This window comes from Lissotriton vulgaris, chromosome 4_1 (assembly GCF_964263255.1).
Source record: "Lissotriton vulgaris chromosome 4_1, aLisVul1.2, whole genome shotgun sequence".
Taxonomy (NCBI): domain Eukaryota; kingdom Metazoa; phylum Chordata; class Amphibia; order Caudata; family Salamandridae; genus Lissotriton; species Lissotriton vulgaris.
Genome location: NC_141691.1, coordinates 2,077,040,235 through 2,077,328,592, shown reverse-complemented (window position 1 = coordinate 2,077,328,592; position 288,358 = coordinate 2,077,040,235). Strand labels below are relative to the sequence as shown.

General features: G+C 46.4%; 2 protein-coding genes, 2 non-coding genes and 1 pseudogene across 4 annotated transcripts; 1 reads left to right on the top strand and 4 right to left on the bottom strand.

Moving 5' to 3' along the window:
* Positions 1–62,397: 62,397 nt before the first annotated feature.
* Positions 62,398–153,373, bottom strand: LOC147725061 (embryonic protein UVS.2-like). Its single transcript, XM_086918157.1, has 13 exons — positions 153,305–153,373; positions 138,694–138,718; positions 135,185–135,250; positions 134,219–134,359; positions 133,999–134,116; positions 120,327–120,502; positions 118,310–118,391; positions 115,595–115,722; positions 86,009–86,124; positions 84,604–84,829; positions 83,531–83,649; positions 74,158–74,380; positions 62,398–62,438 (listed from the first exon to the last, which is right to left on the bottom strand). Exons 1-13 carry the CDS (start codon positions 153,371–153,373, stop codon positions 62,398–62,400), a joined length of 1,530 nt encoding a protein of 509 aa, XP_086774283.1.
* LOC147725063 (U6 spliceosomal RNA) lies at positions 69,500–69,606 on the bottom strand. The gene has a single exon (XR_015295405.1). It is a non-coding gene; the product is annotated as a U6 spliceosomal RNA (small nuclear RNA).
* LOC147725062 (5S ribosomal RNA) lies at positions 70,188–70,306 on the bottom strand. The gene has a single exon (XR_015295429.1). It is a non-coding gene; the product is annotated as a 5S ribosomal RNA (ribosomal RNA).
* A 46,149-nt stretch (positions 153,374–199,522) lies between the features above and the next one.
* LOC147725060 (uncharacterized) lies at positions 199,523–201,352 on the top strand (annotated as a pseudogene).
* A 22,580-nt stretch (positions 201,353–223,932) lies between these two features.
* On the bottom strand, positions 223,933–286,021 carry LOC147725059 (embryonic protein UVS.2-like). The gene is made up of 12 exons (XM_086918155.1): positions 285,938–286,021; positions 273,630–273,654; positions 269,345–269,410; positions 268,341–268,481; positions 268,121–268,238; positions 262,623–262,798; positions 259,613–259,694; positions 257,082–257,209; positions 233,629–233,744; positions 232,226–232,451; positions 231,085–231,203; positions 223,933–224,355 (listed from the first exon to the last, which is right to left on the bottom strand). The coding sequence occupies exons 1-12, from the start codon at positions 286,004–286,006 to the stop codon at positions 223,933–223,935; spliced, it is 1,689 nt and encodes a 562-aa protein (XP_086774281.1). The 5' UTR covers positions 286,007–286,021.
* Positions 286,022–288,358: the final 2,337 nt, after the last annotated feature.

Below are 288,358 nucleotides of genomic sequence, written 5' to 3'. Positions count from 1 at the left end.
TTATATTATGCAACAAATAACCATTGGCAAAGCCAATAGTCCTTACTTCTTGTTGTATCATATATCTGGATGCAATGACAGATACAGCAAAATACAAGTCGGGCCACACACTGCTAAACACAGATTTTTAGCGCAAGTGTTTTAAAGCCATGCCCCTAATTACACTGGTCACGCCCCTTTGAAAGACCCCCAGTTTTTTCATCCCACTTAAAGCCCTAGTCAGCAGTGATCTGTTTATGTAAAACACTCCAGACTTTAAGCAAGTAGACCAGGTGTCAGAGGTGCGGCACGTAGGCCGGCGTCAGAAGCATGGCACGTAGGCCGGCGTCAGAGGCGCGGCACGTAGGCCGGCGTCAGATGCGCGGCACGTAGGCCTGCATCAGAGGCGAGAAAGAAGTGAACAGAGAGAGGTGGGAGAATGGAGGGCCTTGGACCAGAGCGAGAGGTTCATGCCCTGAGGGCTGAACAGATGGAGCGCAAGGACTGACAGCCTTTGTCACTAGAACGAGTTCCCTGCGACATGTTGTGACAAAGTGTGAGAAAGCTGGTGGATGAGGTAATGAAGGGGCCCAAAGGTCACAAGTGGAAATCATGGCAAGACAGACTCCTGCCTGAGTTCTTTCGAGGGCTGTACATGGAGTGCCATAAATGTGGTAATAGTAGTGTCTGTTATTTACAGTACTTAGAATCGGCAGAACTGTAGCAGAAAGCGTTCAATAAAAACATTTTATTACTCTGTGATGCAGGAACAAACATGAACTCTCATTTGGCCTGGCTGTTCCTTTATCTTATGGAACTTTGAAGCGCCTAAAGGTGATTGGATTTTCAGGGAGTGCTACACAAGAAAACACACCTGACGTGGCCACTTTATAATCGCAGCCTGGGAGGTGAGTGCAATGGAATGAAGGGGATTCCTTCACCTGCACCCCTGGGGCAGCGCACTGTGAAAGAAAGGCGGGGGGGGAGGAGGGGGGGGGGGGTGGAGATGCATCTCCAAGCAGTGAATGGGCGCCTTTCTTTGGCGGCGGGAGAGCTTGCAAAAGCACCCCTCGCTCCCCGCAGCCCTCCTCGCCTTTGTGCGGGCCTCTCCTCGGAGCCTCGGCCGTGCCCTGTGGCTGCCGGAGCCTCGACCAGGCAGGAGCTCTCCCTGGTGAATCGGGGTTAACGCTGCTTAAGCAGGAGTAGTGTTCGCCCTGGATTTTGAAAGCGCATGCGTGCAATCACACGCATGCGCACTAAACGGGCAGAAGAGTGGGGAGCTTAGAAATACATGCAGCCAAGACATGTGGTTTCCACGCATGCGCATAATGATGCGCATGCGTGGAAAGGCGGGGGGTGTAAAGACAGATGGGGTGGGTCTATTGATAGCACACCGCTGCTCGCTGGGACGATGTTACCTAATGTTACTTAGCTTAGCTGCCAAACTCACAGGGTGCCACCGTGTGATACAGGATATCAGCTCCCATCACACGGTCTCCCGGTGAAGAGCCGATATCACACAGTGGCAGGAGGAACGAGCTGAAAATGTATTTATTTATTTCATTTATGCATTTTTATATAGCGCGGACTTTACCCGAAGGCGTCAGAGCGCTTCACATTAGGAACAGAAATGAAACATAATGAGAAACATTGCAAAAGAACAGAATACAAAAGCATACGTTACAACCGGGTATATCTTTTACTTTTCACCTGTTCTTCCTTTTCTATAAACAGTCCGCCTTTCCAAGTATGTTTCACTCTGCTGTATAAAGTACTTGCTACTTTAAACATTTATAAACTCTCTTAGTTTCTTTCTCCTTTCAGAATGAAATAAAGCTGTTGTTTTTCAGTAAAAAAATAAAATTAAAAAAAAGCATATGTTACGTTACATAAGGTAATAGTGACAATTGTGAGCAAACAAAATACATGAGGTAGTAAAAATTGTGAGCAACCAAAAATACATGAGGTAGTCAAAAGTGCACAAGAGGAAAAGTGACAAGTGTGCAGTTATAAGAGAAAACAAAGTATAATTTGAGGTATAATACTGCAATAAGTGCTAGACACTCAGGCACATGAACAAGCGTTACGTAGGCAAGGTGACACTTGTGCAAGTATCAAAGGTAAAAACATGTGAGAGGTAGCAACCGTGTGTTACAAGGGCAAAGTGGTGTGTGCATGTTTCATAAGGGCGCCGAACACAAGTACATGGAAAATACTGCAAAAAGGCAGACACTCCAACCACAGGAATACACTGGGGAGGCACTTCCATCGTCATGGAAAGTTCACCCAGCACGTTTCCCGAGGCTTTGAACGGCTGACGTCCATCCCTAGGACATCAGCACCAGCCTCAGCAAGCTTTTGTTTTTTCAGGTCGAGCCTAGGCAGCGTGCAAGCCTGCTCTGAGCGCGCAAGCCTGCTCTGGGGGCAGGCTGTATCCACTTCTAAGGGCTTTGGCCACACCCTCACTAGGATTGGCTAAACTGTGTGTTGTTGAGAGAAGTTTATTTCTGTGTGGTTTGTTTCACTTAATGTCCCTCCTTCTTTTGGCTAGTTCTGGCCCCTGGAGTATTGGCCTATTACTACTCTGCTGTCGCTGTAGTCTTTACCCCTTTGTGTTTGGCACTCTTTTTTTCTATGTTGGTTTTGGTTAAGTTTGAACGTGATGCGTTTTTGTTAAGCTTTCGTATTTCGACTGGCTACTTTAATTTGAAATAGGGGAGCTGCTTGCGCACTTCAGCTTCCCGCTTCCATTGTCCTGCCGGCATGCCTGTGGTATCGGGTTCCCAAGGCCTACATGCTCCGTAGATAACCCACTTACACTGAAAGAACTGTTGGCACGGAAACTGAAAAGTACAAAGAACAAGTTTATTAAGACCCCATGGGGTGGTGGTACATTCCTACAGCACCCTTCCGCAATGCAAGAAGTATCACACCGAACATCGGTGTGACTCGTTCTTTTATACAGTTTACAGGTAATAAAAAGATAGGCGGTACAAAGTTACAAAGCTTTATGTACATATATGGTCATTTTTGGAACACAGCCAACTCATGGGAGGGGTTACAACCCCACTGGTCAGTTTGGCGGCACATTCCTAAGAGGTGACTGGTCAGTTGATACTGCGCATGTGTGGGCTTGACCGTTACTAAAAATAGCCTGTTGCTGGGCAAACTCAAGTGGTCGGTGGCACGGACAACGGACTAAAGGGCATGCTGGCCACGAGGCCGCTCATGATCTAAGATGGCCGCCGTATCGTACAAGATGGCGTTTTCTAATATGGTCAAGATAAGATGAATAACGTGTAGCAAAGCTAAGCGCTAACGCGGCCATTGTCAAATTACGACAGACGACCCTTTTAGCGTTTAGCTGAAGCTACCTCATAGTGGACATAGTCGGGGTGTTCGTCTTCAATATCAATTAACATTATTTGAGCCACTTCTTGATGAAGCATCATTTTGTTTTGAGCAAGAGCTCGCCTTGATGGAATGCAAGCCGATAAACATATGGAACATAAGGCTGGGCCACATTGTATACATAAACATATGGAGAACAGTATCCCCACAATGATACATAAAATCGTCAGCAGTTTCCAACCCCAAGTGGTAAGCATAGACCAGAACCACCCTGAAAGAGTCCACGTTCCATTTCCTGGATGTATCTCAGCCGCTATTTTATGCAATTTCGAAATGGCATCATAAACAGATGGCGAATTATCAGGTACAAATACACAGCAGCTGCTTCCGATGATTCTACATGCCCCCCCACGGTCAGCTAGAACCACATCTAGAACCATTCTGTTCTGAAGCGTAACAATCCTAGAAATCTGAAGTTCTTCGGTAATGTTTCCTAATGCAATAGCAGTATCATTGGCTACAGCCTCAACAACACGGGTCAATCGTCGTATTTTCCTGCTATTCAATGCAGCCCCCACAAAAGAAAACAGTCCCAAATTAAAGTCCACGTACTGCTGCAAGGCAGGATCAGTCTGATCGATGTCATCTAAGATCACAGCACGCTTAACACGATTCAGTACAAAATCATGGTAAAGGATATAATCATTATGGTACATTGGTGGGGCAATGAAGACAGGGGGCAATACAAAGGATACATAGCAAGTGCCTAACCATCCCAACGGAAGCTGATGGTAACCTTTTGTTTCACAAATGAAATACGTATTACGAGATGCCACAAACAATATGCCATTCGGGCTGTCAAATGTAAGTGTAGTGTTGCATTCACTTTTCCCAACCGGGATTGTACCTTTATTACGTATGCACAAATCAGCCTTAGTTGCAATAACATTAATAACATGTGAGCTGGATACATTAATGTTCCTTTGGTTGCTGTAAATACGAGGTGCAGAAGCATTATCGGGGTGGTACTCCTCCCATTCAAATCGAGTACCCTCAGCTCGTGGATACCCATCCCGGTCATGGTAGCAAATTTTATTCAAACGGAAAAGCACCCCCCATTTTGTTGGCCATCGCAAAGTGAATAGAAGAGTGTACCAGGCATTGCAGGATCCATTATGCGAAAACGGGAGTGGAATGAGTGGAGTGCCCCCTTTCTTCTGATGACCAGGCAACATCCCACACACCCAACAATTGGAAGTATTTGTCATATTATGAGTATGATGCAGTATCTGAATAAAGCTATTGTTCAAGTAAGTCTGTCGGTGCCGTTCTTCATGGTAGGGCAAGGTGAAGTGAAAATGTTCAGATGGAGCCGGGGTAGTTGGCAGCAAATGTTCACGTACAGGCACCACAAGTTCCACTACCCAGGCTATCACTGCTATCACCACAATTGTCAGTACGAACAAGATAGCACCAAGAATTCTCTTGTCTCGTGATGCAGAGGACGCCATAGTTCAAAAAGTTCACAATGTCTCAAATGTATACCTAAAAAAGAAAAATACGGTGCTGAGCTCAGAGGTAGCCGTTGTTTTCTTCTCCGGGGTCAAGACGGGTGGCGCTACTCTTGGCAGAACTGATCCCCCCCCCCCCCCCTTGAGATTCCCGGTCTCCGTTTCACAAACCCCAGAGCGGTAACCAACCAGTCTCGAAAACCCCAAAAAATCTTCTCCTTATCGTGGCCGCAGATCGTACCGCTGTCGTCCAGAAACAGTGTGGTCCGGGAAGGCTCCCTCGACTTCAGCCGACGTCACAGCTGGGCTCTTTTCTTTATCCAGAATCTCCTTGTAGTCAGTCAGCATGGTAGGATTCACCAGATCCGGAGAGACACGCCGGCAGTGAGTTGAGTGTATCCACCGCTTTCTGTTGGTCACCCGTACAGCTGTTCGGGTAGCCAGGAGGACCTGCTCGGGGCCACGCCACCTCGGTTCCAAGCTGTTCGCCCTCTCAAACGACTTGATCATAACGAAGTCCCCAGGACGGAGATTGTGAGCCTCTCCAGTAGAATTGTCAGGGAGCGCTTCTCGAACCTGTTGATGAATAGAAAGCAAATCATTTGTTAATCGTGCCAAATAATCGTTCATCATTATGCAAGGCACATCATGTATCAATCGCGGCTTAGGCACTCCCCATATATTCATAGGCCTTCCAAACACCACTTCATACGGTGTGAGGCCTGTTCGAGAGTGGGGGACTGATCTAAGAGAGAGCAATGCTAGCGGCAAGGCATCCGGCCACTTCAATGACGTGGACGCCACAATCTTAGCTAGTTTCAGCTTCAACGTAGCATTATACCGCTCGACAAGACCTGCAGACTGAGGGTGGAACACAGCATGGAACTTCTGCTGGATCCCCAACCCCTTCAGCACATACTCCACAATTTTCCCAACAAAATGAGGCCCATTATTGCTCCACAAAAATTTGCAAACTCCGAAGCGAGGAAAGTACTCCTTGAGCAACACCTTAGCTGTTGTTAAAGCTGTATTATCTTTCGTGGGGAAGGCCTCAACCCATTTGCTAAAAGCGCATACCACCACTAGGATATACTTAAGGTTATTGCAGCGCTCAAGCTGGATGTAATCCATTTGGAGTACCTCAAATGGTGCAGAAGGTGGAACGAACCCTCCTTTCGGAGTATGGGTCCCTTTTGCAGGATTGTGTTGTAAACATATCAGACAGGTCTGCACTACTCTCTTGGCTGTATTGGCAATCTCGGGATGCTCCCAAACTCGTGATAATAATCGAGTGATCGCAAGAGCTCCCACATGTGCTAGTCCGTGAGTCATCTGAACCATCGCTTGCAAGTAAGCTGCAGGCAATTTCCATTTCTCCATGTCTTTGCTTCTCCAACAACCCTCATCGTCTAACACCCCATCTGCTGCCCATGCCGCAAGTTCTGCTTCAGTCGCTGACTTTTGGATATCTAGTATCTCCGCTCTAGCATCGTACCATCGCTCCGCTTGTGATTTTGTTACATACATGGGGGAATCAGTTCGGGACATAGCTGTTTGTCTCGCTATACTGTCCGCAAAAGCATTTCCTTGGCCCACTTTATCAGTGATCTTTTTGTGGGCACTGCATTTAATGATCGCTACTTTCTTTGGGCAAAGCAACGCGTTTAGGAGATCACGCACCAGTTCTCCGTGCATAATGTGTACTCCATGAGAAGTCAAAAACCCACGTTCTCTCCAGAGTAGCCCGAAGTCATGTGCTACTCCGAAGGCGTACCGGCTGTCTGTGTATATGTTCACACATAGGCCAGCACTCAATTCGCAGGCTCTCGTCAAAGCTATCAGCTCTGCTGCCTGAGCTGATTTTTGTGGTATTCGTGCTGTTTCTACCACTGTCTTAAGTGTCGTGATCGCGTATGCTGCGGAAGTCGTACCATCTGGCAGCCTCAAACACGATCCATCAACCCACAGTTCCCCATCCACATCTGGCAGTGGCATATCCTGTAAGTCAACACGACCCTTTGTCTGTTCCTCGGTCAGGAAAACACAGTCATGATGTTTTTCTTCCTGACCCTCCTCAACCGGATAGGGCAATAAAGTGGCAGGGTTCAGGGTAGCGCATCTTTTCAGTGTGATATGTGGCGCCAGAAGTGTGAGCTCATATCCTGTCAAACGTGCACTCGTGAGATACTGGGTTTTCGTCTGATTTAGCAGGGCATCAACTGCATGGGGAACTAACACCAACAATTTGTGCGATAAAACTATTCCCTCACTCTGTCGTATAGCTACCGCTGTTGCTGCATCTGCTCGAAAACACCCAAGTAACCCTCGTGCTACGGGGTCAAGAACCGCCGAGAAGTATGCACATGGCCTCTGCTTGTCCCCGTGTGCCTGCACTAACACTGATAACGCGCACCCATCTTTCTCGTGCACGTACAACGTGAAAATCTTTGTATAAGCTGGTGTACCTAACGCGGGTGCAGAGCAAAGGGCCTGTCTCAGTTGTTCAAAGGCATGTTGACATTCATCTGTCCATTAAAGGGGCATTGGTGTGGTTTTGGACAGTAAAGCTAACAAAGGTTTGATAATATGTGAAAACCCCATGATCCACTGTCTACAGAAGGACGTTAATCCTATAAAAGCACGTACATCTCTCTGGGTGCGGGGGACTGGTGTATCTAAAATCGCCTGGATTCGATCTGATGTTAATGCACGCCCCTCCTTAGACAAAAGATGACCGAGGTAGGTCACCTTGGGTCTACAGTATTGGAGCTTCTTCTTCGAGACTTTGTGATTATGCTGAGCCAGAAAGGAAAGTAAAGCAAGCGTACTCTCCTCACATTGCGCATAAGTGTTAGCAGCTAAGAGAATGTCGTCGACATACTGGATAAGGGCAACTCCAGATTGCAATTGAAAGGAATCAAGCTGTCTCTTCAAAGCCTGACTGTAGATACTCGGACTCTCAGTGTAACCTTGAGGAACACGACAAAATCTATACGATTTATTATTTAACGTAAAACCAAATAAATATCTGCTATCGGGATGGATGGGAATGGAAAAGAACGCATTTTTCAGGTCGATGACACTGAAGGTCGTCGCCGTTGGGGGGACCAATGTAAGCAATGTCGTGATATCAGACACCACCGGGTATTGGGGAATGACAATTTTGTTAATTTCTCTCAAATCAATAATAAATCGATAGACCTTGTCGTCAGTATCTTTCTTAAGGATTGGAAGAATAGGGCTATTGCAAACATTATAGGGGACTTCCTCCACTACCCCTGCAATGATCAGATCTTGGACAATGTGTGTCAAAGCAATTTCACCTTCCCTGGATATCTTATACTGCGGTACACGTGGCAAAAGCGCTCCCTCCTTTACAGTAATACGAATAGGTGGAATGAGCATCTGTCCCACATCCGTATCCGAGGTCGCCCACAACGTATGAGGGAGAGAGGCTAATGCTTCACATTCTTGTATAGTAAAAAATCTGTCTGAATCTGGATAATTATCATTCAAAATAACTCGCACTCCCTCCGGAGCGCAGCGTATCGTTGCTCGAAAATATTTAAGCAAATCAATGCCCAAGATGTTATCTGGTGTATAGGGCGACAGCAAAAATTGACCAAAACTAAAAAATTTGTCAAGACAAAGTGCAAGAGGCTTCGATAATGGGCTGGGAGTGGGTGTGCCGTCAAACCCAATACATGTAATCATATCGCCAGACAGGGGAGCCCTCGGAACCAAGTTTTTAGACAAAGTGCTACGAGTAGCCCCTGTGTCGACTAGAAACTGATCAGTAGAACCCAAGATGCCCGCTGATACATATGGACCACTCTGATCTACTGGCACTTCAACTGATTCCGTACCCCATCCTACGCAATCCTATGCATGTACATAATCCTGATGCTCCACATTCTCGCCCTCCGATATCTGGTACTGGTTCCGACTATCAAAAGTGTTGCGCTCATCCTGGCCACGGCCCCTCTCCTCAAACCTGCTACGATCGCCTCCGCTACCTCTCGCCCCAGAATAACTTCCCCTCGACCGTCCACCTCCACGACCACGCTGACTACGCTGCTCACGAAGTACTGGGCAATCATCAGCCCAATGCCCAAACTCCTTACAATAGGCACATTGATCCTCCGCTATATCCGTACGCCCGTACGACGCATTACCCCCTCCTCGTCTGCCTCTATCATTTCCTCTAAATTGCGTTCCCCGAACCTGCGCCAACATCACCTTTGTTTTCAATTCCTTCGCTTTCTTATCAATACTTTCCTTAGCCTCCAATTCCTGTCGCTCATAATACTGAGCCATAGTTAACAAAGAAGCAGGGGTCGCCGTGGCCCAGGAACTTTCACTCGATTTTAATCTTTTGTCAACCTCCGGTAGGAGATTAGCCACATACTTATCTACGAACAAATGCCTACCCGTATCGTCTGTTAACGATTGACCACTGTAATCATGAAATGCTTCCTCAAAGCGTGTAAAGAAATCTGACACCGTTTCATCTGTTTTTTGTTTGCACGAAGCTAACATAGTCCAATCGATCTTTTTAGAAGGAACTAGTGTTTTTAATTTGATCAAAATAGCCGCCGGGAGGTTTAGAATCAACTCACATGGCTTACATGCAGGTTCCCTATTTAAATCTGCTTCGTTTATTTCTTTGCACGTTCCCCCAAGTATTGTTTCATCATTATTTTTACGAATTAGTCTCCACATGTCAGGCGGAAGAATTAACCCAAAAAACAAATCTATATCAACCAGAGTCATGACACAAGACGAAATAGCTCCTTCAACCCCTTCATAAAATGCTGCCGGATTTTTACGAAGGTCAGGCAAAGAATTTTTCAACGCCATAACATCTGCTCTATTCCAAGGCGTATACACCCAATTATATATAAAATACCCCTTCGCATCCTTCGACATTTTATCGTCATCTGTACCCTCCCCTTTAGGCGGAACATACAAAGGTGCGGCTTCACGCATAGGCATAACATGCACGTTAGAATTCTTATCTGAACCCCGGAGAGAACACTCCTTAGCCTGTCCAGTGGTCTCCGGCCCGGCCTCCTTCTCCTTTTTCCGCTCATCCCGCAACCTGGACGCCTCATCCAGCAGCTGGATCAGTTGCTTATAAAAGGCATCGACATCTGAAAGATCAAATACACCTTTATCCAAATTCTCACGGTGAACTGACACAGCCTTAGGTTCTAACGTGTCCGAAAATTTACGAAATGTAGTAACAACTTCATCAGCCAAAGTAGCCAAAAAATACAACAATTCTCGCTCTGTCCATTTACCCCTTTCAGTAACAACTTCAGCCAGAGTAACAAAATTTGTATTCACTTTACGGGCCCAACTACGCAAGTTCGCGGCTTTCTCCGCAGAGAACCTGACACTGGACTTGCTCCCTTTTCCCGACTTATCCTGTTCGTCATCGTCTGAGTCCACAGTCGGAGCCGTAGGTGGAACGTACGGAGGCGGCGATCGATCTAGTAACGAAAAATCATCAATTTCATTATTAAGGACAGGATAAAGCGGTCGACGAATAGGGAATTGACCAGTCACTTGCAATTTACGTTCCCGTTCCTCTCTCTCTCTCTTTTCCTGAGCCTCCTTTTCCTCAAGCTGTAAAGCCTTATCTCGAGCAGCCTTGCGCTGCTCTTTGTCCGCCAAGGCAACCTCACGTTTCATTCGTTCACGCACCGCTTTCTCCCACATTCGCACACAATCAAACATATTCTGTCTAGACCTACGTTGGAACAAACACTGCTCCACAAACTGAACCTTTCGCAAATCGAACGACCCATGTAGTGGCCATTGCAATTCAGGATCAGTTTTAGTGTATTTATGCCATAATTTGCTGTACATTATAGGGGGAAGGCCAAATTTTATGTACATCTCACGATTTGGAGTTCCTTCTGGGGGAGCCGGCTGTGATTCCGCTAACCTAATTGAGGTACCATTTCCAAGACAGCACATCCCTCGGAGTGTGCTTAAAACAGGCATGTTCAGAAAATATTACGAAAGTGTGATACCGTATAAACTGGCACTTACAGTACTTCACACAAATGTGCCGCTCAGAGGAAAAAAACAAAATTAGAGAAACATCTCTACATGCCTGCCTATGTGAAGTGCACTACACATATGATTCAAAGGTCACAAAGAACAAGGAAGGTCCCTGAAACATTAAGCATGTAGGAGCCCAAATATAGTACTCATATACCTCAAGATGCCAGATTTTAACTTAAAATATGTACCATAAGCAAAAAACAAGAACCTGAGGTAGTGTGTTATCAAAAAGTATACAATTTATTGCAATTCAAATAGGTTAAAAACATTTTATACAATAATAGTGCCCATGGACTACCATGGTATTAAAAACCATTAAAACATCACAATTCGATTTAAAACAATAAATGCCAGGGTTCACAGTTTTGTTGGTGTTGTCGACGCAGCGTTTCGGTGAATCTGTGATAACACCTTCTTCAGGACAAACAATTCTACAAGAGAACATTTACAATTAGAGACCATCCCTTTGTGCATGAAGAAATTTTTGACATCTTCTCTTTTCATTAAAAACCTAAGTTTTAACCTTTTTCTTTTTTTGTCAGGGCACAGTTCATTTAACACACTATGAAAAAAGAGTTTCATTCTACACGATCTGGTTCTGTTTGGTACATTTACAAAAGCATTTTGAACTATATCGCTATATCCCTGGGTCCTAAAGCCTAGGTGACGTACAATCACCTATTCGGTAGCTTCTAAGAGGGAATTTTTTACGAAGCATACCTGTGTGTTATTTCAGCAGATTCCTCTATTATTCAATTTGGAGGAATATTTTCATTCGAAATATGTTACGTAGAGCTTCTGGTGTCTTACATTCCAGTTAGCAATACCTTTAGAGAAAGACATTCGTTTTCACATTACTATTAATCTTACATAAGTTTTTGATTTCAGGCAGAAAACTTAAGTTTTACGCATTGTTTACCTTCTTTTATTTGGAACTCTGTATTGTAGAGGATACCGGAGGGGGGCCACCGTATTGTATCTTGATCCAACTATTAAAGATAAGACCGATGGTGTCGTATGTGTTTTATATTTTTACACAATTCATTTTACTTCATCGTTCTATTCGAGGGTTCCCTCCCTAGTCTGTTGGTATTAATGCTACTCACCTATGTTTAGGGTTTCTTTATTATCCTTCTTTTTGGATATAAAGAACACGCCACTGGATGCCTTCAATTATGCCCGCAGCGTGGAGTAATGGCGATCGCGGTTGTTCATAAATCCAACCTATGTGGGATACATAATATTTGCCACAGTGGGTACTGGAGAAATTTTCACAAAGTATTGTGAGGTTTTTTGATTACATTTATCTTACTCAATGGGTGAAGAAACTAAGACTTACGATTGTGTCTTTTGTTTTCTTATTTTTAAAAAAAACGTGTTCTCTCCGCTATGTATTGAAACGTATAGACATTACTTAATTGGTGGATGGATGGTTTCGGAAAAGTCTGTCATTGTATAATTATTCGACTTTCCCATTTTATGTATTGTTACGGCAATTCTAGAGAGCGTGGAGCGTTAGAAAGTTAGAAAGTTAAAAAGTTAAAAATGTCCTGCTCCCGCTAGATTGTTTAGCCGCTGTTGTTATGACAGAAAGTCGGCTGTTCTGCCCGAGGTTAGGCATCTCCAAAATTAGTTAGTTTTAGCAGGATTATTTGCTAACGCTCACCTTGTAATTTGTAATCGGCCTCCCTGCTCCCCTCTCGGTCCTTTACGCATCCGATAGCCTGGTCGATCGGACAAGAATAATCATCCGCGTTCGTCAGTTTCTTAAAAAGGCAGATTTTCCCGGGAAAACGTTAATTGGATGACGTAGGGGCCCTTCACCAATGGCCGATTCACATAGGATCTGCCCTTGGAACTACAATTGTAGTTCTGTCGCATTTTACCGCGTCATAGTGGTCGATGATCACTGTTTTTGTTGTTTTTATTCCGAAATACTTTTTGTTTATTAAAAGAGATCTATTCTACTGGGTGGTTTCTCATGATTGTATATTTACCACCTATTTGCATTAATTATTTGTAAATTAATTTTTAACTGGTATCGAGCCGGGGGTGTTGTATTTACAAATTAGTTGATGCGTGCTATCAATTCGTTCCCCGAATGGGCTTACAACTCAAGAATCCATAGTTAAGCGTCCTTTTTAATCTATTTTTAGGTTCCTATCAGGGCGGGGATATTTTATCTGTAGGTACGTCGATGCAACCTATTTTTTAACTATACGGATAGATTGGCAGGTTAGTCTCATATAGTTACCCAGTTGTAATGGTGATTTACAGTTCCTTAACTCCTCGGGTTGGTGGACAGGTAGGAGTCATACCGATCAGCCTCATATAGTTACCCAGATTTAATGGTAATTTTCAATGGGTTAACTCCTCGAGTAGGTGGGAAGGTTGGAGTCATACCGGTCCCCAGATCTGATGTTAGTTAACACTGGGTATGTACGCTGATTCTTCGTTGTTGTGCATTTAAATAGCTATTTTCTCTACTATACTGTAAGAATGGATGGATTAATTCAAGGCACAATCGTGTGTTCTTTTTAGACATGGGTACCGATCAATAGAAAGATATTTATCTATTCAGAGGAAAGTCTATGGGTATTCACTGGGTAGTGAATTCACTGTAGAATTCTTTCCCAGTCTTCTCTTGAATTTAATCCATCATTTACGGAGTTAAAACGGGACATGTAAAATTGTTCACGTTTTTTCCGCTTTATGTTCATGTCACCGCCTCTCATGTTCTGGGTGATGAGTTCCAGACCACACCATTTCAATTCCTCAATGTTGTGGCCAGCTGTCTCCCAGTGCTCTGTAAGTGGGGCTCCTGGCTTTTTGCAGCGTATTGCTGATTTATGCTCGTTTAGCCTGATTCTAATTTCTCGCGATGTTTCTCCAATATATACATAATTACAGGGGCATTTAATTAGATGCCCTGATAGGAACCTAAAAATAGATTAAAAAGGACGCTTAACTATGGATTCTTGAGTTGTAAGCCCATTCGGGGAACGAATTGATAGCACGCATCAACTAATTTGTAAATACAACGCCCCCGGCTCGATACCAGTTAAAAATTAATTTACAAATAATTAATGCAAATAGGTGGTAAATATACAATCATGAGAAACCACCCAGTAGAATAGATCTCTTTTAATAAACAAAAAGTATTTCGGAATAAAAACAACAAAAACAGTGATCATCGACCACTATGACGCGGTAAAATGCGACAGAACTACAATTGTAGTTCCAAGGGCAGATCCTATGTGAATCGGCCATTGGTGAAGGGCCCCTACGTCATCCAATTAACGTTTTCCCGGGAAAATCTGCCTTTTTAAGAAACTGACGAACGCGGATGATTATTCTTGTCCGATCGTCCAGGCTATCGGATGCGTAAAGGACCGAGAGGGGAGCAGGGAGGCCGATTACAAATTACAAGGTGAGCGTTAGCAAATAATCCTGCTAAAACGAACTAATTTTGGAGATGCCTAACCTCGGGCAGAACAGCCGACTTTCTGTCATAACAACAGCGGCTAAACAATCTAGCGGGAGCAGGACATTTTAAACTTTTTAACTTTCTAACTTTCTAACGCTCCACGTTCTCTAGAATTGCCGTAACAATACATAAAATGGGAAAGTCGAATAATTATACAATGACAGACTTTTCCGAAACCATCCATCCACCAATTAAGTAATGTCTATACGTTTCAATACATAGCGGAGAGAACACGTTTTTTTTAAAAATAAGAAAACAAAAGACACAATCGTAAGTCTTAGTTTCTTCACCCATTGAGTAAGATAAATTTAATCAAAAAACCTCACAATACTTTGTGAAAATTTCTCCAGTACCCACTGTGGCAAATATTATGTATCCCACATAGGTTGGATTTATGAACAACCGCGATCGCCATTACTCCACGCTGCGGGCATAATTGAAGGCATCCAGTGGCGTGTTCTTTATATCCAAAAAGAAGGATAATAAAGAAACCCTAAACATAGGTGAGTAGCATTAATACCAACAGACTAGGGAGGGAACCCTCGAATAGAACGATGAAGTAAAATGAATTGTATAAAAATATAAAACACATACGACACCATCGGTCTTATCTTTAATAGTTGGATCAAGATACAATACGGTGGCCCCCCTCCGGTATCCTCTACAATACAGAGTTCCAAATAAAAGAAGGTAAACAATGCGTAAAACTTAAGTTTTCTGCCTGAAATCAAAAACTTATATAAGATTAATAGTAATGTGAAAACGAATGTCTTTCTCTAAAGGTATTGCTAACTGGAATGTAAGACACCAGAAGCTCTACGTAACATATTTCGAATGAAAATATTCCTCCAAATTGAATAATAGAGGAATCTGCTGAAATAACACACAGGTATGCTTCGTAAAAAATTCCCTCTTAGAAGCTACCGAATAGGTGATTGTACGTCACCTAGGCTATAGGACCCAGGGATATAGCAATATAGTTCAAAATGCTTTTGTAAATGTATCAAACAGAACCAGATCATGTAGAATGAAACTCTTTTTTCATAGTGTGTTAAATGAACTGTGCCCTGACAAAAAAAGAAAAAGGTTAAAACTTAGGTTTTTAATGAAAAGAGAAGATGTCAACAATTTCTTCATGCACAAAGGGATGGTCTCTAATTGTAAATGTTCTCTTGTAGAATTGTTTGTCCTGAAGAAGGTGTTATCACAGATTCACCGAAACGCTGCGTCGACAACACCAACAAAACTGTGAACCCTGGCATTTATTGTTTTAAATCGAATTGTGATGTTTTAATGGTTTTTAATACCATGGTAGTCCATGGGCACTATTATTGTATAAAATGTTTTTAACCTATTTGAATTGTAATAAATTGTATACTTTTTGATAACACACTATCTCAGGTTCTTGTTTTTTGCTTATGGTACATATTTTAAGTTAAAATCTGGCATCTTGAGGTATACGAGTACTATATTTGGGCTCCTACATGCTTAATGTTTCAGGGACCTTCCTTGTTCTTCCTACTTATTCTCCTTGTCCCTTATTATAGAGTTAAGGAGACCTCCCTTCCTTTTTTACTTGTGTACAGACGGTTTGTTAACCGGGGAGGTGTTTCAGTTCACCCAATCTTATCTCTAGCCACAATGGAAGGCATGAAGATCTTAAGTTACAATGAAGATCAGTTCAATAAAATCATTAATGGTGCCACAAAAAATATATCATCTGTACAAATCAATAACACAGATGAAGAAGAATGGCGCAAATTGTGGAATAGTAAGAAAAAAATTATACGCACAGAATTACATTCCGATTTCCTAATAGATTACTGCAAAAACGGGATTATCCCGAAAGGCCTACAGGTAACTAACGAACCCGGTATTTTTATTGGGAATCCGAAATTTATTGAAAAATGGACTTGTGTTGCCAACAGATGCAGCCGTGACTGGATGCTTTTAATTATAGAAACAGCGGCGGAGATTTTAATAGTAGAAAGAGAAGAGATTAAAGAAGTGGAGAAAAAAACTTAATGAAAGCTCGGCTCTAGACGATGCCACCAAAAAACTGGAAGACATCCAAAAAGATGTCGATGGATATAGGGACTATCTTTTTAATAAAAAGAGTAATAAGTTTAGAAATGATGTAGCTAAATACAATCCAGAAATCACATATCCATACCTACAAAAAGATTACTACGATAGACCACGCGAAATGCCCCAATATCACAAACCTTGGCAACAAAACCAAGGTCAAAATTTCCAGCAAAAGAAGAAAGTAAGATTCTTCGACACGTCCTATACTAGCTCAGATAGTGAGGGCGAAACCCATAACGAGAATAGACAAAGCAACAAAGAACAAGACAACCCTAAAGGCCCAAACAAACCATCACTCCCTTTTTTAGATCAACGACAGAACTTCACACAACAAAGGGGGAGGGGGAGAGGAAGGGGCAAATTTGTGCCTCAACATCAAAAGAGACCCTACACAAGGAGCCAGAAAACCTGGGACATTTAAACAAAGCACCCATAATTAATCTGTCAGACACTATACTTTCCCCAATCCAAATTCAAGTGTTAGAAAAAGGTTTAGGATTTGCAATCACCTCTCCAGTAGATAAATACAATTTAGAAAGGGACCTTCAAAACTTTTTTAGAAAAATAAGACTAATGACATTTTTTGAGGATAAAGAAAAAATAACCCGTCCCAAAAAATCAGGCCTCAAAGCAAAATCCACCTGGACCCCCCAAGTAGGCCAGATAAACAAACAAATAGAAGCCTTTGAAATAGCTGTGACCAAAAGTGTCTCTGATGTCCTAGAACAAAAAAACTGGATAAAGTTCAATCTGACCAGACAGGAAAAGGAAGCATTGACAGAATTAGAAAACAACCATATGCTCACTATCAAACCAGCCGATAAAGGCGGGAGCATTGTAGTGATGTCCACTACACACTATAATGAAAAAATGCATCTACTCTTGAGCAATACAGACCATTATCAAAAAACTAACAGAAAAGAATGGACAGATTTAGAAACAAGCATCAAACACCTGTTAGATTATGCAAAAGAAGAAGATGTCATTTGTGAGGAAGAATATAGATTCCTACTCAACGCTAACCCCACAATACCGGCACTATATGGGCTTCCCAAAGTTCACAAAGACCCCACAGATCCCCCCATGAGACCTATAGTGTCCAGTATAGGCTCCCTCACAGAACCCCTGAGTAAATATGCCGATATTTTCCTACAACCACATGTCATCAAACAAAAGGCATACATAAAAGACACCGCAGCAATCATTCAAAAAGTTGAGAACCTTCCATTTAATTCCAACACACAATACCTGGTAACTCTTGACATAGAAGCATTATACACCAATATACCTCAGGACAACACTATAGAAACAATCAGCACCCTCCTATGTCAAGGCGACCACGACCCTACTGCACATGAAACATTCATCATAGATTGCGTCACAACAGTCCTCAAAAATAATATTTTTCTTTATGGGAAAGACTTCTACAAGCAGACTAAGGGGACCAGCATGGGAGCCACCTGCGCTCCCAGCCTGGCCTGCCTATATGTGGCACAATTTGAGGAAAAACATATTTTTAACTCGGCTGCCCCATTTTTTGAAAATATTTCAAACTGGTCTAGATACATAGACGACGTTTTTTTCATTTGGACTGGGACCGTAGAAGGATTAGAGGAGTTCATTTCATGGCTGAATTTAGGAGATAGAAACCTTAGATTCACAAGCCACTATGACCAAGACAGATGTGAGTTCTTGGACATAATAATCAAACGTGGCAGGAACCTTACAAGTAGAGCTATTTACCAAAAAGACTGATAGAAATACAATGTTACATTACCAAAGCCACCATCCCCCAAGTCAGAAAAATAACATTCCCTTCGGGCAGTTCCTGAGATTAAAACGGAATTGTTCTGATAACAGAGATTTTTTAAAACATGCAGGAATCTTATCGAAAAAACTAACAGACAGGGGATACCCAAAAAAGATGGTCAATCAGGCACTTAAAAGAGCGAGATACTTTAACAGAGACAATTTATTCCAGCAAAAAGATCGCAACACAGAAGTAGATAAGAGACTTGTCTTTGTTACAAATTATAGTGGAGTCAGCAATAAAAATTAAAAATATAATTAACCGCAACTGGAATCTAGTTACAACAAACAGTAACAAACCACCAATCCCAAAACCAATCTTTGCCTTCAGAAGAAATAAAACAATAAGGAACAGTCTAGTACACACATATAGGGAAACTACTCAATTCCAAAGAACTGTGGATAATAACCCACTTCCAGTGGGTACATTCCCATGTAGCAAATGCTCTAACTGTACCAACGTTATCAAGGGCAAGCAGATTGAACACAAAAAAATAAAACACCACACAAAATCATTCATAAACTGCAGATCCAAAAATCTAATATATCTAATTAAATGCCCCTGTAATTATGTATATATTGGAGAAACATCGCGAGAAATTAGAATCAGGCTAAACGAGCATAAATCAGCAATACGCTGCAAAAAACCAGGAGCCCCACTTACAGAGCACTGGGAGACAGCTGGCCACAAAATTGAGGAATTGAAATGGTGTGGTCTGGAACTCATCACCCAGAACATGAGAGGCGGTGACATGAACATAAAGCGGAAAAAACATGAACAATTTTACATGTCCCGTTTTAACTCCGTAAATGATGGATTAAATACAAGAGAAGACTGGGAAAGAATTCTACAGTGAATTCACTACCCAGTGAATACCCATAGACTTTCCTCTGAATAGATAAATATCTTTCTATTGATCGGTACCCATGTCTAAAAAGAACACACGATTGTGCCTTGAATTAATCCATCCATTCTTACAGTATAGTAGAGAAAATAGCTATTTAAATGCACAACAACGAAGAATCAGCGTACATACCCAGTGTTAACTAACATCAGATCTGGGGACCGGTATGACTCCAACCTTCCCACCTACTCGAGGAGTTAACCCATTGAAAATTACCATTAAATCTGGGTAACTATATGAGGCTGATCGGTATGACTCCTACCTGTCCACCAACCCGAGGAGTTAAGGAACTGTAAATCACCATTACAACTGGGTAACTATATGAGACTAACCTGCCAATCTATCCGTATAGTTAAAAAATAGGTTGCATCGACGTACCTACAGATAAAATATCCCGCCCTGATAGGAACCTAAAAATAGATTAAAAAGGACGCTTAACTATGGATTCTTGAGTTGTAAGCCCATTCGGGGAACAAATTGATAGCACGCATCAACTAATTTGTAAATACAACACCCCCGGCTCGATACCAGTTAAAAATTAATTTACAAATAATTAATGCAAATAGGTGGTAAATATACAATCATGAGAAACCACCCAGTAGAATAGATCTCTTTTAATAAACAAAAAGTATTTCGGAATAAAAACAACAAAAACAGTGATCATCGACCACTATGACGCGGTAAAATGCGACAGAACTACAATTGTAGTTCCAAGGGCAGATCCTATGTGAATCGGCCATTGGTGAAGGGCCCCTACGTCATCCAATTAACGTTTTCCCGGGAAAATCTGCCTTTTTAAGAAACTGACGAACGCGGATGATTATTCTTGTCCGATCGTCCAGGCTATCGGATGCGTAAAGGACCGAGAGGGGAGCAGGGAGGCCGATTACAAATTACAAGGTGAGCGTTAGCAAATAATCCTGCTAAAACGAACTAATTTTGGAGATGCCTAACCTCGGGCAGAACAGCCGACTTTCTGTCATAACAACAGCGGCTAAACAATCTAGCGGGAGCAGGACATTTTTAACTTTTTAACTTTCTAACGCTCCACGCTCTCTAGAATTGCCGTAACAATACATAAAATGGGAAAGTCGAATAATTATACAATGACAGACTTTTCCGAAACCATCCATCCACCAATTAAGTAATGTCTATACGTTTCAATACATAGCGGAGAGAACACGTTTTTTTAAAAATAAGAAAACAAAAGACACAATCGTAAGTCTTAGTTTCTTCACCCATTGAGTAAGATAAATGTAATCAAAAAACCTCACAATACTTTGTGAAAATTTCTCCAGTACCCACTGTGGCAAATATTATGTATCCCACATAGGTTGGATTTATGAACAACCGCGATCGCCATTACTCCACGCTGCGGGCATAATTGAAGGCATCCAGTGGCGTGTTCTTTATATCCAAAAAGAAGGATAATAAAGAAACCCTAAACATAGGTGAGTAGCATTAATACCAACAGACTAGGGAGGGAACCCTCGAATAGAATGATGAAGTAAAATGAATTGTGTAAAAATATAAAACACATACGACACCATCGGTCTTATCTTTAATAGTTGGATCAAGATACAATACGGTGGCCCCCCTCCGGTATCCTCTACAATACAGAGTTCCAAATAAAAGAAGGTAAACAATGCGTAAAACTTAAGTTTTCTGCCTGAAATCAAAAACTTATATAAAATTAATAGTAATGTGAAAACGAATGTCTTTCTCTAAAGGTATTGCTAACTGGAATGTAAGACACCAGAAGCTCTACGTAACATATTTCGAATGAAAATATTCCTCCAAATTGAATAATAGAGGAATCTGCTGAAATAACACACAGGTATGCTTCGTAAAAAATTCCCTCTTAGAAGCTACCGAATAGGTGATTGTACGTCACCTAGGCTATAGGACCAGGGATATAGCGATATAGTTCAAAATGCTTTTGTAAATGTACCAAACAGAACCAGATCATGTAGAAAGAAACTCTTTTTTCATAGTGTGTTAAATGAACTGTGCCCTGACAAAAAAAGAAAAAGGTTAAAACTTAGGTTTTTAATGAAAAGAGAAGATGTCAAAAATTTCTTCATGCACAAAGGGATGGTCTCTAATTGTAAATGTTCTCTTGTAGAATTGTTTGTCCTGAAGAAGGTGTTATCACAGATTTACCGAAACGCTGCGTCGACAACACCAACAAAACTGTGAACCCTGGCATTTATTGTTTTAAATCGAATTGTGATGTTTTAATGGTTTTTAATACCATGGTAGTCCATGGGCACTATTATTGTATAAAATGTTTTTAACCTATTTGAATTGTAATAAATTGTATACTTTTTGATAACACACTATCTCAGGTTCTTGTTTTTTGCTTATGGTACATATTTTAAGTTAAAATCTGGCATCTTGAGGTATATGAGTACTATATTTGGGCTCCTACATGCTTAATGTTTCAGGGACCTTCCTTGTTCTTCCTACTTATTCTCCTTGTCCCTTATTATAGAGTTAAGGAGACCTCCCTTCCTTTTTTACTTGTCAAAGGTCACAAAGTCACAATGTTAGCTAACTCAAATCATAGACACAAATCATAGAACTTCGGCAAGCGTCCGAAGACTACCATACCGATCGCAAATCATAGACTTTCAGTAAGCGTCCGTAGACTACCTTACCGATCACAAATCTTACCCAATTTCAAATATCCAGATTCCAACTGCCAAGGTCTTTAATCGAATCAGCCAAACAGGCACTGCACAGCAACGCAGACGATCAGATCTCAGTCGGGGACCGGCGCCACCTGGAAGGTCAGATCAGAAGGAAAGGAAGAAACACCGTGGGTGCCAAGACTCAGGTCACTCGGTGGCAGCGTCCACGTCCATGGCGAGTGTCCAATCCTTCGTCACGACCTCTCCTTCGGGCATCCGAGTCGCCGATGAGTCCCTTCGTGGTCGCCAATTTGTGGAATCGGGTTCCCAAGGCCTACATGCTCCGTAGATAACCCACTTACACTGAAAGAACTGTTGGCACGGAAACTGAAAAGTACAAAGAACAAGTTTATTAAGACCCCATGGGGTGGTGGTACATTCCTACAGCACCCTTCGGCAATGCAAGAAGTATCACACCGAACATCGGTGTGACTCGTTCTTTTATACAGTTTACAGGTGATAAAAAGATAGGCGGTACAAAGTTACAAAGCTTTATGTACATATATGGTCATTTTTGGAACACAGCCAACTCATGGGAGGGGTTACAACCCCACTGGTCAGTTTGGCGGCACATTCCTAAGAGGTGACTGGTCAGTTGATACTGCGCATGTGTGGGCTTGACCGTTACTAAAAATAGCCTGTTGCTGGGCAAACTCAAGTGGTCAGTGGCACGGACAACGGACTAAAGGGCATGCTGGCCACGAGGCCGCTCATGATCTAAGATGGCCGCCGTATCGTACAAGATGGCGTTTTCTAATATGGTCAAGATAAGATGAATAACGTGTAGCAAAGCTAAGCGCTAACGCGGCCCTTGTCAAATTACGACATGCCTCATGGGTGAATCATACTGCCCATAACAGGCTTTGCCGGTAATAGGTTTTTTTTTAAATTTAAAAAGGTTTTAAATGTTGCCGGCTAGACCCAAGGGTATCAGAGCGTGATGACAAAAGATTGCAATATAACATTTGTGCAACAAGGTAAAAAGCAGGAAAATTAGAGCAATATACAAAGTTCAGTATTAACATGGGACTATATATAAGGAATAACAGTTGGACCCTAGGCTGTTTTGAATAGTCAGATTAGCGTGAATGTTAGGGGATGAAGTACAAAGTAGGGGGGGAAATGGGGAGGGCGATAGCATACGGGAGTGGGTGGTCGTTACAAGAGATCTAGAGGGGGAGGGTAGAAGTAAATGCAGGAGTGGTAAGAGGTGCGGGAGTGGGACAGGTGTAATGTAGCGGAAACCTAGTACCATAGGGGGCGGGATGTGGAACTGTGAAAAGGTGGCAATGATTAAGGCCCCCAGTATTTGTTGAGAATGTGCAGCTTGAGGTCTTTTTTGAAGCTGAGGTAGGAGGGGTTGCAACGTAGGTCTTTAGGGAGTGAGTTCCAGATAGTAGGTGCATTTGGTTTCTACGTGTTCCTCACCCACCTTACATCATAGGCGCCCAAAATGGCTGAACAGCGTAGTCTCATCCATACAGCACTGGGCAGACCACCCAACACGCCTTGGCAGTAGGTTAAACCACAGTAGCTGCAACCACATCAATCTCATCCCCTGGAGACGCCTCTGCCGCATCCCTAGTTACAGCAGCCCCATTTCGCCAACGACATGCAACCCTTTGAAACCAAGCATGTGGACGGCAAGGGGCATACTGGCAAAGCTCGGTGTCACAGCCAAGCGGCTTCCATGCTATTGTGAAATACTGTGAGCAGCATTCAGATGTTGCATGGGAGAAGGTAAATCCAGTTTTTCACGTATTTTATGTGGGGCTCAAAGCCACGCCTCTCTGGGGCTTGTTGGTCGTCTGGAGTCGTGGGCTTGCTTGGTGTAGCAGCTGAAAATCTACAGATGTGTTCATTTGCTCTAACCAATGCTTACAGTTTGCTAGTGTGCCCCCACATAGACTTTATATTTTATGCGCGTATGTTGGGGGCATGGGAAGGGTAATGTATTTTAATGTATATGGTATAGTTTAGTTGTGTAGCCGGTTAACCAATTCCTAGAGGCTCTAATTCATAATGGGTTTGTCTCCTTTTGCGCCTCGCGGGGATTGGTGATCAACTTGGAGAAAACTAAGTTCATGATCTTCAACCCCACGAGGCACACCCGCCCAAACCCCACATTGAATGGAACCCCACTAGAGCGAGTCAAGACCTTTATATACCTGGGGGTGACTTTGACTGAGCACTTTACATGGGACCATCAAGTCTCTAAATCCTCCCTGAGACTTGCACAGATTACGGGTGGCGTAGGCAGACTCCATAGTGCCTCAATCTTTAAACCTGCTACTCCTGCCCTAGAGATATACAAAACACAGGTCAGGTCTGCAGCTTTGTATGCTGCCGAACTCTGGGGACACACTAATGCATGCAATTTATTGAAAGTCGAGCAGTCCATTATGCAACATCTGTTTGGTCTTCCACAAAGTACGCCCCTCGTACCATTACGCTTGGACCTGGGGCTGGAACCCATTATTGATTTGGTGGCTGCACGACCCCTGCTCTATTGGAGAAGGCTCTGGTCTGTGCCGGAGCTTGAACCCTTTAGAGCAGAATTCAATACTATTTGGGGGCAGTTAAAGAACAAGAATATACCTTGGCTGGTACATGTTAAGGCTCTCCTTTATCAAATTGGCCTTCCCCAACTTTGGGACACACCGGAGGACAGCTGCATGAGGATGCAAAGGACTGTACTGGTGGCAGCTGTAAAATCGCATAACCTTAAATTGCTACATTGTTCTACTTCCCTGGGCAGACTGTCCACTGAGTTCCTTATAACAAAAGTCGAATACAGGACGGAGGTGTTTCTGGACCTGGTGCAGCCTCCATTAGCAAGAAAACTATACATCCAATTGAGGCACGGCTCTCTACCGATTGGGGCATTGACATCCAGATGGGCAAAAACGACGAAGGCCAACTGCCCTGCCTGTAATTACGCCAGGGAAGACACTGTACATATCCTCTTTTTTTGTCCAGCATACAGTGAAACTCGGAAATGCTGGATCATCCCATTATGCAAAAACCTGGGCTTCAGACATTGTGTACATGCTTGTAGAGTGCTAACTTATGACACTTCCCCTCTCATTGTTTTTTGCCGTCTCCCGGTTTTTACTTGGCATGTGGCGGAGAAGAACTGTTTTTATTCACAAGAAATAACGGACTACTGCTTTTTACCCTCTACCATTTCTTTGATAACTAAAGTTTAATAACTTTTTAATTCCGATGTATTTATGTTTTATCACTGTGCTTGTATATATTTTATTGCACTTTTATGGTCCTTGACCGAAATAAAGTTATCAAAAAAAAAACAAAAAACAAATGCAATCTTGTGCTTGAAATGTTTATTCACTAATGGCAGTATATCTGTACATTTCTATAACGCAACATGGAACCTCTGCAATGTAAAATAGTAAAACACACATGACTTTTATTCATTAGCATATCATCTGTGTAAAAATAACTTTGTCACCCTTCTTTCTTTACTTGGCTATTAAAAACAAGCATTTACAATGCTATAGGTCTTGCAGCATTAAAGTTTGAGTTACTGGCATTGTAAATGACAATGCTTTACATTAATGTTTTTTTAAATTTGCAATTATGCAAGATTAAATATTAGGGCCATGCTCAAAGCGTGGGGTTAAGAGGAGGGTTAGGTTTTTCACGTTATTTCTAAGAAACAATGTTGATTGATAAAACTGAAGTATTTTCATGGGTATGACCGAATACAAGCTTTCAAAGAAATGTTCAACCCCACCTTTCACGGAATCATCAGTTTCAATGTAATGTAAAGCAAATCGAACTTCAGATTGTGTTCAGCGCAAACATTTTACTAGCACTGTAGTCGTTATACATTCACCAAGAAGAAACAGATCTAACAATTCACAGTCCTTAAAACACAAAAAATAAATATATGCCACCATAAACTGGAATACCTCATAATAAAATGTTTTTGTTAACCTTGTATAATAATTGTGTCATATTCGTGTCCCTTGAATAATGTGGAACCCATACCAGCGATCTGCTGCCCTTGTCATTGGCTAGTGTTCGCAATGCATCCTGGGATCAGCCTTCACCACTGCAGGCCTTCGGGAGAGCTGTACGTATGGGCTCTCCTTGGGACAAAGGGTAGAAGCCCTTGGCCTGAGCTGGAGGTTGGCTAACTGGAGAGAGCTGCTGGGGTGGGAGGATCTCCCCTCCCACCACACCGATGGAAATGCAGCCCCCCACTTCCCACCTATTGTTGGTGGACGGCGGCCCCTGACAGCGGGATGCGGGGACCCTCTGCCCCGAGAGGAGGAAGGGGCAGGCTGACTACAGAGCTTCCAGCATGGAGTCTTTCAGACACGGGGGGCGAGGCAGCTTCCTTGCTCCCAGCCCTCTCTGTACCGTGGCCCATAACTCAATAAAATGCATTCTGGAGTGATTAGCCGCAGAAGCCTTCCCGGTCAGGCCTGCTCCCAAGGGGCGAGCAGGGGCTGTGGACAGGCAGCCAGTGCTTTGAAATAAAATGTCTTGCGGCAAATACCGAGCTCGGAGATTTTAACACAGACATTGAAGGGCACCTGCAGAACACAGTAGGAAATCTATGCGATTTAAACTGTTAGCCCGTGAGCGACCTGCTGGAAATACCAGCTGACCAGTTACAGATGGTTTCAAGTGGGTCGGGTGGTCCATGTCACCAGAATCTGTTCGAACATGAAATCGAAATCAAATGTGACTTTCTTCAAAGTATTTGAGTAGCTGTTGTCAAAACTTGAACCAGTGTAAAAAATCTGCACAATTCCCACTGGTTCAAAAGAAAAGACACGCCGGACACCAGCTGAACACTAAGAACTAAAGGCTTTTAGCCCACAGCGTCATTATATACGTAAGAGTTCCACTTTTGGAGACCCAGCATCCGGGACAAAAGAAAAACTGGTGTCAGACATGCTGCAAAAACATGGTCTTTGAAACCATAGACTTTCGTGCGAGAAAAACATCCAAAGTGGTAGCTTCCGCATGGGAATGCACTCATTAAACATAGGATGACATTGGCAGATATGACCAAATAAAAAAGCGACACTATTCTTTAAGTTAGGCAATTCAATTTAGCAGTATGTCTGAGCAAGCAGCATAATATAGAAACAATATATCAGGAGCATTTGTGTAGTTTCATGTTTATCCTTTGCGTGTTTGGAGCCTAAGGGATGGCACGAGACACTCGGGGTCGATCAAAGGTAACACGTATGTAGCGCACTAAAAGTGCAGAGGATCACTCGTCGTATTGATCTCATAAGTGTGAACGGCTGCGTCAGTCCTGGCGAGATTCCGAATTGACTTTTAGATTTACACAACTTCTAACTGCCTTGAAAGTTGAAACTAGCGGGTGAAGACAGCATAGCAGGTTTGTGTCATGGTTTGCAGGCGCGAACAGATATTAGGAAGCAATGCCTCCACGCCGTGATCCGCACAACCCCACTCCGCAGTTAGAACAGGCTGGGTTTAGATTGTAGCGCCTAGTAGCGGGGGGGAAGGGCCTGTACAGAGCGCCTCGACCACTGCTGGCACTGACGGAGCACAAACACAGCTCGTGGCCAAAGGCGGACGCAGAGCATGCGTCGCGGGGTTCTGAGAACGGAGGCCTGCTGTGACTAAACAACCGACGCGAAAGACAAACCACCGATGGGCTCGTGTGGACCCAAGACACCGATTCAGAGACAGGGCACAGGGGTAAACAGAGGGGGTCAGCGTGGTCACTTCCTGATAGCCCCTTTAATCCTTGCCATCTCCAACTATCCCTGCCCTCCAGTGGACACACTCTGGCCTTTACAGGGACGATATTTAGCCAATGCAAATCTATTGGGTGGCCATTTTTTTTGGCCTACGCTGTTCTTCTTCAGCCATAAGTTAAAATAAAATGTCCCTGCTGAAGAGTACTGGCAAAAAATATGAAATGATGTGCATGCATTCATAAGTATCAGAACACTATGGTGGACCAGCGTGACGATCTATATGCTTGCCAACACATGCATGCACATACGGCATCAACAGTTACATTTTTTTTTTAATTCAGTGTTCCAGAATGGAGAATATTCCTTGTGAAATGGTTAAAAACAAGGTAAAACCCAAACCAGATATGCGACCCCAGGGCGAGAGAGCAGATTGAGCGGAAGGAATAGACGTCCGCGTGCACTGCCGAAACCTGCCGTGGGGCAGGACTTCCGTTTTCTGCTGGAAGCCCGCGCCCACGGAGTGCCCGGCCAGAGGAGCAGTGGTGACGCTGGGCTCCCATGCCCGATGGAGAGCCCCGCGGTGGCGGCTGAAGTCCGGAGTTGCGCCGATGAGGTGAGTGGGGCTTAGTTGTAGTGGGGGGTGGCGGCAGGGGAGGGGGGTCTCTGTGCGCTGGTGTGTGTGTGTGTGCACTCGTGTATGTGTGTTTGCGCGCGCTCTTGTGTGTGTGCGGGGGGTGGGTGATGGTGTGTGTCTCTGTAAGCGTGCGCTCGTGTGTATACGTACGTGTATGTGCGCTAGTGTGTGTGTGCGTACGTGTATGTCTTTGCGTGTTTGCCTGTGTGTGTGTGCGCGTGTCTCTGTGTGGATGGGTCTGTGACCAGCCTGCCAGAATCGGAGCGCGTGGTTGTGCGCGCCACCCATTCCGATCCAATCCTGGCAGATGCGCGCGGCCAGGTCTTGTCTCCTGGAAAGCTGAGACAGTAACAATAGGTCTCTAGCGAGACCGTGCTTTTGCGCGGTTAACGCCACGAGACCTAAAAACAGCATGGTCATTTTTGAGCACTGTTTTCTTTCCTTACATCCCTGTGGAACGACTTCTGGCCCTCAGCTGCAGACAATGTGCTGCATGGCTAAATACTTAAAAGGCCCCAAAGGCGAGACAGATTGCAGTGCATATGCTTGGGGTGGGGTTCAAAAGTGCCTCACACAAATTACCTGTGTTGTGTTGTAATTACAACACTTTTTATGGCGTCGAGGATGGGATGCTGCCAGGCACCTGAGTAACGTGAAGGTGAAGTTTGGCAAAGTCTAGCCTGTGTCACCCCCTTGAAGAAGGAACAAGTTTGCTGCATCAGTTACATCGTACTATCTTTATCTTGAAAGTAAGTTATGCTGCGCTCTACAGAGGATTCAAGTTCATTGGCGAAGTTAACCCTTTCACTACAATACCTGTTGCGCAACATGATTAATGTCACACTATTGCTGGGGAAGAGCGTGTGCACCCAAAGTTCCTGCTGTCATCACGAGGCCAAGTATATCAGCTGTGCGCACCGTCAGAGCCCTTGCTGGCGAGTGGGCAAGATGTGCAGCTGAGCGTGCTGAGGAACTGTGACAGTCATGCGTCATAGCATTTTCAAGCACAGTCTACATTCCTCAGGAGTGTGCACTGATACATTCAATAGAGCGTGTGTTTCCCCAGTGAAGTGTGTCTCTGCAGTGCTGATGTCCCTTGCTGGCTGCTTGGTCGTGGTGTCATTAGAGGCTGGACTGGACTCTCACGGTCAAGTGGTCTGGTAACCCAGATATTGGCTCGTTACTCTCAAACACCAGCCAAGCGTCCATGACCTGAGAAGGCACCATTTGGGGGTCAGGAATCACTGCAGCACAGGCTAAAAGCAGTGTCCTGGTAGGTCCAGTTGTTGGTGGTCAGCTGGGCAGTTGAAGGGAAAGCCTCGTCAGCTGATTACAAATTTAACATTGAAATGTATTTTCACAGTGAAAGAATGATAATGTCACACATAAGCAGTTTGAAAACTTGTCAGTTATGTTCCTTTGATCTTTTTAAAGTCTTCGGGGCAGACAATGGGAGGTCTCTTGCTTGGGTGTCTTTTATGGTGGGATATTTGCTGTCCTTTGTGTTTTATATGTGTTTATCAAGTTTGTCCCTGGTTCTGGTCACTCATGATTGCAAGCAGTATTTTGTCTGTCTTTTGGTAGACACTTTCTCAGCCCTGGCTTTTCAAAGTGGTCTGTGAGCCTGATTTAGATCTTGGCGAAGAGGTTACTCCATCACAACGGTAACAGATATCTCGTCTGCCGAAATATAAATTACTTTATATCATATGGGATTTATATTTCGGCGGACGAGATATCCATCACCATAGTGACAGAGTAAATTCCTCCGCTAAGATCTAAATCGGACCTTTTGTTTTTTGTATTAACTCTTTATGAGTGCAGTGTCTCATTATTAACTTTTCACTGCAACCTATTCTCCGATTTAGCTATTTACTCATAGTGATGTCTGAGAACTAGCTATCGATGGAGCTCTGTAGAGAGAGAGTGGGGCCTCAGTATTAGATCTTTACGTTGGGCAGTGGCTCAGTACTAGCTATTGACAGAGCAGTGTCTATGAGCTCTATAGAGAAAGAACAGAGCAGTGTGTCGATATTTGCTGTTTATAGAGAGCAGTGTTTCAGTATTAACTCTTTACAGAAAGCAGTGTCTCAGTACTAGATACCGACAGATCAGCGTCTCACTGGTAGCTATTGACAGAAAGCATGTCTCAGTATCCGCTATTGACAGAGCAGTGTCTCACTATCGTCTCTTTACGGAGAGGAGTGTCTAAGTATCAGCTATTTACAGAAAGCAGTGTCTCAGTACTAGATACCAACAGATCAGTGTCTCACTGGTAGCTATTGACAGAAAGCATTGTCTCAGTATCAGCAATTGACAGAGCAGTGTCTTAGTATCGGCTCTTTACGGAGAGGAGTGTCTGAGTATCAGCTATTTACAGAAAGCAGTGTCTCAGTACAAGATACCGACAGATCAGTGTCTCAGTATCAGCTATTGACAGAGCAGTGTCTCACAGAGAACAGTGTCTAACGATCAGCTCTTTATAGAAAGGTGTGTCTCAGTATTAGCTCTTTACAGAGAGGAGAGTTTCTATCAGCTCTTTACAGAGAGCAGTGTATAACTATCAGCTTTTTACACAGGAGTGTCTCAGTATCACCTCTTTACAGAGAGCAGTGCTTCAGTATCACCTCTTTAATGAGAGGTGTGTCTCATCAGTTCTTTACATAGGGCAGTGTCTCGGTGTGAGCTATTGACAGCAAGCAATGTCTCAGTATCAGATCTTTACAGAGAGCAGTGTCTCAGTATAAGTCTTTACATAGAAGAGTGTTACAGTATCAGTGCTTACAGAGCAGTCTCAGTATAAGTTCTTTACATACAAGAGTGTCACAGTATCAGTGCTTACAGAGCAGTGTCCCAGTATCAGCTGTTGACAGCAAGCAGTGTCTCTGTATCACCTCTTTACAGAGAGCTGTGTCTATCAGCTCTTTACAGAGAGGAGAGTCTCTGTATCAACTCTTTACAGAGATCAGTGTCTAACTATCAACTCTTTACAGGGAGAGAAGTGTTTCAGTATCTGCTCTTTACAGAGTAACTCAGTACTAGCTATTGACAGAAGTGCCTGGGCTCTTTAGAGAAAGCACAGAGCAGTGTGTTGATATTTGCTGTTTATAGAGATCTGTGTTTCAGTATTAAGTCTTTACAGAAAGCAATGTCTCAGTACTAGATATCGACAGATCAGTGTCTCACTGTTAGGTATTGACAGAGCATTTTCTCAGTATCAGCCATCGACAGAGCAGTGTCTCAGTATCGTCTCTTTACAGAGAGGAGTATCTAAGTATCAGCTATTTACAGAGAGTAGTTGTAGGAAGGTAGATACCTGACTATGGTTACCCCCGACTTTTTGCCTGGTGTTTTGCTGGTTTTCCGACTTAGTTGACCTGGGGCCCTGCTAATCAGGACCCCAGGCCTACTGCTCTCTCTCTAAAATGGATTCCATGTACCTTAGGTACATTTCCAATTGGTACTGGGCCACCTTGTCAGACCCTGTAACTCAGGGCATCGGTGTACCCAGGGCCTACCAGGGGCTGAAGCATGTATTATGCCACCCCTGGATGGCCATCTAAATCTGACACAACTGGCTGCACGACAGCTGGGGCAAGGGTGGCGTACTCGCCCTTTGCTTTAGATATAGTATACCTATATCTAACCCTAAAATGGACACCCGAATTCCTATCAGTCTCTCCTATGGCAGGCCTTGACAATCCTGAAGGCAGAGTGCGTGGAATCGTGTGAACTGGGCTCTGGCACGAGCCGAGCCTGGTTGCAGCTTGCGGAACCAAGACCCAATGGCTGTTCCATGATAACGCATACCATATCGCTAACTTCGGTATCACGTTATCAAGACATGTCGAGTAAGGTGTCATAGGAATCGGGATACTGACCCCTCACCAATGCTGGCGACGGGGTTAGCATTCCGCCCTTCTAGAGGGACGCGACATGTACGTAACTGTGAACCCCGGTTAAAGTTAACTGAAGCCTCAGCTCCACAAAATGGATGCTGCGACCACAGACACGAGTCTGACCTCCTGCTGCTGGGAGTCCTTCCAGCGAGGAGAGCTTGGACAAAGGGTTTCCTGTCCGGGGCGCTGTTCGCACCATCCCAGACAGGGTTTTGTGTATCCTGGGTAGGCAGGGCTTTACAAGAAGGTGACTGCGGAGTGGCACCCCGGTGCTCACTACGCATCTGCCGGCTAGAACCAGTTCCAGGGGCGCCCCAGCCCCTGACCTGGGGAAAGTCCGGCATGGGAGAGGGGTGTAACCACCCCCTTCCTGGTCCCACCCCTAGGGCAGGACTAGTCATGTACCCACCCCTTTCTTTAGGATAAAGGCAGGAGCGGGGACCCTTCCAAATTAGATCATCTTTGAATCAAGAATACTTTCTACGAAAGGAACTCTCGACTCTTCTCAAGATTTCTCCCTTGTGGCTAAGGAGTAGTCACCCTGCATTCACAGGCACCATCTAAGAACTCTGCGGTTTGCTGCAAGTCCTTCCTCAGGAATCCGACTGCCCAGCTCGACGAGAACCGGCTTACCTGGCACCTCTGACCTCTACCCACATCGTCAGCTCAGCTGAGATCCGTGGGTGCGACGAGACCTCGAGGGACCGGCCATCATCAAGACCTGCACGATTTCTTAACCAGCACGACCACCGAGGGATCCTCTGGTGAGTGCTCTGGGGTCCGAGAAGCCCCGACCCTGAGCAGCTCCAGCACCGAAGTGCAGCCTCCCAGCATCTCCACGATCTGCGTGGGGCCCTTCTGCTCTTTGCTGTTCAGCCCGTTGTCTGGTTACTAGCCGCTGGCTTGTGACCTTCTTGACGACACCCGACAACCAACGCTGCTGGTCTGGTTGCTCCAGACTGGCCTTTGCTCCCTTCTGAGAGAGGAGCGCCCCGGACCCTCCTGGTCCACTCCAGACGCCATTTTAGGCCCACCACGTGGCCCTGAAATTTGCCAAGGCTTGTTTCCCCAATCCTGGGCCCAGCGACGCCGACAGCATCAACCTTCGTGGGACAGCTCGCACCTCCATCCTGGTCGCCGACAACGCCTCCTGGTCCGTGAGACTGCAGAGCCTAGCGTCGCCCACTCACCTAGTCGAGGTGACGATCATCCGGTGCCCTCCTGGTACCCTCTGACTACTGGCTAGTAGTACAAACTTGGTCCCCTCTGCTTTCAGGTGTCATCCATCTCTGATCCAGGCTTGGATCTCTACGAACTATCTACACTGGGCGCCGGCCAGCAACTCCTTCCTTCCGGCTCCTGGCTCGTCAGCGAAGACTCCCGATGTCTGTAAAGACTTGTGCAGCCGCAGCCCTTGGGGCTAGGTAATTTCGGCATTTCGGTGCCCGCATAGCCTCCTTATTTGAGGGTCCCGAGCCCCTATCGCTTCCGACCTGCCTTATCGGGTCTGCCCGAGACCACTAAAACTTTCCGTGCCCTCGGGCACTTGTATTGATTGTGCACTTGAAGTATTTTCCTAAGAGTTTCGTTGTGTGCTTAGTACCCTGTCCTCATAAAGAGTACAGGGCTGTTGTGATTCTAATAAATACACTGTTTATTTTCATAACGCTTGTGTAGTGTCTTTTCACTTGGTGTTCAAGGGGTATGTGATGGTATAACAGCTGGCTTAACACGCCCTCTAGAGTTTAGCCCGAAGACTGCTCGTATCCACGCTACTAGGATAGCTGGTCTAAGGTTGACTTACAACCAATCACCATAAGGGTCGTTTGGACTGATGCATAGTGATCACTAGAATAGTGAACACTGCATATCAGGCCAACTTCTCACAGTAGTGTCTCAGTATCAGCTCATTACAGAGAGGTGTCCATCAGTTCTTTAGCGAGAAGAGTGTCTCTGCATCAGCTCCTTACAGAGAGCAGTGTCTAATGATCAGTTCTTTACAGAGAGCAGTCTCTAAGTAGCAGCTTTTACAGAGCAGTGTCTCAGTATCAGCTCTTTACAGAGAAATGTGTCTCAGTATCAATGGTTTACAGAGAAGAGTGTCACAGTATCAGTGCTTACAGAGAGCAGTGTCTCAGTAGCAGCTATTGACAGCAAGCAGGTTCTCATTATCACCTCTTTAGAGAGAGTAGTATCTTAGCATTGGCTCTTTACAGAGAGCAGGGTCTCAGTATCAACTCTTTACACAGAGCAGTGTCTCAATATTAGCTATTGACAGCCAGCAATGTCTCTGTATCACCTCTTTAGAGAGTTCAGTGTCTCCGTATCAGTTCTTTACAGAGAGCAGTGTCTCAGTATCACCTCTGTAAAGAAAGCAGTGACTAAGTACTAGCTATTGACAAAAGTGTCTATGAGCTCTTTTGAGAAAGCACAGAGCAGTGTGTTGATATTTGCTGTTTATAGAGATCCGTGTTTCAGTATTAAATCTTTACAGAAAGCAGTGTCTCAGTACTAGATATCGACAGATCAGTGTCTCACTGTAAGCTATTGACAGAGCATTTTCTCAGTATCAGCTATTGACAGAGCAGTGTCTCAGTATCAGCCATTTACAGAGAGTAGTTTCTCAGTATCAGCTCATTACAGAGAGGTGTCCATCAGTTCTTTAGCGAGAAGAGAGTCTCTGTATCAGCTCCTTACAGAGAGCAGTGTCTAATTATCAGTTCTTTACAAAGAGCAGTCTCTAAGTATCAGCTTTTACAGAACAGTGTCTCAGTATCAGCTCTTTACAGAGAAAAGTGTCTCCGTATCAATGGTTTACAGAGAAGAGTGTCACAGTATCAGTGCTTACAGAGAGCAGTGTCTCAGTATCAGCTATTGACAGCAAACAGGTTCTCCGTATCACCTCTTTAGAGAGAGCAGTGTCTTAGCATTGGCTCTTTACAGAGAGCAGTGTCTCAGTATCAACTCTTTACAGAGAGCAGTGTCTCAATATCAGCTATTGACAGCAAACAGGTTCTCCATATCACCTCTTTAGAGAGTTCAGTGTCTCCGTATCAGCTCTTTACAGAGAGCAGTGTCTCAGTATCACCTTTGTAAAGAGAGCAGTGACTCAGTACTAGCTATTGACAGAAGTGCCTATGAGCTCTTTAGAGAAAGCACAGAGCAGTGTGTCGATATTTGCTGTTCATAGAGAGCAGTGTTTCAGTATTACCTCTTTACAGAATAGAGTGTCTCAGTACTAGATATCGACAGATCAGTGTCTCACTGTTAGCTATTGACAGAAAACATTTTCCCAATATCAGCTATTAACAGATCGGTGTCTCAGTATCGTCTCTTTATGGAGAGGAGTGTTTAAGTATCAGCTATATACAGAGAGCTGTTTCTCAGTATCAGCTCTTTGCAGAGATAAGTGTCTATTAGTTCTTTAGCGAGAGGAGTGTGTCAGTATCAGTTCTTTGCAGAGAGAGTGTGTATCATCTCTTTACACACACTCTTTACAGAGAGCAGTGTCTAACGATTAGCTCTTTACAGAGAGAAGAATCTCACTATCAGCTCTTTACAGAGAGCAGTGTCTAACTATCAGCTTTTTATAGATTTTCCTTATAATTAACCTCGAACCGTGGTCTATAGTTGGAGGGGTGGTATTTTTACACGTCAAACCTGCCTGATAGCAGAATTTTTAGTAGGGGCTATTGACCAGTACTATTATTTGCCAACATCAGAAACACTTTTTTACAATGTATGTAGCTCGATGACTTCTGGTGGATAATGTCACGTGTCTCATAGCCATATGGGGCGGAGACTAGCGTGATCCTTCATCCTACACAAATCTGTTCTTTACAGAGAGCAGTTTCTCAGTATGAGCTCTTTAAGGAGATGAGTAACTCCGTATCTGCTCTTTATAGAGAGCAGTGTTTCATCAGCTCTTTACAGAGGGCAGTGTCTCGCTATCAGCTCTTTACAGAGAGCAATGTCTCAGTATCAGCTCTTTAAAGAGGAGTGTATCAGTAGCAGCTATTTACAGAGAGCAGAGTCTAACTATCAGCTCTTTACAGAGAGCAGTGTCTGAGTATCAGTTCTTTACAGAGAGGAGTGTCTCAGTATCTGCTCTTAACAGAGAGGAGTGTCTCAGTATTAGCTATTGACAGCAGTGTCTCAGTATCACCTCTTTACAGAGAGCAGTATCTCACTACCGCCTCTTTACAGAGAGAAGTGGCTCAGTATCTGTTCTTTACAGAGAGCAGTGTCTCAGTGTCGCCTCTTTGCAAGAGCCGTGTCTCAGTATCACCTCTTTACAGAGAGCAGTATCTCAGTATCACCTCTTTATATAGATCAGTGTCTCTGTATAAGCTCTTTGCGGAGAGCAGTGTCTCTGTATCAGCTCTTTGCGGAGAGCAGTGTCTCTGTATCAGCTCTTTACAGAGAGGAGTGTCTCAGTATTAGCTATTGAGGCAGTGTCTCAGTATCACCTCTTTACAGAGAGCAGTGGCTCATTATCAGTTCTTTACAGAGAGCAGTGTCTCAGTTTCACCTCTTTACAGAGAGCAGTGTTTCAGTATCACCTCTTTACAGAGAGCAGTATCACCTCTTTATATAGATCTGTGTCTCTGTATCAGCTCTTTGCGGAGAGCAGTGTCTGTATCAGCTCTTTACAGAGGGGAGTGTCTTAAATATTAGCTCTTTAGAGAGCAGTGTCTGAGTATCAGTTCTTTACAGAGAGGAGTGTCTCAGTATCTGCTCTTTACAGAGAGTAGTGTCTCAGTATTAGCTATTGACAGCAGTGTCTCAGTATCACCTCTTTACAGAGAGCAGTGGCTCAGTATCAGTTCTTTACAGAGAGCAGTGTCTCAGTTTCACCTCTTTACAGAGAGCAGTGTCTCACTACCGCCTCTTTACAGAGAGAAGTGTCTCAGTGTCGCCTCTTTGCAAGAGCAGATTCTCTATCACCTCAATACAGAGAAGAGTGTCTCAGTATCACCTCTTTATATAGATCTGTGTCTCTGTAGCAGATCTTTGCGGAGAGCAGTGTCTCAGTATCAGCTCTTTACGGGTAGCAGTGTCTCACTGCCTCCTCTTTACAGAGAGCCGTGTCTCAGTATCAGCTCTTTACGGGTAGCAGTGTCTCACTGCCTCCTCTTTACAGAGAGCCGTGTCTCAGTATCACCTCTTTACAGAGAGAAGTGTCTCAGTGTCGCCTCTTTACAAGAGCAGATTCTCTATCATCTCTTTACAGAGAGCAGTGTCTCAGTATCACCTCTTTATATAGAAATCTGTGTCTCTGTAGCAGCTCTTTGTGGACAGCAGTGTCTCAGTATCAGCTCTTTACGGGTAGCAGTGTCTCACTACCTCCTCTTTACAGAGAGCTGTGTCTCAGTATCTGCTCTTTTTGGTGAGAAGTGTCTCAGCTATCCGTTCTTAACAGAGACCAGCGCCTCAGTATCAGTTCTTTACAGAGAGCAGTGTCTCAGTTTCACCTCTTTACAGAGAGCAGTGTCTCACTACAGCCTCTTTACAGAGAGAAGTGTCTCAGTGTCGCCTCTTTACAAGAGCAGATTCTCTATCATCTCTTTACAGAGAGCAGTGTCTCAGTATCACCTCTTTATATAGAAATCTGTGTCTCTGTAGCAGCTCTTTGTGGACAGCAGTGTCTCAGTATCAGCTCTTTACGGGTAGCAGTGTCTCACTACCTCCTCTTTACAGAGAGCTGTGTCTCAGTATCTGCTCTTTACGGTGAGAAGTGTCTCAGCTATCCGTTCTTAACAGAGACCAGCGCCTCAGTATCAGTTCTTTACAGAGAGCAGTGTCTCAGTTTCACCTCTTTACAAAGAGCAGTGTCTCACTACCGCCTCTTTACAGAGAGAAGTGGATATCAGTATCAGTTCTTTACAGAGAGCAGTGTTGCCTCTTTGCAAGAGCAGTGTCTCAGTATCATCTCTTTACAGAGAGCAGTGTCTCAGTATCACCTCTTTTTATAGAATAGTGTCTCTCTTTAGCAGCTCTTTGCTGATAGGAGTGTCTCAGTATCTGCTCTTTACAGAGGGGAGTGTCTCAGTATTAGCTATTGACAGCAGTGTCTCAGTATCACCTCTTTACAGAGAGCAGTGGCTCAGTATCAGTTCTTTACAGAGAGCAGTGTCTCGGGTTCACCTCTTTACAGAGAGCAGTGTCTCACTACTGCCTCTTTACAGAGAGAAGTGGATCAGTATCAGTTCTTTACAGAGAGCAGTGTTGCATCTTTGCAAGAGCAGAGTCTCAGTATCACCTCTTTACAGAGAGCAGTGTCTCAGTATCACCTCTTTATATAGATTAATGTCTCTCTTTAGCAGCTCTTTGCAGAGAGGAGTGTCTCAGTATCTGCTCTTTACAGAGAGGAGTGTCTCAGTATCTGCTCTTTACAGAGAGGAGTGTCTCAGTATCTGCTCTTTACAGAGAGGAGTGTCTCATTATTAGCTATTGACAGCAGTGTCTCAGTATCACCTCTTTACAGAGAGCAGTGGCTCAGTATCAGTTCTTTACAGAGAGAAGTGTCTCAGTTTCACCTCTGCAGAGAGCAGTGTCTCACTACCGCCTCTTTACAGAGAGAAGTGTCTCAGTGTCGCCTCTTTGCAAGAGCAGATTCTCTATCACCTCTTTATATAGCTCAATGTCTCCCTTTAGCAGCTCTTTGCGGAGAGGAGTGTCTCAGTATCTGCTCTTTACAGAGAGCAGCTTCTCAGTATCTGCTTTTTACAGAGAGGAGTGTCTCATTATTAGCTATTGACAGCAGTGTCTCAGTATCACCTCTTTACAGAGAGCAGTGGCTCAGTATCAGTTCTTTACAGAGAGCAGTGTCTCAGTTTCACCTCTTTGCAGAGAGCAGTGTCTCACTACCGCCTCTTTACAGAGAGGTGTCTCAGTGTCGCCTCTTTGCAAGAGCAGATTCTCTATCACCTCTTTACAGAGAGCAGTGTCTCAGTATCACCTCTTTTTATAGATCAATGTCTCCCTTTAGCAGCTCTTTGCGGAGAGGAGTGTCTCAGTATCTGCTCTTTACAGAGAGGAGTGTCTCAGTATTAGCTATTGACAGCAGTGTCTCAGTATCACCTCTTTACAGAGAGCAGTGGCTCAGTATCAGTTCTTTACAGAGAGCAGTGGCTCAGTTTCACCTCTTTACAGAGAGCAGTGTCTCACTATCGCCTCTTTACAGAGAGAAGTGGATATCAGTATCAGTTCTTTACAGAGAGCAGTGTTGCCTCTTTGCAAGAGCAGTGTCTCAGTATCATCTCTTTACAGAGAGCAGTGTCTCAGTATCACCTCTTTTTATAGAATAGTGTCTCTCTTTAGCAGCTCTTTGCGGATAGGAGTGTCTCAGCATCTGCTCTTTACAGAGAGGAGTGTCTCAGTATTAGCTATTGACAGCAGTGTCTCAGTATCACCTCTTTACAGAGAGCAGTGGCTCAGTATCAGTTCTTTACAGAGAGCAGTGTCTCGGGTTCACCTCTTTACAGAGAGCAGTGTCTCACTACTGCCTCTTTACAGAGAGAAGTGGATCAGTATCAGTTCTTTACAGAGAGCAGTGTTGCCTCTTTGCAAGAGCAGTGTCTCAGTATCACCTCTTTACAGAGAGCAGTATCTCAGTATCACCTCTTTATATAGATCAATGTCTCTCTTTAGCAGCTCTTTGCGGAGAGGAGTGTCTCAGTATCTGCTCTTTACAGAGAGGAGTGTCTCAGTATCTGCTCTTTACAGAGAGGAGTGTCTCATTATTAGCTATTGACAGCAGTGTCTCAGTATCACCTCTTTATATAGATCAACGTCTCTCTTTAGCAGCTCTTTACAGAGAGCAGTGGCTCAGTATCAGTTCTTTACTGAGAGCAGTGTCTCAGTTTCACCTCTTTGCAGAGAGCAGTGTCTCACTACCGCCTCTTTACAGAGAGAAGTGTCTCAGTGTCGCCTCTTTGCAAGAGCAGATTCTCTATCACCTCTTTACAGAGAGCAGTGTCTCAGTATCACCTCTTTACAGAGAGCACTGTCTCAGTATCACCTCTTTATATAGATCAATGTCTCTCTTTAGCAGCTCTTTGTGGAGAGGAGTGTCTTAGTATCTGCTCTTTACAGAGAGAAGTGTCTCATTATTAGCTATTGACAGCAATGTCTCAGTATCCCCTCTTTACAGAGAGCAGTGGCTCAGTATCAGTTCTTTTTAGAGAGCAGTGTCTCAGTTTCACCTCTTTGCAGAGAGCAGTGTCTCACTACCGCCTCTTTACAGAGAGGTGTCTCTGTGTCGCCTCTTTGCAGGAGCAGATTTTCTATCACCTCTTTACAGAGAGCAGTGTCTCAGTATCACCTCTTTACAGAGAGCAGGGTCTCAGTATCACCTCTTTTTATAGAATAGTGTCTCTCTTTAGCAGCTCTTTGCGGATAGGAGTGTCTCAGTATCTGCTCTTTACAGAGGAGTGTCTCAGTATTGGCTATTGACAGCAGTGTCTCAGTATCACCTCTTTACAGAGAGCAGTGGCTCAGTATCACTTCTTTACAGAGACCAGTGTCTCAGTTTCACCTCTTTACAGAGAGCAGTGTCTCACTACCGCCTCTTTACAGAGAGAAGTGGATCAGTATCAGTTCTTTACAGAGAGCAGTGTCTCAGTATCACCTCTTTATATAGATCAATGTCTCTCTTTAGCAGCTCTTTGCGGAGAGGAGTGTCTCAATATCTGCTCTTTATAGAGAGGAGTGTCTCAGTATCTGCTCTTTACAGAGAGGAGTGTCTCAGTATCTGCTCTTTACAGAGAGGAGTGTCTCAGTTTCACCTCTTTGCAGAGAGCAGTGTCTCACTACCGCCTCTTTACAGAGAGAAGTGTCTCAGTGTCGCCTCTTTGCAAGAGCAGATTCTCTATCACCTCTTTACAGAGAGCAGTGTCTCAGTATCACCTCTTTACAGAGAGCAGTGTCTCAGTATCACCTCTTTATATAGATCAATGTCTCTCTTTAGCAGCTCTTTGCGGAGAGGAGTGTCTCAGTATCTGCTCTTTACAGAGAGGAGTGTCTCAGTATCTGCTCTTTACAGAGAGGAGTGTCTCATTATTAGCTATTGACAGCAGTGTCTCAGTATCACCTCTTTAACGGGAGCAGTGGCTCAGTATCAGTTCTTTACAGAGAGCAGTGTCTCAGTTTCACCTCTTTGCAGAGAGCAGTGTCTCACTACCGCCTCTTTACAGAGAGAAGTGTCTCAGTGTCGCCTCTTTGCAAGAGCAGATTCTCTATCACCTCATTACAGAGAGCAGTGTCTCAGTATCACCTCTTTACAGAGAGCAGTGTCTCAGTATCACCTCTTTATATAGATCAATGTCTCTCTTTAGCAGCTCTTTGCGGATAGGAGTGTCTCAGTATCTGCTCTTTACAGAGAGGAGTGTCTCAGTATCTGCTCTTTACAGAGAGGAGTGTCTCAGTATTAGCTATTGACAGCAGTGTCTCAGTATCACCTCTTTACAGAGAGCCGTGTCTCAGTATCTGCTCTTTACGGTGAGAAGTGTCTCAGCTATCCGTTCTTAACAGAGAGCAGCGCCTCAGTATCAGTTCTTTACAGCGAGCAGTGTCTCAGTAGTAGAATTGTAACATGCGAGGACTGTCTCATGTACCTAGACTGCTCACAAAGAGCAGTCTAGGTACTATCTCATCTTCCGTAACTAAGCAAATGACTGCATCTAATGAAGTATCATACAATCTAAGGGTAAAAAAGGGGGAGTAAAGGTTTATGTGGCAACAAGAACCTAGAACACCCTAGTCCTTATATACATGTGTACGAGTTTAGCATACCTTGTAGATTTCTGTCTGGGGTGACAATAGAAGGCTCAACTATAGGCTAGAAAAACAAACAAAAGGAATCAAAGGTAAAATTAAACTTTTTTATACAATGTCTAATTATATATCTCTTCTAGCTAAAAAAAAAAAAAAAAGTTAAAAACAAAATACATATGGTCCAGGCCAAACTGGGTTGGCGAGGGATAATGACCCAGCTCACTCCACCGTGGGCCACGAAACGGCTGGACAGACTCAGGAATAGTATGGGATTTGATAGGTGGGATACTATTGGGATATCCACGGTGGGAGATATGTGGCAGGGAGGAGAGATAGTCTCCTTTGAGCGTCTCCAGCAACAATACGATCTAGCCGCTACCCTCACAAAGGTTCAGGTACACACAGATAAGACATGCCCTGATGATAGCACTACCGCCCCGCTCCGAGGTCCCGGAGGCATCCCCTATGGAGGATAGGTTGCTGACTGATTACATGCCGAAGAAGGCCACCTCTGTTACGTACCGTACCCTAAATTAGTGAATAACCTGCCCGAACCGACGGGACCCCTGAGAGATAAATGGTCTCAAGACATTGGTGACTTTGATGACTCAGAGTGGCAGGAAGCATTGGCATCCCCCAGGGAGGTAGGCATACCCTTATACCTCAGACTAGTGCAGCTCCGCATCCTACATCGGTCATACTACACTAGACACACATTACACAAAATGGGGAGGGCAGAACACCCCTTCTGCATGCATGGTTGCGGGGACGAGGGAACCTTTTTTCATACCATATGGGATTGTCCTAGGATAACGGAATACAGGACACAAGTAATGAGAACTATATCACAATCAGAGGGGGTATCGCTTATGCCAGAGCCAAGACGATGTTTATTAAAAATATGGGAGCCGAATGACCTCACACGTTATGGGCAAAGTTGGGTAACACTGGGAATTATGGTTGCCAAAAGGAATGTAGCACAAAAGTGGGTAGGGGCGGAGGTGCCAACTGTTGCAGCATGGGGAAGGGACATGGTGGCCGTGAGGGCGGTTTTCAGTAGTAGGGGCTGCCCTAAAAAGTGGAGTAAAATTTGGGGTGCATGGAATAAATATAGGGGTGATATCTGCGATCCACCACCAGACCGAGATGTTGACTCAGATTCGGATGCAACATGAAGAGCTGAGGGTGCGTAGACGGGGTCCGGTTGCTAATGCCGATAGATTGCAAAATTGTGACTTTATGATAATTGATGTTATTTATGGTGATGAAGTGCTGTGCTATACTGCTTATGTATGTATACAATTGTTTTCCTGTTTTACTGGAATGGAAATGAATTAAAAAAATTACAAAAAAAATACAAAAATATATAGATAATAGAATTCCAAAAGACCAAGGCAGCAGACCGGGTCAAGCACTCAAGATCCTATAGTTCACAATTTAGGGTGGTGCAAACTACTTCCTACACCTGCTACCAATAGGTGTATAAATCAGAAATATGCAAACAGAAAATGGATGGTGCACACAATTAGAGTCAAAAAAGGCAGTAATATGTTAAATATCTTCTTCTTTATTTAGTGGTATTCATTAGACATAGGCACAGCCAACGCGTTTCGTTCCATTTGCCTTTAAGGAACTTCGTCAGGGCTGTAAAAAGTGACAAACATATATATACATAAATATACATTGATATAGATACAAAAAACAGAAGTTATTAATTTCACACTAGACCATAAAAAAACTCAGGCCCAAATACACATATTTACAACACTTATTTATAGAGACAAAAAGGAGACAAAAGACGGTATTAAATCACAACAAGTCCTAATTAAAAATATACAGCAACTAAGCTAGCTGTATAAAGTTTACTATATTTGTTAAAAAAGTGTACAAACACTTATATGAAAATAGCATTCTTAATGAGTTTATTTCCAAGCATCGCCACCTCTGGTGGATCATCGTTAACAACAAGACCATCCCCATTGATTAAAAGGAAGTTCAGTAAGAAAGGAGTGCTCCTAGGATGAGGTAGTCTTCTACAAAGGATGGAAGGTCACATTGCCAAGTCTACGTGCATTGGAAACAATCAGGGAGAATTGGCGTGGACCAGAGCTCAAAAGTTAGTAGCTATCAAGTGCCATCCATTCAGATGGACAGGAGTTCATAGTTACTCAGTAAGGGTGGAGAACTTACCAAAGAGATATGATGTATAATTCAGTGCTGTCATCAAAATTGGACAAGGATATGAGGATCAAAAAGAACAGCTACCAGTTGTGGGTTAAAATAATGTGACCTGAAGTGAAAGAGCAAGCGTAGCTTAAGTTTATAAAGTAATATGAAGATAGTGCAAAAAATTATTTTATTTACTATAGGTTTTCAAGAAAAATGCGTCTATAGGGGTACCTGTAGAGACGGAGTCATCTATAAATAAGTGTTGTAAATATGTGTATTTGGGCCTGAGGTTTTTTATGGTCTAGTGTGAAATTAATAACTTCTGTTTGCAAAAATATATAGATCCTTAGTAAGTTTCCGAGTACTTATTTCTTTATCGGGCAGAAACAAGTATTTCATGTTTTTTAATTTTTCCTTTCCTTAGACTTATCACCACCATGGTTCAGAATAGCGGACTCCTGATGCTGAATGCTATGATCAGATAAGTATAGTCTCCTGCAGTCATTATCATCAAATAAGCGCTGAGCACTGTACCACAGAGTAGCTTGAAGAATGTGATGCTTTAAATGTCCTGCTTTTCCTTTCTTCGCTGCAGGGATGTTTCAGGAGCTGAGCAAAAGCAGCCACGCAGGATACAGAGGAAGCTGTGAAGCAAGGGAGAGGCCGGAGAAAACACTTCCACCTGCAATGGACGGTAAGGGAACAGACGGCAAGAAGGTTGCAGGCGCGGATTCTAGAACGCCAAGCAACTTCCGGCTGGGTGAGGCCGACTTTACTCCGGAAGTGCTCCGCCCCTGCGGCATCCGGTACACGGACATAGAGCAGTGTCAGTATCGGCTCTTTGCAGAGATCAGTGGCTCAGTATTAGCTCTTTGCACAGAGTAGTGTCTCAGCATTAACAATTGACAGACGATTGTCTACGGATCAGCTCTTTACATAGCGCCGTGACTCACTTTAGTCTGTCGACAACCAATAGTAGCTGCTCTCTGCCTTTTGATAGAAAGCGGTGTCACGTCACCTGCTCTCAGCAGCGAGCAGCTTTTCATCTGTGTATCTTGACAGAGAACAGTGTTGCAAGCCCGCCATACGCAACGCAATGCCACTAGGGCTCTTCGGCAGAGAACCCTATCTCTGGCCTCACTTGGCAAAGAGCCAAGGATTATCCCTGTCACTGGAGACAGACAAGAGTCTCAACCCCTCCATCACGCAGAGCAATGACTCTTGACGGCCACTGTGTCTCATCACCCTGCCACTCTCTAGAGGCAGAAATAGTCCATCTCTGTCTCTTGGCAGTGAACAGTGTCTTGTCTCCTCATGACAATGTGTGGCCTCTTAATCATGTTTTTTTTAAATCATTTTTTTATTTAAATCTTTTTATTAACATTTTTGCGCATTTTAAACATGCAATCCGAGCAGTGCTCGTATATCATGGAAAAGCATATGTTAGCAGTACAGAGTCTAGCACCCCACAACAGAAGAGGAGCAGATCAATTATGCAATAATGACTACTAAGGGTCCAGTGACCGCGTCTATCGAGAGAGGGCGCCAGGGCCCAAATGCTGTCCCACTACGCGGCGCATAGACCGTTCAGGCATGGTGCAAATTAAATCAACGGTAAACATAGGTTACAACATAGGAGGACAATTTAAATCAAGGAAGAGTAAGAGACTCGCTTGAGACCTGCCGCCATGTGTAATATTGCCGGGTGAGGAATGTGGGGTGGGGGGGGGAGGGGCCTGGGCCTCTTATTCATGTTTTGACCAACAGTGCACAGCTGCCAAGTTTTCACAGGTCCATGCATGATGTGCTGCTTGTGAGTAGTTGGCCTGATATGCAGTGCTCACTATTCTAGTGATCACTATGTATCAGTCCAAACAACCCTTATTGATGATTGGTTGTAAGTCAACCTTATAGACCAGCTATCCTAGTAGCATGGACAAGAGCAGTCTTTAGGCTAGACTCTAGAGGGCGTGTTAAGCCAGCTGTTATACCATCACATATACCCCTTGAACACCAGTGAAAGGACAGCACACAAGTTGTTATGAAAATAAACAGTGTATTTATTTAGATCACAACAGCCCTGTACTCTTTATGAGGACAGGGTACTAAGCACACAACAAAACTCTTACGAAAATACTTTAAGTTGCACAATTTACACAAATGCCCGAGGGGCACGAAAAACCATATACTACAAAAGTGGAATGCGAAATTACTAGCAGGTAAGTACTGGACTAATAGGCTTTGGAATCGCTAGGACTTGACTACTGAACCTTCAGATTACTAGCAGGAGGCCTAGGGGACTCGGGTGCAGAGTGTGCACTCTCACGCGGGATGCGGGACAAAGTCTATGGAGGCTAGTAAAAGCAAAGTTAAGGATATCGGACGAATCGGACTAGTTAGGCTGAAAACGAAAAAGGATCTGGACCCTTGGATAGTGAGGCTATGCTGGGGCACCGAAATGCCGAAGTTACCTAGCCCAGGGGCTGCGGCTGCATAGGTCTGAAAAGACGTCGGGAATCCTCGTTGCAGTCTATGGAGCCTGAAAGAAGAAGTTGCTGGCAGGCGACCAGTGAAGATTGTTCAGTGGATCCAAGCCTGGATCGAAGATGGAAGACACCTGTAAGCAGAGGGGACCAAGTCCTAAATCACTAGCCAGTGATCAGATGGGCACCAGGATGGCACCGGATGGAGTCCCCTCGACCAGGTGAGTGGGCGACGCTGGGCTCTGCAGTCTCACGGACCAGGAGGCGTTGTCGGCGACCAGGATGGAGGTGCGAGCTGTCCCACGATGGTTGCTGCTGTCGACGTCGCGGGACCCAGGATTGGGGCAACAAGTCTTGGCAAATTCAAGCCCACGTGGTGGACCTAAAATGGCGTCTGGAGTGGACCAGGAGGGTCCGGGGTGCTCCTCTTTTGGAAGGGAGCAAGGGCCAGTCTGGAGCAACCAGACCAGCAGTGTTATTGTCGTCGGTCGTCGTCGGGAAGGCCACAAGCCGGCGGGCTAGCAGCAAAAAGCAGAAGGTCCCACGCAGATCTCGTGGATGCTGGGGGGCTGGACTTCGGTGCTGGAGCTGCTCAGGGTCGGGGCTTCTCGGACCCCAAAGCACTCACCAGAGGATCCCTCGGCGGTCGTGCTGGATAGAAGTCGTGCAGTTCTGATGATGGCCGGTCCCTCGAGGTCTCGTCGCACCTACGGTTCTCAGCTTAGCTGTAGAGGTAGGTAGAGGTCAGAGGTGCCAGGGAAGCCGGGTCTCGTCGTGCTGGTCGGTCGGATTCCGGAGGAAGGACGTGCAGCAAACCGCAGTGTTCTTAGATGGAGCCTGCGGATGCAGGGTGACTACTCCTTAGTCACAAGGGAGAAATCTTAGGAAGAAGTCGAGAGTTCCTTTCGTAGAAAGTAGTTTCTTGATTCAAAGATGATCTAATTTGGAAGGGTCCCCGCTCCTGCCTTTATCCTAAAGAAAGGGGTGGGTACGCGACTAGGTCCTGCCCTAGGGGTGGGACCAGGAAGGGGGGTGGTTACACCCCTCTCCCATGCCGGACTTTCCCCAGCTCAGGGGCTGGTGTGCCCCTGGAACTAGTTCTAGCCGGCAGATGCGTAGTGAGCACCGGGGTGCCACTTGCAGTCACCTTCCTGTAAAGCCCTGCCTACCCAGGATACACAAAACCCTGTCTGGGATGGTGCTAGCACCACCCCTGACAGGAAACCCTTTGTCCAAGCTCCCCTCGCTGGAAGGACTCCCAGCTGCAGGGGGTCAGACTTGTGTCTGTGGTGGCAGCATCCATTTTGTGATGCTGAGGCTCGAGTTAACTTTAACCGGGGTTCACAGTTACATACATGTCGTGTCCCTCTAGAAGGGTGGAATGCTAACCCCGTCGCCAGAATTGGCGAGGGGTTAGTATTCCAATTTGTATGACACCTTACTTGACATGTTTTGATAAAGCGATACCAGAGTTGGCATTTAACCGCGAGGATTATAATGCACTTAAGAGTATATGGTACGCGTTATCATGGAACAGCTATTAGGACTTGGTCCCGCAAGCTGCAAAGGGGCTCAGCTCATGCCAGAGCACCATCTCACACGATTCCAAGCACTCTGCCTTCAGGATTGTCAAGGCCTGCCATAGGAGTGACTGATAGGAATCTGTGTGTCCATTTTAGGGTTAGACATAAGTATACTATATCTAAAGCAAAGGGTGATTACACCACCTTGCCCCAGCTGTCGTGCAGCCAGTTGTGTCAGATTTAGATGGCCAGCCAGGGGTGGCATAATACATGCTGCAGCCCCTGGTAGGCCCTGGGTACACCTATGCCCTGAGTTACAGGGTCTGATAAGGTGGCCCAGTACCAATTGGTAAATGCACCTAAGGTACACGTGTCAATTTAGTGAGAGAACAGCAAGGCTGTGGGTCTGATTAGCAGGCCCACAGCCAGAGAAGTCGTAAACCAGTGAAGCAAAAAGCAAAAATCTGGGGTGATCATAGGATTGCAGACCCCACTCTCCTACATGACCCCCCCCAAACTTTGGGACAATAAACTAACTTTGACCAGGTGAGTCTTCTTGCTCTAAGTGGAAATACCTGGAGAGCCCATCTGCATTGCCATGATCAGTGCCAGGTCTATGCTCCACTGTAAAATCCATCCCCTGTAGGGAAATGGACCACCTAAGCAGTTTGGGGTTTTCACCCTTCATCTGATTTAGCCACAGGAGCGGCTTATGGTCGGTCTGAATCTTGAAATGAGTGCCAAACAAGTATGGCCTCAGTTTCTTCAGGGCCCAAACCACAGCAAAGGCCTCCCTCTCAATAGCTGACCAATTTTTCTCTCTGAGGGTCAGCCTTCTGCTTATAAAAGCAATGGGCTGGTCATGACCATCAAAATTCAGTTGAGATAGAACAGCTCCCACACCCAACTCAGAAGCATCTGTTTGGACAATGAATGGTTTGGAGTAGTCTGGACTCTTTAGGATAGGTGCTGTGCACATGGCCTGCTTTAGGTCATCGAATGCTTTTTGACAGCCTGCTGTCCACTGAACTTTATCTGGACTGTATCTTGCTCTCCAGTGGCTGAACTTGGCCTCCACCTACAAGGTGGCCCAAGTATACAACCTGTGTCTGCCCTATCTGGCACTTTGTGGCCTTGATAGTGAGACCTGCCTTCTGCAGACCCTCTAACACTTTCCTCAGGTGGACCAGGTGATCCTCCCAGGTGGAACTAAAGACAGCTATATCATCAAGATATGCTGCACAGAAGTCATCCAGCCCAGTGAGAACTTGATTCACCAGCCTTTGGAAGGTGGCAGGTGCATTTTTCAGACCAAAGGGCATTACCACAAACTGATAATGTCCACCAGGGGTTGAAAAGGCTGTCTTGGCATCCTCAGCTAACCTGATTTGCCAATACCCAGCTGTCAGGTCAAATGTACTTAAGTAGTTGGCAGAAGCCAATCTATCTATAAGCTCATCTGCCCTTGGTATTGGGTGGGCATCAGTCTTAGTGACTGCATTGAGGCCTCTGTAGTCCACGCAAAACCTCATCTCTTTCTTACCACCCTGGGTGTGAGGCTTTGGCACTAGAACTACTGGACTAGCCCAAGGGCTATCTGAGGGTTCAATGACTCCCAACTCCAACATTTTCTGCACCTCTGTCTTGATGCACTCTCTAACATGATCAGGCTGTCTGTAGATTTTACTCTTGACTGGCAGGCTGTCACCAGTGTCAACCTCATGGGTGCACCAATTGGTTTGACTGGGTGTTAGAGAGAACATATGTCTGAAGGATTGAAGAACCTGTTTACAATCCTTCTGTTGATGTTCAGAGAGGCTGCCACAAAAGACAACACCATCTACTGATCCATCATCAGGGTTCTGAGTCAGCAGGTCTGGGAGAGGGTCACTCTCCTCCTCCTGTGCCTCATCTGTGCCCATGAGCAAACTCATGTCCTTCCTGTCAACATATGCTTTGAGCCTGTTCACATGAAGCACCCTGTGGGGGCTTCTGGGAGTTCCAAGGTCCACCAGGTAGGTGACCTCTCCCTTCTGCTCAAGGATTGTGTGGGGCCCAGACCATTTGTCTTTGAGTGCTGCTGGGGCCACTGGCTCCAACACCCACACCTTCTGTCCAGGCTGATACACAGCCAGGACAGCCTTTTGGTCATGCCAAGCTTTTTGGAGTTCTTGGCTGGCCTTAAGGTTTTCAGATGCCTTTTCCATATACTCAGGCATCCTGGAGCGGAGACCAAGTATATATTCCACTATGCTGCTTGCAGGCCTTTTGAGAGGTCTCTCCCATCCTTCCTTCACCAAACACAGGGGTCCTCTCACAGGATGCCCATACGGAAGTTCAAAAGGGCTGAAGCCAACCCCCTTCTCTGGGACCTCTCTGTAAGCAAACAAAAGGCAGGGAATCAGGACATCCCATCTACGCCTGAGCTTTTCAGGTAGTCCATGAATCATCCCTTTTAGGGTCCTGTTGAACCTTTCAACAAGCCCATTGCATTGTGGGTGATAGGGTGTGGTGAACTTGTAGTTGACACCACATTCCTTCCACATAGCAGTTAAGTAGCTTGACATGAAGTTTGCACCTCTGTCAGAGACAACCTCCTTAGGGAAGCCCACTCTGGAGAACACTCCAACTAGGGCTCTTGCCACAACAGGTGCTGTAGTGGTCCTAAGGGGAATAGCTTCAGGATACCTGGTGGCATGGTCCACCACCACCAGTATAAACTTGTGCCCTGATGCTGTCTGGGGTTCCATTGGACCAACAATGTCAATCCCCACTCTTTCAAAGGGCACCCCCACCACAGGCATTGGTATAAGGGGGGCCTTTGTTGTGCCACCTGACTTACCACTGGCTCGGCAAGTGACACAGGAGCGACAAAACTCCTTGGTATCTTCATTCATGTGAAGCTAGTGAAAGTGTGAGACAATTCTGTCCCAAGTCTTGTTCTGGCCTAAGTGACCTGCAAGGGGAATCTCATGGGCCAAGGTGAGAAGGAAACCTCTCAGAGACAAGGGGATGACCAGCCTCCTGGTTGCACCAGGCTTCGGGTCTCTTGACTCAGAGTACAGGAGTCCATCTTCCCAGTATACCTTGTGGGCACCTGTGGCGTTCCCTGCAGCCTCAGCAGCAGCCTGCTGTCTGAGGGGTTCAAGAGAAGGGCAGGCTAACTGTTCCTTCCCCAGGTCTTCTCTGGAGGGTCCCCCTGAGCCCAGAAATTCAACTTGATCAAGTTCAAATTCTTTAGGCTCAGTTTCCCTCAGTTCCTGTAGGTCAGCCTACTCTGAGACTTGATCCTCAACCTGGGGCAAGGGGGAAGGCAATGCCTTAACACTACTGCTCTTCTTCTTGGAAGGTGTCTGGTCCATTGTTCTAGGATCCAGCACCTGTTCAGTGGGGCATCTTCTGGCCTGTGACCTAGTCACAGCAAGCACATGTGCTGGCAAGCCTAACATTTCCATGTGAGTCCTCTGCTCCACTTCTGACCATTGTGATGACTCCAAATCATTGCCCAACAAACAATCCACTGGGAGGTCTGAACTAACTACAACCTTCTTTTGGCCATTTACCCCTCCCCAGGAGAAAGCAATAATCGCCATACTATGACTGGTAGTGACTTTGCTGGCATTGGTCACCAGGAAATCTGTACCTGGCATGATCTGTCCAGGGTCCACAAAGTTAGGTGTCACCATGGTGATACTTGCACAAGTGTCCCTATAGGCCTGAGCCATTTTGCCATTTATCAAAGGTGTCTGCCTGTATTTGCGCAAAGTATTGGGACTGACATCAGGGGATATATCCACATCCCCTGTACAGACAAGGACAGCCTGAGTGAGTGTGCCAACTAAGTTGTCATACCCCTCAGAACCCAAGGTTAACCCAACTAATCCCTTGGGAGGTGCACTACCACTGCTGACTGTACTAGGGGGTGCAGTTGCCTTAGGGGCTGCAGTGGCAGGAGTTTGCCCTCCTTTCTTGGTGCACTAACTAAACCAGTGAGTTTTACTTTTACAGTATTGGCACCACCTTTTAGACTGGCCTTCTTGATTCTTCTTCTTCTGGGAAGCCTGACCCCCACCCTCTTTGGATTGTTGGGGACCTGTCGAAGACTTCTGGTCATTTTGTTCACCTTTGGTATCTTTACCCTTCTGGTCTGCTTTCTTCTGACCACCCTGGTTCTGGCCCTGGTTCTGCTTAACTCTTGTTCTGACCCATCTGTCTGCCTTCTTTCCCAATTCTTGGGGAGAGGTCAGATCTGAGTCAACAAGGTGCTGATGCAACAACTGGTTCTGACAATTGTTTAAAATCTGTTCCCTCATGATCAGATTGTACAATCCTGTATAATCAGTAACCTTACTGCCCAGCAACCAGCCCTCCAAAGCCTTAGTGGCACAATCTACAAAGTCAGACCAATCCTGAGACTGAGTTTTCTGGGTATTCCTGAACAGCAACCTGTACTGCTCAGTGGTTAGGCCAAACCCATCTATCGGTGTATTTTTCAGGACTTGGTAATTGTTAGCATCCTCAGCTCTAGTAGTGAGGAGCTTATCTCCACCTTTACCTTCAAAGGAGAGCCACAAGACAGCTGCCCACTGACTCTGGGGGACGCACTGGACAGTGCAGGCCCTCTCCAAAGCAGTTATCCATTTGTGGATATCATCCCCTTGTTTAAAGGGGGGGCACTATCTTACTCAGGTGTCTAGTGTCTAAACTCCTGTCTTTTTCTCTTGGGAGAATGCTGCCACCAGTGAGATCTAACCCACGTAACTTTTGCTCTATAGCAAAGGCAAGCCTCTCTTTGGCCAGGGCAAGTTCTTCCCTTTCAATCCTCAGATTGGCTTCCCTCATCTTAGCTTCATGCTCCCTTCTCTTAGGAGAAGACATCCCTCTATGAGAAGAGGTCTGAGAGCCATTGGTTCGAATGGATCTGTTAGAGCCTCTGGATAGAGACCTATCTCGTCCATTCCCAATGTTAAGTCTGCCTGAGAGTGGCCCTGGGGGTCCCCCAAATCCATTCTCATGCCTACTTAAGTTGGTCCTAGTGAGTCTACTGACTTCTACCTGACCTTTGTCTGCCTCATCCCCTGATAACTCCTCTTCCTCCTCCTCCTCCTCAGCATCATCTGCTGCCTGGAGGTGGCGGTCAGGGTCACCAAGGGTTCCCTCTAAGGGGGGCATATTCCCATCTGGATGAGAAGGATCTGTGTTAGCAGCCCTCCTAGCATCATAAGTCTCTAAGAGACCAATCAGAAAAGGAATGGTAGGGTTAGAACCCTGTTTTAGCTTCCTGGATGTACAGATTTGTCTCATCTCCTGGAAGCTAAGAGCAGCATATCTGGAAGGGACCTGTGGAGGGTCCACAACCACAAGAGGGGTCTCTGAAGACTCTCCGTGGTTAGACATGCTTCTAGTGTGGTGTAAGTGATGCACCTACCTACACTATTGGTTTGCCTACTGATCCCTTGCTAAGAGTTGTAGTCAAGGTGTGCTAAGCCTTGTTGAACTACAACAGCTGGTTCAGTAGAACTCAGAGTATTCTAAGCTAAGTTATATGTACCTTAAATACTTATGTGATCTTTCACAAAGATATTCTTAGGATACGTGTGGTAAAACAACAGCAAGCTCAAATCCCAACCGCTGCTCACCAATGTGAGAAGTTGGCCTGATATGCAGTGCTCACTATTCTAGTGATCACTATGTATCAGTCCAAACAACCCTTATTGATGATTGGTTGTAAGTCAACCGATAGACCAGCTATCCTAGTAGCATGGACAAGAGCAGTCTTTAGGCTAGACTCTAGAGGGCGTGTTAAGCCAGCTGTTATACCATCACATATACCCCTTGAACACCAGTGAAAGGACACCACACAAGTTGTTATGAAAATAAACAGTGTATTTATTTAGATCACAACAGCCCTGTACTCTTTATGAGGACAGGGTACTAAGCACACAACAAAACTCTTACGAAAATACTTTAAGTTGCACAATTTACACAAATGCCCGAGGGGCACGAAAAACCATATACTACAAAAGTGGAATGCGAAATTACTAGCAGGTAAGTACTGGACTAATAGGCTTTGGAATCGCTAGGACTTGACTACTGAACCTTCAGATTACTAGCAGGAGGCCTAGGGGACTCGGGTGCAGAGTGTGCACTCTCACGCGGGATGCGGGACAAAGTCTATGGAGGCTAGTAAAAGCAAAGTTAAGGATATCGGACGAATCGGACTAGTTAGGCTGAAAACGAAAAAGGATCTGGACCCTTGGATAGTGAGGCTATGCTGGGGCACTGAAATGCCGAAGTCACCTAGCCCAGGGGCTGTGGCTGCATAGGTCTGAAAAGACGTCGGGAATCCTCGTTGCAGTCTATGGAGCCTGAAAGAAGAAGTTGCTGGCAGGCAACCAGTGAAGATTGTTCGGTGGATCCAAGCCTGGATCGAAGATGGAAGACACCTGTAAGCAGAGGGGACCAAGTCCTGAAACACTAGCCAGTGATCAGATGGGCACCAGGATGGCACCGGATGGAGTCACCTCGACCAGGTGAGTGGGCGACGCTGGGCTCTGCAGTCTCACGGACCAGGAGGTGTTGTCGGCGACCAGGATGGAGGTGCGAGCTGTCCCACGATAGTTGCTGCTGACGACGTCGCTGGACCCAGGATTGGGGCAACAAGTCTTGGCAAATTCAAGCCCACGTGGTGGACCTAAAATGGCGTCTGGAGTGGACCAGGAGGGTCCGGATGCTCCTCTTTTGGAAGGGAGCAAGGGCCAGTCTGGAGCAACCAGACCAGCAGTGTTGTTGTCGTCGGTCGTCGTCGGGAAGGCCACAAGCCGGCGGGCTAGTAGCCAGACAACGCGGTGAGCAGCAAAAAGCAGAAGGGCCCCACGCAGATCTCGTGGATGCTGGGGGGCTGGACTTCGGTGCTGGAGCTGCTCAGGGTCGGGGCTTCTCGAACCCCAAAGCACTCACCAGAGGATCCCTCGGCGGTCGTGCTGGATAGAAGTCGTGCAGTTCTGATGATGGCCGATCCCTCGAGGTCTCGTCGCACCTACGGTTCTCAGCTTAGCTGTAGAGGTAGGTAGAGGTCAGAGGTGCCAGGGAAGCCGGGTCTCGTCGTGCTGGTCGGTCGGATTCCGGAGGAAGGACGTGCAGCAAACCGCAGTGTTCTTAGATGGTGCCTGCGGATGTAGGGTGACTACTCCTTAGTCACAAGGGAGAAATCTTAGGAAGAAGTCGAGAGTTCCTTTCGTAGAAAGTAGTTTCTTGATTCAAAGATGATCTAATTTGGAAGGGTCCCCGCTCCTGCCTTTATCCGAAAGAAAGGGGTGGGTACGCCACTAGGTCCTGCCCTAGGGGTGGGACCAGGAAGGGGGGTGGTTACACCCCTCTCCCATGCCGGACTTTCCGCAGCTCAGGGGCTGGTGTGCCCCTGCAACTGGTTCTAGCCGGCAGATGCGTAGTGAGCACCGGGGTGCCACTTGCAGTCACCTTCCTGTAAAGCCCTGCCCAGTGCCTACCCAGGATACACAAAACCCTGTCTGGGATGGTGCTAGCACCGCCCCTGACAGGAAACCCTTTGTCCAAGCTCCCCTCGCTGGAAGGACTCCCAGCTGCAGGGGGTCAGACTTGTGTCTGTGGTGGCAGCATCCATTTTGTGATGCTGAGGCTCGAGTTAACTTTAACCGGGGTTCACATTTACATACATGTCGTGTCCCTCTAGAAGGGTGGAATGCTAACCCCATCGCCAGAATTGGCGAGGGGTTAGTATTCCAATTCGTATGACACCTTACTCGACATGTTTTGATAAAGCGACACCAGAGTTGGCATTTAACCGCGAGGATTATAATGCACTTAAGAGTATATGATACGCGTTATCATGGAACAGCTATTAGGACTTGGTTCCGCAAGCTGCAAACGGGCTCAGCTCATGCCAGAGCACCATCTCACACGATTCCAAGCACTCTGCCTTCAGGATTGTCAAGGCCTGCCATAGGAGTGACTGATAGGAATCTGTGTGTCCATTTTAGGGTTAGACATAGGTATACTATATCTAAAGCAAAGGGTGATTACACCACCTTGCCCCAGCTGTCGTGCAGCCAGTTGTGTCCAATTTAGATGGCCAGCCAGGGGTGGCATAATACATGCTGCAGCCCCTGGTAGGCCCTGGGTACACCTATGCCCTGAGTTACAGGGTCTGATAAGGTGGCCCAGTACCAATTGGTAAATGCACCTAAGGTACACATGTCAATTTAGTGAGAGAACAGCAAGGCTGTGGGTCTGATTAGCAGGCCCACAGCCAGAGAAGTCGTAAACCAGTGAAGCAAAAGCAAAAATCTGGGGTGATCATAGGATTGCAGACCCTACTCTCCTACACTGCTCCAGCCCAGTTTTTTTTCCTTTGAGTTCTGGGACTTGTAGTCTTGTTTTATAATGGAATAAACAATATTACGAGTCCCAGAATTGAAAGAAAAACCATGGACTGGAGCAGCACATCACACATGGGGCTGGGAAACTTGGCAGGGCTGACAGTGTTGTCTCAGCCCTGTCTGTTGAACAGGGACACATCTGAGCCCTGTCTCCTCCCTTTAGCACTGTTTCAGCACTAAAGTGAGCATTGGGCCAAAAGGGAATGTTACAAATTTGAACAAGGCTACCCAGCCCAGGCAAGTTTTCCGCAGCAGGACTTGAAGAAGCTAGAATTTGGGGTGTGATACAAGAGCCTGAAGTACCCTCGTACCCAACAGCACTAGGCATCCTGGGGGTAGTTTTACTCTGTAACGTATATGGCAGGCTTAGTTTTATTTGCTAAAAAAGAAAAAAAGTAGAGTACTGGCTGAAATTGACCCTCATAACATGGCTATGAGTACAGCACCGGCCCATGGAGAGGGGGTCCTGTACTAGTACTGGTGTATGAAGCACTGTAAGTACCCGAATGGAGTGTGTACCACAGGATCTGGAGTTTAGGAGTAGATTGAACGAAGGGTGGGTGTGTCATAATAAACTGAAACATAGATGTCGGCTAAGAGTAATAAATAGACTCAACGATTTGTGATGAATCCAGATTAGTGAGGAGGGACAACGCAGTGAGACGAGAGGTAGGAGAGGTATAGGTCCTCTTAGCAAAGTGATTGTATACTGCAGTGGGCGAGATTCTATGTTGAGCGTTAGCTATCCATTCGGAAGAGTTCGGTTGAGAAAAAGGTCCTTGAGCTGGCTTTTGAATTTTGGAAAGGAGGGGTTAGTCTGAGGTACCTAAAAATCCTCAAACTCCTTCTCAGGGGTCTTACCAATAAGTAGTCCATTCAAAAACAGCAAAGAAATCAACAGAGAATCTGAAATATGAAAAGACATCTTTATTACAATTAATTGTGAGGCTACATCGCCCAGTCACACCTAAAGCAACTGAATGAGGTAGTCTCCTTTAATGGTCTCCGCACAGACCTTTCATACAATTTATTATGCCCTGGGCACACATTCTTTCTTTGAAGTAAATTATTGTTGGTCACTCCCAGGACGTGCACACAAAGCACTGTATGATGACAAACCCACTTTCAAGATAAGTCCAGGCCATAAACAATGTCCACATAATGCGTACATTCTCTAGCAGACAAGGCTGGATAAACCCAAAACATTAAGAACACAGCCCATGTCATAATTAGCTTGTGGAGGCAGGAACAGGAACAGATGGAAGTAAGATAGGCACGTTTGTGTGTAGTAAATCTTTACAATGTCCTGTGCTCTGATCTATAATCTTGATCAGCTAAAGGGCAGGAACTGGCTTGGCAAGGTTAGCCTCAAGCAACAGGGTCAGCTTTCGTCAGGTCATGCAGAAGTCAGCACAAACCCATGCTAAGGTTATGTCCTTAAATACTTGTTCTCCCATGGTGAGAGCCTACTGTAAGGGCAATGGACAAAATGGCTGCTATTCACAAGATGGAACCCAAGGGTAAAAACAGAACCTTCAAATACACAGTGAATCCATTGGTGTAACATGATGAAAACACTCATGCATACCGCATTCATCATTTGCGGTTCGCTGATACCAAATTCATAATAGAATCATGATATTTTAAAACACAGGTTCAGAATTTTCAGAACCACTAGTCCTGATATGGACTGGGATGGAGTTCCAAATGTTGGCGCATTTCCAGAGAAGGAGCGTGATAAGGCTTTATGTTTGCAAGTTTTTGTCGGGATAAGAAGTAGAGTGTTAGTACTCATGAAGTTCCTTGACTGGCCGGCTTTGTTGAGTTTGGGGGCCAGGTATGCAGGTTTACCGGTATGCGGGTTTACTGGTATGCAGGGCTTTGTGTGTGAGACAGGCTGTTCTGAAGCTGGCACTGACATTCACATATACCAACACCGCTGCACGCAACCTCCACCAATGGATCATCAACTGCTCTGACACCATGGCCCCCCTCAAGAAAGAACCCAGCAAACAACAGATCAAGCAAGCAAGCTGGTTCACTTGCTCCCACTAAAAAGCAGAGATCAGCTGTGGAGTGCCCCAGGGCTACTCCCTGAGCCCCAACCTCTTCAACGTCTACATGGCCCCACTCACGGCCAAAGTCATGAACCACAGACTTAACATCATCTCCTATGCCGACTACACCCTGCTTATCCTCTCCCTCACCAACGATCCCACAGTCACCAAGAACAACTTCCATGAAGGTATGAAAGCTGTCGCAACCTGTGTGAGAGACAGCTGCCTGAAGCTCAACTCAGACAAGATAGTAGTCCTCATCTTAGGATCCACCCCCTCTGCTTGGAACCATTACTGTTGGCCTGCTTCACTGGGAACACTCCCGCTCCCCACACCCACAGACCATGCATGAAACCTCGGCATCATACTGGAATCCTCGCTCACAATTAACAGTCAGATCAACGCTGTCTCCTCACTGAATCAGGAAGATGGTCACTGGTGCCCTCATCAGCAGCAGACTTGACTACGGCAACGCACTCTACACCACCGTCACCCAGACACCCCTCTAGAAGCTCCAGAATGTCCAGAATGCCACAGCCAGACTAGCTCTAAACATCCCTCGCCGCAGCCACTCACACAACACCTGCAAGAACTCCACTGGCTCCCAGTTGACAGATAATTAACCTTCAAGCTTCTCACCCATGCATACAAGGCCCTCCACAATGCCAAACCAGTATACCTGAACCACCGCCTCTTATTCTACACACCCAACAGACCCCGCCGCTCCGCCCAACTCACTGGCCACTGTCCCATGGATCCGCAACACCAGAGCAGAGGAAGATCCTTCTGCTACCTCGCCATCAAGAGCTGGAACACCATGTCCCCTCCGCCTCAGGCAATCCCCATCACTGTCCCAATTCAGGAAGGACCACAAGACCTGGCTATTCGAATGAACCCAGCGCTCAGACAGATCTGCTTCCCCTCACCCTACCCTCCAGCCCCTCGAGACCCTCATGGGTGAGTAGCCACGCATTACAAACCCTTGATTGATTGCTTGAGCCCTGTGTGGTAAAACTGCTTTTAAATGTAGACGGTGCTCAAACTCGACTTTGGTGTTAGGCGCACTCAAAAATTGGTATTCTACACTATTATGGCACTTTAGGTACCCCCAGGGTCTCCCCAGGTGTCCCAGGGTGGGGGGTTATGTCACTATAAGGAGGGCCCTTACAAATGAGTTTTATATGCCCTGGGGATATAGAGATGTCACATTTAATTTCCCTCATTGTAGAAAAGTGCTTCATAAAATCGACTTTGATGCTAGGGGCACTGAGAAGTGAGGATCTCCACAATTTTAACATTTCAGGACCCCTAAAGTGTCCCTTAGGTGTTCCAGGGTTAGGGGGCATGTAACTATAAGGAGGGACTTTATTAAAGATGTTTTATATGCCCTGATGCTGGAGAAATTGCACACTGAAGTTTCCCCATTGTAGATGCCTAGCCCCATAGGATTACATTGCAATCGTTTATGAATGCATACATATTTATATGAGCCAAAGAAAAATTTCATTCAAGGATTTAGGAGAATGGTATTGGTAACTCCAACAATATGATATTGTTGAATTCATCCTAAAGTGTACAGAAAATAATTTATAAGACTTTCTTGTCTGTAAGCCAAAATTCAGCATTCCTGAGAGCTCATCTGATTGGTCAGAGTTAACAGGATTAGCCAGGCTGCTTTGATGAAGTGATAAGTGGCTCACCCTGAAAAGCGCCTATCTGTTAGAAAGAGCTCTGCTCCACAGGCATTACAGAGCGGGGGGGGGGGGGGGGTGTAAAGCATCAGCTTCAAAGGGAGGCTGGGAGAGGCCGAAGAGAGCAGGCCCATCTACCTCCCTCCCTACGACCCAGACAGAGAGCAGGCTTAAGGAAGAAATTTCAGATGCCAAAGGGAGGGAAGCCATGGAAATGAGCCATACCTAGCTCTTGCTGCTCTGCTGAGATTTAAGCCACGTTGAATTTTGGAGGAATAGTGCTTTCTGGCAGACCATCACGCCATACTTTGAAGGAAATGGCCATGCTCCGGGGTGTTGCCCTGACCCTCATTGGACAGGAGTGTCCTCCTGCTTGACCCCAGAGAACACTGAATAGGTATCTGAGAGGGGCAGTCTCTCTCAGATCTGCTGCTTGAAACTAAGAAGGCTTGCCAAGCTGGAAACTTGATTTGCACCATCAGGCTCTGCATTCTGAATGACTGCGTCTGCTGCATTATCTGGAACTACAGCCCTTTGGATGTACCTTATTTCGAAATAATTAGAGAGTGGACTCCCTGTAAAACTCACCTGCATCAACTCCACCAAAAGTACCCTGCCTGGAGTGTATCCAGTGGACTTTTAAGGGTGTTGTCCAGGTGCATTGTGGAAATTGTGGTCCCAACCTTTTAAGGGCCATTTTGGAGATTCCAGACCGTTGGATTGTGTATTGAACACCTTGAACCCTCAAGACGAACTTCAGGACGAATTTCCAGAGGTTTGGAAAAGTTTGGTGAACTTTTGTGTAAAGATTCCAGAGAGTGACCGGACCCTCACAGAAAGGCAATCCAGGGAACCCTCACTGAATCCGGCCTGCTGGAGAAGGCTGCATGACGTCTGGTGTGAAATCCTCCAGAAAATATTTTAAGTGTGAGGGTAAAATCTTTATCCGGACCTCCCGCTTAGTGTATCCGACCAGGGCTCCATCCTGGTCGGTCTCAAACTTTGACTTTGTCCCTGTCAGATGACCAAATGTTCGGAAGTGGCACTGTTGGTTTCAAAGCACTAGAACGACTTTAACCTTTAAAAAGTCATATCTCTGGTCCCCTACATTGGATGTTTTTTCATTTCGGTGTCATTTTAAAGATAAAATGTATCTTTTTATAATTTTGTTGGATTTTATTGTGTGTTGTGTCTTAATTATTTACTGAAATGGTGTTTTTAATTGCTTTACCTACCTGTCTCTGAAGTTAGGCCTGCCTGCTTGCAACCAAGCTACCAAGGGTTGAGCATGGAATCATTTTCTGAGACCTATTCTAAGCCCTATACTGTGTTTGTGGCTTTATTGCCAGTGGTAGATGCACATTTCCCTCAGCGAATAACCCACTTTTCAACAGGAAGAGAGAAAGAGAGAGACACACACCCACAACACACACACACACACTCCCCCAAAAATAGAAGACCGCAATCAGAAGGGCAGGGCCCAATGTTCCAATCTACCAGTGGGGGCTCCTCCGCAAAGGCGGAGAAACTTCGCCCCACTCCTCAAAAGGAAAAATACAATCATAATAACTAGTATTATTATTATTTTCTTTTTCCTATTGCAGTCGGTGGTGGGGCGGTGCTGACCAGAGTGGGGTAGGAGTGATCTACACTCCCTAAGTGGTCATGACGATTTGGCCGGCCCCGTTGGGCCAGCCAAACAGACATGCACACAGGCTTCCTGTCCCCGGCTGAGCGCCGAACCACTGTGTTCATACCAATCACAACGGTGCATTGCAGTGTTGTGATTGGCTCAGGGGAGCCACTGTGCCCAGGTGCTTCCTGCTGCCAGCCGAGACAGGAAGAAGGAAGATAGAAGAGGTCAGAGGAGAGGCGGCAGCCGGCCAGCCGTTCCAGGTAAGTATATTTTTATTTACATTACTTTTCATTCCCGCCCTACCACCCTCATCCGGTAAAAGCTACTAATACAATGTACAGCCGCTTCTGTTCCAGGATCAGCAAAAGAGTCAACACTTTATTTAATGTCTTTATTTCACTTCACATCAGCACAACATTTGACACTCAGTATAATTTCCCATCAGATACGTCACTGGCGAGCTAGGAGCCAGGTGACAGGAAGGTTGCAAATACTCGATTCACTGTTGGCGACCAGAGTTGGTGACGAGCTTCTGACTTCCTGTGACAACAAGAAGCAATGGAACAAATGCAACAAGAGAGAGAAGCAGGACGACCAACAACGGAGACTGAGAGAGAAACAAATGCAGCCCTTGAACCATTCACCCCTTCTTCACGTGGAACAGATGTACTTCCGGGGTCATGACCTTCTGTGCAGCTGTGGCATGTCAGCTTCTCCTGGGTTAGGCGCTCACTGCAAGTAAATATGGGAAACCACATATAAGTTGTTGAAGGGCGAGAAGACTCTCCCACCGACTGAATAGCAAAACTCACTCAGGTTTTCATGATCCCCAATGAATATGTACAATGCAAATTTACTGTGGTGAGTATTTGCATCTAATTTGATTATTTAAAATATGAATGGATTGTACTGTTTTTGTGAATAATCGAGCCCAGCCCCATGATAGAGCTGGTCAGCAGCACAATGGGGTCATTCAGACACAAGCAGTCATGCAGGAAGGCTGCTGTGGCTGCAGAGGTACCGTCTCCACCCATGGGAGAGGAGTTGGCCTAACAGCTAGGGTGGTCAACCTCGAATCTTGGGAACTGGGTTCGAGTCTCGGCAGTGATGCTGAACATCCTGTGATTCTGAGCAAATCACTTAATCTCCCTGTTCCTAACAAAAAAAATGTATGTGCCCTCGTGTAATGCAACTGGTGCTATGTAAAGCGCTCTGATACCCGACTCGGGTCAAGTTCGTGCTATCAAAATCTGCTCTGTCAAAATAAAAAAAAATGCCCTGGCAGAAGTCCATCCACCCTAATTAGATGTAACTATTGCAACTGAATTATTTTTTGCTTCTCATAAACAAACCCTCAAAGGAGGGATTTATTACAAAAAACAAATAAAACCAATGTCCCTGACATACCAGGTGTTTCCCCGGCCTCTGGAGACCACGGTTGTGTTTCCCTGCCCAGTTTCGCCCACGTCTCTCATGGCAGACACAGACGGGGCAGATCTGCTTTGAGTGCCCACCCTACATAGAGTGGGTTTAATGACGCATCAAAGGCTGAGACCTGTGGCAGATGGCTTACTGTAAGTGGAGGCTGCCCCAGCAGCCAATCAGCAGCTGCCCACCTCGAATAAGAGGGGGGACTGAGGGTTTCCCTGAGCAGTACCCACTAATTTACAACAGGACCCCCTTGGTAAAAGCTGGTCCCCTTTACCTTCCATATTACAATGGTGGACGAGGGGGCATCTACAGGAGACGCGCCAGGCCCTGAAATGCCAATGAGCGTCAGGGCTGCTCTCTGCCAACTGCTAGATGAGCCCCTTTGTCTTCCACTGAAAGGGAAATCACTGATGTCACTACTACCCGAGTTAGATGGTGGGAGAGGAGGATATGTATTAATATGTACGAGTGTCCTACAACACACGTCACTACTACCAGAGTTAGATGGTGGGAGAGGGGGATATGTATTAATATCTACCAGTGTCCTACAACACACGTCACTACTACAAGAGTTAGATGGTGGGAGAGGAGGATATGTATTAATATGTACGAGTGTCCTACAACACACGTCACTACTACCAGAGTTAGATGGTGGGAGAGGAGGATATGTATTAATATGTACGAGTGTCCTACAACACACGTCACTACTACCAGAGTTAGATGGTGGGAGAGGAGGATATGTATTAATATCTACGAGTGTCCTACAACACACGTCACTACTACAAGAGTTAGATGGTGGGAGAGGAGGATATGTATTAATATCTACGAGTGTCCTACAACACACGTCACTACTACCAGAGTTAGATGGTGGGAGAGGGGGATATGTATTAATATCTACGAGTGTCCTACAACACACGTCACTACTACCAGAGTTAGATGGTGGGAGAGGAGGATACGTATTAATATGTACGAGTGTCCTACAACACACGTCACTACTACCAGAGTTAGATGGTGGGAGAGGAGGATATGTATTAATATGTACGAGTGTCCTACAACACAAGTCACTACTACCAGAGTTAGATGGTGGGAGAGGAGGATATGTATTAATATCTACGAGTGTCCTACAACACACGTCACTACTACAAGAGTTAGATGGTGGGAGAGGGGGATATGTATTAATATGTACGAGTGTCCTACAACACACGTCACTACTACAAGAGTTAGATGGTGGGAGAGGAGGATATGTATTAATATCTACGAGTGTCCTACAACACACGTCACTACTACCAGAGTTAGATGGAGGGAGAGGAGGATATGTATTAATATGTACGAGTGTCCTACAACACACGTCACTACTACCAGAGTTAGATGGTGGGAGAGGAGGATATGTATTAATATGTACGAGTGTCCTACAACACACGTCACTACTACCAGAGTTAGATGGAGGGAGAGGGGGATATGTATTAATATGTACGAGTGTCCTACAACACACGTCACTACTACCAGAGTTAGATGGAGGGAGAGGAGGATATGTATTAATATGTACGAGTGTCCTACAACACACGTCACTACTACCAGAGTTAGATGGAGGGAGAGGAGGATATGTATTAATATGTACGAGTGTCCTACAACACACGTCACTACTACCAGAGTTAGATGGTGGGAGAGGGGGATATGTATTAATATGTACGAGTGTCCTACAACACACGTCACTACTACCAGAGTTAGATGGTGGGAGAGGGGGATATGTATTAATATGTACGAGTGTCCTACAACACACGTCACTACTACCAGAGTTAGATGGAGGGAGAGGAGGATATGTATTAATATGTACGAGTGTCCTACAACACACGTCACTACTACCAGAGTTAGATGGTGGGAGAGGGGGATATGTATTAATATGTACGAGTGTCCTACAACACACGTCACTACTACCAGAGTTAGATGGTGGGAGAGGGGGATATGTATTAATATCTACGAGTGTCCTACAACACACGTCACTACTACCAGAGTTAGATGGTGGGAGAGGAGGATATGTATTAATATGTACGAGTGTCCTACAACACACGTCACTACTACCAGAGTTAGATGGTGGGAGAGGAGGATATGTATTAATATCTACGAGTGTCCTACAACACACGTCACTACTACCAGAGTTAGATGGTGGGAGAGGAGGATATGTATTAATATGTACGAGTGTCCTACAACACACGTCACTACTACCAGAGTTAGATGGTGGGAGAGGAGGATACGTATTAATATGTACGAGTGTCCTACAACACACGTCACTACTACCAGAGTTAGATGGTGGGAGAGGAGGATACGTATTAATATGTACGAGTGTCCTACAACACACGTCACTACTACCAGAGTTAGATGGTGGGAGAGGGGGATATGTATTAATATCTACGAGTGTCCTACAACACACGTCACTCCTACAAGAGTTAGATGGTGGGAGAGGGGGATATGTATTAATATGTACGAGTGTCCTACAACACACGTCACTACTACAAGAGTTAGATGGTGGGAGAGGAGGATATGTATTAATATCTACGAGTGTCCTACAACACACGTCACTACTACCAGAGTTAGATGGAGGGAGAGGAGGATATGTATTAATATGTACGAGTGTCCTACAACACACGTCACTACTACCAGAGTTAGATGGTGGGAGAGGGGGATATGTATTAATATGTACGAGTGTCCTACAACACACGTCACTACTACCAGAGTTAGATGGTGGGAGAGGAGGATATGTATTAATATGTACGAGTGTCCTACAACACACGTCACTACTACCAGAGTTAGATGGAGGGAGAGGAGGATATGTATTAATATGTACGAGTGTCCTACAACACACGTCACTACTACCAGAGTTAGATGGTGGGAGAGGGGGATATGTATTAATATGTACGAGTGTCCTACAACACACGTCACTACTACAAGAGTTAGATGGAGGGAGAGGAGGATATGTATTAATATGTACGAGTGTCCTACAACACACGTCACTACTACCAGAGTTAGATGGAGGGAGAGGGGGATATGTATTAATATGTACGAGTGTCCTACAACACACGTCACTACTACCAGAGTTAGATGGTGGGAGAGGAGGATATGTATTAATATGTACGAGTGTCCTACAACACACGTCACTACTACCAGAGTTAGATGGTGGGAGAGGGGGATATGTATTAATATGTACGAGTGTCCTACAACACACGTCACTACTACCAGAGTTAGATGGAGGGAGAGGAGGATATGTATTAATATGTACGAGTGTCCTACAACACACGTCACTACTACCAGAGTTAGATGGTGGGAGAGGGGGATATGTATTAATATGTACGAGTGTCCTACAACACACGTCACTACTACCAGAGTTAGATGGAGGGAGAGGAGGATATGTATTAATATGTACGAGTGTCCTACAACACACGTCACTACTACCAGAGTTAGATGGTGGGAGAGGGGGATATGTTTTAATATGTACGAGTGTCCTACAACACACGTCACTACTACCAGAGTTAGATGGTGGGAGAGGGGGATATGTATTAATATGTACGAGTGTCCTACAACACACGTCACTACTACCAGAGTTAGATGGTGGGAGAGGAGGATATGTATTAATATCTACGAGTGTCCTACAACACACGTCACTACTACAAGAGTTAGATGGTGGGAGAGGAGGATATGTATTAATATGTACGAGTGTCCTACAACACACGTCACTACTACCAGAGTTAGATGGTGGGAGAGAGGGATATGTATTAATATGTACGAGTGTCCTACAACACACGTCACTACTACCAGAGTTAGATGGAGGGAGAGGAGGATATGTATTAATATGTACGAGTGTCCTACAACACACGTCACTACTACCAGAGTTAGATGGTGGGAGAGGGGGATATGTATTAATATGTACGAGTGTCCTACAACACACGTCACTACTACCAGAGTTAGATGGTGGGAGAGGGGGATATGTATTAATATGTACGAGTGTCCTACAACACACGTCACTACTACCAGAGTTAGATGGTGGGAGAGGGGGATATGTATTAATATGTACGAGTGTCCTACAACACACGTCACTACTACCAGAGTTAGATGGTGGGAGAGGGGGATATGTATTATTATGTACTAGTGTCCTTCGACACACGTCACTACTACCGGAGTTAGATGGTGGGAGAGAGGGATATGTATTAATATGTACTAGTGTCCTACAACACACGTCACTACTACCAGAGTTAGATGGAGGGAAACAAGGTTATTTATTGATTGGGACCAGTACGCTTCGACATGTCACTACTACTGAAGTTAGATGTGGGAGATGAGGCTATCTATTAATTGTCACTATTTCCTTTTGTGATGGGCATCCTGGGAGATGTGAAAGGGTCCAATGTGGCCACAGCTGTATCTGGAAGTGTATCTGAATCCCACACCCTGACTTCAGGAGTGAGTGGAAACTATTTCAGAGCTCTCAGCAATTCAAGAATGCCCCGGTTACTTACCGGTAATCTTCATTACTCCGAGTATAGTCTTCCTCGCCACATGATTTACATAGTGAGCTTTAGCTCCACAACAGAACCCTCCAAAGCAAAAGAAAAAACCTCCCACCCCCTCCCAACATGGCCGACCAGTCCCACCTGACCTCTATAAGAGGCGGACCCGCCCAACCAACAGCCTGATCTACCAAGCAAACAATGAAGCCGATAGCCAGACAGGGAGGGGGGGAGGGAACTCATGTGGCGAGGAAGACTATACTCGGAGTAATGAAGATTACCGGTAAGTAACCGGGGCATTACCTCCTCGTTAGTCTTCCTCGCCACATGATTTACATAGTGAGCAAATACCCAAGCCAACAAGGCTTCATTGACCACCATAAGAACAACACCACACGGTGGTGCCGAGAAACCAACACAAGGTTGAAGTAGAATAAATGAAAAGAAAACAGGGATCACAGGAAACCTGAAATCAAGACATAAAGGAAAAGTAGGCCAACCAGGAGTCGCAGCTCCCGCACTCAGAACGGCCCCAGCGAAGTCCCCCCGGGACTGATAGTGACCCATGCACAAGGTGGGGGACGACCACGTCGACGCCTGACACATCTCCACAGAGGAGACACCCACGAATGGGGCCCAGGGCACAGAGCCACACCCCGTGGACCGACCCTGGACCCCCGCCGGATCCACCGAACCCAGCGAAGCGTAGGAAAGGATGACAGCCTGTGTAAGCCAGCGAACCAAGGCGGAAAGAGAGGGCCAGTGGCCCGAACGAACCGGACCCAAAAGACACAACAGGCCATCCCCCCGGGAAAGGGAAGACGTGCGGTCAAGAGAAACCAAAACCGCACCCCGGACAACCAGCACGGACAAGAGAGGAACCTCGCCGGCAGGGAAAAGCGGTAAAGACACCACCCGAGCCCGGGACACCAGGGAAGGAACCCCGGGAAGTAAACGGGGGACAAGCCGGAGAAACAACCAGTCCGGCAAAACCCGCAAGAAGGGAGGGGAGCGGAGGCACGACCCCCCCACGCCCATCCGCCCAGCAGACACCACTGCCACCAGGAATTAAACCACCTAAAAGGTGAGGACCCGCAAAGCCACCGAGGCCAGGGGCACAAAGGGCGGACCCTGAAGAGCTCGTAGAACGAGAGAGAGAACCCAAGGGGGAGACAGGCCGAGCGTCCGAGGGCGATGGAGAAAACAAACTCCGGAGCCAAGCGAGCCACCAGGGAAACCAGCCCGTCGAACACCGGACTGCGGAAGGCCCGCAAGGCAGCCCACCGGGCCCACAGGGAAGAAGGGGCCACGCCCAAGGAAAACCCCTCAGCCAGGAAACCAAGACCCGCAAGGGGTCCACGGAGGCGGGGTCAGCACCAAGCCGACCGCACCAAAGCGAGAAGGAAGCCCAGTGCCAGGCACAGGAAGAGAAAGTGGAAGACCTGCGGGAGCCCAGCAGCAAAACCACAACCCCAGAAGAACAACCCCGAGCAAGCAGCGACATCCGCTCAAGAATCAGGACCGCAGATGGAGTCAGGCCAGTAGAAAGAGCCGGCGCAACACCGGCACCGGACCAACCCCGGAACGGGAAGATCCGGGATCGGCCAGTAGGCCCGAACCGCCAGCTCGCAAAAGGAGATGGTACCAGGGGCGGCGGACCCCGCCGGGAACCATAAACAGGAACGCTTCACGATTCTGCGCGCCAACCAAGCACAGGGGCCAAGCCACTCCTCTCTGTAACGTTCCAATTTCAGTCCACGTGCCGCCGAAGCGAGCACCCAGGAGCAACCCGGCCCCGCCCAAGCGAATCCAGCAGAGGACCCGAGACATCAGAGGGCACGGGGGAAACGCGTACAGCAGACCGAAAAGGTCAAGCGAAAGACAGGGCAACCACAAGGACCCGGGAGGAGAGAGCAGAACCCGGGCCGGAGGGCAGAGACCCCCTCCGTGAACAGAGCCACCGGAGGCAGACCGAGACGAGGCCCCAGGCACCGAAACACCACCGGGGTCAGGGCGAGACCAGGCAACGAAGGCTAGATCCGACTCAGTCGAACCGCCTCCACCTAGTCGGACCCCGGGGGAAAGACAGTCCGAAGGGACATGACCGGCGACACCCACACCATCAGGTCGACCGACCCGACCAAGACATGGGGACCCTGAAGCACCGGTGCAAAAGACGGCAGGCCAGGAGGACCGCCAGCAACCCCCGAAGCACGAGGAGCCGGGTGACAGCAGGAGATCCCAACGACCCCCAAACGCCCCCTACCCCCCGGAACGAACCAGAGGGAAGAACCGGGACCAGGCACACGACCCCCGAAGGCGTACAAGCCCGAGACGGGAGCCGAAGGGACCCCCGCATAGCCTACAGCACCTGGTATTCCCAGGCGGTCTTCCATCCAGGTACTAACCAGGCCCGACCCTGCTTAACGTCTGAGATCAGACGAGATCAGGTGATTTCAGGGTGGTATGGCTGTAGGCCCCAGAGCATGGGGCCGACGGAGGAGAGACACCGCCTGACGTGAAGCCCATGAAAAAGACGAGGCCGAGAGGAATCACACGTCCTGACAGGGAGCAACAAGACCCACACCCGGCGAAGAACGACCACCAGGCGGGCCAGGAGCACAGCTCCCACCCCCGGGCCGGAAGGCAAGTCCAACGGAAGTACCCGCAACTGAGAGAGGGAACCCCCACTCGCCGGCCGGCCCCACAGGCCGACCCCAGGTTTCCGAAAAAACCAACAGGCGAGACAAAGGAAGGAGCCGCTCCCCCCAACTCGTCGAGAAGGCTAACGCCCCGGGGACAGCAGCGTCCCAAGACGGGACGCAACGGGGGCAACAGCCCCCCCCCCAGGGAACCCCCAGTAGTGAGAGGGCCGAAAGCCAGGACCTAGGGGTAAAAAAAAAAGGGAGCGGCAGCACCAGTACAAGACCGGGCAGAGCCGAAACTCGGGCCCGGAAGCCAAACCCGAACGCACCCCGTGAAGACTGACTTCGGGCGGAAAAGCCGGAGGGCCCACCCCTGCAAAGGCGGGACGCCCACACCCACAGGCGGACGGGGAGTCCGAAGGAAGGCCGCGCCCGGGGGAGCGGGCCCCAAATGAACAGACCGGAGACAGCCCGAGTAGGACATTTGTAAAGAAAATCACTGTTTGAAAATTTCCCACCTTGGGATACTTCTACAGCACTGGCAGGATTCAAACCCTGGCCCGTGAGGGCTGTCCACCCCAAAGGTACAAGCCTTACCTTTGAGCTATAGCTCCTTGGTGGCCACGCGGCCCTCAGAGTGGGAAAGGTGACAAAGCCCACCTCCCCAATGCCCCTCACAACGGACGCAGGCAGAGGCCGGGAGTCCGGAGACATGCGCTCACCACCGCCGCCGGCAGAGGGAAATCACGCCAGAACGCGGGACGAATCACGCACATGCGTGACCTCCCTGTGTAGGGGCCATGCCGAACTGCACAGAAGCGCAACACGCCACAAACATAGCCCACAACACACCCGCAAGGGCCCAAGGCGCACGCACGAAAGCAGTAGTGGACCCCCTCCTGGCTAACTCCCTGAGGCGTCCATCCCCGGACACCCCTAAGGTGGAGGCCAGGCCACTGAAGCATGGAGGGGGCCGTTGTGGAGAAAGAGCAAGCTATTGCCCAGAGCCGCAGAACGTGACTCCAGGAGTGGAATAGGCACCGAGGCGAGAACCACCAGGACCGGGGACGCAAACGAACCCAAGACCTGTCGAGGTCCGACTACTGGGCCCGGGCCCGCCCGGGTCCGCTGCACCAACCATCGGGGCACACTCCCACTGGTCGAGAGGTAGACGAGGCGAGGAGGGGTCAAGGGCCCCCGCCGCGCAAGGCCAGAAGGGCTAGCGTCGCCAAACAGGGAGACCCCGTAGACGGAGACAGAAGGGATCCTTCTCCCCCCCAAGGAGACCAGAAGGCACAGCCACCCGGCCTCTCAAACTCACTCGAGTCCGGAGCAACCTGACAGCCCAGGGCGAGCCAGGGCGTCAGAATGGGAAAACAGACAGAAGGGATCTGACCCCACGTCGTACCGCGCACCCATAGGTCGCGCCAGTGTAGCACAGAGAAGCTGGTCATGACACCATAGCATATGGCAAACATCCACATCAAACAACACGAACACTACACTTTGTGTTGCCTGCTACAGCCAGACAATACTGGGCCGGACACAAAAAACATTAGCGAAACTGCAATTACATCGCGCCAGTGTAGCACCCAAAGAAATGAAAAATGCCCTCACTGAGGATTGAACCCCGGACCCTTCGAGAAGGAGACAGACGCGCCGTGCACGCTGCGTCCAAATCTGCCGGAGAATGCCGCGCAAGACCGATGAAAGACATCGGACGCACCTGGTGGCAACCAAACCCCGCCCCCGAGGGGCGGGGGGCGTTCGGAGCCAACACCAGCTCTGCAAACCGCCGCGGCCCGTAGGGCCAAATGTTACGAAGGGAGGCGGTGGCGCCCAGCGCCGCGACCTCGAGAAGCATGAGGAGAGCATCCGGACCCGGACAGCGGAGCCCCCGAGGACCCGCCGACAGGCAAGGTAGGACCGTGACAGACCTCTGTTGTGAGAAGGAAGGAACCTTCGAAACCGGGACGTTTAGATTACACAGTCAAACGCCCTAACACATAGCACTGAACCCCTGTGAGGGAGCGTTAGCGACTCACCGCCTCGAGGCCGGGTATCCCACGCTGTGTGCCCTTCAAGCAGGATGCGAACCTACGCGGGAAAACCCCATCTGATTTCACCCGCCTTGCCGAAGCGCCGCCGCCCCAGGCAAGGTCAGCACGTCGCGCTCTACAACAGAGCTAATACAATGAAAGCCCAGAGCCGGCAAATGCTCAGCGCACACGTCCACAACCCGTGGAACGAAGGTAGAGCGCATCTTCAGTTGCACAAAACACAGCAGGGAGGGGCGGAAACCGTCATGACTAGCCAGCCCTCCATTTGTAGACCTGCAAATGCAACTGCATTTCCCTACAGAGTCTCAAATCATCTACATACCGCAGTAAGAATACATGTCGTGACTCACAAACTGCAGGCAGACAGGGGAGCAGCTCGAGCCCAGGGGTACAAGATACACATTCACACGATGGGCGTCTGCTGCGAAGGACCCAAAAGCCCACATAGTGGCCAGGGCCCATCAGTAACGACCTGGGGATACAAGGGAATGACCAAACACCCCACATCCCCGGCCGCCCCCCCTCCCCCCCCCCCCCCCCCCCTGTACACCCCTGGCACGCTAGAGCAGCACCTAACCGGCCCCATAGGACCGGGGGAAGGAAGAGGGGGGGGGATTTTTTAGGCATAAGGCACCAGAGACCGCTAGAGCAGGTCCTCAACCCTAAAACCCAAGGGCCAGCTCACGCCGGCCCATCTTACCTGAACAGCGCCTCTGGAGAGAATCGCGCAGAACAAAAAAAACAGGCTGTTGGTTGGGCCGGTCCGCCTCTTATAGAGGTCAGGTGGGACTGGTCGGCCATGTTGGGAGGGGGTGGGAGGTTTTTTCTTTTGCTTTGGAGGGTTCTGTAGTGGAGCTAAAGCTCACTATGTAAATCATGTGGCGAGGAAGACTAACGAGGAGGTAATGTTTTTTTTTTAAATATACTATACGTTATGCTAATCCATTCCTGCTGCTACCACACCGATCTCCACCCCTTACTGAGTGGGGCTCATTGGTCAGACCTGTCAATCTTCCACATGTTGACCTTGAACGCTGAATATTTCAGGTCATTTTATACTTGCATTTATAGATTCTCTGCCTTTGCTCCCCTATTTACTGAGTCTTGCTTTCTGATCTAAGTTGCATAACCTTTCACTTATTGACATCACATGCGACAGCCCAGGCAGGACTTTCACAAAGTAAGGTCCCAGGTGTTGGAATTTTGTTTAGGTATTGGTCAACATGTGAGTGGTCCAGCCTTCCAATGCACTAGGGTCACACCCTTTATAAATCCCTGATTGATTGATTGATTGACCCTCACATCCATTCCATGTACAGTTGGTGCGAATACCTTCAACTGACCCTTCAGCCAAGATAGGACCCCTGTGGGTAATCGGTGGACAGCAGGGCCAACTTGTGCTCTTTGTACACACTTTAGTCTTCCTAGAGCATTGGGTATCTCTTCTGCGCAGGTTCAGCATCCAGAGGGTACAGACTAACCCCATGCACAGTAAACTGGAGCGCATGCCATGGTGCCACACAGGCCTTCTGCCACATCTTCTCAGATAAGACCAGACACCTCCCTGCTGTGCTTAGCCTCAGTGATGAAGAGCCAGTAGTCTCTTTACCGCAGATGAACTTACCAAAGGTGTAGGTGGCCTGGAATCCCTTCATGTTCAATGAGCCATCACTGTGGAACTGGAGCAGAAGGGAGCTCCCGGTGGAGGTCACTGGGGGGATTAGCTTGGAACTGCAGTATTTTCCAATAAGCGGGGAGGTGGTCTTGGCACCATCGAAAATAGACAAGGAATCAGCGTCGCACTTAGGATTAGGTTCAAGGGCAATAGATGTGAACGTCAATGAAACCTGCAGGGTGTAAATAAGAAGTATGTGTTAGTTCTTAGAAAGTACCTCTTATCATGCCAGCAGGAGGCAGTGTGCCATAAGGATGAAAATTACGTGACAGTCGTTTCTTACTACCTCTAACACACCAGTAGGAGACAGTGTGACATATGAAAGGAGAAGTATGCACAAGCCTTATTTAACATCACTGTCCTGCCAGCAGGAGGCAGTGGGCCAGATGTATCAAGCGTTTTCCAGTTCGCAAACGCGCTGATTCACAGAATTGGCTTGTTTGCGAATGGGAAAAAGCCTTTTGGGATGTATGCAAAATGGGGATTCACAATTGTGCACACATGCATAGTTCAGGGGTGCATCAGGGTTTCCTTTTGGCCCCCTTGCACCCTTGAAATCGCATAAACAATTTGCGAGTACCTATTGGTATGCAATTCCCATTCATTCCTAAGGGCCTCGGCCCATAGAAGAGAATGGGAAGCCATTCCTTATTTGCGAGTCACAAATAAGGAATATGTAGGAATCACAAAAGATTTGCTGAAACCTACACACATTGCATTTTGCGAGTCTATAATAGAAAATCGGTAGAATTCGCTATTATAGAATTGCCAAATCCAATTTTGATACATCTGGCGCAGTATGACATAAAGAATGAGAAGCTTACACACCATTATTATTGTCCTGCTAGCACAAGACAATCTGATGTAAGGAGCAAGAAGTATGCACTGGCCCTTATTTGCCATCACTGTCCTGCCAGTAGGGGGCAGTGTGACATAAGGAAGCAGTAGTATGTTTTAGCCCTTCTTTACCATCACTATTCTGCCAGCAGGGGGCAGTGTGACATAAGGAAACAGATGTATAAATTAGCCCTTATTTTCCATCACTGTCCTGTCAGCAGGAGGCACTTGAGCTTTTCTATATACAGTTCAGTGCCTAGACACCTTCATCACACAGAAGCGGCTTCGATCATCTGAGTGGAATCGCAGATTAGGTCAATTGTTAGGTGCCGTCAGCATGGCGCTTGTGAAATTTATTGCTGTTAATATATCTTTTTTTAACACAAATGTTATTGAATTTTTGTTATACAATAAGAATACAGCACATTAACCCACCTAATACATTAAGATATTTAGATGGTAATATACATACAGGGATCAATCAGTCTGTACTAGAAGCAATCAACATGTCATGAAATATGCTATATATAAAAAACCCTCAACCTCCAATAGATATATGCCGGTACGTGGCCAGACTGCCTCGTTCAGGGCCGTCTAAAGGAGGGAAGAGATGAACATGGAAGTGAGGTTGGGGCACGAGTTCCATACCTCTAATATGGACCAGTTTCAGAATTAGAAATCAATGGCTGTGGTGCCACCCACACAGAGGAGTCCCCCAGTTTGGTAACCAGAGTCACAGCGTGCGCCCCCACTCTCCAGGGCTCCAAAGTCTGCGCCTGGGACCCTTCCATTAGTCTGTCCCATTGAATGGTATAGGTTTTTCCTGTTGGCCCCTATATTCTTCCCTCCTCAGAGCCTCACTTTCTGCCAAGTCCCATTGCAAGACTTCCTCTTGCCAGGTAACTACCCTAGGAGCCTGTGGGGACTTCCAGCATTTCGTAAGCAGTCTATTGACCAGGAGCAGAGAGAGGCCCGTAAAGCGCTGGGCCACTTTAGAGCTTTTGGGCCGTGGAGATAACCCCAATACTGATGTAGGCCAATAAGGTCTGTTAGTGCAGCTGAAATCCCGCCCCAGTAACCAATAAGGGAAGGGCAAGTCCAAAGCATATGTATTAGATCAGCGTCCGGGGCGCGACAGCGTGGGCACGCCAAGGGGCGGTAGGGAACATTTTGTGGATTTTGTGTGGGGTTGAATATGATAGCCACTATAGTTGTCCAGCTATGCAACAGTCTTTGAAGTCTGGAGCCCCCATGATGCCCACATGAGGTATGCAAAAACAACAGTTGATGGACAGAATGCAGAGCAATGTCATACATTCACCCGAGTACAGAGATCTGGGCCTAAATCCATCGTTTTTTTGCTCACCGTGCCATTCCAGTTTGAACCCAGTCATATGCAAATCAGTCTTGACCCTGTGCCCCCTGGGAACAGTCCAGCCCGAACTGCCAAGCCAGGTCCTTCCTGGACTGGAAACAAGCATCCTAGGACTGGTTTCGGGCTTTCAGCCCTCATCAGGCAGCATAGCTTGATACCGGTGGCATGGAGAGCACAGGACTCACGTCTGAGCATACCCATCCCACTCGGGGTGACAAATGCAAAAACAACAGTTGATGGACAGAATGCAGAACAATATCACACATTGCAAAATGGGGAATCACAATTGACCCCAGTACAGAGATCTGGGCCTAAATCCATCGTTTTTTTGCTCACCATGCCATGAACCTAGCCATATGCAAATCAGTCTTGACCTTGTGCCCCATGGGAACAGTCCAGCCCGAACTGCCATGCCAGGTCCTCCATGAGTTAGGCATCTACAGTTTATGTAGATTGATTCTGCGGGGCCCCCTCCCACCTGTAAGATCAATCAGTATGGTGTTCAACAGTTTAAACACCCATGCCGTTATTATGATTGGTGAATTCACAAAGTGGTACAGCAAGTGTGGCAACATCACCATTTTCGCCAGGGACAGATGGCCCGCTATCGACTGGGGTAATTTATTTATTTTATTATTAATTTAAAGATTTGTAAAGCGCCTGGTGACCCGGAGGCGTCCCCGCGCTGTGAGAGCTTGAAGTTGGCCAAGAGGGGAGAAAAAACGTATTTAGGGAAAAGCAGAGTTTTGAGCTGCTTGCGAAAACGCAATAGCAGGGTTCCAACCGCACACTGCGGGGGAGCGAATTCCAGCGTATAGCGTATAGCTGCCTTTACGGAGAAGCGACGGCCTCCAGTACGTACCCTGTAATGTAATCCAGTAATGTGACCCAAAACGACACTTGAGATCTCAGTGTGTTAATCTTATGTATGAGGTTGCACTCCAATAGATAATGGCCCGATTCAAAAAGGTAAACTGAGACAAAAGTCTAACTTTACGACTTTTGATATTCACAAATGGCATTTACGAGTAATAAAGTTAGACTTTTGTCTCAGTTTAACTTAGGTTTTGGTCTTAAGTCTAACTGAGACCAAAACTTAAGTCAAACTGAGACAAAAGTACTACTTGTAAATGCCCTTTGTGAATACCAAAAGTCGCAAAGCTAGACTTTTGTCTCAGTTTACTTTTGGGAATCGGGCCCCTTGTGTTTTGCGGTATATCTGAATCCCCAGTTAGCGAAAGGTGCTTTGTGCTGTTTGCAGTTGTGTGTCACCGAATCTAAATGTGGTCTCTGTATAGGTATTAGCAAAGAAGTAAGCTCAAGATTTATCTGCATTAATATGCGGCCCTGACAAGTGGCGAAACAAGGACAGCAATTGGGCTATCTCTAAATTGCCCACTCAGATGTGTTTGAAATATAGAAGCATGTAATCAACATATAGAGATACGGAATACACCACTCGATCGAAAGGGACCCCACTGTGGTCCGCCACCTGCAGGATCCTCTATGCGATTGGCTGGACCGCCAATATGAAGCAGAGAAGGGACTTATGGGAACCCTGTTGAGTGCGGATAGACACTTGGTAGGGATCGGAGACATAGGGACCAGTTCTGGCTCTGACCGTAGGTGATGAATATAGTAGTTTCACCCACCGGATATGAGCAGTGGGTATCCCATAGTGAATCAAAGCCGCAAGCATGGGAGTCGCGGACTAGGGTATCAAAATCTTGTTGGTTATCAAAGGAAAGGCAGCCGGCATATGGGTGGTCTCAGGCTACATCCATTATTCCACACAGGCCCTTATGTTCAAGGAGGTGTTGCATCCGGGAAATCAACCACATTGATCCGTGTGGATCATGTGCAGGAGTAAGGGGAGCAGTCAGCGGGCCAGAGTTTTACTGAGAATTTTATATTCTGTATTCAGTACCAATGCCGGGTTCAACAGGGATGTTCCGATAGCTTTGCTATTGGGGGAGGGGAGCGTGTATTATACATCTAGTGAAGTATAATATAATTTCTCCAGCTGTGGCACCAATTTTGCAGCATAGGTGGAATAGAATTCCACCGGAATTCCATCAGATGCGTGTGTTTATTGAGGACAAATCTGATGGTGCCACGAATCTCACTCGCCAGGATGGAAGCAGCAAGTTCTTCACTTTCCATTGTGGGCACCCTAGGCAGAGCTGCTTGGTGTTGAAACTCAGATAGTTCTACAGGGCCAGGAGGCTGCAGAGCCATTTATAAAGGGGTGCACTTGTCTAGGAATGCTATTGATCCCCAGTTGTGTCACCACTGGTCCCTGCGTGAGTGCGTAGATTGATAAGATAGGCTTAGGAGATGGTTCCCCACGAATTAACTGAGCCAGGAGCGTGCCCGCCCTGTCGGCTTCTGTGTGTTCTCCGAGTGTAGGCTCTCTGGCCAATCAAGGCACCATGCACTACTACCTTAAATGCTTCACATTCCACCAACGGCGAGGAAGCCGTACCAGAGAAATATGTAGTATGCCTAAGTGTCTCTAAATCAGACATCTTCTAAGAGACGTGGCTGCAGGCACCAGCTTGGTCTGGGAGCAGGAACCCGTCTCCATGACACCAAATATTGTTATATTTTACTATTAAATAGGCAGTACAAGTGTGGTTATCTTCCAGGTAATAGTGGCATGTTTTTAATGGTGCAGCAGGTGTAGTGGCACCAGAGCCAAAAGCTCTAGAGACCCCACTAAACACAGAATATTGCTAAATTTAACTACTAAACAGGCAGTCACAAGTGCAGTAATCTAGCAGGCACTAGGATCATAATTACAATGGTGTAGCAGGTGCACTGACAACAGGGCCAAAAGCTCTAGGCAGACCACCAAACACCTAATATTGCTATATTTTACTATTAAAGAGGCAGTCAAAGTGCAGTTACCTTGCAGGCAATACAGTTATGACTGAAATGGTGCAGCAGGTGCAGTGGCACCACAGCAAAAAGCTGTCTTACCTCCTCTAAACACCAAATATTGCTATATTTAACTACTAAACAGGCAGTCACAAATACAGTTATCTTGCAGGCACTAGGATCATAATTTCAATGGTGCAGCAGGTGCAGTGGCACTGGGCCCAAAAGTTGTGGATCTTTTTTTCCTACATTAAGGCTGCCCAGTGTTTACCGATACTGCTCTTCCCCAGGCTGCATGCATTTAAAGCTTGCTTGTGTAATTTTGCTTTAGTGTGTGGAGCTTTTATCACATTTCACATTCCTTATGGTATTGTTCCGCTAATAAAAATAGCATTTTATTCTGTGTCATGTGTTTGTTGCTAACAACATTGTTTTCTTCTCTGTGTCATGTGTTTGTTGTTGGCGCATTATGTAGTGTAAACTTGAACGAACTGAATGCAGTGCTTTACATGAGCATGCTCCCTGCTGCTCTGAAGGGATGTTTTAACCTCCTTTATCCGTTTGGACAGTTTCTGAGTAACATTACAGCGCCAGACAACTCTTGGATTGTATACATGGTCATGTGCCTGTTCTAAAAGTATTCATTGAGTCTTTTGATTGCACCCTATTCCTTTGACTTGCCAGGAAAGGAGTCTGTATAGTTTCAGTAGCAGTAAATTTAAAAATTCCAGCTGCTGGGCATTGCTGGTATCTTTTAAATACAAAAAACATATTATTTCCCCCTGGTGTAAGTTCTCTTTTTTACCACTAAGCATTTAAGTTAGTAAGCAGGTAGGTGGTAAGACTTTCTTTTTAGGGACTGGCCTTTACTGTGCAGATTGTATTGTTCTAGCACAAAACATGCTATATGGTTTGCTGTATTTTCCTTGCCCCATGTGAATAAACAATGTGGTCATTGAGAGATACTCTAATAGTGAGAAGTTTGCAGTTAGTCTTTCCATGGATGTAAAATGCATTCATATTTATTTGCATACTTTTAAAGCGTGGTATTTTAGCTCAATAATTGCTAAAAATAGTTTGCTGAAGTCATTTAAACAGGCTCCTGTATTTTCATTGTTACATAATCTAAAGAACACCAACTGTACATTCTTAAAACACGCAAAGTGCATTTTCTAGTTATCATGATTTTAATGGTTTAGCAAGTACAGTGGCACCGGGACGTCTTACTTTCAGTGTGTTTCTTTCACTTATATTGCACAAATGGTCAAATGCTCATTTGAAAAATGTAAAGTTAATTTTCATTTGTTTATGTTACTAATGGGCAATAACCAAACAACACCTTTTAATCGAGTTTTCATAATCTTGTTTTCTGGTTTTGCAAAGACCATGCTTACGATTTACTTGTATGTTTTTTCATCCCACCCTTTACGTATTCTCCACATAGCTGCAACATTTTCAAGTCTACTTGTCAGGTGCATTTTTTTTATGTTTGTCCATTTACCTAATCTCCTTTATAATACCAGTAGTAAAAGCACAATATATTTCCTTTTTGAACATAAACAAGTCATAACACTTTAACAGACTTTCTGTAACTTATATTGTACAACGGCTCATCAAACTACAACTTAGAAGAAAAAAAGTGTATTATTAATCACATAGGCAAAACCTAATGCATTCACTAATGCTTGTTTAAAGCTGTTCTGGAAAGTCATGATGTCACACTGCCCTCTCTGGCGGAAATTCTAAAAGGCTCCTCATGATTCCATGGTCTACCAGGCTTGCGTGCTTTTTTCTCAGTACTAGAATGACATTGGGTAGCTCCTGCACTTACCTTGGATCCAGCTGGAGCCGTGATGTAGAAGCCGCAGTCCATGTTGGAATCGTAATTGTTGGGGAAGTTAGGGGATGAGATGGTGCCGTCAGAGCTGGTGAATGTGCCGCCACATTTTACTGTCAAACAAAAGAAAAAATCATCTTAGTACTCTGTGCATAGAGTACCGGTGATGAGTGTACAAAGTCCACATGCACAAAACACATCTCAGCCCTTCCACAACTGTGTGCCACACCAGAACCAGGAGTAGGGTCCTGCCTAATGCCCCCGGCACGCTGTTTGTGCCTCAGCTCACACTTTCGAGCAGCTGTGCGCTGTATAAATTAAATATAACATAACATAACTTACCATGTCCCCAAAAATAGTGGTACATGGCAAGAAACTGAGGACATGACATGAGGTTCCAGTCAGAAAGTACACATTTACTGTCAGGATGGTAAACAGGCAGTCACAAGTGCAGTAATCTAGCAGGCACTAGGATCATAATTACAATGGTGTAGCAGGTGCACTGACAACAGGGCCAAAAGCTCTAGGCAGACCACCAAACACCTAATATTGCTATATTTTACTATTAAAGAGGCAGTCAAAGTGCAGTTACCTTGCAGGCAATACAGTTATGACTGAAATGGTGCAGCAGGTGCAGTGGCACCACAGCAAAAAGCTGTCTTACCTCCTCTAAACACCAAATATTGCTATATTTAACTACTAAACAGGCAGTCACAAATACAGTTATCTTGCAGGCACTAGGATCATAATTTCAATGGTGCAGCAGGTGCAGTGGCACTGGGCCCAAAAGTTGTGGATCTTTTTTTCCTACATTAAGGCTGCCCAGTGTTTACCGATACTGCTCTTCCCCAGGCTGCATGCATTTAAAGCTTGCTTGTGTAATTTTGCTTTAGTGTGTGGAGCTTTTATCACATTTCACATTCCTTATGGTATTGTTCCGCTAATAAAAATAGCATTTTATTCTGTGTCATGTGTTTGTTGCTAACAACATTGTTTTCTTCTCTGTGTCATGTGTTTGTTGTTGGCGCATTATGTAGTGTAAACTTGAACGAACTGAATGCAGTGCTTTACATGAGCATGCTCCCTGCTGCTCTGAAGGGATGTTTTAACCTCCTTTATCCGTTTGGACAGTTTCTGAGTAACATTACAGCGCCAGACAACTCTTGGATTGTATACATGGTCATGTGCCTGTTCTAAAAGTATTCATTGAGTCTTTTGATTGCACCCTATTCCTTTGACTTGCCAGGAAAGGAGTCTGTATAGTTTCAGTAGCAGTAAATTTAAAAATTCCAGCTGCTGGGCATTGCTGGTATCTTTTAAATACAAAAAACATATTATTTCCCCCTGGTGTAAGTTCTCTTTTTTACCACTAAGCATTTAAGTTAGTAAGCAGGTAGGTGGTAAGACTTTCTTTTTAGGGACTGGCCTTTACTGTGCAGATTGTATTGTTCTAGCACAAAACATGCTATATGGTTTGCTGTATTTTCCTTGCCCCATGTGAATAAACAATGTGGTCATTGAGAGATACTCTAATAGTGAGAAGTTTGCAGTTAGTCTTTCCATGGATGTAAAATGCATTCATATTTATTTGCATACTTTTAAAGCGTGGTATTGTAGCTCAATAATTGCTAAAAATAGTTTGCTGAAGTCATTTAAACAGGCTCCTGTATTTTCATTGTTACATAATCTAAAGAACACCAACTGTACATTCTTAAAACACGCAAAGTGCATTTTCTAGTTATCATGATTTTAATGGTTTAGCAAGTACAGTGGCACCGGGACGTCTTACTTTCAGTGTGTTTCTTTCACTTATATTGCACAAATGGTCAAATGCTCATTTGAAAAATGTAAAGTTAATTTTCATTTGTTTATGTTACTAATGGGCAATAACCAAACAACACCTTTTAATCGAGTTTTCATAATCTTGTTTTCTGGTTTTGCAAAGACCATGCTTACGATTTACTTGTATGTTTTTTCATCCCACCCTTTACGTATTCTCCACATAGCTGCAACATTTTCAAGTCTACTTGTCAGGTGCATTTTTTTTATGTTTGTCCATTTACCTAATCTCCTTTATAATACCAGTAGTAAAAGCACAATATATTTCCTTTTTGAACATAAACAAGTCATAACACTTTAACAGACTTTCTGTAACTTATATTGTACAACGGCTCATCAAACTACAACTTAGAAGAAAAAAAGTGTATTATTAATCACATAGGCAAAACCTAATGCATTCACTAATGCTTGTTTAAAGCTGTTCTGGAAAGTCATGATGTCACACTGCCCTCTCTGGCGGAAATTCTAAAAGGCTCCTCATGATTCCATGGTCTACCAGGCTTGCGTGCTTTTTTCTCAGTACTAGAATGACATTGGGTAGCTCCTGCACTTACCTTGGATCCAGCTGGAGCCGTGATGTAGAAGCCGCAGTCCATGTTGGAATCGTAATTGTTGGGGAAGTTAGGGGATGAGATGGTGCCGTCAGAGCTGGTGAATGTGCCGCCACATTTTACTGTCAAACAAAAGAAAAAATCATCTTAGTACTCTGTGCATAGAGTACCGGTGATGAGTGTACAAAGTCCACATGCACAAAACACATCTCAGCCCTTCCACAACTGTGTGCCACACCAGAACCAGGAGTAGGGTCCTGCCTGATGCCCCCGGCACGCTGTTTGTGCCTCAGCTCACACTTTCGAGCAGCTGTGCGCTGTATAAATTAAATATAACATAACATAACTTACCATGTCCCCAAAAATAGTGGTACATGGCAAGAAACTGAGGACATGACATGAGGTTCCAGTCAGAAAGTACACATTTACTGTCAGGATGGTAAATAATAGAGCCCATGTCCCTGCCAATAGAGGACCCCCACTTTCAGAGATTCTTGTCAGTACTCTCCCATGTCACTAATCATATGTGTTCCCATATATTTTGTGCACACTGTGATCTTTGACAACCCCCGATCATCGGTGGCCAAGACAGAAACAAAACACTGCTAATCTATGTACCATCTCCAGCTCCTTTCCCCAGACTCAAGGTATTTTGTCAGTGTACTGGGCTCACGACATCTTGCAGTTCATGGTGAGACCTCTATTTACTCTGAGAAACAAGCACTTCCTGCAGTGAGCCTTACGCCAACACACCCAGATATCCTGGGAGCACAGCTCACTGGGTCCCAACAAGAGGTCTTGGCGAGCTGTAGAAGGCCTTTGCTTCCTTCCTCCCCTGTCTGTCAGTGGGCTGGCACCAAGGATTACAGCATTACTGTAGAAGGCCCTTGCTTCCTCCCTCCCTCCCCTCTCTGAGAGTGGCCTGACACCAAGGACCGTACCATTGCTGTAGGAGGCCTCTGAGTCCCCTTAGCGCTGTCTGTGAGTGACTGGACACCAAGGGCCATACCATTGTTGAAAGAGCCTTCTACATTCCTCCTCCCTGCCTGAGAGCAGCCTGACACCAAGGACCGTACCACTGCTGTAGGAGGCCTTGAAGCCACTGGCGGTGATGGAACCATCTGTCACAAACTCCAGCAGCATCTTATTTCCAGAAGACATGAATGGCTGGAGCAGCCCGGTCCCACACGCTTTGCTGAGTAACACTGGGGCTGCCTTACTGTTGCCATCGTAAATTGTGAGGTAGTCGGAGTCGCAGTTTGAGGAGGATTGGAGATCGAAGGCATCAAACTGCAGAAGAATCTGAGAAGAAAGAGCAATAAATTAGACATACGACCTCCAGGGTGTCTAGAACTTTATATCCATCATTTGTTTAAAAAGGACAGATTTTCAGTTTTTGAAAGTCATCCGCAGACTAGACTCAGTTGTTGCTTTTGCGTTGACTTGTACTGTTTCCATCCTCCTTTGCCATCATCCCTAAACTTCATACGTGTGTTCAAAGAGACATGACACCCTTATGCTGTCCCTGCAGCTCCTGTCTTCTCTCATGGTGCCTCTACTTGGAAGCAACCCTGTTCTGAAGCTTTGGTACCTCTTGTGAAGAAGTTACACACTGGGGTCTTGATTGCCTCTGCTAAGCTGGGGTTTCAGTCAAGTTAAAGGAGTAACCGAGAGAGCTAAGCTGGGGTAAGCTTCAAGGCACATGGTACAGTTGGCTCCTCATTGGACTGATAAGGATGGCCCTCCACCTCTCTGGGGCACTGCCTCTGGGTTACCAATCACCTGTGTCCTACCTTTGAGTGTGAGTGATGCCCACCAGCAGACCATATATTCTCAGGATAAATGTGATATTAAGAAGCGGAAGTCTATACGTACCTATGCATATTGACCTAAACCATCCTTTGTTAGCTGATATTCTGGCTAAGATGTTTTTGAAGCACTGTATTCAAAACTCAATATTCTTGTACCATACACATCTATCGCTGTGCACCCCGGTATTCTGTCCTGCTACACTGTCCATTAATAGGTTAATCCTTGTCTGCCCATATCCATTGGGGTACTCCACTGGCATTCCCTCTCACCATTGCTTATTGCCCCCATTGGGCATTTCTGTGAAGTCCAATTTGAAGATGGTTAAAGTTTGACTTATTTGCCCTTTGTAGACCCACTCTTTAAGCTTTATTCCATCTAGTCTGTGGTGTCAGCCCTACTGTAGATTTCAATAATATCTTCTGATTGGTTCTCCGAAGCTCTGCAGCTATGGTGCTGACTTCATTGGAGAGAACAATCCAAGGACAGATCCTTCTCCTCCTCTCTGATGGACCACTCTAACCAGAGTGACCTATCTCAGCAGCTACCTCGGCCGCCAATCAGGCAGTTCCTAACCCAGCGTGCTACTCTAAGTCCCACCCCTAGGCGGCTCAGGACTCTGGCAGGAGGAAAGCGCGACTAGCCCCATCAGCTTGTCTGTGAAGGACATACCTTATCGGAAGGCACTCGGATCAGGTAGACACAGTTGACGTTGTTCGGGTATGAGGAAGGGTTATTGGAAGACGCTAGGGTGCCGGTCGGGTTAGATAAAAGGGTGCTGCAAACACCTGAAACCAAATATGAAAAGGAACATTCTTTAAATATTATTGTCTAGAAACAGCACAATGACACTGACTGGTAGAGTTTCCACCCTCCAACGGCTCCTACTGAGAATGTCTCAGTTAGATTCACTAGTATTTAAGCTGGCATCTTTATATCTCCTCCAGGAGGACGCCCCTTGACCTAAACAATGATCTCTGTGGCTGGTGCTGGTCTTTGCAATGATATGGAAGCACAGACAAGAATATAAGTAGGTACCAAAAACCACACTGGGCACACTGACCGTCAACACAAATTGCCCTGGTTCAGATAAAATGCCAGTAAAGGTGGGATGGATTTTTAGGGAGACAAATAAAAATGAAACTCTGCAAAAGCTCATTAATTTGGACCAAGAACAGAATATTTCTGTCACTCCACTTTCTCTTTACTAGTCTAAAGTGACTTCAGTGTTCAGGTCAAAGAAACCTACATGGTGTATAGCTACAAGGCCACATAACCCCTAATGCGAAGAGGACATGGATCCCAATGGCAGGGACATTTTCAAAGCTGGGAACCCAAAGGTCAAGCTCCATAAAGGTAACAAACAGGGTCTTAGCAGAACTCTAACATTCAACCCATCTGAAACTCCACTATAAGAGGAATATGTTTCCATAAAGTAGTAGATTGTGCTTGGAACTCATCAGGTGATGAACACTGGGGTCCAGTCAGAGGATGAACTATGGAGTTCTCCCAAGAATGGGATCCCACCAGCGGATAAATGCAAGGATCCCATCCGTGAATGGATACTGGGGAGGCATATTTACAACGAAATTTTGGAGAGCGGAACTGCGCCATCTTCGGCATCTCCGTGCTCCGACATTTTCAAAATGCAGGAGTGCGCTGTATTTACACCAATACGAAGCTCCCCTGTGTTTTCCCCTGTGCTGCCGCTAAAATGAGCTGCCTAGCTCCAACACAAGCACATTTGCACCATAGTACAAAGGGGCCTGTGCTGCAGGGAATGATTGTTTATGTGAAGGAAGGTGTCCCTTCCTGCACATAAACAATCCATTATGGTGATGTGTTACTTCTATGCGTGCTGCTGAATTCAGCATACGTAGAAGTAGCAAATCGTCATTATTCAATGATTGTTTATGTCCCGGAAGGTGTCTCTTCCTACACATAAATATTCATTAATGGCATTTTGCTCTTTCTATGTGTGCTGCAGAATGCAAAAACATGGAGAAATAAAAGCATTTCTCCTGGTTTCTCCATTGTAGCGCCTGCTGTTGCATGGAGTTAGTTTTGGCGCTGCCTCAGATTTACACCTCCTTGTGAATCTGGGCAGCATCAAAAAGCAGTGGGAGTCGTGGTGGAACGCCCACAGCAACACCCATAGCACGCTCCTTTCACACTACATGATGCGTGTGAGGTCGGCTTTTTTACAAGGCGGGGTTAAGACACAAAAAGGGGCTTACGACACTTTGAAAATATGGAGAAGGGCATATCACCACCAGAACATCACTAAGAGTAATCAGGTGATGTTATCCCCATGTATATATGCCCCTGGGATCGCTACATGAAACGAATCTCAAGTTCTCATGGAAGGAAGAATGTTGATATTCCAACAAGGGGGTGAATGCAAGGAATCAATCAGTAGATGGATGCTCGGGTCCTATCAAAGGTCAGTGATGGTGTCTCATCGGTGGATGTAGCCAGGATGCGATGAGTACATGAAAGCTGGGATTCCATTTTGTGTCAGTCAAACTAAGGCATACAGAATGGGATCCTATTAGGAAATAAGTCCTGGTATTTTATGAGGAGATCAGTAAGGATCCTGTGAGTAGACCAAAGCTGATATTGTAGCCAGAAATATATAGTGGGATCCTATTTACATATAAAGCAGGGATCCAATTAGTAGCGAATTCCGGGATCCACTGGATTTATGCCGGGAGATGAATGTTGGGATCTCATAAGGGAACATGTTGGGATGCCATCATGAACTGAATACTGACATCGCACTAGGATAAATCCTAGAATTCAGTTAGGATATAAATGCTGGAATCCAGTCAGCATAAATGCTGGAATCCAGTCAAGGGATAAATGCTGGAATCCAGTCAAGGGATAAATGCTGGGATCCAGTCATGGGATAAATACTGAAATCCAATCAGCGGATAAATGCTGGAATCTAATAAGTGATAAATTCGGGTATTGAATCAGTGGATAAATGCTGGAATCTAATAAGGGGATGAATGCTGGAATCTATTAAGGGGATAAATGCTGGAATCCAACCATTGGATAAATGCTGGAATCCAATCAGTGGATAAATGCTGGAATCCAATCAGGGGATAATTGCTGGAATCCAGTTATGGGATAAATGTTGAAATCCAATCAGTGGATAAATGCTGGAATCCAATCAGGGGATAAATCCTGGGATCCAGTCAGGGGATAAATGCTGAATTCCAATCAGCGGATAAATGCTGGAATCTCAAGTTCTCATGGAAGGAAGAATGTTGATATTCCAACAAGGGGGTGAATGCAAGGAATCAATCAGTAGATGGATGCTCGGGTCCTATCAAAGGTCAGTGATGGTGTCTCATCGGTGGATGTAGCCAGGATGCGATGAGTACATGAATGCTGGGATTCTATTTTATGTCAGTCAAACTAAGGCATACGTAATGGGATCCTATTAGGAAATAAGTCCTGGTATTTTATGAGGAGATCAGTAAGGATCCTGTGAGTAGACCAAAGCTGATATTGTAGCCAGAAATATATAGTGGGATCCTATTTACATATAAAGCGGGGATCCAATTAGTAGCGAATTCTGGGATCCACTGGATTTATGCCGGGAGATGAATGTTGGGATCTCATAAGGGAACATGTTGGGATGCCATCATGAACTGAATACTGACATCGCACTAGGATAAATCCTAGAATTCAGTTAGGATATAAATGCTGGAATCCAGTCAGCATAAATGCTGGAATCCAGTCAAGGGATAAATGCTGGAATCCAGTCAAGGGATAAATGCTGGGATCCAGTCATGGGATAAATACTGAAATCCAATCAGCGGATAAATGCTGGAATCTAATAAGTGATAAATTCGGGTATTGAATCAGTGGATAAATGCTGGAATCTAATAAGGGGATGAATGCTGGAATCTATTAAGGGGATAAATGCTGGAATCCAATCAGTGGATAAATGCTGGAATCCAATCAGTGGATAAATGCTGGAATCCAATCAGGGGATAATTGCTGGAATCCAGTTATGGGATAAATGTTGAAATCCAATCAGTGGATAAATGCTGGAATCCAATCAGGGGATAAATCCTGGGATCCAGTCAGGGGATAAATGCTGAATTCCAATCAGCGGATAAATGCTGGAATCTCAAGCTCTCATGGAAGGAAGAATGTTGATATTCCAACAAGGGGGTGAATGCAAGGAATCAATCAGTAGATGGATGCTCGGGTCCTATCAAAGGTCAGTGATGGTGTCTCATCGGTGGATGTAGCCAGGATGCGATGAGTACATGAATAATGGGATTCTATTTTGTGTCAGTCAAACTAAGGCATACGTAATGGGATCCTATTAGGAAATAAGTCCTGGTATTTTATGAGGAGATCAGTAAGGATCCTGTGAGTAGACCAAAGCTGATATTGTAGCCAGAAATATATAGTGGGATCCTATTTACATATAAAGCAGGGATCCAATTAGTAGCGAATTCCGGGATCCACTGGATTTATGCCGGGAGATGAATGTTGGGATCTCATAAGGGAACATGTTGGGATGCCATCATGAACTGAATACTGACATCGCACTAGGATAAATCCTAGAATTCAGTTAGGATATAAATGCTGGAATCCAGTCAGCATAAATGCTGGAATCCAGTCAAGGGATAAATGCTGGAATCCAGTCAAGGGATAAATGCTGGGATCCAGTCATGGGATAAATACTGAAATCCAATCAGCGGATAAATGCTGGAATCTAATAAGTGATAAATTCGGGTATTGAATCAGTGGATAAATGCTGGAATCTAATAAGTGGATGAATGCTGGAATCTATTAAGGGGATAAATGCTGGAATCCAATCATTGGATAAATGCTGGAATCCAATCAGTGGATAAATGCTGGAATCCAATCAGGGGATAATTGCTGGAATCCAGTTATGGGATAAATGTTGAAATCCAATCAGTGGATAAATGCTGGAATCCAATCAGGGGATAAATCCTGGGATCCAGTCAGGGGATAAATGCTGAATTCTAATCAGCGGATAAATGCTGGAATCTCAAGTTCTCATGGAAGGAAGAATGTTGATATTCCAACAAGGGGGTGAATGCAAGGAATCAATCAGTAGATGGATGCTCGGGTCCTATCAAAGGTCAGTGATGGTGTCTCATCGGTGGATGTAGCCAGGATGCGATGAGTACATGAATGCTGGGATTCTATTTTATGTCAGTCAAACTAAGGCATACGTAATGGGATCCTATTAGGAAATAAGTCCTGGTATTTTATGAGGAGATCAGTAAGGATCCTGTGAGTAGACCAAAGCTGATATTGTAGCCAGAAATATATAGTGGGATCCTATTTACATATAAAGCGGGGATCCAATTAGTAGCGAATTCCGGGATCCACTGGATTTATGCCGGGAGATGAATGTTGGGATCTCATAAGGGAACATGTTGGGATGCCATCATGAACTGAATACTGACATCGCACTAGGATAAATCCTAGAATTCAGTTAGGATATAAATGCTGGAATCCAGTCAGCATAAATGCTGGAATCCAGTCAAGGGATAAATGCTGGAATCCAGTCAAGGGATAAATGCTGGGATCCAGTCATGGGATAAATACTGAAATCCAATCAGCGGATAAATGCTGGAATCTAATAAGTGATAAATTCGGGTATTGAATCAGTGGATAAATGCTGGAATCTAATAAGGGGATGAATGCTGGAATCTATTAAGGGGATAAATGCTGGAATCCAATCAGTGGATAAATGCTGGAATCCAATCAGTGGATAATTGCTGGAATCCAGTTATGGGATAAATGTTGAAATCCAATCAGTGGATAAATGCTGGAATCCAATCAGGGGATAATTGCTGGAATCCAGTTATGGGATAAATGTTGAAATCCAATCAGTGGATAAATGCTGGAATCCAATCAGGGGATAAATCCTGGGATCCAGTCAGGGGATAAATGCTGAATTCCAATCAGCGGATAAATGCTGGAATCTCAAGCTCTCATGGAAGGAAGAATGTTGATATTCCAACAAGGGGGTGAATGCAAGGAATCAATCAGTAGATGGATGCTCGGGTCCTATGAAAGGTCGGTGATGGTGTCTCATCGGTGGATATAGCCAGGATGCGATTAGTACATGAAAGCTGGGATTCCATTTTGTGTCAGTCAAACTAAGGCATACGTAATGGGATCCTATTAGGAAATAAGTCCTGGTATTTTATGAGGAGATCAGTAAGGATCCTGTGAGTAGACCAAAGCTGATATTGTAGCCAGAAATATATAGTGGGATCCTATTTACATATAAAGCGGGGATCCAATTAGTAGCGAATTCCAGGATCCACTGGATTTATGCCGGGAGATGAATGTTGGGATCTCATAAGGGAACATGTTGGGATGCCATCATGAACTGAATACTGACATCGCACTAGGATAAATCCTAGAATTCAGTTAGGATATAAATGCTGGAATCCAGTCAGCATAAATGCTGGAATCCAGTCAAGGGATAAATGCTGGAATCCAGTCAAGGGATAAATGCTGGGATCCAGTCATGGGATAAATACTGAAATCCAATCAGCGGATAAATGCTGGAATCTAATAAGTGATAAATTCGGGTATTGAATCAGTGGATAAATGCTGGAATCTAATAAGGGGATGAATGCTGGAATCTATTAAGGGGATAAATGCTGGAATCCAATCAGTGGATAAATGCTGGAATCCAATCAGTGGATAAATGCTGGAATCCAATCAGGGGATAATTGCTGGAATCCAGTTATGGGATAAATGTTGAAATCCAATCAGCGGATAAATGCTGGAATCCAATCAGGGGATAAATCCTGGGATCCAGTCAGGGGATAAATGCTGAATTCCAATCAGCGGATACATGCTGGAATCTCAAGCTCTCATGGAAGGAAGAATGTTGATATTCCAACAAGGGGGTGAATGCAAGGAATCAATCAGTAGATGGATGCTCGGGTCCTATCAAAGGTCAGTGATGGTGTCTCATCGGTGGATATAGCCAGGATGCGATTAGTACATGAAAGCTGGGATTCCATTTTGTGTCAGTCAAACTAAGGCATACGTAATGGGATCCGATTAGGAAATAAGTCCTGGTATTTTATGAGGAGATCAGTAAGGATCCTGTGAGTAGACCAAAGCTGATATTGTAGCCAGAAATATATAGTGGGATCCTATTTACATATAAAGCGGGGATCCAATTAGTAGTGAATTCCAGGATCCACTGGATTTATGCCGGGAGATGAATGTTGGGATCTCATAAGGGAACATTTTGGGATGCCATCATGAACTGAATACTGACATCGCACTAGGATAAATCCTAGAATTCAGTTAGGATATAAATGCTGGAATCCAGTCAGCATAAATGCTGGAATCCAGTCAAGGGATAAATGCTGGAATCCAGTCAAGGGATAAATGCTGGGATCCAGTCATGGGATAAATACTGAAATTCAATCAGCGGATAAATGCTGGAATCTAATAAGTGATAAATTCGGGTATTGAATCAGTGGATAAATGCTGGAATCTAATAAGGGGATGAATGCTGGAATCTATTAAGGGGATAAAGGCTGGAATCCAATCAGTGGATAAATGCTGGAATCCAATCAGTGGATAAATGCTGGAATCCAATCAGGGGATAATTGCTGGAATCCAGTTAAGGGATAAATGCTGGAATCCAGTTATGGGATAAATGTTGAAATCCAATAAGCGGATAAATGCTGGAATCCAATCAGGGGATAAATCCTGGGATCCAGTCAGGGGATAAATGCTGAATTCCAATCAGCGGATAAATGCTGGAATCTCAAGCTCTCATGGAAGGAAGAATGTTGATATTCCAACAAGGGGGTGAATGCAAGGAATCAATCAGTAGATGGATGCTCGGGTCCTATCAAAGGTCAGTGATGATGTCTCATCGGTGGATATAGCCAGGATGCGGTGAGTACATGAAAGCTGGGATTCCATTTTGTGTCAGTCAAACTAAGGCATACGTAATGGGATCCTATTAGGAAATAAGTCCTGATATTTTATGAGGAGATCAGTAAGGATCCTGTGAGTAGACCAAAGCTGATATTGTAGCCAAAAATATATAGTGGGATCCTATTTACATATAAAGCTGGGATCCAATTAGTAGCAAATTCCAGGATCCACTGGATTTATGCCAGGAGGTGAATGTTGGGATCTCATAAGGGAACATGTTGGGATGCCATCATGAACTGAATACTGACATCGCACTAGGATAAATCCTAGAATTCAGTTAGGATATAAATGCTGGAATCCAGTCAGCATAAATGCTGGAATCCAGTCAAGGGATAAATGCTGGAATCCAGTCAAGGGATAAATGCTGGGATCCAGTCATGGGATAAATACTGAAATCCAATCAGCGGATAAATGCTGGAATCTAATAAGTGATAAATTCGGGTATTGAATCAGTGGATAAATGCTGGAATCTAATAAGTGGATGAATGCTGGAATCTATTAAGGGGATAAATGCTGGAATCCAATCATTGGATAAATGCTGGAATCCAATCAGTGGATAAATGCTGGAATCCAATCAGGGGATAATTGCTGGAATCCAGTTATGGGATAAATGTTGAAATCCAATCAGTGGATAAATGCTGGAATCCAATCAGGGGATAAATCCTGGGATCCAGTCAGGGGATAAATGCTGAATTCCAATCAGCGGATAAATGCTGGAATCTCAAGTTCTCATGGAAGGAAGAATGTTGATATTCCAACAAGGGGGTGAATGCAAGGAATCAATCAGTAGATGGATGCTCGGGTCCTATCAAAGGTCAGTGATGGTGTCTCATCGGTGGATGTAGCCAGGATGCGATGAGTACATGAATGCTGGGATTCTATTTTATGTCAGTCAAACTAAGGCATACGTAATGGGATCCTATTAGGAAATAAGTCCTAGTATTTTATGAGGAGATCAGTAAGGATCCTGTGAGTAGACCAAAGCTGATATTGTAGCCAGAAATATATAGTGGGATCCTATTTACATATAAAGCGGGGATCCAATTAGTAGCGAATTCCGGGATCCACTGGATTTATGCCGGGAGATGAATGTTGGGATCTCATAAGGGAACATGTTGGGATGCCATCATGAACTGAATACTGACATCGCACTAGGATAAATCCTAGAATTCAGTTAGGATATAAATGCTGGAATCCAGTCAGCATAAATGCTGGAATCCAGTCAAGGGATAAATGCTGGAATCCAGTCAAGGGATAAATGCTGGGATCCAGTCATGGGATAAATACTGAAATCCAATCAGCGGATAAATGCTGGAATCTAATAAGTGATAAATTCGGGTATTGAATCAGTGGATAAATGCTGGAATCTAATAAGGGGATGAATGCTGGAATCTATTAAGGGGATAAATGCTGGAATCCAATCAGTGGATAAATGCTGGAATCCAATCAGTGGATAATTGCTGGAATCCAGTTATGGGATAAATGTTGAAATCCAATCAGTGGATAAATGCTGGAATCCAATCAGGGGATAATTGCTGGAATCCAGTTATGGGATAAATGTTGAAATCCAATCAGTGGATAAATGCTGGAATCCAATCAGGGGATAAATCCTGGGATCCAGTCAGGGGATAAATGCTGAATTCCAATCAGCGGATAAATGCTGGAATCTCAAGCTCTCATGGAAGGAAGAATGTTGATATTCCAACAAGGGGGTGAATGCAAGGAATCAATCAGTAGATGGATGCTCGGGTCCTATGAAAGGTCGGTGATGGTGTCTCATCGGTGGATATAGCCAGGATGCGATTAGTACATGAAAGCTGGGATTCCATTTTTTGTCAGTCAAACTAAGGCATACGTAATGGGATCCTATTAGGAAATAAGTCCTGGTATTTTATGAGGAGATCAGTAAGGATCCTGTGAGTAGACCAAAGCTGATATTGTAGCCAGAAATATATAGTGGGATCCTATTTACATATAAAGCGGGGATGCAATTAGTATCGAATTCCAGGATCCACTGGATTTATGCCGGGAGATGAATGTTGGGATCTCATAAGGGAACATGTTGGGATGCCATCATGAACTGAATACTGACATCGCACTAGGATAAATCCTAGAATTCAGTTAGGATATAAATGCTGGAATCCAGTCAGCATAAATGCTGGAATCCAGTCAAGGGATAAATGCTGGAATCCAGTCAAGGGATAAATGCTGGGATCCAGTCATGGGATAAATACTGAAATCCAATCAGCGGATAAATGCTGGAATCTAATAAGTGATAAATTCGGGTATTGAATCAGTGGATAAATGCTGGAATCTAATAAGGGGATGAATGCTGGAATCTATTAAGGGGATAAATGCTGGAATCCAATCAGTGGATAAATGCTGGAATCCAATCAGTGGATAAATGCTGGAATCCAATCAGGGGATAATTGCTGGAATCCAGTTATGGGATAAATGTTGAAATCCAATCAGCGGATAAATGCTGGAATCCAATCAGGGGATAAATCCTGGGATCCAGTCAGGGGATAAATGCTGAATTCCAATCAGCGGATACATGCTGGAATCTCAAGCTCTCATGGAAGGAAGAATGCTGATATTCCAACAAGGGGGTGAATGCAAGGAATCAATCAGTAGATGGATGCTCGGGTCCTATCAAAGGTCAGTGATGGTGTCTCATCGGTGGATATAGCCAGGATGCGATTAGTACATGAAAGCTGGGATTCCATTTTGTGTCAGTCAAACTAAGGCATACGTAATGGGATCCTATTAGGAAATAAGTCCTGGTATTTTATGAGGAGATCAGTAAGGATCCTGTGAGTAGACCAAAGCTGATATTGTAGCCAGAAATATATAGTGGGATCCTATTTACATATAAAGCGGGGATCCAATTAGTAGTGAATTCCAGGATCCACTGGATTTATGCCGGGAGATGAATGTTGGGATCTCATAAGGGAACATTTTGGGATGCCATCATGAACTGAATACTGACATCGCACTAGGATAAATCCTAGAATTCAGTTAGGATATAAATGCTGGAATCCAGTCAGCATAAATGCTGGAATCCAGTCAAGGGATAAATGCTGGAATCCAGTCAAGGGATAAATGCTGGGATCCAGTCATGGGATAAATACTGAAATTCAATCAGCGGATAAATGCTGGAATCTAATAAGTGATAAATTCGGGTATTGAATCAGTGGATAAATGCTGAAATCTAATAAGGGGATGAATGCTGGAATCTATTAAGGGGATAAAGGCTGGAATCCAATCAGTGGATAAATGCTGGAATCCAATCAGTGGATAAATGCTGGAATCCAATCAGGGGATAATTGCTGGAATCCAGTTAAGGGATAAATGCTGGAATCCAGTTATGGGATAAATGTTGAAATCCAATAAGCGGATAAATGCTGGAATCCAATCAGGGGATAAATCCTGGGATCCAGTCAGGGGATAAATGCTGAATTCCAATCAGCGGATAAATGCTGGAATCTCAAGCTCTCATGGAAGGAAGAATGTTGATATTCCAACAAGGGGGTGAATGCAAGGAATCAATCAGTAGATGGATGCTCGGGTCCTATCAAAGGTCAGTGATGATGTCTCATCGGTGGATATAGCCAGGATGCGGTGAGTACATGAAAGCTGGGATTCCATTTTGTGTCAGTCAAACTAAGGCATACGTAATGGGATCCTATTAGGAAATAAGTCCTGATATTTTATGAGGAGAACAGTAAGGATCCTGTGAGTAGACCAAAGCTGATATTGTAGCCAAAAATATATAGTGGGATCCTATTTACATATAAAGCTGGGATCCAATTAGTAGCAAATTCCAGGATCCACTGGATTTATGCCAGGAGGTGAATGTTGGGATCTCATAAGGGAACATGTTGGGATGCCATCATGAACTGAATACTGACATCGCACTAGGATAAATCCTAGAATTCAGTCAGGATATAAATGCTGGAATCCAGTCAGCATAAATGCTGGAATCCAGTCAAGGGATAAATGCTGGAATCCAGTCAAGGGATAAATGCTGGGATCCAGTCATGGGATAAATACTGAAATCCAATCAGCGGATAAATGCTGGAATCTAATAAGTGATAAATGCTGGAATCCAATCAGTGGATAAATGCTGGAATCCAATCAGGGGATAATTGCTGGAATCCAGTTCTGGGATAAATGCTGGAATCCAGTTATGGGATAAATGTTGAAATCCAATCAGCGGATAAATGCTGGAATCCAATCAGGGCATACATCCAGGGATCCAGTCAGGGGATAAATGCTGAATTCCAATCAGCGGATAAATGCTGGAATCTCAAGCTCTCATGGAAGGAAGAATGTTGATATTCCAACAAGGGGGTGAATGCAAGGAATCAATCAGTAGATGGATGCTCGGGTCCTATCAAAGGTCAGTGATGGTGTCTCATCGGTGGATAAAGCCAGGATGCGATGAGTACATGAAAGCTGGGATTCCATTTTGTGTCAGTCAAACTAAGGCATACGTAATGGGATCCTATTAGGAAATAAGTCCTGGTATTTTATGAGGAGATCAGTAAGGATCCTGTGAGTAGACCAAAGCTGATATTGTAGCCAGAAATATATAGTGGGATCCTATTTACATATAAAGCGGGGATCCAATTAGTAGCAAATTTCAGGATCCACTGGATTTATGCCGGGAGATGAATGCTGGGAAATCATAAGGGAACATGTTGGGATGCCATCATGAACTGAATACTGACATCGCACTAGGATAAATCCTAGAATTCAGTCAGGATATAAATGCTGGAATCCAGTCAGCATAAATGCTGGAATCCAGTCAAGGGATAAATGCTGGAATCCAGTCAAGGGATAAATGCTGGGATCCAGTCATGGGATAAATACTGAAATCCAATCAGCGGATAAATGCTGGAATCTAATAAGTGATAAATGCTGGAATCCAATCAGTGGATAAATGCTGGAATCCAATCAGGGGATAAATCCTGGGATCCAGTCAGGGAATAAATGCTGGAATCCAGTCAGCGGATAAATGCTGGAATCCAATCAGGGGATAAATGCTGGAATCCAATTATGGGATAAATGCTGGAATCCAATCAGGGGATAAATGCTGGAATACAGTTATGGGATAAATGTTGGAAACCAATCAGCGGATAAATGCAGGAATCCAATCAGGGGATAAATTCTGGTATTGAATCAGTGGATAAATGCTTGTCAAGGCGACGCTTTCCTCAGGATCTGTCGTGAAGTTATAAAGACCCACCTCTCGATACCTCCAATTCCGAATGTAATTACTACACAGAATCTTGGAGTGATCAAGCGGGGGGGAAAAGGGAATTAGGAAGGGGACAGCAGGGAAGGAGATCTGGAAAGGAAAAGTTAGTAGCAAAACATTCCGTAAATCAAAGTCGACCATAAAACCTAGAGCCAACGCTGAATTCTACTACAGAACCCTGTTGATTAATCACAGACTCTGAAGATACATTAAACTTCTAGGAAATAAATACTAAATCTTTTATAACATCCTTTTCACCATATTGTTATTCTCTTGCGAATAGCGACAAAACAATCTTATCACAATTCTGTTATTCTCTTGTGAATTGCGACTGATTCTCCTTAAGCAAAAACAAACTCACTCCTTAGTAAATAACCTCTTTACCAAAGTTTTGTGAAACAATCCAAAGCACAAATCACACTGCTATCTTTGTCTTCAATTATAACAAAGCTTCTCTTGACCTTTTCTCCCAAAAGACATTTCAAAGAAAGAGTTGCGCAAAAACAAACTGTTTTAGAAATGAATGCACGCGCTGTCACATACTTTGCACCTTTAAGTTAAACATCTCTTGCCAGCAACAAGATGTAAACGCAGTTTTCAAAGAGCAAAATATACCAATGATTTCACGCTTCTGTGCTCTTAATTATTCCTCATAACATTAACTACTCGTTTTATCAAATATAAATCAAGAAAGTTTACTTAAAAGACTTTAGCGCCGAGAACTAGGATTGATAAGTCCTACCTGTAGAGTACGACCTACTCTACTACCTTGAAGGACAAGACGTCCCCAAAATGGCTCTTCCCACCGATAACCTTGCACTAAGAGCAAGCTGGATACTGGCACGCCCCTTGGAAACGATCCTCAAGGCCTCCGATGGAATCCTTCTTCAAAAACAGCTGGAACTCTGCAGAAGGGAGAGGGAGCAAGAAGAGAACACAGCCACTCCCCAGACGATTCCAGAATAGTGAGCACAGGAGATAGGGCGCGGTCGCGTAAGCTAACGTGCTTACGGCGCCCACGTATGCGACCGGGCTACCAAACCTCACGCATTACGCGTGAGCATGCCAAACCTCACGCATTACGCGTGAGCATGCGAAACCTCACGCATTAGGCGGAAACACAGCAAACAGCAGCCAAAGGACAGGGAAACCTGCACAAACCTACAAACAGGGATGCAACTTAACAGCACAAGCAGGTTTGAAGCACATCAGCCACCAACGCCCTCCCAAAGAGGACTGATGCATTTTGCCACAAGGGCAACTCCGAATGCAGAGTGGGGCGGGCCCTAGACCACAAGCCACCCTAGCCCTGACAGTACTCCCCCCTCCCAAGAGTGGTCTAGGGCCCGGCTTTAGAGGGTGGAGGAGGTGGAAACGGCGTATCAAGCGTGGGGCATGAACATTTGCAGCCGGTTCCCAGGAATCATTTTCAGCACCGTATCCCTTCCAGGAGACAAGATACCATAACCTGGAACCCCGACGTCTAGAATCCAAAATGTCTCGCACCTCATACTCCCAATTACCATGAACTAAAATCGGAGCTGGACGGGGAGCCAGATTCTGATTAGCAGGTTTAAGAAGGGAAGTATGAAACACTGGATGAATTCTTAGAGACCTAGGCAACAACAACTTGAATGTCACAGGGTTCACCTGTCGAAGAACTGGGTAAGGACCAATGTACCTAGGTTGGAACATACTTTTGTGTTTGAAGTTCAAGTTCTTGGTAGACAACCAAACTTTATCCCCAGGGGCATACACAGGACCTGAACGATGTTTTTTGTCATACTGCTCTTTGTATTTCTTCTTGCTTTGCAACAAGCGATCCTGAATTTGACGGTGAATAGTTTGCATGAGTTGTACAGAGTCTCTAACTGCTGGTACACCACCATCATCTTTAGCCATAGTCAATGGTATGGTGTTAGGTTCATAGCCATAGAGTGCCTGGAACGGAGAGGAACCGGTTGATGAATGTGGCGAAGTGTTATACGCAAATTCAGCAATCCAAAGCAAATCCAACCAAGATTTCTTAGAGTCCGTAACATAACACCTCAAGTATTGTTTCAAAGTTTGGTTCAGTCTCTCAGTCTGCCCATCAGTTTGGGGGTGATAACTAGTGGACATATTGGAAGTGATGTGTAGATCTTTACACCATTGCTGCCAGAACTTGGAAGAGAATTGAGACCCTCGATCCGAAAGCAATACTGAAGGCAGTCCATGTAAGCGCACCACATGTCGCAGAAATATTTGTGCTAACTGTCCCGCAGTGGGTAGCTGTTTACAAGGGATGAAATGAGCATATTTGGTTAAACTGTCCACAACCACTAGAATCACAGTATGGTGTTGAATTGGTGGTAGATCAGTAATGAAGTCCAAAGAAATATGTTTCCATGGTTCAGTTGGTGTAGGTAGAACCTGTAGAAAACCTTTAGGCTTAGTGTGATCAGATTTAAATCTTGCACAGACCTCACAATCATTAGCCATTTTCAGCACATCCTTTTGCAGCGTTGGCCACCAAAACATCTTTTGTATTTTCTCCACAGTCTTCCGAGGGCCTGGGTGCCCGGCCATAGGATGTGAATGTAACCAGTTAAACACAGTTTCTTGTAATTGCAAAGAGGGCAGATAAACTTGCTTTCCATGGAAAGGTATCCCTTCTTTGATGGTTTGGTTAGCATTGGAGTTCAGCCATGATTTCCACAGAGAAGAAGGAAAATTTTCATGAATATTCTCCAAAAATTGGTCTGCCGAAAGTACATTAATTACTTTGCCTGGATCGATTATTGGTTGAGGAGTTCCTTCAAAGCGATGCAAAGAAGAATCTTTTCTGGACAGGGCATCAGCTTTCTTGTTGTCTTGGCCTGGACGGAAGGTAATTATGAAGTCATATTCGGCAAAGAACATCATCCACCTGAGTTGCCTCGGGGTCAACATTCTGGCTGAGCTCATAAACTGTAAATTTCTATGATCAGTGTACACGGTTACAGTAAATTTCGCTCCCATTATGTAATGTCTCCATTCTTTAAAGGCTTCCAGAATAGCTAATAGTTCTTTTTCAGCTATTACATAGTTTTGCTCTGCGGAATTTAGTTTTCGAGACATGTAGGCAACCGGATGCATTTGTCCAGTAGTGTGATGTCTTTGAGAGAGGATGGCTGCTATAGCTACATCAGAGGCGTCAGCTTCAATGATAAAGGGTTCCTCTACATTGGGATGCATGAGAACAGGAGCTTCAGTAAAGGCTTTTTTTAACTTCTGGAATGCAAGTTCAGCTTCTGTGGACCATTCAAAATTCACCTTCTTTCTTAACAATCGTGTGATGGGAGCTACTACAGCAGAAAAGTGATCAATGAAGCGGCGGTAAAAATTTGCAAATCCCAAAAAGCACTGTATGTCTCGAACAGATGTCGGAGTGGGCCAATCAGCAACAGCCTTGATCTTTCTGTCTGTCATTTTCATGCCAGTTGGAGTGAGGAGGACTCCTAAAAATTCAACTTCATGAACATGGAAATCACATTTAGATAATTTGCAGTACAAATTATGAGATTGCAGGGTGTTCAAAACCTTTTTGACGTGACCTTCATGTTCAATTTCAGAATCTGAATAGATCAAAATATCGTCTATATAGACAATAACAAAGAGATCTAAAAACTCTTTCAAGACATCATTCAAAAAAAACTGAAAAGCAGCTGGTGCATTGCACAGCCCGAATGGCATCACCAAGTACTCAAACAATCCATATCGGGTTTTGAAAGCAGTCTTCCATTCATCCCCTTGCCTGATACGAACCAAATGGTAGGCTCCTCTGAGGTCCAATTTAGTGTAGATTTTTGCCTTTTTAACTTGGTCCAATAGAACAGGGATGAGAGGCAATGGGTACTTATTTTTGACTGTGATTTTGTTCAACGCCCTATAATCGATGCAAGTCCTCAATTCCCCATTAGCTTTCGGAATGAAAAATAAAGGAGACGCTGCCGGAGACTTGGAGGGGCGGATGAATCCATTCTCTAGATATTGATCGAGATATTGTCTTAGATGTTGATTCTCTTTTTCAGACAAAGCATAAATGCGACAATTTGGTACACTAGATCCAGGTACAAGATCGATTTGACAGTCATAGCTTCGATGAGGAGGAAGGATGGCTGCCTTAGCTTCACTAAAAACTTCTGCGAAGTCCTTGTAAACTTTAGGTAACAATGTTTCTTTTTCCTCAGCTGTGGCCAATTGACTCAGAATTGGTTTTGAGGTTTTGAGACAAGACGAATGACAAAAATCAGACAGGAAAACTAGTTCTCTCTTTCGCCAGTCTATGGTTGGATTGTGTAAGCAAAGCCAAGGCATTCCTAAAATAAAACCATACTGAGGTGCTTGGATAACATCAAATTGAAGCTCCTCCTTATGTACCTGTTGCTTAGCATCCTCGCAGAACAGAGCAACTTTAGATGTTTGCATGGTTACTGGACCTCCAGCTAGAATTTTTCCATCCACAGCTTGCACTATTTCTGGAGTCTCTTTTTGTTCACAGATGATTCCTAAGCGTTGGGCAGTTTCTAAATCTACAAAATTTCCTGTAGCTCCAGAATCGACTAAAACTTCCATTTGGCATGTTTCATGCATTAACCTGATTTGTACAGCTAACCTGAAATGAGCTTTGTAATTAGAAATGCATGAGTTCACAGAAGGGAAGGCAATAGTACCCAAGAGATCTCCCTTCAAACATCTTGGGTCAGTTAGTTTTCCGATTTTGGATCTGTTTTTTCCAGAGCAGCTGATTTACTAGAGTTAGGAAATTTTCCCTTTGGCTTAGTTAAACAGTCCTTCACAAAGTGACCTTTTCGACCACAATAAAGGCATTGTCCATTCTTTCGACGATTGTCCTTCTCATCTTTTGACAATGGTTGTCTTAAAGTTCCTATTTCCATTGGCTCTGAACCAGTTTCTGAATTCGCAAATTGAGGCCTGGATTTAGCTTCTGATCTCCAGTTTGGTTTATCTGTTCTTTTTTTATCTGATCTCCGTTCAGAGAGTCTATGGTCTAAGCGCAGCGTTAAATTAATCAACTCAGAGCAAATTACAGGTTGAGGATCAATTTGTGCCAGAACATCCTTCAGGTCATCTTTTAAACCTTGATAAAAGAGGGCTGCTCTTTTTTCCTCTGGCCAAGAAGTTTCAGCGATTAATCTGTTGAAATGAGACAGATAAGAAACAAGATCTCTATTGCCTTGTTTCAATTGAAGTAGTTCTCGATCAGCTGACAGAGTTACAGTTCTGCGATCAAAAACTTTTTCAAATTCCTCCACAAATCGTTTCCAGTTGTAAAGCAAAGTGTCATCTTGTCTGACCAAAGGAACTGCCCAGTTTGCGGCATCTCCGGTCAGGTATGAAATTAAGAACGCAATTTTAGACTGTGGGGTTGGGAACGCAGTTGGTCTACAAGCAAAATGTAACTCGATCTGAGTCAAAAAGATTTGCACCTTGGAGGGGTCTCCAGAAAAACGTTCAGGAGCTGCCAAAGGAATTTGAGGGGGCACAGTAACAGCTATGTTTGTATTACCCCTGCTAGCACCAGTTTCTTGAACCTCTTCCGGAAGAGGAGTATTCTGTAATTGAATATTTTCTACCTTAGCTGCTAACAAAGCAGTTACATCCATGGTTTCCTTTAAATCTGCTTGTATACGCATGATTGCGGACATTAAATCATTGATGGTGGTCATTATGACTTCACGTTCAGACCAGGAGGAAAAAATAATTCGTGGGCTCACTATTCTGTCAAGGCGACGCTTTCCTCAGGATCTGTCGTGAAGTTATAAAGACCCACCTCTCGATACCTCCAATTCCGAATGTAATTACTACACAGAATCTTGGAGTGATCAAGCGGGGGGGAAAAGGGAATTAGGAAGGGGACAGCAGGGAAGGAGATCTGGAAAGGAAAAGTTAGTAGCAAAACATTCCGTAAATCAAAGTCGACCATAAAACCTAGAGCCAACGCTGAATTCTACTACAGAACCCTGTTGATTAATCACAGACTCTGAAGATACATTAAACTTCTAGGAAATAAATACTAAATCTTTTATAACATCCTTTTCACCATATTGTTACTCTCTTGCGAATAGCGACAAAACAATCTTATCACAATTCTGTTATTCTCTTGTGAATTGCGACTGATTCTCCTTAAGCAAAAACAAACTCACTCCTTAGTAAATAACCTCTTTACCAAAGTTTTGTGAAACAATCCAAAGCACAAATCACACTGCTATCTTTGTCTTCAATTATAACAAAGCTTCTCTTGACCTTTTCTCCCAAAAGACATTTCAAAGAAAGAGTTGCGCAAAAACAAACTGTTTTAGAAATGAAATGAATGCACGCGCTTTCACATACTTTGCACCTTTAAGTTAAACATCTCTTGCCAGCAACAAGATGTAAACGCAGTTTTCAAAGAGCAAAATATACCAATGATTTCACGCTTCTGTGCTCTTAATTATTCCTCATAACATTAACTACTCGTTTTATCAAATATAAATCAAGAAAGTTTACTTAAAAGACTTTAGCGCCGAGAACTAGGATTGATAAGTCCTACCTGTAGAGTACGACCTACTCTACTACCTTGAAGGACAAGACGTCCCCAAAATGGCTCTTCCCACCGATAACCTTGCACTAAGAGCAAGCTGGATACTGGCACGCCCCTTGGAAACGATCCTCAAGGCCTCCGATGGAATCCTTCTTCAAAAACAGCTGGAACTCTGCAGAAGGGAGAGGGAGCAAGAAGAGAACACAGCCACTCCCCAGACGATTCCAGAATAGTGAGCACAGGAGATAGGGCGCAGTCGCGTAAGCTAACGTGCTTACGGCGCCCACGTATGCGACCGGGCTACCAAACCTCACGCATTACGCGTGAGCATGCCAAACCTCACGCATTACGCGTGAGCATGCGAAACCTCACGCATTAGGCGGAAACACAGCAAACAGCAGCCAAAGGACAGGGAAACCTGCACAAACCTACAAACAGGGATGCAACTTAACAGCACAAGCAGGTTTGAAGCACATCAGCCACCAACGCCCTCCCAAAGAGGACTGATGCATTTTGCCACAAGGGCAACTCCGAATGCAGAGTGGGGCGGGCCCTAGACCACAAGCCACCCTAGCCCTGACAATGCTGGAATCTAATAAGGGGATGAATGCTGGAATCTAATAAGGGGATAAATGCTGGAATCCAATCAGTGGATAAATGCTGGAATCAAATCAGGGGATAAATCCTGGGATCCAGTCAGGGGATAAATGCTGGAATCCAATCAGTGGATAAATGCTGGAATCCAATCAGGGCATAAATGCTGGAATCCAGTTATGGGATAAATGCTGGAATCCAGTTATGGGATAAATGTTGAAATCCAATCAGCGGATAAATGCTGGAATCCAATCGGGGGATAAATCCTGGGATCCAGTCAGGGGATAAATGCTGGAATCCAATCAGCGGATAAATGCTGGAATCCAATCAGGGGATAAATGCTGGAATCCAGTTATGGGATAAATGCTGGAATCCAATCAGGGGATAAATGCTGGAATCCAGTTATGGGATAAATGTTGGAATCCAATCAGTGGATAAATGCTGGAATCCAATCAGGGTATAAATCCTGGGGACATTGTTCAGTATTGCATTGCTACGTCAAGCGCTATACGGAGGGAACTAGCGCCAGCAACACGCCAGAGCGACTCACCAAGTCTTTTCCTGTCATCCACCCACCTCTCGGCGCACCCGCTGCGCGGGGTGCCCCTTCGCCCGTTTGTGGAGGGAAGCAAACCAGCTGCTGCGAGTAAGGAGCACAGAGGCAGTAAGGAGGTAAGCGGTTTGGGCGTGTGGCTGCAGCGGGGCTGCGAGCGTGCAGGGACTTCATTTCCCAGAAGTCCCTGCTAGACCGACGGAGAGCTTCCGGTCCGCTCTCCCTGCTGGCCCGCCCCCCGCCCTCCTGAGGCCTCAAAACACCTGCCCACAGTAAAAGCGAGTGGGACATTGTTCAGTATTGCATTGCTACGTCAAGCGCTATACGGAGGGAACTAGCGCCAGCAACACGCCAGAGCGACTCACCAAGTCTTTTCCTGTCATCCACCCACCTCTCGGCGCACCCGCTGCGCGGGTGCCCCTTCGCCCGTTTGTGGAGGGAAGCAAACCAGCTGCTGCGAGTAAGGAGCACAGAGGCAGTAAGGAGGTAAGCGGTTTGGGCGTGTGGCTGCAGCGGGGCTGCGAGCGTGCAGGGACTTCATTTCCCAGAAGTCCCTGCTAGACCGACGGAGAGCTTCCGGTCCGCTCTCCCTGCTGGCCCGCCCCCCGCCCTCCTGAGGCCTCAAAACACCTGCCCACTCCCGCAGCGCGGGACGCAGCCCGGGCTAAGACTGGGCAAAGACAGGGCCGTTCTAGGCCGTTAGAGACCGACTGAGACCGGACCGGGCCTCTTCCCTTGGTTCTATTGTCTGGAGTCATAGTACCATACTTGAATTATTTTATACATTGATTATAACTTTTCTTCGCTATAATGTCCGCACGTGAAACTAGGAGTAAGGCTACAAAGATCCCCAAAAAAGCCACAGGCACCCTAGATGACTTTATCACTAGGACTAGCCTCTCTATTGACAATGAAATTACCAAACTTCAGCACAGAGTATCAAGCGAACTCGAATGTGCTAGGAGGCTTTCAACTGAACTTGCGCTTAGGAAAAAATCTTCCCTAGGCAGTATTGCCACATCTAAAACTCCTGAGCGGTTTGCTGGTCCAAAACCACTCATAGCCGTAGCTGAGGTACACTCGATAGTAGAAGAACTAATTCCTTCTATTACTCAGAAATCCCAGGAGCTGCCAGCTGGGGCCGAGTCAGGAGGCTCAGCTCAGTTGATACCTCCAAAGGAGAAAGTCGAAGTCCTTCCAGATGGGGTGTCCTGTGATTCATTAGCAGGGACGATACTAATTACATGTCCTATACCTACTAGTCAGTTGCTAGTTGAAACAGAGCGCTCCACAAAATCTCCAGGCAAAGTTCCATCAAAGCATAAAAGGAAGCGTAAACATCTTACCGCCTTTGCTAGAAAAAAAGCAAAAATCAACCTTAGTCATAACATTAAGGGTGGGACTTCTAATATGCCTGCTGTAACACCCGAGAGCCCTGTACATGATTTAGTAAATACTGACAACACCAACATTAGTATAGATGAGCACATTTCCCTTGATAAGTCTGACTCCTTAGGTAGTGAAGGAAAGAGAGTTTCTTGTGCTATGGTAGAACTAGATGGTGGAAGAGAGGAATTTTTAAAAATAGTATGGGAGACGCTTAAGACATTACTTAAACCATTAGAAACCAGGTTAACTGGAATTGAGAACCAACTTCTTGAAGTTGAGAAAAGTGTTATCACTCTTTCCAGTATAAGTCTTAATTGTATTGATGTGCCTAGAGTCACCCAGCAAGTTCCGGTTCTTGTCCCGACCACATCAAAAGAACTATATACTAAACCTTTAGATGTGCAGCAAAAAAAGGTAGGGACAGCTAATAACACCAATACTACTCAAACAAGTAGCACTAAAATTCAACCAAATTCAATCCCTTCAACATCCACGGCTACAGTTGTAAATACTACCAATAAACCGATGCAGAAAAATCAAACACATATCAATTCTCCCTTACCACAAATTCCCCCTTCTTCTCATTCTTCCATTCAGAATACATCAATTTTAAATAAACCTCAACTTAATATTCCCACCTATCCCTACATTAGTGCGGCAGGCATTCAATCCATGCCTGACAAAATTATTACCAATGCCTCCCATAACTCAAACTACCAGTCCACCCATACTCGCAACAATTTTAGAGGTGGGTACATAGACTTGCCCCCAGACGCTAGTACATTTGTAGCTGTTCTCACAGGGGTGCCAGAATTGGACAGTCAATACGAGGAAAACTTCCAATCGCTAAAAAATAAAGTGATTTTTTGGTTAAATAAATATAAACCTATTCCCAACCACCTGAAAAGTAAGATTCTCATGGTTAGGAGGGTACCATGGGTAGGGCCAACTCCAAAATCAATCGCGGGCGATTGTATTGTCATATCCTTTGAGGAACCCCAGAGTGCTGAGCAAATCTGCAATTGGAAATCGTATGGTATGAATCCCCCTATTGAAGCCAGACCCCTATCATTTTTTTATCCTCCACCAAGATCTATCCATCACGGCCAAAATTGGAATCCTGTTAAGCAGTATTCAGATAATGCCCCAAACTTGGTTAGGTATGGAAATTATAATAAGTGGTCTGGTGTTCCAAATTTGGGTGGACATGGTGATTACAACATGTGGTCTGGGATTTCTACCTTCAACAGATTTAGCTGTTTAGAGGCTGTGGATTGACTTATCACAATGCCTAACTGCATTTATGAATTATATGATGATTTTTGTAGATTGGGCAAAGGTTACCTTAAACCAAAAAATGTTGCACACTTTAATGATGATAAACAGTCTAATAGGATTAGGATGCAGAAAAAGGGACCACTTTATAGAGCTGGAAAGATACGCTGTTATACAGCTGAGGGTGGTCGGGATAGGAGTCCAACTACTGCAGTTGGGGAAAAGATAAAGGCTGCAGAGAAAGACATAATATCACTGCAAGTAGGCACTAGGTGCAACCAGTGCGTAGTCATTCCCCCCCCCGCCACCCAGAGTACTGACTCTTGTTTACTGATCTTATCGTGGAACATTGCAGGTGTTTATAAGAACTTAAAAGACCCTGAGTGGGCAAATTACATTGACACCTGTGATATTTGTCTACTACAAGAAACTTGGGCCTTAGAAGTTCCCCATCGGGTAGGTTACAAAACTTTTGGCACAAAGGCAGTTCAGTCTGACCGAGGAAGACCATCAGGGGGTCTATTAATCTGGCTAAAAATCACCTTAGCCATGCAGGTCGAAATTGTGGATACAGGTTCCCCGGATATTTTAGCTCTAAGGGCAACCCCATCGTGTGGCAATGAATGGTACATTGTGAATATTTATAATAGACCAAGCAGCCACTCGAAAGTATCAACAACAATCGAGGCCCTGGAACTTTTGCTTAAAAACGTAATTGTAGACACCCCGGTCATTCTAGGAGGAGACCTAAACTGCAATTTTGAACCTGTTCTGGGCATTTCTGAAGTGTTTGAGGATGAGGACTCAGCTTATAACATCCCCCAGCTTGAGACCACTAAATTTGTTAAATATTCGACATTGGCCAGCCAACTTTTAAGACTTTCTGCAGATCACGGCCTCAGAGCAGGTAATGGTCGACTTCCATCTGACCTCCAAAAACAACCAACCTTTTCCAAAGCAAATAGCAACTTAGACTTTGTACTTGTTTCTCTTAGTTTATGGCATTTTATGATAGACTTGAAAGTAGTAAGTAGGGGGGAAAGTGATCACTACCCTTTGGAACTTTACATCAACAAGAGCATGGTTAGTGATATCACTTTATCTACAAATGAACCTACCGAAGTCACCACATGTGAGGACGTCTATATAAGCAATAATAGACGTGCGGTGAGATGGCCACGTGTTTTGGCAGATGGCAAAGCCTTATCACTGGTTTATTCTCTTTTTGAACAAACTTTTGAACATGTAGTTGACTATGCCTTCCTACCGGAACACTTTGAACATTTTATTGATCTACACAAAATCTTCTTTTCGGAAATAAAAATGCTCTTATCAAAAATGCCGAAAAAGAAGCAGCAAAACCAAAGGGTGGCAAACCATGGAAAGTTATGGTACGGCCACGCGTGTAGAACTGCCAAATCAAACCTACTGTTTGCTATTAAAAACAAGTCCAAAGAAGAAGTAAAAGTTGCAAGGGTGGAGTATAAACGTGCGTTGGAGATATCTAAAAAACTTTGGGAGGAATCGATCTGGGCCGACATGTTATCTGCCGCAAAAACTAACGACAATGTTGGCTTTTGGAGACTAGTGGCCAATGGTGGTCATGCTGGGAGAGTTGTGAAAGATGTATTCTTGGATGAAATGACCTGGGTATCTCATTTTACAAACCTTTATAAACAATATGACAGTGATAGCCAATGGAGCCTAAGGTCCCCGCGGCCGGTTGAACCGCTTAACTTTACACTGGACGAGACAGTAAGGGCGATTAACGATCTTAAAATCTCTAAAGCCCCTGGCCCGGATAGAATACCGGGGGATCTCTATAAACATGAGGTTGAAGTCTGGGCCCCCTATCTGAACCGCCTGTTTAATGCCCTATCTCTAAATTGCAACTTTCCTGACAGCTGGCGGGCAGCAGAGGTCGTGCTAATATTTAAAAAGGGGGATAGAATGATACCCTCTAACTACAGGCCAATCAGTTTGATGGACACACTTCAAAAACTGTATGCTAAACATCTTCTGTTTAGAATCAACGATTGGCTTGAAGCTACGAACATAATTTCCAAATTCCAGGCTGGTTTTCGTAGCAAGACAAGCACAACAGATCAAATTTTTCGCTTCTGCTGTTTGATTTGGAAATATGTCCAGCTGAAAAGAGGTCATCTGTATGTAGCCTTTATTGACCTGAGGGCTGCTTTTGATTTAGTCCCACGCAGATTACTTTGGAAAACACTGCAAGACCTTGGGTTGCCGGGATGCCTCCTAGCACAAATAGTAGAGTTACATGCAGATAATTTTGCAAATGTCAGGTGGGGTCCTAATGGTGAGCTGACCCGCAATATTCCCATTGAACGTGGGGTTCGCCAGGGGTGTGTTCTGGCCCCTACTTTATTTTCCCTGTTTATTAATGATGTCCCTGACTATTTAAATGCTTGTGTTAATGATTCACCGCAGCTCAATGGTGTAAGGGTGCCCGCGCTGCTTTTTGCAGACGACACTATACTTATATCCCAAACAAAAAAGGGTCTTCAGGCACTCCTTAACTCATTCAGCTGCTATTGTCAGACAAAGGGCTTGGAAATAAATGCAAATAAAACGAAATGCATGTCACTAAATCCCAGTATGCCAGATAGAGGGTTTTTGACCCTAAACAGCCAAAAACTAGATACTGTGGATAACTTTTCTTATTTGGGTGTTGTACTCGATTCCAAACAAAGCTGGAAACCCCAAATTGAGAAAAGTAAAATAACCTATGCCCAAAATGTCAAACCAATCCTAAACAAAATGAATTCTAGTACAAGCAAGAGTGTTACCCCGGTTTTAGAACTTTTTAAATTTAAAATACAATCTGCTGTACTATATGGAGCAGAAATATGGGGCCCATGGGCAAAGAATAGTTTCCATGTTATGGACAACAAATTTATGCGTGCTTCTGTTAGGGTTCCTAGTAGTACACCACTCTTACCACTCCAACTTGATTTAAACTTTAGGAGAACAGATCATCTAACTATATTGAGGCCATTACTATTTTGGGTTAGGCTTTGGACTACACCCGAACTGATAGACTATAGATATGGCCTGCAAGAACTGATGAGGCTTGATTCTTTTAACTCCCTGCACTGGCTAGTGCACATTAAAAAATGGCTTATACTTTTGGACCTACATTCTATGTGGGAGACCCCAGATAAAATGCCTACGTTTTCTAAAATGGTAGTTAAGCGAGCATTCTGGAACCATATAAGTGGGAAGCTAGTGGATGGAGTTAATGTTGGTTCCGCAGTCCAGGCTTTTTTATCATTTAAAGATGAATCTTATTTTGAACAATTCCTGGACGATATAGAGCCACCTATTGCAAAAACTCTTTTCCTAAAGTTTAGATATGGGACACTTATGCTGAATTACAATACTGAAAGATGGGCACAAAAAAGATTGGGGGCTTTGTCTGATAAAATAAATAGCTGCCCTATGTGCTCAACTGTTTGTTCCGAGGATGAGGCTCACATGTTCTTTGTTTGTAGCGCTTATGCGAAACCGAGAAAGAAATGGCTGAAACCCATGTGTAACCTCCTGGGGACTAGGTCCTGTTCAATAGCTTTTAGGATCATGAAAAGTAACACATCCCAGTTTATTGTATTCAGCATAAGCAAATTCTTACATTCTGTTTTTATAATCCGGAAAAAACAAGGACATTGTCTCTGAGTTGGAAAAGTGTACATGTTTAACCAATCCCTGCATTTGTGATATTTTTTTTTAAAAAAAATCAATTTTCTTTTAAACCCTCGAAATGAAATATAACGCATTACTTTCCTTTAAAAACATAAATGAACTGTGAAAACTATTCTATGTCCGTATAACACTTGTTCTCTTTTTTATATTGCTATATTAATGATGATTTTATGTATGTATATGACTTTTATGGCCAAAAACGGCCGAAATAAAGTTACAAATAAATAAATAAATCCTGGCATCCAGTCAGGGAATAAATCCTGGGATCCAGTCAGGGAATAAATGCTGGAATCCAATCAGAGGATAAATGCTGGAATCCAGTTATGGGATAAATGCTGGAATGCAATCAGAGGATAAATGCTGGAATCCAGTTATGGGATAAATGTTGGAATCCAATCAGGGGATAAATGCTGGAATCCAGTTATGGGATAAATGCTGGAATCCAATCAGGGGATAAATCCTGGGATCCAGTCAGGGTATAATGCTGGAATCCAATCAGTGGATAAATTCTGGAATCCAATCAGGGGATAAATGCTGGAACCCAGTTATGGGATAAATGCTGGAATCCAATCAGGGGATAAATGCTGGAATCCAGTTATGGGATAAATGTTGGAATCCAATCAGCGGATAAATGCTGGAATCCAATCAGGGGATACATGCAAGAACTCACTGAGGCAATGCAATTCGGGATTCCAGGGGACAATAATTGCCATGCCAATAAGTTATACATGCTGGGATCCTATTAGGGGACAAACACTGGCATCCCATCAGGAGATAAATGCTGGCATCATGTCATATGATGAATGCTGGGAACCACTCTGGGAAAGGATGCTGGGGTCCTACTGGGGACAAGGGCTGAGATCCTATCAGAGGATAAATGCTGAAATCGCAACAGGATGAGACAAAATCTGGAATTCAGGCAGGGGATAAATACTGGGATCTCATCAGGAGAAAAATGCTGAGATTTCATCCTAACAGCAGGTAGAACAAAGAGCTGGTTTTAGTTCTCGGCTGGGCAATAAAACAGTTCTAGATGCCTGCCTTGCTGATAATGGTTAAATATCTTTATCTTGGCTGATATTGTTAGATCTATTTGCATGATCAGTGGGGAATAGTAGCTACTGCATCGGATACAGCTCTAAAATGGTTCAGATAATTTTCTAAGAAGACAGACACAAAATGTCAGACTAGAGTTCTTCAAGTCATCAGAGGGGAAGGTTGAATGTGGAGTACCCCAGGTTTCACCCTTTCCCCCTCTCTCTTGTTTTCCGAGCTGCTATTTTTTACCATTTGCTCCAGAGACCTCAAATAATGCTGATTTGCTGATGACATACAGATCTACGTGCACATGTTGGTCTCGTAGGACATGGGGATGAATAAAAGTGGGTTCGAGTTAAACAGAGCAAATCTGAGATGCTCTGCGTAGGCTCAAGACACAGACTTCTGAATCACCTCGCTTAGCCAATGGAGATATTTGAGACCCCATCCACCTTGACTAAGAAACTAGAAAGCTGAGGGTCATCTGGAATACCGAATTGAACTTTGAGGCTCACATCAGCTCTGTAGAGCGTTCAAGTTTATTCAGCATAAGACAACTGAAACAGACATTGCCCTACATCAAAAACAAACATCACAAAATCCTTTCTGGTTCACTGACTGATTCAAACCCAGATTATGCCAATTCCTTTCTGAGTTGGCTTTCAAAAATAAAACTGCCGAGATGCAACATGTACAAGAGATGGTGGCACAACTTGTTTTAAAACTATGGATTTATCGTAGCATATCAGCAGGCTCAATTTCAGTGGTACCCTTCCGAAAGCCCGATCCAAAAGGTCATTATTATATCAACGGGCTAGACTTCAGTGGTACCCATCCAAGACCCCTATCCAAAGGTCATTATCATATCAGCAGGCTAGATTTCAGTGGTACCCATCCAAAAGCCCCACCCAAAAGACCGTTATCAAATCAACAGGCTAGACTTCAGTGGTACACATCCAAAACCCCTACTCAAAGGTCATTATCATATCAGCAGGCTAGATTTCAGTGGTACCCATGCAAGAGCCCTATCCAAAGGTGATTATCTTATCAGCAGGCTAGACTTCAGTGGTACCCATCCAAAAGCCCCACCCAAAAGACCGTTATCAAATCAACAGGCTAGACTTCAGTGGTACACATCCAAAACCCCTACCCAAAGGTCATTATCATATCAGCAGGCTAGACTTCAGTGGTACCCATGCAAGAGCCCTATCCAAAGGTGATTATCTTATCCGCAGGCTAGACTTTGGTGGTGCCTATTCAAAAGCGCTATCCAAAAGACCATTATCAAATCAACAGGCTAGACTTCAGTGGTACCCATCCAAAAGCCCTATCCTAAGGTCATTATCTTCAACAACGCATTTGTTGTTCTCAAGTGCATCAAGGGAACAGCATCAGCTTGTTTTTTGGGAGAAAATCATTAGAAACGTTCCCTCCTTTAACCCAGGGTCCTGTGGTTTATCTCTTCTCAATGCTGGAAGTACTAACATTCAGGGAAAGGAAAACTGCAGATTCCCCACTATTTGGGCCAAAGATTTTGAATGTACTGCCTGCACCTGGATATTAAGAATAGAAATACTCCGCTTACCTTTAGGAAAGCCTTACAACATTCCACTTGTGTTCTCTTTTTGCAGCACTTACATGTATATGGCATTTTATACTAGTTAGTTAGGGACACTGGCACCTAAAAATAATAATTAAGTTCAAAGGGTGCGCTCCACAAATTAACTAACAACATTAAAATGTTCCATGATGGATGATAATGGTGGAAGTTGAGCTGGAATCATTACAAAAGATAATATTACTGCCTACGAGGAAAAGATGCTGTGACTGCTATGACATTTCAGTATCTATCTGCAGGCATGCCCTCCTTACCACACTGGTACAGGGCGTTGATTTTGGAAACATCCAGGTTGCTAAGCCCATATCTCTGTCCGATGACTGTGTTTGGATTTGGCTTGGGGACGATGGTCGGCTGTCCAGCTCTGGTAGTGAAAGCATACCTGGGGAAAGGAAGACCTCACAGGTAAAGCCCACAGTGTATGCACCATTATAACGCATTATTCACAGATAGAACTCTACAGCAAGTCCAGCTGAGTCTACAGCGGGAACAGGTGAGGGTCAAATATTTGGTGTTGCATAAAATGATGCATATCTAAACTCAATCTCAATGTTGTTCTAGAACTAGCCTCCAACAGATCCTGCCCAGCTCAGTCTAAAATTTCTCAGTTCTCCTTTTCATGAGCCTCAAATCCATGTAGGTAACACACGATCCCCTTACCGCCCTCACTCACACTCAGCATCTCAGATCCTAAAAAGACTGATTTGAAAAATGTCTCTAGTGTAGCCTCATGACATTTCCTCTTGTGACAGAGGGTGGCTTTAGTACTGAGGTACCAATCCTCATGCGATTCATCAGCAATGGATCTTCCACTCTAAACCGAGTTATTCACCAATTCAGAAAACGTTCACCTTTCCAACCCCACATGTGGACTTTCAACTCTATGGGAACAAGTTCAGTAACACAGCCATGACTCAACTTCACTTTCTTACCTTCATCATGTATGGCAGTTCCATACTGTGGTGCCCATATACACCAACCCAGCCATCATTCCGTACCCGCTTCACATACAGAGCATCGATCATAGCCAATGATGTTCACCGACACAGCCATCAGTCCGTACCACGCTTCACATATAGACCGTTAATCCTAATCAAGGCTGTTCACCAACACAAGCCAAGATGGTACTACTCTTCCTCGTCCATGGACATTCTACTCTGCGTGAACATGTCCACTGAAACAGCATTGACTCAACTTCACTGTCTTACCTTCATCATCTATGGCAGTTCCACATTGTGGCGACCATATACACCAACCCAGCCATCATCCTGTACCCCGCTTCACATACAGAGCGTCAATCCTAACTAATCATGTTCACCGACAGAGCCATCATCCTGTACCCCGCTTCACATACAGAGTATCGATCAAAGCCAATCATGTGCACCAACGCAGCCATCAATCCGGACCCTGCTTCACATACAGAGCATCGATCCTAAACAATGATGTTCACTGACACAGCCATCAGTCCGTACCACGCTTCACATATAGACCGTTAATCCTAATCGAGGCTGTTCACCAACACAAGCCAAGATGGTACTACTCTTCCTCGTCCATGGACATTCTACTCTGCGTGAACATGTCCACTGAAACAGCATTGACTCAACTTCACTGTCTTACCTTCATCATCTATGGCAGTTCCACACTGTGACGACCATATACACCAACCCAGCCATCATCCTGTACCCCGCTTCACATACAGAGCGTCAATCCTAACTAATCATGTTCACCGACACAGCCATCATCCTGTACCATGCTTCACATACAGAGCGTCAATCCTAACTAATCATGTTCACCGACAGAGCCATCATCCTGTACCCCGCTTCACATACAGAGTATCGATCAAAGCCAATCATGTGCACCAACGCAGCCATCAATCCGGACCCTGCTTCACATACAGAGCATCGATCCTAAACAATGATGTTCACCAACACAGCCATCATTCCGGACCCCGCTTCACATACAGAGTATCGATCCTAACCAATGATGTTCACCAACACAGCCATCATTCCGGACCCCGCTTCACATACAGAGTATCGAACCTAACCAATCATGTTCACCGACACAGCCATCATTCTGTACCCCGCTTCATATTCAGAGCGTCAATCACAACCAATGCTGTTCACCAGCAAAGCCATGACTCAACTTTGCTTTCTTACCCTCATCATCTACGGCAGTTCCACACTGTTGTGCCCATGTTCCCCAGCCCAGCCATCATTCTGTGCCCCGCTTCACATACAGAGCATCGATCCTAACCAATCATGTTCACTGACACAGCTATGACTCAACTTCACTTTCTTACCCTCATCATCATCTTACAGCAGTTCCCTAATAAAAGGTGAAATAAACACCACCCTCTACTTCCCAGTCCCAGCAATCTCAGCGCTAATTAAAAAGATCACATCAGAATGTGATCAGAATCACTGGGTGTGAATTAGGGTTTGATGGACAGAGGAATATAGGGGTGGCGGAGGACATTACCAATGCCATCCCGACGGTACTCCATCACCAACTATAGCCATGACCTCAGCCCAGCAGCCATCTCTACATAATTAAAGGAACCATCAGGAACTAAAGGTTTTCACCCCGGTTCTGGGGGTCAGTATTGTTTTCTTCCTGTCCCTCAATGTTGGGCTTTTCCATATGATGATGGACAGGAGGAAAAACAAATATTACACCGTCCACCCTAAACAAGGCAGGCATTGTAATGCCATTCCTCAGATGGCTGCTACTCCATTGGGCTGCCAGAGGAAGTATTTCATCAACAGAGCCAATAGGAGGTCTGTCGACAGAATACCCATCTTTAAATGAAGCGGGTGGTCCTAGGGTTTGGCGGAGAGGGTAATCCATCATGTTTGTAAAGGAGTACCCTGTCTGCCAAAATCTAAATCAGCGTCACTGTCTAGATATAAAAGCCTTTCATCAGAGTTGTAAATAGAAAATCTCTTCTTAGCTGCTCATCGGAGACTTACATCCCATAGTGCATCACGGAGGCGTAGTCGTACTCCAGGCCAAGGTTGTTGGTGTTCTCTCTGTTAAAGTTGCCGATGCTGTCTGTTGAGATGAGCAGACGGTACAGATGAGTTAGTGAGGACTGAGCCTGGTATGGCACATTCCAATAAAGAGTAGGTCCCAGCTCACCAGGGGGCAGTGCTCCCATGTGTCATTGCAGGGGTTAGGAGGAGTCTAATGGCAAAGCTGTTGACATGGGGGAGAGGGGTCAAATCTGGACCCTGGGAACAAGATCGAAAAGCATGCATTTGAGGTTAACCGCTTCAATATGTGATATGGAGTTGTAAAATTCTAAATATAAATCCTATTTAAGGAAGAGCACCACTGAATTGTAGCTGCATTTTATAGCGCTTACTATTCTTGACAAGGCCTGCAGCACTTTATGCCGGGAGCACACTGCTCTAGGCACCCAAGGCCGAATGGTTAATCCAGTGGTTGTTGGTTATTGGGACACATCTTGTGCTCTCAAGAAAACCATTCCATGCATTTACTCCAGTTTCTTTGAGGAAGAGACAATGATCTGGGGTTAGTGGTGCTCATTTGGGAGGTGGAAGGAGTATGTGAGTTCATGGAGATGATTTGTGGGATTAATGCCTGAGAGAGTGGATTATGTGTTATTAGTTTGCAGGTATGACTTTCAAGAAAGAGGTGATTTAGGTCAACATTTGGAAGAAAATGAGGACATTAACAGAAATGCAATAGTAAAGATTAAGGCAAACATGCTTGTGACGTAAAGTAGGCTGTGCTCAGAGAGAAGAGACATGCAGAATATAAAATATAAGGAGATAGTCAGTCCAATGAAAGGGAGAGGGGAGTTTTTCATGCAGTTTTGGGAATACAGAGGAGGCTTTTTGAGAAGCAATGCAATCGAAGAATGAAAAAACTGTAGAAAGAAACACCATTATTTGTATGTGAGATAGTGGAGTAAGAAAGAGTGGTGCTCAAGGCGCTGAACATCCCAACCAGCCCCGGGCCCGCTTAACAACGCATGCTTTGTGTCGGGTTTATGTTACTTTTCTAATTCAAACCCAAATTAAAGTGTTCAGGTGGAATTCACAATCCAATGTAATCGCGATATGAGTTGAATTGTAACCCAAAGTAACAAAAAGTTATGCTTTGCGCTGCCTAGCATTACTTTGCGTCAATGGGGTGTTCTATGGCTGGTGCACAGGTGTTACTACGCCTTCACCCATGGGTTTTGACATAAATCCATATCTACAAAACACTTTAAACAGATTTGGGCCAAACCCTCTGCCTCCTCAATGCAAGTGTACCGGGATGAAATATTTTAATTTCTCCTTGTTTTTCCCACTTTGCATGTTGCTGCATGGTTCAGCACACAAAGTAGGACAAGTCTCAAAGCATCATTTTTCTATTGAAAGGGACCCTTTTCTGCACAAAGACTGTGCTTCAGACAACGCATGCATTCTAGCACTATGGCGCAAGGGTCCCTGTGTTGGTGCATGTCTGCCTAAAGTCTGCCACCAGCGCTGGGAGCCAGCAGAGTAGCGCCACATCATAGTATTTCATTCACGCAATGCACGCAGCAACTTAAGCTGAACACTTCTGTGCAAATCTGTACCCCGTGTCTCCGAAGCGGGCACTGCAGGTAGCAATCACTGATCCTCAATATCGATTTCAGGAAAATGCATTTTACACATGGGTCATAATTGATCCTGTCCCAGGCATTTTTATGTGGGCAAATAATAAACAGTTTCAAATGAAGCATTGCTCCTGTTAATGTCCTCAGCAGTGGTGACGTTTGTGAAAAGGACACCAGACTGTGACAGTAACAAATATTGATCACCGTAACCAGGGGTCAGATTGGTTGAACGGGTGTGTTGGCGGGTATCTGTGATCAAACCTAAGCTGAACCAATCAGGTGTTCAAATCAGTGCCAAGGTGTGCCCAGTAGCAATCTTAGTTGTACTCAGTTTTCCATCTGAGTGGTAAGTGGAGCCCGGGGGTGACACTGACCGGGCGAGATGTTCTCCGTCATGATGGTCACGTAGCTGTCGCGGTCGCTGCGGTTCTGTTCGTGGTAGAAGCCCAGGGAATGGGTCAGCTCATGCTGGATGGTTCCTTTCGACAGACATCCCCCGGGAAGAGATACCTCCTGAGTGCCTCCTGTCTTCCCGATGTATGACCAGCACCTAGGGGAGAAGATGGACCAGGGAGACCCATAGATTACTGCAATGGCACATTTAGAGAAAGAATATTACAATGTTTCTACATACAAGGGATCTGCCTGTGAGTCTCCTCTCTGACTGTGGCTATCTGCAAGGGATGAGGGGTTCTAGGAAAAGACAATGTGCAGTCTAGGTTGTGATGAAAGATCTTGCATCCAAAGGAAAGCTGTGCCATCCTGCACCAGTCTGATTCATTTCTGATCTACCCTGTAATATTTTCTCCCAGTAGACTCCACATCAGTCTGCGCTGTAGCCCCTTGGGATCGGGCTTCCACCTCAATCTCAAAACCTTTCTGTTTGATAACCTCTCTTATGGTTGTGTAATCTTACAGTTCTCCCATCACTTTCATGAGCTCTCCGCTAGTGCCTTAGACACCTCCCTAGAGGTAGCTGTGGGCTCTATAAATGTCATGAATTGAATTCAATTTGTGACTATTGTCTGCCTGGGGGGACAGACCTACCAGCTGCCCATGGGTAATTCGGCTCAGTCCCCCATAACTGGGATCCATATTCCAACGTCAGTGTTCTGGTTGCGTGTGGCATGATGCATGTGTGTTGCGCAGCTGTGAAAGCATATAATTTGAGAGTGGTGTCCTAAAATCATGAGTCCCTTCTGGATGTGTTTATATTTTGTGTACTTGTTTCCGCCTCTGCAATCCTTGCATTTAGACTTCGTGGATCTATGGGTGGGACTAGAATATAAAGCACATCTCTTTTTTGCTAGGCCCAACATTTTTGTCCAGCAAAAGGCTCTGAGACCCCCTCCTGCCTTGTGTTGTGATAGGCATCGAAAGGAGAGAATTGGCCAGTCAAACATCAGACATTTAAAAGTCAGGCTTATGCACTGTAGCACTTTGTCTGGCACGTTTGCTCCTCTGAACAGGAGGATTATAAACACCACCCTATTGAAAGCGTGAAGCCGTCGCAGAGAACAGCATCATATCTGCCCATAGAAAGTCTATCACGGAGAGTCCTCTGCCCATAGAAAGTCTATCACGGAGAGTCCTCTGCCCATGGAAAGTCTATCATTGAGAGTCCACTGCCCATGGAAAGTCTTTCACTGAGAGTGCCCTGCCCATGGAAAGTCTATCACTGAGAGTCCTCTGCCCATGGAAAGTCTTTCACTGAGAGTCTTCTGCCCATGGAAAGTCTTTCACTGAGAGTCCTCTGCCCATGGAAAGTCTATCATTGAGAGTCCTCTGCCCATGGAAAGTCTTTCATTGAGAGTCCACTGCCCATGGAAAGTCTATCACGGAGAGTCTTCTGCCCATGGAAAGTCTTTCACTGAGAGTCCTCTGCCCATGGAAAGTCTATCATTGAGAGTCCTCTGCCCATGGAAAGTCTTTCACTGAGAGTCCATTGCCCATGGAAAGTCTATCATTGAGAGTCCACTGCCTATAGAAAGTCTTTCACTGAGAGTCCACTGCCCATGGGAAGCCTTTCACTGAGAGTCCACTGCCCATAGAAAGCCTTTCACTGAGAGTCCACTGCCCATGGAAAGCCTTTCACCGAGTGCCCACTGCCCATGGAAAGCCTTTCACCGAGTGCCCACTGCCCATGGAAAGTCTTTCACTGAGAGTCCATTGCCCATGGAAAGCCTTTCACTGAGAGTCCACTGCCCATGGAAAGTCTGTCATTGAGAGTCCACTGCCCATGGAAAGTCTTTCACTGAGAGTGCCCTGCCCATGGAAAGTCTTTCACTGAGAGTCCACTGCCCATGGAAAGTCTATAATTGAGAGTCCATTGCCCATGGAAAGTCTTTCACTGAGTGCCCACTGCCCATGGAAAGTCTTTCACTGAGAGTCCATTGCCCATGGAAAGTCTATCATTGAGAGTCCATTGCCCATGGAAAGCCTTTCACTGAGAGTCCATTGCCCATGGAAAGTCTTTCACTAAGAGTGCCCTGCCCATGGAAAGTCTATCATTGAGAGTCCACTGTCCATGGAAAGTCTTTCACTGAGAGTCCACTGTCCATGGGAAGCCTTTCACTGAGAGTCCACTGCCCATGGAAAGTCTTTCACTGAGAGTCCATTGCCCACGGAAAGACTTTCACTGAGTGCCCACTGCCCATGGAAAGCCTTTCACCGAGTGCCCACTGCCCATGTAAAGTCTTTCACTGAGAGTGCCCTTCCCATGGAAAGTCTATCATTGAGAGTCCACTGTCTATGGAAAGTCTTTCACTGAGAGTCCACTGTCCATGGGAAGCCTTTCACTGAGAGTCCACTGCCCATGGAAAGTCTTTCACTGAGAGTCCATTGCCCACGGAAAGACTTTCACTGAGTGCCCACTGCCCATGGAAAGCCTTTCACCGAGTGCCCACTGCCCATGTAAAGTCTTTCACTGAGAGTCCACTGCCCATGGAAAGCCTTTCACTGAGAGTCCACTACCCATGGAAAGCCTTTCACTGAGAGTCCACTGCCCATGGAAAGCCTTTCACTGAGAGTGCCCTGCCCATGGAAAGTCTATCATTGAGTGCCCACTGCCCATGGAAAGCCTTTCACTGAGAGTCCATTGCCCATGGAAAGCCTTTCACTGAGAGTCCACTGCCCATGGAAAGCCTTTCACTGAGAGTCCACTGCCCATGGAAAGCCTTTCACTGAGAGTGCCCTGCCCATGGAAAGTCTTTCACTGAGAGTCCACTGCCCACGGAAAGCCTTTCACTGAGAGTCCACTGCCCATGGAAAGTCTTTCACTGAGTGCCCACTGCCCATGGAAAGCCTTTCACCGAGTGCCCACTGCCCATGGAAAGCCTTTCACTGAGAGTCCACTGCCCATGGAAAGTCTTTCACTGAGTGCCCACTGCCCATGGAAAGCCTTTCACCGAGTGCCCACTGCCCATGTAAAGTCTTTCACTGAGAGTCCACTGCCCATGGAAAGCCTTTCACTGAGAGTCCACTGCCCATGGAAAGCCTTTCACTGAGAGTGCCCTGCCCATGGACAGTCTTTCACTGAGAGTCCACTGCCCATGTAAAGTCTTTCACTGAGAGTCCACTGCCCATGGAAAGCCTTTCACTGAGAGTCCACTGCCCATGGAAAGCCTTTCACTGAGAGTGCCCTGCCCATGGAAAGTCTTTCACTGAGAGTCCACTTCCCATGGAAAGCCTTTCATTGAGTGCCCACTGCCCATGGAAAGTCTTTCACTAAGAGTCTTTCGCCCATGGAAAGTCTTTCACTGAGAGTGCCCTGCTCATGGAAAGTCTTTCACTGAGAGTCCTCTCCCCATGGGAAGTCTTTCACTGAGAGTCTACTGCCCATGGAAAGCCTTTCACTGAGAGTCTTTCGCCCATGGAAAGTCTTTCACTGAGAGTGCCCTGCTCATGGCAAGTCTTTCACTGAGAGTCCTCTGCCCATGGAAAGTATTTCACTGAGAGTCTTCTGCCCATGGAAAGCCTTTGACTGAGAGTCCTCTGCCCATGGAAAGTCTTTCACTGAGAGTCCACTGCCCATGGAAACTCTTTCACTGAGAGTCCTCTGCCCATGGAAAGTCTTTCACTGAGAGTCCACTGCCCATGGAAAGTCTTTCACTGAGAGTTCCCACTGCCCATTGAAAGTCTTTCACTGAGAGTCTTCTGCCCATGGAAAGTATTTCACTGAGAGTCCTCTGCCCATGGAAAGTCTATCATTGAGAGTCCTCTGCCCATGGAAAGTCTTTCATTGAGAGTCCACTGCCCATGGAAAGTCTATCACGGAGAGTCTTTTGCCCATGGAAAGTCTTTCACTGAGAGTCCTCTGCCCATGGAAAGTCTATCATTGAGAGTCCTCTGCCCATGGAAAGTCTTTCACTGAGAGTCCATTGCCCATGGAAAGTCTATCATTGAGAGTCCACTGCCCATAGAAAGTCTATCATTGAGAGTAAACTGCCCATGGAAAGTCTTTCACTGAGAGTCCACTGCCCATGGGAAGCCTTTCATTGAGAGTCCACTGCCCATAGAAAGCCTTTCACTGAGAGTCCACTGCCCATGGAAAGCCTTTCACCGAGTGCCCACTGCCCATGGAAAGCCTTTCACCGAGTGCCCACTGCCCATGGAAAGTCTTTCACTGAGAGTCCATTGCCCATGGAAAGCCTTTCACTGAGAGTCTACTGCCCATGGAAAGTCTGTCATTGAGAGTCCACTGCCCATGGAAAGTCTTTCACTGAGAGTGCCCTGCCCATGGAAAGTCTTTCACTGAGAGTCCACTGCCCATGGAAAGTCTATAATTGAGAGTCCATTGCCCATGGAAAGTCTTTCACTGAGTGCCCACTGCCCATGGAAAGTCTTTCACTGAGAGTCCATTGCCCATGGAAAGTCTATCATTGAGAGTCCGCTGCCCATGGAAAGTCTTTCACTGAGAGTCCACTGCCTATGGAAAGTCTTTCACTGAGAGTGCCCTGCTCATGGGAAGCCTATCACTGAGAGTGCCCTGCTCATGGAAAGCCTTTCACTGAGAGTCCACTGCCCATGGAAAGTCTTTCACTGAGAGTGCCCTGCTCATGGAAAGCCTTTCACTTAGAGTCTTCTGCCCATATAAAGCCTTTCATTGAGTGCCCACTGCCCATGGAAAGTCTTTCACTGAGAGTCTTCTGTCCATGGAAAGTCTTTCACTGAGAGTCTTCTGCCCAAGGAAAGTCTTTCACTGAGAGTCCTCTGCCTATGGAAAGCCTTTCACTGAGTGCCAACTGTCCATGGAAAGTCTTTCACTGAGAGTCCACTGCCCATGAAAAGTCTTTCACTTACATTTTACTGCCAACAGAGGGGCGTCTCCCACTGATAGTTTTCAGCCCTTGAAGGTCATATCTCAGTAGAGGATCCATCACTAACACTCTACGGACCATGGGCAGTCCTTTGATGAGCGCTCACACCCCATGGAGGACCATCTCTCACTTCGAACCCACACCCATGTACGGTCTATCATTGAAAATCCACCTCGCATGTGGGGTCTTTCACAGTGAGTTTGCAACCCAAAGAGGGTCATCATGGACAGTCCTGGACCCATGGAGGGCCTCACACGTAGAGAACACAACCCCTGGGGTACCTCAGTGAGAGCCCACAGAACATGGATGGACATTCCCTGAGGCAACAAAAACCATGGAGAGTCTCTAGGTGGTAGTCAACAGTTCAGTGATGCTCACTAATTTAGGGCTCGCAGCCAACTTTAGGTCATTGCTCATTTAGGGTTTTTTACCACGTTATCAAGTTGTTTTTTATATTGACCTAAAAAGATAAAGAGTTTAGACATATTATTCTAAACTAAACATCTACGGTCAGTCCTTGGTGTGTCCTGTGCTCTTACCCATCCACAGGCAGGGTCTGGAGGTAATGAATCTATCCAACGGATCTGTATCTGGTGTGATGCTGAATGTAGGATCTGTCCTTAGGGTGTCCTGTGCTCTTATCCATCCTCATTGCAAAAAACACAGTTGATTGACAGAATGCAGAACAATGTCTTACATTCACCCCAGTACAAAGATCTGGGCCTAAATCCATCGTTTTTTTGCACTCCACACCACCCTAGGTCAGACACTGGCTATATGCAAATCAGCCTTGACCCTGTGCCTCATGGGAACAGTCCAGCCCGAACTACCAAGCCATGTCTTTCCTGGACCGGAATCAAGCATCCAAAGACCGGTTTCTGGCTATCAGCCTTCTTCAGCCTGGATAGCTTGACTCCAGTGATGTGGAGAGCCTGGGACTCACGTCTGAGCATACCCAGCCCACTCGGGGTGAAAATTGCAAAAAACACAGTTGATGGGGCGTGGCTAAGATGGCGGCTTAACAAGACGTGTTCTCCGGAGGCTCCCCGTCCCCGTTCCCCGAATTGAGTCTTAAAGCGGACCGTTTCCTTTTCTGGCAGCGGGGCCGGCACCGGCAAGAGCAGGAGACTCCCCTGCAGTGGTCGGAGTTCCGGTGGCCCTTGGGGACGGAGCGGTGACCGACAAGGCGGAGCAGCCAGAGAAGATCGGCGGAGAGGCGGGAGGTGGTGATCCCCTGCCCTGGTGAGCGAAGCAAGCGCGTCCTCCGCCTCCAACTACTGGCCGGTGGGGCTGCTCCAAGACCCTCCCTGGTTGGAGTGGGGATTCAGAAGAGACGTTCGCAGGGGCGTGACGGCGGACCTCAGTGGACAGCCTGGGAGGAGCGGCACTCACGAGGCCGGATCTGGATGATACTCGAGGCCTGAGAGCGGCGTCGCGGGGCGTTGGTCGGACCCCCCCGAGGAGGAGGCATAGCCACGGGCGAATGTGTGGACTTTTGCGCTGGGGAGTAAATTAGGAGGGGAACTGAGATGGTGCACAACAAGACCAGGCTCCCTGGCTGAAACCGCCACGAGGCGCTGAGATCCGGTGTTGCCTGGGCCCGGACCCGAGAGGACCTTGATCCCCCCATCCCGGCTCTCCCACCGCACCTCGACAGGATCCCAGTTGAGAGGACAGCAGGCAGCCTTGCCACGAGGAGAGAGGATGTCTTCTTCCAATCGCAAAGGCAACCACATCATAACCGAACTGCTGGGCAAAGGCCCCTCGAAGGCCGACAAAAGCCCTGACAAGCCGGCTCAGGCTCCCCCACCTAAAGGAAAGGATCTCGGCGAGGGGGAGGCCCCTGCGACCAAAGCCTTCATGGAGACTCTCGTCGCCTCTCTCAAAGAGGACTTCAACTCCCTCCGACAAGAAATGGCGGGGGAATTTAAGGAGCTGTGCCGGGACGTCGATGACTTGAGGGAAAGAGTGGCCGCCATTGAACTCGCGGGACAGGCAAGGAGCGAGGAAGTGGAATTTCTGAGGCAAGAAATTATCAGACTTAACGACCAACAGACTGATCTCCAATCGCACACGGAGGATCTGGAAAACCGCTCAAGGCGCAATAATATCCGGGTCCGTAATGTGCCGCCCAAAGCAGAGGGGGATGACATGACAGGATACTTGCAGACTCTGTTCCGATCGGTGCTGGACGAGAGCGAGGACTTCGAAATTCGCATCGATAGAGCACACTGGGTGGGCCCGGCCCGCCGTGCTCAGGGTCCCCCACCGGACATTTTGGCCTTCCTGCCAGACTACCCCCTCAAGGAGCGGATTCTGAAAGCAGCGCAGCCCAAACAACCTCTTTGCTTCCAAGGTCATGAGGTGGAACTTTTTCAGGATCTTTCGGCAATCACCCTGCAAAAGCGGAGATCGTTCAAAATGGCCACCGTCTCCCTCCGCAAAGAAGGGGTACCGTACTCATGGGGGCACCCCTTTAGACTGATCTTTAAATGGAACAGGGTGCTCCATCAGCTGCGCTCCTTGAGGGACACGTGTAGCCTACTGGGGTTATCGCCGGAGGAGGGCCAGCCCGACGAGGAGGAGGGTGGACATTCATCTGGGTCTCCGTCCGGTTCTCCCCGGACACGCGGCTACGGTTGGCAAACGGTAAGAAGAGGACGTCCCTCCAGGAAAAACCTCAAGCCGAACCTGGAAACGATGGAGCAAGAGAAAGCAGCGGCAATCCAAGAAGTCGCCAGGGACACTGGTGCCAGTTCATGAGAATGTGATGATGCGGTCCTGATTTGCTAAGTATGGCAGCTCTATTGGGGTCGGGGCGGGGGGCCTTGAGCCGCCATTACCACACAACCCACTCTTGTTATGACGTACTGCAGGCCCGTACAGACTTTGGTTGGGCCTGGGACAATGTACTATACTTGTTGTTCTTTGTTCAGCTTTACAAACTTTTCGTTTTGGGGGGGATTTTTAGGGGGGGAGGGGAAGGGTGGAGTGGAAGCGGCACTGGATTTCGTTATAGACCTTCTGGGGGACATGATGTGGATTGATTTTGCGCGGCACCGGAGGGGGGGAGGGGTCCCGGGAAGAGGGTGAGAGGCCTTACTGCTCCTGCTGAAAATCCGAGAGGGCAACCACGAGGGAGGATGGGAAGGTATGGCCTGCTACAGGGGGGAACGGGACTGGGTGAGGCTTTCAATGCAGTAACTCCAGGGTCTGCCCAATATGCCGCTTACTGTAGGGACTTGGAGCGTCAAGGGGCTTAACTCCCCGCAGAAACGCCAGAAGATCTGGAAGTACATATTAGATCGCCAATTAGATGTAGTGGCTCTCCAGGAGACTCACTTGTTAAAAAAGGAGGATCATCATCTTAAGCATAAAAGATATCCTCTTAATTATAAGGCCTCGGCCTCCACTAAACAGAAAGGTGTGGCTCTCCTCTTCAGTACGGGAGCACAATTCCAGCCCTTGGCCACTCAGGGTGACAAAGATGGGAGGGGGCTAATGGGCAAGGGCCGCTTGAAGGGTACACTTTGCACGTTTGTTACACTCTACGCCCCTAATACGGGGCAAAAGCACTTTTTACAATTACCTTTGGGGAAGGTGGTCGATTTTACAGAGGGACCCTTATTTCTTATGGGGGATTTCAATCTAGTATGGCAACCGGACCTTGACAGCACACACGCACGCCGCTCTGACACGGGTTCCTTCCCAGAGGTCCTACAGACACAAATTGGGGACATGGGCCTACTAGACACCTGGTGTACCCTATATCCACTCGCACAAGACTACTCCTTCTTCTCACACATGCACCAAACGTACTCTCGACTGGATTAAATTTTTATGAGTCAGTCCCTGCGGGGTAACCTTCAGGATGCCAAGATACTTCCTATCTCAATTTCTGACCACAGTATGTACACTGTGTGCCTTTCCTGGCTAGGTAACGCCCCCAGACCAGCCCGTTGGTACTTCCCGGAGGCCCTGACGAGGGACAAGGATTCCATGACACAGCTGAGGGAGACTATAGCTGAATTTTTTACCCTTACCACTCCGAAGGCGACCTCTGAGTACAATACGTGGGACGCCTTTAAGGCGGTGATGCGCATTAAATGCATCTCGCTTAACTCGGCCCTAAATTAACGCCGGGCGAAAGAAAGGGAGGGCTTAGAGGAGGAACTGGAGAAGGCTAAGCAGGCTCACAAACTCAAACCCACGCACCCTCACAGTACTCAAGGGTAAGTTACGCGCCATATACAACAACAGGGCAGAATTCACCCTCCTTAAACTACGCAATCTATCTTACACCCAGGGCAACAAGATAGGGAAACACCTTGCTAGACAGCTGAAGGACAAGAGGGAAAGGGAATACATAGGGGGACTTCAAGATGGGGGAGGGAACATACTACATAGAGATAAGGACAAGGCGGGACTCTTTGAGTCCTTCTACGGCTCGCTGTACTCAGCTGACACCCCCAACACGACTCACCAGCAGGCCTTTCTCAAGGATCTTCCTGTCCCGCAAGTCTCCCCAGAATGGAATGAGACCCTTACAGCGCCTATTACCCTAGAGGAAGTGCAAACAGCTATCAAAGCACTGAAACCCCATAAGGCACCCGGTACGGACGGGTATACAGCCGTATTTTACAAGACCTTCATGGGGGACATTGGTCGACACCTAGTCCGACTTTTCAATCAGATGGCCCTGGAAGGCGACACCCCTGCCTCCATGGTGGAGGCGGTAATCGCTGTAATCCCTAAGCCTGGAAAGGATGTCACTTGCTGCTCTTCCTACTGCCCCATTGCCCTTCTGAACATCGACACAAAACTGTACTCCTCTATTCTGGCCAGGCAGTTGACGGACCTTATGCTACTCATCATCCATCCCGACCAGTCGGGCTTTATAAAAGGGCGCCAAACACATGACAACACCCGCCGTATCGTCCATTTTATTGAAAAAGCCAACAAATTTAAAATTCCTGCTGTGTTAATCGGTCTAGATGCCGAAAAAGCATTTGACCGAGTCGATTGGCAATTCTTATGGGCCACCCTAGCACGATTTGGCTTATCCTCCGCATTCATAAAGATGCTCCAGGCCAATTACAGACGTCCCACTTCCAAAGTCTCTGTCAACGGAGTGCAATCCGCCTCCTTCGGCCATACCAGGGGAACCAGACAGGGTTGCCCCCTGTCCCCCATGTTATTCGCCCTTAGCATAGAACCCTTAGCTATAGCAGTAAGGGAGCACCCGGGAATAGAGGGTCTCCCCTTCACGAGGGAATCCCATAAAATTTCTCTCTTCGCGGATGACATCCTCCTCTCCCTGTCAAACCCGAGTAGTTCACTCCCACACTTGCAGGAGGTTCTCAGTTCCTTAGCGTTGGCAGCAGGCTTTAAAGTTAATCTGAGTAAATCCCATATACTCAACTTAACCCTCTCCCATGCGGAGTCCCTGCTTCTCCGCTCTTTAACACCGTTGGCATGGGCGCCCTCCTCCATACAATATCTAGGGGTGCAACTCACGCCCACACTGGAGAAATTGTATTCAGCCAACTTTCCCCCTATCCTAGCCCGTATCCAAGCGGAACTGACAAGATGGAAGCCGCTCTTCCTCTCCTGGCTGGGACGTGTGCACGCTATAAAAATGACACTCTTCCCCAAATTACTATACCTATTTCAGGCTCTCCCCATAGAATTAGAGGAGGACTTCTTTAAGCGCATTAAAACAATGATCCTGCGCTTCATTTGGCAGGGAGGACGGGCCCGTCTCGCCTTCTCCATACTTAGGCGGCCGCAACGGGGGGGAGGAGGAGGGTTTCCCTGAACTTAAACTATATTATAAAGCAGCCCAACTGCGCATCTTGGTTGAATGGACGCAGATGGAGTCGGAGAAGCATTGGCTCCACATGGACCGCAGTGTAGCAGGCAGGACTATATGGGACTTGATCTGGCGCGCGAAGAAAGATAGACCCCCAAACGCATACCTCAGCACCCCGACACGCACCACCCTCAAGGTATGAGACACTGTAGCTACAAGGGAGGGTTGGACAACTTTCCCCTCGCCACTGACACCCCTTCATTTCTCCTCACACTTCCCCCCTGCACTGATGGAGGGACCGTTTGACGCCTGGAGGGAGGGAGGTTGCCTTGCACTGACACACTTGTTCCACAACTATGACCCACTTACCTTTGAGAACTGCACAAGAGAATATGAGGTGGGGGACCGTGAAAGGTATCACCATGCACAACTGTTACATTGGGCCCTAGACCCCCGTTTCAGGGAGGGAGCTACTAGACCTCTCACGAAACTTGAACTACTCCTCCTTAAAACTAAATCTATGAAAGGGGCGATTTCGGCACTATACAAGCTTCTGCTGTCCACGGAAACTAACCCTCGCCTGAGATACCAGGCCTGGTGGGAGGGGATGGCCCAGCGCGATATCTCGGGGGGCGACTGGAGCCATCTATGGTCAGATATCCTTAAGTTCAACCAATCCACAGCACTCAGGGAAGCCCACCTGAAAGTAATGATGGACTGGTATTTATATCTGTCCAAACTAGCTAAAATCTTTCCCGGCACATCGGATCGCTGCTGGAGGGGATGTGGCCTTTTGGGGGATTTCCAACACATCTGGTGGGATTGCCCCTCCATTCGACCGTTCTGGGAGGAGATCCTGGCACAGATAAACTCCATCCTGGGATACCCCGTTCTGACCTCTATGACCAAAGCTCTACTGGGAATTAGGGACCCTACACTTGAACATCAAACCAAGGCCGATAAAAGGATCATGTGGCTGTGTATGGGGGCGGCTAAACTGGCTGTAGCGGCGGCGTGGAAGAGGAAGGAGGCACCTTCGATGTCCCTATGGCACTCCCGCCTGTGGCAGTTACATAGCTTAGAACGTATGTCCGATATAGCCCGTGAAGATTTCAAGAACTTTGAATTCCGTTGGGGGCCTTTGGTCTCCTTTCTGTCGCAGGGTCTACCATCGGCTGTATTGCCTTCCACGATCAGGGCCCTTCACCTATTTCAAATCTAAGACCCGCTCCACAAATGGAACCCACCTTAGTGCCGCTCCACCACCACTGGGGAAGGGAGGGGGCTGGGGGGTTTAGGGGGGTTCTTTGGGGGGGCTTGGGGGGAGGGGGGACAGGTTGGGGTTTTTTCTTCTTTGTTTGGCACCTTTTTCTTCTATTTCTTGACTCGATGTGCACTACCCACTGATGATCTTCTTCGAGTTCCTTGGGGGTCTTAGCGGGCCAGTGGTGCAAACTGGCTTTTTGGCAGTCACGGGGCATTGAAGGAAGAGGGAACGTGGGGACACCCAGAGACTTGATAGCATTCTTCCTGATGGTCCCCTATAGGTGCAGTGTCAACCGCTCCCCAGTTGCCCCACCACCAATACCTACTCAAGTGTTAAGGCTTGGAAATGGGTCCTTGGTAGCAAAGGGGCGCTCAGATTTATTGTATGCCAGTGATGTAACTGTTGTACTTTGCACTTTGGAGAACCCCTGCGAGGGCATGTGGGCGGATTGTGCCCTGAGTCATGTTTTGAAAACCACAATAAAAACAACTTTGACAAAAAAAACACAGTTGATGGACAGAAGGTTTCTGGCTATCAGCCTTCTTCAGCCTGGATAGCTTTACTCCAGTGATGTGGAGAGCCTGGGACTCACGTCTGAGCATACCCAGCCCACTTAGGCACAGATCTTTGTACTGGGGTGAATGTAAGACATTGTTCTCCATTCTGTCCATCAACTGTGTTTTTTGCAATTTTCACCCCGAGTGGGCTGGGTATGCTCAGACGTGAGTCCCAGGCTCTCCACACCACTGGAGTCAAGCTATCGAGGCTGATGAAGGCTGATAGCCAGAAACCGGTCTTTGGATGCTTGATTCTGGTCTAAGAAAGACATGGCTTGGTAGTTCGGGCTGGACTGTTCCCATGAGGCGCAGGATCAAGGCTGATTTGCATATAGCCAGTGTCTGACCTAGGGTGGTGTGGAGTGCAAAAAAACGATGGATTTAGGCCCAGATCTTTGTACTGGGGTGAATGTAAGACATTGTTCTGCATTCTGTCCATCAACTGTGTTTTTTGCAATTTTCACCCTGACTGGGCTGGGTATGCTCAGACGTGAGTCCCAGGCTCTCCACATCACTAGAGTCAAGCTATCCAGGCTGAAGAAGGCTGATAGCCAGAAACCGGTCCTTGGATGCTTAATTCTGGTCTAGGAGAGACATGGCTTGGTAGTTCGGGCTGGACTGTTCCCATGAGGCACAGGGTCAAGGCTGATTTGCATATAGCCATTGTCTGACCTTGGGTGGTGTGGAGTGCAAAAAAACGATGGATTTAGGCCCAGATCTTTGTACTGGGGTGAATGTAAGACATTGTTCTGCATTCTGTCCATCAACTGTGTTTTTTGCTTATCCATCCTCAGGCAGGGTCTGGAGGTAATGAGTCTATCCCACGGATCTATATCTGGTGTGATGCTGAATGTAGTATCTGTCCTTGGTGTGTCCTGTGCTCTTATCCATACTCGGGCAGGGTCTGGAGGTAATGAGTCTATCTGATGAAGCCCTATCTGGTGTGATGCTGAATGTAGGGTCAGACCTTAGGGTGTCCTGTGCTCTTACTCTTCTGCAGAAAGGATCTGGGGGTAATGAGTCCATCTGATGGAGCCCTATCTGGTGTGATGGTGAATGTAGGGTCAGACCTTGGGTGTCCTGTGCTCTTACCCACTATCAGGAATGATCTGCAGGTAATCTGGTTCTGCCGTGTGGGCCACAAACCGGATGCAGGTCACTGTTGCAAACTCACTCATTGCATCTGTAATGGCAGCCACATTTTCAGCACCTGAGGGACAGCAGAGGAAAGGAGAGGATGACATAAGGGGAAGCAGCCTGGAAAGGTTTCATTTCAATTCAAGGTTGGGCCTTGGCATAAAAGTGAACTCACTGTAAGTGGGGCTGAGGGTGTAGGGCACAGGGACAGTCCCATCGCTGGATTTAGGCCAGAAGCAGCTGTTGTCTGGACATTTGAGGGCACTGCGGCCTGGGCGGATGGCAATGTCCCCCTCGTGGATCAGCTGTGAGCTGCCTACAACAGTAAAACACAGAGAGAGTAGTCAGGGTCTGTCATGAACAGGAAGGAACAAGAGCACACGGAAGAGAAGGAAGCTGATTGTAAACCTAAAGGGCAATATCAAGAAAGAAAATGCAAGAACCACTCGTGGCGGAGGTAGAGGCGGCCATTTTGAGGTAAAAAACCCAAACCGTAGCCTAAGACCTAGGGCCTGATTCACAGAACTAACTTGAGACAAAATCCTAAACTTACTACCATTTTGGTATTCACAGAAGGCACTTACTCATTTTGGTATTCACAGAGGCACTGACTCATTGATGAGTAAGTGCCTTCTGTGAATACCAAAATGAGTAAAGGGTAGTAAATTTAGGATTTTGTCTTCAGTTAGTTCTGTGAATCGGGCCCCTACTTAGGAAAACAAATTACCCTAAGGACTAAAAAGACCTCAATACACAGCCATGCACAGTGAGTGATTGAAGCTGTTAATATTTACTGGGAATGGTTTCCTGCCTCTTCCATTCCTATAGTGTTGTCATCTTGTCATTGCAGGAGTGATTTATGGCACCACTTAAAGCATTTTACTGCCATAATAACAGAGAATATTAAGACAGAAAAATCAGATTAACAGCTGAGATGGGTAACTGCCTTCTAAGCGCTTTATGTCTTCTGTCAGCAAACACCAGCTGTGATGTCACACATGTTGTCAAGGCCAGCCCTTTCACCCTGTCCCCACCGTGTAATTCTTCGTCCACACATTTGTATTATGTCTTTACATCTAAATGAGGCTCAGGGTCACGCATGATAAAGTCTAGCGCCCAGAAACCTGAGCTTTACTCTTACCTTGGTTCTCATTGGTGATGATCTCGAAGATGTCTGGTATCAGGGCCTCCTCTGCATGCTGGGTGTCTGAAAAAAAAGGCACATTCCCAGCTTCACATCAGCTGCTCGCGCACAGGAATAGATGGATTCATAAAGCAATTACAGAAGGTGAAACATTCACTGGGTCCAAATGTGCATCAGTGTCAATGCACAAACTGTCTATTTCTGCCAACTCGCAAAAGTGTTCATGCCCAGAGTGGGTGGAGGTTTGAGAAATGCTACGACTCCAGCTCTCTCCACGCACTCAACCCTGGATGCAACAACTGCCAGCTCTAGATGCTGAGCAGGTCCCAAGGCCCGTTCTCCTGCCAACACTGCTGCAAACCTTCATCTACCTTCATCCACCTGATGCAGACAGCTGCCGCAAACCCACCGGACATAAATGTCCACATACCCCTGAGCTGCATCCTACACAGGCATGCTCCCTGCAAGGACATGCAGTAGATGTTTAGGACCTCCTCAACACCCTCTCGCCCGACGTTGCCTTCCTCACAGAGACCTGGACTGACGCCAGCTCTGCTCCTGACATCGCAACTGCCATCCCAGACAGGTACAAGATCCTGTGGAAAGACCACGCCAACTTCCCTGGAGGAGGCCTCGCCATCGTTCAAAAAGGCTCCCTCCGATTGACAACCTCCATCTTGAACGACGCTTCACCCCCCATGGAACACATCTATTTCCAGATCCAGCCCAACCCCAGAATGACTCTCCACGGGACACTCGCCTACAGACCACCCGGACCCCGCTCCCTGTTCACCAACACCATCACAGACTACATTGCGTTCCACTCACTTGCCTCCACAGACTAGGTACTGCTCTGAGACCTGAATTTCCACCTAGACAACCCCAGCTACTCCAATTCCACCACCCTCCTAGGGAACCGTGCCAACATTGGACTGAAGCAACTCATCTCTTCCCCCACCCACACGGTGGGACACATCCATGACCCCATATTAGACAGGAGAAACAACATTCCCATTCAGTCACACCACAGCACCTCTCTAGATGGACCACCACTGCGTCCACTTCTCCTCAAAACCCACCGCACACAAGCCTATACCATACCTCTCAGGCAGAATCTGGAGCAAGACCACCAAAGAGCACCTCACCTCCGCCCTCAACTGCACTCCTCCCCCTACCACTGCAGACGTCAACGCTGCAGCCAACGACCTCCACCAATGGATCGCTGACTGCGCCAACATGCTCGCCTCCCTCCAGAACTCCGACAGAGGACTCAACACGAAAGCCACCACGTTCACCACGGACCTCCGAGAATCCAAGCGCTCATGCTGATGACTGGAGAAAGCATGAAGAAACAGCAAAACCCCAGAAGCATGCACTGCCTACAGGGACATCACCACGGCACACCACCAGCTCAACCGATCTACGAAGACTTAATTCAGGACAGAATCCTCTCCAAATCCCACAACTCCATCTAACTGTTCACCATCATACAAGAATTCACCAGACTCCCCAGCGAAACCACCGATGTCCCTCCCCCCAGGACCTCTTCAACAAACTCAGCTCTTTCTTCCACCACAAGGACCCTTTAATACAACTTCAACAACCAAGACCAAGTCACCGACCCATGACCATCCACCAGCTATGCCACCCAGCAGACCCTCCTCACCTGGACCCCTGTCATCACTGAAGACACCGCAAAGACTATGAAGAGCATCCACTCCGGAGCACTCACTGACCCCTACCCTGACAATCAACTGCACCCTCGAAACAGTCATGTTCCCCGATGCCTGGAAAAGTGCCAAAGTCAAAACCCTCCTCAAGAAGCTCTCCGCAGACCCGACGGACCTCAAGAACTACAGGTCCATCTCTCTCCTCCTCTTAGCCGCCACAGTCATCGAGAAAATCATCAACACCCAGCAAATAATATCCTTGACTCATCCCAATCTAGATTCAGCAGCAACCACAACACCGAGACTGCTCTCCTAGCCATCACTGACATCCGCACCCTCCTTGGTCAAGGTTACTCTGCAGCCCTCATTCTACTAGACCTCTCAGCAGCCTTCAACACCATCTTCCACCTCATACTAGTCACCCGACTCCATGACGTTGGCATACAGGGAACTGCCTTAGACTGGATTCGCTCTTTCCTCTCTTGCAGAACACAAAGAATAAGACTACCGCCCTTCCTCTCCAAACCCACAAAGATCAGATGTGGAGTGCCCCAAGGATCCTCCATCAGCCCCATGCTCTTCAACATCTACATGGCCCCCCCTTGCAAGCATCATCCGAAAATACAGACTCAGCATAGTATCCTACACCGACATTACGCAGCTCATCCTCTCCCTTCCCTTAGAAACCCCCCACTCCCTCTGATAAAGCCCGCAACCTCTGCATCATACTCAACTCCTCGTTCACCATGAACCAACAGATCAACGCTGTGTCCTCCACATTCTTCAACACCATCTACATACTTTACAAGACCTTCAAATGGACCCCCCCCCCACTCCAGGAAGACCGTCACCCACTCACTCTTTACCAGCTGGCTGGACTGTGGAAACGCCTTGTACGCCGGAATCAACAAATCACTCCTTGGCAAACTCCAGACCGTCCAGAAGGCCGCAGCCAGACTCGCCCGCAGCATTTCACTACACTACCACATCACCCGGACCTTTTCGACCTCCACTGGCTCCTCATCGAAAAGAGAGTTACCTTCAAGCTGCTCACTTACGCCTACAAAGCCCTCCAAAACACTGGACCCCAACACCTCAACTGAAGAATCTCTTTCCACGGCCCCAAGAGAAACCTTGGCTCCAACAACCTAGCCCTTGCCAACATCCACCGCATCCACAGAGCTAGAACGGGGGAAGATCCTTCTCCTACATCACAGCCAAGACCTGGGACGAACTCCCCCTCAGCATCAGACGGAGCCCTACACTGCAAGCCTTCAGAAAAGACCTCAAGACCTGTCTCTTCGGATGACCTCAGAGCTGTCCAAATCCCCCCTCCCCAACGCCTTGAGACCCTCATGGGTGAGTAGTGTGCTCTATAAATCCCTGATTGATTAATTGACATTCTAAATCATTTCCCAAACACCGGTTCCAAATACGCAATGGAGCGGTCCGATCGATAAAGCGCTCCATTTCTGTCTAACGCTAATGGTACTTAGGGGTTTGCTTCTCTGTGGATGTTTTTCTTATTCTCATGTCCGGTCTTGGCAACTTCATTTGTGCATGTAGTCAGCGGCGTGACTGCTCCTCCTTTCATCCTCACACCTTGTGACTCATAGCAGCACTATGTTCATGCACAAGGCGCACAGGCACACTTTGCTCATCGTTCAGGGCCGCACATCTTACTCTCTATCCCTTTGCAAATACACAAAATCCGATTTAAAGGGATTAGGTAGATAGTACTCGATGCTGCCACCACCCGCGCCCAGATTACAGCGCTTCGTTACATACAGGCGCTATGCTCAAGTTCAAAGGTATCACGACTAAAAATGTACTTACGATTTTTCTCCAGTTCATAGAAAATCTGCAAAAGAGAAAAGTGATATTTTAATCACTCAGTGTAAGTATAAGGATATTAGAACTTTAGGAAAGCCAAAGCCATGTTTTAAAAGATGACATAAGATGTACTTTGGGCTATATGTCAAAATATGGAAAGGACAAACCTCGACCTGCAATGGTATGGGCTGCAGGGCATCACCTGGCACAGTATCATCAAGGTAAGAGTATATTGGGGAGCGGGGATTTACTGTTCCCATGCCTCCTTGTTGACTCTCCTTGTCAATACTGTGCAGCTGATATCTTGCGGTCAATATTGTTGCGGGTTGATATTGAAACGTCCATATGGTGGTTAAACACTGTGGCTCCGGGCATGGCTTGGCCCCTTGTTTCAAGCACTCAGGGTTGCACAGATGTCAAGGGTGAAGTCTGTGGCTCATCTACCTATTTGGATGCTGATTTAACTGCTGGAGGAACGTTTCGGTAAAAAATGTCACAAGAACAAATGGCCTTCAGCAGCACAGATGGCTCCGAGGATGTACAATGTAACGGAAGAGTCTGTGGAGTTGTCCTTCAGGTATCTCAAGTAGGACCATCTGATGGCCGCACTAATCCTGATTTGGGTGCAAACTCCTCTTTGGGCCCAAATTAGAATTCAAATGTGCGTGCTAATTCCATACTGGCAGGTTTTTGGCAAGCAAGATTTCTTCCTGGTAAAAAGTGTCAGAAATGGAGCAGGCACACTCCACAAAATCCATGTTTGAGTTTCCAAAAATATTTACATCTTCTAGAATATGCGATTTAGGCCTCACCCCCCATTCTGAGACCCCAAATGCAGAAAACCGAGCACTTTGTGCAATGGCCCAGGGCACAAGTCAGGGGGTACACATGGGTGGACGGCGTCCAACTATTATTATTATTATTGTTGTTGTATTTATTTATAAAGTTTCATATAGCGCTAGCTAGACCCGGGGGTATCAGAGCGCTTTACATACATATAGGAAAAGAAGAAGTTGCATTACATCGTAGGACATGAGGAATCATAGAATATATCCACAGGGTTAACGCTGTCCACTGTGCCAAGAGGTTGGGCCCCACTGAATAATGTGCTGAACTCGTCCCGGTGTCATTTTTAAACACCAGGACACATTCAGCAGCGCCTGCACATTGCCTGCTTCCCATAAGCAACAACGTGCAGGCAGGGGCGGGGCGTTCTCATTTCAGACTCCAGCTGGGCCCAGGGTCCTCTGGACTCCTTTTATTCAGTCTCCTGGCTGGGAGCAGTCAGGAGCCTCACACCTAGAAGCAGAGGCGTCACAAAGGCTCACACCTAGAAGCAGAGGCGTCACAAAGGCTCACACCTAGAAGCAGAGGCCTAACAAAGGCTCACACCTAGAAGCAGAGGCCTAACAAAGGCTCACACCTAGAAGCAGAGGCCTAACAAAGGCTCACACCTAGAAGCAGAGGCGCCACAAAGGCTCACACCTAGAAGCAGAGGCGCCACAAAGGCTCACACCTAGAAGCAGAGGCCTAACAAAGGCTCACACCTAGAAGCAGAGGCGTAACAAAGGCTCACACCTAGAAGCAGAGGCCTAACAAAGGCTCACACCTAGAAGCAGAGGCCTAACAAAGGCTCACACCTAGAAGCAGAGGCCTAACAAAGGCTCACACCTAGAAGCAGAGGCCTAACAAAGGCTCACACCTAGAAGCAGAGGCCTAACAAAGGCTCACACCTAGAAGCAGAGGCCTAACAAAGGCTCACACCTTGTAAGCACGTCACACACACCTAAGGGAGGCAGATTTTCACTTTGTTCAGGCTCGGTTTTCGAGATATGCGTGCAGTGTCATAATGTCAGATGTGTTGGTCTTTCCCAGTATTTACACAAAATAAATAGCATTTATATAGCGCCTACTACCCCTGAGGAGGCGTTGAAATAATTGAAGTGCCACTAAGTTTTTCTTGTATAGTGCTACTCATCCCAATGCAGGGTGTCGAAGCGCTTTTCATCACACATAAATATACATATACAATAAATCATCTGCATTTGTAATTCATTGTACAGAGTGTGTTACATAAAACAGTGGGGCATTACAAGGTGTAGAAGTCACATATCATCTTCCATAGCTCACTCTGCTATATTAAAAGCATTACAATGCAACTGCAAGTAACATATGGATCTCCGTCTTCAAAGCAGTAACCCACTTATCTATCTACATAAAATAAAATCTGTCATATGCATGTTACATGATGTGCTTTGCACTAACCCTCTATGCTACTTTGAGTCAAAACTGAGGCTAAACAAAACAAAGATATTTCCAGCAAGTGCATTAACCTCCAGAGTTATCTCACAATTATTATTCAATCAGATTCACTGGGAACACACATATCCCTGCAACAGGTGCATTAAATCCATAAGATATTTTAAAACACAGTCTTTGCAACCAATTAACCAGGTTTACTGTCAGTTTTCTTCTTGTTGCCAATTTCTTTGTGGCAGAGTTTAAATAAACCTAAAGGTATAAGTTGAGTCCAGTGCTTACTTTGTAAAAGATTAAAGGCCAGATGTAGGTAGCCCAATACCGGTCGGTAACGGCTGAAATTACCGAATTTTGGCCATTACCGACTGGTATTGGTCATTTGAGATGTAGGGGCCAAATTTAAGGATTCAGTAATTTACTGAATTGGTAATTTAAGGAATCGGTAAATTACTGATTCCTTAAAATACCGATTTGGTAAATTAACGAATCCTTAATGCAGGGAGCACTCAAATGAGTGCATTTCTGAGTTAAGGATTCGGTATTTACCACCAACTAAAAGTTGGTGGTAAATATCGAAAACCTTTGAAAAATCAAATTTGTGCTTTTCCAAAAGTGCCATGTGGCATGTATGTGTGCCACATGTGCACCTATGCAGTACTCAGGGGTGCAACTGGGTGTCAATGTGACACCCTGCCACCCTTGTAAGTCTTCCCCCTATTACCGATTCAGTATTTACTGAATCGGTAATTCTCCTTCATTCCTATGGGCCTCCAGGCCCATAGGTATGAATGGGAATTACCGAATCGGTAATTACCCAATTTTACGGATTCGGTAAAATTTACCAAATCAATACCTACATACCATTTACCGATTCTGAAATACCGAATCGGTAAAATTCGGTATTTTAGAATCGGTAAATAGTATTTACCTACATAAGGCCCTAAGTCCTGGTGCTAAAAAATGGCAGTTGTGGCACCCTTGAATTTTGTATTTTATGTGTACTGGGTGCTTTCACCACCACCTAAAAGCCAAAAGGTGCAATATCTAAGCACACACAATTTTTGCCCAGCTCACAATCACTACCAATACCTGAGAGGCGTTACATGCACACAGGGCTAAGTAAAACTGTCACTGATACACACTGCAGTACAGGTGCGCTCTCTGTGAAACACACCTGAGAGGCATTACATGTACTCAGGACAATATGATACTGTCACTCATATACACTCTCCTGTCATATACACTCTCCTGTTCAGGTGCGCTCTCTCTGAAACCCACCTGAGAGGCATTACACATACATAGGGCTGTGTAAAACTGTCACTGATACACTGTGCTGTACAGGTGCATTCTCTGTGAAACCCACCTGAGAGGCATTACACGTACACCACCTACCCAAAACCACATACAGCCCTGTTACTGCAGCTCTCAACTGGGCCTGCACTCAGCTCTATAGACCATTGTTAAAGGGGGTCTCACCTGTGTCTGAACTCAGCTCTATATACCATCGTTAAAGGGGGTCTCACCTGTGTCTGAACTCAGCTCTATATACCATTGTTAAAGGGGGTCTCACCTGTGCCTGCACTCAGCTCTATATACCATCGTTAAAGGGGGTCTCACCTGTGTCTGGACTCAGCTCTATATACCATTGTTAAAGGGGGTCTCACCTGCGCCTGCACTCAGCTCTATATACCATTGTTAAAAGGGCCTCACCTGTGCCTACACTCAGCTCTAAATACCATCGTTAAAGGGGGTCTCACCTGTGCCTGCACTCAGCTCTATATACCATCGTTAAAGGGGGTCTCACCTGTGTCTGGACTCAGCTCTATATACCTTTGTTAAAGGGGACCTCACCTGTGCCTGCACTCAGCTCTATATACCATCGTTAAAGGGGGTCTCACCTGTGCCTGCATGCAGCTCTATATACCATCGTTAAAGGGGGTCTCACCTGTGCCTGCATGCAGCTCTGTATGCCATCGTTAAAGGGTGTCTCACCTGTGTCTGCACGCAGCTCTATATACCATTGTCAAAGGGGGTCTCACCTATGTCTGCACACAGCTGTATATACCATCCAGCTCTATATACCATTGTTGAAGGGGTCTCACCTGTGCCTGCACTCAGCTCTATATACCATTGTTAAAGGGGGTCTCACCTGTGCCTGCATGCAGCTCTATATACCATCGTTAAAGGGGGTCTCACCTGTGTCTGCACTCAGCTCTATATACCATTGTTAAAGGGGGACTCACCTGTGCCTGCACTCAGCTCTATATACCATTGTTAAATGGGCCTCACCTGTGCCTGCACTCAGCTCTATATTCCATGGTTAAAGGGGTCTCACCTGTGTCTGCACTCAGCTCTATATACCATTGTTAAAGAGGAGCTCACCTGTGCCTGCACTCAGCTCTATATACCATCGTTAAAGGGGGTCTCACCTGTGCCTGCACTCAGCTCTATATACCATTGATAAAGGGGTCTCACCTGTGCCTGCAACAGCTCTATATACCATTGTTAAAGGGGGGCTCACCTGTGCCTGCACTCAGCTCTATATACCATTGTTAAAGGGGGGCTCACCTGTGTCTGCACTCAGCTCTATATACCATCGTTAAAGGGGGTCTCACCTGTGCCTGCACTCAGCTCTATATGCCATTGTTAAAGGGGTCTCACCTGTGCCTGCACACAGCTCTATATACCATTGTTAAAGGGAGTCTCACCTGTGCCTGCACAAAGCTCTATATACCATCGTTAAAGGGGGTCTCACCTGTGTCTGCACTCAGCTCTATATACCATTGATAAAGGGGTCTCACCTGTGCCTGCAACAGCTCTATATACCATTGTTAAAGGGGGTCTCACCTGTGCCTGCACACAGCTCTATATACCATGGTTAAAGGGGTCTCACCTGTGTCTGAACTCAGCTCTATATACCATTGTTAAAGGGGGTCTCACCTGTGCCTGCACACAGCTCTATATACCATCGTTAAAGGGGTCTCACCTGTGCCTGCACTCAGCTCTATATACCATTGATTGTTAAAGGGGGTCTCACCTGTGCCTGCACTCAGCTCCATATACCATTGATTGTTAAAGGGGGTCTCACCTGTGCCTGCACTCAGCTCTATATACCATCGTTAAAGGGGGTCTCACCTGTGCCTGCACTCAGCTCTATATACCATTGATTGTTAAAGGGGGTCTCACCTGTGCCTGCACTCAGCTCTATATACCATCGTTAAAGGGGGTCTCACCTGTGCCTGCACTCAGCTCTATATACCATCGTTAAAGGGGGTCTCACCTGTGCCTGCACTCAGCTCTATATACCATTGATTGTTAAAGGGGGTCTCACCTGTGCCTGCACTCAGCTCTATATCCCATCGTTAAAGGGGGTCTCACCTGTGCCTGCACTCAGCTCTATATACCATCGTTAAAGGGGGCCTCACCTGTGCCTGCACTCAGCTCTATATCCCATCGTTAAAGGGGGTCTCACCTGTGCCTGCACTCAGCTCTATATACCATCGTTAAAGGGGGCCTCACCTGTGCCTGCACTCAGCTCTATATCCCATCGTTAAAGGGGGTCTCACCTGTGCCTGCACTCAGCTCTATATACCATCGTTAAAGGGGGCCTCACCTGTGCCTGCACACAGCTCTATATACCATTGTTAAAGGGGGTCTCACCTGTGCCTGCACTCAGCTCTATATACCATTGTTAAAGAGGAGCTCACCTGTGCCTGCACTCAGCTCTATATACCATCATTAAAGAGGGGTCTCACCTGTGCCTGCACTCAGCTCTATATACCATTGTTAAAGGGGGTCTCACCTGTGTCTGCACTCAGCTCTATATACCATTGTTAAAGGGGGCCTCACCTGTGTCTGCACACAGCTCTATATACCATTGTTAAAGGGGGTCTCACCTGTGCCTGCACTCAGCTCTATATACCATTGTTAAAGAGGAGCTCACCTGTGCCTGCACTCAGCTCTATATACCATCGTTAAAGAGGGGTCTCACCTGTGCCTGCACACAGCTCTGTATACCATTGTTAAAGGGGGCTTCACCTGTGCCTGCACTCAGCTCTATATACCGTTGTTAAAGAGGAGCTCACCTGTGCCTGCACTCAGCTCTATATACCATCGTTAAAGAGGAGCTCACCTGTGCCTGCACTCAGCTCTATATACCATCGTTAAAGAGGGGTCTCACCTGTGCCTGCACACAGCTCTGTATACCATTGTTAAAGGGGGCTTCACCTGTGCCTGCACTCAGCTCTATATACCGTTGTTAAAGGGGGCTTCACCTGTGCCTGCACTCAGCGCTATATACCATTGTTTAAGGGTGTCTCACCCGTGCCTGCACACAGCTCTATATACCATTGTTAAAGGGGGGCTCACCTGTGCCTGCACTCAGCTCTATATACCATTGTTAAAGGGGGGCTCACCTGTGTCTGCACTCAGCTCTATATACCATCGTTAAAGGGGGTCTCACCTGTGCCTGCACTCAGCTCTATATACCATTGTTAAAGGGGTCTCACCTGTGCCTGCACACAGCTCTATATACCATGGTTAAAGAGGGTCTCACCTGTGCCTGCCCAAAGCTCTATATACCATCGTTAAAGGGGGTCTCACCTGTGTCTGCACTCAGCTCTATATACCATTGATAAAGGGGTCTCACCTGTGCCTGCAACAGCTCTATATACCATTGTTAAAGGGGGTCTCACCTGTGCCTGCACACAGCTCTATATACCATGGTTAAAGGGGTCTCACCTGTGTCTGAACTCAGCTCTATATACCATTGTTAAAGGGGGTCTCACCTGTGCCTGCACACAGCTCTATATACCATTGATTGTTAAAGGGGGTCTCACCTGTGCCTGCACTCAGCTCCATATACCATTGATTGTTAAAGGGGGTCTCACCTGTGCCTGCACTCAGCTCTATATACCATAGTTAAAGGGGGTCTCACCTGTGCCTGCACTCAGCTCTATATGCCATCGTTAAAAGGGGTCTCACCTGTGCCTGCACTCAGCTCTATATACCATCGTTAAAGGGGTCTCACCTGTGCCTGCACTCAGCTCTATATACCGTTGTTAAAGGGGGTCTCACCTGTGCCTGCACACAGCTCTATGTACCATCGTTAAAGGGGTCTCACCTGTGCCTGTACACAGCTCTATATACCATCGTCAAAGGGCGTCTCACCTGTGCCTGCACACAGCTCTATATACCATCGTTAAAGGGGGTCTCACCTGTGCCTGCACACAGCTCTATAGACCATTGTTAAAGGGGTCTCACCTGTGCCTGCACTCAGCTCTATAGACCATCTTTAAAGGGGTCTCACCTGTGCCTGCACTCAGCTCTATATCCCATTGCTAAGGGGGTCTCACCTGTGCCTGCGCACAGTTCTATATACCATTGTTAAAGGGGGTCTCACCTGTGCCTGCACTCAGCTCTATATACCATTGTTAAAGGGGGTCTCACCTGTGCCTGCATTCAGCTCTATATACCATCGTTAAAGGGGTCTCACCTGTACAGGTAAGCTCCAGCAGGTGCCCACCAGGCACACTACCACCAGGGTCCATGCTCGACTGTCCATTCTCTGGTTCTGGAACAGAGCTCAGGTCACCACCGGACAATGTTTCTTCCTTCAGAGAGATGCTTCGTTGACCTTAGACCCTGTCCTTTATATACCTTCAAGAGGCTGAGCATCCTCCAATCAGCCTTCAGCCCCAAGGATGACGTCTCTTTCTGCACAGATCACAAGGTGTGTCTGTCCTGGAGAGACTGCCCTGGGATCGCCTCTGAGGTGCCAGAGATAAGATAATAATAAGCAGGTTTTAAGTGTGGTAAATTGGGTTTCTGACAGTCCCTGCACTGTGATATATTCGTGTTGTCTGTATCCTTTCTGTAAGAGGGTGAAGTTGGGATTGGACACAGGCGCACCTTCAGGGTTTGGCTCCTCAAACAACAGCAAAAGTCCTCGAGGCACCGAAAGACCCGGAGTGGAGAAGATCAAGAGAAGCAAAAAAAGCATCTGATGCGCTGGGCTTGGGTCTGGAGAGCAGATTTAATGTTTCAAGCAAAGTTAGTTAACTTCGTAGATGGATCAGGGGGTCTCACCTGTGCCTGCACAAAGCTCTATATACCATCGTTAAAGGGGGTCTCACCTGTGCGTGCACACAGCTCTATATACCATTGTTAAAGGGGGTCTCACCTGTGCCTGCACAAAGCTCTATATACCATCGTTAAAGGGGGTCTCACCTGTGTCTGCACTCAGCTCTATATACCATTGATAAAGGGGTCTCACCTGTGCCTGCAACAGCTCTATATACCATTGTTAAAGGGGGGCTCACCTGTGCCTGCACTCAGCTCTATATACCATTGTTAAAGGGGGGCTCTCCTGTGTCTGCACTCAGCTCTATATACCATTGTTAAAGGGGGTCTCACCTGTGCCTGCACTCAGCTCTATATACCATTGTTAAAGGGGTCTCACCTGTGCCTGCACACAGCTCTATATACCATTGTTAAAGGGGGTCTCACCTGTGCCTGCACAAAGCTCTATATACCATCGTTAAAGGGGGTCTCACCTGTGTCTGCACTCAGCTCTATATACCATTGATAAAGGGGTCTCACCTGTGCCTGCAACAGCTCTATATACCATTGTTAAAGGGGGTCTCACCTGTGCCTGCACACAGCTCTATATACCATGGTTAAAGGGGTCTAACCTGTGTCTGAACTCAGCTCTATATACCATTGTTAAAGGGGGTCTCACCTGTGCCTGCACACAGCTCTATATACCATCGTTAAAGGGGTCTCACCTGTGCCTGCACTCAGCTCTATATACCATTGATTGTTAAAGGGGGTCTCACCTGTGCCTGCACTCAGCTCCATATACCATTGATTGTTAAAGGGGGTCTCACCTGTGCCTGCACTCAGCTCCATATACCATTGATTGTTAAAGGGGGTCTCACCTGTGCCTGCACTCAGCTCTATATACCATCGTTAACGGGGGTCTCACCTGTGCCTGCACTCAGCTCTATATACCATTGTTAAAGGGGTCTCACCTGTGCCTGCACTCGGCTCTATATACCCTTGTTAAAGGGGTCTCACCTGTGCCTGCACTCAGCTCTATATACCATTGTTAAAGGGGGTCTCACCTGTCCCTGCACTCAGCTCTATATACCATTGTTAAAGGGGGTCTCACCTGTGCCTGCACTCAGCTCTATATACCATTGTTAAAGGGGGTCTCACCTGTCCCTGCACTCAGCTCTATATACCATTGTTAAAGGGGGTCTCACCTGTGCCTGCACTCAGCTCTATATACCATTGTTAAAGGAGCCTCACGTGTGCCTACACACAGCTCTATATACCATTGTTAAAGGGGTCTCACCTATGTCTGCACACAGCTCTATATACCGTTGTTAAAGGGGGTCTCACCTGTGCCTGCACTCAGCTCTATATACCGTTGTTAAAGGGGGTCTCACCTGTGCCTGCACACAGCTCTGTATACCATTGTTAAAGGGGGCTTCACCTGTGCCTGCACTCAGCTCTATATACCGTTGTTAAAGGGGGTCTCACCTGTGCCTGCACTCAGCTCTATATACCGTTGTTAAAGGGGGTCTCACCTGTGCCTGCACACAGCTCTGTATACCATTGTTAAAGGGGGCTTCACCTGTGCCTGCACTCAGCTCTATATACCGTTGTTAAAGGGGGTCTCACCTGTGCCTGCACACAGCTCTATATACCATCGTTAAAGGGGTCTCACCTGTGCCTGCACTCAGCTCTATATACCATTGTTAAAGGGGGTCTCACCTGTGCCTGCACAGAGCGCTATATACCATTGTTTAAGGGTGTCTCACCCGTGCCTGCACACAGCTCTATATACCATTGTTAAAGGGGGGCTCACCTGTGCCTGCACTCAGCTCTATATACCATTGTTAAAGGGGGGCTCACCTGTGTCTGCACTCAGCTCTATATACCATCGTTAAAGGGGGTCTCACCTGTGCCTGCACTCAGCTCTATATACCATTGTTAAAGGGGTCTCACCTGTGCCTGCACACAGCTCTATATACCATTGTTAAAGGGGGTCTCACCTGTTCCTGCACAAAGCTCTATATACCATCGTTAAAGGGGGTCTCACCTGTGTCTGCACTCAGCTCTATATACCATTGATAAAGGGGTCTCACCTGTGCCTGCAACAGCTCTATATACCATTGTTAAAGGGGGTCTCACCTGTGCCTGCACACAGCTCTATATACCATGGTTAAAGGGGTCTCACCTGTGTCTGAACTCAGCTCTATATACCATTGTTAAAGGGGGTCTCACCTGTGCCTGCACACAGCTCTATATACCATCGTTAAAGGGGTCTCACCTGTGCCTGCACTCAGCTCTATATACCATTGATTGTTAAAGGGGGTCTCACCTGTGCCTGCACTCAGCTCCATATACCATTGATTGTTAAAGGGGGTCTCACCTGTGTCTGCACACAGCTCTATATACCATCGTTAAAGGGGGTCTCACCTGTGCCTGCACTCAGCTCTATATACCATCGTTAAAAGGGGTCTCACCTGTGCCTGCACTCAGCTCTATATACCATTGTTAAAGGGGGTCTCACCTGTGCCTGCACACAGCTCTATGTACCATCGTTAAAGGGGTCTCACCTGTGCCTGTACACAGCTCTATATACCATCGTCAAAGGGCGTCTCACCTGTGCCTGCACACAGCTCTATAGACCATTGTTAAAGGGGTCTCACCTGTGCCTGCACTCAGCTCTATAGACCATCTTTAAAGGGGTCTCACCTGTGCCTGCACTCAGCTCTATATCCCATTGCTAAGGGGGTCTCACCTGTGCCTGCGCACAGTTCTATATACCATTGTTAAAGGGGGTCTCACCTGTGCCTGCATGCAGCTCTATATACCATTGTTAAAGGGGGTCTCACCTGTGCCTGCACTCAGCTCTATATACCATTGTTAAAGGGGGTCTCACCTGTGCCTGCACACAGCTCTATATACCATTGTTATAGGGGGTCTCACCTGTGCCTGCACACAGTTCTATATACCATTGTTAAAGGGGGTCTCACCTGTAACTGCACTCAGCTCTATATCCCATTGTTATAGGGGGTTTCACCTGTGCCTGCACACAGTTCTATATACCATTGTTAAAGGGGGTCTCACCTGTGCCTGCACACAGCTCTATATCCCATTGTTAAAGGGGGTCTCACCTGTGCCTGCACAGAGCTCTATATACCATTGTTAAAGGGGTCTCACCTGTGCCTGCACACAGCTCTATATACCATTGTTAAAGGGGGTCTCACGTGTGCCTGCACACAGCTCTATATCCCATCGTTAAAGGGGTCTCACCTGTGCCTGCACACAGCTCTATATACCATTGTTAAAGGGGGTCTCACCTGTGCCTGCACAGAGCTCTATATACCATCGTTAAAGGGGTCTCACCTGTGCCTGCACACAGCTCTATATACCATTGTTAAAGGGGGTCTCACCTGTGCCTGCACAGAGCTCTATATACCATCGTTAAAGGGGTCTCACCTGTGTCTGCACACAGCTCTATATATCATCGTTAAAGGGGGTCTCACCTGTGCCTGCACTCAGCTCTATATACCATTGTTAAAGGGGTCTCACCTGTGTCTGCACACAGCTCTATATACCATCGTTAAAGGGGGTCTCACCTGTGCCTGCACACAGCTCTATATACCATTGTTAAAGGGGGTCTCACCTGTGCCTGCACAGAGCTCTATATACCATCGTTAAAGGGGTCTCACCTGTGTCTGCACACAGCTCTATATCCCATTGTTAAAGGGGGTCTCACCTGTGCCTGCACTCAGCTCTATATCCCATTGTTAAAGGGGGTCTCAACTGTGCCTGCACTCAGCTCTATATCCCATTGTTAAAGGGGGTCTCACCTGTGCCTGCACTCAGCTCTATATCCCATTGTTAAAGGGGGTCTCACCTGTGCCTGCACAGAGCTCTATATACCATCGTTAAAGGGGTCTCACCTGTGTCTGCACACAGCTCTATATACCATTGTTAAAGGGGGTCTCACCTGTGCCTGCACACAGCTCTATATCCCATTGTTAAAGGGGGTCTCACCTGTGCCTGCACTCAGCTCTATATACCATTGTTAAAGGGGTCTCACCTGTGCCTGCACAGAGCTCTATATACCATTGTTAAAGGGGGTCTCACCTGTGCCTGCACACAGCTCTATATCCCATTGTTAAAGGGGGTCTCACCTGTGCCTGCACTCAGCTCTATATACCATTGTTAAAGGGGTCTCACCTGTGCCTGCACAGAGCTCTATATACCATTGTTAAAGGGGTCTCACCTGTGTCTGCACTCAGCTCTATATTCCATTGTTAAAGGGGTCTCACCTGTGCCTGCACTCAGCTCTATATACCATTGTTTAAGGGTGTCTCACCTGTGTCTGCACTCAGCTCTATATTCCATTGTTAAAGGGGTCTCACCTGTGCCTGCACTCAGCTCTATATACCATTGTTAAAGGGGGGTCTCACCTGTGCCTGCACTCAGCTCTGTATCCCATCGTTAAAGGGGTCTCACCTGTGCCTGCACTCAGCTCTGTATCCCATCGTTAAAGGGGGTCTCACCTGTGCCTGCACTCAGCTCTAAATCCCATCGTTAAAGGGGTCTCACCTGTGCCTGCACACGGCTCTATTTACCATCGTTAAAGGGGCATCACCTGTGCCTGCACACAGCTCTATATACCATCGTTAAAGGGGGTCTCACCTGTGTCTGGACTCAGCTCTATATACCATTGTTAAAGGGGGTCTCACCTGTGCCTGCACTCAGCTCTATATACCATTGTTAAAGGGGGTCTCACCTGTGCCTGCACTCAGCTCTATATCCCATTGTTAAAGGGGGTCTCACCTGTGCCTGCACGCAGCTCTATGTACCATTGTTAAAGGGGGTCTCACCTGTGCCTGCACTCAGCTCTATATACCATTGTTAAAGGGGCCTCACCTGTGCCTGCACACAGCTCTATATACCATTGTTAAGGGGGTCTCACCTGTGCCTGCACTCAGCTCTATATACCATGGTTAAAGGGGTCTCACCTGTGCCTGCACTCAGCTCTATATACCATTGTTAAAGGGGGTCTCACCTGTGCCTGCACTCAGCTCTAAATCCCATCGTTAAAGGGGTCTCACCTGTGCCTGCACTCAGCTCTATATACCATCGTTAAAGGGGGTCTCACGTGTGCCTGTACTCAGCTCTATATACCATCGTTAAAGGGGGTCTCACCTGTGCCTGCACTCAGCTCTAAATCCCATCGTTAAAGGGGTCTCACCTGTGCCTGCACTCAGCTCTAAATCCCATCGTTAAAGGGGTCTCACCTGTGTCTGCACTCAGCTCTAAATCCCATCGTTAAAGGGGTCTCACCTGTGTCTGCACTCAGCTCTATATACCATTGTTAAAGGGGGTCTCACCTGTGCCTGCACACGGCTCTATTTACCATCGTTAAAGGGGGTCTCACCTGTGTCTGCACTCAGCTCTATATACCATTGTTAAAGGGGGTCTCACCTGTGCCTGCACACAGCTCTATATACCATTGTTAAAGGGGGTCTCACCTGTGTCTGCACACAGCTCTATATACCATTGTTAAAGGGGGTCTCACCTGTGTCTGCACTCAGCTCTATTTACCGTTGTTAAAGGGGGTCTCACCTGTTCCTGCACACAGCTCTATATACCATCGTTAAAGGGGGTCTCACCTGTGCCTGCACACAGCTCTATATACCATCGTTAAAGGGGGTCTCACCTGTGTCTGCACTCAGCTCTATATACCATCGTTAAAGGGGGTCTCACCTGTGCCTGCACTCGGCTCTATATACCATCGTTAAAGGGGTCTCACCTGTGCCTGTACACAGCTCTATATACCATCGTTAAAGGGGTCTCACCTGTGCCTGAACTCAGCTCTATATACCATTGTTAAAGGGGGTCTCACCTGTGCCTGCACACAGCTCTATATACCATAATTAAAGGGGGTCTCACCTGTGCCTGCACTCAGCTCTATACACCATTGTTAAAGGGGTCTCACCTGTGTCTGCACACAGCTCTATATACCATTGTTAAAGGGGGTCTCACCTGTGCCTGCAAACAGCTCTATATACCATTGTTAAAGGGGTCTCACCTGTGCCTGCACACAGCTCTATATACCATCGTTAAAGGGGTCTCACCTGTGCCTGCACTCAGCTCTATATACCATCGTTAAAGGGGTCTCACCTGTGCCTGCACACAGCTCTATATACCATCGTTAAAGGGGTCTCACCTGTGCCTGCACACAGCTCTATATACCATAATTAAAGGGGGTCTCACCTGTGCCTGCACTCAGCTCTATATCCCATCGTTAAAGGGGTCTCACCTGTACAGGTAAGCTCCAGCAGGTGCCCACCAGGCACACTGCCACCAGGGTCCATGCTCGACTGTCCATTCTCTGGTTCTGGAACAGAGCTCAGGTCACCACCGGACAATGTTTCTTCCTTCAGAGAGATGCTTCGTTGACCTTAGACCCTGTCCTTTATATACCTTGAAGAGGCTGAGCATCCTCCAATCAGCCTTCAGCCCCAAGGATGACGTCTCTTTCTGCACAGATCACAAGGTGTGTCTGTCCTGGAGAGACTGCCCTGGGATCGCCTCTGAGGTGCCAGAGCTAAGATAATAATAAGCAGCTTTTAAGTGTGGTAAATTGGGTTTGTGACAGTCCCTGCACTGTGATATATTCGTGTTGTCTGTATCCTTTCTGTCAGAGGGTGAAGTTGGGATTGGACACAGGCGCACCTTCAGGGTTTGGCTCCTCAAACAACAGCAAACGTCCTCGAGGCACCGAAAGACCCGGAGTGGAGAAGATCACAGGAGGCACAAAGAGTGCATCTGATGCGCTGGGCTTGGGTCTGGAGGGCAGATTTAATGTTTCAAGCAAAGTTAGTTAACTTCGTGGATGGATCAGAGTTAAACAGCTGTAGATGGAAGGCAGGGCTGAGGATGAAAGGAAGAGTGTAAGAATGAAAGGAAGAGGAGTAGGATGAAAGGCAGAGGAGCAGGATGAAAGGCAGAGTAGTAGGAAGAAGGGCAGAGGAGTAGGATGAAAGGAAGAGTGTGACGATGAAAGGAAGGATGGGAGGATGAAAGGATGAGTATAGGAATGAAAGGAAGAGGAGTGGAGGAAAGGCAGAGGAGCAGGATGAAAGGCAGAGTAGTAGGAAGAAAGGCAGAGGAGCAGGATGAAAGGCAGAGTAGTAGGAAGAAAGGCAGAGGAGCAGGATGAAAGGAAGGATGGGAGGATGAAAGGAAGAGTGTAAGAATGAAAGGCAGAGAAGTGGGAGGAAAGGCAGAGGAGCAGGATGAAAGGCAGAGAGGGACGATGAAAGGAAGGGTGGGGGGATGAACGGCAGGGCTGAGGATGAATGGAAGAGTGTAAGAATGAAAGGCAGAGATGTGGGAGGAAAGGCAGAGGAGCAGGATGAAAGGCAGAGAGGGACGATGAAAGGAAGGGTGGGGGGATGAACGGCAGGGCTGAGGATGAATGGAAGAGTGTAAGAATGAAAGGCAGAGATGTAGGATAAAAGGCAGAGGAGTAGGAAGAAAGGAAGAGAGGGACGATGAAAGGTAGGGTGGGAGGGTGAAAGGATAAGTGTAAGAACGAAAGGCAGAGTAAAAGGATGAAAGGTAGAGGAGCAGGATGAAATGCAGAGTAGTAGGAAGAAAGTAAAAGTGGCAAGATGAAAGGATGAGTATAAGAACGAAAGGCAGAGGAGTAGGATGAAAGGCAGAGTAGGAAGAAATGTAGAGTGGGACTATGAAAGGCATGGTGGGTGGATGATAGCAAGGGTGGGAGAATGAAAGGAGGGGTGGAAGAATGAAAGGCTTGGTGGGAAGATGAAAGGAAGGGTTAGGAGGATGAAAGATAAGGGTGGAAGAATGAAATACAGGATTGGAGGATGAAAAGATGCATGGATGAAAAGTGTGGTGGAGGCTGGACGAAAGTTATTTGCATTTAAAAAGGTGCAAGGCCAGTGCGGGTGGAATGGAGGGAAAAGGAGTAAAATGGTGGAAGCATGGGTGGAAGGATGGCAGCAGGGACATTGGCCCTTACGCCCTCATGACGGGATACGGCGCCCCTTCCTGAATTACATCCCCCACTCTCAGCTCAACATCTCCATAGTTGAGAAATTCAGACACAATATGAGAGCCCACCCACTGCCTGACAGCTTTTCACCAATAAGCTCCGAATTTTAACCTTCAATCATTTGTTTTCTTTCATAGCCCATGGTGTCCTTCGTTGTTTTAGGGGTGGGTGTAATTCTCTAAAGCCCAATTACTCGTAATTACTGTGAAAGGATTCGTAATTATGCGTAAGTACATGGCAAGTGTAATCCAGCATATAGCGCTATGTGTCCAAAATGGGCCTGCGGATGCACTCTATGCAGATAGCACTAAGTGCTACAGGACACCATCAGCTGTGGCCAGAGCTACGCGCTCTCTGAGGGCTTATTTATGAGAGGCTTGCGCTGCCCGAGCACCACTTCTTCTGACGCTCCAGCGGCGCAACCCTCTCAACCATATCTACGAGGCCACCAAAGCCACTTTGAGGGCTTTATATGGCCGCATAGACATGGAGTAAGACAAAGGAGCACAAGTCGCTGCGGTGCCTTACTCTGCGCCTGGGACGCGTTCCATGGGCGCTGCAGTGGGTTTTCCCACGCGACACCCTTGGGTTTTGACGATGCCTCAGATTGACCTGGGGCCGGGCTAAAACCGTACGCCTCCCCAGAGCAGGTGTAATGAAGATAAATATTATTTCTCTCCTCGTTTTCCTCTTCTTCGTGTGTGCCGCCTTCCGCAGCACGCATGGAAAGAGGAAAACGCCTCTCAAGATTGTGTTTGTGCAGGAAGGTGCCAAAACAATCCTGCATGCAACGCAGACACCTTTGCACCATGGGGCAAGTAGCGGGCCCTTTTGCTGGCTTTGGCAATAATTGCGTTGGTGTATCCACGCTCCTGTAGTTTGTGTGATAAGGTGCGGGATTGTCTTTTGTAGTCCACTAGGTGGCTGCAGTTTTCTCCCATAGTGTATGATGTCTTCTGTTTTCTTTCGCAGGGCATGGTGTGCTTTGTTTTCTCCCATAGTGTACTATGTCTTATGTTTTCTTTCACAGGGCATGGTGTGCTTTGTTTTCTCCCATAGTGTATGATGTCTTCTGTTTTCTTTCGCAGGGCATGGTGTGCTTTGTTTTATTCCATATTGTATGATGTCATCAGTTTTCTTTCACAGGGCATGGTGTGCTTTGTTTTCTCCCATAGTGTATGATGTCTTCTGTTGTCTTTCGTAGCGTATGCCGTGCTTTGGTTTATTCCATATTGTATGATGTCTTCTGTTTTCTTTCGCAGTGCATTGTGTTCTTTTTTTTCTCCCATAGTGTATGATGTCTTCTGTTTTCTTCCGTGGTGTATGCTGTGCTTTGTTTTTTCCCATAGTATATGAGCTCTTCTGCTTTCTTCACTAGTACATGCTGTGCTATGTTTAATCCCATAGTGTATGATGTCTTCTGTTTTCTTTCATAGTGTATACTGTGCTTTGTTTTCTCCCATAGAGTAGGATATCTTTGGTTTTCTTTCGTAGTGCATGGTGTGCTTTGTTTTCTCCCATAGTGTATGATGTCTTTTCTTTTGTTTCGTAGTGTATGCTGTGCTTTGTTTTCTCCCATAGTGTATGATGTCTTCTGTTTTCTTTCTCAGTGGATTGTGTGCTTTGTTTTCTCCCATAGTATATTTATTTTATTTATTTATTTAGGTTTCTTGTAGAGCGCTAACAATCATCCCAAAGGGATATCACGGCGCTGAGATTGCTAAAGTACGGGTGCAGTGGGCATCGTTGCTTGATTTAGTCGAAGTGGTGGAAAAGGAAGGTTTTTAGTTTTTTCCTAAATGCCAGGTGGCATTCTGTGAGTCGGAGGGCCACAGGCAGTTCATTCCACTTCCTTGCTGCGATGTGGGAAAAGGCTCGTTCGCCCATCCTGGCTCTTTTAACCCGGGGGATGCTAGCTTGCGCCGAAAGTTGAGAGCGGAGGGTTCTGGCGGGAGTGTAGAAGTGAATCCTGTTTCTCAGAATGAGAGGTCCTGTCTGGTGCAGTGCTCTATGAGTGATGCATAACATTTTAAAAGTTGCTCTTTGCTTCATCGGCAGCCAGTGCAGATCACGCAGACAGTTTGAGGCCGAATCGTATTTCCTTTTCATGTAGATGGCTTTGGCTGCTGCGTTCTGCACCAATTGAAGTTTGGTGAATAGGTACTCCGCCATGCCTACGAACAAGGAGTTTCCATAGTCCAGCCTACTCATCAAGAGAGACTGAACTAGGATCCTTCTGCACTCTATTGGAACCCATGGAAAGACTCTTTTGAGCATTTTCAGGGTTGCAAAGCCTTTGCCGCATATAGTGGCTACATGAGTTTTCATGGAGAGGGAGGTGTCAATAGTTATTCCAAGGTTCTTCGCTGTTGGTGTCGGGGCAGGAGGGATACCCAGGGCTTCCGGCCACCAGGTGTCGTTCCACAGTTCAGTATGGCCTCCGAACAACATTTTGTACATCCCCCTTCCGGAGAAACAAGTGTTGATGAAGCAACAGATAGACTTCAGGACCACATCGCAACGGCTCTAGAGCACTGCACTCGACAGTGTCGGAATCCTAAACCCAGGCGCACTATGTCTGAAAAGTGGTACGGCCAGGAACTGAAATCACTAAAAAGGAAATGCACTATGCTCGAACACAAATGGAGGCTAACAAGATCCCAAGAGACTAGGTCAATTTACAAAAAAGAACTGTTGCAATATACTAAAGCCATTAGGAAGGCAAAAAAGGACTACTTTTCCAATAGAATTCTAGAGAAGAAAGACTCCTCCAAAGAGCTCTTTAAAATTGTCAAAGACCTATGTTGCCCGCCCAGCTTATCATCTAATCTGGTTCCCTCGCAAATCAGCTGCGACAAAATGAACAACTTCTTTTGTGAAAAGATAGACAAGATCTATTCTTCCTTCCCCAATCCTGAGACGGGCATCCCGGAGGAACACGAGCCACCCACCTTTCATGCCCACTGCACTAGCTTCGGCCCATTCTCCGAAGAGGAAGTAGGCAAAGCAATGCTCGAAATTAAATCCGGCTCCCCCTTGGACCCTTGCCCCCACCATATTTTCCGGCAACTCATTCCTTTGATTTGCCCTGCAGTAACTCAAGTGCTGAACCATTCACTAGAAACAGCAGAATTTCCATCCAGCTGGAAGAACGCCACAGTCACCCCCCTTCTAAAAAAAGCAGGTCTTGATATCAACAACCCGACCAACTATAGACCCATTTCCCAACTTCCCTATTTGTCAAAAGTCCTAGAGAAACTGGTCAACAGGCAACTGGTCAGTTTTCTCGAAACAAACAACCTCCTAGACATTACACAAACAGGTTTTAGGGCCAACAACAGCACAGAAACTACTCTCCTTGCTGTGCTTGACAACATCAGAATGCATGTGGACCAGGGGAAAACAGTTGCCCTAATCCTGTTAGACCTCTCGGCAGCATTTGACACTGTCCCCCACAATCTGCTCCTGGAAACCTTGGCATCCAGGGGCATCAGGGACAGAGCACTGGGATGGCTGCGGTCTTTCCTATCGGAAAGATCACAATCAGTGCACCTGGGCAATTTCTCATCCTCTCGCCGGATTATCAAATACGGGGTCCCGCAAGGGGCCTCGCTAAGTCCTACCCTGTTTAATGTTTTCGTGTCTTCCCTCGCTGAAATTGGCAGAAGATGGGGTGTTGAAATCTGTTCCTCTGCTGATGACACCCAACTTACTGTAATTTTGGATGAGGAGGATAACCCCAAGGATAGGCTTCTAAACTGTCTCTCTGATTTGGCTGATTGGATGCACAAGCACTACCTTAAGCTAAATGCAGACAAATCAGAGATACTCTTTCTGTTCCCATAACTAGTACATGCTGTGCTTTGTTTTTTCCCATAGTATATGATGTCTTCTGTTTTCTTTCGTAGTGTATGCTGTGCTTTGTTTTGTTCCATAGTGTATGATGGCTTCTGTTTTCTTTCGCAGTGCATTGTGTGCTTTGTTTTCTCCCATAGTATATGATGTCTTCTGTTTTCTTTCATAGTGCATGCTGTGCTTTGTTTTCTCCCCTGCTAAATGATGTCTTCTGTTTTATTTCATAGTGCATGGTGGGTTTAGTTTTCTACCCTAGTGTATGATGTCTTATGTGTTCTTTCGCAGTGCATTGTGTGCTTTGTTTTCTCCCATAGCATATGAAGTCTTCTGTTTTCTTTCGTAGTGTATGCTGTGCTTTGTTTTATTCCATAATGTATGAATTCTTCTGTTTTCTTTTGCAGTGCATGGTGTTCTTTGTTTTCTTTTAAACAAAGTGGAATCCAATCAGAGGGTGGTAGTGATCCCTAAAGTGATGGGGAGCACACAGTGTTGTTTAAATGCCCCTCACACACCAACAGGCCCCTTGGTGTCATGCTTCATCATCGTTGCCTTGGCACCCCTCTACGGGATGCGGCGTGCTGCGACTCACGGATACGTAGGAGCACTGATAGTGAACTATGTGTATATGTGTGTGAGCGAAGGAGTGTGAGTAGTGAGGTGAGGTGAAAAAGTGAAGGTTAAAAAATACCTGGCTCTTAGGAAAAAATTATTTATTATGTCCTTGGCTGGTATTGTTAAAAAGGTGCAATGTGAGGAAAGCGTCGACATGTTTCGGAGTACAGCGACTCCTTCTTCAGGACGAGGATATGCACGTTTATCCTCATCTTACTCACTGCTCAGTCTGAGCATGGTTCCGCTTCTAATAAACTCACTAATTGAAGCATTTGGCAGTATATAAGAGGCCAAAGTCAACCTGATCCCTCACATCATCGGAGCCACGTTGAGGGGAAGGCAGTCTACTAGACCGTGCAGTAACCGTGAGTTGGGTTGTAAAATCGAGGGCCATCGAATTTCTCAGAGGTTGATATACCCTAATACGTATATTTGTCAACCTCACATTGCACCTTTTTAACAATCAAATAAGTGAATTCGTGCACAAGCAATTTGCAAAAAGAATGTTCAACGTTGTAGCGTGCGTCTTGAGGTATCACTCTCTAGACCATAGAGTGTGTACTAAACATCAATTTATGGCGTCCTTGAGCCTCAAGGGCGGCCCTCAAGGCACTGAAAAACTGCGCATAAGCGCTTAAATCATTGAAAACCAAATGTTCTTAGATAGTTTGCAAAGCTTTCCTTCAGATTTATTAATTTTTTCACAATGTCGGCGTTTGGAAACGCGTAATTTCGAATAAGCAGAGATAAGAGGTTAGCTGTACACTCTGCCACGAGAAAGCAGGATAGCAGTATATTTGGCAAGCTGTATTCAGCTAAACGTAATGGCACAGGGTATCTCAGACCTTTCGCAGCAACACGGAGCACTGTGCAACTAATCTAAGAACTTCAAAGTTCAACCCATTTGGTGTTTAACTGGGCACACAACCTCGCATTTCTAGATGCTCAGAGGTATCACGAGTATTTATAAGACGTTTCAAATCTCCCTCAGTTAAACACATTTGTATTTTGGTTGCAATTGGGTATACTTGCATGTAATTCATATATATCACCTCATGACCATGCAGCAATGTTTACATACAGTTATTAGATAGCATAATATGTACTCGATTTTTTGTTTTTTGGTATTTTTTTGTTTTATCGAATTTTCTCATGTGACTGAATTTTCCTGCTATATTGGAATCATGGCACTATCTTAATTTGCCAATGTTAAGCTGCGATAGAATTTCGTTTGATACTGTATAATTTTTACATGTTGTTAGATGGAATGACGGGGACATGTATCCTAACCACTAGTTATTTTCACTTTCAGATTCCCCTGATGAAGTGCGCTAGACGCACGAAATGCATTGGGAACTTGTTGAAATACTGCTTTGTTTCAATGGATTAACTTGTTTTTGATGAACAAAAAACGAATATATGATATGAACATTATAAACTAAAAATTTGGATAATAAAGCTAAAGGAAAGCTTTGCAAACTATCTAAGAACATTTGGTTTTCAATGATTTAAGCGCTTATGCGCAGTTTTGCAGTGCCTTGAGGGCCGCCCTTGAGGATCAAGGACGCCATAAATTGACCTTTTTAACAATACCAGCCAAGGACATAATAAATAATTTTTTCCTAAGAGCCAGGTATTTTTTAACCTTCACTTTTTCACCTCACTTCACTACTCACACTCCTTCCCTCACACACATATACACATAGTTCACTATCAGTGCTCCTACGTATCCGTGAGTCGCAGCACACCGCATCCCGTAGAGGGGTGCCAAGGCCCCGATGATGAAGCATGACACCAAGGGGACTGTTGGTGTGTGAGGGGCATTTAAACAACACTGTGTGCTCCCCATCACTTTAGTGATCACTACCACCCTCTGAGTGGATTCCACTTTGTTTAAACGAATTACATGGGGAGACTGAATCCACTTGTCTCTCTCCCTCCCTCCTTTTGTTATATTTACGTTCTTTGTTTTCTCCCATATTGTAAGAAGTCTTCTGTTTTCTTTCTTAGTGTATGCTGTGCCTTTTTTTATTCTATACTGTATGATGTCTTCTGTTTTCTTTCGTAGTGCACGGTGTGTTTGTTTTCACCTATAGTGTATGAGGTGTTCTGTTTTCTTTCGTAGTGCATGCAGTGCTTTGATTTATTCTATAATGTCTGATGTCATCTGCTTTCTTTCACAGTCCATGCTGTTCTTTGTTTTCTCCCATAGTGTATGATGTTGTCTGTTTTCTTTCATAGTGCATGGGGTGCTTTTTTTCTCCCATATTGTATGAAGTCTTCTGTTTTCATTCGTAGTGTATGCTGTGCTTTGTTTTATTCCATATTTTATGATGCCTTCTCTTTTATTTGCTGGTGCATGGTGTGCTTGTTTTCACCCATAGTATTTGATGTCTTTCTTGTTCTTTGTATTTTCCCACAGTTTTCTGTTTTCTTTCGTAGTGTATGCTGTGCTTTGTTTTCTTTCATAGTGTATGATGTCTTCTGTTTTTTTTTCCTAGTGATGGGGATCCGCAGAACTGGTACACCTTTGCAAACATCTAACCACACTAAGCATCCCCCATCCAAAACCGTAAGCTTCCCATCATAACCAGACACCTGGTCTAAAGTCCCTAAAAAAGAATGAAAGAATCCTAGAAATAGATTGCAAAAAAACTTGCAACCTTAATGACAAACTCAAGGGAACTTCACAAGATAATTACTGAATTACAGAATCTGGAATACTCTTTCTCCAATGCCCCTCACTCACAAGAACCCCTTGAGAATCTCTTTCTGACCACTTAATCAGGCTACACAATATCATAACATTTTTTGCCAGACCTGCAGGTTTAGTGACTGGAATAATCGACTCGACCTAACTGTGATGTACGTGACCTGTAAATTGGTCTCAAATTTTGTGATCCTAGGCAAATATTTTATTTGACAGAGCCGTCTTTTTCTTCATTAATCGCATGTGAGAGCCCTGCCAATTTTCTTTTTATTTTATATACTAAACTTTTGCTGCATGTATAATAAGAATCTAGCCCATTTAGAGGGTGCAGATGACCCCTGACCTTCCTCTGAGGATGCTAATAGCATCGTCATCTAGGCGGGGGCTGGAATGTTTCTCAGTTTATGTTTAAAAATTCACTTGTATTCTTGACTGCCCAGAGGCGCTCCATACTGGTCCTCCTTAATGTCTGTGAAAACTTTGAAAAGATATCCGGGTACACCATCAATTGGTCCAAATCGTTACTGTACATACTACATGGCCCCCGCGGCTCCCCGGCGGTTGCCCGCTCCAAATCACGCATGACTCGTTCAAATATTTGGGCATACATGTCACAACTAACCCACATGCGTTCTTTACTTTAAGCAAATTGCGGCTCAGTTGTCCACACTACTATCGGGCAGCAAACCAGCACGTATAGCGCAGGTGAAGCTGCACCGAGGATGGTATGGTGGCGGAATAGCGCTCCCTAATGTCCAGCTGTACTATTGGGCAGCACAACTAAAAGTCAGTAATCAGTGGATACACGCTTAGCAGGCTGACCCAGCATACAAGGCAGACAGGTTTCTGCTGGGAACAGGAAATGTGCTGTCTGCACTCTATAATAAAGGGCATATCTCAAAACTAGTAGGACCCAAGAAACACACAGTGGCAATATAGCATACAGCGCAAGCACGGCTGGGACAATGGAGACGCCGCTCTGGGACACTAAACGACTGGGTAGCCTTAGAAACAGCAAGGGCTTTAAGCAGTGGGATACTATAGGTAACTCCACAGTGGGGGACCTGTGGGACAAGGGGAAGGTGATCCCGTTTGGCAGCTTCGACAACAGTACAAGCTAGCACCGATTGAAATTTTCCGATACAAGCAGGTTTGGCACGCACTACTTGCAGCTTTGGCAGAAGGCACGGAGGTGCCTGAGGCCTCCATGCTGGAGGACAGGCTGCTAACGGACTATATGCAAAAGCGAGCCATATCGTTCACATATCGTAAGTTAATTAATAATCTACCAGACCCCACAGTCTCTCTCAGGGATAAATGGGCGCGCTATGTATGGGGCCTAGATGACACGGAATAGCAAGAGGCGTTGGCCTCACCAAAAGAGGTGGGTATACCCTCAAGACTCAGACTAGTACAGCTCAAAATATTGCAAGGCACATACCACACTAGATACACTCTATGCAAGATGTGCAGAGCACAGCATCCATATTGCCTTGGAGGGTGTGGGGAATAAGGGACATTCTATCATACAGTGTGGCAGTGCCCTAAGATAGCTGACTATTGGAAAAAGATAATGAGAAGGGTGTCGCAGATGGAAGGAGTGTCACTAATTCCAGATCCGCGGAGGTGCCTACTAAATGTTTCGGAATCGAATGACCTTACGCATCAGGCGCAGACATGGGCAACCATGGGGCTAATGGTGGCCAAGAGAAATATAGCGCAGGCATGGGGGGTGGCAGGGGTGCCGTCTTTGGCAGCATGGTGTACAGACATGGATATGGCCATGATGGCTGAGAGGACGGTATTTGTCAATCGAGGCTGTCCCCAGAAATGGTGCAAGATATGTGGAGTGTGGAATAAGTTCCGGGGAGATATCTGTGAGCCACCACCGGACCGTGATGAAGAGAGTACAGAGGGGGAGCAATAAAGTATGTGTCAGGATAAACCAAGGCGAACTGTCTGGAGTAGTGCATGACATCAGAAAGATATGTAAAGACGTCAGTCATAATTTGTTATTATGGGAATGTATATTGATTATGCAATGCTATTATGTGCAACCTGAATTTTATGCCACAGTTTCTTATGAAAACAATAAAACAGATTTTTTTAAACAAGCATTGGAAATGCAATAGGTCTCGCAGTAGTAAAGTTTGAGCTATAGGTGTTATTTATTTTTTTGTTTTTTATTTATGTGTTGTTTTTTCTAAATAGCTAAATTAATAGCTTTCTTCTTTACAAAGCCAATAGTTATAATTTTTGTAAATGTGACACCTCTAGCATTTGTAAAGCAACATGTTTTGTATTAACGGGACTTATATGTGACTTATATGTATTGATATAAAAAAAATCAATGGCTTTAAAAAACAATTAATAATTAATACGTAAATAAAATGGATTTTATTTTATATTGCCAATAGCTTAAAGTTTATTAAATATATTTAGTGAAGATGCTGTGGTTGCGCTGAGTGAGGGTGAGTGAGGGTGAGGGTGAGTGAGGGTGAGGGTGAGGGTGAGTGAGGGGTTGAGGGTGAGTGAGGGTGAGTGAGGGTGAGGGTGAGGGTGAGTGAGGGTGAGGGTGAGTGAGGGTGAGTGAGGGTGAGGGTGAGTGAGGGTGAGGGGTTGAGGGTGAGTGAGGGTGAGGGTGAGTGAGGGTGAGGGGTTGAGGGTGAGTGAGGGTGAGGGTGAGGGGTTGAGGGTGGGTGAGGGTGAGTGAGGGTGAGGGTGAGGGGTTGAGGGTGAGTGAGGATGAGTGAGAGTGAGGGGTTGAGGGTGAGGGGTTGAGGGTGAGTGAGGGTGAGGGTGAGGGGTTGAGGGTGAGTGAGGGTGAGGGGTTGAGGGTGAGTGAGGGTGAGGGTGAGTGAGGGTGAGTGTGAGTGAGGGTGAGGGTGAGTGAGGGTGAGGGTGAGGGGTTGAGGGTGAGTGAGGGTGAGGGTGAGTGAGGGTGAGGGTGAGTGAGGGTGAGTGAGGGTGAGGGTGAGTGAGGGGTTGAGGGTGAGTGAGGGTGAGTGAGGGTGAGGGGTTGAGGGTGAGTGAGGGTGAGGGTGAGGGTGAGTGAGGGTGAGGGGTTGAGGGTGAGGGGTTGAGGGTGAGTGAGGGTGAGTGAGGGTGAGGGGTTGAGGGTGAGTGAGGGTGAGGGGTTGAGGGTGAGTGAGGGTGAGGGGTTGAGGGTGAGTGAGGCTGAAACAAATATATGGTTTCAAAAAATCCAAAACGTTCAAGATAATAATGCCATATCTCTAAACCATTTCCTAGAATACACAATTTGAATTGGAGATTACAATAAACATTAACCTTAAACCAAATGGATAACCAAATAAGCACGATCAAAATTCCCAGCTCAAAGGTTCGGAACAGACCACATCAAACTCAATTGTGAAAAAAAGTCAAATATATTATTGCGTTATGTTAGTCTTTTACAGCCGAATACAAAGAACCTTCGTTTGTAGGTTCATCCCAAAAATTACAGTTAGTAAAGGTATTTTAAAGGTGGAAGGAGTTTCTCTTGCAATATGAGAACAATTAAGTAGACTCCTCTCACATGCAAATAACTTGTAGTCCGATTTCTCCTTCACCTTTAAAGGTTTCCGATATTTCAGACAATATATTGACGTACCATTTAATTATGCACAGCCAGCCTTTGATTTGAGAAATCATGAATTACGCATAAGCTGCTTACGTTATTTAACCAGCAGTAAACTGTATAAGCAGGAAAAACGTACTAGTTTTTTGTTTCAACAAGCTAGAAATGGTGAGGTGAGGCTGCCGGACTGACGGCCAAGTAGAATTTGCTGAAAAGGTTTGCCAGGTGTTGCGGTATTACTGAGATTGGGCGATGAAAGTCGTTCCGGGCCTTCCTGCATTCAAAGCTTTAACCCATATGTCACTGCTGATGTCACAGGGAGCTGAGACAGACACTCAACACAAAGAAGTCGAACAAAAACAGTCATACACACAGATTATAAATACACATATACCTGCACAAGTGCGTGCCAAAACAGACTCAAATAGAGGAATGCACAAAAACAGGTACACAAACACATAATGGCTGCAGCCACAAACATATAAAGCATACACATAGACCCAGCCACACAAACACATGCAAACCTTCAAACACAAACCTGCACCTATCCACACAATGCGACAGTCACAAGCATACAAACAGAACATCTGCCTAAGAGCCTTCGACTTGTGGACTCTCTTCTGCTTTCAGCTCATGGACAAATGTCCATTTCCCATCTGCGGTGCCAGCTGCAGGCACTGGTCAAGGTGAGTGTCTTTGTCTTTAACTTGTCTGCGAAGAAAAAAAAAACGCCTGGTGCCACCCGAGTGACTGCAATCACAACGCAAGAGAGATTGAGAGACACCCCCGCCAGTGGGCAGTGAGAGAAGGAAATGAATTGTTGGATGCGAGTAGATGTGGGAATGATAGGCAAAGTGAAATAGATCATTTCAGAAGTAACACAGCTGCCAAAATAAGAGCATTCCTGGCAGGTTAATGTGTTCAAAACCTGCAACAATTCAAGAATTCCTCAATGAAAGGACGGATATGGGTGTAGAGGAAGAATTGCAGCATTTTTCAAACAGAAAAGCAACTTAACATCTGCTCCTGCCAAGAAGGAAGCAAGCACACTCCTAGAAGTGGGTGCAAGATGTTTCAAGTTAGGCTGCGCGTGCAGTCTGACGTCTGATGTAGCACGACAGGCGGAAGCTAATCACACTTCAAACCACAGCAATAAAAACAATAGAACTCACGATTTACACATTCTGACTTTAGTCAAATTTTTTTTCAAATTTTATTTATTATGTTTTGGCTCTCAAAGAGGGCCACATAAGCATATACAAACAAAGCAACACAATCACAAAAAGTACAAGAATTTAAAAACACAATATTCGAACCGCAATAGCTTCACTGCAAACCATCAGTCCTACAAGGCTGGGCAGACACAGTTTTCCAGAGAAATTAATAAATAGCTAAAAATCCTTTAAAAAAGTTAAAAATATAAGCACAGAACATTTCATTTGGTGGGCAGTAAAGTGCATAAAGAAAATCTTGTAAAGTGACAATGCTGAGGCGGAGACAGATTACTTTGAGCCATCGGTTGCGCAACTTACGTAACATAGGACAAATCAATAATACATGCATACAGTCCTGGTTATTCAATTTACATAAATTGCACAAAGCAGAAGTGCCATGCCATTTGGACATCAACACGTTAAGTGGGATTAAATCATAACGTAATAAAAACCAAAACCTACGTATCCCATGTGGTAAATTCCATAGGACATAGGGTTGAGGCTGTTTCAGCCTATAGGAGGAGATGAGCGGCTCCACGTTCCTTTTATCTCCAACTGTTTTTTTGTCAGAAAGAAAACAATACTCCCACGAAGCCTCCTTAAGGACATGCTTTAACTGCGTGGGAGAGTAGGAGAAAAGAGCACTTTCATCCAGTTTAAGGATTTTCACAGCCCCTCTGAAATTACTTACGAGTTTAGAGAACTCCTTAAAATTGCCCAAAAGTTCATTTTTGAGTAAAACTCGCAGGGTTCCTTCTCTCGCTCTGGCCAAACTGGCCACCCACCTTATTAGGGCGCACAGCCCCTGAACCCAGGCACTCCTGAGTCCAAAATCCAGCCTGCAGGCAGCCAGTGGACAGGCATTGTTAAGAGTCGAGAGGGATCTTAGGAGTTTTCCCTCAGTCTTGTGGCAAAAGTCCCAATGTTTTATCTCTATTATTTCTATACCGTACAAGATAGTTGCGGGGATTTTAGCTCTAAATACTTCTAGAAGGCTAGCAAAGTGTCTTTTCCCCGTTGCTAGGTATAGGGACTTTAACCCATTGCCATGGGCAAGAGCTTTGCGAGAGCAGTGCTCTATATGGAGTTTCTCGCTCATATTGGCCGAGAATATTTTCCCTAAAAAGGTATAGCAAGTTACGACCTCCAATCTATGCCCTCCAATAGCCCAACCGAAATTTGTCGAGCGGCACTTCTTCCTACCAGCTATACACATCACTTTACTTTTGTTAATATTGATCTTCATATGATGCTCCCCGGCAAAGTCCTGAAGGGCCTGAAGCCGGTTTGCCAGACCCGTGGGGGTTAAGTCGAGCAACAACACATCGTCGGCATACATCAGACAGGATATTGGCGCCCCTCCTATCAACGGTGCGATCCCCTCACTGGCAGACACAGCAGCAGGGAGGTCAGTTGTATATAGGGAAAACAAAAGGGGTGCCAGTAAGCAGCCTTGTTTAAGGCCATTCTGAGATGGTATTTTGGCCGAAAGCCCCCTTTCGCCCCCCATTAAGACCCTGCACCAGGTCTCAGTGTGCAGAGCCCGCACCAATTCCAACAGGGGAGTAGGGACACCCAGCGTCGCCAATTTTCTCCACAGCGTTCCACGATCTACTTTATCGAACGCTGTGGAGAAATCGATGAAGGCGGCGTATACAACACCCCCTCTCACCTGGACATATTTATCAGTAGTCACCTGAAGGGCAGTCAGGTTGTCCAGCGTGCCATGCTCCCTTCGGAAACCAGTCTGTTCCAACGGCAGAATGTTGCGCTCCTCGACCCAATCAGAAAGAGAACTGAGGAGACATTTCGCGAAGACCTTTCCGATGGAGTCGAGGAGCGCAATCAAGCGATAATTACTGGGGCTGTCCCTTGTACCCTTTTTAAAGATAGGGACCAGAATGCTTCCTCTCCAAGAAGCAGGAACACATTTGGAAAGATGGCATGCCCTAAACAAGGGGTACAAGATTTTGCTCCAGCTTAAGGGATCTTGTTTTAGGACCGTCATCGGAAGCTCATCCGGTCCCATGGCCCCAGAGGATCGCATATTTTTTATAGCCGTCTCGATTTCTTTCTCAGAGGGAAAGAAAACCAGGTCATCAGGGGCAGCATACATGAAGTTATCAATACCTGTGGTCCCGTTCCCTGCATATAGTTCTCGGATATGGGAGAACCATAGATCTTCTGGTATAGGAATGGGAATAGGGGAGTGGCGTGTACCACATCCTTTCCCAATTATTGCCCAAAAATCTTTAATGTTACCATGTGCAGCAGATTCCCTTAGTTTAATCCATACTTCATCCTCCCTGTCCCTTTTAATTTTTAGCTTGAGTCTGCTTCTCTTTCTTTTTAACCTAGCGATATCTTTCCCACGTTCCAGTACCCTTTCAACGTACTGTTTGCGGATTAGTTTATTTAATTCCCTATTCAGATTACGCAGTATCATAGGGACTACCTCTCCTTTCCTAGGGGGGACAGTTTTATTAGCATTCAATAAAATCTTTAGCATAAATTCCTCAAAACAAACTAATTCATTGCCGTTCCACTCATTTATTTCCCTAAGGGTATCGGTCAGTAGGTCCTGCACCCCGTTAATGGCAGCACTATTCCAGAAGCATCTTCCAGATGTAATATGGACGGTAGCCTCCTTGCCATTTAGCGACCAGGACGCCGTATTCAAAGAGTTTAAAGACACTGATACTAACAATATACTATGGTCGCTCAGAGTCGTGGGTATAATCTTTAAGTCAAGAATCTGGGGAAACAGGCCATAGTCGGCGATAGCATAGTCCAAAATTGATGACCCAAAGGGGGATTTGTGAGTATAATTAGCGGGGACGTCAGATGGAAATCTTCCATTTAAGATAATACCATCCCCGATCGCTAGTTCTTTTAACAGAATCTTCCCCCTTTTATTTGTCATTAAGTTTTCCGGAAAAAGCGTCTGGGGGATACAATGTACTTCCTCCTTAGCTTTATTCCTGAAGAGTTTTAGACTAGCGTTTGAAATTTTACAATTCAAATCGCCTATAAGCAAAATTACAGGAAAAGGAGGGGAATTTTTTATCTTTTCCATATACTGGAGAACCTGCTGCAAGTTATCATTAAAACACTCCTCTGGCGGTATATACACATTAAAAATTACCATGGAATATTTTATATTATCATAAAACAAATTTTCTAGTGTTATTGTGTGGAAAAGTCTACTGGAATCAATATAATGGGAAAATCTCCATTGAAACTTATTTGACAATAAACAGGCGAGCCCCCCCCCTAGCATGCCCTTTCTTAGAGGGCGCAGCCAGAACTTCCAGAACATAAAAATCTTTTATAGGCGTTAACCTATCAATGCACCATGTTTCCTGAATGCACAATATATCAGCCTCCAGAGTAGATAAAAATGCAAGTTTCTCCGGGCTGCTGTGGAATCCGGCCGCGTTCCAGGAGATTATATTTAATGCTGGGTTAAAGATGGTGGAACAATTTGGGGTTATCCTTAGTTTTTGTTGATAATGCACTATGGAGCCAATTCCACCGGTTATTATCATCTTTGAGTGAGGAATTCTCAATTAGTGGAAGTGGCTTCACGTGCGACACTGAGCGTTTTCCCCTGGAAACCCAAATTTTCAGGTCTCTCAGGGGAGAGGTTACCCCGTTTTGCTCACCACCCCCTAACCCCTGCTTACCTAAAGAGTTTGGCTTACCTGGGTTGGAGATAGGGAGAATATCAATACCTAAACGTTGAAAATTTTCAGCTTGTTCTAATATCAAGTTTGTTATGATAGGGGAATAAAATTTCACCCGTATACTCAAAACCCGACTTCCACCCAAAAAAGACACCAATTCTATGTCTCTAGACTGAATATGATAGAGACTTTCAACCTCACTGAAACGCTTGAGAAGCCAAGCTCTATTTAGCAAAAGGTCAGTATCAAATAATGGAACAAAGTCTAATACACGCACATCCACAGGGGCCTTTAACATATTTACAGGCCGGGCCAGAGGACCAGAATTTTCAGAATCAAGAGTTACCACAAAGGGGGGGGCCAAAGGGTTTAAAGTCCCAGATGGATAAGAAATTGGTCCTCCTAGTGCACTCCGTGAAGGAGAGCCTGGGAGAGAGCCCCCTATTTGTGGTAAATCTTCCTGGGTAAGCAGGCTACATTGTTCATTTTCCTCCTCCACTGAGGTTAAAGCGGTTAAGTTCACATCCATGTCCACTTTTAAGGAAGTAGGTAAGGATTCCCCATTCCTTATATCATTCTCCCTTGCCTCTGTGCATTTTTGGAAAATGATCCTCCGTTGCTTCTTCTTTCTGTATTTTCGGATTGGTTTCCTCTTACTGGCTTTGGTAATTTTTTGTTTGCCATATTTTCCCTTTTCTTCATTGACCTCAGGTTTGTCGGCCAGGGGTTCTTTTCCGCACTCAGGTACAAAGATAGGAAATAACTCCTGGACCGTTTTGGGGCCAGGCAAAACTTTATCCTCCTCCTCTATCTCCAGGACTATATTTTTGATTCAGTTAGATGCTGCAGTACGGGGCACCTCCCTATGAGGGTCCATAGAAGGCACTTCATTTTTCCTATCTAGTTCCCTTCTAGTGTCTATGGATTTCCCCTCAGATACAAATTGTTCAGGCTTAGGGGGAGAGGCCTTACTCATATCCGGCGCTTTCTGCAGCAATGTCTTTAGAATTTGAGTAACTGATTCAAGAATACAGTCCGAGCTGCCTACGAATTTCCCTAAAAGCAATAAAATTGAAGCAAGAAGTTGTTCCAGCGCGATCATGGACTCAGAGATCGGCTTTTCTCGCGCTTCCGCAGTGCAAATATTATCCAGGAGATTAAGGTCGGGGCTCTTGGAGGAGTTTAACAAGTCAGATATTTCATGTCTGTTTAACGAAGGGGTGCTACTATACAGCATTAACCCAGAAGGGGTGGCACCCCCCGGAACTTTAAACTGCTCCAGAGATTCCACTTTGGCAGGGCTTACGTAGCGTCCCCATAGTTCCAGATCAATGGATAGTGCAGACAGGTCATCCCCTGGCTTGTCATTCATGGGTGACTGAGGAATCGATGGTAAGTGCACTGGATCACTTACAATCATCAGCTTCCCGTCTGTGGGGTCCTGAAAGGGAGACCCCCCTACCATAGTTTGGGGGGCCCCCTGCTGTACCTGGGGTGATTGGGGATCTATAGTAGCGGGTAAATGTACTTCCAGAGCTTTAGTATCTGGTTTATCTAGAGTCGCACATTTGGTTTTTTTTATACCAGTTAAATCCCAGAGTTCAGATAACTGACATTGGCCTTTCAACGGTGGGTTGTTTACTGATTTGTTTCTTGTGCGAGTGGTAGTTAATTTTCGGCCAGGTTTTTCTCCCACTACCCTTCCTGATCGTAGAGTTTTAGACATTTTCCACAGGAATAAGTTTAAAAAAGAAATGTAGAAATCTAAAACGGATAAAAGTCTGGAATAACGTCAGCCCCTATCGGGCCAAGTAGGACCAGGATGCAGTATAGCTATCACAGTACTTGAATCAACTCACCCTCCTACTCAAGTGGACATAAGTTCAAAGAGGTGATAACAATAAATAAAATGAAATATAAGGGACCGGGCCCAGCCCGGCCTACCTCTGTCACTGAGGGCCACAGAGGGCCCGCCCTTTGCCCGGGCTTAGCCCGGCGTCCCGCTCGCGTCCCGCGAGTGACTCCGCTTTTCTGCGCCTCCTGGCGCGAAACTGACGCGGCCGGTGCCGCTAGGGCTGCTGGGAGTTGTAGTCTCCTTCGCCCAGCACCGCGCTCCGCTCGCCGTCTTCTGGAGCTGGTTTAGGAGCGGGAGGCGGGCGGGTTAAGGCGCCGGTCAGATTCAGGTATGTAGCGCTTGGCGATTAAACAGCAGCAGCAATCCTCAAAGAGTCAGCGCAGAGGCTACCCCCTCGACCGGGGTGACTCCGCTTTTCTGCGCCTCCTGGCGCGAAACTGACGCGGCCGGTGCCGCTAGGGCTGCTGGGAGTTGTAGTCTCCTTCGCCCAGCACCGCGCTCCGCTCGCCGTCTTCTGGAGCTGGTTTAGGAGCGGGAGGCGGGCGGGTTAAGGCGCCGGTCAGATTCAGGTATGTAGCGCTTGGCGATTAAACAGCAGCAGCAATCCTCAAAGAGTCAGCGCAGAGGCTACCCCCTCGACCGGGGTGACTCCGCTTTTCTGCGCCTCCTGGCGCGAAACTGACGCGGCCGGTGCCGCTAGGGCTGCTGGGAGTTGTAGTCTCCTTCGCCCAGCACCGCGCTCCGCTCGCCGTCTTCTGGAGCTGGTTTAGGAGCGGGAGGCGGGCGGGTTAAGGCGCCGGTCAGATTCAGGTATGTAGCGCTTGGCGATTAAACAGCAGCAGCAATCCTCAAAGAGTCAGCGCAGAGGCTACCCCCTCGACCGGGGTGACTCCGCTTTTCTGCGCCTCCTGGCGCGAAACTGATGCGGCCGGTGCCGCTAGGGCTGCTGGGAGTTGTAGTCTCCTTCGCCCAGCACCGCGCTCCGCTCGCCGTCTTCTGGAGCTGGTTTAGGAGCGGGAGGCGGGCGGGTTAAGGCGCCGGTCAGATTCAGGTATGTAGCGCTTGGCGATTAAACAGCAGCAGCAATCCTCAAAGAGTCAGCGCAGAGGCTACCCCCTCGACCGGGGTGACTCCGCTTTTCTGCGCCTCCTGGCGCGAAACTGACGCGGCCGGTGCCGCTAGGGCTGCTGGGAGTTGTAGTCTCCTTCGCCCAGCACCGCGCTCCGCTCGCCGTCTTCTGGAACTGGTTTAGGAGCGGGAGGCGGGCGGGTTAAGGCGCCGGTCAGATTCAGGTATGTAGCGCTTGGCGATTAAACAGCAGCAGCAATCCTCAAAGAGTCAGCGCAGAGGCTACCCCCTCGACCGGGGTGACTCCGCTTTTCTGCGCCTCCTGGCGCGAAACTGACGCGGCCGGTGCCGCTAGGGCTGCTGGGAGTTGTAGTCTCCTTCGCCCAGCACCGCGCTCCGCTCGCCGTCTTCTGGAGCTGGTTTAGGAGCGGGAGGCGGGCGGGTTAAGGCGCCGGTCAGATTCAGGTATGTAGCGCTTGGCGATTAAACAGCAGCAGCAATCCTCAAAGAGTCAGCGCAGAGGCTACCCCCTCGACCGGGGTGACTCCGCTTTTCTGCGCCTCCTGGCGCGAAACTGACGCGGCCGATGCCGCTAGGGCTGCTGGGAGTTGTAGTCTCCTTCGCCCAGCACCGCGCTCCGCTCGCCGTCTTCTGGAGCTGGTTTAGGAGCTGGAGGCGGGCGGGTTAAGGCGCCGGTCAGATTCAGGTATGTAGCGCTTGGCGATTAAACAGCAGCAGCAATCCTCAAAGAGTCAGCGCAGAGGCTGACTTTAGTCTTTGCTTCTCTTTGAAAGGTTCTGCAGTGTAAGCCGAGCCACTGTGAACCACAACAAAGCACTGGCAACGCAATTAGCGCTGGCATTTTTCTTATAAATGATTGTGCGCTTTTTAAGTGTTCTGTGTGTTTGCAATCATACCTCTTGCACACACGTACAAAATACTCTCAAACACATGCATGCACAGTGCTATTGCACACAAAAATAAGAGTGCGACTGGGCCGTGCAGTGTGGGGGGCATAATGACCAGCGGAGGCCGGATCCGGCCATTGATCAAGAACGAGGCTTCCACGGGAGTGGTACTCTCATCACACATTGAACTGTGCGATAAATGTCCCATTCCGATATAAATAAAAAAAAGAAAGAAAGAGAGGCGGAGGGAGGTTGGGTGTGAAACTGGCACCCACATTTCAGAATTAAAGCTACTTAGAGGTACACAAAGAATAACAAACGACGTGAGAACGCTGAAAAAGAGACAAATCAAGAAACAAAATGTAGTAAAAAAAAAAAAAAGACAAGACACACAAAACAAAGGCTGTGAGAAGAAACCCGGAGGAGGGCATTGCTGTGGGGAGGGGGGAGGAGAAATGCGACTCGACATGGCAGGCAGGGGAGGGGGCGGAGCGGGGGTGTGGGAGGAGTGCGGGAACAGACGGCGAGGGGAGGAGAGTAGGAGGAGGAGAGTAGGGGAGGCACGGCCTAGCGGCCGTGCAATCAAGAAGTGAGGGGGCGGGAGAGTAGGCAAGGCAGGCGGCTGGGGGGAGGGGGGAGGAGAAATGCGACGCGACATGGCAGGCAGGGGAGGGGGCGGAGCGGGGGTGTGGGAGGAGTGCGGGAACAGACGGCGAGGGGAGGAGAGTAGGAGGAGGAGAGTAGGGGAGGCACGGCCTAGCGGCCGTGCAATCAAGAAGTGAGGGGGCGGGAGAGTAGGCAAGGCAGGCGGCTGGGGGCATGTGCACGCGCTTTTAAGCTCAATGCGCATGCGCATTGAGCTTAAAAGTCACGGGCACTGCAAGGAATCGCCACGATTCCTTGCAAGTTGGATAAAGAGTGGATAAGCCCCCATAGTCTCGCTTGCTCGATGCACATGCGCATCGACAGGCGAGACCTAAAAATCTCTTGTATTAAATATATTACTGAGGCATGATGTGATAGCACATTATTATTTACAGACAGAACACTTTCCATTGAAATGGCCACAAACGTTCCTACTAACATGCAGTTTTACTGAAAAAACTATATGGTGCATAGACAATAATCTGTGGAAATAGAGTTTCATCACATACTTATCATTTGCACATCACCAAGTAAAGTGTTTTGATTTGTTTTCATACTATTACAATGTTTTTTGTCACACAGCTTACAAAAAATGTGCTTTCAAAGCTATTGAAATGCCTTTTGAAACGTATATACAGTTATTTACACGCTTTTTAAATGTGTGTTGTGATTGCCAGACAGTTCACTTTACAAATCCTCTAACTAAAGTCAGAGAAAGAAAAGTAGACACTAACCTCCAGGAGACAATAATCAGCAAATTGTAAGAACACATAAATTGGCATTTGACATTGGTTTCTGAAGCAGAGCAAATGTGACATGATAAAAACATGATTTAATGTCATCTGTATTGGTCATTCACTTTGAGTGAACAGAACATCTGTTCTTTGTCAGCTCGACAAACGGGCCAGTCGACCCTAAAATAGCTCTTTCTGATAAAGTCTGACTCGCCATAGCAAGTGGACGAGTAGATTTCTCGAGGCCTGCTAATGCCAAAGCTAAAGATCTAGAAAGTATCTCAACACAAAAACCAGAGAACCAATACATTAATCTAGCCTTGGTGTTGACCTTTCAACCTAGATGACATTTCCAGTCTTACTAAAGTTTGTGGCTCTTCAGGATCACCAGGAGAACTATGCCCGGCATAGATTCAAAGACATCTTCACTAATCAATCAGCAGCCATCTCGCTCAGAGTATCTTCAACCGCTCCTTAACATATAGACTGTTACCTAGCAGACTCAGTGTTTTTTCATCCACGATGCCACTCTGGACAGAGCCCGGCCATGTGTAAATCAGTCTTGATTCTGCTCCAATAAGAATATTCCATCCTGAACTGCCAGGCCAGACAGAAAAATGAGCAGCCACCGACCAGCTACGGCAATTTTGGTCCCATCATCTAGGTGCAGTTTCAACCCTGTGACTCACTGAGAATGGGACCTATGTTGGTGCACATATGGTGCCACACCAGCACAACTAAAGGTGTTCGGTGGGATACTAAAATTGATCTCAGTCACTGATCATTACTCAGGCCGCATTACAGTCAATCTATCTTTGCAATCTGTGCTACTATAGCTGGCCTGTGTCTGGAGAATATCTAAAAATGGGGGATTGGAATGAGGCCTGAGCAATTCTCAATGACACAATAATTTAGGCTTTCCTCCCATTGCTTTTTTAATTTTTGTTTGCCAATTGATTGAAAAGAATTTTGTTTTCTTTTTTCCTAACTGCTAAATGGGATTTTGACCTGATTGTGCAATGATGGTCACATGATGGTATTAAGACTACAGTTGATTCCAACACTTAGGGCACTTGTGTTACTGGACCTTTTACCTCCTTTTGGTGCTGCTTGTCACCTTCAATCGGTTCAGAGACTCCAGCATAGGAGTAGAGGCCATTGCCCTACTCTGGATTGCCTCCTTCCTCCGACAGATCACTCATCATAGCAGACACCCTTTCTCCATCTTCCCTCTAATCTTTAAAAGGTACCTGAGCCGTTTACTACGCTGCTCATTTAAAGTGAAATGCTGCAACACCACCTACTGCCACAGTGACTCTATTTTTAAATGTATTTCAAGGAAACATTTTATTTTTAAAATCTTTACCTGCTGCTTAGCACTTTGCACATTCTGCCCCGCAAGTCCTGTTAGCTCTGCCCTAACACCCCAGTCCGTCACGGCAAGTGCCCTTTGAACGGAGGGTGTAGATGGGCTAGAGCTGACTCACTTCCTGCAGAGGGCAATTTTGGCGCTGCGGGCGTAGAGCGGTCTAGTCGACCGACGCCCAGACTCTTCTTGAGGCTATGTCAGGTCGAAGGCGGAAGTACGAAGGCGCGCCAAAGGCAAGCCCGTCTGCCCCCGTCTGCCCCCGTCCGCACCTGGACCGGGCCCAGGGCCACAATCCCTACTCCTTTCAAGACAGATCGAACTAGTATCCGATTATCAAGCAAAGAGCTACTTGACCTTAGACCTAAATTAACCTGCCCTAAACTACCAAGGCTGCTAGACACTAAATCATGCCCAAGTTACAACCTATCCTTGAATCCCGCCCTGAGTGAAAGGCCGAACACCCGAGGCATTCAGACCAACAGTTTGCTTCCCAAGATCTTCAGGGCGGGGCTAATTAACACACAGTTACTAGTCAAGCATAATTCCGAAACAGCAGAACTTATAGAAACCCAAACCCTTGATATTCTTCTCATCACTGAGACGTGGGCAGACGAGGCTTCCAATATAGACCTAGCATTAGCTATTCCGGAAGGGTACTGTTAGACCTGTCTGACCTTTTGCGTAGTCCCTCCAATTGATTATTTATTTTGTCCCCTTTTTGCCCCTCATCCCTTTATTTATTTTTGTGTCCACTAGATTTTTCAAGGTGTTGGTCTAGGGGATAGGTGCTCTTTCGCCCTCATAGTTTTTCACCTCAGGCCTAGAGGCCTTTCCTGACAGGAATTTCTTTGGAGTCACAAAATGGTGGCTACCAACTGTCATAACTGACATACCTGGAACCTGTCCCATAGGATAGAGTAGGGCATTCCAGAACCTTCTGGTCCCTTCTGGACCTCTAAGGGTCAGCCTATATAAGGCGGAATGCTGGTCAGCCATTTTGTCTTGCCAGTGAGGAACAGCTAGAGTGAAGGCTGAGGTCTGGAAGGGGTAGGGTCCTTAAGGGTGGACTGCTCTAAAAGGGTTGCCCTCTGACTGGGTTCACCACCCCCCCATTCCTGTTGTCCTAGCCGAGTTAGTTCCGTCCTGCTGACCCTGGACAGAGTGGGAGTTGCCTCAAGATAGGTGAAGGGGTTAATTCCAACTAACTGTGGAGCTGCTGTGTGAACGGAACTGAGTGCCCCCCCCCCCCTATCCCCAGCTCCTGTCCAGTATGGAGGATTAGTGGGTCCCTGCTAAGGATAGAGAACTGGGAACTTATACGTGTGAGGATCAATTTCTATTTCCCTTTGCCTTGGGTGTTGAAGCCGGCTACTGCCCTTGTGAGTCTGAGATCACTTACTGGTGACCGGACGTGCAGCCGGTGAATCACCTTTCCCACTCGTGAGACAGAGGAAGAAGAGGGGTGCCGGATGTCTAGGGGCAGCGCCGATTCCGCCATGAGCAGGACCCCTGGGGCATCAGCCGCGTTGTTGTGGCGGCGCCGCTGATCTGAGGAAAAAGGTGGGGGCTGGTTGTACAGAAGTCGGGCGCCATTGCGCATGCCCCAAGTGGATTCAGTCGTCCCTGGAAGGAGGGGCCTAGGAGCGAGCAGGCCCGTGGGAGAGCCACTGCCAGCGTCAGGCGGCCGGGACAGACTCCGGACTTGATCCGCTAGTCCCCCGCACATGCGCGGTAGTACCGCTGCGGGGGATACGTCGCAGACCGGCTGACAGGAGATCCCTGAGGAAGCGGCGGGAAGCGTGCATCGGCGCTTCTCCGTTGGTGGGTCCCTTTTCCCTACTCAAGCTTCAACGAGGAGGAGCGGTCTTGAGCAGGGGAGGAGGGGCGAAGGACTGCATCAAGTGCCTGGGATGATTGGTTCCTTCCCCCCCTGTGAGACAGAAACACAGGCCCCCGGGGGCCCAACACACAGAAACGAAGTAAGGAGGTTGTGAGGGGGGAAGTTGGAGGCCATTGAGTCTCCTTCAAAGGAACAAAGACTTCCGGTTGGCCAAACAAGGATTGGGCTGGTACTGGGTAATGCCCATCAAGCTTCTTGTAAGGATCTATTAAGGCTTAATTTTCAATACAGGATGTTCCCCTTCTGTGATCAGACTACTATATATCAATCCCTCCCCCTTTCTTTTGACAGCTCTAGTGAGGAGCTTACATAGAGCAACTATAGTGAGTAAGGCTCGCCAATTCTTCTGGAATCTAAGGTGGAGTGGGGGGTAAATGTAACATCACCTCCGAAAGGTCAAGTCTAGTAAAGTTTGGAGGAGCCTAAATACTGCTCTTGGGAGACTAAAGTAATGTGCTGTTATGTGGAGAAACTGATTAATGACATGATCTGGCAACGTTGAGAATCTTAAGAATTTCATGGGTAAATGTAATGTACTGAACTGTGATTTCTGAAGAGAAGAGAGCAAAGAATATTTTTATAAACAGGCTCGTATTTTTCCAAAGATTGGTGTAGCGTCATTTTTGAGTGATATTGCATTGGGTTACTGCGGGGTGATTTGCAACCTTTACACATGTGCCTCTATTGATATTGCCTTAACCTAGGCCAGGCTACCTTAGGTGACCTGACATATTTAGGTTCCAACAAGTTGGTGTCTAGCGGTGGGATCTTGACTGTGGTTGCAACTACTCTGTAGTAATTGAGTGTAATCCACTAACCTACACCAGGAGTTTTCTCCTAGCGGCCCTCCTAATTTTTACTTTTGTTTTTCCAAATTTGTTCCTGGTGATGGGGTGGAGGTAGCTTCAGGTTGCCCTTGCAACTCAACTTTCCTTGTGTGTGTAGCCTTGAATTGCCTGTTGCAAAATGGAATTTGCGCTGGAAGAGCTGGAAACTTACTCTGTGGCCCAACTAAAAGATTTCTGCCAACAAATGGGGGTGTTTTTAAGCGTGGTGCCAAGAAGGGGGAACTCCAGACCAGTCTAAGGGCTTGGGTGGAAGCACACAAAGAAGGGAAGGAGGAGGATGAAGGTACAGACTGGGACACGGTTGTGGAGATAGATGGGTTATTCCACTCAGAGGGGGAAAACCTACTCCCAGGACCAGTGTCCTACTCTAGGAGGGGCAGTAGTGTCTCCGGGAGAAGCTTGACCGAAGCAGAGCTCACTGACAGGAGGGAAATGAGACAATTAAAATGGGAGTTGGCTAAGCTGGAGCAGGAGAAGGAAGAGCGGAGGATGGCTCATGAGTTCAGGTTGAAAGAGTTAGAACTCCAGACCCTGCAACGGGGGTCCTCTCCTGTTATGAATGGTGGCAGCGAATTCAGAGAAACCGCCAGGGAGTCCAGACCCTATTTGCCTAAAGACTTCATTGCTAGCTATAGTCAGGGGGATGACATAGCCAAATGGTTGGCTGCCTATGAGGTCTCCCTAAGAGCCCATGGGGTGCAGGAGAAGCACTGGGGGGGGCGGTTTGTACAAGTTTCAAAAGAGAGGGTACCCCACTTTCACCAGGGAACAGGGTAAGAAGACAGCAAGTCAAAAGGGGAATCCCTGGAGTCAGCTTGTTTACCACCCACCTGTCTCGCCAGGGGGAAGGACCTATAGTCCACTAAATATCAGGAAATATGTAAGGATTTCCACAAAGAAATAAAATCGTTCACAATCTAATTTTATTAAAAACCAATATCTGAGCAATAAAATACACAACAAATTAATACAAGACAGTTTAAAATCCAAGGGATGTTCCTTGAAATGAACATAGACACTTGAAGACAATGTACAAAATTAAAAAAAGTTTTTCACAACTAGAATAAACATATATGCAACATTTCAGCAATTAATAGACATAAAACAAAACAATATACTTTGACAAACCCCTCGTGTTACTGTGGCTCCCGAATGTCTTTGCCACTCAATGTTAATAGATCCACAGGCCTAAAACAGCTTAATTTAAGTAAACACTAGTGATAATGTTGGATATCCTTCTAGAGTTTACCAGGCCCTGATTGGATTCTTTATGTCAGAAAACATGCGTTGACGCGTTTCGGTGCAGTACATTTGATTCTGTGGCACCTTCATAGTAGCCATAGCCATAGTACGCCTAATGAAATGAAGCTGGTACCCTGTATGATAAATGACTCCGTACCTTTCTTCCTATACATTCACAGATATGGTGTAATTAACCGCCCCTTGAAACCCCAACAAGAGAAGTCCTGAGGAAGGTGCCACAGAATCAAATGTACTGCACCGAAACGCGTCGACGCATGTTTTCTGACATAAAGAATCCAATCAGGGCCTGGTAAACTCTAGAAGGATATCCAACATTATCACTAGTGTTTACTTAAATTAAGCTGTTTTAGGCCTGTGGATCTATTAACATTGAGTGGCAAAGACATTCGGGAGCCACAGTAACACGAGGGGTTTGTCAAAGTATATTGTTTTGTTTTATGTCTATTAATTGCTGAAATGTTGCATATATGTTTATTCTAGTTGTGAAAAACTTTTTTTAATTTTGTACATTGTCTTCAAGTGTCTATGTTCATTTCAAGGAACATCCCTTGGATTTTAAACTGTCTTGTATTAATTTGTTGTGTATTTTATTGCTCAGATATTGGTTTTTAATAAAATTAGATTGTGAACGATTTTATTTCTTTGTGGAAATCCTTACATATTTCCTGATATTTAGTGGACTATAGGTCCTTCCCCCTGGCGAGACAGGTGGGTGGTAAACAAGCTGACTCCAGGGATTCTCCTTTTGACTTGCGGTTTGTACAAGTACATGCCTCCTACTGGTAGGGACACCTTGCTGGCCCTGGAACCAGAGGAGCAGACCAACTACCCCACCATGAAGCTAGCCTTGATCAGGAAGTTTGGGTTAACCCCAGAGAAATATCGCCAGAAGTTCAGGGGGAGCACAAGTTAAGCACCCAGAACTGGGTGGACTTCCTTGATTACGCAAGAAAGGCATTGGAGGGCTGGGTAAAGGGCAGTGAGGTGAAGGATTATGAGGGGTTGTATGATCTATTTTTGAAAGAGCACCTCCTCGAGAAATGCTTTCCCGAGCTGCGCCAACACCTGGTGGACAGCAAGCTGACCAATCCCCTGAAGCTTGCAGAGGAGGCGGACATCTGGGCAAGTACCCGGGTTGTCCTCAAAGGGGACTGGAGGGGATTCCCAAAAGGTCGGACAGGGCGCCCCTCAGAAGAAGGAGGGGGGAGATAAAAAGAGGGAGTTCTCTAAAGGTCCCCAAAACCAATTCCAGGGGAAGGGAACAGGTTTCACCCCTAAGGCTAACCCGCCCAGAAACCCTAATCCTGGCCAAAGCCAGCAGCCAAGGGTTCTCCACTGTGTCGAGTGTGGTGGTGTTGGACATTATAAGGGAGATGTCAGATGCCCAAAGAGACCACCCCCTCCCACCGGAGGAAAACCACCGGGAGTGGCTAGTGTAGCGCTCGGGGGGAGTTGCCCGTAGATAAGGGGGTGAGTGGGCGGGTGTCACCTTAGTGTCCCTGGGAGAACGGGAGATGGTTCCTAAGATCCAGGTGCCCCCAAATACTGCACAGTATGGGCAATGGGTCACCATCAATGGCCAGAGAGGGGAGGCTCTGAGAGATACAGGAGCCAGTATGACTATGGTGAGAAGTCAACTGGTGTCTCCAGAGCAGGTGGTTCCCCATGTACTCCACCCCGCCGCGATGGCTGACGGCAGAATGGGCCACTATCCCGTGGCTGAGTTTCCCTTTGAGTGGGAAGGGGTTGCAGGTTCACTTCGAGTTGCCGTAAGCCCTGCCGTGCCAGTTGATTGTCTGCTGGGGAATGATATGGAGCACAATGCTTGGAGAGAGGTGGAATACCGGACGCACTCTGCGATGCTGGGTACACCTGACTAGGCCTGTGTGAGCACAAGGTCTGCGACTGCCCGGAGAGGGAGTTCACCTGGGTTGGAGCCTGGAACAATGGCCCAACCCGCTGCCAAAAAGGGACAGACCCGAAGACAGGAAGAGCCTGCTTCGGCTTCCGCACCCCATGTGACAGATCGGCCACCTGCGGTGGTGGACCAGGAGTCCGTGGAGGGGGAAGTAGTCTCTCTGGAGGACCTACCCATCCCTGCTGAGTGGCATGTGGAGGGAGGGCCTACCAGAGAGGAATTCTGTAAGGGGCAGAGGGAGTGCCCTACCCTTGAGGGACTGAGGCGACAGGCTCACGCCCAGGCAGCAGGTGACGTTACGGGACACTACCACATTAACTGGGAGGATGGACTCCTCTACAGTGAACACAAGGTACCCTTACCTGGTTCATCAAGGGCCTTGGTAGTCCTGCAACAATACCAAGCCTTTCTGCTGGAATTGGCTCATGCTATACCCTTGGCAGGACACTTAGGTCAGGACAAGACCTTTGCTCGGCTTGTCCTCCACTTTTACTGGCCTCAGATGAAAGTGGCGTCCAACACCTACTGTCGGACATGTGTATCCTGCCAGGCCAGTGGGAAAACAGGGGTGAAGCTGAAAGCTCCCCTGGAACCACTTCCATTCGTTAGCACCCCCTTTGAAAGGGTGGGCATCGACATTGTAGGGCCATTGGATCCACCAACAACAGCTGGTCACAGGTTTATCTTAGTTCTGGTGGATCATGCCACACGGTACCCAGAGGCAATTCCTCTGAGCACTGTCACTGCACCTGTGGTGGCTAGGGCCCTAATGGGGATCTTTACCCGAGTGGGTTTCCCCAAAGAAGTTGTGTCTGACAGGGGGACCAACTTTATGTCAGCATACATGCGGGCAATGTGGAAGGAGTGTGGAGTGAGCTACCGGTTCACCACTTCTTATCACCCCCAGTCGAATGGACTGGCCGAGAGGTTCAACAAAACCTTGAAGGGCATGATCAGAAGTCTGCCTGAAAGCCTGCGGAGGAAATGGGACGTCCTCCTACCCTGTTTGCTATTTTCCTACAGGGAAGTGCCACAGAAGGGAGTGGGCTTCAGCCCCTTTGAACTTCTGTATGGGCACCCTGTGCGCGGTCCTCTCAGCCTGGTGAAGGATGGTTGGGAAAAGTCTCCCAGGAAACCCCCCCAGGATGTGGTGAGCTACATGCTGGCCTTCCGGAGCCAAATGGCGAAGTTGTGGAAGCAAGCTTCTGACAACGTGGAGGCCAGCCAGGCCATCATGAAAGAGTGGTATGACCACAATGCTCACCAGGTGGAATTGGAGCCTGGCCAGAAAGTGTGGGTGATGGAGCCTGGAGAGCTTAGTGCCCTCCAGGATCGCTGGACAGGCCCATTTGAAGTGTTGGAAAAGAAGAGTAAGGCCACATACTTGGTGGACCTTAAGACCCCTCGACAGCCCCTACGGGTGCTGCATGCCAACCGACTCAAACCCCACCATGAGAGGCCCGAGGTCATCTTAATGATGGTGACTGATGTGGGAGAGGAAGCGGAAAGCGAACCTCCCCCGGACTTGTTCTCGTCTCAGGAAAAGGATGGGTCAGTGGAGGGAGTGATTCTCTCTCCTACTCTAACTCCTGAACAGCGGGAGGACTGCCGCCAGATACTGGAGCAGTACTCTACGTTGTTCTCCCTTGTCCCAGGAAGGACTCACCTGTGTACCCATGATGTGGACACAGGGGACAGCCCACCAGTGAAGTCAAAGACCTACCGGCTGTCCGACAAGGTGAAGGCTAGCATCCATGGAGAGGTTGCCAAGATGCTAGAGCTAGGAGTTATAGAACCATCCAACAGCCCTTGGTCCAGTCCGGTGATGCTAGTGCCAAAAGCCGCTCCACCGGGCACCACGCCAGAACTGAGGTTCTGTGTGGATTACCGGGGACTGAACTCAGTTACAAAGACTGATGCTCATCCGATCCCTAGGGCGGATGAATTAATCGACCGGCTAGGAGCTGCCCAATACCTAAGTACCTTTGACCTCACTTCAGGGTACTGGCAGATCTCCTTGACAGATGGAGCGAAGGAAAGGTCAGCCTTCTCCACGCCTGAGGGACACTTCCAATTTTGCGTGATGCCCTTTGGGCTCAAAAATGCCCCTGCCACATTTCAGCGGCTGGTGAATCAGGTCCTCTCTGGAATGGAGGGTTTTCGCTGCTGCTTACCTGGATGACATTGCTGTCTTCAGTAGCAGTTGGGAGGACCATTTGCAACATTTGCAAGCAGTTCTCCAGGCCCTGAAACAAGCTGGATTGACAATCAAGGCCAGCAAATGCAGATTGGGCAGGGGGCGGTTGTGTACCTTGGACACTTGGTGGGTAGGGGGACTGTGCAGCCCCTGCAGGCGAAGATTGAGGCAATCATGGCCTGGGAACCCCCCGAGACACAGACTGAGGTCCGAGCTTTCCTGGGCCTCACAGGCTACTACCGTCGCTTTGTGAAAGGGTATGGTACTATTGTAGCGCCCCTCACAGAGCTCAACTCCAAGAAACAACATTGACGGGTAGTTTGGACGGAAGCTTGTCAGCAAGCTTTTGAGAAATTGAAGCAGGCAATGTGTGCAGCACCGGTCCTGAGGGCCCCAGACTTCTCCAAGGAGTTCATTGTCCAGACAGATGCATCAGAACATGGCATTGGGGCAGTGTTATCGCAACTGAATGAAGAGGGTCTGGATCAGCCTGTAGTCTTCCTATCCAGGAGACTGCTTCCCCGGGAACAGAAGTGGAGTGCAATTGAGAGGGAAGCTTTCGCGTGGTGTGGGCTCTGAAGAAGCTGCGGCAATACCTGTTTGGCTCGCACTTCCTGGTTCAAACTGACCACCGCCCCCTTCGTTGGCTAATGCAGATGAAGGGGGAGAATCCCAAGCTGTTGAGGTGGTCCATCTCCCTACAGGGAATGGATTTCCGGGTGGAACATCGGCCTGGAGTAGACCACGCCAATGCAGACGGTCTCTCTAGGTATTTCCGCCTTAGTGATGAGGACTCCCAAGGGGTTGGGTAGCTCTCCCCACTTTCAGCTGGGGGGGGACGCGTGTTAGACCTGTCTGACCTTTCGCGTAGTCCCTCTAATTGATTATTTATTTTGTCCCCTTTTTGCCCCTCATGCCTTTATTTATTTTTGTGTCCACTAGATTTTTCAAGGTGTTGGTCTAGGGGATAGGTGCTCTTTCGCCCTCATAGTTTTTCACCTCAGGCCTAGAGGCCTTTCCTGACAGAAATTTCTTTGGAGTCACAAAATGGTGGCTACCAACTGTCATAACTGACATACCTGGAACCTGTCCCATAGGATAGAGTAGGGCATTCCAGAACCTTCTGGTCCCTTCGGGACCTCTGAGGGTCAGCCTATATAAGGCGGAATGCTGGTCAGCCATTTTGTCTTGCCAGTGAGGAAGAGCTAGAGTGAAGGCTGAGGTCTGGAAGGGGTAGGGTCCTTAAGGGTGGACTGCTCTAAAAGGGTTGCCCTCTGACTGGGTTCACCACCCCCCCCATTCCTGTTGTCCTAGCCGAGTTAGTTCCGTCCTGCTGACCCTGGACAGAGTGGGAGTTGCCTCAAGGTAGGTGAAGGGGTTAATTCCAACTAACTGTGGAGCTGCAAAGATCCCTGCTGTGAGAACGGAACTGAGTGCCCCCCCCTATCCCTAGCTCCTGTCCAGTATGGAGGATTATTAGTGGGTCCCTGCTAAGGATAGAGAACTGGGAACTTATACGTGTGAGGATCAATTTCTATTTCCCTTTGCCTCGGGTGTTGAAGCCGGCTACTGCCCTTGTGACCCTGAGATCACTTACTGGTGACCGGACGTGCAGCCGGTGAATCACCTTTCCCACTCGTGAGACAGAGGAAGAAGAGGGGTGCCGGATTTCTAGGGGCAGCGCCGATTCCGCCGTGAGCAGGACCCCTGGGGCATCAGCCGCGTTGTTGTGGTGGCGCCGCTGATCTGAGGAAAAAGGTGGGGGCTGGTTGTACAGAAGTCGGGCGCCATTGCGCATGCCCCAAGTGGATTCAGTCGTCCCTGGAAGGAGGGGCCTAGGAGCGAGCAGGCCCGTGGGAGAGCCACTGCCAGCGTCAGGCGGCCGGGGCAGACTCCGGACTTGATCCGCTAGTCCCCCGCACATGCGCGGTAGTACCGCTGCGGGGGATACGTCGCAGACCAGCTGACAGGAGATCCCTGAGGAAGCGGCGGGAAGCGTGCATTGGCGCTTCTCCGTTGGTGGGTCCCTTTTCCCTACTCAAGCTTCAACGAGGAGGAGCGGTCTTGAGCAGGGGAGGAGGGGCGAAGGACTGCATCTAGTGCCTGAGAAGATTGGTTCCTTCCCCCCCTGTGAGACAGAAACACAGGCCCCCGGGGGCCCAACACACAGAAACGAAGTAAGGAGGTTGTGAGGGGGGAAGTTGGAGGCCATTGAGTCTCCTTCAAAGGAACAAAGACTTCCGGTTGGCCAAACAAGGATTGGGCTGGTACTGGGTAATGCCCATCAAGCTTCTTGTAAGGATCTATTAAGACTTAATTTTCAATACAGGATGTTCCCCTTCTGTGATTAAACTACTATATATCAATCCCTCCCCCTTTCTTTTGACAGCTCTAGTGAGGAGCTTACATAGAGCAACTAAAGTGAGTAAGGCTCGCCAATTCTTCTGGAATCTAAGGTGGAGTGGGGGGTAAATGTAACATCACCTCCGAAAGGTCAAGTCTAGTAAAGTTTGGAGGAGCCTAAATACTGCTCTTGGGAGACTAAAGTAATGTGCTGTTATGTGGAGAAACTGATTAATGACATGATCTGGCAACGTTGAGAATCTTAAGAATTTCATGGGTAAATGTAATGTACTGAACTGTGATTTCTGAAGACAAGAGAGCAAAGAATATTTTTATAAACAAGCTCGTATTTTTCCAAACATTGGTGTAGCGTCATTTTTTAGTGATATTGCATTGGGTTACTGCGGGGTGATTTGCAACCTTTACACATGTGCCTCTATTGATATTGCCTTACCCTAGGCCAGGCTACCTTAGGTGACCTGACATATTTAGGTTCCAACAGGTACGCAATAATTAGGGCAGACAGGAAGGGGAAACGAGGGGTGGCCTGGCCATTATCCATCGAAATGTCCTAAGGACCAAGGGCCTAAATGAGGACGGTAATTACGATTGAGCGGTGCTGCACTTTCAAATAAATATTACTAACAATGATACGATTAAAGGGCTTCCTGATTTACAACTGCTGAGCCCTTTGCTGGAGTCAAGTGTGAAGAACCCAGACATTACCGTCCTGGGTGACTTCAACTTGCACCTGGAAAAGAGCACTGACACCAGTCTTTTAACACTGACAGATGCACTGTCAAATCTATATATGAAACAGATCGTAACGCAAAACACCCTCGATGCAGGCCACACGATCGATGGGATTTTCACATCCATAAATAATATTTCACTACTAGAAATCGTACCAGTACCGTGGTCTGACCATAAGTTAATAATATTTGCTATAAAAACTGGAAAATCATTTGCAATAGCTGCACCATCTGGCAAGCACCTTCTCTCTCCTAATTGGTCAAAAATCACCCCCCTATTCTCGATGAATATTTAACAAAGTCAATCCCGGAACTTGACAAAGATTGTAACATAGCCTCAAACCAAATTTCAAGCTGGATCGACGCTGCCATAAAAATAGCAGCTCCTCTCAAAAAGAATACATCAAGGAGGAAAACGGCCTCCCAACCATGATTCACAAATGTGCTAAGAACACAAAAACAAATCTGAATAAAATGGGGAAAAATGGAGGTTGAACTATGAGTCTGGGCCACAAGAGAACTATAAATCCTCTCTGGCCACCTACAAGAAATGAATAATAGCAGAAAAAAGTAAATACTTTACCCAAAAAATAGGGGATGCAAAAGACTTGAGGAAAGAACTCTTCTCCATAGTCTAAAAATTATCAATTCAATTCAATTCAAAAACTTTATTCGATCATTTGTTGATAATAATCATAAAAGTACATGCTTACAAAAATCGATAAAATACATATAAGTACAACTTGTTTAAAATAATCATGTATCAAGGGACATATTATTCCTCAAGTGAACAGACTTTAAAATGAATGCAGCGGTAAAAAAAGCAAATGTCCTGCGAATCAAGTCCAAATAGGAGCCTCATAGCAGATTCAATTGTGGGAACATTGTATTTTTTAAAGAGTGGTTTCAGATATAGTTTACGGGGATGAAGATAAAAAGGGCATAACAATAAAAAGTGCTCCGGACTTTGCTTTGTAATCCCGTCACATGGACAGGGGGCAACAGTGTGGGACTTGATATGTGGGTACGCAACAAGCAAGTGAACAGCCCCCATCCGCAGTCTTGTCAATACATATTGATGGGAACGAATGGTGACCGTTCTAAGGTATCCTGCGAGTCCCGGTTCTTCCATATTGTACCTATCGTAGAAAACATGTGTAGAATACTGAGAAGTAGCAGCATTACGCTTTACAGTGCCAGCTCTCAGGAATACATGTTTAAGCTCTTTCTTAGGGATGTTTATAACGCACGATGGGTTATCACACACAGAAAGATTGAAGACATCCTTAAATACCTGGATAATATAGTTGAGCCAGGGAATACGGGAACATTTATCCAAGTGGAGACAGTCAAGAATGATCTTTCTTGTAAACCCCATCTGCTCCTTAACCCAAATAGATCTCCATACTAGGAGTGGTCTTAAGTTGATCAAATCAGAAAGATGTTCCAGACCCACCTCCTGATGGATTACTTTGGTTGAAGCAGAGGATGGTAAGCATAAAAGTTTTTTAACAAAATTGTTTTCCTCCACCTGGAGGATATAATGGTTACAATGGCCCCATACACCTGAACCATAGAGTGCCAGGGCAACACATTTGTGACGAGCATGTCGGGTATCCGCCTAGAGCCTAACTTAGTTGCAAACTTGAATATGCCAAAGGAACACTTGGCCATTTTAGCTCTTACATTGGTTATTTCTGACGCCCACATCCCCCCACTATTAAAAGTGATGCCTAAATAGCAAAATTTGTCAACCACTTGTATTGTTTGGTCCATAACTGTAAAAGGTCTTAAATTTTTGACTTTCTTGCCACAGGCCATAATAAAAGTTTTTGAATTGTTAATTTTTAATGTTCTCCCATTGATAAAATCCACAAATTTGTTCATGAGTTTCTGCAACCCAAGAGGGGTTCTCGAGAGTAAGACCGCGTCATCGGCGTAAAGCAATACCGGAATGGGTATGCCGTCGGCGGCCGGTGCGTCAGCATTGACAGCACGTAGTTCAGACTCAATTGCGTTAATAAAAAGGGAGAAAAGAAGAGTGGCAAGGACACATCCCTGCCTAATACCAGAACCAATTAGAATATTAGGGGAACACTCTCCTGATTGCCCATAACGGATCTTGGCCGACAGGTTCCTATACAATTGGGCTAAAAAGTAGAGGATTTCCCGTGGGGCACCCATATCCAGTAGGGTTGACCACAGAAGACCATGGTCTACCAGGTCGAATGCACTGGAGAGGTCGGCAAAGCAAAGAAACAACGAGCCTTGCTTAGCACGTTTATATTTGCCTATGATGAGGTCCAGGTTTATGCACTGTTCTATAGTGCCTAGCCCCTTTCGGAAACCAAACTGGGAGTCCGCAAGGATCCCCTTTTCTTCGACCCAATCCTCCAAGCGGCTCAATAGTACCCTACTCATGATTTTTAGGGAAGCAGTAAGGAGCGAGATAGGGCGGTCATTTTTTGCCTCTTCTCTTGCACCTTTTTTATAAATAGGAATGATGATAGATTCCCCCCATGCCTGAGGGGCTTGGGTCATTGCTGCTGCATTAAACACCTTGGTCAGCAGTGGACTCCAAAGGGATACCTCAGCTTTATAGAGATCAACGGGTACCCCGTCGGGACCCGGTGCCTTCCCCCCCTTACTACACCGGATGGCAGTATCCACCTCGGTGACTGTAATGTTAAGAGGTAGGGGGGTGGCAACCACAGCATCCCTATCACCCCCTGCCTCTAATCTATCGGGGTTAAAAATGCTGGAAAAATGGGCAACCCATTGTTCTTCGCTCACTTGGGCAGACAGGACCGGGGCTTCGTCCTTTTGAAGAAAAGGACTATTGACCGTGGACCAAAAGAGCTTGGCATCCCTAAGATCCACGGCCATGGTCAACTTATCCCAGGCCTCCTCTCTTAGTTCCTGTTTCCTAGCCTTCAGGTGAGTGGTGTATTCCCTCCTCAGAGCCCTTACTGCTTCCTTATCCCTGGGTTTGCAATTAAGGGCGGCTTTTAGTTTTTGTAGGGATTTAGTGCATTCCTTGTTGAACCAACCACAAGTGGTCCTAGTGCCTTTAGGTTTTGTACCAGTTAAAATTTTTACGATATATTTATTAATGGTGTCAAAACTAACTAATATATCGGCACTACATATATCGGGTTCAAGACAGCTTTCTACCTCCTCTAGACAGGCTGACACTATGGTGCTTAGTAGGCGTTCCTCATTATGCCTACCCCATTTAATTCTAGGGCCATTTAATCTGTGTGGAACAACATCTGTCACGATACCATGCGACACCTTTGACTTATCCCCCCACAAGGAGAGGTACATTGTTAGACAATTGTGGTCACTAAGGGCTGGGTCAACTATTACAGGGGGGGCACAAAGAGTCATAATACTGGAAGAGACGATGAGGTAATCGATAACCGTCACACAGTTCCTACCAATAAAGGTTGGTACCGATTTACCCTCACTGTCTACCCCAGGTAACATGATACATAAATCCAATTTGAGCATGAGAGTGTTTAAAGATTCTCCATAGGCCGAATGTAAAAAGTGGGCCTGATCATCTCCAGCCTCCCCGCCGTACCCACACACCCTCGTGCCAGCAAAGGGGCACATATGAATGTTGAAATCGCCTCCCCACAGAATTTCGAAAGGCACTCTGCTACGACCACACAGTCTCTCCACCTCCGCATCAAGTTCTTCAACCATAACAGTGTTTGAGTGGATAAAAACATTATGGTAATGATTTATTATTAGAACATTCCGCCCATCCCTGTGTTGCAGCCATAGCAGCTGCAAATGCAAACCAACAGTCACATGGGTTTTTACTTGTACCGGCAGACTCACAGAAAGCAATATCACCAACCCACCGCTAGCTCTTCCCTTGTTGGATGGCTGTGCTTGACAATTATAGGAAGCAAACCCATCAAGGTAGACGTCTTCGACTGCCCAGGTCTCCTGGAGACATAGGATGTCGAATTGGGTTAGGAATTCTAACCATCCTAAACAATCCGTCTTATTGTTCCACCCAGCAATATTCCAGCTCCCTAACTTATAGCCTTTCTCCATTGAAATTACAGCCTCATTGGGCATCAGGCTCATATGGGGAGGGGCTACATTCCTGATCGTGTGTTCAACCGATACCCGGGGAATGCTACCCCACATTGGTAAGTCTACAGGTGCTATGATACCATCTCCCGTAGTAAAGGAATCCGTGTTACATTGAGTCTGCCCAATAGTGGGTTTGTTACAGCTAAGATGACGGGAAGCATTAAGCCCCTTAGGCAGATTGTCCATAATAGAGCCTCTCGCCACCATACACAGACCCCCCATCCTCCCCTACATCTCCACATGTTCCTTCACCCACCTCCCCCGTGACTAGTTGGCTTCAATCACAGTCCTCCAGGCCGCTAAACAGGTGAAACCTGTTGGTGGTCTCTAGGGGCGTGAAGGGTTTGAGATGGTCCATTCTCCTGTGTGTGGCAGAATTATGCCTTGGAGCCACAATATTCCACCCATGCGGGTCAGCTACTGTTATGTTATGATGACCATTAGTTATAAAACCATTATTACATACAGGTGGACAGTATGGGTTTGGGTACACTTGCCTCAGTAGAGGGGGAGGAGGGGCTGACAGGAATTGGTGATGGGGTGGAAACACCACTGAGCGGGGGTAAAAATAAGTAAGAGGGCGAGGGATGATATGATTACTGTCATGTTCGGAAGGCCAGGAAAGTATAAAATGGACAGCATTCTGGTCTCTAAAATTAATGACCACTATATCGCCCTCGATGTCTTTGGGTCTTCCCCCCAGCCAGGAAAGACGACGAACATGGACGATTTCGCCATTGATGTTTTTTGCAATGGGTCTATACATACTCAACCAATGCATTATTTTGTTCTTCAACTGGGCAAAACCTTCGCGTTTGTTCGCCTCTAGCTCTAGCACCCCAGTAAGTACCACCACGAAAGGCACTGCTTCCGGTGGAAGTTCTGGGAGGGGGCCCTTGTTATAATTGCCCCGTGTGGGTCGCCCATTCCCTCTGTCCCTCTTCTGATTCCCAGGAGCTTGACCTATGCTCTTTGCCGAACTGGTAACCATTGTAGCGGGGAGCAATGCGGGTAAACTAGTTGGTAAAGCAGGATTAGCTTTAGGTATAATTTTTTTTACAATTTGTGGTAATTGTGGCATGCCTGCAGAATGAACAGGGGCAGGTGTGGGGATTAAGACTGGTGTACTTGAAGGGGTTGGTATAGTGGGAGTTTGTAGGACAGGATTAGACGGTACCTTGGTAATTGCTAACTTGCTACCCAGTTCACGCTCTATCTTCCCCAGCCTGTCGTCCATTTTGTTAAGTCTTTCTACAATGGCCAGAGTATAGGTCCGTATTATGACTCTATACTATCAATTAGGACGCCATTTGAGGATTCCTGTGGTGTCACGACGGCATGAGAGTTATCAGGTATAGAGCTGAGCTGTACTAATTTGGGGGTAGGGCAAGAATGTATAGGTGATGTAACTATCTTTCCTTTATCGATAGCTGATTCCGGCTCTCCCCCTATACTGGCATCGTTTTTAACACCAAAATCAGCATGATTAATTTTCCTTTTTGGTAGGTCGGACTTTTTCCGCCTCTTTTTATTAGGTGGGGGGCCATACAATTTAGTAGGTGTAACTTTCTTTACCCTATTTCTTGTTGATTTAATTTGCCTAGGGGTGGGGGTTATTAGTGCCTTGGTTGAACTATGTTTTTGTTTATGCTGGAGTTAGTTGGATTAAGTGTGGTATTGGTAATGTCCTGGGGTTCTATATCAATTGTGGGTGTACCCTCTCTAAATATTAATGGAACGCTGTCCTGGGTGAGAGTGCAAACATTCTCAATTAAACCACCCTCCAAAGTAGAACTAATCAGAACAGGTGAATCGGATAATACTCTGTTTTTTAGACTCTCTACCGAGCGTCGACGCTCAGCCCGGCGTTCAGCAAGGGTAGGGGTGGTAGGGGTATCCATAACCGATTTCTTAAAATAATTATCTAATTTCCCGTTAATCAAACTCACAGGTTTCTCGGGGCCAACAGGCTCCAGGGTTAGGGTTTCAGCAGACATAATGTTCAACAATAAAATAGCCCCCGAACACTTACACCAATAGTCCAGGGCAGTACAATGTTCGGGCAGGGGTTCTGGCCCAGCCCAGCCTCCTCGGGCCTCTGAGGGCCACAGAGGGCCCGCCCTTGTCCCGGGCTTCTCCCGGTCGCTCCCGCGCAGTGGGGCTAGACTGGAGAGTTTATAGTGTCAGAGTGTGGAGGGGCGGAGCCTGCAGGGAGAGCTGCCCAGGTGGATTCAATCAGGGCGGGCGGGCGCTCCTGGGACAGGTAGTCCTGCGCCTCCGCCTGCTCGCAGCCCTGCAAGTTAGCTGTTCACAGACCCCTTCTGCAGCGAAGTTACTTCAGGGAAGCCTCCTAGGCGACGCTGTCAAAAAAAAGTGAAGGGAAAGAGGGTCGGATCTGCTGCCAAAATGACGCTGTGGCTAGGAAGGTTTTCCGCGATGTGTCTAAAAATTATCAAAAAGTGACAACTCTGCACACGTTGAAATTAGTACAGAGTTCTGCAATGACCTGGGCCAGTTCTTCGTAGGCAAAGTTGGTAGGGTTTATGAGTCCTTCAAAAGTACAGTTAATCCTGCTTTTAGACAACTAAACAGGGAAGTGAATGATCGCCTCTTACCACCTATAAGTGGCCACTTATTCCAATGTCAACCACCTTCTACCAAACAGATTCTTCAGGCAGTTAGGCTAACGAAGTCGGGTGGCTCATCCGATCCTTGTCCACCTAAGGTAACGCACCTTTTTCCTGAACTACTGAGTGAGCAATTAGGGCTGCTCTTCACTGAAATAATTAAAACCAGCCACTTCCCTGAGGCATGGAAAACTTGTCAGTACTGCCGCTCTTAAAGAAACCCACCCTAGACCACAAGAACTGGGCAACTATAGACCCATCGCAAGAATACCTTTTGCTGCCAAGGTTTTGGAGAAACTATTGAACAGGCAGCTGTCCCAATTTCTCAAAGAGGCACATGTCCTTGACCACTCACAATTTGGCTTCCGAGAAGGACATGGTACAGAAACAGCCCAGTTGATGGCCACGGAGGTACACAGGAATATACTGGATGCCGGAGGAAAGGCCGCCTTGATCTTTTTGGATCTCTCGACGGCCTTTGACATGGGAAACCACAATATTCTACTCTGTTGTCTTAGTGAAGCGGGAGTGCATACGTTAGTTCGAACTCTGATAGCCTCCTAGCTGTCAACAGGACTTGCACAGTGGAGCAGGGAGAGGCAAAATCCAAATCTTTCAGCTCTCCTTGCGGTGTCCCCCAGGGGCCGTCGCTAAACCCCACCCTATTCAACTTATACGTGGCACCCCTGGTGGCAATAATAAGGGACTGTGGCTTTATCCCAGTCTCTTACGCTGACGAAACACAAATCGTGGTGTCAATTACAAATAACATCAAAGATATGGCCGATAGATTTAAGAAATGCATGGAACAAATTTTCCAGTGGATGCAGGGTAACTGCTTGAAATTAAATGGGGACAAAAGCGAAGTCATGCTGCTGGGGACGGACATGCAAACTTGGTCTCAGGAATGATGGCCTGACAGCCTGGGCCAACGTCCATCCCCAGTTAACTAGGTTAGAAACCTAGGAGTACTCCTGGTCGCTAAGTTACATACGAGGCACAAACTAACAAATTAACCTCCTCCATCTGGTACATTCTTAAAATGATCAGGAAACATTTACAGTTTATTCCCCAGGTGTTTTGCAAAACAGTGGTAACGGCATTGGCTCTATCTAGGCTGGACTTCGAAAACGCGTTATATGCTGGGATCCAGGTCAAGCAGTTGGCAACATTATAACGTTTACAAAATGCAGCAGCCAGGCTGATGCTGGACATCCCTAAGTATGAACCAATAGCGCATAGGCTGAGAGCTCTCCACTGGCTCCCAATTGGAAAGTAAAATTCAAATCCTTGTGTTTGACAAATAAAGCCCTCCATGGAATAGGTTGTCAGTTCCTGAAAGACCATCTGAAATGGTATGAGCCTTCCAGGTCCTTGAGATCCAGCCAGCAAAACCTGATTCAGGTGCCTAGATTTAAGCAGGTCCGGTGGTGAGGGAGGAGCTTTCTGCTACACACAGCTAGGACATAGAATATTCTCCCAACGACAATTAAAAACAGCCCTTCATTATTCACCTTTAGAAAGGAGATACAAACCTGGTTGTTCACTGCAGGCTTGTAACATCTTAAATGGAAGATAGCTGGTCTCCTACGTCTACTCAGCGCCAAGACGCCCATGGGCAATCCCACGCTTTATAAATCACAAATCAAATCAAATCATTGCCTCTTTCAGCCTCAATGGCTACATTCTGTCGATTGTACCCAAATTACACTAAAGCTTGAACTGCCATCATATCTGCTTCCAAGCAGGTTACCACTGAATGCTAACAAAGCACTCCGAGCTGAGCACTTCGAGAATTGCCCTACTATTGTGGTGGACATGGACCTACTGTCATCTGCCCACCACCTGGAAAAATAATTTTGTTTAATACTAAACTATTCAAACTAAGTGAGGAATCTGGAGGTGAATTGTGGGGTTTACCCACCTGCCTCTTGTGGTACAAGGTAGTCACATTGCCAGCTGCTCCTTTTACATTATGAGATCCTTGCACTGAATTTCCCTTACTTCGGTTTCCTTCAAAGGAAACAATCCACCATTGCCATTTAACTTTCCCATCTAGACTATGCCAGCAGTGTATACCTTGGAGCCCATATCTTTTCAAAAACATCTGACAATCCAGAATGCAGCTGCAGGAGCACTCCTTAAATCTATATATACCGACTGACATTTCACCAGTGCTTTACGTATTCTGCTTGCTGCCTGGAGGTGGATGCATTAATTTTGGAGCAACATGCACTGTTCCTATCACTCTTCCGTGCCAACTGTTTCACAGCAAAAACTCTGTACCTTCTGCCAAAGTGGATCAAGATAATTTAGTCTCATTCTTGACAATCCCTTCCTTCCAAAAGACGTGTACTGGCAGAGGTTCCTTATCAATTACGATTGTTTATCTTTGGAAATCGATTCCTGCTAAACTAAGAAAAATCGGCAGCCATCTTGAATTCTGGAGAGTTCTAACAACCAAGCTCTTCCAACTTACATAATACCAGAACTCAAAAAGATACCCACATGGATGGCTATCCATTCTCGCTCTTTCTACAACACCTTATGCCTTTGCACCCTAGTTTTCTTGCTGCACCATAGCTTGAGCATGTCTCTGAACTCAGCAGGTGCCTCACCCACTACCCCACCCTCACCACATCCTCCACAACCCCCAAGGTCCCTCAGGAGAGAAAGCTCCAAGGGTTTGACAGTGTAGAGGACATGATGCAGAATGCCTTGAGGGGGCTGTGGGATTGTGTTCTATTGATCTGCCGTGCTTGATGCAGCAGAGGGCAGTGTGATAACCACACTAGGCCAAGTCATTCCTGGTAAAAAGGCTCTGTGATAAAGTAGAAAGTTCAGCAGTTGCCTTTAAGGGGTTCCCATTGTTTCTTAAGAATCACAGCCATCAAATACGTATAGGGTCTGTTGAATCCTCTAAAATCAATTCAGCAATTTCCATCACAAATCTTACAAAACCGTACAGCACGATGCACAAAAAAATTCTATTTTCAGTTTAAAAAAAATTGAATTTCAAACCAGCACAGTGTAAATGAGGCCATACAATTTTATATAGAATGCAACATTTTGCATTTTTAAAACACATTGTGAATCTCATAAAAGTAGCTGACAGCCTCAGGTTGCAGATGGCATACTGAGGAAGAAATGAGAACAAGGGTAGCACTGGTTCTTCAACGGATGTTTACTACAGAACGATCAGTAAATTGAGCAACTGTATAATTAACAGACCAATTCAGCAGGCTGTAAGGCTGCAGGAAAAATGTGTCTCTAGAAATAGTATAACCCGACACACAAGTAAAAAATGAGGTACATTGTCAGTGGTGTCTCACGCACAGTTTATTAACATTTTCAGAATTTTCAAATTGTTCACAAAGCTTTAGTGTTCTGTCTACATTCTGGGATTAGTTGCCGGAAAACCTGAACTTTTTAAAAAACTTTTTTGGGGGTAATTCTCTAGCTCAAAAATTGACATAATTGCCCTCTCAAATGTGCTGTGCAACACATAAACATTGGCTGTCACTTTGAAATATTTGTCTTTTGACTCAGAGACCCTGTTTGAATAAAATTGGTTCCCTTTTCAAGGGTCACTTGACATCCTTGTGTGCTAGTAATTCAAATTCCCACTGTGCTCCCAAAAAAAAAGATCAAAAGACCAGGAGTACCCCAAGCAGAGGGGACCTCTGCAACGGCATCCTGGTGAGTAAAGGAGAACAAGCCCTGACTAACTGACCAACAATATATAACCACGTTCCTGCCGTTAGTACCAACTCTGGTATGCATATGTATAGGGTTATCCATGCTCTGAAAACACAACCTTTGATCACAATGTTTGTGGTAATTGATTATAATTAAGTGAGATTTTAAACGATGTGTATTAAGTGTCATTTTGTAATGTGCATATACTTTGAAAAATCATACAATAATGTACTTGTACTCTGCTGCAACACACTCGCATCGCAAGAACCTCTTACTGTAGTTGGTTTCAACACCTCTCCACTTTGCTCATACCCTTACAAGTATTTGTCTTTCATTCACAGGAAGAAAGGGTGCAGCAGCGCCACACCGGTAAACTTTGCAACGGTGCCCAATGCAGAAGACAATCTCTTCATGTGTAAGCAATATCAGAAAGGTTTTATTCTTAGATAAAATGTATATATCCATCAGAGATCCCTTATATTGGAGAAGTGCTACTTGCATACAGACCTTTCAAAGACTTTGTCAAGTATTGGGCTCACACATCAGATGAGCTGATCTATGGAGAACTTGCTGCAGTGTCTGGAGTGTGAAAAAAGCTTCAGCCAGCGGTCACAACTGTGCAAGTATCAATGGCTCCATACAGGTGAGAAACCATACTACTGTACGGAATGTGGGAAAAGCTTCCCTGAGAAGCCCAAACTATGCAAGCATCAGAGAATCCATTCTGGGCAGAAACCATACCAATGTCCCGAATGTGGAAAAGCCTTTACCCTGAGGCCACATCTGTTACAACATCATAGAATTCATACTGGAGAGAAACCATACCAGTGTACTTAATGTGAGAAAAGGTTCTCTCGAAAGGCGCATGTGGGCTATTATTAGAGAATCCATAGTGAGGAGAAACCATACAACTGTGCAGAATGTGGGGAAAGTTTCACTCAGAAGTCAAATCTGTTAGTTCATCAGAAGATCCATACTGGGGAAAAACCCCACCAGTGTATTAATTGTAGGAAGAACTTCGCTCGAAGGTGGTCTCTAATAGCACATCAGAGGGTCCATACAAGGGAAAAACCATATCAGTGTAAGGAATGTGGGAAAAGCTTTGCTCAAAGCTCATATCTGCTATATCATAGGAGAATACATACCGGAGAGAAACTGTACTAGTGTACTGAATGTGGGAAAAGGTTAATCAATAGCACAGTTTTGTTAACACATCATCTGGTCCACTCTGGGGAAAAGCTGCACCAGTGTACAAAGTGTGACAAAGGGGTTGCTAGGAGAGCTGATCTCGAAGGGCATTAGAGGGTCCATAATGTTGAGAAACTGTACCAGCATACGGAATGCGGGAAAAGCTTCCTTCACACGTCTGACCTGCTAGTCCATCAGAGGATTCATTCTGGGGAGAAACCCTACCAGTGCAATGAGTGGGAAAAAAGCTCCTCTCGCAGCTCACATTTGGTCTATCATCGGGGACTCCATAAAGCGGAGAAACCGTACCAGTGTAGAGAACACGCTGTACTGAAGTGAATGTATGACATTGTTCTGCATTTTGTTCATCAACTGTTGTTTTTGCATTTGTCACCCCGAGTGGGACGGGTATGCTCAGACGTGAGTCTCATGCTCTCCATGCCACTGGAATCAAGCTATCCTGGCTGATGAGAGCTGAAAGCCCCAACCCCATGGGAACAGTCCAGCCCGAACTGCCAAGCCAGGTCCTCCCTGGACTTAGAACAAGCATCCTTGGACCGGTTTTGGGGAAACAGGTCCAAGGATGCTTGTTCCAAGTCCAGGGAGGACCTGGCTTGGCAGTTCGGGCTGGACTGTTCCCAGGGGGCACAGGGTCAAGACTGATTTGCATATGGCTGGATTCAAACTGAAATGGCATGGTGAGCTAAAAAATGTACTGGGGTGAATTTTTGACATTGATCTGCATTCTATCCATCAACTGTTGTTTTTGCAGTGTAGACAATGCAGCAAAGGTTTCACTTAAAAATCGAGTTTGTTAGTTCATCAGAGGATCCATATGGGGAGAAACTGCACAATTGTACTGTTTGTGGGAAGAGCTTCACTTGCAGATGGTCATTAATAGCTCATCAAAGGATCCATACTGGCAGAAAACTGTACAAGTGCAAACAATGTGGGAAAAGCTTCAGTCAGAGCACCGGCTTGAGTAGACATCAGGTGATCCATACTTTGGAGAAACTCAACCCTTGTACTGAATGTGGGAAACACTTTGGGTTGGTGCACATACTTAAGCAACATCAGAGATGGCATGTAAAACATAAGGCAAGCACCAAAAAATAGCCCTTCCATGTTAGAGATCAGCACTGCATGAAACAAACGCACACCTTGTGGCTCAAGACTACTTATTTGTGGGGCGTGGCTTGACCGGCAAAGATGGTGGTCGTGTGGAGCGTGAGCTCCAACCAGCCGTCCTACACCATAATCCTGGCCCTGAGCATCTGAAGTGGGCGCGGACGACTCCTGTGGTCTCCCCCGATCTGGGGGCATCGTCCGGTGGCGGTGGATGTGTGCGGACAGACCGGGTACCGCCAGGCAGCCCAGGTGATAGAAGGCGGCCTGTGGAGTCCGGCAGGGCCTGAAGTCGGGACCTACATTTTCATAACGCCGGCCTGGGACACACACTTGCCGGCTCCCGCGGGGCTGCGCAGTGGACCCGGACTGGGCGTGGTTTGTCCTGCTGCCCGGGGCCGATCGCGCCAGGTATCCTGAGTGGTGAGGGGGCAATATTGCTGCTGAAGAGCTGGTGACGGCGGGAGGGCGCCTGTAAAGACCGAGTGCAGCCCTTCTCTGAGGGATGTTGCGGGAGCGGCGCCATCTTGCGCTACTTGATACTCCTTCGTGGGCCTGGTGCGAGGAGGGGGCCCGGGACTCTGCAGTTTGGTGACCTGTGCTTCTTGACAGAGATGGCGGTGGTGGCGTGGTGAGCCCCGTGGGGGTCCCGGGTGCTGCGGTAAGTGGAGGGGGCACATAAGGAGCGGTGGGGTGCAAGGGAAAGGCCCCCCCTCCCTCTCCTTCCTGCATCAGGTCCCATGGACTATAGCACTTCCCTGTGACTGCTGAGCTTGGGGGCTAGATCGGGCCCCGGTGAGAGGCTGGTGGACCTCAGGATCCGGTGCAGTGGTGCGTGTGCCGGTGGCTTGTCGGAGCTGTTGCTTGGGCTGGCTGTGCCTGACCTACCGAACTCTGTGGAAGCACGGGGGGCCTGTGGCCTGCGACTGCGGACGCAGGGGCTGAGTTATCTGTTGCCTTTGGGCCCCCCTCGTGCTGGACTTTCCTGCAGGTGGCACCGCTCTTGGCCGCGCTTGCGATGGCAGACATTGGAGAGGGGTGGCATATTGCCCGGGGCGACCTGCATTGACACGATGATGCGGGGCCATACTGGAGGTAGCCACACTAAGCAGGGGACCCTGGATACATTTACTGAGGCGGGCCAGGGGGCTGGCGGCAGCAGGGGTTTGCAGACCACCGCGCCGGACAATGCGGCCTTGTTGGCGGCTATAACGCAGTCCAGGGATATGCTGCACGACAAGATTGGGGCTGTCGGGGCTGATGTCACGCTGCTCCGCCGGGACCTGAGGAACGTGGTGGAGCGGATCACCGGCGCGGAGACCCGAATATATGAGGTGGAGGATGACGTGTCCGTTTTGAAAAAGAAGGTGGCGGCCATGGAGAAGATAAAAAAGGGCCTGGCCATGAGGGTTGAGGATGCCGAAGGATGGGCCTGACGGAATAACCTTTGCTTCGTGGGATTTCCGGAGGGCTGTGAAGGGGACAATGTGGAGCACTTTCTGGCCCAGTGGCTGGAGGGCTGGCTTCCCCCGGACACGCTATCACGCTGCTTTGTGGTGGAAAGGGCCCATCGGGTTCTTATTATTTATTAATAATATTTCTAAAGCGCGAACAATGGCCCGTGGGCGTCTCGGCACTAAAACCCCCAGATTATTGCCAAGTTTCTGAATTACTCTGATCGAGACGTCATCCTGCTGCAGGCGCGAGTGAAGGCCTCTCTCACGTGCAACAACGCAACTATCCTCATCTTCCTGGATTACCCGTGGTTAGTGCAGCAGCAGCGCCAATCCTTCCTGCCTGCCAAGGCTCGCCTTAGCAGCCTCAAGCTTCAGTACGCCTTGCTCTATCGGGTGCGGCTTCGTGTTATCTACAAATCCCGTACACTGTTCTTCGATACTCCGGAGGAGGTGTTCCACTGGGCAGATGAAACAGTGAAAATCCGAGTCAACATGGCCCAGGGGGAAGAATCGGACTCCCCTTCGAGTGGGAGGGCCCCCGAGGGGCTCAGGAGTCAGCAGCGTCATCGGAGGCGATCGAGGTCTGGGCGCAGCACGCATTCTGGCTCGGTGTCTCGACAAGGGGACCCCGCATTGACGGAGCAGTTGGACGCGTCATGAAGCTTGGTACTGTTCCATAAAACTTATGTATGGCATTCACGGATGCTCAGGTGCGCAGCTTATAAGGGCTGGGAGCCTGACCCAACAGATGTGGGTGGGAGGGAGTGAGAGCCCCGTTCTCATGGGCTATCGCTTTTGGATCCATTGGAGGGTGTGGTGCTTGTTCCCCCGTTGGGGACTGGGCCGCAATCCGACCTCGACAGGTGCTTCCACGTTTGGGAGGTGCTGGGTGGGGGGTGAAGGGGAGGGTTGGGGTTAGGGTTTGGGATTGGGGCGTTTGTTTGCGCTTTTTGTGCTGCTGTGTATCTATCACATTCTTTACATGCCGTGTCTTGGGGACACTCGTAGTTTGCATTGCAATGTTGTCATATGTCCACTGTTGAGAGGGGAGGGCGGGTAGGCCCTGGTGCTTTGCGTATTTTGAGTTGGAATGTGCGGGGGTGTTGGACAAGGTGAAGAGGGGGGTGGTTCTCCAATACGCCAAAAGGGCGGGGGTCGATGTAGTACTGCTTCAAGAGACTCATTTACTAGGTAGGAGGACATAAAGGTGTGGTCCCGCATGCCACTGACCATCTATGTCAGGTCCGCAATTGTTAAGATGGTGGCACTTCCTCGTCTGGTCTATCAACTACAAAATCATCCACATCGGATTCCGCCCCGCTGGTTTCAGCAAGTCAATTCGGCCCTGTGGGCGTTACTGTGGGCCGGGGGAGCTGTGCGCGTGGTGCTGCAAACGTGTTTTCTATCCTCATATACCAGGGGGCTGGCCGCATCCGACGTGCTTTCATACTACCAATTGGTGCACCTCATGGTTCTAAATGATTGGTGGTATGGTGATAGGAGCGACCCAGCATAAGCGGTTGAACGGTTCTTCATGGGCTCCGTGTCTGTGCATACACTGCTGTACTCAGCGCCGCTAAGAGGGTGCCTTCCTGCGGCCACCCAGGTGGTGGTCCACGTTTGCCTGCCCCACCTGGACGCATTACTGGGCTTTAGAGGGTGGGATGCGATTGGTATTTCTACTCTAGGCGACGTGATGTCAGGTCTCTCCCTGAAGTCCTTTCAGAATCTCCAGGACGAATTTGGGATGCCCCGCTCACAGTTTTTTAAATACCTCTAGTTCCGACATGCTTTGACGCCCCACTTGACTGACCTGGAGAGCCTTCCCGAATGTAGTCCCCTGGAGGCCAAGCTGTTTATGGGGGAACTGCCAGATAAGAAGCTCTCCCGTATTTATCAGAAGCTAGTCCATCACTGCTCTTCCGACTTGCACAGACTTAAGTCCGCGTGGGAGGGGGACTTGGAGGATGAGAATTGGGTGGAGGCCCTGGCAAGCCCGAGGGGGGCAGCAATCTCTACACGCCTGTGACTTATACAGTTTAAGTACCTCCATCGCACATACTTCACCCGACAGCGTTTGTGGAGGTCGGGAATGGTTGGTTCCCCTGAATGTCTCCGCTGTGGGTCGGAAGTGGGTACGCTTTTACACACTGAATGGGGGTGCTCAGCGCTATCTAGATTCTGGACTGGGGTGTTTAGCTGTGTATCTGAAGTGCTGGCCTGGGAGCTTCCATGCGACCCCAAACTGGCGTTGCTGCATGTTATGGAGGGGATTGGGGGTAACACCTACAAACGTCATTTACTACTCCTGGGTCTTACCTTAGCCAAACGAGACATTGCCAGGGCTTGGAAGGCGCCCTGCGCCCCGTCGCTGGCTGCCTGGAGGAATGGAATGGACTTGCAAACATTTTAAAATCTGGAAGAGGTGGGCTGATTACCGAGGGCTGGACTTGGACCCTCCGCCTGAGAGGGCTGCCCTTCCGACACTTTGACAGCTGGAACGTTGGACAATTTGTGAAGTGTCTTGCAGAACTTGGCATATATATTTACAGATTCTCTATTGTATATTTGCACTGGCAGCGGCGCAATTGGGAGGATGGGGGGAGGGAAGGGGTGTTTGTGTTCTTAGTAATAGTCTGCAGATATTATCGTTTTCCTATTGTTGCTGATGGTTCCGGGTTTCGGAGCTCTGCATTATATGTGCGTACAGACAAATAATTTTTTTTATTTTTTTTTAAAAAGACTACTTATTTGTGGTGTGCCACATATGGGAACACATATGCCTCTGTGAAACACTCTGCTTGAGAGAGAAACTATGTTACAAAGTGGTGAAGGATTCCTCTATAACATAACACGTGTATTTGTAAAGGGCATGTACCCGGCAGGGCATCTCGGCACTGAATTACATATGTTTATTGTTACCCATCTCAATGGAACTCATTTTATCGGCCTCAGAAGGATGAAAGGCTGAGACGACTCACTGGGATTCGAACCTGAGACCACGATTTCAAACACAGGCCCCTACAGGCCAGGCGGATGTATTAGTCCACTAGGCCCCTAGACCTGGCTTCCAGAACACATGTCTGAGGAGGCATCACATGGTCTTCACATGTTTATCCTTAGTGATTCCATAACAGTTGGTATCAAAGCCACCTTGCAAAGAAACAACCCTTTCAATGTGCGAAATGTCATGAATAATGCTACAGAAAAATGAAAACTACGTTCAAAAACCATCTCTCAGCACAAAGTGAAATACAAGCCATAAAACTATGTGCCATGCTATAGCTGCATAATTATAAATTGCCATTAAAAACATCTAACCCTGCTTTATATAATGATTAGAGAAAGCAAGGCAATTTAGAGGTAAATGTGTACCTGATGGCCAATATGGTTTACAATTCATTCCATCATTGCAAATTGCTAAAACAGTTTCCAGACTTGCTGTAGACTTCAGTTCAGACCAGTTAGGAAATGTGGAACACACAACAAGAGGACTTTTACAGAAGAACAAACCATTTCATGATTTATTCAGAATAGTACAAGCCAGGTGTGCAGAAATCTTTAGTGTTCTGCAGGGATTCCATTGCTGACCTGGTACCACCTGCAGCTGTGCCCTCTGTGCAGCCTTTGGAGAGACAACACACACAAGGGAATTTCCAGAGCTCCTGTGGGTGTGTGGGGCGTTGTGACAATGAGTTCCTAAGTGCAGAGGATCATGTACCTCCATGGTACCACCATGTGGCTCCTTGTGGTAGTCATGACTGAGCACAGTGCAACCAACCTGCAAGAGCGGGGGTAGAAATGCATCACACGCACCCTGGGACCAGCAGTAGGCATGGTGAAGAGCTGCTGGCAGCACCCAAGGTCAGTGAGTCTTCACAGGAGTGTGCCATGTGTGGTAGGGTGTAGAGCCAAAGCCAGCACACCTGGCCCCAGACTCTCGTCTTTCAGGGGTCCATAGGAGGCGAATCTTAGAATTGTTGACTATTATGGGGAGGGTTAGGCTTTATAGAGTCCACTTGAACCCACAGCTTCATGGTACCACAGCACGTCCTACTCTAGGGATGCAATCAATTCAGATATAGCCATGTCTCTCTGTAGGTAAATGATCCTCCGTTGCACAGCGGGCCAACATCGAAAGGACTTTGCCACCTTTTTTGGTAGAAGCTAAAATATTGGGACAAGTTTCATCATTTGCCGAGGTGAATATTAACATACATTATTAACTTACATATAACATGTATTTATTCGTAATATTTTATAGAGTATACTCAGCCACAAAGGTATCAATGCACTTTAATAGTAACATATTACAAGAAACCTGGTCAAAAAGGTGACCCCCCGACTCTGTCATGCTGGTAATTTGTCTTTGACGCTCTTTCCGTAATGTTGGAGATCACACTGCCCTCTTCCCCGCTCTAGGCCCTGCTAGACTCTTGAAAAGCCCTTCCTCAACAAACCAGAAGATTATTACTAGCCAAGTCTGGAGTGGCTATGAGTTGGGGCAGGAGACCCCAACCACTGTCAACGACTGGATTGGAGACCTCCTATTCAGCGGTGATAATAGAGGCTTACTCCTCAATGCTACCGTACACCTCAGGCCCCAGAGATATATCGGGCATATTATCAAGAAACGACGTTAGAATTATCGCCACTTTAGCGGCAGGAAACTGCTGCTAAAGCGGCGATAATGGGCTTGATAATATGCCCTTGTCAATTCCCATAGAAGCCCATGTTCTGGTGTGAACATGGGCTTCTATTGGAATTCTCTACGGCATATTATCAAGCCCATTATTGCCGCTTTAGCAGCAGTTTCATGGCGCTAAAGCGGCGATAATCTTAACTCGGTTCTTGATAGTTTGCCACATGGTCTCCTGTACGTACTCACCCCGGAGGATGGAGAGCAGAAAGATTCACTGCTTCATGAACTGGGTGTGGCTGTATGACTCGGACACGGTTGATCCAATGTTGACTTTTGGCTCAGGTAGTGACTGTTGACCACTCCTAGGTTAAATGTACCAATCCTCAATAGGATCTGCTTACGAACCTGTATGTCAGTTCTTGATGACATGTTGTATTGTTTTAAATGAAAACTCTAAAAGTATTGAATAAAAATAAAAGATGCTAAAGAAGAAGGGAAGAGCTGATGACTACATTAGTCCATGAGGTGCAGTTGGGAGAGGTGCATGTTTAGTTCTTAGCGAAGAGCCAGTGGATCCGTTTGAAGTCTGACGGAGTCAGGGATGGAGTACCATAGGTTTGGAGCTGGGCAGAAGAAGGTCTGTTTTAATGTTTTCACTTTTTTGGATTTAGGAATTTTGAGAATTAGCATCTTGCATTCGTTGCACATATGTGAGTTGTAGCTCTAAAGTGAGTTTCTGAAGAGGGAGGTGTGGCACAGTGGCCAGAGTGTCTGACTCCTAAGCGTGGGGCTCAAGGTTCGATCCCGAGTGCTGAGGGCAGCTCAGCTCAGCACCATGTGACTCAGGGCAATAGCTCACTTAATCTCTCAGACGGCCTCCAGTGCCCTGAAACCTTAAGGGGGGATTACTTTACAAATATGGGTTAAAGGGACAGAAATTCCTCCTGGGCTGAAACTTGAGGCCATGGAGTTGCACAATAGAGAAGAGCTTCAGCTTTTGGCAAATTCCCTATTGGAATTGCAACTAATCGTCAAGCGTTGTATCTAGTGCCAAAGGAAAGTCTGCCTATATTTCCAAGCAGGAGCATCTATAGGTTGGTGATGTGGCTAAAACGTAAAGTGTAACCATGTTCAATGTTAGTTACATGTCCTAAGAGTGTTCATGTGGTACACTTGTAGCCAGCAGGCACCAGAGTGTCCTCTGTATCACACCAACAGTAAAGCAGAATCTCTCTTCTGTGTGCTGGGCACTTGTGTGTGTCTGTGTAGATCTAAGGCACTAAAATTCTGTTAGAAAAATGGGCAAAGGTAAAACCGAGTAAGAGAAAGATGACATTACCAGGGGCCCTCGGAAGATGGGGGCCCTAGGCAGCTGTCCACTTTGCCCTTAAAACATCTTAGCTCTCAATGAAAATATAAGAAATGCTTACAAATAGGTTAAGTTTTTTCCAGTGATAGCTGCTTAGAGAAAGTAAATTCTTGCTGTTTCCTCACAGATTTTTTAGCATATTTTTTAAAATTTGAACATTTATTAGAAATGAATCCTCAATAAATCCAAGTAGATAAAAACACACTACAAAGTGAGAGAGTGTGTGACCATGAGGTACACGTTACGGGTCTACCTATGTTGCCATTTCCTGATGGGTTGTTGAAGCACTTTTTTGGCAAGTAGCACGCTACTCTGGACCCCATAAAGGACTAGTGGGGAATTATTATAGTGAAATATGAATGTGATTTGAGTGGTGGATATGTTAGTCGTAGTTTTAGCCTTCAGCCCAAGCCTCTGACCCTAGGACTCCAGCTGGGAGCGCTGGGCTGGCTCTGCCGATTGCAGAGCTCGCTCACACCAGCGAGTCCTTGGGGAGGCGGCAGTCAGGGAAAACGAGCAGCTCCCAGCTTCTAACGGACCTTGGCTCCGTCCCCAGCGCAGCTAGCGGTAAACTCCTACACAGACAAGTGAGTGGCACCACTTTGGTGAGGTACTTCAGCCACTCTTAGCTGCGCTTGATGGTATGGTGAGTTTTTGCGGGGTGGCTGTCCAAGCTTAAGTAATGCAGACAAGGAGTAGCACTCCCGCAGGATGGAATGCCAAGTTTTCCGTGCCACAAAGCCGCTACAGGGCGGCAATGCCGAGCTATTTGGGCTGTTGAGGCTATTAAGGTTTTCCTCAAGTGCTGCCAAAACTCTGCGGCGGCTGCCAGGGAAGAGAGAGTGAAGAGCGGGTTCGTCCGGGTTTGTCCTGTATACGTGGCTAAAGCCTAAAACGGCTGGAGAGGGGGGAGGGGTGGGGGGGAGCAGCAACAGGTGACTTGCGGCTAAGGCAGCAACAGGCAACAGGTGACTCGCGGCTACGGCAGAGAGAAGGGGCTTAGGACACGCTTCTGCAAGCTTTACCAAAGGTGTCGCCCCTCTCGATCTCGAACTCTAGCCGCTTGCTTACCGCACTGCCTCGCGTTGCTTCGCCGGCCTCACCTCACACAGCCGCCTCCTGTCCGCCTCCTTTCCACCGCTGCCACCGCCTCCTCCTAGCCGCCTTGGTCCGCTCCGTTTTTTGCTTCGCCGGCAGGTGTACTCGGCTCACAAAGCCTCACTCAGCTCTTCAGCTCTTCACTCCCGCACTCGGCTCGCACAGCTCGGAAACGTTGTGAAAAGCTCCGTTTTCAGTCTCTGTCTCTGCTCTCTGTCCGCTGCATCCACAGTGCCCGCTGTGTCAGCCTGTCCCCCTGAAGGTCAGGGTGGAATGGAGTACCGACCTCTCTCGTCCCGTCTCTCTAGCGCCTCCTGCTGTTGGCTGTATGTTAGTCAGTTATTTGTATTGAGAAGGATAGTGAAGGGATAAAAGAGGGAAAAAGGTTTGCATTTATATAGTGCTTGCTACCTCTGATGAGGTGTTGAAGTGCTTTTTTGGTGAGTAGCACGCTACTCCGGAATTCATTTTAATTTGCAGAGTCACCTATTAGTCATAATGTTTGAGAACATTTTATAGGTCTGGCCTCAACAAGTAAAACATTTTGATGGTGTTATTGTTTTGAATAGAAATGCACATTTTTGGGGGGTTCTTTTTTTAAACGTTGATATATATATATAGTGATGTTATTTGAGATGTAATGAGTGATGTCATGAGTGATGTCACTGACCATGTCATGAGGGATGTAATATGTGACGTCGTCAGTAGTGCATTGCGGGCGCGCGAGTTATAGTTAGCTGAACTAACCATAACGGGAGAATTTCAATGGCTTTGTATGAGTGAAATGTCCAGCTAACTATAACATGTGTGAAACCTATGGTTTTTTTCAGTGAATTTCTAAGGTTTTTTAAATGCTAATTCCTAACTATAACGTGGCTGAAACCTATGTTTTTTTTGTAAATTTCTAAGGTTTTTTAAATGCTAATTCCTAACTATAACGTGGTGGAAACCTATGTTTTTTTTGTGAATTTCTAAGGTTTTTTAAATGCTAATTCCTAACTATAACGTGGCTGAAACCTATGGTTTTTTCAGTGAATTTCAAAGGTTTTGTAAATGATAATTTTTAAATGTATTAATTGTTATATTTTTTATACTGATTTACTACATTGTTTTAAAGTATTTATTTTTAGATATTTTATTTTTTAAATTACTTTACATATTTTTAATATAAATTGAAAAAAATGTTTTTAAAAATATTGAAAATGAAATATTTTATTTTTTATTTTATATTTTTTTAAATGTATATATATTTTATATAGCAGGCAATGATATTGTCAGTAGCTGTTTAATTCTCTTTTTAGCTAATTTATCAACGGACTTTTATATCTTTTTATCTTTTTAATATTCTATACTGACTTCTTGTGGTAATGGTTCTTTTTATTGTACATTATATTGATTGTATTATAAATGTGCTTATAAGATATCTCTGTATATCGAATAAAAGCTTATGACTGACTGACTGACTGATATCCTATGGAAGGAAATTCAAGTTACTGGTAAGTACGGTTAAAATTACTTTTCAGGATCAGTACTGGGCTGAAAAATTCAGCACTGAGGTCTCTCCTGACAACAGGTGAATAAATTGGAATTCATACTTCGGCTGACTCAATTTCCATACATCAGGCTCCGCCCTCAACATATTAAGATTAAACTCCAGCAACATCTAGGCCCTTCTTCCGCACCTGCACCAAGCTTATAATTCTTGCCTAAATTAGTTGCGCGCCGACTGATACATAGACTTTGGCATTGGCTTCCACATGCTTTTACAAATATGAATGTGTTAAATACATTGTTCCCCTCTTAGTTACGATAGTACACCAGATTCCTCCCACATTTAATTGTGGCATTTGGCACTCATGGTTTTTAGGATGTCTTCACACACCCAGGATTCATTAGGGATACTGTCTAATTTTTTTTTCCATCTGACAACATTTGGGAGACTTCAAACCCAATCATTGCATTCATGTATCATATTTTTTTATCTTTTACCATGCCGCCGGCACCGCCAGCACACAAGCTTACCTTCTAATCTGCTGCGATCAACTGATGTTACAGAACATATGGCCATCCACACCTACATATAGAGGGGTAGTCTTTTCTCTATGCCTGCTACCAAAATTGCATGTCATTGCTGCGCTTAGTCATCACTGCATGACAAGATGTTTTACTACATGCTGCAAAAGTGTAACGTTTTTTGCCTTGTCACTATGAACATAGTAAAGTCACTCAAGTCACTATAAATTGAATGCCTCTCACCTTAGTGCACTATGTGATCAAGACCACAGGCTTGTGGTTGAAATGCGTCATTCGGACAATAACATTTCTCTATTGCATCTTTAACTGGATATATATATATATATATATATATATATATATATATATATATATATATATATATATATATATATATATATATATATATATATATATATATATATATATATATATATATATATATATATATATATATATATATTTATATATATATATTTATATATATTGTGCACCGCCAAAGACTGGCTTTGGCATGGTCTCCCTGCAATCTTGAAAATCAGGATGCTATGGAGGGAACAGTGAGTGCAAATAGACTTTTCTTTTTTGGGGAAAATGAAGTGAAATTGAGGCATCACCCACCGGAAGGCTGAATTATGAACTTCATGTCCCAAGATTCACTGTCAGGACCTATCAGAGGTTGTCCACCAGGGGGCTAAAACTTTAATAAATTAAGGACGCGAATGACATTGTGAATTTCAGATGCCAAAACGTATCCTTTGACAAAGGTCGAAAATGACCGAAACGCATCAGGAAAACTGAGGAAATAAATAAATTGTATCTACAGTCACTGTTGAGAGTGCGGCTCATTTTCCCTTCGAGGAGGGAGTCTGGATGAGATTTAAACAGCGTGGTTCAGCCGTGGAATAACGCACCGTCAGCGAGAGAGCCACTACTGCCCATAAACGACCCTCTTTGATGAACGTTAGATGTTCCAGGGATAGGGGGCATGTAACCATAAGGAGTGCCTTTATTAAAGATGTTTTTTATGACCTGATGCTGAAGAAATTGTACACTGCAGTTTCCCCATTGTAGATGCCTAGCCTCATAGGATTGCATTGAAATAGTTTATGAATGCATAAATATTGATAGGAGCCAAAGAAAAATATCAATCAAGGATGAAGGGGAATGGTATTGATAAAACCAACAATATGCTATTGTTGAATTTATCCTAAAGTTCCTTAAACAAAATTCAGCCTTCCTGGGGTCACATCTGATTGGGGAGAGTTAACAGGATTAGCCAGGCTGCTTTGATAAATTCATAAGTGTCTCACCCTGAAGAGGGGCTATCTGTTAGAATGAGCTCTGCTCCACAGGAATGTCACGGTAGGGGGGAGGGGTCATAAAGTAGCAGCTTCAAAGGGAGGATGGGACAGGCGGAAGAGAACAGATCCATCTACCCCTCTCTCCATGACCCAGCCAGAGGGCAGGCTAAAGGAAGGTATTTTCAGATGCCAGGAGGGGGGGAGTCATGGAAATGAGCCACACTGCATGTTGGTTTATCTAGCTCTTGCTGCTTTGCTGAGATTTAAGCCATGTTGAATTTTGGAGGAATAGTGCTTTCTGGGAGATCATTGTGTCACACTTTGGAGGAAATGGTCATGCTCTAGGGTGTTGCCTGGACCCTCATTGGACAGGAGTGCCCTCCTTCTTGACCCCTGAGAACATTGAACAAGTATCGAGAGGAGCATAGCCTCTCAGATGTGCTGCTTGAAACTAAGAAGGCTTGCCAAGCTGGAAACTTATTTGCACAATCAGGCTCTGCATTCTAGCTGACCGCGACTGATGCATTATCTGGAACTACAGCCCTTTGGGTTTACCTTGCTTCAAAAGGATTTAAGAGTGGACTCCCTGCAAGCGACATGTTAACAGAGCTCACGTGCATCAACTCCACCAAGAGTCTGGTGCCTGGAGTGTATCCAGTGGAATTTTAAGGGTGTTGTCCAGGTGCATTGTGGGGAATATGGTCCCAACCTTTCAAGGACCATCTTGGAGATTCCCAACCCTTGGAATGTTTTTTGGACACTTTGGACCCTCACAAGGAACTTCAGGACAAAGTTCCAGAAGTTTGGAAAAGTTTGGTGAACTTTTGTGAAAAAGCTCTAAAGGGTGACCAGACCCTCACAAAAAGGCAATCCGGTGAACCCTCCCTGAAACTGGCCTGCTGGAGGAGGCTGCACGACATCTGGTGAGAAATCCCCCCGAAAGGTTTCTAAGTGTGAAGGTAAAATCGTGACCGGGGCCTCCCGCCTAATGTATCCAACCAGGCCTCCATCGCGGTTGGCCTCAAACTTTGACTTTGTCCCGGTCAGAGGCGACCAAATGTCCAGAAGTGACACTATTGCTTTCTAAGCACTAGAAAGTGTTTAATCTTTTAAAATCCATATCTCTGGATCCCTACATTGAATGTTTTTTCGTTTTGGTGTCATTTTAGTAATACAAATATTTCCTATTTTTATAAATTGGTGTTGGATTTTTATTGTGTGTTGTGTCTTCATTATGTACTCAATTTGTGTTTTTAAATGCTTTACATACCTGTCTCTGAAGTTAAGCCTGCCTGCTCGCAGCCAAGCTATCAGGGGTTGAACATTGAAATAAATGCTGACTTATTCTGAGCCCTACACTGTGTTAGTGTCTTTATTACCAGTGGTAGATGCATGTTTACCACTGCTAATATCTCACTTTGCAACTGACACAGACACACACACATACACCCCCACATACACACACACATACACACACGCACACGCAGACAGACAGACACACACACACACACACACTCATTCTCTCCCTCTCTCTTTCTCTCTCCTCTCTTTCTCTCTGCCTCACTTTCTCGCTCCCCTCTCTCTCTCTTTCTCTCTCCTCTCTCTCCCTCCCAAAAATTGAAGACTCCAGTCGGAAGGGCAGGGCCCAATCTTCCAATATACAGTGGTTCTGTTCCATGATCAGCAAAAGAGTCAACACTTTATTTTATGTCTTTATTTCACTTCACATCAGCACAACATTTGACACTCAGTATAATTCACCAACAGATACGTCACTGTGGAGCTAGGAGCAGGTGACAGGCAGGTTGCAAATACTCGATTCACTGTTGGCGACCAGAGTTGGTGACGAGCTTCTGACTACGTGTGACAACAAGAAGCAATGGAACAAATGCCACAAGAGAGAGAAGCAGGACGACCAAAAACTGCGACTCATAGAGAAACAAATGCAGCCCTTGAACCATTCTTCACGTGGAACAGATGTACTTCCGGGGTCATGACCTTCTCTGCAGCTGTGGCATGTCAGCTTCTCCTGGGTTAGGCGCTCACTGCAAGTAAATATGGGAAACCACATATAAGGTGTTAATGTGCGAACAGACTCTCCCTTCGACTGAACAGCAAAACTCACTCAGGTTTTCATGATCCCCAATGAATATGTGCAATATAAATTTACTGTGGTGAGTATTTGCATATCATTTTATTGTATAAAATATGAATGGATTGTACTGTTTTGTGAATAATCAATAGAGTTGGTCAGCAGCACTTTCAGGTCAAACAACAAAAATACCAAAAAAGGGGAGTGAAGAGGTAATGCTCAAAGGAGCAATGGAGGTGGATGCGCCTTCCTCTAGTCAATGTATAGAAAACATAAAGATCCACCCTCAGATAGATGTTTAGCCGTGTCCTCCCAGACTACGCGTGTTTCCTACAGTGGTGGAAAACACACAGTTTTGTTAAAATACCCCTCACACACCAAAAGGGGTATACAACGGTTACCACGCATTTTTTACAACGCGGTACCGTTACCATGCTACTTTTACCACGCAGGTCGTTACAACGAAATGCGCTGGGGGGCGCTCCAGGATAGTAAATACTTTAATTTACTATCCAACTCCTTTCCCTAGAGTCCATGGGGACTGGAGTTGGAATAGTAAATTAAATAATTTACTATCCAGCGCCCCTCCACGCAAGTCGTTGTAACGACTTGCATGGTAAAAGTAGCGTGGTAACGGTACGCGTTGTAGAAGTACGCGTGGTACCGTCATACATCCACCAAAAGGGCCCTTGGCCCTTGCTTCATCATAGGGGTCTTACCGCCCCACTACGGGACGGGGTGTGCTACGACCTATGGCTACGTGGGAGCACTATTTCCAAAAAAACAAGACTATGTGTCGTGTAGGAGTGTAAGTGGAAGACCCCTATGATGAAGCATGACACCAAGGGCCCTTTTGGTGTATGAGGGATATTTTAACAAAACTGTGTGTTTTCCACCACTGTGGGAAACACGCGCAGTCTGGGAGCACACGGCTAAACATCTATCTGAGAGTGGGTCTTTATGTTTTCTACATAAGCACTTTGGGGTCATTCAGGCACCAGCAGTCATGCTGGAAGGCTGCGGTGGCTGCAGAGGTACGGTCTCCACCCTGCCCTGGCAGACAGACCACCCCACCCTAATTAGATGTAACGTTTGCAGCAGAATAATTTTTTGCTTCTCACAAACGAGCCCTCAAAGCAGGGGTTCAGTACAAAAAACAGACAAAACCAATGTCCCTGACCTGCCGGGTGTTTCCTCAGCCCCTGGAGACCACGGTTGTTTGTCCCTGCCCGGTTTCGCCCACGTCTCCCAGGGCAGACACAGGCGGGGCAGACCTGCTTTGGGTGCCCACCCTAGATAGAGTGGGTTTAATGATGCATCAAAGGCTCAGACCTGTGGCAGATGGCTTACTGCCAGTGGAGGCTGCCCCAGCAGCCAATCAGCAGCTGCCCACCTCGAAAAAGAGGGGGGACTGAGGGTTTCCCAGAGCAGTACCCCACTAATTTATAACAGGACCCCCCTCGGTCAACAGTGGTCCCCTTTGCCTTCCATATTACAATGGTGGAAGAGGAGGCTTTTTTATGAACTGGCACCAGTGCCCGTCTTTACTGGGCATCTACAGGAGACGCGCCAGGCCCTGAAATGCCAATGAGCGTCAGGGCTGCTCTCTGCCAACTGCTAGATGACCCCATTTGTCTTCCACTGAAAGGGAAATCACTGATGTCACTACTACCAGAGTTAGATGGTGGGAGAGGGGGATATGTATTAATATGTACGAGTGTCCTACAACACACGTCACTACTACCAGAGTTAGATGGTGGGAGAGGAGGATATGTATTAATATGTAAGAGTGTCCTACAACACACGTCACTACTACCAGAGTTAGATGGTGGGAGAGGGGGATATGTATTAATATGTAAGAGTGTCCTTCGACGCATGTCACTACTACCCGAGTTAGATGGGGGGAGAGGGGGATATGTATTAATATGTACGAGTGTCCTACAACACACGTCACTACTACCCGAGTTAGATGGTGGGAGAGGGGGATATGTATTAATATGTGCGAGTGTCCTTCGACGCATGTCACTACTACCAGAGTTAGATGGGGGGAGAGGGGGATATGTATTAATATGTACGAGTGTCGTTCGACGCATGTCACTACTACCAGAGTTAGATGGGGGGAGAGGGGGATATGTATTAATATGTACTAGTGTCCTTCGACACACGTCACTACTACCAGAGTTAGATGGTGGGAGAGGAGGAAATGTATTAATATGTACGAGTGTCCTTCGACGCATGTCACTACTACCAGAGTTAGATGGGGGGAGAGGGGGATATGTATTAATATGTACTAGTGTCCTTCGACACACGTCACTACTACCAGAGTAAGATGGTGGGAGAGGGGGATATGTATTAATATGTACGAGTGTCCTATAACACACGTCACTACTACCAGAGTTAGATGGTGGGAGAGGAGGATATGTATTAATATGTACGAGTGTCCTACAACACACGTCACTACTACCAGAGTTAGATGGTGAGAGAGGAGGATATGTATTAATATGTACGAGTGTCCTACAACACACGTCACTACTACCAGAGTTAGATGGTGGGAGAGGAGGATATGTATTAATATGTGCGAGTGTCCTATAACACACGTCACTACTACCAGAGTTAGATGGTGGGAGAGGAGGATATGTATTAATATGTGCGAGTGTCCTATAACACACGTCACTACTACAAGAGTTAGATGGTGGGAGAGGAGGATATGTATTAATATGTACGAGTGTCCTATAACACACGTAACTACTCCAAGAGTTACATGGTGGGAGAGGAGGATATGTATTAATATGTACTAGTGTCCTTCGACACACGTCACTACTACCCGAGTTAGATGGTGGGATAGGAGGATATGTATTAATATGTACGAGTGTCCTTCGACACACGTCACTACTACCAGAGTTAGATGGTGGGAGAGGGGGATATGTATTAATATGTACTAGTGTCCTTCGACACATGTCACTACTACCCGAGTTAGATGGTGGGATAGGAGGATATGTATTAATATGTACGAGTGTCCTTCGACACACGTCACTACTACCAGAGTTAGATGGTGGGAGAGGGGGATATGTATTAATATGTACGAGTGTCCTACAACACACGTCACTACTACCAGAGTTAGATGGTGGGAGAGGAGGATATGTATTAATATGTACGAATGTCCTACAACACATGTCACTACTACCAGAGTTAGATGGTGGGAGAGGGGGATATGTATTCATATGTAAGAGTGTCCTACAACACACGTCACTACTACCAGAGTTAGATGGTGGGAGAGGGGGATATGTATTAATATGTAAGAGTGTCCTTCGACGCATGTCACTACTACCCGAGTTAGATGGGGGGAGAGGGGGATATGTATTAATATGTACGAGTGTCCTACAACACACGTCACTACTACCCGAGTTAGATGGTGGGAGAGGGGGATATGTATTAATATGTGCGAGTGTCCTTCGACGCATGTCACTACTACCAGAGTTAGATGGGGGGAGAGGGGGATATGTATTAATATGTACGAGTGTCCTTCGACGCAAGTCACTACTACCAGAGTTAGATGGGGGAGAGGGGGATATGTATTAATATGTACTAGTGTCCTTCGACACACGTCACTACTACCAGAGTTAGATGGTGGGAGAGGAGGATATGTATTAATATGTACGAGTGTCCTTCGACGCATGTCACTACTACCAGAGTTAGATGGGGGGAGAGGGGGATATGTATTAATATGTACTAGTGTCCTTCGACACACGTCACTACTACCAGAGTAAGATGGTGGGAGAGGAGGATATGTATTAATATGTGCGAGTGTCCTATAACACACGTCACTACTACCAGAGTTAGATGGTGGGAGAGGAGGATATGTATTAATATGTGCGAGTGTCCTATAACACACGTCACTACTACAAGAGTTAGATGGTGGGAGAGGAGGATATGTATTAATATGTACGAGTGTCCTATAACACACGTAACTACTCCAAGAGTTACATGGTGGGAGAGGAGGATATGTATTAATATGTACTAGTGTCCTTCGACACACGTCACTACTACCCGAGTTAGATGGTGGGATAGGAGGATATGTATTAATATGTACGAGTGTCCTTCGACACACGTCACTACTACCAGAGTTAGATGGTGGGAGAGGGGGATATGTATTAATATGTACTAGTGTCCTTCGACACATGTCACTACTACCCGAGTTAGATGGTGGGATAGGAGGATATGTATTAATATGTACGAGTGTCCTTCGACACACGTCACTACTACCAGAGTTAGATGGTGGGAGAGGGGGATATGTATTAATATGTACGAGTGTCCTACAACACACGTCACTACTACCAGAGTTAGATGGTGGGAGAGGAGGATATGTATTAATATGTACGAGTGTCCTACAACACATGTCACTACTACCAGAGTTAGATGGTGGGAGAGGGGGATATGTATTCATATGTAAGAGTGTCCTACAACACACGTCACTACTACCAGAGTTAGATGGTGGGAGAGGGGGATATGTATTAATATGTAAGAGTGTCCTTCGACGCATGTCACTACTACCCGAGTTAGATGGGGGGAGAGGGGGATATGTATTAATATGTACGAGTGTCCTACAACACACGTCACTACTACCCGAGTTAGATGGTGGGAGAGGGGGATATGTATTAATATGTGCGAGTGTCCTTCGACGCATGTCACTACTACCAGAGTTAGATGGGGGGAGAGGGGGATATGTATTAATATGTACGAGTGTCCTTCGACGCATGTCACTACTACCAGAGTTAGATGGGGGGAGAGGGGGATATGTATTAATATGTACTAGTGTCCTTCGACACACGTCACTACTACCAGAGTTAGATGGTGGGAGAGGAGGATATGTATTAATATGTACGAGTGTCCTTCGACGCATGTCACTACTACCAGAGTTAGATGGGGGGAGAGGGGGATATGTATTAATATGTACTAGTGTCCTTCGACACACGTCACTACTACCAGAGTAAGATGGTGGGAGAGGGGGATATGTATTAATATGTACGAGTGTCCTATAACACACGTCACTACTACCAGAGTTAGATGGTGGGAGAGGAGGATATGTATTAATATGTACGAGTGTCCTACAACACACGTCACTACTACCCGAGTTAGATGGTGAGAGAGGAGGATATGTATTAATATGTACGAGTGTCCTACAACACACGTCACTACTACCAGAGTTAGATGGTGGGAGAGGAGGATATGTATTAATATGTGCGAGTGTCCTATAACACACGTCACTACTACCAGAGTTAGATGGTGGGAGAGGAGGATATGTATTAATATGTGCGAGTGTCCTATAACACACGTCACTACTACAAGAGTTAGATGGTGGGAGAGGAGGATATGTATTAATATGTACGAGTGTCCTATAACACACGTAACTACTCCAAGAGTTACATGGTGGGAGAGGAGGATATGTATTAATATGTACTAGTGTCCTTCGACACACGTCGCTACTACCCGAGTTAGATGGTGGGATAGGAGGATATGTATTAATATGTACGAGTGTCCTTCGACACACGTCACTACTACCAGAGTTAGATGGTGGGAGAGGGGGATATGTATTAATATGTACTAGTGTCCTTCGACACATGTCACTACTACCCGAGTTAGATGGTGGGATAGGAGGATATGTATTAATATGTACGAGTGTCCTTCGACACACGTCACTACTACCAGAGTTAGATGGTGGGAGAGGGGGATATGTATTAATATGTACGAGTGTCCTACAACACACGTCACTACTACCAGAGTTAGATGGTGGGAGAGGAGGATATGTATTAATATGTACTAGTGTCCTTCGACACACGTCACTACTCCAAGAGTTAGATGGTGGGAGAGGAGGATATGTATTAATATGTACGAGTGTCCTATAACACACGTAACTACTCCAAGAGTTAGATGGTGGGAGAGGAGGATATGTATTAATATGTACGAGTGTCCTACAACACACGTCACTACTACCCGAGTTAGATGGTGGGAGAGGGGGATATGTATTAATATGTACGAGTGTCCTTCGACGCATGTCACTACTACCAGAGTTAGATGGGGGGAGAGGGGGATATGTATTAATATGTACGAGTGTCCTTCGACGCATGTCACTACTACCAGAGTTAGATGGGGGGAGAGGGGGATATGTTTTAATATGTACTAGTGTCCTTCGACACACGTCACTACTACCAGAGTTAGATGGTGGGAGAGGAGGATATGTATTAATATGTACGAGTGTCCTTCGACGCATGTCACTACTACCAGAGTTAGATGGGGGGAGAGGGGGATATGTATTAATATGTACTAGTGTCCTTCGACACACGTCACTACTACCAGAGTTAGATGGTGGGAGAGGGGGATATGTATTAATATGTACGAGTGTCCTATAACACACGTCACTACTACCAGAGTTAGATGGTGGGAGAGGAGGATATGTATTAATATGTACGAGTGTCCTACAACACACGTCACTACTACCAGAGTTAGATGGTGAGAGAGGAGGATATGTATTAATATGTACGAGTGTCCTACAACACACGTCACTACTACCAGAGTTAGATGGTGGGAGAGGAGGATATGTATTAATATGTGCGAGTGTCCTATAACACACGTCACTACTACCAGAGTTAGATGGTGGGAGAGGAGGATATGTATTAATATGTGCGAGTGTCCTATAACACACGTCACTACTACAAGAGTTAGATGGTGGGAGAGGAGGATATGTATTAATATGTACGAGTGTCCTATAACACACGTAACTACTCCAAGAGTTAGATGGTGGGAGAGGAGGATATGTATTAATATGTACTAGTGTCCTTCGACACACGTCACTACTACCCGAGTTAGATGGTGGGATAGGAGGATATGTATTAATATGTACGAGTGTCCTTCGACACACGTCACTACTACCAGAGTTAGATGGTCGGAGAGGGGGATATGTATTAATATGTACTAGTGTCCTTCGACACACGTCACTACTACCCGAGTTAGATGGTGGGATAGGAGGATATGTATTAATATGTACGAGTGTGCTTCGACACACGTCACTACTACCAGAGTTAGATGGTGGGAGAGGGGGATATGTATTAATATGTACGAGTGTCCTACAACACACGTCACTACTACCAGAGTTAGATGGTGGGAGAGGAGGATATGTATTAATATGTACTAGTGTCCTTCGACATACGTCACTACTCCAAGAGTTAGATGGTGGGAGAGGAGGATATGTATTAATATGTACGAGTGTTCTATAACACACGTCACTACTACCAGAGTTAGATGGTGGGAGAGGAGGATCTGTATTAATATGTACGAGTGTCCTTCGACACACGTCACTACTACCAGAGTTAGATGGTGGGAGAGGAGGATATGTATTAATATGTACGAGTGTCCTACAACACACGTCACTACTACAAGAGTTAGATGGTGGGAGAGGAGGATATGTATTAATATGTACGAGTGTCCTATAACACACGTAACTACTCCAAGAGTTAGATGGTGGGAGAGGAGGATATGTATTAATATGTACGAGTGTCCTACAACACATGTCACTACTACCAGAGTTCGATGGTGGGAGAGGAGGATATGTATTAATATGTACGAGTGTCCTACAACACACGTCACTACTACCAGAGTTAGATGGAGGGAGAGGAGGATCTGTATTAATATGTACGAGTGTCCTTCGACGCATGTCACTACTACAAGAGTTAGATGGTGGGAGAGGGGGATATGTATTAATATGTGCGAGTGTCCTACAACACACGTCACTACTACCAGAGTTAGATGGTGGGAGAGGGGGATATGTATTAATATGTACGAGTGTCCTACAACACACGTCACTACTACCAGAGTTAGATGGTGGGAGAGGGGGATATGTATTAATATGTACGAGTGTCCTACAACACACGTCACTACTACCAGAGTTAGATGGTGGGAGAGGGGGATATGTATTAATATGTACGAGTGTCCTACAACACACGTCACTCCTACCAGAGTTAGATGGTGGGAAGCAAGGCTATTTATTAACTGGCACTAGAGCCTTTTGTGATGGGCATCCTCGGGAGATGGGAAAGGGTCCATCAGTGGCCGCAGCTATATCTGGAAGTGTATCTGAATCCCACACCCTTACTTCAGGAGTGAGTGGAAAACTATTTCAGAGCTCTCAGCTATTCAAGAATGCTTTTTTTCTGCTGCCACCACACCGATCTCCATCCCTTACTGAGTTTTACTCATTGGTCAGACCTGTCAATCTTCCACATGTTGACCTTGAACGCTAAATATTTCAGGTCATTTTATACTTGCATTTATAGTTTCTCTGCCTTTGCTCCCCTATTTACTGAGTCTTGCTCTCTGATCTAAGTTGCATAACCTTTCACTTATTGACATCACATGCGACAGCCCAGGCAGGACTTTCACAAAGTAAGGTCCCAGGTGTTGGAATTTTGTTTAGGTATTGGTGAACATGTGAGTGGTCCAGCCTTCCAATGCACTAGGGTCACACCCTTTATAAATCCCTGATTGATTGATTGATTGACCCTCACATCCATTCCATGTACAGTTGGTGCGAATACCTTCAACTGACCCTTCAGCCAAGATAGGACCCCTGTGGGTAATCGGTGGACAGCAGGGCCAACTTGTGCTCTTTGTACACACTTTAGTCTTCCTAGAGCATTGGGTATCTCTTCTGCGCAGGTTCAGCATCCAGAGGGTACATGCTACCCCCATGCACAGTAAACTGGAGCGCATGCCATGGTGCCACACTGGCCTTCTGCCACATCTTCTCAGATAAGACCAGACACCTCCCTGCTGTGCTTAGCCTCAGTGATGAAGAGCCAGTAGTCTCTTTACCGCAGATGAACTTACCAAAGGTGTAGGTGGCCTGGAATCCCTTCATGTTCAATGAGCCATCACTGTGGAACTGGAGCAGAAGGGAGCTCCCAGTGGAGGTCACTGGGGGGATTAGCTTGGAACTGCAGTATTTTCCAATAAGCGGGGAAGTTGTCTTGGCACCATCGAAAATAGACAAGGAATCAGCGTCGCACTTAGGATTAGGTTCAAGGGCAATAGATGTGATTTTCAATGAAACCTGCAGGGTGTAAATAAGAAGTATGTGTTAGTTCTTAAAAAGTACCTCTTATCATGCTAGCAGGCGGCAGTGTGCCATAAGGATGAAAATTACGTGACAGTCGTTTCTTACTACCTCTAACACACCAGTAGGGGACAGTGTGACATATGAAAGGAGAAGTATGCGCAAGCCTTATTTAACATCACTGTCCTGCCAGCAGGAGGCAGTGGGCCAGATGTATCAAGCGTTTTCCAGTTCGCAAACGCGCTGATTCACAGAATTGGCTTGTTTGCGAATGGGAAAAAGCCTTTTGGGATGTATCATCTCAAAAGGCAATTGCAAAATGGGGATTCACAATTGTGCACACATGCATAGTTCAGGGGTGCATCAGGGTTTCCTTTTGGCCCCCTTGCACCCTTGAAATCGCATAAACAATTTGCGAGTACCTATTGGGTACTCGCGCATTGCTCATGCAATTCCCATTCATTCCTAAGGGCCTAGGCCCATAGAAGAGAATGGGAAGCCATTCCTTATTTGCGAGTCACAAATAAGGAATATGTAGGAATCACAAAAGATTTGCTGAAACCTACACACATTGCATTTTGCGAGTCTATAATAGAAAATCGGTAGAATTCGCTATTATAGAATTGCCAAATCCAATTTTGATACATCTGGCACAGTATGACATAAAGAATGAGAAGCTTACACACCATTATTATTGTCCTTCTAGCACAAGACAATTTGATGTAAGGAGCAAGAAGTATGCACTGGCCCTTATTTGCCATCACTGTCCTGCCAGTAGGGGGCAGTGTAACATAAGGAAGCAGTAGTATGTTTTAGCCCTTCTTTACCATCACTATTCTGCCAGCAGGGGGCAGTGTGACATAAGGAAACAGATGTATAAATTAGCCCTTATTTTCCATCACTGTCAGCAGGAGGCACTTGAGCTTTTCTATATACAGTTCAGTGCCTAGACACCTTCATCACACAGAAGCGGCTTCGATCAACTGAGTGGAATCGCAGATTAGGTCAATTGTTAGGTGCCGTCAGCATGGCGCTTGTGAAATTTATTGCTGTTAATATATCTTTTTTTAACACAAATGTTATTGAATTTTTGTTATACAATAAGAATACAGCACATTAGCCCACCTAATACATTAAGATATTTAGATGGTAATATACATACAGGGATCAAACAGTCTGTACTAGAAACAATCAACATGTCATGAAATATGCTATATATAAAAAACCCTCAACCTCCAATAGATATATGCCGGTACGTGGCCAGACTGCCTCGTTCAGGGCCGTCTAAAGGAGGGAAGAGATGAACATGGAAGTGAGGTTGGGGCACGAGTTCCATACCTCTAATATGGACCAGTTTCAGAATTAGAAATCAATGGCTGTGGTGCCACCCACACAGAGGAGTCCCCCAGTTTGGTAACCAGAGTCACAGCGTGCGCCCCCACTCTCCAGGGCTCCAAAGTCTGCGCCTGGGACCCTTCCATTAGTCTGTCCCATTGAATGGTATAGGTTTTTCCTGTTGGCCCCTATATTCTTCCCTCCTCAGAGCCTCACTTTCTGCCAAGTCCCATTGCAAGACTTCCTCTTGCCAGGTAACTACCCTAAGAGCCTGTGGGGACTTCCAGCATTTCGTAAGCAGTCTATTGACCAAGAGCAGAGAGAGGTCTGTAAAGCGCTGGGCCACTTTAGAGCTTTTGGGCCGTGGAGATAACCCCAATACTGATGTAGGCCAATAAGGTCTGTTAGTGCAGCTGAAATCCCGCCCCAGTAACCAATCAGGGAAGGGCAAGTCCAAAGCCAAGGGGCGGTAGGGAACATTTTGTGGATTTTGTGTGGGGTTGAATATGATAGCCACTATAGTTGTCCAGCTATGCAACAGTCTTTGAAGTCTGGAGCCCCCATGCTGCCCACATGAGGTATGCAAAAACAACAGTTGATGGACAGAATGCAGAGCAATGTCATACATTCACCCGAGTACAGAGATCTGGGCCTAAATCCATCGTTTTTTTGCTCACCGTGCCATTCCAGTTTGAGCCCAGTCATATGCAAATCAGTCTTGACCATGTGCCCCCTGGGAACAGTCCAGCCCGAACTGCCAAGCCAGGTCCTCCCTGGACTGGAAACAAGCATCATAGGACTGGTTTCGGGCTTTCAGCCCTCATCAGCCAGGATAGCTTGATTCCGGTGGCATGGAGAGCACAGGACTCACGTCTGAGCATACCCATCCCACTCGGGGTGACAAATGCAAAAACAACAGTTGATGGACAGAATGCAGAACAATATCACACATTGCAAAATGGGGAATCGCAATTGACCCCAGTACAGAGATCTGGGCCTAAATCCATCGTTTTTTTGCTCACCATGCCATGAACCTAGCCATATGCAAATCAGTCTTGACCTTGTGCCCCATGGGAACAGGCCAGCCCGAACTGCCATGCCAGGTCCTCCATGAGTTAGGCATCTACAGTTTATGTAGATTGATTCTGCGGGGCCCCCTCCCACCTGTAAGATCAATCAGTATGGTGTTCAACAGTTTAAACACCCATGCCGTTATTATGATTGGTGAATTCACAAAGTGGTACAGCAAGTGTGGCAACATCACCATTTTCGCCAGGGACAGATGGCCCGCTATCGACTGGGGTAATTTATTTATTTTATTATTTATTTAAAGATTTGTAAAGTGCCTGGTGACCCGGAGGCGTCCCCGCGCTGTGAGAGCTTGAAGTTGGCCAAGAGGGGAGAAAAAACTTATTTAGGGAAAAGCAGAGTTTTGAGCTGCTTGCGAAAACGCAAGTAGCAGGGTTCCAACCGCACACTGCGGGGGAGCGAATTCCAGCGTATAGCTGCCTTTACGGAGAAGCGACGGCCTCCAGTACGTACCCTGTAATGTAATCCAGTAATGTGACCCAAAACGACACTTGAGATCTCAGTGTGTTAATCTTATGTATGAGGTTGCACTCCAATAGATAATGGCCCGATTCAAAAAGGTAAACTGAGACAAAAGTCTAACTTTACGACTTTTGATATTCTCAAATGGCATTTATGAGTAATAAAGTTAGACTTTTGTCTCAGTTTAACTTAGGTTTTGGTCTTAAGTCTAACTGAGACCAAAACTTAAGTCAAACTGAGACAAAAGTACTACTTGTAAATGCCCTTTGTGAATACCAAAAGTCGCAAAGCTAGACTTTTGTCTCAGTTTACTTTTGGGAATCGGGCCCCTTGTGTTTTGCGGTATATCTGAATCCCCAGTTAGCGAAAGGTGCTTTGTGCTGTTTGCAGTTGTGTGTCACCGAATCTAAATGTGGTCTCTGTATAGGTATTAGCAAAGAAGTAAGCTCAAGATTTATCTGCATTAATATGCGACCCTGAAAAGTGGCCAAACAAGGACAGCAATTGGGCTATCTCTAATTTGCCCTCCCAGATGTCTTTGAAATACAGAAGCATGTAATCAACATATAGAGATACGGAATACACCACTCGATCGAAAGGGACCCCACTGTGGTCCGCCACCTGCAGGATCCGCTATGCGATTGGCTCGACCGCCAATATGAAGCAGAGAAGGGACTTATGGGAACCCTGTTGAGTGCGGTTAGACACTTGGTAGGGATCGGAGACATAGGGACCAGTTCTGGCTCTGGCCGTAGGTGATGAATATAGTAGTTTCACCCACCGGATATAAGCAGGGGTATCCCATAGTGAATCAAAGCAGCAAGCATGGAGTCCAAGACTAGGGTATCAAAATCTTGTTGGTTATCAAAGGAAAGGCAGCCGGCATATGGGTGGTCTCAGGCTACATCCATTATTCCACACAGGCCCTTATGTTCAAGGAGGTGTTGCATCAGGTAAATCAACCATATGGATCCGTGTGGATCAAGTGCACGAGTAAGGGGAGCAGTAGGCGGGCCAGAGTTTTACTGAGAATTTTATATTCTGTATTCAGTACCAATGCCGGGTTTAACAGGGATGTTCCGATAGCTTTGCTATTGGGGCAGGGGAGCGTGTATTATACATCTAGTGAAGTATAATATAATTTCTCCAGCTTTGGCACCAATTTTGCAGCATAGGTGGAATAGAATTCCACCGGAATTCCATCAGATGCGTGTGTTTATTGGGGACAAATCTGATGGTGCCACGAATCTCACTCGCCAGGATGGAAGCAGCAAGTTCTTCACTTTCCATTGTGGGCACCCTAGGCAGAGCTGCTTGGTGTTGAAACTCAGATAGTTCTACAGAGTCAGGAGGCTGCAGAGCCATTTATAAAGGGGTGCACTTGTCTAGGAATGCTATTGATCCCCAGTTGTGTCACCACTGGTCCCTGCGTGAGTGCGTAGATTGATAAGATAGGCTTAGGAGATGGTTCCCCACGAATTAACTGAGCCAGGAGCGTGCCCGCCCTGTCGGCTTCTGTGTATTCTCTGAGTGTTGGCTCTCTGGCCAATCAAGGCACCATGCACTACTACCTTAAATGCTTCACATTCCACCCACGGCGAGGAAGCCGTACCAGAGAAATATGTAGTATGCATAAGTGTCTCTAAATCAGACATCTTCTAAGAGACGTGGCTGCAGGCACCAGCTTGGTCTGGGAGCAGGAACCCGTCTCCATGACACCAAATATTGTTATATTTTACTATTAAATAGGCAGTACAAGTGTGGTTATCTTCCAGGTAATAGTGGCATGTTTTTAATGGTGCAGCAGGTGTAGTGGCACCAGAGCCAAAAGCTCTAGAGACCCCACTAAACACAGAATATTGCTAAATTTAACTACTAAACAGGCAGTCACAAGTGCAGTAATCTAGCAGGCACTAGGATCATAATTACAATGGTGTAGCAGGTGCACTGACAACAGGGCCAAAAGCTCTAGGCAGACCACCAGACACCTAATATTGCTATATTTTACTATTAAAGAGGCAGTCAAAGTGCAGTTACCTTGCAGGCAATACAGTTATGACTGAAATGGTGCAGCAGGTGCAGTGGCACCACAGCAAAAAGCTGTCTTACCTCCTCTAAACACCAAATATTGCTATATTTAACTACTAAACAGGCAGTCACAAATACAGTTATCTTTCAGGGACTAGGATCATAATTTCAATGGTGCAGCAGGTGCAGTGGCACTGGGCCCAAAAGTTGTGGATCTTTTTTTCCTACATTAAGGCTGCCCAGTGTTAACTGTTTACCGATACTTATCTTCCCCAGGCTGCATGCATTTAAAGCTTGCTTGTTTAACTCTGCTTTAGTGTGTGTAGCTTTTATCACATTTCACATTCCTTATGGTATTATTCCCCTAATAAAAATTGCATTTTATTGTGTGTCATGTGTTTGTTGCTAACAACATTGTTTTCTTCTCTGTGTCATGTGTTTGTTGTTGGCGCAGTATGTAGTGTAAACTTGAACGAACTGATTGCAGTGCTTTACACGAGCATGCTCCCTGGTGCTCTGAGGGGATGTTTTAACCTCCTATATCCGTTTGGACAGTTTCTGAGTAACATTACAGCGCCAGACAACTCTAGGATTGTATACATGGTCATGTGCCTGTTCTAAAAGTATTCATTGAGTCTTTTGATTGCACCCTATTCCTTTGACTTGCCAGGAAAGGAGTCTGTATAGTTTCAGTAGCAGTAACTTTAAAAATTCCAGCTGCTGGGCATTGCTGGTATCTTTTAAATATAAAAAACATATTATTTTCCCCTGGTGTAAGTTCTCTTTTTTACCACTAAGCATTTAAGTTAGTAAGCAGGTAGGTGGTAAGACTTTCTTTTCTTGGGACTGGCCTTTACTGTGCAGATTGTATTGTTCTAGCACAAAACATGCGATATGGTTTGCTGCATTTTCCTTGCCCCATGTGAATAAACAACGTGGTCATTGAGAGGTTCTCTAATAGTGAGAAGTTTGCAGTCAGTCTTTCCATGGATGTAAAATGCATTCATATTTATTTGCAGACTTTTAAAGCGTGGTATTTTAGCTCAATAATTGCTAAAAATAGTTCGCTGAAGTCATTTAAACAGGCTCCTGTATTTTTATTGTTACATAATCTAAAGAACACCAACTGTACATTCTTAAAACACGCAAAGTGCATTATCTAGTTATCATGATTTTAATGGTTTAGCAAGTACAGTGGCACCGGGACGTCTTACTTTCAGTGTGTTTCACTTATATTGCACAAATGGTCAAATGCTCATTTGAAAAATGTAAAGTTAATTTTCATTTGTTTATGTTACTAATGGGCAATAACCAAACAACACCTTTTAATCGAGTTTTCATAATCTTGTTTTCTGGTTTTGCAAAAACCGTGCTTACGATTTACTTGTATGTTTTTTCATCCCACCCTTACGTATTCTCCACATAGCTGCAACATTTCCAAGTCTACTTGTCAGGTGCATTTTTTTTATGTTTGTCCATTTACCTAATCTCCTTTATAATACCAGTAGTAAAAGCACAATATATTTCCTTTTTGAACATAAACAAGTCATAACACTTTAACAGACTTTCTGTAACTTATATTGTGCAACGGCTCATCAAACTACAACTTAGAAGAAAAAAAGTGTATTATTAATCACATGGGCAAAACCTAATGCATTCACTAATGCTTGTTTAAAGCTGTTCTGGAAAGTCATGATGTCACACTGCCCTCTCTGGCGGAAATTCTAGAAGGTTCTTCAGGATTCCATGGTCTACCAGGCTTGCGTGCTTTTTCTCAGTACTAGAATGACATTGGGTAGCTCCTGCACTTACCTTGGATCCAGCTGGAGCCGTGATGTAGAAGCCGCAGTCCATGTTGGCATCGTAATTGTTGGGGAAGTTAGGGGATGAGATGGTGCCGTCAGAGCTGGTGAATGTGCCGCCACATTTTACTGTCAAACAGAAGAAAGAATCATCTTAGTACTCTGTGCATAGAGTACCGGTGATGAGTGTACAAAGTCCACATGCACAAAACACATCTCAGCCCTTCCACAACTGTGTGCCACAGCAGAACCAGGAGTAGGGTCCTGCCTGATGCCCCCGGCACGCTGTTTGTGCCTCAGCTCACACTTGCGAGCAGCTGTGCGCTGTATAAATTAAATATAACATAACATAACATAACATGTCCCAAAAATAGTGGTACATGGCAAGAAACTGGGGACATGACATGAGGTTCCTGTCAGAAAGTACACATTTACTGTCAGGATGGTAAATAATAGAGCCCATGTCCCTGCCAATAGAGGACCCCCACTTTCAGAGATTCTTGTCAGTACTCTCCCATGTCACTAATCATATGTGTTCCCATATATTTTGTGCACACTGTGATCTTTGACAACCCCCTGATCATCGGTGGCCAAGACAGAAACAAAACACTGCTAATCTATGTACCATCTCCAGCTCCTTTCCCCAGACTCAAGGTATTTTGTCAGTGTACTGGGCTCACAACATCTTGTAGTTCATGGTGAGACCTCTATTGACTCTGAGAAACAAGCACTTCCTGCAGTGAGCCTTACGCCAACACACCCAGATATCCTGGGAGCACAGCTCACTGGGTCCCAACACGAGGTCTTGGCGAGCTGTAGAAGGCCTTTGCTTCCTTCCTCCCCTGTCTGTCAGTGGGCTGGCACCAAGGGCTACAGCATGACTGTAGAAGGCCTTTGCTTCCTTCCTCCCCTGTCTGTCAGTGGGCTGGCACCAAGGGCTACAGCATTACTGTAGAAGGCCCTTGCTTCCTCCCTCCCTCCCCTGTCTGAGAGTGGCCTGACACCAAGGACAGTACCATTGCTGTAGGAGGCCACTGAGTCCCCTTAGCCCTGTCTGCGAGTGACTGGACACCAAGGGCCATACCATTGTTGAAAGAGCCTTCTACATTCCTCCTCCCTGCCTGAGAGCAGCCTGACACCAAGGACCGTACCACTGCTGTAGGAGGCCTTGAAGCCACTGGCGGTGATGGAACCATCTGTCACAAACTCCAGCAGCATCTTATTTCCAGAAGACATGAATGGCTGGAGCAGCCCGGTCCCACACGCTTTGCTGAGTAAGACTGGGGCTGCCTTACTGTTGCCATCGTAAATTGTGAGGTAGTCGGAGTCGCAGTTTGAGGAGGATTGGAGATCGAAGGCATCAAACTGCAGAAGAATCTGAGAAAAAAGAGCAATAAATTAGACATACGACCTCCTGGGTGTCTAGAACTTTATATCCACTATTTGTTTAAAAAGGACAGATTTTCAGTTTTTGAAAGTTATCCGCAGAGTAGACTCAGTCGGTGATTTTGCATTGACTTGTACTGTTTCCAGCCTCCTTCGCCACCATCCCTAAACTTCATATGCGTTTAAAGAGACATGACCCCCTTATGCTGTCCCTGCAGCTCCTGTCTTCTCTCATGGTGCCTCTACTTGGAAGCAACCCTGTTCTGAAGCTTTGGTACCTCTTGTGAAGAAGTTACACACTGGGGTCTTGTTGTCTGTGCTAAGCTGGGGCTGTCAGTCAAGTTAAAGGAGTAACCGAGAGAGCTAAGCTGGGGTAAGCTTCAAGGCACATGGTACAGTTGACTCCTCATTGGGCTGATAAGGATGGCCCTCCACCTCTCTGGGGCACTGCCTCTCGGTTACCAATAACCTGTGTCCTACCTTTGAGTGTGAGTGATGCCCACCAGCAGACCATATATGCTAAAGATAAATGTGATATTAAGTAGCGGAAGTCTATACTTACCTATGCATATTGACCTAAACCATACTTTGTTAGCTGATATTTTGGCTAAGATGTTTTTGAAGCACTGTATTCAAAACTCAATATTCTTGTACCATACACACCTATCGCTGTGCACCCCGGTATTCTGTCCTGCTACACTGTCAATTAATAGGTTAATCCTTGTGTGCCCATATCCATTGGGGTACTCCACTGGCATTCCCTCTCACCATTGCTTATTGCCCCCATGGGGCATTTCTGTGAAGTCCAATTGGAAGATGGTTAAAGTTTGACTTATTTGCCCCTTGTAGACCCACTCTTTAAGCTTTATTCCATCTAGTCTTTGGTGTCAGCCCTACTTTAGATTTCAATAATATCTTCTGATTGGTTCTCCGAAGCTCTGCAGCTATGGTGCTGACGTCATTGGAGAGAACATTCCAAGGACAGATCCTTCTCCTCCTCTCTGATGGACCACTCTAACCAGAGTGACCTATCTCAGCAGCTACCTCGGCCGCCAATCAGGCAGCTCCTAACCCAGCGCGCTACTCTAAGTCCCACCCCTAGGCGGCTCAGGACTCTGGCAGGAGGAAAGCGCGACTAGCCCCATCAGCTTGTCTCTGAAGGACATACCTTATCGGAAGGCACTCGGATCATGTAGACACAGTTGACGTTGTTCGGGTACGAGGAAGGGTTATTGGAAGACGCCAGGGTGCCGGTCGGGTTAGATAAAAGGGTGCTGCAAACACCTGAAACCAAATATGAAAAGGAACATTCTTTAAATATTAATGACTTGAAACAGCACAATGACCCTGACAGGTTGAGTTTCCACCCTCCAACGGCTCCTACTGAGAATGTCTCAGTTAGATTCACTAATATTTAAGCCGGCATCTTTATATCTCGTCCAGGAGGACGCCCCTTGACCTAAACAATGATCTGTGTGGCTGGTGCTGGCCTTAGCAATGATATGGAAGCACAGACAAGAATATAAGTAGGTACCAAGAACTGCACTGGGCACACTGACCGGCAACACAAATTGCCCTGGTTCAGATTAAATGGCAATAAAGGTGGGATGGATTTTTAGGGAGACAGATAAAAATGAAACTCTGCAAAAGCAAATTATTTTGGACCACGAACAGAATCTTTGTCACTCCTCTTTCTCTTTACTAGTCTAAAGTGACTTCATAGTTCAGGTCAAAGAAACATACATGGTGTCTAGCTAGCTATAAGGCTACATAACTCCTAATGCAAAGAAGACATGGATCCCAATGGCAGGGACATTTTCAAAGCTGGGAACCCAAAGGTCAAGCTCCATAAAGGGAACAAACAGGGTCTTAGCAGAACTCTAACATTCAACTCATCTGAAACTCCAATAAAAGAGGAATATGTTTCCATAAAGTAGTAGATTGTCCTTGGAACTCATCAGGTGATGAACACTGGGATCCAGTCAGAGGATGAACTATGGAATTCTACCAAGAATGGGATCCCACCAGTGGATAAATGCAAGGATCCCATCGGTGAATGGATACTGGGGAGGCATATTTACAACGAAATTTCGGAGAGCGGAACTGCGCCATCTTCGGCATCGCCGTGCTCCGACATTTTCAAAATGCAGGAACGCGCTGTGTTTACACCAATACAAAGCTCCCCTGTGTTTCCTCCTGTGCTGGCGCTAAAATGAGCTGCCTAGCGCCAACACAAGCACATTTGCACTATAGTACAAAGGGGCCTGTGCTGCAGGGACTGATTGTTTAAGTGAAGGAAGGTGTCCCTTCCTGCACATAAACAATCCATTATGGTGATGTGTTACTTCTATGCGTGCTGCTGAATTCAGCATACGTAGAAGTAGCAAATCGTCATTATTCAATGATTGTTTATGTCCCGGAAGGTGTCTCTTCCTACACATAAATATTCATTAATGGCATTTTGCTCTTTCTATGTGTGCTGCAGAATGCAAAAACATGGAGAAATAAAAGCATTTCTCCTTGTTTCTCCGTTGTAGCGCCTGCTGTTGCATGGCGTTAGTTTTGGCGTTGTGGTGGAACGCTGACAGCAACACCCATAGCACGCTCCTTTCACACTACATGATGCGTGTGAGGGTGGGTTTTTTACAAGGCGGGGTTAAGACACAAAAAGGGGCTTACGACACTTTGAAAATATGGAGAAGGGCATATCGCCACCAGAACATCGCTAAGAGTAATCAGGTGATGTTATCCCAATGTAAATATGCCCCTGGGATCGCTACATGAAACGAATCTCAAGTTCACATGGAAGGAAGAATGTTGATATTCCAACAAGGGGGTGAATGCAAGGAATCAATCAGTAGATGGATGCTCGGGTCCTATCGAAGGCCAGTGATGGTGTCTCATCGGTGGATATAGCCAGGATGCGATTAGTACATGAAAGCTGGGATTGGATTCCATTTTGTGTCAGTCAAACTAAGGCATACGTAATGGGATCCTATTAGGAAATAAGTCCTGGTATTTTATGAGGAGATCAGTAAGGATCCTGTGAGTAGACCAAAGCTGATATTGTAGCCAGAAATATATAGTGGGATCCTATTTACATATAAAGCGGGTATCCAATTAGTAGCGAATTCCAGGATCCACTGGATTTATGCCGGGAGATGAATGTTGGGATCTCATAAGGGAACATGTTGGGATGCCATCATGAACTGAATACTGACATCGCACTAGGATAAATCCTAGAATTCAGTTAGGATATAAATGCTGGAATCCAGTCAAGGGATAAATGCTGGAATCCAGTCAAGGGATAAATGCTGGGATCCAGTCATGGGATAAATACTGAAATCCAATCAGCGGATAAATGCTGGAATCTAATAAGTGATAAATTCTGGTATTGAATCAGTGGATAAATGCTGGAATCTAAAAAGGGGATGAATGCTGGAATCTATTAAGGGGATAAATGCTGGAATCCAATCAGTGGATAAATGCTGGAATCCAATCAGTGGATAAATGCTGGAATCCAATCAGGGGATAATTGCTGGAATCCAGTTATGGGATAAATGTTGAAATCCAATCAGCGGATAAATGCTGGAATCCAATCAGGGGATAAATCCTGGGATCCAGTCAGGGGATAAATGCTGAATTCCAATCAGCGGATAAATGCTGGAATCTCAAGCTCTCATGGAAGGAAGAATGTTGATATTCCAACAAGGGGGTGAATGCAAGGAATCAATCAGTAGATGGATGCTCTGGTCCTATCAAAGGTCAGTGATGGTGTCTCATCGGTGGATATAGCCAGGATGCGATGAGTACATGAAAGCTGGGATTCCATTTTGTGTCAGTCAAACTAAGGCATACATAATGGGATCCTATTAGGAAATAAGTCCTGGTATTTTATGAGGAGATCAGTAAGGATCCTGTGAGTAGACCAAAGCTGATATTGTAGCCAGAAATATATAGTGGGATCCTATTTACATATAAAGCGGGGATCCAATTAGTAACGAATTCCAGGATCCACTGGATTTATGCCAGGAGATGAATGTTGGGATCTCATAAGGGAACATGTTGGGATGCCATCATGAACTGAATACTGACACATCGCACTAGGATAAATCCTAGAATTCAGTTAGGATATAAATGCTGTAATCCAGTCAGCATAAATGCTGGAATCCAGTCAAGGGATAAATGCTGGAATCCAGTCAAGGGATAAATGCTGGGATCCAGTCATGGGATAAATACTGAAATCCAATCAGCGGATAAATGCTGGAATCTAATAAGTGATAAATTCTGGTATTGAATCAGTGGATAAATGCTGGAATCTAATAAGGGGATGAATGCTGGAATCTATTAAGGGGATAAATGCTGGAATCCAATCAGTGGATAAATGCTGGAATCCAATCAGTGGATAAATGCTGGAATCCAATCAGGGGATAATTGCTGGAATCCAGTTATGGGATAAATGTTGAAATCCAATCAGCGGATAAATGCTGGAATCCAATCAGGGCATAAATCCTGGGATCCAGTCAGGGGATAAATGCTGAATTCCAATCAGCGGATAAATGCTGGAATCTCAAGCTCTCATGGAAGGAAGAATGTTGATATTCCAACAAGGGGGTGAATGCAAGGAATCAATCAGTAGATGGATGCTCGGGTCCTATCAAAGGTCAGTGATGGTGTCTCATCGGTGGATATAGCCAGGATGCGATTAGTACATGAAAGCTGGGATTCCATTTTGTGTCAGTCGAACTAAGGCATACGCAATGGGATCCTATTAGGAAATAAGTCCTGGTATTTTATGAGGAGATCAGTAAGGATCCTGTGAGTAGACCAAAGCTGATATTGTAGCCAGAAATATATAGTGGGATCCTATTTACATATAAAGCGGGGTTCCAATTAGTAGTTAATTCCAGGATCCACTGGATTTATGCCGGGAGATGAATGTTGGGATCTCATAAGGGAACATGTTGGGATGCCATCATGAACTGAATACTGACATCGCACTAGGATAAATCCTAGAATTCAGTTAGGATATAAATGCTGGAATCCAGTCAGCATAAATGCTGGAATCCAGTCAAGGGATAAATGCTGGAATCCAGTCAAGGGATAAATGCTGGGATCCAGTCATGGGATAAATACTGAAATCCAATCAGCGGATAAATGCTGGAATCTAATAAGTGATAAATTCTGGTATTGAATCAGTGGATAAATTCTGGAATCTAATAAGGGGATGAATGCTGGAATCTATTAAGGGGATAAATGCTGGAATCCAATCAGTGGATAAATGCTGGAATCCAATCAGTGGATAAATGCTGGAATCCAATCAGGGGATAATTGCTGGAATCCAGTTAAGGGATAAATGCTGGAATCCAGTTATGGGATAAATGTTGAAATCCAATAAGCGGATAAATGCTGGAATCCAATCAGGGGATAAATCCTGGGATCCAGTCAGGGGATAAATGCTGAATTCCAATCAGCGGATAAATGCTGGAATCTCAAGCTCTCATGGAAGGAAGAATGTTGATATTCCAACAAGGGGGTGAATGCAAGGAATCAATCAGTAGATGGATGCTCGGGTCCTATCAAAGGTCAGTGATGATGTCTCATTGGTGGATATAGCCAGGATGCGATGAGTACATGAAAGCTGGGATTCGATTTTGTGTCAGTCAAACTAAGGCATACGTAATGGGATCCTATTAGGAAATAAGTCCTGATATTTTATGAGGAGATCAGTAAGGATCCTGTGAGTAGACCAAAGCTGATATTGTAGCCAGAAATATATAGTGGGATCCTATTTACTTATAAAGCGGGGATCCAATTAGTAGCTAATTCCAGGATCCACTGGATTTATGCCGGGAGATGAATGTTGGGATCTCATAAGGGAACATGTTGGGATGCCATCATGAACTGAATACTGACATCGCACTAGGATAAATCCTAGAATTCAGTCAGGATATAAATGCTGGAATCCAGTCAGCATAAATGCTGGAATCCAGTCAAGGGATAAATGCTGGAATCCAGTCAAGGGATAAATGCTGGGATCCAGTCATGGGATAAATACTGAAATCCAATCAGCGGATAAATGCTGGAATCTAATAAGTGATAAATGCTGGAATCCAATCAGTGGATAAATGCTGGAATCCAATCAGGGGATAATTGCTGGAATCCAGTTATGGGATAAATGCTGGAATCCAGTTATGGGATAAATGTTGAAATCCAATCAGCGGATAAATGCTGGAATCCAATCAGGGGATAAATCCAGGGATCCAGTCAGGGGATAAATGCTAAATTCCAATCAGCGGATAAATGCTGGAATCTCAAGCTCTCATGGAAGGAAGAATGTTGATATTCCAACAAGGGGGTGAATGCAAGGAATCAATCAGTAGATGGATGCTCGGGTCCTATCAAAGGTCAGTGATGGTGTCTCATCGGTGGATAAAGCCAGGATGCGATGAGTACATGAAAGCTGGGATTCCATTTTGTGTCAGTCAAACTAAGGCATACGTAATGGGATCCTATTAGGAAATAAGTCCCGGTATTTTATGAGGAGATCAGTAAGGATCCTGTGAGTAGACCAAAGCTGATATTGTAGCCAGAAATATATAGTGGGATCCTATTTACATATAAATATCCAATTAGTAGCAAATTCCAGGATCCACTGGATTTATGCCGGGAGATGAATGCTGGGATCTCATAAGGGAACATGTTGGGATGCCATCATGAACTGAATACTGACATCGCACTAGGATAAATCCTAGAATTCAGTCAGGATATAAATGCTGGAATCCAGTCAGCATAAATGCTGGAATCCAGTCAAGGGATAAATGCTGGAATCCAGTCAAGGGATAAATGCTGGGATCCAGTCATGGGATAAATACTGAAATCCAATCAGCGGATAAATGCTGGAATCTAATAAGTGATAAATGCTGGAATCCAATCAGTGGATAAATGCTGGAATCCAATCAGGGGATAAATCCTGGGATCCAGTCAGGGAATAAATGCTGGAATCCAGTCAGCGGATAAATGCTGGAATCCAATCAGGGGATAAATGCTGGAATCCAATTATGGGATAAATGCTGGAATCCAATCAGGGGATAAATGCTGGAATACAGTTATGGGATAAATGTTGGAAACCAATCAGCGGATAAATGCAGGAATCCAATCAGGGGATAAATTCTGGTATTGAATCAGTGGATAAATGCTGGAATCTAATAAGGGGATGAATGCTGGAATCTAATAAGGGGATAAATGCTGGAATCAAATCAGGCGATAAATCCTGGGATCCAGTCAGGGGATAAATGCTGGAATACAATCAGTGGATAAATGCTGGAATCCAATCAGGGGATAAATGCTGGAATCCAGTTATGGGATAAATGCTGGAATCCAGTTATGGGATAAATGTTGAAATCCAATCAGCGGATAAATGCTGGAATCCAATCGGGGGATAAATCCTGGGATCCAGTCAGGGGATAAATGCGGGAATCCAATCAGAGGATAAATGCTGGAATCCAGTTATGGGATAAATGTTGGAATCCAATCAGGGGATAAATGCTGGAACCCAGTTATGGGATAAATGCTGGAATCCAATCAGGGGATAAATGCTGGAATCCAGTTATGGGATAAATGTTGGAATCCAATCAGTGGATAAATGCTGGAATCCAATCAGGGGATAAATCCTGGGATCCAGTCAGGGAATAAATGCTGGAATCCAATCAGAGGATAAATGCTGGAATCCAGTTATGGGATAAATGCTGGAATGCAATCAGGGGATAAATGCTGGAATCCAGTTATGGGATAAATGTTGGAATCCAATCAGGGGATAAATGCTGGAACCCAGTTATGGGATAAATGCTGGAATCCAATCAGGGGATAAATGCTGGACTCCAGTTATGGGATAAATGTTGGAATCCAATCAGCGGATAAATGCTGGAATCCATTCAGGGGATACATGCAAGAACTCACTGAGGCAATGCAATTCGGGATTCCAGGGGGCAATAATTGCCAGGCCAATAAGTTATACATGCTGGGATCCTATTAGGGGACAAACACTGGCATCCCATCAGGAGATAAATGCTGGCATCATGGTATATGATGAATGCTGGGAACCACTCTGGGAAAGGATGCTGGGGTCCTACTGGGGACAAGGGCTGAGATCCTATCAGAGAATAAATGCTGAAATCGCAACAGGATGAGACAAAATCTGGAATTCAGGCAGGGGATAAATACTGGGATCTCATCAGGAGAAAAATGCTGAGATTTCATCCTAACAGCAGGAAGAACAAAGAGCTGGTTTTAGTTCTCGGCTGGGCAATAAAACAGTTCTAGATGCCTGCCTTGCTGATAATGGTTAAATATCTTTATCTTGGCTGATATTGTTAGATCTTTTTGCATGATCAGTGAGGAATAGTAGCTACTGCATCGGATACAGCTCTAAAATGGTTCAGATAATTTTCTAAGAAGACAGACACAAAATGTCAGACTAGAGTTCTTCAAGTCATCAGAGGGGAAGGTTGAATGTGGAGTACCCCATGTTTCACCCTTTCCCCCTCTCTCTTGTTTTCCGAGCTGCTATTTTCTACCATTTGCTCCAGAGACCTCAAATAATGCTGATTTGCTGATGACATACAGATCTACGTGCACATGTTGGTCTCGTAGGACATGGGGATGAATAAAAGTGGGTTCGAGTTAAACAGAGCAAATCTGAGATGCTCTGCGTAGGCTCAAGACACAGACTTCTGAATAACCTCGCTTAGCCAATGGAGATATTTGAGACCCCATCCACCTTGACTAAGAAACTAGAAAGCTGAGGGTCATCTGGAATACCGAATTGAACTTTGAGGCTCACATCAGCTCTGTAGAGCGTTCAAGTTTATTCAGCATAAGACAACTGAAACAGATATTGCCCTACATCAAAAACAAACATCACAAAATCCTTTCTGGTTCACTGACTGATTCAAACCCAGATTATGCCAATTCCTTTCTGAGTTGGATTCCAAAAATAAAACTGCCGAGATGCAACATGTACAAGAGATGGTGGCACAACTTGTTTTAAAACTATGGATTTATCGTAGCATATCAGCAGGCTCAATTTCAGTGGTACCCTTCCGAAAGCCCGATCCAAAAGGTCATTATTATATCAACGGGCTAGACTTCAGTGGTACCCATCCAAGACCCCTATCCAAAGGTCATTATCATATCAGCAGGCTAGATTTCAGTGGTACCCATCCAAAAGCCCCACCCAAAAGACCGTTATCAAATCAACAGGCTAGACTTCAGTGGTACACATCCAAAACCCCTACCCAAAGATCATTATCATATCAGCAGGCTAGATTTCAGTGGTACCCATGCAAGAGCCCTATCCAAAGGTGATTATCTTATCAGCAGGCTAGACTTCAGTGGTACCCATCCAAAAGCCCCACCCAAAAGACCGTTATCAAATCAACAGGCTAGACTTCAGTGGTACACATCCAAAACCCCTACCCAAAGGTCATTATCATATCAGCAGGCTAGACTTCAGTGGTACCCATGTGTTGGAAATGGGACCCTGGCCGGCCAAGATTCGCGTCGAGGTCAATCAGGGATCGCCACTTCCAAGGGTCAGGGCAAGGGAGTCACACACCAAGGCAACCCCCACTCGCCCTCTAGGTAACGTGGCGCGAGCAGTCAAGGCTAAACTTGGAGGCGATGTAAGTTAAGTATTTGCGCACGCACCCCAGCAACAACAACCAAAGGCCCACCACAAAGGAAAACTCCACACAAGGTTATATGAAAATAGCCTTTGTATTAGAATAAATATACATCAGATAAAACACACATCTTGTTACACTGTGCCAACAGACACGGGCGGAATTTACAAGGGATATTTGTACAGGACAGGGCCACTTGGACCACTGTCAAGGGTATCAACACTTTTAGCAGCAATACTTTCAGTAATAAAGCAATACTTTCAGTAATAGCACTTTAGCAATACCTTCAGTAATAAAGCAATACTTTCAGTAATAGCACTTTAGCAATACCTTCAGTAATAAAGCAATACTTTCAGTAATAGCACTTTAGCAATACCTTCAGTAATAAAGCAATACTTTCAGTAATAGCGCAATACCTTCAGTAATAAAGCAATACTTTCAGTAATAGCGCAATACCTTCAGTAATAAAACAGTACTTTCAGTAATAGCACTTTAGCAATACCTTCAGTAATAAAGCAATACTTTCAGTAATAGCACTTTAGCAATACCTTCAGTAATAAAGCAATACTTTCAGTAATAGCATACAACCAGTAATCACTGGTAACAGGGCCTCTCTAGCACCACCTGTACTAGGGAGAAAAACAACCACCTACACGTCACACTACCTGTAGGGGTGTAAAAGCAAAACACATGATGCCGTAACATTCAGAGGTGTAAAGGCACATGACGCATCAACAATACATTCAGAGGTGCAGGGGAAATATAATTGCGCCAAACTCACCAGTCACCACCTGTGACTGTCCCGGTGTCCCAATGTCAGGGCCTAAACGTGGCAGTTGCCCACAAAGTACTGGGCAACTGGAGCAGGGAAAGTTAGCGCAAAGTTGGAGCCTCTCTGGGCTCAAAGAACCACCACTGTGGCACTGGTGAGCCTCTCTCAGGCTCTCTTACACCAGTAAGGGGGGCTGCTGAGCCTCTCAGGGCCCCAGCAACAAAAGGGTGCAGCCTCGCTGGGCTGCGGGGTCCCCCTCTCTGGGGACCCAAAGCAATGATGCTGGCTAAGAGCCTCACTGGGCTCTAACGCAACGGGTGCCCCCGGGGCACCTCGTGGCTCCAAGAACGCGGAGGTGCTTTCTCTCGTTGGAGCCTCTCTTAGGCTCGGGTTGGAGTCCCCCTCTTGGGGACTCGGATCGCTCAAAAAATGCCCCCTAAGAGCCTCTCTGGCTCTTAATAACTACAGGCGCGAGGTCGCGCTACAGAGAGGGGGCGGGGCGGACACCGGCAATGTGTCCCGACGCTCCCCCCTCCTCTGCAGGCACCTGCACTCACCGGGTTCGCGCTGGGCTCTCCAGCGAAGGCGGGTCTCTCCCGCTGGTCCCGGGGCTCTCCTCTCCACTCGGGGAGCCTCGGCAGGCTGCTTCTCGGCTCTGCAGCGGGGGTGGGACTTCCGGGTTGACTCTCCCGGGCCGCGCGGTGATTGGACGGCCGTCTCTCCACTTCCGGGTCGCCGCGGGCAGCGCGGCGGCTCGCTTCTCAGGCAGGCAGGCGGGCTCCCATGATCCGAGGAGTGGGCTCCCTCGTAGATCAACACCAAACGGCCAAAACAAAGCGGCAAGGCGCGGGTGGCACCCGCGCCGCCAAAACAAATATAATGCGAGGTAGGCACTCGCTAGGCACCGCAATTTCGGGCTGATGCCGGGTGGCTCTCAAAGCGCTAGCAGCGCTAGCCTCTAAGAAAAGGCGCTCCCAAGCGCCACCGGGTCAAAAGCAGCGCTCTCAAGCGCTAGACAAGGAATTCCAGCGCTCCCAGCGCTGAAGGGCAGAGAGCAGCGCTCTCAGGCAAGAAGTCCTCAGTGCTCCCCAGCACTGGAGGACAGGACAGGGCTCCAGCAGGGCTGGAGGCAGGCAGGGGGGCAAGGCTGGGCCAGAGCCAGCACACTGGGTCTCCAGGCAGGGAGACTCCCCAAGTGGCGGTCCTTCTGGCCCCAGCAGCAGCAAAAGCCCCCTCTGGCAGGATTCCAAAGCAGAACATTTTCAGTGGGGACACAGCCCCTTTTTATACAGTAAATCCTTTGTTACAATGTGCAGGGTGGGGGGAAAACCAGTCGCAGCTGGTTCTGGAGCACTCTTGATGGCCCAACCACCCATTTCATTCACTGGGGAGGCTAGGGTCATTAGACACACCACAGGGGGGCGGAGCCAGCATTGTGTGGGAAAACCCAGCCTATCCAGGACACAGGTACACTCCTCCCACACATCACTCATGCTAATCTCCCACTCACCACCGGGCAGACCCATCCAGACTTCCTGGAGCCTGGCATGCCAGCCAGCTCCAGCCAATCACGCTCCAGCACCCTCTCTGCACACATATCTCAATGTCCAGAAGTAGCACTTCCCAACTAGACACATACATGCCGCAGACACCATCTTGCAGGATTCACTCTCACGAGTTTAAGCATACCAAACTCGAGCCTGCACTCCCCACGCATCAGGAACTACCAGGGACACACACATTCCCCATGCATTCCTATGGGAGGGCAGGCCAGCCATGCTACACGCACGCACTTTCACTCTGGGACTCAGGGGAAAGTGCGCCGAGACCCAAAAATCACTAACACAAGTCACAAATAAGGCAAAAAGTCTAGGGGTGAACCTGCCCTGCGGGCCAAGTCCAACACAACCCCCTTCCAGCCAAAACGCAGGGGAGAACAATCACCACCGTGATGGACTTCCCTGCTTGGGGCGATAGAACACGGACGCAGGCCCGCCACTGCTGGGACACTCTCCTGTTCTTTGCTACGGTGAACCCCTAGGGTTCCTTCTAAAGCTACTGTAAGGACCAACTGGGCTACCCCACTGGTACTCCTCAGCTGTCCGCGGCCAGGACCAGGCCTTGGGCCACCCAGGTGCCACCGGTCCTTGCCCACTCGCAGAGCGGGGGGTAGTAACCCCTGGCACATAGTGTCCATTCTCCACTCTCCCTGTCTTCAAGACAGGACTAGGCTGCCACTGGTTCACCAGCCTTTGGTCTACAACCTCAGGTGGACCAGGAGTCTCAGGGAAGGCTCTCCTCCCCTTACCTCTTCTCCTAGGGTTCCTCCTCCTCATGCGAGGGGGACACCCAGAATGCCATTCCAACCTAGGGTTTAACCCCTCAGGTTGCACCGGGGTCAGAGGTGGGCTTTCCCACCCTCTGCACCCCCTTCCAGAGGTCTGCCCTCTCCCAACTGGAGAAGTTCCTCTGGAAGAACCGGTCAGGACACTGGTTACAGTCGTCCTACCCTTCAGGTCAGGCAGAACCTGAACCTGGCCATACCCCCGCGGGGAAAGGCACCGGAGCAATAAGAAAGGTACTTCCCCCTCCCACGATTGATAAAGCCGGGGCGAAAAAAGGAGAACTGCGGGGGAAGCCGTACATAGGAGTTAAAAGCGCGAGTGGGCAAACGGCGGAGGAGAGCAGTAAAAATCGGGAGACAGTCTTCAGGCAGCCTACCTTGGTCCAGGTGCTGGCTGCAAGGAACGCAGAGCAGCTCCCGCAGAAGATCCCAACCGATGCGGCGGCTCTGCCCGGCAACGTCCTCGAGGACGCAATGGACGCTGCTGCAGGCATGAGAGACGCGGAGCCGCCGGTTGCTAAGCAACGACCGGCCCCGGCAAAGAACTCTGATCAAAGTATCACCCTCGAGGCTTCCGAGGCTCTTGTGGCTAACGCAGAAGGATGTCTACAAGACAGAGGTGAGAGCCTGGAAGGGGTCATTACAGGGGGCCCTAACCCGGCCATAGGAACGGGAGACACGACAGCTGATATGCTCGGGGCACTGTTAGGCGTTGAGGAGGAAATGAACGTCCTGAAACAGCGGGACAGTACATGGGGGAGCAGAGTTAGCCTTGAAACTAATACAAACATCCAAAATATGCAGACTATGGGTGGAGGAGACAGTGCCTCGGTGGAACCAGAATTCTATTCAGTAAATGAGGACTCTGATTCACCAGGCTCTACAGAGATTAGCTCCGAGGAGGAAGATGAGGATCTGTCTGGATCAGACTACACCACCTCAGGAAAAGAATCTACAATGAGGAGGAAACGCGGGAAGTTAAGGAGTCAGACATCTTGTCTTCCCGAACGCACAGAGAAACGACTGATATGGGACTACTCTGCAACATCGCAGGTCTATCAGGAGGACGATAATCTTAACGATAAAGATAACGCTAGTACAACATTGTGCGTTGAGGGAGCTACAGGTGGCCCGCCCCCTAAGCAGGACTCTTCTAAAAATGTATTTACCATCCTCAAACAGATGCAAGGGGAGGCCAGGGCAGAATCGCGTAGAGCAAGACAGGCCACAAAGAAAATACAGAACACTTTGAGGAAAGTTAACAAGCTGTACGAAGGCATAGCAGACAGAGTATCAGAGGTGGAGGAAGGTACTGGAAGACTGGAAGACGACATTGGAAGCTGGCAGACATTTAAATCAGAACAGGAGAAGCTAACGGTGGACATGTCCTGGAAAATGGAGGATTTTGAAAACAGGCAGAGGAGGAATAACGTCAGGCTATTGGGTGTGGCAGAAGGGACAGAAGGGCAGGACGTCAGGCAATTCGTGGTTAATTTACTGAAGGGGGCTTTCCCTGAATCCCAGTGGCAGTGGGATAGGGAGATACAGAGGGCACACAGGTACCCATTTACAGTGAAGAAGACCCATGGCCCGGGCGACGTAGGGGGGGAAGGGGGTGATGGACAGAGGTACCTCCCAAGAGCTATTCTAATAAATGTAGGAAACTTCCTGCTTAGAGAAGAGATCATCAGCAAGGCCAGACCTGATAATAGGAGGACTTTTGAAGGCATAACCTTCTTTGCCAGGCCTGATTTTTGTCATGCCACTATAGAGAGGAGATAGAGGCTACGGCAGATGATCTCCCCCTTCCAGGCCTTAGGGGTGGAGGCATACCTCTTGTTTCCAGCTAGACTTAAGGTGATCGTGAGGGGTAAACCTTGGATGTTCACATCTGAAATTAAAGCACAACTATTTCTGGAAGAGATGAAAAAGAAGAAGGAAGGGTAGAGCTGGGGTTTATATTAACCACTGCAAGCAGATCACTGGTGGAAGGCCAAGGGTGAAGAGCAGTAAAGCATGCAAAGAATGTTCAAGCGAGAGAGGGACGCGACTAGCGCAACCTAAGGCGGGCACGCATAGGTTCTTTGACCTATTTGCCTGTAGAAAGGGGGGGAGAGGGGGGAGGGGGGAGGGGAGTGGAGCGGGGAGGCAAGGGGTGGAGGGGGTGGGTCCAGGGGGTGGGGGAGGGGAAAAAAACAGTAACTACAATTTTTGATTCAATTTATGATTTAACACATTGTCATCAGATTAGATTATATGGGACTTTTATATATTGGTTGATGAGCTCAAAAAGAACCGGTCTCAATAGGTACATTCATCCACTTTTCTGCAATGGTGTGTAAAATAGCAACAATTAATGTTTGTGGTCTCAATGATATGAATAAGAGGATGAAAGTGGCGGCATACTTAAAAACCCTGCGTGTTGATTTAATTTGTCTGCAAGAGACGCATATAGAAGGGAGTAAGAATTATCTTCTGGAGCAATTAGGATTTAAGGTTCTTGCAAGTACTAAACAGGGTACCAGGACTAGAGGGGTAGCAATTTTGGGGAAAGGCAGGTACATGATTATTGTGAGGAAGAAGGAAGATAAATGGGGTAGATGGGTGATCGTGGAAATTAAATTTATGGGACAGACAATAACTATGGTTTCAGTTTATGGATCTACAGAAGATGACCCAGATGTATTCCAATATTTAGATATTGAGTTGGCTCAGTGGCCCGAACCTATAGTGTGTTGTGGGGATTTTAATATACATGATCCAGAGAGCTCTTTTTCACATTCTGGGGGGTCATATCGGGGGAGGAAGAAGAAGGTATATAAAGCACTAGTCGCTATGGTGGCCCACAATGCCTTGGTTGATCCATGGATAAAGCTACACCCCCACTTGGATGGGAGTACCTTCTACTCCTCACCACATAAAGTAATGGTCAGACTGGATTACTTTTTAATGTCTACTACCCTACTTCCTGGTCTGAATATAGAAAAACTCCCACGGGTTATCTCGGACCATAGTCCGCTGATCTGTACGCTTAAAATTACCCAAATACAAAGAACACCCTCGCAATGGTCTTTTGAGAGAGCTTTGCTAAAAGATTCTACTTATAGGGAGCATATGGTTCCATGGATACAATCATTCTGGGAGGTTAACAGAGGGACAGCATCCCCAGGGGTGGTGTGGGACACGTTCAAGGCTGGAGTAAGGGGAGAAACTATGAGCTATGTTTTGGCAAGAGAGAAGAGGGAAAGTGAGAAGAGAAAACGAATAGAAAAAGAGTTACTAAGAGAGGAAGACCGCTTGAGCAGGGCTATTGTACAGAAGCTTCCACTGGAAGAACATTTATTTAAAATCATAGCATTGAAAGCTGAAGCTGTTGAAGGTTTGGCCAGGAAAGCTGCAGATAATTATCTTACGAAAAGGGCAACAACATACGAATATAGTGAGAGAATAGGGCAAGTATTAGCAATAAGAACTAGGCAGAAAACAGCAGCAGCAACAATAAAGGAGATAAGGGATGAGCAGGGGAACGTGGTAATATACTCTAATTCAATAAGGGAAGTTTTTAGAAGATTCTACTTAGATCTATATACCCCAGAGGACATAGCAAGTCCGGTAAATATTGAAAATTATTTCACGAATATTCTACCTCCGATTTTGCTCGAAGAAGATCGAGAGATCATGGAGGGCCCTTTCCACCTCGAAGAATTAGAGTCTGCCATTGGAAGCTTACCAGCAGGGAAAGCAGCAGGACCAGACCTAATACCAATCGAATTCTACCAAGTATTTAGGGAGGTGTTACTCGCAGATATGTTCTACACATTGGCGCAAGCACAAATAGGGGTATCTATTCCAGAGTCCTGGGGCGGTGCTAATATTATCGTTATTTTAAAAAAAGGCAAGCCACCAGAAGCACCAGGGTCCTATAGACCAATAACACTGATGAACTCAGACGTAAAAATATATTCAAAAATATTGGCAAAGAGATTGGCAAAAAATATTGAACAACTTGTAACCTCTACTCAACACGGGTTCATACCTGGGAAAGGGACAACCCAACACGTCAGGACTGTAATTACCATCCTCAATGCCGCAGATGTCTTAGGAGACCCTGTCGCAGCGCTTTTTCTGGATGCGGAGAAGGCGTTTGACAGGGTCTCCTGGGATTATCTGTGGTACGTTATGAAGTGGTGTGGTATAGGGGATAGGTTTATAAAAGCTATAAAGGCCTTGTATACCACACCCACTGCTAAAATTAGTGTGAATGGAGGGCTTTCAGCTGCAGTGAGTATTGCTAGGGGGACCAGGCAAGGGTGCCCTTCCTCGCCCTTACTGTTTGCGCTATATTTAGAGCCGTTATTACGGCGTTTTGAATTTAATGTGGATATACAACCAATAAAAGTAAATAATTGTATAGTGAAGACACTAGCATACGCGGATGACGTCGTAATTTTAACATCAAATCCTACCTTAGCGATAAAAGAAGTAGAAGCAGAGGCCCTCATGTTTGGGCAGATATCTGGGTATAGTCTGAACAGAGCCAAAACGCAAATTATAAAGAATGCATATGCTAGGTGCGAGGATAATCGAGTGGTTAGCTCGGCAGTATATCTGGGGGTTTCACTATCTGCGGATTTGAGAGTAATAGTTGAGAGCAACATGGCTCCTTTAATCTTAAAGGTAAAAAATGACTTAGAGAGAATGAATAACCTTCATTTCTCCCTGATGGGATGCTCTAATGTAATTAAAATGCTGATATTGCCCAAATTTCTCTACTTTTTTAGAACTATTCCTTTGACTTTTGATGTTAAATGGTTTAATTTGTTAGAGAATGTATTGAACAGATTTATTTGGGCGCATGGGAAGACCCGGCGTGCGTACCGGTACATGACCCTCCCAAGGGAAAGAGGGGGGTGGGGGGCCCCTGACTTCAGATTGTATCAAATGGCAACAGCATTGCAGTACATGCAGGGGCTAATCGGGGGTGGTGGAGTCGATGAAAGAGTTACTATCATGTCCACGGAAGTGTATTCTGCAGTCCTAGGGACCGAGACAGAAAATAGTTTTTTAAACTGTGTAGAATTTGGGTACTACAAAAGGACTAAATTTAAGACCGTAGAAGCAGCAGTTAAGGTGTGGAATGCTTTCTTAAAAAAGGCGCACCTAGGAAGATATAACAGGTACATCAGGCTGTATAAGAACAAGTCTTTCCCGGTGGAAGTCTTCTCTGACTTAATAATGGCGGGTTGGGAGCAAAAAGGGATAATACAGATCGGGGATTTAATGGAGGAAGAGGGGTTTGTTCAATTTGAAGTATTAACCCGAAAATATGGTGTTGCAAGTAGGGATTTTTTTAAATTTCTACAGATAAGGAGTTTTCTCTGCAACAAGCAGGGGGGGGCAGCAGGTTTTAGTCGAAATGAAATACTGGAAAAAATAGTATTAAGAGGGGAGTGTACGATAAGATCTTTCTATGCAAGTCTTGCAAAAGGGAAGGTGGATGACTTGGATAAATATAGTAGTAAATGGGTTGAAAAATTGGGGGGAGAAATGGAAAATTTTGGGGAATCACTTGATCTGGGGCGTACCATCTTATGTTCGGGCCCCCTCCAATCTCAACATTATAAAACTTTGTTTTCATTGTATTATACACCGGCTAGAATAGCTAAATGGGGAGGCTCGACTGGTACCACCTGTCCTAGATGCAATGCTGTAGATGCAGATATTGTCCATATGTTTGCCACCTGTCCCCAGTTACACACTTTGATCAAAAACATAGAAGAATTTATGGGTAAATCTTTAAGAATACGAGTTCAATTGACACCGCTGCTAATATTACTGGGAAGGGATATGGGGGAAGATTATATCTATAAAGAATTTATGTTTATTGCCGCAGCAGTATTAAGACTGTCAATAGCAAGAGCATGGCTGGACAAAACCCCTCCAGTAATGCAAACTTGGCTTTCCAATTTATTAAGTATGTATAATTTGGAAAAGGCAATATACTCACGCAGGGGGAAAAGGGGAAGAAAGTTAGGTTTAAAAATTTGGGAGCCAATTGCAAAATGGAAAGAGACCATGGAATTATAGCTATGTTTGAGTTTTAAATTTGGGCTAGGAAATATAAATGTTTGTAAATCACAAGTCCAGGTGGATAGTGAGTAATGGAAAGTATTTTTTTTTTGTACTATTTTTTTGTACTATTCCTTTGTATTTTATAATAAGAGAGGCTCAGTAAACCAGATGTGGTTAAGTATTAATTTAAAATTTATCATTCAACAAATTTATAATGTATGTATTATATATGTGATACAATGTGTAATGAAAGAAAAATAAAAAATATATATTAAAAAAAAAAAAAAAAAAGAACCTGAACCTGGCCTCCCAACCTCCGGTCTAAAACCTTTGGTGGAATAATTGCCTGGCACTCCAGGACTTCTGGGGACTCACACGCAATCCCCCTGAGGCTGACACATGACCCATGTGTCGTGTGACTGTCTGCCTGGCGCAGATCTCCCGCCTCCTGTCCACCTGACAGTGCGCAAAAATCCCCCAGACCAGAAGTGGCGCCACCCGGGTCCCCCCAAGAAGATCTAGCCCAACTGGCTAGTCCCTGGTCCACTGGTGCATCCACTGGGAAACTCATCCCCCAATCACTCCTCACTTCAGACTTCTGTGCACTCCCTCCTGGAGTAGCACTGCCGGACACTGGAACCCCTGGAGCTCTAGTTACAGACGCTCCAGGTTCCCTAGACACTAGGAGATCCTCCTCAAGTGTACTAACAGGACAGCCTAGGTCCCTAACCTGGTGTTCCCTCAAGAAACCACCCAGGTTCTGAGATAGGGCTTCGGGCCTCTGGGGGCTCTCAGCCACCCACTGACTCCTGCTCCACTGAGCCAGGTAGTCAGCCCCTCCACCCCTCTCACTATACTGGGACCTAGCTGGGCTACACTGAGCCTCTTCCACCACGCTGGGCTGGAAGATACCTGTACCACTACTGTTGGACTCACTCTCTAATGACTCTACAGAACCTCTGGCACTCTCCCAGTGGTCTGCTTCACCTGCAAGTTCCCAAGGATCCATGTTTCCACACCTCAACAAGTGTTGCCGCAACTCCGGCCAACAACGACTGAGCACCTGCTCCTTGAGAATCATATCGAACAGTTTGTCATAATCAGGTCCCGTGGGAACCTCTAACCACTCAATCAGCGCACACTGACAGTCCCCTGCAAAATCCTCCCAAGACTGGTGAGACAGTTTCCTACTGCCCCTGAACTTCAACCTATACTCCTCTTCTGGGGAAACAGGTACCCTACTCTGGGAACTGGGACTTTCTGCACTGAGATTCAAATAGCTGCCACCACTGGACTCAACCCTCCCTGGGGGATCCAGAAAATTATGACTGCGGTCAGGGGATAACCTACACTCTAGGGCTCTCTTCTCCCTGGCCAAGGCCCTCTCAGCCTCTGCAATCCGCTCATTCACACCCAGCTGCGCCATCTCTCTGGCATGCTCTAACCTGAGCTTCTCCATGGCTAGCTGGTGCTCCCTCTCTTCTCTCCTATCCACCCACTCCTCTAGGGACAGGGAAAGGGATGGGGTGCTACATCTGACACTGGACCCAGCAAGGGACTCCCTATCTATGGGGTCCTCGCTCTCTGCTGGCGCCCAGCCACTGTCAAACTCACTCTCCACATCAGACTCTTCAGGGCTCCCCTCAGACCCACCACCCTTATGGTGTGCGGTCCGGGCCCTCTCCCTCTCACTGTGCTCACGCTCCCAGTCACTCTTCTGCCACAGGATCATGTTATCCCTAAGCTTGGACTGGGTGTCTGACTCACTCACTGGGATGTCTCTCTCCTCACAAAACCGTATCAACTCATGCACACTGTACTTAAACAGGCCACAAAGGTTAAAAGGAGATTCCATCTTGACAGGATGCTCACAGACACGTGCAACACAAGGGATCTTGCAATCTGAAGTAGGAGTACACAATTCCAAAACTTCCACACTCTCCTTAAAAAAGAACTCACTCATGCGTCCAGGAAAACACACCATTCATCCACACACACCCTTCCCTCGGATCGGTAAGGCAGTTTCTACCACCCCTGACTTCTCAACCTGACCACATGTGACACAGGTACCAAACTCTGGAAGCAGGGCGGGGGACAAATGTACTGAACACAATTATCAAATGACACTCTTCAGGAGAAGAAATAATGGAACTTCACCAAAAACACAATAATCCCTAAAATGTGGTCATCTAAAATGCAGAGCTTTGTAGTGGCCAGTTGCCACTGTGGTACAACGCAAAAACAAATCCTTATCCCACCGCTGCCACCAATGTTGGAAATGGGACCCTGGCCGGCCAAGATTCGCGTCGAGGTCAATCAGGGATCGCCACTTCCAAGGGTCAGGGCAAGGGAGTCACACACCAAGGCAACCCCCACTCGCCCTCTAGGTAACGTGGCGCGAGCAGTCAAGGCTAAACTTGGAGGCGATGTAAGTTAAGTATTTGCGCACGCACCCCAGCAACAACAACCAAAGGCCCACCACAAAGGAAAACTCCACACAAGGTTATATGAAAATAGCCTTTGTATTAGAATAAATATACATCAGATAAAACACACATCTTGTTACACTGTGCCAACAGACACGGGCGGAATTTACAAGGGATATTTGTACAGGACAGGGCCATTTGGACCACTGTCAAGGGTATCAACACTTTTAGCAGCAATACTTTCAGTAATAAAGCAATACTTTCAGTAATAGCACTTTAGCAATACCTTCAGTAATAAAGCAATACTTTCAGTAATAGCACTTTAGCAATACCTTCAGTAATAAAGCAATACTTTCAGTAATAGCGCAATACCTTCAGTAATAAAGCAATACTTTCAGTAATAGCGCAATACCTTCAGTAATAAAACAGTACTTTCAGTAATAGCACTTTAGCAATACCTTCAGTAATAAAGCAATACTTTCAGTAATAGCACTTTAGCAATACCTTCAGTAATAAAGCAATACTTTCAGTAATAGCATACAACCAGTAATCACTGGTAACAGGGCCTCTCTAGCACCACCTGTACTAGGGAGAAAAACAACCACCTACACGTCACACTACCTGTAGGGGTGTAAAAGCAAAACACATGATGCCGTAACATTCAGAGGTGTAAAGGCACATGACGCATCAACAATACATTCAGAGGTGCAGGGGAAATATAATTGCGCCAAACTCACCAGTCACCACCTGTGACTGTCCCGGTGTCCCAATGTCAGGGCCTAAACGTGGCAGTTGCCCACAAAGTACTGGGCAACTGGAGCAGGGAAAGTTAGCGCAAAGTTGGAGCCTCTCTGGGCTCAAAGAACCACCACTGTGGCACTGGTGAGCCTCTCTCAGGCTCTCTTACACCAGTAAGGGGGGCTGCTGAGCCTCTCAGGGCCCCAGCAACAAAAGGGTGCAGCCTCGCTGGGCTGCGGGGTCCCCCTCTCTGGGGACCCAAAGCAATGATGCTGGCTAAGAGCCTCACTGGGCTCTAACGCAACGGGTGCCCCCGGGGCACCTCGTGGCTCCAAGAACGCGGAGGTGCTTTCTCTCGTTGGAGCCTCTCTTAGGCTCGGGTTGGAGTCCCCCTCTTGGGGACTCGGATCGCTCAAAAAATGCCCCCTAAGAGCCTCTCTGGCTCTTAATAACTACAGGCGCGAGGTCGCGCTACAGAGAGGGGGCGGGGCGGACACCGGCAATGTGTCCCGACGCTCCCCCCTCCTCTGCAGGCACCTGCACTCACCGGGTTCGCGCTGGGCTCTCCAGCGAAGGCGGGTCTCTCCCGCTGGTCCCGGGGCTCTCCTCTCCACTCGGGGAGCCTCGGCAGGCTGCTTCTCGGCTCTGCAGCGGGGGTGGGACTTCCGGGTTGACTCTCCCGGGCCGCGCGGTGATTGGACGGCCGTCTCTCCACTTCCGGGTCGCCGCGGGCAGCGCGGCGGCTTGCTTCTCAGGCAGGCAGGCGGGCTCCCATGATCCGAGGAGTGGGCTCCCTCGTAGATCAACACCAAACGGCCAAAACAAAGCGGCAAGGCGCGGGTGGCACCCGCGCCGCCAAAACAAATATAATGCGAGGTAGGCACTCGCTAGGCACTGCAATTTTGTGCTGATGCCGGGTGGGCACCGGCTGGCTCTCAAAGCGCTAGCAGCGCTAGCCTCTAAGAAAAGGCGCTCCCAAGCGCCACCGGGTCAAAAGCAGCGCTCTCAAGCGCTAGACAAGGAATTCCAGCGCTCCCAGCGCTGAAGGGCAGAGAGCAGCGCTCTCAGGCAAGAAGTCCTCAGTGCTCCCCAGCACTGGAGGACAGGACAGGGCTCCAGCAGGGCTGGAGGCAGGCAGGGGGGCAAGGCTGGGCCAGAGCCAGCACACTGGGTCTCCAGGCAGGGAGACTCCCCAAGTGGCGGTCCTTCTGGCCCCAGCAGCAGCAAAAGCCCCCTCTGGCAGGATTCCAAAGCAGAACATTTTCAGTGGGGACACAGCCCCTTTTTTATACAGTAAATCTTTGTTACAATGTGCAGGGTGGGGGGAAAACCAGTCGCAGCTGGTTCTGGAGCACTCTTGATGGCCCAACCACCCATTTCATTCACTGGGGAGGCTAGGGTCATTAGACACACCACAGGGGGGCGGAGCCAGCATTGTGTGGGGAAAACCCAGCCTATCCAGGACACAGGTACACTCCTCCCACACATCACTCATGCTAATCTCCCACTCACCACCGGGCAGACCCATCCAGACTTCCTGGAGCCTGGCATGCCAGCCAGCTCCAGCCAATCACGCTCCAGCACCCTCTCTGCACACATATCTCAATGTCCAGAAGTAGCACTTCCCAACTAGACACATACATGCCGCAGACACCATCTTGCAGCATTCACTCTCACGAGTTTAAGCATACCAAACTCGAGCCTGCACTCCCCACGCATCAGGAACTACCAGGGACACACACATTCCCCATGCATTCCTATGGGAGGGCAGGCCAGCCATGCTACACGCACGCACTTTCACTCTGGGACTCAGGGGAAAGTGCGCCGAGACCCAAAAATCACTAACACAAGTCACAAATAAGGCAAAAAGTCTAGGGGTGAACCTGCCCTGCGGGCCAAGTCCAACACCATGCAAGAGCCCTATCCAAAGGTGATTATCTTATCCGCAGGCTAGACTTTGGTGGTGCCCCTTCAAAAGCGCTATCCAAAAGACCATTATCAAATCAACAGGCTAGACTTCAGTGGTACCCATCCAAAAGCCCTATCCTAAGGTCATTATCTTCAACAACGCATTTGTTGTTCTCAAGTGCATCAAGGGAACAGCATCAGCTTGTTTTTTGGGAGAAAATCATTAGAAACGTTCCCTCCTGTAACCCAGGGTCCTGTGGTTTATCTCTTCTCAATGCTGGAAGTACTAACATTGAGGGAAAGGGAAACTGCAGATTCCCCACTATTTGGGCCAAAGATTTTGAATGTACTGCCTGCACCTGGATATTAAGAATAGAAATACTCCGCTTACCTTTAGGAAAGCCTTACAACATTCCACTTGTGTTCTCTTTTTGCAGCACTTACATGTATATGGCATTTTATACTAGTTAGTTAGGGACACTGGCACCTAAAAATAATAATTAAGTTCAAAGGGTGCGCTCCACAAATTAACTAACAACATTAAAATGTTCCATGATGGATGATAATGGTGGAAGTTGAGCTGGAATCATAACAAAAGATAATATTACTGCCTACGAGGAAAAGATGCTGTGACTGCTATGACATTTCAGTATCTATCTGCAGGCATGCCCTCCTTACCACACTGGTACAGGGCGTTGATTTTGGAAACATCCAGGTTGCTAAGCCCATATCTCTGTCCGATGACTGTGTTTGGATTTGGCTTGGGGACGATGGTCGGCTGTCCAGCTCTAGTAGTGAAAGCATACCTGGGGAAAGGAAGACTTCACAGGTAAAGCCCACAGTGTATGCACCATTATAACACATTATTCACAGATAGAACTCTACAGCAAGTCCAGCTGAGTCTACAGCAGGAACAGGTGAGGGTCAAATATTTGGTGTTGCATAAAATGATGCATATCTAAACTCAATCTCAATGTTGTTCTAGAACTAGCCTCCAACAGATCCTGCCCAGCTCAGTCTAAAATTTCTCAGTTCTCCTTTTCATGAGCCTCAAATCCATGTAGGCAACACACGCCCCCCTTACCGCCCTCACTCACACTCAGCATCACAGATCCTAAAAAGACTCATTTGAAAAATGTCTCTAGTGTAGCCTCATGACATTTCCTCTTGTGACAGAGGGTGGCTTTAGTACTGAGGTACCAATCCTCATGCGATTCATCAGCAATGGATCTTCCACTCTAAACCGAGTTGTTCACCAATTCAGACAACGTTCCCTTTCCATCCCCACATGTGGACTTTCAATTCTATGGGAACAAGTTCAGTAACACAGCCATGACTCAACTTCACTTTCTTACCTTCATCATCTATGGCAGTTCCACACTGTGGTGCCCATATACACCCACCCAGGCATCATTCCGTACCCGCTTCACATACAGAGCATCGATCATAGCCAATGATGTTCACCGACACAGCCATCAGTCCGTACCACGCTTCACATATAGACCGTTAATCCTAATCGAGGCTGTTCACCAACACAGCCAAGATGGTACTACTCTTCCTCATCCATGGACATTCTACTCTGCGTGAACATGTCCACTGAAACAGCCATGACTCAACTTCACTGTCTTACCTTCATCATCTACGGCAGTTCCACACTGTGGCGACCATATACACCAACCCAGCCATCATCCTGTACACCACTTCACATACAGAGCGTCAATCCTAACTAATCATGTTCACCGACACAGCCATCATCCTGTACCATGCTTCACATACAGAGTATCGATCAAAGCCAATCATGTGCACCAACGCAGCCATCAATCCGGACCCCGCTTCACATACAGAGCATCGATCATAGCCAATGATGTTCACCGACACAGCCATCAGTCCGTACCACGCTTCACATATAGACCGTTAATCCTAATCGAGGCTGTTCACCAACACAGCCAAGATGGTACTACTCTTCCTCATCCATGGACATTCTACTCTGCGTGAACATGTCCACTGAAACAGCCATGACTCAACTTCACTGTCTTACCTTCATCATCTACGGCAGTTCCACACTGTGGCGACCATATACACCAACCCAGCCATCATCCTGTACCCCGCTTCACATACAGAGTGTCAATCCTAACTAATCATGTTCACCGACACAGCCATCATCCTGTACCATGCTTCACATACAGAGTATCAATCAAAGCCAATCATGTGCACCAACGCAGCCATCAATCCGGACCCTGCTTCACATACAGAGTATCGATCCTAACCAATCATGTTCACCAACACAGCCATCATTCTGTACCCCGCTTCATATTCAGAGCGTCAATCACAACCAATGCTGTTCACCAGCAAAGCCATGACTCAACTTCGCTTTCTTACCCTCATCATCTACGGCAGTTCCACACTGTTGTGCCCACGTTCCCCAGCCCAGCCATCATTCTGTGCCCCGCTTCACATACAGAGCATCGATCCTAACCAATCATGTTCACTGACACAGCTATGACTCAACTTCACTTTCTTACCCTCATCATCATCTTACAGCTGTTCCCTAATCAAAGGTGAAATAAAGACCACCCTCTACTTCCCATTCCCAGCAATCTCAGCGCTAATTAAAAAGATCACATTAGAATGTGATCAGAATCACTGGGTGTGAATTAGGGTTTGATGGACGGAGGATTATAGGGATGGTGGAGGACATTACCAATGCCATCCCGACGGTACTTCATCACCAACTATAGCCATGACCTCGGCCCAGCAGCCATCTCTACATAATTAAATAAACCATCATTACTGCAGTTACTAAAGGTTTTTACCCAGGTTCTGGGGGTCAGTATTGTTTTCTTCCTGTCCCTCAATGTTGGGCTTTTCCATATGATGATGGACAGGAGGAAAAACAAATATTACACCGTCCACCCTAAATAAGGCAGGCATTGTAATGCCATTCCTCAGATGGCTGCTACTCCATTGGGCTGCCAGAGGAAGTATTTCATCAACAGAGCCAATAGGAGGTCTGTCAACAGGATACTTACGGTCTGCCCATATTGAAATGAAGCGGGTGGTCCTAGGGTTTGGTGGAGAGGGTAATCAGTCATGTTTGCAAATGAGTACCCTCTCTGCCAAAATCTAAATCAGTCACTGTCTAGATATAAAAGCCTTTCATCAGAGTTGTAAATTGAAAATCTCTTCTTAGCTGCGCATCGGAGACTTACATCCCATAGTGCATCACGGAGGCGTAGTCGTACTCCAGGCCAAGGTTGTTGGTGTTCTCTCTGTTAAAGTTGCCGATGCTGTCTGTTGAGATGAGCAGACGGTACAGATGAGTTAGTGAGGACTGAGCCTGGTATGGCACATTCCAATAAAGAGAAGGTCCCAGCTCACCAGGGGGCAGTGCCCCCATGTGTCATTGCAGGGGTTAGGAGTAGTCTAATGGCTATGCTGTGGAATATGGAACATGGGGGAGAGGGGTCAAATCGGGTCCCGGGAACAAGATCGAAAAGCATGCATTTGAGTTTAATCGCTTCAATATGTGATATGGAGTTGTAAAATTCTAAATTTAAATCCTATTTAATGAAGAGCACCACTGAATTGTAGCTGCATTTTATAGCGCTTACTATTCATGAGAAGACCTGCAGCACTTTATGCCGGGAGCACACTACTCCAGGCACCCAAGGCCGAATGGTTAATCCAGTGGTTGTTGGTTATTGGGATACATCTTGTGCTCTCAAGAAAATCATTCCAAGCATTTACTCCAGTTTCTTTGAGGAAGAGACAATGATCTGGGGTTAGGGGTGCTCATTTGGGAGGTGGAAGGAGTATGTGAGTTCATGGAGATGATTTGTGGGATTAATGTCTGAGCGAAATTAGGTGTTATTAGTTTGCAGATATGACTTTCAAGAAAGAGGTGATTTAGTTGAAAATTTGGTAGAAAATGAGGACATTCACAGAAATGCAATAGTAAAGATTAAGGCAAACATGCTTGTGACGTAAAGTAGGCTGTGCTCAGAGAGAGGAGACATGCAGAATATGAAAAATAAGGAGATAGTCAGTCCAATGAAAGGGAGAGGGGAGTTTTTCATGCAGTTTTGGGAATACAGAGGAGGCTTTTTGAGAAGCCATGCAATCGAAGAATGAAAAAACTGTAGAAAGAAACACCATTATTTGTATGTGAGATAGTGGAGTAAGAAAGGGTGGTGCTCAAGGCGCTGTACATCCCAACCAGCCCCGGGCCCACTTAACAACGCATGCTTTGTGTCGGGTTTATGTTACTTTTCTAATTCAAACCCAAATGAAACTATTCAGGTGGAATTTACAATCCAAAGCTAATCGCGATAGGAGTTGAATTGTCCCCCTAAGTAATAAAAAGTTATGCTTTGCGCTGCCTTGCATTACTTTGCATCAAGGGGGCATTCTATGGGTGATGCACAGGTGTTACTACGCCTTCCCCCATGGGTTTTGACATAAATCCAAATCTACAAAACATGGTAAACAGTGATTTGGGCTAAAATGCTCTGCCTCCTCAATGCAAGTGTACCGGGGTGCAATATTTTCATTTCTCCTTGTTTTTCCCCCTTTGCGTGTTGCTGCATGGTTCAGCACACCTACAACGTGGGAAAAGTCTTAAAGCCTAGTTTTTGTATTGAAAGGGACCCTTTTCTGCACAAAGACTGTGCTTCAGACAACGCATACATTCTAGCACTATGGCGCAAGGGTCCCTGTGTTGGTGCATGTCTGCCTAAAGTCTGCCACCAGCGCTGGGAGGTAGCAGAGTAGCGCCACATCATAGAATTTCATTCACACGATGCAGCGCAGCGACTCAAGCTGAACACTTCTGTGCAAATCTGTACCCCGTGTCTCTGAAGCAGGCACTGCAAGCAGCAATCACTGATCCTCATTATCAATTTCAGGAAAATGCATTTTAACCACAAGTCATAATTTATCCTATGCCAGGCAATTTTTATGTGGGCAAAGAATAAACAGATTAAAATGAAGCATTGCTCTAGTTAATGCCCTCAGCAGTGGTGACGTTTGTGAAAAGGACAGCAGACTGTGACAGTAACAAATATTGATCACCTGTAACCAGGGGGACCACCCTCACCCTGATGCAGGGCGCGAACATATAACGTGTGATCCCCCCTCTTATTTCCACAGCCACCGCAGCTCCTCAGGTGGACCGGCGAGGAGAGATACAGCTGCGACGAGGAGGACGAGTGCGGGCTCTTTAAATGGATGGGAAGCCGAATGGAGGAGGAGGAGTTACGTCCTACGATAAATGACAGCTGCGAGAACCCACAGGTGTGTTATTACACCGGAGGAGCGGACAGAGTTTGGAAGAGTGGAGAGGCGGGAAGCAGCGGAGAAGCGTGGAGCAGTGGAGAGGCGGGAAGCAGCGGAGAAGCGTGGAGCAGTGGAAAGGTGTGGAACAGCGGAGAGAGCGGGACAGCGAAGGAGGAGGCCGAGAAAGGTGGAGAGCCCGAGGCATATGGCCAACGTGTCCCAATCGAATCGGAGGAACCGTCAGGAGAGGAGGACGGGAGCCCAGCAGCGGAAAGGAGCAAGCCAGGAGGCCAACACCGTGCTTCGCCCAGCCGCACTCCAGGAGGGGTGTGGCTTTCAGAGGTGCGTACCCGTATCGTGGGCTGGGTGAAAAAGAAAGGCAAAAGCCTCCGTTAAATTTCCCCCTTTGTGCCCTGGGAACCCTGCACTGCCCCCCCCCTTCACGACCCGACAAAGCCTGCACTACGGTTTCCCTCACACCCCCTTCCCTTGTTACGAGTATTACGAAGGTAGCGTACTGATACTTGCCTCTGTTTGTGTTTCCCCTGCACCGGTGGAGCCTGGGCCATTACGGAGCTGAAGGAGCATAGCCGAAGGAGGAGCCCCTTCCGTCGGAGGGAGGAGGGAATACTCCGAAAGACCCGAGAGGAGAGAAGTCGATCTCCAAGGAGAGTCGTAAACAGAAAGACCTGTACCGATCATTTGTTGCAACAAATAAAACCTTGCAAAACCAAGACACGTCTCCTGCCCCTTCCTGCAGACCCGGTTACATCACCGTAACCAGGGGTCAGATTGGTTGAACGGGTGTGTTGGCGGGTATCTGTGATCAAACCTAAGCTGAACCAATCAGGTGTTCAAATCAGTGCCAAGGTGTGCCCATCAGGAATCTGAGTTGTACTCAGTTTTCCCTCTCAGTGGTAAGTGGAGCCCGGGGGTGACACTGACCGGGCGAGATGTTCTCCGTCATGATGGTCACATAGTTGTCACGGTCGCTGCGGTTCTGCTCGTGGTAGAAGCCCAGGGAATGGGTCAGCTCATGCTGGATGGTTCCTTTCGACAGACATCCCCCGGGAAGAGATACCTCCTGAATGCCTCCTGTCTTCCCGATGTATGACCAGCACCTACGGGAGAAGATGGACCAGGGAGACCCATAAATTACTGCAATGGCACATTTAGAGAAAGAATATTACAATTTTACTACATACAAGGGATCTGCCTGTGTGTCTCCTCTCTGACTGTGGCTATCTGCAAGGAAAGAGGGATTCTAGGGAAAGACAATGTGCAGTCTAGGTTGTAATGCAAGATCTTGCATCCTAAGGAAAGGTGTGTCATCATGCAGCAGTTTGATGCATTTCTGGTCTACCCTGTAATATTTTCTCCCAGTGGACTCCACATCAGTCTGCGCTGTAGCCCCTTGGGATCGGTCTTCCACCTCGATCTCAAAACCTTTCTGTTTGATAACCTCTCTTATGGTTGTGTAATCTTACAGTTCTCCCATCACTTTCATGAGCTCTCCGCTAGCGCCTTGGACACCTCCCTGGAGGTAGCTGTGGGCTCTTTAAATGTCATGAATTGAATTAAATTTGTGACTATTGTCTGCCTGGGGGGACTGACCTACCAGCTGCCCAGGGGTAATTCGGCTCAGTCCCCAATAACTGGGATCCATACTCCAACGCAGTCAGAGTTCTGGTTGCGTGTGGCATGATGCATGTGTGGCGCATCTGTGAAAGCATATACATTGAGAGTAGTGTCCTAAAATCATTAGTCCCTTCTGGATGTGTTTATATTTTGTGTACTTGTTTCCGCCTCTGGAATCTTTGCATTAAGACTTCATGGATCTATGGGTGGGAATAGAGTATAAAGCACATCTCTTTTTTGCTAGGCCCAACATTTTTGTCCAGCAAAAGGCTCTGAGACCACCTCCTGCCTTGTGTTGTGATAGGCATCGAATAGAGAAAATTGGCCAGTCAAACATCAGACATATCAACGTCAGGACTTTGTCTGGCACGTTTGCTCCTCTGAACAGGAGGATTATAAACACCACCCTATTGAAAGCGTGAAGCCGTAGCAGAGAACAGCATCATATCTGCCCATGGAAAGCCTTTCACTTAGAGTCCACTGCCCATGGAAAGTCTTTCACTGAGAGTGCACTGCCCATGGGAAGTCTTTCACTGAGCGTCCACTGCCCATGGGAAGTCTTTCACTGAGAGTGCACTGCCCATGGGAAGTCTTTCACTGAGAGTCCACTGCCCATGGGAAGTCTTTCACTGAGAGTGCACTGCCCATGGGAAGTCTTTCACTGAGAGTCCACTGCCCATGGGAAGCCTTTCACTGAGAGTCCACTGCCCATGGAAAGTCTTTCACTGAGAGTCCACTGCCCATGGGAAGTCTTTCACTGAGAGTCCTCTGCCCATGGAAAGCCTTTCACTGAGAGTATTCTGCCCATACAAAGTCTTTCACTGAGAGTCTTCTGCCCATGGAAAGTCTTTCACTGAGAGTGCCCTGCCCATGGAAAGCCTTTCATTGAGAGTCCACTGCCCATAGAAAGTCTTTCACTGAGAGTCCACTGCCCATGGAAAGTCTATCACTGAGAGTCCACTGCCCATGGAAAGTCTTTCACTGAGAGTATTCTGCCCATACAAAGTCTTTCACTGAGAGTCTTCTGCCCATGGAAAGTCTTTCACTGAGAGTCCTCTGCCCATGGAAAGCCTTTCACTGAGTTCCAACTGCCCATGGAAAGTCTTTCACTGAGAGTCCATTGCCCATGGAAAGTCTTTCACTGAGAGTCCACTGCTCATGGAATGTCTTTCACTGAGAGTCCACTGCCCATGGAAAGTCTTTCCCTTAAATTTTACTGCCAACAGAGGGGCGTCTCCCAGTAGAGGATCTATCACTAACGCTCCACGGACCATGGGCAGCCCTTTGATGAGCGCTCGCACCCCTTAGAGGACCATCTTTCACTGCGAACCCACACCCATGTACGTTCTATCATTGAAAATCCACCTCGCATGTGGGGTCTTTCACAGTGAGTTTGCAACCCAAAGAGGGTCATCATGGACAGTCCTGGACCCAAGGAGGGCCTCACACGTAGAGAACACAACCCCTGGGGTACCTCAGTGAGAGCCCACAGAACATGGATGGACATTCCCTGAGGCAACAAAAACCATGGAGAGTCTCTAGGTGGTAGTCAACAGTTCAGTGATGCTCACTAATTGAGGGCTCGCAGCCAACGTAAGGTCATTGCTCCTTTAGGGTTTTTTACCACGTTATCAAGTTGTTTTTTATATTGACCTAAAAAGATAAAGAGTTTAGACATATTATTCTAAACTAAACTTCTATGGTCAATCCTTGGTGTGTCCTGTGCTCTTACCCATCGTCAGGCAGGGTCTGGAGGTAATGAGTCTATCTGATGGAGCCCTCTCTGGTGTGATGGTGAGCGTAGGGTCAGTCCTTAGGGTGTCCTGTGCTCTTACCCATCGTCAGGCAGGGTCTGGAGGTAATGAGTCTATCTGATGGAGCCCTCTCTGGTGTGATGCTGAATGTAGGGTCAGTCCTTGGGTGTCCTGTGCTCTCACCCATCGTCAGGCAGGGTCTGGAGGTAATGAGTCTATCTGATGGAGCCCTCTCTGATGTGATGGTGAGCGTAGGGTCAGTCCTTTGGTGTCCTGTGCTCTCACCCATCACCAGGCAGGGTCTGGAGTTAATGAGTCTATCTGATGGAGCCCTCTCTGGTGTGATGGTGAATGTAGGGTCAGTCCTTGGGTGTCCTGTGCTCTTACCCATCGTCAGGCAGGGTCTGGAGGTAATAAGTCTATCTGATGGAGCGCTCTCTGGTGTGATGCTGAATGTAGGGTCAGTCCTTGGGTGTCCTGTACTCTCACCCATCGTCAGGGAGGGTCTGGAGGTAATGAGTCTATCTGATGGAGCCCTCTCTGGTGTGATGGTGGGCGTAGGGTCAGTCCTTAGGGTGTCCTGTGCTCTTACCCATCGTCAGGTAGGGTCTGGAGGCAATGAGTCTATCTGATGGAGCGCTCTCTGGTGTGATGGTGAGCGTAGGGTCAGTCCTTAGGCTGTCCTGTGCTCTCACCCATCCACAGGCAGGGTCTGGAGGCAATGAGTCTATCTGATGGAGCCCTCTCTGGTGTGATGCTGAATGTAGGGTCAGTCCTTGGGTGTCCTGTGCTCTTACCCATCGTCAGGCAGGGTCTGGAGGTAATGAGTCTATCTGATGGAGCCCGCTCTGGTGTGATGGTGAATGTAGGGTCAGTCCTTGGGTGTCCTGTGCTCTTACCGATCCACAGGCAGGGTCTGGAGGCAATGAGTCTATCTGATGGAGCCCTCTCTGGTGTGATGCTGAATGTAGGGTCAGTCCTTGGGTGTCCTGTGCTCTTACCCATCGTCAGGGAGGGTCTGGAGGTAATGAGTCTATCTGATGGAGCCCTCTCTGGTGTGATGGTGAGCGTAGGGTCAGTCCTTAGGGTGTCCTGTGCTCTCACCGATCCACAGGCAGGGTCTGGAGGCAATGAGTCTATCTGATGGAGCCCTCTCTGGTGTGATGCTGAATGTAGGGTCAGTCCTTAGGGTGTCCTGTGCTCTCACCCATCGTCAGGCAGGGTCTGGAGGTAATGAGTCTATCTGATGGAGCCCTCTCTGGTGTGATGGTGAATGTAGGGTCGGTCCTTGGGTGTCCTGTGCTCTCACCCATCGTCAGGCAGGGTCTGGAGGTAATGAGTCTATCTGATGGAGCCCTCTCTGGTGTGATGCTGAATGTAGGGTCAGTCATTGGGTGTCCTGTACTCTCACCCATCGTCAGGGAGGGTCTGGAGGTAATGAGTCTATCTGATGGAGCCCTCTCTGGTGTGATGGTGAGCGTAGGGTCAGTCCTTGGGTGTCCGGTGCTCTTACCCATCGTCAGGCAGGGTCTGGAGGTAATGAGTCTATCTGATGGAGCCCTATCTGGTGTGATGGTGAGCGTAGGGTCAGTCCTTGGGTGTCCTGTGCTCTTACCCATCGTCGGGCAGGGTCTGGAGGTAATGAGTCTATCTGATGGAGCGCTCTCTGGTGTGATGCTGAATGTAGGGTCAGTCATTGGGTGTCCTGTACTCTCACCCATCGTCAGGGAGGGTCCGGAGGTAATGAGTCTATCTGACGGAGCCCTATCTGGTGTGACGGTGAGCGTAGGGTCAGTCCTTGGGTGTCCTGTGCTCTTACCCATCCTCAGGCAGGGTCTGGAGGTAATGAGTCTATCTGGTGGAGCCCTATCTGGTGTGATGGTGAGCGTAGGGTCAGTCCTTGGGTGTCCTGTGCTCTTACCCATCGTCAGGCAGGGTCTGGAGGTAATGAGTCTATCTGATGGAGCCCTCTCTGGTGGGATGGTGAATGTAGGGTCAGTCCTTGGGTGTCCTGTGCTCTTACCCATCGTCAGGGAGGGTCTGGAGGTAATGAGTCTATCTGATGGAGCCCTCTCTGGTGTGATGGTGAGCGTAGGGTCAGTCCTTAGGGTGTCCTGTGCTCTTACCCATCGTCAGGCAGGGTCTGGAGGCAATGAGTCTATCTGATGGAGCCCTCTCTGGTGTGATGCTGAATGTAGGGTCAGTCCTTAGGGTGTCCTGTGCTCTCACCCATTGTCAGGCAGGGTCTGGAGGTAATGAGTCTATCTGATGGAGCCCTCTCTGGTGTGATGGTGAATGTAGGGTCAGTCCTTGGGTGTCCTGTGCTCTCACCCATCGTCAGGCAGGGTCTGGAGGTAATGAGTCCATCTGATGGAGCCCTCTCTGGTGTGATGGTGAATGTAGGGTCAGTCCTTAGGGTGTCCTGTGCTCTCACCCATCGTCAGGCAGGGTCTGGAGGTAATGAGTCTATCTGATGGAGCCCTCTCTGGTGTGATGGTGAATGTAGGGTCAGTCCTTAGGGTGTCCTGTGCTCTCACCCATCGTCAGGCAGGGTCTGGAGGTAATGAGTCTATCTGATGGAGCCCTCTCTGGTGTGATGGTGAATGTAGGGTCAGTCCTTGGGTGTCCTGTGCTCTCACCCATCGTCAGGCAGGGTCTGGAGGTAATGAGTCCATCTGATGGAGTCCTCTCTGGTGTGATGGTGAATGTAGGGTCAGTCCTTAGGGTGTCCTGTGCTCTTACCCATCGTCAGGCAGGGTCTGGAGGTAATGAGTCTATCTGATGGAGCCCTCTCTGGTGTGATGGTGAATGTAGGGTCAGTCCTTAGGGTGTCCTGTGCTCTCACCCATCGTCAGGCAGGGTCTGGAGGTAATGAGTCTATCTGATGGAGCCCTATCTGGTGTGACGCTGAATGTAGGGTCAGTCCTTAGGCTGTCCTGTGCTCTTACTCTTCTGCAGAAAGGATCTGGAGGTAATGAGTCCATCTGATGGAGCCCTATCTGGTGTGATGGCGAGCCTAGGGTCAGTCCTTAGGGTGTCCTGGGCTCTTACCCAGTATCAGGAACGATCTGCAGGTAATCTGGTTCTGCCGTGTGGGCCACAAAGCGGATGCAGGTCACTGTTGCAAACTCACTCATTGCATCTGTAATGGCAGCCACATTTTCAGCACCTGAGGGACAGCAGAGGAAAGGAGAGGATGACATAAGGGGAAGCAGCCTCGAAAGGTTTCATTTCAATTCAAGGTTGGGCCTTGGCATAAAAGTGAACTCACTGTAAGTGGGGCTGAGGGTGTAGGGCACAGGGACAGTCCCATCGCTGGATTTAGGCCAGAAGCAGCTGTTGTCTGGACATTGGAGGGCACTGCGGCCTGGGCGGATGGCAATGTCCCCCTCGTGGATCAGCTGTGAGCTGCCTACAACAGTAAAACACATAGAGAGTAGTCAGGGTCTGTCATGAATAGGAAAGAACAAGAGCACACAGAAGAGAAGGAAGCTGATTGTAAACCTAAAGGGCAATCTCAAGAAAGAAAATGCAAGAACCACTCGTGGCGGAGGTAGAGGCGGCCATTTTGGGTCAAAAACCCAAACCGTAGCCTAAGCACCTAGGGCCTGCTTCACAGAACTAACTTGAGACAAAATCCTAAACTTACTACCATTTTGGTATTCACAGACGGCACTTACTCATTTTGGTATTCACAGAGGCACTTACTCATTTTGGTATTCACAGAAGGCACTTACTCATCAATGAGTAAGTGCCTTCTGTGAATACCAAAATGAGTAAAGGGTAGTAAGTTTAGGATTTTGTCTTCAGTTAGTTCTGTGAATCGGGCCCCTACTTAGGAAAAACGAATTACCCTAAGGACTAAAAAGACCTCAGCACACAGCCATGCACAGTGAGTGATTGCAGCTGTTGATATTTACTGGGAATGGTTTCCTGCCTCTTCCATTCCTATAGTGTTGTCATCTTGTCATTGCAGGAGTGATTTATGGCACCACTTAAAGCATTTTACTGACTTGCCATAATAACATTGAGAATATTAAGACAGAAAAATCAGATTAACAGCTGAGATGGGTAACTGCCTTCTAAGCGCTTTATGTCTTCTGTCAGCAAACACCAGCTGTGATGTCACACATGTTGTCAAGGGCAGCCCTTTCACCCTGTCCCCACCATGTAATTCTTCGTCCACACATTTGTATTATGTCTTTACATCTAAATGAGGCCTCAGGGTCACGTATGATAAAGTCTAGCGCCCAGAAACCCGAGCTTTACTCTTACCTTGGTTCTCATTGGTGATGATCTCGAAGATGTCTGGTATCAGGGCCTCCTCTGCATGCTGGGTGTCTGAAAGAGAAGGCACATTCCCAGCTTCACATCAGCTGCTCGCGCACAGGAATAGATGGATTCATAAAGCAATTACAGAAGGTGAAACATTCACTGGGTCCAAATGTGCATCAGTGTCAATGCACAAACTGTCTATTTCTGCCAACTCGCAAAAACGGTCATGGCCAGAGTGGGTGGAGGTTTGAGAAATGCGCAGTGTCCTGTAGGCGCTGGGGCATATGCTGCAAACTGGGAAAATGTGCAGGCCCATCTTTCTTATGGGCCGTATGATCTTACAATGCTTGACCTCTGACCTCCTGGTCAGGGAAACTGCTCTCACCTCGTGCAGCTCTGTCGTTGAGGCACGGCCCCCAGCGCCTTTCTGGCTCCTAGGTAGGTGTTCGAGGCCCTCCTTCTCTTGCAGGGTCCTACCTGCGCCTCATCGTTGGTGGTCCAGTGGAAGAGCCTGCTCTTCTGCTGGTCTACTCTGTTCAGCCTTTTCTGTCTTTTTCTGTTTACTGGTCATCATGTCTTTTTCTGTTTTTGTTTTTTTTCCACTGCCTGTTTTGCAGATTTCTCTGTTGCCTCTGTTTGTTCATTGCCTTTTGCCTTTTTCCTACTGCTGCTGCTCCCGCGGCTCCACCCCCGCGCTTGTACCTACTCCTGCCTTCCAGCTTCTGTCCCTTCCCCGACCCCTACTTAATGGTGGCCACTGCGCAGCCATGTCACTGGCACGCCAAAGGCAAGCCCGTCTGTGCCCATCCGTGACCTGACCACGCCAGGGACCCTGGTCCTCCGACTCCCCGCTGCTACGACTCCAGCTCTCTCCACGCACTCAACCCTGGATGCAACAACTGCCAGCTCTCGATGCTGAGCAGGTCCCAAGGCCCGTTCTCCTGCCAACACTGCTGCTACACCTTCATCTACCTTCATCCACCTCCAGATGCAGACAGCTGCTGCAAACCCACCGGACACCAATGTACACATACCCCTGCACTGCATCCTACACAGGCACGCTCCCTGCAAAGACATTCAGTAGAAGTTTAGGACCTCCTCAACACCCTCTCTCCCGACATTGCCTTCCTCACAGAGACCTGGACTGACGCCAGCTCTGCTCCTGACATCGCAACTGCCATCCCAGACATGTACAAGATCCTGTGGAAAGACCACTCCAACCGCCCTGGAGGAGGCCTCGCCATTGTTCACAAAAGCTCCCTCCGAGTGACAACCTCCATCTTGAACGACGCTTCGCCCCCCCATGGAACACATCCATTTCCAGATCCAGCCCAACCCCAGAATTACTCTCCACGGGACACTCGCCTACAGACCACCCGGACCCCGCTCCCTGTTCACCAACACCATCACAGACTACATTGCGTTCCACTCACTTGCCTCCACAGACTAGGTACTGCTCGGAGACCTGACTTTCCACCTAGACAAACCCAGCGACTCCAATTCCACCACCCTCCTAGGGAACCTTGCCAACATTGGACTGAAGCAACTCATCTGCTCCCCCACCCACACGGTGGGACACACCCATGACCCCATATTAGCCGGAGGAAACAACATTGCCTTCAGTCACACCACAGCACACACCTAGACGGACCACCACTGCGTCCACTTCTCCTTCTCGAAACCCACCGCACACAAGCCTATGCCATGCCTCCAAGGCAGAATCTGGAGCAAGATCACCAAAGAGCACCTCACCGCCGCCCTCAACCGCACTCCTCCCCCTACCACTACAGACATCAACACTGCAGCCAACGACCTCCACCAATGGATCGCTGACTGCACCAACATGCTCGCCTCCCTCCAGAACTCCAACAGACGACACAACATGAAAGCTACCAGGTTCACCACGGACCTCCGAGAATTCAAGCACTCATGCTGATGACTGGAGAAAGCATGGAGAAAGAGCAAAACCCCAGAAGCATGCACTGCCTACAGGGAAACCACCACGGCACACCACCAACTCAACCGATCTAAGAAGAGAAACTTCATTCAGGACAGAATCCTCTCCAAATCCAACAACTTCACCTAACTCTTCACCATTATACAATAATTCACCAGACACCCCAGCGAAACCACCAATGTCCCTCCCCCCAGAACCTCTTCAACAAACTTAGCTCTTTTTTCCACCACAAGGTCAGGACGCTTTAATACAACTTCAACAACCAAGACCAAGTCACCGACCCATGACCATCCACCAGCTATGCCACCCAGCAGACCCTCCTCACCTGGACCCCTGTCATCACTGAAGACACTGCAAAGACTATGAAGAGCATCCACTCCGGAGCACTCACTGACCACTACCCTGACAATCAACTGCACCCTTGAAACAGTCTTGTTCCCGGATGCCTGGAAAAGTGCCAAAGTCAAAACCCTCCTCAAGAAGCTCTCCGCAGACCCGACGGACCTCAAGAACTACAGGCCCATCTCTCTCCTCCTCTTAGCCGCCAAAGTCATCGAGAAAATCATCAACATCCAACAAATAACATCCTTGACTCATCCCAATCTAGATTCAGCAGCAACCACAACACCGAGACTGCTCTCCTAGCCTCCACTGACGACATCCGCACCCTCCTTGGTCAAGGCCACTCTGCAGCCCTCATTCTACTAGACCTCTCAGCAGCCTTCAACACCATCTTCCACCTCATAATAGTCACCAGACTCTATGACGATGGCATACAGGGAACTGCCTTAGACTGGATTTGTTCCTTCCTCTTTGGCAGAACGAAAAAAATAAGACTCCCGCCCTTCCTCTCCAAACCCACAAAGATCAGATGTGGAGTACCGGAGTACCCCAAGGATCCTCCATCAGCCCAATGCTCTTCAACATCTACATGGCCCCCCTTGCAAGCATCGTCCGAAAACACGGACTCAGCATAGTATCCTACACCGACATTACGCAGCTCATCCTCTCCCTCACAGTGGAACACAGCATCACCAGGCACAGTTTCCATGAAGGACTGAAGGACGTTGCATCCTGGACGAGCAGCAGCTGCCTGAAGCTCAACTCGGAGAAAACAGAAGTTCTTATCCTCAGATCCACCACCCAGTATGGGACGACATCTGGTGGCTCCCTTCCCTCAGAAATCCCCCACTCCCTCTGATAACGCCCGCAACCTCTGCATCATACTCAACTCCTCATTCACCATGAACCAACAGATCAACGCTGTGTCCTCCACATTTTTCAACACCCTCTACATACTTTACAAGACCTTCAAATGGACCCCCCCCCCCCCACTCCAGGAAGACCGTCACCCACTCACTCTTTACCAGCAGGCTGGACTGTGGAAACAGCTTGGACGCCGGAATCAACAAATCACTCCTTTGCAAACTCCAGACCGTCCAGAAGGCCGCAGCCAGACTCGCCCGCAGCATTTCACGACACTACCACATCACCCAGGACCTTTTCGACCTCCACTGGCTCCTCATCGAAAAGAGAGTTACCTTCAAGCTGCTCACTCACGCCTACAAAGCCCTCCAAAACACTGGATCTCAACAGAAGAATCTCTTTCCACAGTCCCAAGAGAAACCTTGGCTCCAACAACCTAGCCCTTGCCAACATCCACTGCATCCACAGAGCTAGAACGGGGGAAGATCCTTCTCCTACATCACAGCCAAGACCTGGGAGGAACTCCCCCTCAGCATCAGACGGAGCCCTACACTGCAAGCCTTCAGAAAAGACCTCAAGACCTGTCTCTTCGGATGACCTCAAGCTGTCCAAATCCCCCCTCCCCAGCGCCTTGAGACCCTCACGGGTGAGTAGTGCGCTCTATAAATCCCTGATTGATTAATTGACATTCTAAATCCTTTCCCAAAAACCGGTTCCGAATACGCAATGGACAGTCCGATCCATAAAGCGCTCCATTTCTGTCTAACGCCAATGGTGCATAGGGGTTTGCTTCTCTGTGGATGTTTTTTTTATTCTCATGTCCGGTCTTGGCAACTTCATTTGTGCATGTAGTCAGTGGTGTGACTGCTCCTCCTTTCATCCTCACACCTTGTGACTCATAGCAGCACTATGGTCATGCACAAGGCGCACAGGCACACTTTGCTCATCGTTCAGGGCCGCACATCTTACTCTCTATCCCTTTGCAAACACACAAAATCTGATTTAAAGGGATTAGGTAGATAGTACTCGATGCAGCCACCACCCGCGCTAAGAGTACAGCGCTTCGTTACATACAGGCGCTATGCTCAAGTTCAAAGGTATCACGACTAAAAATTTACTTACGATTTTTCTCCAGTTCATAGAAAATCTGCAAAAGAGAAAAGTGACATTTTAATCACTCAGTGTAAGTATAAGGATATTAGAACTTTAGGAAACCCAAATGTTTTAAAAGATGACATAAGATGTACTTTGGGCTATATGTCAAAATATGGAAACAACAAACCTCAACCTGTAATGGTATGGGCTGCAGGGCATCACCTGGCACAGTATCATCAAGGTGGGAAACGGCCACTACAACGAGGCCGTTTCAACGAAAACCTTAACCACGCATGCATTACAACGCATGCGTGGTTACAACGACAGCCTTTACCACGCATACGTTTACTACGAGGTATGTAGTAAAGGCATGTGTGGTAAAGGGTACAAATACAAAAGGGGGGTTAGGGGGGCTTCCCCCCCCCCCCAAAAAAACACTAACCTTTAGACGAGATGTGCAGGCAATCGGCGTCGCAGAGGAAGGAAACGGACGTTTCTTTTTTTCTACGTATGACGTCACCACGGAAAAATACGTGGAGAAGGATAAGCGTGAAAATAGCATTCCGTAGTAATGCATGCGTGGTAAAGGCATGCTTTACAACGGAGTTCGTTGTAAAAACATACAACCCAACAAGGTAAGAGTATATTGGGGAGCGGGGATTTACTGTTCCCATGCCTCCTTGTTGACTCTTCTTGTCGATACTGGGCAGCTGATATTTTGCGGTCAATATTGTTGCGATCGATAATGAAGCGTCCATATGGTGGTTAAACACTGTGGCTCCTGGCATGGCTTGGCCCCTTGTTTCAAGCACTCAGGGTTGCACAGATGTCAAGGGTGAAGTCTGTGGCTCATCTACCTATTTGGATGCTGACTTAACTGCTGGAGGAACGTTTCGGTAAAAAGTGTTACAAGAACAAATGGCCTTCAGCAGCACAGATGGCTCCGAGGATGTACAGAGTTCTCGTACAATGTAACAGAAGAGTCTGTTGAGTTGTCCATGGGGTATCTCAAGTAGGACCATCTGTTGGCCGCACTAATCCTGATTTGGGCCCAATCGGAATTCAAATGTGCGTTCTAATTCCATAATCGCAGGTTTTTGGCAAGCAAGATTTCATCCTGGTAAAAAGTGTCAGAAATGGAGCAGGCACACTCCACAAAATCCATGTTTGAGTTTCCAAAAATATTTACATCTTCTAGAATATGCGATTTAGGCCTCACCCCCCATTCTGAGACCCCAAATGCAGAAAACCGAGCACTTTGTGCAATGGCCCAGGGCACAAGTCAGGGGGTACACATGGGTGGACGGCGTCCAACTATTATTATGATTTTTGTTGTTGTATTTATTTATAAAGTTTCATATAGCGCTAGCTAGACCCGGGGGTATCAGAGTGCTTTACATACATAAAGGAAAAGAAGAAGTTGCATTACATCGTAGGACATGAGGAATCATAGAATATATACACAGGGTTAACGCTGTCCACCGTGCCAAGAGGTTGGGCCCCACTGAATAATGTGCTGAACTCGTCCCGGTGTCATTTTTAAACGCCAGGACACATTCAGCAGCGCCTGCACATTGCCTGCTTCCCATAAGCAACAACGTGCAGGCAGGGGCGGGGCATTCTCATTTCAGACTCCAGCTGGGCCCAGGGTCCTCTGGACTCCTTTTGTTCAGTCTCCTGGCTGGGAGCAGTCAGGAGCCTCACACCTAGAACAGTGGGGCATTACAAGGTGTAGAAGTCACATATCAACTTCCATAGCTCACTCTGCTATATTAAAAGCTTTACAATGCAACTGCAAGTAACATAAGGATCTCCGTCTTCAAAGCAGTAACCCACTTATCTATCTACATAAAATAAAATCTGTCATTTGCATGTTACATGATGTGCTTTGCACTAACCCTCTATGCTACTTTGAGTCAAAACTGAGGCTAAACATAACACAGATTTTTACAGCAAGTGCATTAACCTCCAGAGTTATCTCACAATTATTATTCAATCAGATTCACTGGGAACACACATATCCCTGCAACAGGTGCATTAAATCCATAAGATATTTTAAAACACAGTCTTTGCAACCAATTAACCAGGTTTACTGTCAGTTTTCTTCTTGTTGCCAATTTCTTTGTGGCAGAGTTTAAATAAAGCTAAATGTATAAGTTGAGTCCAGTGCTTAATTTGTAAAAGATTAAAGGCCAGATGTAGGTAGCCCAATACCGATCGACGACCGAAATTACTGATTTTCGGCCGTTACCGACCGGTATTGGTCATTTGAGATGTAGGGGCCAAATTTAAGGATTCAGTAATTTACCGAATTGGTAATTTAAGGAATCGGTAAATTACTGAATCCTTGAAATACCGATTTGGTAAATTACTTAATCCTTAATGCAGGGAGCACTCAAGTGAGTGCATTTCTGAGTTAAGGATTCGGTATTTACCACCAACTAAAAGTTGGTGGTAAATATCGAAAACCTTTGAAAAAGCAAATTTGTGCTTTTCCAAAGTGCCATGTGGCAGGGCATGTATGTGTGCAACATGTGCACCCATGCACTACTCAGGGATGCAACTGGGTGTCAATGTGACACCCTGCCACCCTTGTAAGTCTTCCCCCTATTACCGATTCGGTATTTACTGAATCAGTAATTCTCCTTCATTCCTATGGGCCTCCAGGCCCATGGGAATGATGGGGAATTACCGAATCGGTAATTACCCAATTTTACGGATTCGGTAAAATTTACTGAATCAATACCTACATACCATTTACCGATTCTGAAATACCAAATCGGTAAAATTCGGTATTTTAGAATCGGTAAATAGTATTTACCTACATAAGGCCCTAAGTCCTGGTGCTAAAAAATGGCATTTGTGGCACCCTTGAATTTTGTATTTTATGTGTACTGCGTGCTTTCACCACCACCTAAAAGCCAAAAGGTGCAATATCTAAGCACACACAATTTTTGCCCAGCTCACAATCACTACCAATACCTGAGAGGCGTTACATGCGCACTGGGCTAGGTAAAACTGTCACTGGTACACACTGCAGTACAGGTGCGCGCTCTATGAAACACACCTGAGAGGCATTACATGTGCACAGGGCTGTGTAATACTGTCACTGATATACATATATACATATTCACTGAAAAAACCATAGGTTATAGACCATATATAGATAGGGATTAGCATTTAAAAAACCTTATTTTATTTGCACAAAACCATTGAAATTCCATATATAGTTAGTTGCACTAACTATATATCGCGGACCCGCAATCCACTGCTAATGATGTCACATATTACATCATTCATGACATGGTCAGTGACATCACTGATGACATCACTGATGACATCTCAAATGACATCACTGATGACATCACTGATGACATCTCAAATGACATCACTGATATCTCATTTGACATTACTGATTACATCACTGATGATATCATTTATGTGATAATACATCTTCAGACTCTAATATAACCTTAGATACACTCAGTGTAAACAGGCACTCACAGACTGTCACACATCCATGGAGTTACTCACACACCTAGTCAGTCATGCAAAGAATCAATCACACCTCCATTTCCTCAACTATACAGTTATACACACCTTACTTATTCAAACATATACTAACACATATTTACTCTCTTATACAATCCTTGATACAAGTTCACAATGATTCATACAGCCACTCTCACATTCACTGGCTCTTATGTTCAGTTATTTATATATGTCAACTCTCACATGGAGTGTGTTTTACATATGTACTTACTTTGACATGTAGAACTGAGATATCCATTCACTCACCAATATACTCATGCACACAGTCAACTGTCCATACAGCTGTTTCTACATGCACTTTTGAACCCATACACCTAGGGAATCAACTGCTAACACATCTATGCACAGAGTTATACACCTCCCAGCCACCCACACACATACTCAGTCTCCCATACAAATACTTGGGCAACCATTCAATAACCCATATAGTGACTGATATAGCTACTGATTTAAACATGCAGCAGTTTACAGAAGAACATAAATAATGATTGCCAAATTAAGACACTTTAATCACTAACCCATGCACTCAGTGAGACACATTTAATCATTCTCTCATACAGTCAGTCATGCACCTACTAAATCCTTCATCCAGACACTTATACATCCACTCATTCTTCAATATGTAAGACATATTTTAACTTTACAGAAACATACAGTCACTGGGTGTTGTCATCAGTGATGTCATCAGTGATGTCATTTGAGATGTCATCAGTGATGTCATCAGTGATGTCACTGACCATGTCATGAATGATGTAATATGTGACATCATTAGCAGTGGATTGCGGGTCCGCGATATATAGTTAGTGCAACTAACTATATATGGAATTTCAATGGTTTTGTGCAAATAAAATAAGGTTTTTTAAATGCTAATCCCTAACTATATATGGTCTATAACCTATGGTTTTTTCAGTGAATTTTCAAGGTTTTGTAAATGCAAATTCCTAACTATATATGGTCTATAACCTATGGTTTTTTCTGTGAATTTCATTGGTTTTTTAAAAGCTAATATCTATAGCTGTAAAATATATTCTTTATTAAGTGACGTATCACGTAGCCCGTGAGACGCCTCATGATGCATCGCATAACCGTGACGTATCGTCTCTGCAGCGCAAACCAAACCCAAAACGTAAGCGCGCCAGAACACGCTTAAAGATATATATATATTTTTTTAACCTTAATTAGACAAAATCCACACGTGCACATATCACAAACGTTCAAAAAACACAATATGTCGGACTCCCGTTACGCTGCCGGTTAGCTGCCCGGTTAACGTACCAGGAAGCACCTTTACCGCGAAAAATCGCAAATTTTTTTTTTTCACCCCCCAGGGAACTTTAATAGCCCCCTCATCAATCCTAGGGGTTCAGGAGGGGTCTGCCTTACCCCTTTCATTCATTTACACCTTTTTTTTTTCCACCTCTTGTCTCTCGATCCCACAGAGAGACAAGATGGCGGCCGCTCCAGACTGTTTACAATGATAACAGCCAATCAGCTTCTCCTCAGACTCTCGTTACACTGCCGATTAGCTTCCCGGTAGCTGCCCGGTTAGCTGCCCAGTTCGCGTACCAAGACGCGTCTCTACGGCGAAAAAATCGGATTTTTTTGTTTGTTTTTTTTTTGGCCCCACGTGGCTTTATAATATCCCCCTCATCAATCCTAGGGGGTCAGAAGGGGTCTACCTTGCCCTCTTTCCTTTATTTCCCCCTTTGTTTTGGCCTCCTCTTGTCTCTCGATCCTACCGAGAGACAAGATGGCGGCCGCTCCGGACTGTTTACAATATTGACAGCCAATCAGCTACTCCTCAGACTCCCGTTACACTGCCGGTTAGCTTCCCGGTTAGCTGCCCGGTTCGCGTACCAAGACGCGTCTCTACGGCGAAAAAATCTGATTTTTTTTTTTTTTTTGGGTTACACTGCCGGTTAGCTTCCCGGTTAGCTGCCCGGTTCGCGAACCAAGACGCGTCTCTACGGCGAAAAAATCGGAATTTATAATTTTTTTTTTTTGGGTTACACTGACGGTTAGCTTCCCGGTTAGCTGCCCGGTTAGCTGCCCGGTTCGCGAACCAAGACGCGTCTCTACGGCGAAAAAATCTGATTTTTTTTTTTCTTTTTTTGGGCCCGGCGTGGCTCTATAATATCCCCCTCATCAATCCTAGGGGGTCAGAAGGGGTCTACCTTGCCCCCTTTCCTTCATTTCCCCCTTTGTTTTGGCCTCCTCTTGTCTCTCGATCCTACCGAGAGACAAGATGGCGGCCTCTCCGGACTGTTTAGAATGTTGACAGACACCGGAGAGCCAATCAGGTTCGCTTCGCAAAGTTCCGATACGCGAAAAGTTCGCGAACCGGAGCGCTGCCCGGAGCGCTGTTACAGATATATATCTTGTTTTAAACGTTAATTTCTCAAAATCAACTGAAGCACATATATTGAGACCTAGCAAAGGCACATCGGGCTAACAGTCCCTACAATTTTGCCAAGTTTCGTGCAAATCCATTCAGCCGTTCGAGCTAAAAGTGAGTCCAACCGCCCTATGGAAAACTCAATGCAAAAAACGCGTTTTGGGACCCCCCTTTTTTCTCAGCCCCCCCTTGACGAAACCCCACCAAATTTTCAGGGGCTGCTCAGAAACAAAATGTGCCATTTTCCTGAAAATTTCAGCCGATTCCGTCCACAAACGCCAAAGTTATTAGGCATAGAATTTTCAAAAGTTCCATAGAGAAAAAATCCTAACTATATATACCTACTGGCTATCGCCAGTAGGTAATATACTCTACATATATACTCTGCTGTACAGGTGCACTCTCTGTGAAGCTCACCTGACAGGCGTAGCATGCGCACAGGGCTGTGTAATACTGTCACTGGTACATGCTCCTGCACGGGTGCGCTCTCTATGAAACACACCTGAGAGGCATTACATGTACACTGGGCTGTGTGATACTGTCACTCATATTACTCTCCTGTCCAGGTGCGCTCTCGATGAAGCACACCTGAGAGGCATTACATGTACACAGGGCTGTGTAATACTGTCACTGATATACTCTGCTCTACAGGTGCAGTACAGACCCCTACATTATGGTTACTGCGTTTCTTGGGTCTGCAGATGCCCTCACAGTCAGGTGCGGTACATCTGAGAGGCTTTATGTGCACATAGGTCCATATGACACTGTAAGTTCGGCTCTCACCTGCACAGGTGTACTTACAGCGCTGCACACCTGAGAGTCTATGCCTACACACAACCATATATAACACTGTTACATCACCACCTACACAATACCACATACAGCCCTATTACTGCAGCTCTCACCTGTGCCTGCACACAGCTCTATATACCATTGTTAAAGGGGCCTCACCTGTGTCTGGACTCAGCTCTATATACCATTATTAAAGGGGTCTCACCTGTGCCTGCACTCAGCTCTATATACCATTGTTAAAGGGGGTCTCACCTGTGTCTGAACTCAGCTCTATATACCATTGTTAAAGGGGTCTCACCTGTGCCTGCACTCAGCTCTATATACCATTGTTAAAGGGGTCTCACCTGTGCCTGCACTCAGCTCTATATACCATTGTTAAAGGGGGTCTCACCTGTGCCTGCACACAGCTCTATATACCATCGTTAAAGGGGGTTTCACCTGTGCCTGCACACAGCTCTATATACCATTGTTAAAGGGGGTCTCACCTGTGCCTGCACTCAGCTCTATATACCATTGTTAAAGGGGTCTCACCTGTGCCTGCACTCAGCTCTATATACCATCGTTAAAGGGGGTCTCACCTGTGCCTGCACTCAGCTCTATATACCATCGTTAAAGGGGACTCACCTGTGTCTACACTCAGCTCTATATACCATTATTAAAGGGGGTCTCACCTGTGCCTGCACTCAGCTCTATATACCATTGTTAAAGGGGCCTCACCTGTGTCTGGACTCAGCTCTATATACCATTATTAAAGGGGTCTCACCTGTGCCTGCACTCAGCTCTATATACCATTGTTAAAGGGGGTCTCACCTGTGTCTGAACTCAGCTCTATATACCATTGTTAAAGGGGTCTCACCTGTGCCTGCACTCAGCTCTATATACCATTGTTAAAGGGGTCTCACCTGTGCCTGCACTCAGCTCTATATACCATCGTTAAAGGGGGTCTCACCTGTGCCTGCACACAGCTCTATATACCATCGTTAAAGGGGGTTTCACCTGTGCCTGCACACAGCTCTATATACCATTGTTAAAGGGGGTCTCACCTGTGCCTGCACTCAGCTCTATATACCATTGTGAAAGGGGTCTCACCTGTGCCTGCACTCAGCTCTATATACCATCGTTAAAGGGGGTCTCACCTGTGCCTGCACTCAGCTCTATATACCATCGTTAAAGGGGACTCACCTGTGTCTACACTCAGCTCTATATACCATTATTAAAGGGGGTCTCACCTGTGCCTGCACTCAGCTCTATATACCATTGTTAAAGGGTGTCTCACCTGTGCCTGCACTCAGCTCTATATACCATTATTAAAGGGGTCTCACCTGTGCCTGCACTCAGCTCTATATACCATTATTAAAGGGGTCTCACCTGTGCCTGCACTCAGCTCTATATACCATTGTTAAAGGGTGTCTCACCTGTGCCTGCACTCAGCTCTATATACCATTATTAAAGGGGCCTCACCTGTGCCTGCACTCAGCTCTATATACCATTATTAAAGGGGGTCTCACCTGTGCCTGCACACAGCTCTATATACCATTGTTAAAGGGGGTCTCACCTGTCCCTGCACTCAGCTCTATGTACCATTGTTAAAGGGGGTCTCACCTGTCCCTGAACTCAGCTCTATATACCATTGTTAAAGGGGGTCTCACCTGTGCTGCACACAACTCTATGTACCATCGTTAAAGGGGTCTCAACTGTGCCTTCACACAGCTCTATATACGATTGTTAAAGGGGGTCTCACCTGTATCTGGACTCAGCTCTATATACCATCGTTAAAGGGGGTCTCACCTGTGCCTGCACACAGCTCTATATACCATTGTTAAAGCGGGTCTCACCTGTCCCTGCACTCAGCTCTATATACCATTGTTAAAGGGGGTCTCACCTGTGCCTGCACAAAGCTCTATATACCATTGTTAAAGGGGGTCTCACCTGTCCCTGCACTCAGCTCTATATACCATTGTTAAAGGGGGTCTCACCTGTGCTGCACACAACTCTATGTACCATCGTTAAAGGGGTCTCAACTGTGCCTGCACACAGCTCTATATACCATTGTTAAAGGGGGTGTCACCTGTGTCTGCACTCAGCTCTATATACCATTGTTAAAGGGGGTGTCACCTGTGTCTGCACTCAGCTCTATATACCATTGTTAAAGGGGATCTCACCTGTGCCTGCACTCAGCTCTATATACCATTGTTAAAGGGGGTCTCACCTGTGTCTGCACTCAGCTCTATATACCATTGTTAAAGGGGCCTCACCTGTGTCTGCACACAGCTCTATATACCATCGTTAAAGGGGGTTTCACCTGTGCCTGCACACAGCTCTATATACCATTGTTAAGGAGGTCTCACCTGTGCCTGCACACAGCTCTATATACCATTGTTAAAGGGGCCTCGCCTGTGTCTGCACTCAGCTCTATATACCATTGTTAAAGGGGGTCTCACCTGTGCTGCATTCAGCTCTGTATACCATTGTTAAAGGGGGTCTCACCTGTGCCTGCACACAGCTCTATATACCATTGTTAAAGGGGCCTCGCCTGTGTCTGCACTCAGCTCTATATACCATTGTTAAAGGGGGTCTCACCTGTGCTGCATTCAGCTCTGTATACCATTGTTAAAGGGGCCTCGCCTGTGTCTGCACTCAGCTCTATATACCATTGTTAAAGGGGGTCTCACCTGTGCTGCATTCAGCTCTGTATACCATTGTTAAAGGGGCCTCGCCTGTGTCTGCACTCAGCTCTATATACCATTGTTAAAGGGGGTCTCACCTGTGCTGCATTCAGCTCTGTATACCATTGTTAAAGGGGTCTCACCTGTGCCTGCACTCAGCTCTATATACCATCGTTAAAGGGGTCTCACCTGTGTATGCACACAGCTCTATATACCATTGTTAAAGGGGTCTCACCTGTGTATGCACACAGCTCTATATACCATTGTTAAAGGGGTCTCACCTGTGCCTGCACTCAGCTCTATATACCATTGTTAAAGGGGTCTCACCTGTGTATGCACACAGCTCTATATACCATCGTTAAAGGGGACTCACCTGTGTCTACACTCAGCTCTATATACTATCGTTAAAGGGGGTCTCACCTGTGCCTGCACACAGCTCTATATACCATCGTTAAAGGGGACTCACCTGTGTCTACACTCAGCTCTATATACTATCGTTAAAGGGGGTCTCACCTGTGCCTGCACACAGCTCTATATACCATTGTTAAAGGGGTCTCACCTGTGTATGCACACAGCTCTATATACCATTGTTAAAGGGGTCTCACCTGTGCCTGCACTCAGCTCTATATACCATTGTTAAAGGGGTCTCACCTGTGTATGCACACAGCTCTATATACCATTGTTAAAGGGGTCTCACCTGTGTATGCACACAGCTCTATATACCATTGTTAAAGGAGTCTCACCTGTGCCTGCACTCAGCTCTATATACCATTGTTAAAGGGGTCTCACCTGTGTATGCACACAGCTCTATATACCATTGTTAAAGGGGTCTCACCTGTGCCTGCACTCAGCTCTATATACCATTGTTAAAGGGGTCTCACCTGTGTATGCACACAGCTCTATATACCATTGTTAAAGGGGCCTCACCTGTGCCTGCACTCAGCTCTATATACCATTGTTAAAGGGGTCTCACCTGTGCCTGCACACAGCTCTATATACCATTGTTAAAGGGGTCTCACCTGTGTATGCACACAGCTCTATATACCATTGTTAAAGGGGCCTCACCTGTGCCTGCACACAGCTCTATATACCATTGTTAAAGGGGGTCTCACCTGTGCATGCACTCAGCTCTATATACCATCGTTAAAGGGGGTCTCACCTGTGCCTGCACACAGCTCTATATACCATTGTTAAAGGGGGTCTCACCTGTGCCTGCACACTGCTCTATATACCATCGTTGAAGGGGGTCTCACCTGTGCCTGCACACTGCTCTATATACCATTGTTAAAGGGGTCTCACCTGTGTATGCACACAGCTCTATATACCATTGTTAAAGGGGCCTCACCTGTGCCTGCACACAGCTCTATATACCATTGTTAAAGGGGGTCTCACCTGTGCATGCACTCAGCTCTATATACCATCGTTAAAGGGGGTCTCACCTGTGCCTGCACACAGCTCTATATACCATTGTTAAAGGGGGTCTCACCTGTGCCTGCACACTGCTCTATATACCATCGTTGAAGGGGGTCTCACCTGTGCCTGCACACTGCTCTATATACCATTGTTAAAGGGGTCTCACCTGTGTATGCACACAGCTCTATATACCATTGTTAAAGGGGTCTCACCTGTGTATGCACACAGCTCTATATACCATTGTTAAAGGGGGTCTCACCTGTGCCTGCACTCCGCTCTATATACCATTGTTAAAGGGGGTCTCACCTGTGCCTGCACTCCGCTCTATATACCATTGTTAAAGGGGGTCTCACTTGTGCCTGCACTCAGCTCTATATACCATTGTTAAAGGGGGTCTCACCTGTGCCTGCACACTGCTCTATATACCATTGTTAAAGGGGTCTCACCTGTGTATGCACACAGCTCTATATACCATTGTTAAAGGGGGTCTCACCTGTGCCTGCACTCCGCTCTATATACCATTGTTAAAGGGGGTCTCACCTGTGCCTGCACTCAGCTCTATATACCATCGTTAAAGGGGGTCTCACCTGTGCCTGCACTCAGCTCTATATCCCATTGTTAAGGGGGTCTCACCTGTGCCTGCACACAGCTCTATATACCATTGTTAAAGGAGTTCTCACCTGTGCCTGCACACAGCTCTATATACCATCGTTATAGGGGGTCTCACCTGTGCCTGCACTCAGCTCTATATCCCATTGTTAAGGGGGTCTCACCTGTGCCTGCACACAGCTCTATATACCATTGTTAAAGGGGGCCTCACCTGTGCCTGCACACAGCTCTATATACCATCGTTAAAGGAGGTCTCAACTGTTCCTGCACTCAGGTCTATATACCACTATTAAAGGGGTCTCACCTGTGTCTGCACACAGCTCTATATACCATTGTTAATGGGGGTCTCACCTGTGCCTGCACACAGCTCTATATACCATTGTTAAAGGGGTCTCACCTGTGCCTGCACTCAGCTCTATATCCCATCGTTAAAGGGGTCTCACCTGTGCCTGCACTCAGCTCTATATCCCATCGTTAAAGGGGTCTCACCTGTGCCTGCACTCAGCTCTATATCCCATCGTTAAGGGGGCCTCACCTGTGCCTGCACTCAGCTCTATATCCCATCGTTAAAGGGGGTCTCACCTGTGTCTGCACTCAGCTCTGTATACCATTGTTAAAGGGGGTCTCACCTGTGTCTGCACTCAGCTCTACATACCATCGTTAAAGGGGTCTCACCTGTGCCTAAACTCAGCTCTATATTCCATTGTTAAAGGGGTCTCACCTGTGCCTGCACACAGCTCTATATCCCATCGTTAAAGGGGGTCTCACCTGTTCCTGCACACAGCTCTATATACCATCGTTAAAGGGGGTCTCACCTGTGCCTGCATTCAGCTCTACATACCATCGTTAAAGGGGGTCTCACCTGTGTCTGCACACAGCTCTATATCCCATCGTTAAAGGGGTCTCACCTGTACAGGTAAGCTCCAGCAGGTGCCCACCAGGCACACTGCCACCAGGGCCCATGCTTTGCTGTCCATTCTCTGGTTCTGGAACAGAGCTCAGGTCACCACCGGACAATGTTTCTTCCTTCAGAGAGATGCTTCGTTGACCTTAGACCCAGTCCTTTATATACCTTGAAGAGGCTGAGCATCCTCCAATCAGCCTTCAGCCCCAAGGATGGCGTCTCTTTCTGCACAGATCACAAGGTGAGTCTGTCCCGGAGAGACTGCCCTGGGATCGCCTCTGAGGTACAGAGATAAGATAATAATAAGCAGCTTTTAAGTGTGGTAAATTGGGTTTGTGACAGTCCCTGCACTGTGATATATTCGTGTTGTCTGTATCCTTTCTGTCAGAGGGTGAAGTTGGGATTGGACACAGGCGCACCTTCAGGGTTTGGCTCCTCAAACAACAGCAAAAGTCCTCGAGGCACCGAAAGACCCGGAGTGGAGAAGATCACAGGAGGCACAAAGAGTGCATCTGATGCGCTGGGCTTGGGTCTGGAGGGCAGATTTAATGTTTCAAGCAAAGTTAGTTAACTTCGTGGATGGATCAGAGTTAAACAGCTGTAGATGGAAGGCAGGGCTGAGGATGAAAGGAAGAGTGCAAGAATGAAAGGCAGAGGAGCAGGATGAAAGGAAGAGAAGCAGGATGAAAGGAAGAGTGTAAGAATGAAAGGCAGAGGAGCAGGATGAAAGGAAGAGAGGGACGATGAAAGGAAGGGTGGGAGGATAAAAGGGAGGGTGAAAGAATGAACAGCATGGTGGGAGGATGAAAGGCAGAGTGGGAGGATGAAAGGAAGAGTGTAAGAATGAAAGGAAGAGGAGTAGGAGGAAAGGCAGAGGAGCAGGATGAAAGGAAGAGTGTAAGAATGAAAGGCAGAGAAGTGGGATGAAAGGCAGAGGAGCAGGATGAAAGGAAGAGGAGCAGGATGAAAGGAAGAGGAGCAGGATGAAAGGCAGAGGAGCAGGATGAAAGGAAGAGGAGCAGGATGAAAGGCAGAGGAGCAGGATGAAAGGAAGAGGAGTAGGAGGAAAGGCAGAGGAGCAGGATGAAAGGCAGAGAGGGACGATGAAAGGAAGGGTGGGAGGATGAAAGGCAGAGTAGTTGGAAGAAAGGATAAGTGGGAAGATTAAAGGAAGGTTGGAAGGATGAAAGGAAGGGAGAAAGAATGAACAGCATGGTGGGAGGATGAAAGGCAGAGTGGGAGGATGAAAGGAAGACTGTAAGAATGAAAGCAGAGTAGTTGAAAGAAAGGAAGAGAGGGACGATGAAAGGTAGGGTGGGAGGGTGAAAGGATAAGTGTAAGAACGAAAGGCAGAGTAAAAGGATGAAAGGTAGAGGAGCAGGATGAAATGCAGAGTAGTAGGTAGAAAGTAAAAGTGGCAAGATGAAAGGATGAGTATAAGAACGAAAGGCAGAGGAGTAGGATGAAAGGCAGAGTAGGAAGAAAGGTAGAGTGGGACTATGAAAGGCGTGGTGGGCGGATGAAAGCAAGGGTGGGAGAATGTAAGGAGGGGTGGAAGAATGAAAGGCTTGGTGGGAAGATGAAAGGAAGGGTTAGGAGGATGAAAGAAAGGGCCGGAGAATGAAAGGGGTGGTGGTGGTTGAAAGGAAGGGTGGGAGGATGAAAGGAAGGGTGGAAGAATGAAATACAGGATTGGAGGATGAAAAGATGCATGGATGAAAAGTGTGGTGGAGGCTGGACGAAAGTTATTTGCATTTAAAAAGGTGCAAGGCCAGTGCGGGTGGAATGGAGGGAAAAAGAGTAAAATTGTGGAAGCAAGGGTGGAAGGATGGCAGCAGGGACATTGGCCCTTACTCCCTCATGATGGGAAATGGGGCCTCTTCCTGAATTGCATTCCCCACTCTCAGCTCAACATCTCCATAGTTGAGAAATTCAGACACAATATGAGAGCCCGCCCACTGCCTGACAGCTTTTCACCAATAAGCTCCGAATTGTAACCTTCAATCATTTGTTTTCTTTCATAGCCCATGGTGTCCTTCGTTGTTTCATCGGGTTCAGAGCACTACTTATACTTCGTTTGCTTTTCTCCTCTCGTTAAGATCACAGCGCCTTGACGCTTAAACACAGGTTTCATCTATTTTCATTTACATTTCTTGGGGAACACTACCACAAATGTTGTCTTTACATTCGTGCACCTTTTAAATTTCTATTTTTCACGACTTCCTCATACGAGAGTGCTAAATTAGATACTTCGTTTTTCTTTAGAAATATCCCCGGATGAAGGCATATTCCATGCCGAAATGCATTGGGAATTATAAAATGGATATTTGAATTAAGAATGAACCATCCATATGCATTATAAGAAATTTAATCTTGTGAAATACAACGAGATCCTAAAATAAACAAAATACAGCGAACCAACACA

Excerpts from the sequence above, each read along its gene's own strand:
- LOC147725061 (XM_086918157.1), bottom strand. The coding sequence starts at position 153,373 with ATGGACAGTCGAGCATGGACCCTGGTGGCAGTGTGCCTGGTGGGCACC. Across the intron at positions 134,360-135,184 it reads CATCACCAATGAGAACCAAG|GCAGCTCACAGCTGATCCAC; the intron begins GTAAGAGTAAAG and ends TTACTGTTGTAG. Across the intron at positions 134,117-134,218 it reads CACCCTCAGCCCCACTTACA|GTGCTGAAAATGTGGCTGCC; the intron begins GTGAGTTCACTT and ends GCTGTCCCTCAG.
- LOC147725059 (XM_086918155.1), bottom strand. The coding sequence starts at position 286,006 with ATGGACAGCAAAGCATGGGCCCTGGTGGCAGTGTGCCTGGTGGGCACC. Across the intron at positions 259,695-262,622 it reads GACGGAGAACATCTCGCCCG|ACAGCATCGGCAACTTTAAC; the intron begins GTCAGTGTCACC and ends TCATCTCAACAG. Across the intron at positions 233,745-257,081 it reads CAACGCCCTGTACCAGTGTG|GTGTTTGCAGCACCCTTTTA; the intron begins GTAAGGAGGGCA and ends ATTTGGTTTCAG.